Raw genomic sequence first — 285,673 nt, 5'->3', positions numbered from 1 at the left:
GGATAATTAACTGTAGTTTCAAAACTGAGATTAAGTATTTTATTGTTAGTTGCTTTGATTTAAAACTGAATACCTCTTAGTATCGCATTGCAAGTGGAACTGGAAAACAAATGAAGACCTTAAATAAAATTAAATGTTACATGTGAAAATTGCTGCCTAGCACAGAGACTCGCCAGTTTGAAGAAAATGAAAACGAAACACTGGAAAGCGAAACGCAGCAAAATGAAACGAAGCGAATTGAAATTGAATTAAAGCGAAATGAAACGTAACGTAAGGCGGCGAATGCGATGCGAAAGCAGCTCAAGAGTATGCAACGTTTTTTTAAGCAATCAAGCAAAGTACTGGTTTTTCATTATATCGCTTTTAACATTCGTTTTCGTTTTTGAATAAAGTGTATGTTATTTATACTTATGCATGTAGTTGTGTGCACATAAATACGTACACACACATATATATTTTAAAATTTTAGTTTTGTTAGTCAATTATTAAGTTTTCGCTTTTGTTATTTTGCTTGCCTTTTCTGTTGACTTTTCACTGCACTTTATATATTCTGTTTTGTTGTTCTTGTTGCTAGATAAGGATTGAAAAAGACGAATGAGTTGAAAAAGAGAACACGTTCATCAAATAAAACTCTCGATTGTACACTCTTTGTGCTCCATTGTTTTTGTTTTTGTTTTTGATTTTGTTTTGTTTTTCTTCTTGTTTTGCGCTTTCTTTGAAAGCAGAAGGCGCTATTTTTGTATTGTTTTGTTTTTATCTTTTTATATTTATTGTGTAAAATTTACTCTGCACATTTTTGCTATGCTTTGCATCTCACATTGTTTGTTTTGTATTTTCATTTTACTGTTTGGTTTCTTAACCTCACTTCACTCATGTGATATTTGCACAATTTATCATAATTTTGTAGAGTTTTTCTATCATTGCTGTTCCTTAATCTTTGGATTGTTTACGACAAAATATCAATTATCAATTGAATGTCATTGTTCCTATTACCGTTTCCCATTCAGTTTCATTTTCTTTCTGGTTTTTTGTGTTTTTACTTTTCCTATATTTTTAATTCTGGTTTTGTTTAGCTCAATGCGCCCCAACTCCAATGTAAATGTGAGTGTGTTAAGTTGTGTGTTTAAGTGCGGTACATTTTGCCACTTGATCGGCATTTCCAGCATGAACATGGTTTACACGAGTATCTGTATGAAGATGTGCATGTGTCTGTAAATGTATGTATGCTTTTTACTTCTTGCTAATTGCCGCACTCTGTTTCATTATACTTTACATTCTCTTTTAGCTATTCTTTCTTTTATACCAAACAATATTAATAAGTCTGTTTTGTTTTTCTAAGTGTATTCAACAGCTAAACAGTACATGACAAACTTTGTAGAAATTCTGAAATTAAACTGCTTATGTATGTTAGAGTGTGTGTATATGTATTGGTGTATTAAAAAGGAATCGCTTCAACATATTGCATAATGTTTAATGACTCGATAGGCACGTTTAACTCGAAATTCGAATCGGATTTGAGGATTCAAAATATGCTGTTAATTAAAAATTAAATAAATATATATATAACATTGAATATTCTAGTACATATGTAGTATGTGTCTATGCTTGTGCGTGAAATGTTCTTGATTTCGTATTTGATATTCATTATTATTTCATATTGCTTTTTATGGCAGTTCAGACTGTTTGTAATAACTTCTTCATTAAATGTTAAATGTAAATTTACAAAATACTATTTATGTAATCCATGTAATTGGTGTTTTGGTTTAACTTGTTCAATTGTAGCCTTTCTTTCGAATTGTTTTGTTTTCATTTTTGTTTGGTACTTTTTTGTTACTATTAGTAATCCATTATGCATTAGTAATTGTAATTTGTTTTTATAATGTATATGTTTTGTAGATTGTTGGTTTATGGAATTTGTAATGCCGTTGCTCTTGCTCATTCTGATTTATTTAACGTTCACTTTGACACTGTTAGTTATACACGTACTTAGTTATGAATTCAACGAGTTTTATTTTAAATATGGTTGTAGTTGCGTGCAAAATATAACTCTGGAAACTTGTTCAAATACATAAATAAACTGTTTGCGAGCCTTCACTTTTCCAATCAAATTTAAATAGCATAGTTTTCAGCGCTCCTCAAAGATTCCATTCTCATAGAACTTTTAAGCGAGCCTACGAGTATGCAACAAAATTTTTTGTAAGGGAATAACGTGAATGCTGCGAATTGTAACATTTGTTTTGTTTTTGATTTTTTGAGGGTTGTGAAATGTGTGAATGCATTATATTACCTAAGATAGTTGAGAATTGTTTGGATTTCATCTATATAATAAGTTAAATAGGCCAATTGTGATTTGCTCCTATGGTTTTCGGTTTTAAGAAATTTGGTATAACTACGAGCCTGCTTACAAATTTAAATTTGATTTTCTTTGTTTTTCATTAATCATTTTTGTAACAATTTTTTTTTTAAAAGCTTAATTATGATTGTTGTTGTTGTTGTTGTGCTTATTTGAACTGAATTAACTTAAATGTAGACACTTGCTGCTGTCGTCGTTGTTGTTTTTAGAATGTTTCATTTTTAGAATTGTTTGTTGGTGTTGAGTTGCTGTTGCTGTTGCTGTTGTTACTGCCTGTTTTAGTTGTTGTTTTTACATGTTTTGCTTTTTGTTTTGATTTGCTTTAATTTTTTTTTATATATATATATATATATTTATAGCAGAAAATTATGCTTGCTCGCTGTTGTTGTTGCTGTTGCTGTACCTGTTTGCTCACTGTTGGTAGTTGCTGTTGTTGTTGCTGTTGCTGCTGCAGCCGACATCAGTTGTTGTTGTTGTTCTCATTGGTGATGTTGTTGCTGTTGTTGTTGTTGTTGCCTGCTGCTGCTGCTCCTAATACTCGCGTGCGTCTTGGAGGGGGGGGCGAGGCCTGGCTCAGACATCTGCCGTGCGCGATGTTATGCTCGGCGATCGCGAGTGTATTACAACCTTGTGGCCGTTTTTTGTCACAAAACCATCGCTCTCGACGAGAACGGCCGTTTGGCGACCGGCGCTGCCGCCACTGCCGGCGCTTTGGCCGCCGGGACTGCCGTTGCCGTTGCTGTTGCCAGCTCCTTCCATTGGACTATTTACATTGTTTTTGGGCTCATCGATTGAATCAACAGCAGCATGAGCTGCTGCATTAACTGCAACGGGGGCATCTGGATTATCAGCATGATGATCATTGCCACCGGCGGTAGCAGCATCATCATGATGATCAGCATCGTTGGTGGCATCCACATCCGCATCCGCATCGCGATCGACATCGGCATCGGGATCGGCATCGCCATCAGCATCATGATCGTGATCGTGACCGGGATCGTGACCGTGATCTGCATCATCACTGCTGCCACCGCCACATTCGACGCGCGTTTTGTGTTTGCGCCACGCATGCTGAATCAGACGGGCACAATACTCTTCCCGCTGTCGCCAGAGTGTTGAGGATACGGGCTCATAGCCCTCGGTGTCGGGTCGTGCGGCAATTTCACCGATTTCGCCAGTCTCCTCAATTGGATTGCCTTTGCGCGCGAAAAAGTCTTTGGTGAGGGCGTCGAGTATGTCCACACAGTACATGAGATCACCGCGACAGATGGGTATGTCCATCGATATGATTTTGTACTTATTCGGTTTATGGATCTGTAGCGGCGGTTCGAGGACATCTAAAAATTCAGATAACTGATCGTAGCGTATGTATTGTGTGCCCTCTGGATCAAATTGCTGCCAGATCTCATAGTACATATCGTAATCGTCGTCGGTTAGACCCTCCTGCACATCTTCGGTGGCCTGACTATAGTTCTCAAGAATGACAGCAATGTACATATTAATAACTATCAAAAAGCTTATAACTAGATATGAGAGGAGAAACGTTATTCCAACGGTCGCTGAACCACAATTGCCCGGATAGCCTTTGTCGTTGTCGGGTGGATCGCATGCTTCCTCATTGATAATGGCGTCGAGTACACCATCCCAACCGGCTGAGGTTGACATCTGCCAAGTGTTTATATTTTTTTTTTTTTTTTTTTTTTTTTTTTTTGTACAGCGTGTGCGCAGAATGCAATGGAAATTAAACGTATCGATTAACGATCAACGATCAACGATTAACGTTATTTTATATTCAATATTTGATTTGAATTGAATTGCATTCAAAAGCGACACGAAACGCATGTGGACGGCAGTTGTGCGGTTGGTTTGGTGGGTTTTTGTATTGTTTTGTTTTGTTTTGTTTTGTTTTGTTTTGTATTTTTTTGGTGGATTCGTTCATATATCGTTTATTTTTGGTGGGTCGATCGTAAGTTGATCGGGCGTGTTATGTCGTGTCGTACGTTTTTCATATGTTTTCGTGTGTATTTGTGTGTTTGTGTGTGTGTATGTGTGTGTGGGCGGTGAAAGAGAAGTTTAAGACAGAAGATACAATAACAAGAAGAGTCATTAGTCAAACGTTAGGTTAATTGATCACTTGGTTAAGCAAAAGTAAGTGGTATGGCAAATAGTAGAAGTATTGAGTAGTAGAAGTAGTAAGTATTTAGTAAGTAGTAGTAGTAGTAGTAGTAGTAGTAGGAGTTGGAGTAGTTTTTTAGTATTAGTTGTGTAGCATACAATATACAGTAAGTTTCATGTGTTTTCTTTTAAATATCGATAACTATAACGATTCTGCTTGCAGTTTAATTGAGAAAATGGGTAACGATTGACGTCAAAGCCAAAAATAAACGTTGTTTGGTCTACATAAATCTTTACTTGCACGGTAAAATGGGAAAATTTCCCTGGCGGCCACTTAAAGTCGTAGTGACGGTTTAGTGGCCAGCTACAGAAATAGCGGTAAATGCAAGATAAGTAACGTTTTTTTTTTTTATTGAAGTATTGCTATTGAGATTGAAAGCATTTAGAGTATGAGGCAAGTACAGTAAGAGACAGATAAGAGTGTGTTTAAGAGATATGGATAGAGAAAGCTATAGTTATAGTTATGTAGAGTTCTAGTATAGAGAGGTAGAGAGAGAGTAGCGTAGTTCTGTGTTCGTTGGCGTTTGAAAAACGCGCGAAATGTATTTATTTGCAATGTGTCATGAGGAAATTCCAACATTTCTTTTGGTGTTTGTTGAAAGAGCTGAATTAGATTTGTTTTTTGTACAAGTAACTAAAACAATGCATACCGTATGTGGATTTTGGGTATAAATTATTGGGTGTAAATCAAAAAGAAAACCAAAGCGATACCAAATTTGAACTTAATTTAAAGATCAGCAATTATGATCATTAAGATCTGAGAGATCGAATAAGAGATTTAATTAGAAAGCTGTTGAAAGCTTAACGCCAAAGTTGCTTAAGTAACATGGCTTTCCGTATTGTTGATGCGCCATCTGGCAACAGAAATGGTAACTAAATAATGGAAAGGGGGAGTATGTGGGTTTTAAGAATGAAACTTAAGAAAAATTATAAAAGGGTGAATCCAAAAAATCGCACTAATTTAGCTTTTACCAACAACTACCGCAGCTTGAATCAACATTGTGATGTTGCCACTGAAATCAATGAAAAAAATGAAGAATAACTGGCGCACACATGGCAAGTGGCAACTATTTTGATATTGAGCGGCGGTTCGTTGATCGATAGGTCGCATATGATCGATAACTGACCGTCAATAGTCATGTGTGTATGTACAAAGCGTTGCCAGAAGCTGTGAGGCGCCGTGCCAGACCTGCCAGACCGCTAGAAATTAAACTGGACGGTGTTGGTGGGCTTGGAATTCATATATTATTTTTCCATTTTTCTGATGTGTGTGTGTGTGGGTGAGGCAGGAGGAGGGGAATGGGAAATTGGTGACGGGGGGAAGATTCTTTGTGGCAACATCACCCAACGACAACAACAATAGACAACATAAACCGTTAACGGAATTGTGGCTGATACGCTTACCTGAAACAACAGAATCATGCTCTGGCCAAAGGTCTTGAAATTGTAGACATCGTTGATGCCGCTCTTCTCCTTCACGTGCATGAAGAACGACATGCCGAAGATCGCGAAGATGAACATTACCAGGAAGAGCAGCAGGCAAATGTTGAACAGAGCCGGCAAGGACATCGCCAGGGCAAAGAGCAATGTTCGAATGCCCTTGGCACCTTTCACCAGACGCAGGACGCGACCCACTTTTGCCACGCGCACCACACGGAGCAGCGTCGGTGAGACGAAGTATTTCTCGATAATATCGCTAAGTACGAGACCTGTTGTCGATAACGATAACACGATGACACGTTGAGACGTTGATACGTTGAGACATTGTTGAGAATCGGCGACATGGAGACAAACGTGTGGAGAGATTGATTGAGTGAGAAATTGTGTTGAGATTTACATATTGTTACTAAAATGAATAAGTTTCTTCTTTTGTATTTGGATTGTTTTTTTTTTTTTTAATTGTGGAAGCAGGATTAGGGCTAAGGAATTCGGTTAGGTATTAGGTAGGGTTCGAGGCTCAGCGCAATCAAAATTGCACAAACAATACACTAAAAGGGAACGCAGCACAATATAAACAATTTACATAGCTGAAATAGTTAAAGCATTAGATACAGACACAGATTTCTTTCTCTTCTTTCATCTTGTTTTTGATTTCTTACAATATTTATACGAAACACAATAAATTGAACTGAAAATCTATAGTAAATCGTTTAAGTAAAATAATACAAATACAATGCGAGTATACACATACATATACATATGTACAGTGCATTCAAAATGTGTGATACAATAGATTTAAATAATAATTTCCAACTAAATAAATCAATCTGCAATCATATTAAAATTCTTCAACTGAATTAAGCAAAGCTAAGTTAATATTTTTATTTATTAATTTTGCTATTATTAATGATTTCAGAAGGAATGTAGAGAATTTGGAGCTTTATGATTTATAAAACATAAGTATTTTGATATGATTGCTGAATTTTCGGCGAGGCATGTAATATAATTGCTCTTGTACCACAATAATACAACAATATTACGATCAACGAGATCTTTTTTTAGTGTGTAAATAAAAATAAAAAAAATTGAGATATATCATATACAAATACTGAATTAGCGATTAGAAATACAAACTTAGATATGTACACTTAAGGACACTGAACGCAGAACAAATGAGAAACATAGGATAAAACAAATATCAAGTACATGTACATAGACACTTAAATGCATTGACTTAAGTAAATACAGAGTTACATACATACGTAGTTCATAAGTATGTTGATTAAAATAAAATTGTATTAAAAACGAAAAAGAAATAAGTTTAAAAAGTTTGGTAAAGTTGTAGCTTTAGAGTTAACGATAAAAATAACGGTAACAGTAACGATAACGTTAAGCAGTAACACTCAGTAGTCGATATCCTTGCTTTTTTTTGTATCTTTTTGCCATATATATATTTTTGTTCTTATTAAGGATAAGTATTATTGCTAGCGGCGCAGGCGTTGTAAGCAGCAGCAGCGTATGCGCAGGCGTAGGCTGAGGCGGAGGCTGAGGCGTAGGCGAGGGGCGTTGGCATCAGCAATCATCTCGTCTTTTGGATATTGTACACTTGACTTAAGATCTTATCATTTTATATAATTATATTTCTAAATATTTATAATGGTTCGAGGTATGTGTGAGCTGTACGTTGGCGTCTTATTTTTCTTTCTTTTAGCGATAATCCGAAGCATATTTTAAGAGTGCCAAATATCTGTAAAGTTCGTTCGCTGCCCGTTATGCTCAGGAAGAGAAATAAACAGACATTAAAGAGTGTGAGCAAGAGCGAGAGCGAGAGAGAGAGAGAGTGAGTGAGCAAGCGAGCAACAGACCGTTTTGTACAGTCTTTTTCTCTTCGAAATTTTGGAACAATTTGTTCATTGGTTTTGCTCTAAAACTTCTCTAAATGAAACGAAATGCGCACTAACGTGAGCGAGATTTGGTGAAAGAGACTAAACGAACCGGGAGCTACGTAGACAAACGAACTGTTGTGGAGGAATATTTGAAAGAAAAATCAAATAGAGAATAACAAATTGGAGTAGTGGAGTTGTGGAGAAGTGGAGTTGAAGAGAGCGTATGCCAGATGCGAAGGCTAGTTGCTTATTATTTTTTATACGATTAGATTGAGAAATGGAAATAGAGAATGCGCAGAAAGGAGCTAGAGAGAAAGAGAGCAGCTTTATAGATAAAAGGTAAAAATATTTATAGATGGAGAAACCAGTAAACAACAAAAAAGAATTGTTAAGTTTTAAACAATAAGAACTTTAACTAGATATTATTAATGAGAGATTATTGTTATGTTTTGTCTTCTTTATTCCTATAAGTGATCGCGATTCGGATTTGGAGAACTCTGTTTTGGGAACTCATTTATGTTGATTTATCTATAAAAACTATATATGCGTTTTACTACGTTCATAGTAAAGTACATAATCTCCATTGCAGATTGGACCAAAACCATTAAGAAGATTCAGGCTAGTGCCACGGTATTTATATATGTATCAAGTTCTTTTTTTTTTTTTAAATATTCCAATGTGTATAACATAAAAATTGGAGGTAAATGATAAACAGGTCTATACTCTACAAGGAGAGTTTCTTTTTGTTATCCTTCCAGCTACACACTATAAATTGGATCGACCCAAAATATTCGGTCAATGCAATTGTCGTACATGAATGTGTGCTAAACATCCCGCACGGCCTTTGCATTGGCTGGCCGAGTGTGGAAAGGGTTGTAGGTGGTAGGGTGGTTGGGGTGTCAGTAGGGTAGTAGATTGTATTGACAATTGTCAGATCTGATATACCGGGCAGTAGCTGACAGAGTTATGCAACCGACAATCGCACAGAGAGTTGTGGAATGCCCATTGACACCTAACTCTGATTGAATCTTGTAGTGTTATGTAACGAATTAATTTCATATATTGCGTTCTGTGCAAGCCATTTCTTAACGGTGTACCAGTGTGTGTGGGTGTGTGTGTGTGTATGTGTTGGAGAGTGTGAGTGTTAATTAGCATTTCTTTTATATTATTTATTTATTTTAATTACTGTTATATTTGCTTATTTGTTTCATCTTCTTTTGAACTTTTTTTTGCGTTTACAAAGCGTAGTTTTTTTTTTAGTTTCTTCTGTAAGTTTTTTAAAGTTTGCTAGTTTTTGTTGTTCTTGTTGTTTTCTTTGTTTTTTTTTTTTTCTTTGTTTGTTAAAGCGTGTATTAATATATTCGTCTATAAGGATATCACTCTGCGTTTGTAACTGGGGCAACATCGAAGCCAAAGAATGAAGCGTACTTTAGAGCGTTTTGTAAGTTTTTCAAGCTGTTTTTAATAGTACTATTTTGTTTTCGATTTCAAAATTAAATTTGAAAAGTTATTGAAAGTGCGCTTAGAGTCGTATTTGGCGCGTGTATCACATAAAGAAGCAAAAGCAATAGTAAAATTCCAGCATTTTGTAAATTTCACAATATATTTTATCTAACTTGAAATTTAAGCATTTTTGGGCAAAAATTTAAAATCAAAATTAAAAGTTGTTTAGATTACATTGAAAATATGAAGTATTCATCGAAGAAGTCACTGAGAAAGGGGCCTATTGGTAGTTTCTCTTGGGTTTTCTGGGTACTGAGCAGTCAACCTATACATTTAGTTTGGGGTTGGGCTTTTGAGGCAGCAGCAGAAATGATAACAGCATCCTTTTTATGTACATGGCATTCGCAACACGATATGCAAGTAGATAAAATGGAAGATCTCTGTTGCAAAAATGAATGTAGTAAAGCATATTTTAAGCCATCTTTTGTACAGTTATCGTTCGATTTCTTTACACACATAGCCATAGTTCTTTATCCAAAAATTTAATGATAAAAAAAAAATAGTATAAATAGATATATATTTAAGTTTATATATGAAAAAAGTTCGATTGAAGTAATGGAAGTAGAAGAAAAAAAAACGCATTTAAAATTAAAAACGTATTTCATTTTGATCATTTTTACTGTTTTATTTTTTTCTATATGGACTTCTTTGTGTGCTTACGTATGCGCAACTGTTAAGCTGTAGCAAAGATCATAATACTCCGAATCGTAGTACCATGTATATCAAAACTTTTATTGAAACTTTCAGCAAACTAAAATAAAAATAAAAATGTAATAAAAATTAATGCAATTTAGATAATATTTTATAATGATATTACAAATTGTTTATTAAATCTGTTATTTGTTATACTCGCATGTTTACAAATACTTGAATAATTTATCTATAATTTAACGACAATCACAACAGCAATTTCAAAACAAATCGACACCAATAATCTGGAATAATTATAAATACATCAACAGTAAAATTTTAACAGTTAAACTTTTTTTTTATAAAATTAAAATGGAAATTTGCAAAATTTACAGGTAATTAACAACATTTAAGAAGCAACAATAATAATAACAATAAAATGAAAATATCGGAGTTAACTTAAACACAAGCGTGTATAACAGTGATTTCATAACATATTAACTGTTATACGTGCTATGTTAAAATTAACTCGCAAAGCTAACAAATCATTTGGAATACGTTAAGCACAACGACATTAGATTGTTTCACATAATATTTGACAAATTTTCACAATACACATATATGAATATGTTATTCATAAGCAGGAATTGTGAAAGTGCCACAATTATTATATGAACGATCATTAACACAAATTGTTTACAACAAATTGATTAAGTTTCTTAAATAACATTTTGTTTTGGTTGAATTGATTTTTTTTTTTTTTTATTTTTGAAACAGAACAACAACAATTAATTACGAATTGAATATACGCATAAGTACGACAGCAAGGTATTAACAATTATGAGAAAGTTAAGTACATATAGTATACATTTAAGTAGGAAAAGGAGCGTACTGTGTCTTTATTACAGAGCATTAAGACAGAAAATAATACAGATTTACAGATACAGTTAGAGAGAGAGAGAGAGAGAGAGAAAGAGAATGTGTGTGTAACAGAGAGAGACATACACACATACAGCAAAGAGCGTACGGTAATATGGTTTTGGGGCAGGTTATTCGAACATTTTGGTTTGTTGGAAATTGGATGGTCAAGCATCTTTAACATATTTTATTCATTTAGATAATTTGGCTTTTGTTACTTACCTAAGATGGATAAAATGACAACTACTACATCAAATAAATTCCATGGCTCAATAAAATAGTGATATCGTAAAGCGAATATTTTTAATAGACATTCGGAACTGAAAATAACTACGAATATCGCATTCAGATAGTCAAGGACCGCGTTGTACGTGTCCGACGCATCGTAACGATCGAGTGTCATGGTGAACATGTTTAGACCAATGAATAACATAATGATTATATCGAATTTCTTATCGGTTACTATTTCAAAGACTATTGCTTGTGGACGCCACTGTAAATGGAGAATAAGGAGAACAACGGAATCATAAATCATAAGATAAACAGAAAAAATATATATTTTAAAAGGTTTGGGATAACACAAAAAGTTAAAGCATAAGGAAGGATATTTGAACAGAAAAGCGATAACGATAACGAGTGATCACACACAAAACACAAGGAAGAGAAGAGAGATAAGAAAAAAAGTGGAATAGAAGAGTTGGTATAAGTACATTTAGTTTACCACGATCTTATTTAATTATTTATCATATACTAGATATGATTATGTACATATACGGCTATCACTTCAACTATAGATTCATATATTTTTTTTTTTATTATACGTCTGGAAATACCATGAATGTACATAGACATGAGGTAATCAGTACTTATGTATATTGTATGAATAACTCACAGTTGTTAGTTAGTTACTTAGTTAGTTAATATGTGAGTTGTTGTTGGACAATTTAATCGTTATAATCGCTAAAATTTATTATTATGAATATTATTATTGTTTTATTTATTGTGTTATATTCATTTTTTTTAGATTCTATATTTCTTGCGTTGTAGATCTGTGCCAATATCAAACTTTTTTCCATTGATCGGCGCGCAAAACCTGTATGTACAGTAAAGTATGCGTATAATGAAACACATATATGTATGCATGTAGTTAATACCTGGAGGCAACAAGTGTAACAGTGAGTCAGTGCGCTTGTATTGATTGATTTATTGAACAGACTTTTCAAACACACTACTTCTTAAGAACAGACAGCATTCAAGATTGAGTAATTGATAAATTGGATTAATTATATAATGATTAGAGATACGAGTACTGTACATATTAAACGTGCTGCTAGTGTCCTTTGTCTCTAATACGTCAGTCGATTCGATTGCATTTTTGATTCTGATTTCGATGCTGATTTTTATTTCTTTTTTCGAACATGCCAGTTTTCAGTTGTGATTAATTAACATGCCTAGAACATGATTTGAGTCACGTGCCAGTTAGTTAGTAAGTTGTTTTAAAGGAAACATGCACTTATCTTGCCATTAAATATATTGAGAGAAAGAGAGAGACAGTGTGTAGTTAAATATATAAGAAGAGAAAGTTAGAGTATATACATAAATAAATTTTTATTTTATATAACTGTATTTTATATTTTTTTTTTTGAATTTTGACATAAATTTCATGTTCGTCCAGCTTAAAAATGGCAGACATAAAAATGTTTAAGTACAGACAACCAAACGGACACAATACTTAACTATTGATATGGAAATTAAGTATAGTTATACCATATTATTTAAGAAAAACAGTAGTATGTCGAGAACATAGTATGCTTTTAAGAGTTCGCTCAATGGCAACAGTAGGGTGCTATTTATATTTTTCAAATTCATATCTAACAATGCACAAAAGTATACTGATGTATGTGTATGTACATGTACGTACAGTTGTGCATGCCACACACTACCGCAGCTATTCCAGCGACTCAACTTTGCGCTTGTTTTAAGATCCATTATTTAACTTGATCAAAATATTGCTAGAGAACAGGGCCTTTCAATTTATATATTTGCAATTATGACAAGTTTGTAAGAAATGTATACAGATTACAAGGGTATTTGTAGTCGTTGTCCTTGTCCTTTCAGTCAGCAAATGTTTTTATTGTCGGTTAAATTATACTAAAATGTTTGTATAACAGTTCATATAACAGTTTGTATAACAGTATTAACGTTATATAAAAAGCAGCCTTTTAACTGTACGTATCGAAAAAAGTGTTCATCATATATACAACAAAGTCATAAGTATATACAACATAAAGTAAAATTGGCACAGATTACGCGTTTACGTCGACAGAATTTATTAAGTTTTTACTATTTATTTTATATGTATTATTTTTATTTAATATTGATTATAGGACGTACGATGGAGCTGTACCTATCTGGATAGCTTGAAACAAAGATATTCTGACACTTTGTTTCGAATTTCAAAACATATATAAAGAGTATATTTGGAAGAATTAAAGCTCACATCGTGCTTTATCTTGGCCTATTCTTCTCATTTTCTTATTAGTATTATATTTTTTTTGGTAATTTTATTTGAGTTTGATATGTCAAATTTGTTGTTATGCATAGTTTATGTTAGATTGATTTGTTGTTAATTTCGGTTAGTTTTGTTAGCTGGCTTAATTTTGATACTTAGTAATGTTAAGTAAATTCTATTTTTTATTTCTTATTTATATCTTTTTTTGTATTTTTGTTGTTGTCTTACCCTTGGTCTTGGAATGGCTTTTAATGGTTTTTTAGAGCCCATCTTTTTCATAGCATTATAGTACTTTTTCTGATCTTCTGTCATGAACATTTCTAATGATCCACCTGCTTTTTTCTTTTGCTCATTAAAATTATCAATGATAACACCAATGAACAGATTGAGTGTGAAAAATGATCCAAATATGATGAAGAACACGAAATATAAATACATGTAGATGTTCGTTTCACGAATCGGCTGCTTGTCCACCTGTTTTGTTTTTTACATTTTCGTTATCGACAACCATGATATCGATATCAAATTTTGCGTTGCAATTCGCATCGTTTTTTTTTTTCAGTTTTGTTGTGAATGGATCATTTTTAGTGTTATACGGCAGTATTGTTGTTATTGTAGTGTTGTTGTGAGCCAAAGTGGTTGTTGTTGTAGTATAGTGTTGTTGTTGTTGTTGTTATTGTTGTTTTTGTTGGCGTTGTAGTTCATATAAAAAAGAGAAAAAAATGTATAGATAAAAATGTTTGATTAATTAAAAATTACTTGAAATATCGATTGCGTTTTATATATTTTATTTAAGCGCATAACCAAATAAATATTTAGTACATATATGTACATATACATATATAGATATATATATATATATAATATTTAGTATATATTTTAGTGAGTGTAAGATGTAGTAATATGTTAGGCAAACTGGGCAACATTACCTCTCGTGAATCGATAGCATCGTTCATTATTTGTATCCAGCCTTTGAAGGTGGCCACTTGGAAAAGGCACAGATACGCGTTACCTACATGATCGAAATTCATTGCTGAATTCACCCACGTGTAGTTCTCGCTCTCGCATGCATTGCGATTTGGTATGATCTCATGGCTGAGCTTCGTTCCATTTGTGTCTTCGCACTGTTTTCATCAGCATCATCAGCACCATGAGTAGCGTCATCATCATCATCATCATCATCGTTGTTGTAGTCGTGGAGATGATTTTTGGATTTAAATATTTTTTTTTTTTTGGGAAATTTTTAGTTTAATTTAAGAAAAATGCATTTCAGTTTTGCGATATTACATAAGGTAAATGGAAGTTAAGCTGCTTTTATACTGCCGCAAGAAGTGTAAGAAGAAACTGCAGTAGTCGAGTATACTCGACTATCCAATACCCTACACCCAGCAATTTTGTTTCAAATTATGAAATTAATATTGAAAAATTGTATTTTGAATAACTTGTATCATTGCTGTACTATGTACACACATACACAAACAAGCTATAACATACAGACAGCCTTATTAATCTATAGCTTATGTAATCTCTGAGATCGTTTCAATTTTACATACAGTCGGACGAACGAGTGAAGGAATAAATTTTCTGTTGAAGCTGATTATGAAGGTTATGGTTCGAAGAGTCGTACATTAATAATCTGTATTCAGAGTATACCATGTGTATGTGTGTATATAAATATATTACTTTATAAGAAATGCGTTCTTTAATCAATTGCATGCATGATCACAAATTTATCATGCTCTGTTTTAATCAAATTATGGAATTAGGGTGTATATAAAGTCGTTGCAAGCGAGTGGGTAGCCCTACTCGAAAACACATAAGAATTCTTCATCACAAAAGTAAAAAATTAATTTCAAAATGAAAGTACATCTTCAGCTGTTCGTTTGCAACATTCTTAGCAACTTGTTGCAGCAATATGTTTAATCAACTTATTGCGCCAGTCTAAAAGCAGCAGTCGCGAATTGCAATAAGGTTTATAGTATAATGTAGCTAAGCTCTAGCTAAATAATTAAAAATAAAAATTAAGTATTTTGGGCTATAAGATGTGTTTTTGTATATGTAAATTCAGCAGCTAATTAGCATTTGATACTTGGTAAGTTGAATTGATAAAAAGCAGCCACGTGGCTAAAACTTAATTGGGGGTACGAGTAGTTCGAGTGCAAAAGTCAATACTAAATGCTAGTACTAAAGAGTGTACTAATTTGATATATTTAATGTTTACGTTTAAGTATTAGTGCAACTGCCTTGTCGCATAAGATACGAGTAGTAAAGTAGTTCGATCGATAGTTCGATATACATATGTATTTATTATATACAACAATATAGTATTCATGCTGATTTCCCAACTGGAATGCTCTCTATAAGGCGATACAGTTGGGCATGTACAATACTTGTGTCAGTTGGTATATAGGTGGGTAAATTTGATATTTTACCGAAGTATGTACATGTAGCTGCATATGTACTACATATTTACAGGCGTTTGTCTGGACGAGTACGAATACGAGTACAGTAGACAAACACTGTATTATCGATATATATATATGTATATATATTTTAATCAAAATTTTAATCGATTCAATTTTAATCAACTATTTACGAAAAATAGATGCAAAGATACGCATTTCATTCAAATTGAAGACTTTTTCTTATTTCGATCATTAATAAATTTGCTAATTAATTGCTGCTTGGATTTCGTATTCGAAAAGTATCACAAAATATTTTGCACTACTTTTCGATTTTGTTTTGTTTGATTTCTTGTATTTTCTTGGGTTCTGGTTATCGGTTTTTGGTATTTTGGAATTGGTTTTTGATTGTCTTGAAAAACGTTTGCACGTACCTTAAAATATTTTCCAGCAAAAAGCTGTACACCCATTATGGCAAAAATTAGCCAAAATATTAGACACACCAATAGCACATTGAAGATGGACGGTATAGCTTGTACCAGCGCATTAACGACGACCTGGTTTATCGATAATTTTGTGTGTTTCGAAAACATATTTTTTTTATGATTAGTTTGTATTTTCACATTTTCGGCACATTGGATGGGTCGTCGTTCGCAACGATGTCGATGTCGATTTCGATGTGGGGACATTTTCAATGGTTTCAGGTTGATGTGGAGTTTGAGGTTGAGGGTTTCAGGAACGCAGTGAGTTATGGCATTTTTTGTTTGTTTGAGTGTGTTATTGTTATTGTTTTTTTTTTATATTATTATTATTATTTTTTTTTTTTTGGAGGAAGAGTATATAGAATATAATACAATAAATGCAGAGAGTTATTTAGTCAATTTGGTAATAGTATATGTTCATTAATTTAATTAATATGCATATAAGTATGTGTTGTAAGCGTGGTACGAATATAGTACATTTGGTGTGTGTTGACAGTATTCATGTGTCTATTTATGGAGTAGATTATGATACAAAGTACATGATATGGTGTCTAATGGTAGTGTCTAGTTGTGTAAAGTAAATATTACTCAAATGTTTAGACTTTCAAGCATGCAAAAGGCGTTATTCACTTCTCGGCAAAAGAAAATAGCAGTAGTAATAGGAGTGGCAGAAGCAAAGCAAACACTATACACTAAACACTGTACAACATAGCATTTACATTCATGTGCAATAAGAACAGGCAAATCGAATAGTAGGTACACGAAACTAATTGTAATTTGAAGTAGTTTTAGGTGCACTAACTCTAATTTAAAGTCATTTGGTGCTCATAATCGTATGATATAATTACATAACTTAACTAAACAAATGCATATCAAATGGCTGGAATGAATTTTAAGTAATCTCTGACTTGGAATGAAGAGGTTGGTGTACTGCATGTATTGGTTATTGTTCCTTGAGAGGTCGATTTGAAGGAAATTATTATATCAATGGAAGTACAAAACTATTCGACCATCACTTACATTTTATGTCACTTCCTCTTTCCCCTTAAAATAATTTTGCTTTAACGTTTTATCATTTTAAACGAATTAGTTTCTTAGCTTATAAGATATTTTAATGAGTAACAAAATTATGTTTTTTGGCAGATATATCTAGTGAAGGTATTGACTATTATCTTGCAGAAAAAAATTTATTATTGTCTAGCAAAATATTATACAGAAGTATCTTTAGAGTCTTTTGATATGACTGATTGCAGATTACCGTATAATAGGTAATTCGAATTTAATGAAACCTAAAGGTGTATATTGATCAGTTTTTCATTGGATATACTGATCATTGACATGAGCATCATAAGGTCTCTTAAAAATATAAAACTTGTGTCTTCATTCCACCTACTAGTAAGTTTAAAAACTGTAAATGTATATAAGATATATATGCTACCATGATTTGTGTCGGCTTGACCACTAGATCAAATAGGTGTATGTATAATAAAATAATATCTTTAGAATAATTCGATGTCTGTGTTGTGGCAGGCAAAATAATCATATGTATAGGTAAGTACTTATACATCTATATAATCTATAGCTACAATTTGATGAAGCGAATAGAACCTAAGATGTGAAATAATTTTGATATACTGGTATAATTATGATTAAACCAATTTGGCACTAAGAGCGAGCAGAGCAAACAAATGAGAGTTAGAGAAGCTAAGGCACAACTTGTGTGGGATGAGAATGTGATTAATTTAAGATTAAATTTAAGTTAAGGCAAATCTAATTAATAAAATGCAGTTGCAGTTGCAGTTGCAGTCGAGTAATAGTAATAGTTGGAGTATGCTAAGTACGGTTTATTTAAATAAGACAATAATCGTGTTCGGTATTTAGAAAAAATACAAAGAATATGACAAATACGATAAGACGGCGAGAGAGAGAGAGAGAGAGAGACAGCGAGAGAGTTTAGCTAATCAGTCAAATAAATGTTGGATGCATTCTAATTGATAACGTATCTAAGGACAACAAAATATCATCAGCTGCACTTTGATACTTGTATTTTATGGAATTTATTAATTAATTTTTGGTATTTTGTTTTTTTAAGATTTACTAATAATTTGACTAAATACATTTGGTTATAATTAACTAATTAAGAGATTTAATTTGGTGTGAGTGGTTATTCGCTTGTTAGTTGTGGCATGAATATGTATAAGAGTAATACTGCGCGAGTATAAGAGTGTTACTTTTATTTTGTTGGTATTTAAAAAACGTTATAATCGAAAATGATTGAAATTGATACTGGATGCTGATACTGATATTGATGTGAAAAGTTTGCTTGTTTATTGTATTTGATTGTTGTATTTTTTGTTTGTTTGTTTTTTTTTTTTTTTTTTTTTTTTGGTTTGTTTTTATGTATGAAAGTACGTACCCGCATGCCCTGCATACGGGACATGGCACGTAGTGGTCTCAGTGCTCTTAACGTTCGCATAGTCTTGAAGGCTTGAATACCACCAGCTCCAACAAGTGAAGCAACGAAGTTGATAAGCGATACCTAGTTTCGATATAGTTCGAATAGTGCCAAGTTTAACAATTTAAAACATTTAAATCATCATCATCATCATTATTATCGTTTTGTATAATTTATTTGTTTAAAAAAAAAAGATACGATATTTGTAAGTGTTGGTAAATTGTTTGTTTTCGAACTTTCTTTTCATATCTTTTGTTTAAAGTAAGCGTGGTAAAGTGTTTTGTCTTGTCGTTCTTGTTCTTGTTATAACTCAAATCGTTTTAAAATGCATACATAACTGAAATAATCTTTTAATAAGTAAGTACTACTAACTGCTGCTTGCTTTTGCTCTTTGTGGTAATACTCTGGTACAAAATGGACGGATCAAGCCTAGCCTTAAACTTACAGATTGAAAGAGATTACTTATATGGTAGCCTAGTATTAAGAAAGTAAGTATATAAGGTATATAAGAGTATTGTACTTGCAAAACAAAGTATTTATTTAATTAACTATATTATAATATAAGTGTACAAACACACACACGCACAAACACAAACACTCGTATAGTAACACACACACAAACGAAACATTGCAACACATATACTATATATGAATATAGGACAAACATTGGAAGTATATGTTAGTATAATACTTAATATAGTTATAGTTATGCATGTAGTTGTGGTTCAATTATACGCTATGATTGGACAAGAACAAGAATAGCTCAATATTTCATATTTTAGTATGTTTATGTTTCTCGGGGTACAACGCAACTTTCAGGAGATTACAACACTCAAAAGTAGGGGATTAGAGTAGTAGCATTAGTAATATTAAACTCAAATTTAACATAGGGTTAGTTACACGTAAATAGTAGTTGAAGTAGTTGTAATTGCAATTAAAGTGAAAGTCGAGTATATGAGATCGTGAACCTCAAATTGTTATGGGTAAATAGTAGCAGAAGTATAAAAGCATTAAATTGCAGTAGAAGTTGGTGTAACATAAATGGAGTATATCCATTTTTATACGTAAAAGGTAGTATAAGAGATCGCGAGTATAAGAAGTTGGGTGCCTAACTTGCTTCCAGGTAAAAATTTGTGGTACAAGTATAAGATATAGCTGGCTAGTAGTAGTATGTGAGATCGCGAGATCGCACAGACAAGATCATGACCCTCATTATTAACACAGAAATATTAGTTCAGATACTAGTACAATTAAAAGAGATCGCAAGTGTGTGTTTTGATTGATTTAAGAATACTTTTGATGATTATTTGCTGCTGCTCTTCTAACTAACCGTTACGCAAACACACACACGCAATCACACACTCATTAATCAAATTTTTAGCATTAAAAAGAGATTAAGAATAGATAGTATAAGAATATTTTTTATTTTATTTTTTTGCACCCTAAACAGCCGCGCAACGCTCCACAATGGACGAATGTGGCATGCAAACGCCTAAATGGCAAAAGGACATTGGCATGGACCAAATGATTAAAGATTTCCTTTTGATTATGAATGGTCATGGTCATGGTCACGAACTATATGCAGTAAGAGCAGTATGCAGTTACATTTCGAAATACAGTTACAGTTAAAGTTACATTTACAAATACAATTACAATTGCTAGGTGCTGCCATATTATATTATATTATAAGTATATACAAATCCCTTAATTTGTCCTCTGCGTGTGACGTTTGCATTGCCTTTTTATCTATTGTATAGCCGCGCGACATTTTCACTAGGTTTTTCTCATAATTATTTACTTGTTTTCGGGTTTCTTTTATTTATTTCTTTTGGCTTTTGTCTTTATATTGACACATTTTTGCTCAAACTTTGCTGCCGGACTCGATTGGTTTATGGATATCTTCGGCTGGTTGGTAGGTACATAAGTTTCATTGATTTATGGGGTTATTGGGTTTGAAATTGGATCGTTTATAGCCAAGACCAAGCGGTGACTGTTAATGTTTAGAGTTACTTTGGGATGCAGCTTGTATTTAAGTAAAACACTGCCACCACTGCGTATACGCAATTTGTGTCAAATGACACGACAATTGCACTTGTATTCGACTGTCGTTTTGTTTACGTTTGTTTTGGTATTGGAATTGGTTTTCATTTTCTATTTGATAATACTTATATACAGTACACGAGTATATACAATCGTATCGTATTACGAGTTTTGTGTCTACTATATTTGTACACTAGACGACACTTGGGTCGAAAAGGGGAGATCATTTGTTCGAGTCTTTGTACAGTGGTGGTGCATCATCTTGTACATCATAAAGAGTACATTAAATAGATATATAACATATATGTATGATATATGTATATTATCGGTGCCTCTAAGTTTTGATTGAGCTTTTGGGTCTAGTTCGGGGAGTCTCGGAATCGGATTCGGATGCGGGTTCGGATTCGGATCGTTTCATAATGTATATTCATGTTATAGGTAAGGTTGAAAATTCAATACTACTATTTACGCTAGGGTCTAATGTATATATTCGTATATTTATATATGTTTAAAATATCAAGTATGATAAGGACTCTATTTGTACTCAATTTTAGTTAAATCTTTACAATGGGCGCAATATGACGATTAATTACGAGAGGATTGCGTTTGAACCAAACTACTTACATACATACGTATTCTAGTCACATTCATACATATTTGTACTATGTAACAGTACGCAGTGCAAAGGCAATACTTACATATTGTACAACTGTTATACATAAATACCTAACTAACCTAAAATACGTTTCTAATTGTTCAATTCTTGACGCTAAACTAAAGACTGATCCTGTTAATATAACAGTACAATATGATATGGTATGACTGTTGAAATACACAATATACAAAGCTAAAGCGTCACAGAATCAACTTACATCATAAATACATTTGTACATTGTTATTACATACATATCTCCAGAGGTAAGTATAACAAAAATTAACGCCCCACCCAACATAAAATTTTAGAGTATCACAAAATATAAGCATAGGTATTTAAGTACATACACATTTTTATATATAAAATATATATATGTTATACATCCGCTGAATGATTGAATTCTTATGCAACAGTATGGGAATAAGTTTATAACAACTGTTATATATAAATACATGTGGATAAATATGTTATAGATTTTGTTGGTGGGTAAATGCAATGAAAAAAGAAACACAAAATAAATGTTTAAACTGGCTGGTATAACAGCTAGCATAGCGTCGCCCTATGCACACAATTTTAGATATTTAACACAGACAAACTGTTGATATTAAATATAACATACTTACATACATACACATACTCACACCGATACACACACACAAACATATTGAGCAGAAGTTTGTTAATTGCATACATACATAGATACAGTTATAACTGCTGCTAGAACAACAGTATAACAGTTTCATTTGATTGCAGCTTGATGCACATACATACATACATATAACACACGCATATGTATAACAATTTGCGAGAGCACGTTGAAAATAGAACAGAGATGGAGAGAGTGAAACAGTGATGTTGAGCGAGAGCGAGAGAGAGAGACAGAGTGCAATTCGTTTGCATTGTTAATATTATGAAAAGGCAGCTGTAAGCTTAAAGCTCCCCCAGATTATATTGGATTTTAACATTAATTGTTTTTGTATAACAGTTAGTACAGTTCGTTAGATGTATGCAAGGGATTGTTAAGTACGTGTTACAACATTTAATAGTATCGATATCGATATATCGATATGCACACTCAGTGTAGCTTCACACACACACCCACACACGCACACCCACATACATACAAAGACGCACACACAGCGACAAAAATATGCAAATATATTTATATATAAAGAGAAACAGAGTTAGATTTATACAGAGAGAGCGAGAGCAAGACACAGATAAATGTACGACAGAGAGAGAGAGAGACAGCAAGAGAGAACGTGTGAGAGAGAGAGAGAGAGAGAGGATGTACCGATGGACATTACTTACTTTCATGCCCTCCCATCGCGAAACGGCGCGCAATGGCCTCAAAGCGCGGAGGGTCCGCATCGAGCGGAAGGCGGGCACATCATCGGCTCCGGACCAGACCGCAGCCAAATTGATTAGCGATAGCTAAACGACCATTACATAAATACATGATATGTATTTAAGCATAAACAGCTTTAAAACCAGTCATAATTAAAACCGAAAGCAAAATCACAATCAAAATCAAAACTTAGCATGAACTGAAAAGTCAAACTCGAAATAGTTTACTAAACTATATAAATATATTAAATATGTTTTTTATGTAAGTTAAGTACGAGTGCAATTTGCATTTACGCTTAAACTAACTAAGTATAACACTAACTAAGTTCTGGGCTAAAACTTTGTAACTCTATTGATTATAACTGGGGTTTATAGTACATGGTATTCTTAAGGGTCAATCAAATGTAATACTACATTTACATATGTTATATGTTATATGTTATCTGTATAACAGATTTCCTAACTGTTTAACTGTACTAATTGCAGCAGTAATCTAAAGTATTGACATATTTATACGCAGTTTTTAGCAAAATCATAAATCATATACTTATTTAACTGATTCGGTCCAAAAAGTCAGTTTGTGTAATATTTTTGTATCTTTATTTTTATTATTGTACAGGTGTATCTATAATAGGAGTAATAGTACGTTTGGAGTTCATAAAATTTGTTGGTCAAGATCAGATTAAGATTCAGATTCAGATACAAATTTAAATTTAAATTGAGATTGAGGTATTCGTTCGTGATAAGTAAGTACAAGTAAATCAAAAGTGTCAAATGTTAGTTGTTAGCTAGCATGGCCAACATGATGACTTACCATGACAATGACGAAATCAAGCCAACACCACGCATTCGTGAAGTACACTTTGAAGCCGAGGGCCAACCACTTGATTAACATCTCCAAGAAGAATATAACCGTAAATATTCTGTCCATATAGTATAAAATATCCTGCAATATGGGCCTTTGTGGCAGATGTACATCTTCTAAAGCCTGTTTCGATGTCGGTGGAGGGGGATATTTAAGTTATTTGTAAAAGAAATGCATTACAAGTACATACAAATTGTATCTAGAAGCAGTATACGAAGCTAGATATAATCATAAACAATTATGATAATTAATTAGGTGCAGCCGCATTACTGGCTTTACTCATATTACAGTTTCTACTCTTGTTCTTTCTTTTTTTTTATTAATAATATTATGTATTATTATTATTATTATTAATTTTCTTTTTTTTCACGCAAGAAAAAAGGCAACTTTGTTCAATATTTGGTTTCTTTTTCTTTTTTCGTTTACGGACAAATTAAAGTCAAACGCAATTAAAGAAAAATTTTCAAAGAAATTGAAGACAAAATTCTTGAAATAATACGCATAAGCGTCTAACCACAAAAGCTAACTCTAAAGCTACACAAAGAACCCTAAAAAATATATATCACAAAAAACGTACACACAAACTCAATGAAAGCCAGTTCCCAATTGATCTTCAATATCAAATTTAGTGGGGACACTTTCGGCTTAAGCAAAGACATAAGCCGTTTGACTAATCGATTATGCCTAAGCCTAAGTCGAAAGTTGGCTTCATGAGGTTCATTGAACTATTTACGATTTGAATATTGGTTTAAAATTTATCAAATTAAAATAAAATTAAGTTAATTTAAGTGCTACAGATAGCAACAGTTTGCTGAGTGGCTGCAGGTTGGAATGGATATCCTCAGGAAACCCTTGCAGAGGATGGTGTTTAAAATTACGAACTAAAAGCTGTTTCTTTTTGCAAGCATTTCAAGCAAACTTATAATAAGAGTTCTAAATATCTAGATTAGTTTGCATTTAATTCGAATGACTACATAATAGGGAAGATCGGTTGTAAGCTGAATTTTGGAAAGCAGAACTTTTTATTTTCTGAAGATTTTAGTCTCAGTACAGTAAAATAATTCAAAATTGAATACGAATAATCTGCAAGCGAATTTAAAGCTTCGACAAACCGAAGACTTTTGTTATTTCTTATAGGATTGAGAAGAAGTATTATATTTAGAAGCATTTAGGCAGAACGCAATGTAAATTGTGTTGCTATCGGTGGCATTTGGAAAAAATAACATAAAGAAATTACATTTCTATTCATAAGGAAACTTAATAATAAATTATTATGTTAACTCTAAGCTAAACTATTCTGTACTAGCAAAACTCTAAATAAATCTAGAGTGAAATTATAAACCTAAAAATAAATGAAGCAATCAACTTTGGTAAAGTTTAAGCAAGGCTTGATAAACTACTTATTTTTGTTGTATTAATTGTAATTAATTAAATTATTTTTGCGAATTTGCGGCCTGTTGCAAGAATTGCAACAATGGAAAATCGCAAAAATATGAGTTTATCTTTAAAAATTTCATTAATTTTTTGTAAGTAGTTGTAGTTGTAGTTGACTTACCAAAGCTAAGCTACTCATTAAAATCATAGTGATAACAGCTGTTTCAAAATATTTATTTTCAATTAATTGAAAAGTTTTCAGTCGTAAATTGCCCCATCCTTGCCAGAACGGCGAATCATCGTCACCGGCTAAGATTGGAAATTTCTTATAGTACGAATCGGGGCAGCAATCAGCTGGATACTCGTCAAGTATATCCTCATCGTTAGCATGTATTATGATATCACCGTCGAGTGGGCCCTCCTCGCATTCGCCCTCCTCGTCTAGCTCCTCGTCGAGACCTAAATCCTCTTTACTGGCGTCGTGTTTCTCCTCGCCTTCCATCGTTTCGGCGCTACCCTTGTGGCTTTCGTCCTTGAATGGTCGATTCTTATGGCTACCATATGAGTTAATGCTGGCAGTGTCGTCGTCCTGTAAGGACAAACCTCTATGGTTTAGCTCGTGTTCCAGTCTATTGTCTTGGTGGTTAATTGAGTTGCCAATCATCTGTATAATTATTCATATATCATATATATATATTTTGTTTTTGGTTTTTTTTTTTTTTTTTTGTTATATTTTGGAACGATATCAGTTCAAGTGTCAGGTTCAGTTGGTTGGATTGGTTGGTTTATCATTTTTGTATAGTTTTTTTTTTTTTTTTTTTTGGTTGATTGGATTTGTGGAATACACACACACATATAACAGTACACATATAGACAGTTATATGTAAAAGAAAAAAACAAAAAAATAAACGAAAAGAAAATGAATAAATAATATAAATCAATTTGATGTCGTTAAGAAATTAGTCTAAGTATGTATATAATTAAGTATAATAAAATACATAGTCAAAATGAATATACACACACACGTATTCTTGTATATATCGGCGATACTTAAATCAGATATATACATATACGCATGTACATATATATAGTATATTTATTATATTATTTTAATTATCAATTCGAGTTGTATTATTTACCGTTGCATTATTAAGATATTTGGATTTCTTCGGCTTATTGTTCTTCATGTCGCCGTGTATCGTAAACTCCATGCCATCACCAATGGCTACCTCCAGCTGTGTCTGCTCCTTGATACCTTTCTTGATTAGACCATCGGCGAGGATCTCGTCGTGTCCCAGTTCCAACTCGTTGTCACCATGCTCTGCAGATATACAACGACAAACGCCCTTGCCTTTTTCGTATCCGAATATCATCGCATTTTGAATTATTTTTTATTATTGTATTAAATACACACATTTAATTTTCGATATGTACATGTTACATAATAATATATAAATATATATATGTATGTAAATATGGCATATATATATATATGTATATATATGTAGAAGACATACATATGCATACAATCCATATGTATATATATATATGGTTGTACATGTATGGGTTGGGATGATGAAAACAAAAAACGAATTCACAACGAATTCAGCACAAGCAGTTGCCGTTCGCAAGAGTTGTTGTTGTTTTGTTTATTGTTGTTGTTGTTGTTGTCGTTGTTATTGTTGTTGTCGTCGTTGTTGGTTGTTGTCGTTGTTGATTGATCGATTGATTAGTTGGTTCGATAACATGAAGCGTTGATACGTCGGCCAATGCAATACGATTATTTAATTTGATTTTTATTATATTAGATTTGAAATCATGACAAGCCATAACAGATGTGTGTATATAAATGAAAAAGAATATAGATAGTTATGCGATTAATATCATATTGAGTTTGATTTGTTTGATTACGACACTTAATGTAAAACACAAAAACATACGAATGCGGTCACGTTATTTGAACATATCAATAACCCATCAAGTTAAAGATGACAGATGAAAATAAACACGTTAAGTACTGTAGTCGATTACTATCGCGTAAACGATAGTTGAGAAAACGGTCCTGACACAACACAACAGCGAACAACGCATATCGCAAAATGATCTGATCGGGCTCCCAGAGAGCAAGAGCTGCTGAGTGAGATGGCATGATCGCTAGATGAGTTATCGATAAACAATGAATGATGAATTGTACTTTGTCGTATCTAAAAGATCACGTTTCCGGCCTTTTGGATCGACATGAATATTACATAAGCACTAATTTTACATTTAAATACAACTTAATGATGAAATTTAAGTGCTAAAGTTAATTGTTTTTTTTTTTTTAGATATAAATAAATCCATACATATACAATATACAATATACACAGACAACAATAATATCGAAAAAGAAAAGTTCTGTAATACTAGATGAAGGATCAAATCCACTGTTTTACTTTCAATTTATATAATTTTTTGTTACAATGAATAACTATTATATAATGTTATTATTATTGTTTCTTTTTTCTCATTAAACTAACAAATTCTCAAGAGACTTTACATATTAACTTTTTTCAATATATCTCTAATGTGGAGTTCGAGGCCCAAAATAATGTTGTGTAGTTGTTGTTATTGAGGGGTGCAAATTTGTTTGTTGGGGATGTGGAAGTTATGAAACCGATTGAAAAAATTAAAAACTTGCCGCAAGCTCTGCTATACCCAAAAATCGAATACGACGAGTTCTAACTGATAGATATACATACTATATGTACATACCTATGTAAATATGAATGTAACGAGAACGAGTACGACGATTAAGAATGGGTAAAGTAAAAAGTAACGAATAGAAGATATAACGAGTAGCAAGAGCGACGAGTTACTAAGTACGAATACAAGAAATAATTTTCAGTATTTCAATATTTTTAAAAGGAATCATATGTTTGTATGTATGTTTTGTATGGCATTTCGACTAAATACGCACTAACGCTACGAATCTATATTATATCATATAGGCTGGGTGGTTGGGTACTTAGGTAGATAACTAGATAGATAGGTAGAATCGGGTATGAAGTGAGCGTATCGGTTATGTCACACTCGGCAAAATTCTTGATGGCCCCAGATGCATACGTACGAGTACATACAAATACAAATACAGATACAATTAGTATATATATGTATATAGACATAGACAGATACATAAACATACATATATACATACATACATATGTACAATGTACATATGTATAGTCTCATAAAGTTATTGAACAACAACAATTATGTCCAAATCGAACGGAAACCAAAAATGTATAAATCTCTTAATATTGAAATGAGAAAACGAGATGAAACGCAATTCGATTCCATATTTATTTTTGACATATTGTGGATATTTCGATAATTTTGGCAAGTAGAATTCATGTTAATGAATTGTGGGATTCTTGATGGGGACAGGTGTTATGATGGGTGTCCAAAAACTAACTAAAGAGCATTTTATACGTTTATTTACTTTTTTTTAACATTTGAACAGTGTGTTTTCGGTTAAGACGAATGGATTTGTTTAGGCTGAACTAGAATTTTTATTTGGATTAATATGTTTGGCCAATTGTTTTGAGTTGAAGTTAACGTTAAACGCAAGTATACACAATTAGTATATATATATATATAAATATATATATATATATTTTATATATATAAACACCTATGTATATATATTAAGATATATATATATATGTATATATATCATATTGATATTATATGTATAACAGATTATATAATTAAAAGTAGTTGTAATAATTGAAAACAAGTGGATAAAAACCTTCGCTCCAAATCCAACTGATCTGGTTGGTCCTCTCACCTGATGGTTGATCACTTATTTGATTTGTCAATTTGTTACGTATTAACTTGAAACAATCAGCAATATTACGCTTAACCCAACTTTTAAAACGACCAATTCGATTAAATGCCTCGGCTATTTTGTTCGTATCATTGTCGGCAGTCGGTGCTGATAAACTAGATGAACCAAAATTTGACAAAAGCAAGGCTAAGAAAAGGTTAAGAACCTGCAAGTTAATAAACATACATATATATCAATCAATCTGATCAATCATTCGACTGTCTGGATGCACTTACCACAAGATTGCCGATGACAACGGTGGCCAAGAAGAATGGAATACAGGAGACATCGCCCACGTACATACAGTCCCACATGGACTCAATCCATTCACCGCATAACACCCGGAACACGATCATAAAGCTATGCATGAAGTCTGTGAAGTTCCAGCGCGGCAGATCACCATCCGGAAAACGATCTTTATGATCTGTTGCATAACGAATTAATAGAGGTTTCATTTATTCAAAAATATCATTATTAAGAAATAATACACAATTTAAGGATCGGATTTTGGTTTAATTTCATTTTTTTTTTTTTTGCGTGTTACTAAAGCCGCATACAAAAAGCGTGTGCAAAGTGGCAGCAGCACCCATAAAGCAGTGTTGGAAATGCGAGAAAATCTCTTACAAAAACCGCCATCAACATATTATTAAGATAAATCAACCAAGGAAAATACAATATGAAAAACAAATCGCGAGCTGCTTTTAGACTGCAACCAATGCAGTCATGTTGCAGATTTGCAGTTTGTTTTTATTTTTTTTATTTTTAATTGAGGATTATTCTTTTTTGGATATGGTACAGTAGAATTAAGTTAAGAGAGCTTGGAGTAATTAAGCTAGAGGAAAAGTTTTGATCATTGCACGCTAGTACTTACTGAAGACAATGCCACCAGACAACCAGGCAGTGGTACCCAAAACTCAACTTAAACTTTAACTTTATGCAGTGCAACTACGAAATGAAATCGTCAATAACAATATGTTCATTCTCGGACGGAAATATGGTATCGAAAAGAAGACGGAATGTAACCTGCTCTAAAGTAAAGAACTCCGAATAAACAGTGGGGATTGCGGATTGTGCTTACTAATTTAAATAGGAATAACAGATGCAATAAAGGATCCCTATTTTTCAATATTATAATAAAAATATTTCGATTTAAATTCTCTTTAAGTTTTAATATAAATTATTATTACAATCACTTTAATCTGACACTGAATTTTTTTTGAAGCATTACAACCAATTTATTGTTGTATTAATACATACAATTACCGAATTATTACAAGTATTTGAATTTTTGAAAGATTAATAAAATGCAAATTTGTAAGTAGTTTTAAAGACTTTTCAAATCGCTAAAGTAATTGTAACATATTTAAGGATTACATATTAGTAAATAAGTTCAGTTAGAAACGATCGAACCTACAGCTATCGATAAACTTAAGCAACATTGAATGAAAACAGTTTAAAAAAAATAAACAGTATGTACATCAATAAGAATATAAATATATATATATATCACCGAACCCTATGACATTTATATAAAAAAGCACACATATAATAAGAAAGAAAGACAAAACAATAAACGATAAACTGCACATCGACAGAAGACTATTGAAACGAAGGAGCTGAAAGGACCGGCTGAAGTACTTACCATGATAGTTCTTTCCGAACAGTTGCATTCCCATCACCGCAAAGATGAAGATGATAATGCAAAGTACAAATGTCAGATTACCCAAAGCGCCCATGGTGCGGCCCATAATCGAAATGAGTAAATTAAGTGTTGGCCAAGATTTGGCCAATTTGAATACACGCAGCTGCATTTACGGATTTCATTTGATTTTCGAAAATTTCGATATTGATATTTGATTGTTGATAATGATTTTTAAATTCGAATTGTGTTTTGAATTTTTTTTTTTTTGTGATGATTTGTGTGAGGAGTTAAGGTATTATTCATTCATTTCATTCAATTTGCAATTGGTGTATGAGGTTGATTTATTTTAATTGTTATCATTGTAATTATCGTCATTTTCATTATTTTTATAATTAGTGGTAGTATTATATTTTTGGTTTGAAAGCCGGGCAAAGCATTAGGAATACAAAAAATATTTAAAAATATAAATATATATATATTTATATATTGAGATATGAATATAGCATTACTATATGTTGAGAAATGCAAAAATCTTTGTAAGTATGAATTAAAAAAGCTACGAAGTGACCGTAGTTAGTAATATTAATCATGCACAGCATTTGCGATTTGTACCAAGTAGACTGAAGACTGTAGATTGTAGGATCTAGACTATGCAGTTGACGATGGTGACACATTCAATATTATCGAATGCTGTGCATGATTCACTCATTCATTCAATTGACAATGCCTATGAAACTAATATTATTCTTAAGATAATAACGATTATATAAGTTTCATTAACCTACGTATAAATATATATATATACATACATATGTAGTATAATTGGCTTCACATTTGGATCAAGTTCAAAATGCGCTCAAAATTCTCACTTTAGCTAACTATAATAAATTTGTCAGTTGCTTACACATATTGTCACGCTCACGAATTCATTGCAATCGCGAAAGCACAATGAAAATATGATAATCGAAATGAAAAACCGTGCCGAAAGCATTTTGTTTAAGTTTTCATCATTCGAAGATGATCAACTATTTTGCAGAAAAAAAAACTTCAATTCAAAAATGGAAAACTAAAATAATATGTTTCATTAACTTAGAGTAAAAAGTTGAGCAAAACTTGAGTACTAGAAAAATGCTGGCTAAAGTTAGATTAGTTTAAGAAAAATTGTTTGTTGCACGCTAAAAAAAAACTTGCTTTTTGTTTGCAGTAGATCTTATATATTTGTCTTGTTTGTTTGTTGAGAGGAGGGGGTTTTGGATTTTGGGTTAGAGTTTTTTATTGTCAGTTGGGCATATAGTATAATACCTGTGTAGTTTTTGCCAAACAGCTGCATGCCCATTACCGCAAATATGAAGATTATAATGCATAAGACGAAGGTCAGATTACCCAGAGCGCCGACAGTTCGACCCATAATCGATATGAGTAAATTTAACGTTGGCCATGATTTGGCCAATTTGAATACACGCAGCTGTAAATTGGCAGGACGTGGTTAACATTAGCGTTGGATGTTTGTGTGTTCTCTCGTGTGTATTGTGTTGAGGGGGCAACGAGGGGTAGTTTATTTGTTGGGATGGGGGGATAGAAGTAGTACGCGTTAATACGATTAATACGATTATCACATTTGCATTGAGAGAACAGTCAGAACATCATACATACTAAATTAGATCTTGATTCATAAAGCTACCTTAGATCCTGATCTAATCGCCATTAGAAATAATTTCTGCAATAACTGAAGTTAAATATTCTACGGATGCTTACCAAACGAAAAGAACGTAACACGGATAGACCCTGGACGCCCTCGAGGCCCAGCTCGAGTAGTGAGAGGGCGACAATGATAAAATCAAAGATGTTCCATCCCTCTTGGAAATAGTATTTGGGACTCATCGCCATCAACTTCATCGTCGCCTCAATGGCAAAGGTTGCGGTGAAGAACTGTCAATGGCAAGAAAAGATGAAGTGAATAAAATCAAAATCAAAATTGTAGCATTTAATAACAGTTTGAAGAAGGATCGATAGACCAAATATGTGAATACTCACATAATTGCCACTCTTGAGCACACGCTCCATTTCCTTGTTCATGTCGTGATGATCCATTGCCATGAACATGGTATTCACAACAATGCACAGCGTTATGAAGAGCTCAACAAAGGGATCGAAGACGATTAAAGAGACCCACTCCTGAAATTTCAACCAAACCCAGCAGCAGTCCCACACACAAAACACATCGATGCCTTTGAGGATCACTTCTAGTGCCCTGTCTTTGAATGTCGGCCCATCCTCGTCGTCGTCCTCTGTTGGGAAATAGTAAACGGAGACTGAACCATACAAAAGTTTGTTATTAGTTGTGATTTGACCAACTTTGACTCAGCCAGATTAGCAGAATTCTTTTTTATTAGCAGATTTCTCATACGATCGAGTTTCGTAGTTAAGTATGAAAGTATTCTTCTGTTTTTTTTTTTATTTTTTTATTTTTTTGAAGCTTCATTGCATTGGAAATTATTCGTTAGCTTTTGAGGTTAAACAGAAATAAACAGTGTATGTGTATTTGTGTGTGTGAGTGTGAGTTAGGGGTGTAAAAGTGTGCTTCTTTTCTTATTGTTCGAAAAAAAGAGAGGCTTTTATTTGGAGCGCTTTTAAAATTTGAATTCACCTAATAACACAAGACAACAAAATTGGATTTTTTCTTGCCACTGGAACCACATATTTTGATACACATGAGGACTCAAAAAGAATGTTTCTTTGGAACTTTTTCGGCTGGTTTTAGAGCTATTATTACTCGAGAATGCCAAAACAGCTTCAAAAAAATACGTTTTCTAAAAGCAAATTCAAATAAAATGTAAGCCAGTAGTTTTACAGATAATCAATTTGAGAAAGCTGAGAAACTGTCTTAACTTGAAGAAAACTGACCCGATTTTCAACCGGAATGCCATTTTGATCATGATTCGGTCTCTTAATTCATACTGCACTTAAATTTTTTTCATTTAGAAAATTTTTTTGTTTTTCGATGTTGATGGTAAGGGTCCCCCCTTTGAAATTTTGAAAATTCGAAATTTTAAATCTCAAGTTTTTACTTTTAATCAACTCCTTATATCGTAATTAGTATAAAACGACACTTTAAACTTGATTCTGAGGCCTTTCATTTTCTTGCAAAAAATCATGTCAAAATTAAGAAATATTTTGACTTGTAAAGTTGCTAGATCAGAGGCTTGAGCAACTTCAAACTGTCATAACTTTGGCAAAACTGTAACGATTTTCAAGGGGAATGTCATTATGATCATGATTTGGCCTCTAAATTCATTCTGTATTCAAATTTTGTTCATTTAAAAAATTTTATTATTTTCGACCAAGACTCGGTTTTGATGGTAAGGGTCCCCCCTATGAAATTTTGAAAATTCAAAATTTTAAATCTCAAGTTTTCAGTTTCAATCAACTCCTTATATCGTAATTAGTATAAAACAACACTTTAAACTTGATTCTGAGACCTTTCATTTTTTTGTAAAAAATCATGTGAATTTGAACAAAAATTTTGACTTGTAAAGTGGCTAAATCCGCAGTCTGACCAACTTCAAACTGTCATAACTTGATCAAAACTGAGCCGATTTTCAAGCGAAATGTCATTTTGATCATGATTTGGCCTCTAAATTCATTCTGCATTTAAATTTTATTAAATTTTTAAAAAAAATATTTTTTTTCTAGATTCTTCTAGATATTGATTTCGATGCTAAGGGTCCCCCCTATGAAATTTCGAAAATTCAAAATTTTAAATCTCAAGTTTTCACTTTTAATCAACTCCTTATATAGTAATTAGTATAAAACAACACTTTAAATTTGGTTCTGAGACCTTTTATTTTCTTGTAAAAAATCATGTCAAAACTAAGAAATATTTGGACTTGTAAAGTTGTTGGGTCAAAGGCTTGAGCAACTTCGAACTGTCATAACTTTGGCAAAACTGTACCGATATTCAAGCGGTATGTAAATTTGATCATGGTTTGGCGTCTTAATTTACTCTGCATTCAAATTTTATTAAATTCGTTCATTCAAAAAATGTAGTTTTTGTCATATGTGGCCCAATATAATATGTATCAAAATAAAAGGAATTTGGTTCCAGTAGGTTTTTGGCTGTTGCCTAGTGTAATTAACTACTTTCAATTTTAAAAAGTTGACTTTCCGCGACTTTTAGATACTCTACACTTTCGGTTCATTTAGTCTACTTCAAGCAGCTCCATTACTGATGAGATGTATTCTTTAAATCTACTTGGTGCACGCTGGACTAACTACGAGCAATTTTAATGAATATATGTTAAATGAATCCAATTCCCAAATCGAAAGATCGTCGTTTCGCAAACGGACTAAAGATTTAAAACTTGATCAGTAAGTTCTTTAACTACACAGCCACAGAATGAACTTCAAATTCGGATTCAGCGCATCAAAGTACATAAGGAAATGGTAGTTTGATCTCTGACCAACGAAATTTTTATTTTGTGTGGCTGTGTTATTATCCCTTTTTTTTATTTTTGTTACAGACTCATTGTTTTCTACGTGGATTTAAGCTAAGAAATTTAAGATATTATCCTTGAATTATTCTCAAAAAATTTAAGAATTCAATAAGTTAGGCTAAAGCGCGAATTATATTCCAATACAAATGTTTAGCATTCAGTTTGCAGCGTTTTCAATATGTAGTAAATCAAGTTCAAAGTTAAAATTACGAGTAGTTGCATTAGGTGAGGGTGATTGTGACTTACTATTGAAAAAGCATGCGCTAATTTTAGTAATTACCAGACAACTAATCTAAGACTAGGTTTGTTCAGTTATAAGCTTATTCAAAATAAGTATATAATTAGCAATCGAATTATAAGGCAAGCAGCTACGGAACAAAAGCAATAACTTTATAGTACTAATCATTGAAATACTTAGTTATACGCATGCAGTATTAAATATATTAAAAAAACAACACGAAAAACTAACAAACTTTGCTGTGTTCGTTTTGTTACAAAACATCAAATCAACATTTATTTCAAATTATTATTAATATGATTAATTATTCGCGTCCAAATGTGTTACGTGTTTTTTGGAGCCTCTCTGTTTTTTTTTATTCTAGTTTTTATTCCAGATTTTTCAGTCACGTTTTGAATTTCTCTTCATCTATTTATACTTGACATATTTTTGGGAGTCCTTTGAGGACTTGCAAAAAGTATACGACTTTCATGAAAAATGAAATGTAAACACAAAAACTTATTCAGGGATGTTGCAGAATTACAATCCAAACAAAAACAAATACATTTTTTGTTAGCTAATAAAATAACACACCTGATTAATATTTTTTTATTTAAGTTAAATTTACAGAATATTATGCAATAATGACTTTATTTGTTTTTGAAGAGGAAGTATACTTCAGAACGTGATTGTTAAATCTGCGATTTATTCGCAACAACTGTGCAGTGAAGCAGCGTTAAAGTCTAAATGTAACGGTGCAGCAAGTTAACAAAAGCTCAAAGGAGGACGTTTCTGAAAATGCAAAAAAGTGTTGCCAAAATTTGGGCAGCAGCCAAACGAAAAGGCGGCAATGTAATTTGCAAGTGTGTGTGTGTGAGTGTGTCTCTGTGTGTGTGGTTGCATTTTTGTCAGTGTGTGAGTTTTGTCATACAAAATTATCCAATTGCTGGAATGTGGCTTGCTTGCTGCATTTGTATCTTGTAATTGTTTTTTTTTAGTATTTTTTTCGAATTTTCTTTTTTGTTTTTCATTTTTTTTTTTTTACTTTCTTCTGTTAGCATCAACGGCAGTAAATAAAATGGACGAGTCAAAGAAGTCATTCATTTGGATACACATATAAGTATATATAATTATATTTATATAAGTATAATTATAAAAAAAAGTTAAGTATGTTTTTGCTTAAGTTTTTTGTTAAAACAAAGGAGTAAATGAGAATATAAAAAAATATATATATAATTAATTATGTTAAGAATATAGTTTAGGTTAATGGAAGTGAGTCAAATGTTAGCTAGCAATTTTTCAGATTGTTTTCCTGTTTCTTTTTTTAAATAAAATGAATTGGGTTAAACAACGGATGCACAGGCTATTTAATGCTCCACATGCAGCACGCTAGAAGTATGTTTCAAGCCATTAAAATAGTCAATCAATCCAACAATCAATCAATCAATCATTAGCTAGTCTTCAACCCTTGCAACGCACATATCTCATGCGCTTAAAATCAAAATCAATAGAATATACACTCGTCAAAATCAATTGATCTCTAGACAAAAAGGTCTCAACATAGCTGATTGTCGATAATATGTCATGGAAAGTTATATGAAGCAAAATTCGTAGAAAGTTGTGATTAATTTTGTTTTTTTAAGATTTGTAGATAGTAGAAATAGATATTTATATGTAAAATATGGAAAAGACGATGGGCAAAGATCCGTTGTCACAGAAACAAACGTTACGGCACTTATTCTATAGTATAAAAGGATGTATTCAAACAGCAAAAAACGAAAATTTATTAAATATGACTTGGTTTCAGTTTTGTACCTTAAGTATTTACAGCAATTGATCAGTTGTTAAAAATATAAGGTGAAACCAAGGAAATAAATGCACATGGAAGAGAATTCAAAACAAACGAAAATTTACAAGACGTTCGATATTTCAATATATATATTATATAAATTAAATATGCATGTAAATATATGCAATGAATAATGTCAAATTTACAACATGAACGCAATGCAAAAGTACAATACACGTACAATATATAGATTCATCGATAAGTCGATAGATTGTTACGTACCACCACGATCACTAGCTCGACTATGCCGACCAGCGGCTTGCTCAATTATATCATTCAGGACCATAACATCTGAGATGAGAGACAGATACAGATACAGAGTTAGAAATACAGACAGAGAGTAGTAAGTTAGTAAGCGATATACATGTTAATAATATTTTTTTGTGAAGATATATTGTATGTACATATGTATGTACCTTTCATGTCGACCACCGTTTGTGTCTGGACGGGCTCAATAAAAGGATTGTCATGATGTTTGATCTTGCCCGCTTCATCCGTGCATTCCAGGCCAATTTCCTGCATGATGATATTTTCAATTTTTAGTTTTCAGTTTTATCGATAAGCTTATCAGTTCGGTTTTTACTTACGTAGTCTCGATGCTCGACCTTGTGATTGGTGTCCAGGCAGGTGGTGCCGCCGTTGGTGGCGCCCACTGATTGATTGCGTGTATTGCGATTTCGCAATTTGCTCTCCTTGGTCATTGTGCTGACGCCCATTACGGCCATGCCCCCGAGCAGATCACCATGTGAGGTATACGATATTCGGGACTGATGTGAGGTATACGATGAGTGTCTGGAGCCTGTGAGAATGTGAAAGCAGTAAGATTAACATTGATTGTGTGACAATTGGAGATATCGATACAGCACATACAAAGTCATTGGGCTTATTACCGATAGTCCGCTACTTGTAAATCTATTTAAGATCTCTTGATATGTATGTTCAATGTAAGCGGTTACTTCTATCAATAGATCAACACATCGATATTCATTGAAATGAAAATCGATAAATATATAAAGTCTTAAAGAGTATTTTCATATGCAATATACTAATTGAGGGTTTAGCTCTACGATAACTTTTAGCCTAGACCAATTATATATTTAAAGTTATTTAATACTATCGATATATTGAAAATATAATACCCAACTGATCTGACTATCGATAAAGCGATAGTTCAAAATATAATTAAAACGGAATTTAAATTTCATAACTAAGCTGCATATTATCGAAATACTGAAACATAGAATAGATAAACTATGGCAAAACACACCTAGATTTCCATAATAAACTGGCACTATGATGGCTCCATTCTCTTCAGACATGGGCGTCACGGCGTTCGAGTCATCGGCATATGGCAAGTGTTGCTGTGCATCCTGATATGTTGACAATACGAGAGGCTTGCGATCGCTGCCGGGAATTCCAAAACGGCCACGTCCATTGCGTATCGTGTACTGGTTCGATTTGGTTATCGAAACGATTAAACTTATGATTAGTACTTAGGACATTACACATGAACTGTTAAAAAGTAGCAGTAGCAGTTTCAGTAGTAGTATTAGTTGTAATAGTAGCAGTAACAGTAGTTTTAGTAGTAGCAGTAATAGTTGTAGTAGTATTAGTACTTAGTAGCAGGTAGTTTTTGAATAATAACTTATTATTAATAAGTAAGTAATTGTCAAAGTGGTAAGTTTGTAGCAAATATCATGATATATAAACGAATATTTAAAAAAAAAAAAAAAAATAATAAGCCAAGTCATTGACATGATTTATATGAGAGATAACAATTTTAAATGATTGTAGAATCAAGAAACAATTAATTTAAGTACATAACTCAAACAGTAATTGATATAACCGGCACATATACATACACACTTAATGGGAAGCCCTAGCCCTATAATTTCGGGGTAGACAATCACAATAAACTCAGACAACAGACAGTCAATGATATAGACAGAATATAGAAAAATAGTTATTGATATCGATTCGAATTCCAGTTTAATCAAATAAAAGCAAAAACACTTATGTGTCAAGTTAAAATGGGAAAATATCGGAACGAGATTTTTATCGACAAGTTATACTAGATATATGTATATGTATATATATACAAAATCATACAAAGGCGATAGGATTACATACTGGGAATAAACCTAAAATTAAAAAATAACATAACAATTAAAAATTAACAGAAAACTGGGGATTATAACGGTACAGTGACTGAGACCGTGGCTAAGAGTGACCGAAACAGTGACAGTGACGTTGAAGGTGACTGTATGCCTGATTCAGTGACAGTGACTGTAACTGCTACTGTGACTGTGACGATTCAAACATGTGCAAATACTGTAAGTTCGTGTGCTAGAACTGTTCATTTCCAGCGATCTGGTAGTACTGCAAACTTACACAATGTTAAGTTGGCTACTCCTGATTAACGTAACCAGATCAGAACAGTTCTATGCTCACCCAAGCACTCACACACACACAATCAAAAAATTAAAAAAGGGCCACATACATATACATATATACATACAGAAGACATACATTCGTACCATACATTCACACATAAGTATGTAATTCGAGCATGACAGACATAATCAGACTCATAATCTCTATTAGTTCTCGTCGAACATGGAACATGGAACTTACACACAATCACACACACTCACACGCAGACATAGGCACAGACACATCAGCCGATAGTACAAATACTGATTGCTTTAGGTTTGTACAATACATACAGAGTGACAGTTAGAAAGAGAAATTGATCAAAGAAGTGAGTGACAGAGAGAGAGAGAGAGACAGAAAGAGAGAGGGAGTGATAGTGATAGAGACAGAGATAGAGTGAGAGTGATTGGCATTAGATACTCGTATGTAGGTATATGTATATCAAGTTACACCAAACATGACAAAATCACAAAATAAATTTATATATGTAAATACTCATATCTTACAAAGAAAATATGTATATAGTTTATAGACAAATACGACAATGTTATTCGATGGTTATGATATCAAAATACTGGAATATGTTCGACGAGACCAAAAAATAAATATAGAGTTTGAGAACAATTATAATTACTAATTAAATATCGAAAAAGATAAATTTACATACGTATATAAATATATATGTATATAATATGATAAACTTATCGAAACTATGACAAAATACAATGCGCCTCAGTGAAAGCCCAATAATATGACAGCTTACTAATCATATATGATTTAATATCGATTAAATGTGTGACTTCTATCCGAAACGTTATATGGGAGATTTTAGAAAAACTTCTACATAATTTCAAATGCGAGTGATGGTTGACTAGAGTTACCTTATCATTTGCATCTACATATCTAGCTTTAGATACGATCAGCTATATGTGTAGATACGAGTCATAGGGTATGTATGTATGTACGTGGGTAAGGTTGTGTATTTACTACTAAATGTATTTAATTATATACAGGTGTGCAATTAACCTTGACCCCCGCTTCCCTCCTATAGGCGTAGACTTGTCAAAATCCGTAGAACCAATATTCAATTGACAGATTTTTACAATAATTACCAAGGTATAACTTTCAAAATGTCCTTAAGGATGATCGGTCATTAAATAAACTTTCATCTGTACAACCCAACCTCTAATTTTTTGGCCTGTGGGGATGTATTTTGGTTAAAATAAGTGTCAAAAAATAACACATTTTTCAAACCTGCACACGAGTTCGGATCGGATTCCCTGATCTTTTATCGAATCGAATCTCTTTCTTAAGAAAATGGCTCGGTTCGACAAAAACTAATTACGAAATGTTCAAATTTATTTATGTTTTACTATGGCTTACACCGAACATTTTCTTTCGCAATTTTGGAGATTTATAAAACAGCTTTTCTCGAAATTTTGTCGTGGAACTTTTACACAAGTGTGTGTGCGTGTGTATTTTATGAAATATTACAGTTTTGTCAGTACAGTCATACACATACTTAATTAACTGTGGGTGAGAGAGTGAGTGCACTTAATGAATGCATTTTTATCGAATATATTTACTCTTAGATACTCTATCGACGACGAGTACTTATGATATGAGATGGTTAAGGCGACTTGTAGTTCTTATTGTTGTTTTTGTACTGGTTGTTGTATTGGCTGTCATTGAATGAAGGAAACAATACTTGTGGCGTGGTGTGTGTGTGTGTGTGTGTGTGTGTGTGTGTATGTAAGTGTGTGTGTGGCTGTGTGTATTGGGCGCTTACCTTGTGAGAACTACGTGATCCCCTGCGTATGTTAAACGGTGAACCAGGTAAGGATAGGGATGTCTAAGTTGTTTATTTATTTTTTTCGTTTCGTTTTTTACAAATAAAATACAAATAGAAGAAAAAGAAAAATTGAATCAAATAAAATATTTCTTATGTAGAATAATATAGATATTTCCTGCTTTTATACAAATTTACTGTTGTTGCTCTTTTAAAGTTTTATAAAAGGAAAAATGCATTTTTTATATTAAAAATATATATACTCGAAAGTGTTAATCTGTAATCATTGTGTATGCGAATATATGTGTATGCATGTGTGAATATACTCAGTATGAATACAATACTACATTAAATATTTTTACTTTAAAGTTGCCCCAAGTTTTTTTTCCAACTATTTAAATGTTTAACAGTTTATCTGCTTTTTAAGATCTATTTAACATATAGGTTATTATGTATGTATGTGTAATTTCTCAATATTTTTTATAACATTTTTTTAAGCAATTATTTAAGTACTCTACAATTTTAATATCTAAAAATCAAAACTTAAAATTAATAGATATATATGTAACAATTTCCAGTCTCAGGGTAAAGAGTCTATAAGAACTTAAAGTAAGATAATTGTAAATTTAAAAACAAAAATATCTTTAAATAAAAAAAATTTAAATTTTGTAACCAAATATAATGTACTTTTAAAATAAATTTTCAATTTCTACAGTCTAATTTTCTTTTAAAACTCTTACGGATGCATTTTAAAACTTAGAAAATACCAAAAGATTATTTGCCGATAACTATCGCAACATTGTTGATATTACAAACGAATCTAAGTATCCGAAAAGACACCCTACAGTGTGTAGATATGTGAGTGTATTGGGTAAAGTGTAGTTTCGAGAGTTTTTCACGGTTTTTTTTTTTTGTAAATAGTTTCAAAGAGTAATTTAGTTTGTGTGAGCAATAGAGAAAGAGAGAGAGAGAGAGAGAGAGAAACCTACCTGAGGCTCAAGGCCATTTGGTTGAAGTGCTAGAAAGCTCAGAGTTTGAGCCTGCGATAACGATTACGATTATGATATATTTTTTTTAAGTATTTGGAATGCGACTCTGAGCAATCAAATGGGCAGTAAGAACGAGCTAGCGAATGCAAGAGCGAGACAGCGATAGTATTTAAGTGAGCGTAAAAGTTCGATTATTATTTCATACACATATTTATTTGTTTTCAATCGAATCGGAAAATTGAGTCATACACATGGTCAGTATTTGGGCTATCAGTTGAACAGATGGAAAATGATAAGGAATAACTTCGAATAACCGAAGATGCATATACCCTAGCAGCTTGCCGTAGAAAATGGAATGCAACACGTTAACGATATAATGTCGAATAAATTTGACGGATAGACAGAAGAATGATTTGAAGTAAATAGTCAGAAATCATCATCTGATCTGATAGGATATTAAATCTGTTCCAAATGGTATTGATAACCATATATGGGCTGCTCTGGGTATGTGTATAGTGTGTCATGAAAAGTTGATTGGTTTCCTATTATCGGTTCTAAGTCCCGAAGATCAAAACACTTTGAATAGGACTCAGCCGTTGTGCGTAAAGCAAATGCTTGACAAAATTACCAATAGTACCTACAAAGTATACAATTAAGTGTGCGTGTAGAAAGAGCGAGAATGAGAGAGAATCAAATTCAAAAATGACATGCCACAGCATGTTGGGTGTTTATCGCAAAATGCAACGCATATCGGTTATCAGTTAAATCATTTATCGATAGCAATGACTCGAAATCGGTGCTAGTGCAACCATTGTGCCGTTCTGTACTCTCTGTTTCAATTTTATCGCTTTATCAAAATGCAGTGGACAGTACTTAATTATCTAAAATTTGCGCGTTTTTCAGACATAATTAATGAAAATTAAAGCATCGTTCACTGAATTCGCATGCAAATGAATAATGGAGCCATAGGAATAATCAAAATAATGTCTTAATTAAAATCAAGTTCGATAAATTTGACTCGTAAATAACGTAGGTAAAATAGATCAAAGAAAAACAAAACGAAGAAAGTATGAGAGGAAAACAATGGAGTTTGCAGTTGAATGGAGAGCCCAAGCTGACCTACGCAAATTGATGGATAGAATATACGAGATATAAGTATAGGTTTGGGATGTACATACATATGTATGTACATCAATCATCTATATATATGTATTGTGTGTATGTGTGTGTGTGTAAGATTTGATAAGGTCAAGCACGAGCATAATAAGATAGATTTCGACTAGTTGTGAGCGAAGAAAGTTGGTGTTAAGTGGATAGCAAAGCCTGAAAGCATGTTTTTCACTTCAATCGTGTGATCAATCAATGTCAATCAATTAATTAAAGCCATTCGCATTTTAGCATTGTTGTCGTCCTCAGTATTAAATTTGCTTGCAATGTAATGAAATTAAGCATCGTTCTATTTGTAAATTTGTAATTGTAAAATTGTAATTTGTTGCTTTTGTTATTGGATATTGAAAGTGGAATTTGATTTTGGTTTTGAGCTCCAATCGCGTACAACTGAAAAGTTTTCACCTAAAGCATTCCGAGCAATGAGTTTAACTCAAAACCAACAAATTTTACGTAAATCAAACAAAACAAACATCAAATTAAAAAAAAGAGAAAACAAATCAATGAAGACTTTTAAATGAAAATAACTTATGCGAATGCCAATTATAAGAGCCAGCTAAATACGAGTACAAAGTACAATTAATGATCTGATTTAACTGCCTGCACACGCACACACACACACACACACACGCACATACACTCTCAGCCACACACACACACACCCACATACGCAATGACAATTTCATGCACTATCACAATCTATTTCTTGCTACTTTATGCAATACTAAAATATGGAGTCTGAAAGGAAATAGAGCAGGTAACAGAAAAAAAGAAAGAAAGAGATAGAAAGAGAGAGTGAAAGACTCTCCCTCGCTGACGATTAATTCTGGTAGATGTTACATGGAACTAAAGCTAATAACTTGATTATTTGTACATACACACACACATAGAGGCACTAGAACACTACTCGCTAATACGATTATGAAAGACATACGAATCAACAGTCGCTAGTTATGATAATTAGTTAACGAATATATACGATAAACACGATATGTACCATCGATCCAATAACAAAACGAAGAGTGGCAATTTATAAACCAATAGCACAACAACTAAAGTGAATGTAACTGTTAACTGTTTAACTGCAAAGATATTGTCTCATTATCTGAGCAGCGAGTAGAGAAGGTAATTCCAGCAAGTAACAATTAGCCGTAGCTGAAAGACCGAGCAGCAACGAGTGCCTGTCGGTAGGAGATAGAGAGAGCTGAGCTCTAATACAGATCGAGTAGCAAGTAACGAGTAGCGAGTTAAAAATAAGAAGAGTTTTAGCGATAGAGTAAGTGAGAGCGAAAGCTCTTGCTATACGAATACATAATAGCTACAATTAACGAGAGGCAAATCAGAAGAGAGTATACTCAACTTAAAAACCAAAAAAGTGGATATCAAACTGAAAAAGAAATAATAAAACAAAATGCAGAAATGACACAAAATCATTCATTCAAAATGAAAACAAATTGAATTGAAATTGTAAATAGGCCGGCCGTTTAGCTGCTTATGACAAGAATGGTAATCGAAATCGAAATTCAAATTGAAATTCGAAATCAAATCGAAATCAAACACAAGTTTTATTAAAGTACACGTATTCATTTGTATACATAGATAGCATATATAATTATACAATCAGTTTGATGAAAAGAAAAGAAACAAGTACAATTACAAATAAAACCGATAACCGATAACCATAACGATAAAGATAACGATAAAAACAATACACACATAAAACGAAAACAAGGTGAAATTATTATTGCGCTCGGAATACTTACCGTGCTCACTTTACGAACTTTGGTAGCTTGGTGTGCTGTGGTAGGTGCTGGTTGTCTTTGTATAACGCTCACCGACTCCGACTCCACTTCGACGCTACGTATGGACATCTTCTCCTTGTTGTTGTCATCATTGCCCTTCTCACCACCAACAAACAGCTCATAGCTAATACAGGAATATGTTGGACTCTTTGCCATTTCGGGATGCAATGCCGCCTCCTCAGCAGCAGCCGCATCCGCCGCCGCCTGCGCCTGGGCATTGGCCCTCTCCTCGAGCTTAGCTGCCTTTGCAGCTGCCGCCTCTTCAGCCTCCTACAATGACATTATGCACAGAGTAATTCGTATTTCATTTTGCTGATCTTTAATTGGTGCTTGTCAACATCGTCACATCGGCATATACAATATTTATATATATTTAGTATACAGATATGTGTATTTAGTACAGGGAAATTTTTTGGAGGATTTCGGATTCAAAGTGTTGGACAAAAAAACTGAACGCAACTTTCTACAACTTACACTATGAAAATTATAATTTTAAATTGTGCGGTGTCTGGTTTGGAATCATTATTAGGGATTGAGTTTGTGGAAATATCAAGATATTCAAGTCAAAATTAGTTAATAGTAAGTATTTGTTTTTTTCTTTTGTTTATTGCTTTTTTGCTTTTTACTTTCAAGTGTTAAATTTTGCATTAGTTGAACTAAAGGTGCACTCAAATCAAAAGTTGACAAACCCAAGAAAAATACATACAAGAGAATATATATATATATATATTATACATATATAGAGATATTATGCGAACATTATTTGAAATAGTAAAGTGAATAGAAAAGTTTTCAATATAATGTCAGTTCTCGTTAGATCTGGCATAGTAAAGAAACAGTTACAAAATAAAAACGATAATGGAAATCAAAAGTGAAATTGGTTAGTCAAATAAGTTGATTGATCAATCACATATACGTATATACATATATGTATGTGTACATGTACAGTTACGATAAGTTACTGGTGAATAGGTGTTTTTACAGCTCTACAGAATAATACTGTATGTACATTCGAAGGATATATAGATGTTAAATAAGTAATGTGACTATAGAATAGATAGTTTGATAGATAGATATATATCATCATACAAGTACATTACGATTAACACGTATATGATGTACGATTGTAATTGAATACGAGTAGTAATACGAGTAGATAATAGAAATTTGTTTGTTATACATACATATACAAAAGAAAAAAGCAACTCTGTTGTTACTGGTAGATATTTTCAATGATCAATTCAGCTGTGTGGATATTGAAATTGAAATTATCTACCCATTGTATTCAAGTGGCTTATGGTATGGTTGGTTGGTTGGTTGGTTTATCCATTGGGCGTTTACTGGTCTCTACTGGGTTTCTACTTACACGTATCGCCTCCTCTTCGGCAGCCTCTTCTTCTTCGGCCTTCTTTTGCAATTCGTCATATGACATGGCAACAATGGCCAAAATCAAATTCACAAGATAGAATGAACCTAGGAAGATGATGACTATAAAGAACAGCATGTGCCATGGTCCAGCGGCGCGGAGAACCAACTGATACAGATCTTCCCAAAAGTCCTGTGTCATCAAGCGGAAAGCGGAAAGAAATGCCCATCCAAATGAATCAAAACTGGTATAACCATAGTTCGGATTTGGTCCAAACCCCTGTAGACACACATAATCGTCCTCACATTGACTGTTATATGCACAGAAATATAGTTAATTGTTAGTGTTATACATCATATAGAATAAAGTTGCCATAACGATAACTTACCCTGCTCCAGAGATATTGCCGCATAGTGGAAACGATATACCATCGTCCTCTGAATACCAATTGGTGATATTGCGATTGTGATAGTCCCAATTCTCGTCGGTTAAATTACCCCAGGAGCCATCTAAAGGGAACTTCTTAATGCATTTCTGTGTCAGCACGCCCATATAGATTTGCAGGCCCATCAGTGCGAACACCGAGAGGGAGAACATTGTCAAAATTATCACATCGCGCAGATTTTTCACAGACTCAATGACAGCGCCGACAATGGTTTTCAAGCCTATAATATGAATTTGATTGATCAAATATAACAGCATATATACCAATTTAAAAAGTTTGAGTGTATAACAGTATAACAGTTTTTTTTGTCGTATAACAGTTGGTTTCTTCATTCATACCTGGAACAATGGCTACAGTCTTAAGCGCACGCAGCACCCTAAACGTTCGCAAGGCTGCAAGATTACCTAAATCTATACCCATGGTCACATAACTGTGTACGATCCAAACAAAGAGCCATTGTTGTTGCAGCAAATGTTGTTGTCGTTATCATTGTTGTTGTTGTTGTTGTTGTTGTTTTATTAACGATGACAAAAGCAAATATACATACAGATGAAATGTCATTAAGTATTGATAATTATTTTGCTAAATATCTAAGTATGTTAAAATTGTTGTTTGAATACGATTATGTATTTTGCAGTCGTTAGTAATTACAAATGTAAGTATTTTAGAGTTACAGAAGCTTGCATCTCTTTCTTCTTCCTCTTCTTCTTCTGCAACAACTTGTGCATACTTTGCTTCTTGTTTTTTTTTCAGCAACAAAGATTAAAATTAAACAAATTATATAGCGTAAAGAAAAAGTTATATATGAAAAGATATTAAAATATGACTTTGTGTGAGTGTGTGTGTGAGTGTGTGTGTGTATATGTGTGTGAGAATGTCATGAATGGGCTTGTCCAGCTTATCACTTCCCCTTTCATTTCCCCTATATTTCCTTAGCTTCCCCCTCACGTTAATGTTTCATTACGAAATTGTGCCACAAGCTGGCAAGTCACACTTGGGGCAGGTGCAGCTCCTGCGGCTCTCCCATCAATTGTGCAAGTGTCTGTTTGCGTTGCTATAAAAATATTTATGCACGCACACAATCTTATCAAGGAAATGTGCGACACATACACATACACAGACACACGCACATACATATTATATATTTATACAGGTATTGATGTGTCCTGCTAATGTCCATTTGCTTGAGTTGTTTGCCGTGTCGCTTGCTGTATGTTGTCATCCTTTGGGAATTCAGCGTAACTTCTGCAGCCACCTTTCATTTATATTTCATGAATATTTATCGATTTAGACGCATATAAATACAGTCAATATAAATATGTATGTATGTGTATGCAAGTTTGTGTACATTTGTAAGAGTACAATCATATCGCGTGCAAGTTGACCATCTAATTGTGCTGACTCTTAACTGTTTTCCAGCATACTCGTCTCGTATGTCAGTATTATCTAAGTGTTCTGCATACACTGAGGAAATAAAGATCGGTTTCTTAAATCAACAATTGGTATTTTTAATCAGTGTACATATAGTTAGAGTTAGGCTTAAAGTGCTAAGCGTCGGTTATTCTCCGATGATCACCGATGTATCGGCTGAAGCATTTTTGTATGAATTTGTTTAAAGTGTGACCAGATTCTGTTTGAATGGAAACCGATGCAATTTTGGGTTGGAGACTGCTGCGAATAATGTAAATGTTAAATTGACCATCGGTGAAAAACCAACAGTGTGTTAGCAGTTTTTCCCATGGCTTTGCTTATGGTTCGTTTTGAGCGGCGCCTTAAAGCGCGCTTTAAAGTTTTATGTGTGCTTTTGGCGTCCAAGGCTGCACGTCTGTGCGGCGCCGCACGAATAGCCGTCAAGCCCCGTTACAGTAACCTCGAAGTCAGCTCTCCCACCCCGGCATACTCCCCACCCCCCTCCCGGCCCACACAACACTTCAGTTCTGGGTTAGCTGCCGCTACTCAGACAAAGGGCGCCCAATAAATGGTTAAAATGGAGCAAAAAGCAATGAAATGAAACTGTCACGAAACCAACACAAAATAAAAAAGAAAGCAAACGAAGAGAACAACTACAAAAAGGGAATGACAAAGAAGGAGTAAAAGAAAAAGGGACAGAAAGAGAGAAACTGAAAATAATAACTTGCATGACCAAATAAAAAGCCAACGAATTTGTTTATGACTTCGGTCTGTGTGTGAATTGGAAATAATCATAGAAAATCCAAATGTTGTATGTGTACCAGTGTGCGTGTGTGTGTGTGTGTGTGTGTGTATGTTGGGCACGTCATTGGTAACGGCACAAAATAAATCAATAAAAACGCTGAACTAATGCGACATTTTCAGCCTGCAGCTCACATGGCGTATGTATAATTTTAGCTACCGTTGCGGCGTGTTGTTATTGTTGCTAATGATGTTGTTGTTTTAGTGACATTTGCACACACATATTTGCTGTACGGGTGTGTATATAGTTAAGTGCAATTTAATGCTCAATTGTACAAGAAATTCATTGATTAAATATATAAAATAAATATTTTCATTTAATTAAATGCTTAACCAGGCGTATCTAATGAATGCCAATTACACACCCACACACGCATATCCACCCACACTCACAGATATGTGAATACACGCATAATTATGCAAATGTATACGGTGCTTGTTGTTGTTGTTGTTGTTGAGGAAATTAATAAATATTGTGCAATAAATATGTCTAATTGGTAATCAGAATTCAACTGAATATTTTTAATGAAAATTAACCAAAACTTTAAATAACATAATTACTTTTTCTTTTTGTAATTGTTTATTGTTTAATGGGCTGCTAGTTAATTATCATACGATATGTATTAACTACAATTGCATTAATTTATTGGCTGAATAAAAGAATTAAAATAATAAGCGATTTCAATGATAATTAACTGCCGTGTAGTATAACAGTTAATAATCATGTTACGATCAAATACGATACGTTTAAAAAAATTAAGACGATATAAGTACAAAGATATATATACGAGTGAAGATGATATCGATTTAATTAGTATGTACGCATGACTGATGATGTAATTAATTAGTTAATGAAATAGTTAAATATTTAAATAGTTTATTTATGTAACTCACGCTAAAGCTATTACTACGAAGTCCAGCCAATTCCATGCATCTCTAAGATACGTAAACGGGCATAAAATGAAACCTCGTGCCATCACTTTAACAGCTGATTCAAATGTGTAGATTCCGGTGAATATCACCCTAAAAACGAATTGAATTTCGGATGCAATTTGTTTTTTTCTTTTCTTTTCTCTTTAATCTTCTCATTTATCTTCATCTTTTAGACAAATGATGTTAAGTACAATTGCTGCCTGCATATGGGTCTGGCAAAGCTATACTTTGAATTTCATTATGTTTCAATTAGAAAAAACTATGTTCGGCAAACCGAAGATAGGTATACCCTTGCAGTAAAGTATTATGTTAAAAAATGTACAAACGTTAGCAGTTTTATTATATTTTTTTGGTGTAACAATAAAAAAGAAAGCTGACAGAAAACCCGACAAGAGTCAGGCAAGATAACAATAGAAGAGCAAAGTAAAGATTATTCAATAAGAGACTTAAGTTTAATATAAAAATATGTTCACTGCAAGAGTATAATTCATTATTCTAGTTAAAATCAAATAAAAATCATAACAAATAAAAAACCAAAAGAAAATAGAATATTCAAAAATAATTCTTAGGGTCTGCGCTGCTTTTACTTTGACTTATTAACGCTTACAATTAACTTATATATTAGCTTAACCCTGTTAGTTAGTGTAATCCACATTGCTTAAGAGCTCTTTCAACTTATTGCAATTAATTTTAAATATGTTAGAAAGTAATACTTGTGCTTCGATTAACCGAAATGCGTTTGATCTGAGAAGAGGTTGCCCCCCAAAAATGGATCCTAAACAAAGAGGTTGAAGTGTATTGCATAATATCGTGGTGACTGGCAATTGGCAATTGCCAAGTTGCAAACTGGCTAACGGGTAGATCAAAGGGCGCAATTGTTAATTACGAGTACTTGAGATTGCAGATAGATAGACAGACAGTCGTTGCACGGTCTCGTGCCAATTGTCAATGTCAATAATGGTTAATACTTGATAAAGGACTTGCCGCTTTTCTCGTCTCTCGTCTCTCGTCTTTCTCCTCTCTCCGTTCCCCACTCTTCTTATCTATGGTGCAGCCTGTGTGTGTGGGCGTTAGATCAATAGGCCGACCTTCGGCCTGAATTTCCAGCTGAGACAGGCTGCCTTTTCGTCTTCTTGGTTAGTCATTTGATAAATTTAAGTAGACTTTTATGCGACAGACAGGCGGGCAGACAGACGGATATATAGACAGATGGACAGTTAGGCATATAGAGTCCAGTTGCCACGACATTTGATTTGCAGCCAGCAACTAGTTCAAAGTCGCTGCTGCGCTGTGGGTGTTGCATGCCACATGCCACATGCCACACGGTGCATGCGTTTTGACCTAGGCCCCAATGCCTGTGAAGGACACTTGAGTTGCGTTTTAATTGCAGGTATTATGTCTTTATGTTTCCCACAAGTACTGCCCACAGCAGCTTCAGCTGTATTCGACCCACATACTCATAGATACTTAGATAGACACATAGTTCTCTTTTCTCTCTCTTTCTCTCTCTCTTGTGTATGTGTGTGTGTGTGTGTGTGGGATAGGGGGCGGCGGGTCTCAAGTTATGCGGCAGCAGCTGTGCCCTTTTAGGCTAAGCGCAGTCGCCGTTGTCAACAGAGACCCGAAGAACTTGGCCCAAAAGGAGGCCCAAGAAGACAACGAAGTTGGAGCATCTGTATGTCCGTCCGTTCGTCCGTTCGTCCGTCCATCTGTCTGTCAGTTTGTCTGTTTGTGGCACACAAGCACACGCACACACATTGGGCCAACGGTTATATTTGTTAGGGTGCTCAATTCTGATACCAAATCTGCGACAAAGTTTTTGATATCAGCTAAAAAAATGACGTAACTCTTTTCACTTTTAGTTGCTTCTTTAATCGCTTCTTTCGCACTTTTAAGCATTTTGCTCGTTTTTCTTTTTTTTACTTTTATTATTTTTTTTTTTTTCTTGAACTACTTTACGATTTTACAAAGTACATAAGCTATGTACAATTACGAACTGTGCTAGAAATACAAAGTACTCGTATACAGTATACAATTATGTATGTACTATATATCTAGAGATTATATGGGTAGTTTCGCTTCTATGTAAATCGAAACACAATCTGAGATTGTCAAAATTTTGTTTACATTAATGAGAGAGAGAGAGAGAGCGCAGGAGGTTTACAAGAGGGTTAGGATTGACTAAGTACGACGACTTTCTAGAGAATTATATCAATATACATAAGATATTTATATTTGATATACCAAATTTGTCTATATATATATTGTTAGCTACATTATGATAACTGTCTATAGCGTTCTAATAATTATTATGGTATTACGAGTCCTGTTACTCCTAAATTTACTATTATCGATTAAGATCTAAGTATTTCCGATTATACAGAGTATGAATGTACACATATAGTATGCGCATAGTACAATTATATTACAATTAATTATATGATATGGCACTAATTAATGGAACTAATCTTGAAATACTACAATAACTAACTATTTATCGATATACTGATATATGTATGGATCGGGAAAGTAAGCGATACTTATATAGGTCTTAAATCTACTTAATAATTAACGTATATACGAGTATGTTTACGATTTAACGTTATAATACTACTACTTATGAGACTAAAAGCTACACCAAGGGAATTACTAATTAAAAGTCTATTGTATAGATATAAAAATGTGATCGAATTCAAGTTGATGAATTGGTATTATCTTGTCATAAGTACGAAACGTGAACAAACCAAAACCAGCTGACCAATTTGTATAGCCAGTTCGAATATGTATGTAATTACATATTTAATAACAAGTACTCTTATTTTTTTTATTACATATTAAGGTTTAGTTTAGGTTGACTACAAATCGAATAGTTAAAGAGCGCCCAGGTATGTACTAAATGCATTTCGATTACAGCAATTTACAATGAGGCATTGAGAAATGTGTCTAAGCTCTTATTAGTTTCGATTAGTTCGATTATTTTCGATTATTATCGATAATTGCAATTTGAAATAAGTAGTATATAATTAATTAGTAGATGGCAGTATGTACGTGATATAAGTACAATCGAATATATTACAGGGCGGGGCAGCATTCAACAGATTTTGTCTGTTGAGTACGGCACGCAGCGCAAGTGCGTTTTCAGTTGAAAAAAATGAGTTGTTTCATAGCAATGAACTTTTTACTACTAGATTACTGTTGAATTACTCGATCAGTTATCGATTAATACATATATTTTACACAAAATTCCTGGCATTACTAGATGTTTTTAGATTCGTATGTTGTTTTTTTTTTTTTACCTTTTCGGCGCTTGCAAAATTGGCTACTCACATATGAAATGTGACTGTTATCGTTACTGCAAAGGTAATCGTTATCGTTATTGTTATACTATTTTTTTTTTTGGTTTGTTGTTGTTTTGCTTTTGTTTGTTTCTTTTGTTTTTCTGCTAATTTTTGTTGAAAGAAATTTATGTTTTGGCCTAAATACACGTCTGCATCAATATCGAAAAAGTTACATTAAATATATTGATATATATGTATAGTAGTACGTAAATATATCGATTATATAGCATATAAATATATAGTTACATATATAATATAGATAATTATTGCTGCCAACTTAAAGTTCAGTTGTAAAATCAAATAGGTAAAAAGAAGTATAATAAATTCAAGAACTTTAAATTAAATAATTGATTTGAGCTATGGGTTGTCCGATATATAATTATACATATCGGGCCATCTCTAGTTAAGCTAATAGCTAATGTAACAGTACTTACTCAGTGGACTCGACCGTGGGCGTTGTCGGCATTATCATCAAAATGCAGTTCACAAGAATGGTGGTAATGATAAATAACGAAAATAATGGATGCACTAAAATGTAAATGGCCACACGACGTATCGGATTGAATGGATCGAGCAGCCACATTGCTTTTGATGCAGAAAAGCGAAAAATATCTTTTCCCTTGCTTACAACTACGAATGTCTGCAAAACGAAACATTACATAGTATTGTGTATTAAATACAATTAAATATTATAGAAAAACTTAAATCATATACATATACATATACATATATATATAAAAAGCAAAGGTCGCAAACATTGTTCAACATATTGGGGTTGTCATTCAAATGTCACTTTCAATTCTTTTTTTTTTTTTTTTACATTATTCCATTGAAATACGCGTCATGGCAAATAATTTTATTTAATTATAAAACTCTTAATACAAAAAAAAAATAAAATACATGTTCACAAACAATAATTGCTCAGTTTATTTTGCCAATAATAATTATGAGTAGTTATGGCAATTACTTCAAATAAGTACGTGTATATACATATGTTGTCTAGTAAATTTATTTATTTTTTTGCTCAATACAAGCGAGTTTTTTCTTTTATGAGCTTGTGAAAAAGTATTATGCTAATTTGTTACTGCCCAGTCACTTTTATGTTGCTAAGATCAGCGGAACACATTGAAAATATTTGTTGACTATTATTTGGGAGCTCTGCTTTTAAGAAAAGTTGCCATAAAACTTACCAGTATATTGCTGTAGTACGGATCGATATCCTCGAGAGGAGTGGAGGCCAATTCCGGCGGGAAGCTGCCCTGCAATCGAACAGGTATTGGCACACCCTGTTCAAGTGTAGGATCCGGTTGTGGACCTTCATCCTCGTCCTCGTCATCATATCGGATCTGTCAATGCGGCACGTTGAACACGTTGACACGTTCATGAATACAAAGAACAAAGAATTGCGCACACATGTTAGCATTTAAATCAAAAACACCCATCAGCATTCTCATAACATAAACGAGTATGTATATCACAAATACATATATTTTTCTTGTAGTTTGTCCATTCTCATGTTAACAAGTAGTTGGTAGTATTAGTAGAAGTTATAGTAGTGGTAGTAGCAGTTGGACTAGGCACATTAGTTGTAGATAAAGTAAGTATAAATAAAAAGGCATAACAATAACTAAAAAAAACATCAAAATTTCAAGTGTTCTCCATTCGCGAATAACTTTTCAAATCTTTTTTGATGAATTTCGTTTTATGGCTTACAGTTTTGCATAGCACACTTCAGAATTTTATAGAGAAGTGCAGATTATATCAGAAACATGAGCATATGAATAGTAGAGGTACATAGAAGACACCCAGAGGTTGTTTAGTACATCAGAATAACTTTTGTTTTGAGACTGGGCTGTTATGCAAAAGTTAAGACCAAAATTTACTTAGACCAATATATCAAATTATTAATTTCACTATCGCAATTCAATTGAGATTTTCCCCAAAATTATGGCAAGAAAAATATTGAAATAAATTGTTTTTTGGTAAGCAATATGCATGAAACTATAAAATAAAATTACATAAAGTGCACATAAGATAATGTTATAGATAGATCTAACCAATGTTGGTTAGCGCTTTTGCTTCTGTAGGCATTAAAGAAGTGTTGGTTTTTAATTCGCTTAAAACTGAAAGTAAAGCTCATTTAAATCTAAAAAAAATACATGCCAATCAGTGTTGGCTAACCTGTGTAGGTTAGTGCTTACATAGAAATGCAAAAATAAAAATATTGCCAGGTAATTGGCTTAAAATTTAATTTAAAGCTCAATAAAGTATAAAAAATAAATTGATCAATGCATACGAGAATTACATGCGAAAGTCGTGTTTGCTAAACAGTGCTGGATAGTGCTGAAGTAGATACTAGGCTTGTGAAAGGAATACATGCTCTAATATTAGTGTACGTGCAGAGATACATACATGCATATTAGGAGAAGGATCTAAGAAATATTTCGCATCCCTTGTACAAAAGTGATGCAAATCAATATTTTTCAATTTTCTGGAAACATAAAAACCTGTTGTGCTTTTTTAGGAGCCTGTAGAATTAGAATAAATAAAGCAAGAAAACTTTGAGTGGAAGATTTTCAGTTGTATCACTTTTGTTTAGAACACACTTATAGTAGGTCGTTCAAAATTTTAGTGGCGTACCCTATGTGTCAGTCCGGGGACTTTTTGAATGATCTAGTTAGTATACACATACAACCCCTATAAGAAAATACTGTCGGGAATAGCTAAGACAGCTTCCAGCTTTGGATATACATTTTTTGAGTTCTTTCATTTTCACTTTTTTTTTTTGTTCTTTTGTTGGGTTTATTCGGTTTATATTTATTGTGGCAATGATTATTTTGTATGCTTTGGGCAACTTTAATTGCCCTGTCATGCATATTGTATGGGAGACAATATTTGTGTCCCATTGCTGCGGCCACGACACTCTATCGATTTGAAGGAAACACACACGTGCATATGCAGATACAGGGTGTATAGGGTATGTATAAATGTATAAAATAACTAGCACTGTAGTTAGTTTTTACTTTCCATGGACATGGACGTGGACATGGACATGCAATGCCAAAAGCTAAAATAAAGCAAAAAGTCGAACGTCACCGTCATGAAATTGTTCGAGTTGCTATACATACAAACACACACACAGACAAACATTTATATTGTCGAGAGAGAGAGAGAGAGGGACAGAGAGAGTGAAACAGAGAGAAAGAGAGAGTGAAAGCAGCGCTAAAAAATTCCATAATAGTTGGTTTACTTGCTTGGCGTGACAATTAGATTGTAAGTGTATGAGTGTGTGTGTTTGTTTATGTGTACGTGTGTGTAAGTGTGTTGACGCAATTGTGCCAACGAAATGGGGCCCCAGGAATGAAGCATGAGCTGGAGCCATGGTCATATAGCCAGGGAGCTGCTGTCGCAGCCATCGATGGAACCTGGCGGTTGGGAATCTGGGGGAGGGGTCTTTTAAGCAGGCCAAGTCAAGTCTATATTTAAACTAATAAAAGGCAAACCGCACCACAAAGCCTTACACATACAGAGGCAACACTTTAGCTTGACCAGCATTCTAGACTAACGATTAAGTACATATAGTATGTATACAATTTATGACGCATGCAACGACTGAAACTGGAACACTAGAAATAAACGAAAATGGAATTTAAAATTCAATTTAAATTGAAACTATAACTGAAACTTAGACTTCAATTTCATTTGCCGTAACTATGCTTATATAAAATCATCTAGAAGTTATAGCAATTCTTTAAAGGCTTCCTTTGAACCAAGTCTGTCAATAAAAAAGAAACTTTTGAGCTTCTCCACAGCTAAATTGAGCATTACTGTATGATTTTATTTCAAATATGGTAAATCTTTCTCTCCATCATTTCATTTTTAACAAAAACTTTAAAAAATTTATTAAAAATCCTTAATTAAAAAATCGATTGCTGTAAAACTATTGGTTTGAGTTTAAAACTGTTTATGGATGAATTACAGATATATTCATTAGCTACCAGGAAAAGCAAGGCTTTTTCAAATTGACTTCGGCATTCTTGAGTAATCATGAAATATGCAAGCTCACCTCTGATAAATAAAGTTTTTTGTCTATCAAAAAAAGTGGGTTTGAAGTCAGTAGTTTTTTGGCTATTGTCTAGTCTTATAATCAACCTTTACTAAAAACCTTACTCAAACTTGAAAATTTTGAATTTATTGTATCAATTTCAAATAATCACAATCCTATTTGGAACGAAACTAATTATTACTTTACGAATGGGAGAGTTTATTAGAGAGTGTAGGGTATATCATAGGATATATAGATGCAGGACTATATATCGATGCATCATGCAGACTAGATAAACAATCAATTTTCATACAGACACTCAGGCACATTCGTACATACTACAATTGGAATGGGAAAGATTTGATGTCCTATAGAGCGATCTATATATATGTATGAGGTTACTTATTGGTATATACATAAGTATAAGTAGTACACGCTATAACGGCAAGCAGCTACAAATGATAAACAAGTCAACATAAATATCCTTGCTAAAATGCTATGCAATTAATTGTTGCTCGTAATGCGCAGCTTAGGTGAAAGTTATAAAGTTGCTCAAAAGCTGGGCATTAACTTCGTTTCAAATGCCGAAGTTGCTGATACAGTTGTTGTTGCTATAAATGTTGTTTTTTATGTTGTTGTTGTGTTTGTCATAGTCATAGACTGGGGAACTTACTTCTCACTCCATTTACCCACTTACAGGCTTATTGGCTGTTGCACGATGAGTCATAAGTCATTACAGCTTAATTTGTATATTATACTTATGATTTATATTTGTATATGTATATGTACGGTATAAGTAGTTTTACTTATAAACGTACATTTCTCTTTGTTTTTGTTGTTGTTGTTATCTTAACTGTTGTCGTTGACGGCAATGCCAAATTTTTTATGCATAAATTTAGCAATTGCGCGCACTGTGTAAATCATCAGACATCTGCATAGTATGGTCAAAAGAAACAATCGTCTGTCCTACATATAACGATCCCTACTAGACATACATACACACACACCTTTGCTATAGGTATAACAACAACAATTGACACACATACAAGTGCTTTTATATAATTCGTTGTCTTGTAATTGTAAACAGGCACAACATAAGCAAATATATATAACAGTATAAGTACTTTCGTATAACAGTTAAGTATACCACTCTTTGAGATTACATGCTTAAATAATTCTCATTGATTTTACATCTTTGAGTCGCATTTCCTTTCAATACTCCCCTTTTCTGTGTCTCATAAGAGCATTAATAGCACTCAAGACATAACTGAGGGGCGTGGGGCGGGGGTTAGGCTGATAAAATGTTACTGCCTAAGCTAGCATACACTTTGCAACAAAATGCACAACAAAGTATTAGTAATGCAATTATCTGAGCTTCACTTTCGTATTAATGTGGCATATGTTATGCTTAAAAAAGCACTTGAAACATTTAAGGAATTAATAATAATATTAATTATTTGCATTTAATAATTAAATAAAAATGCTAATAAAAAAATTTCCAATATCTCATTTTTGATGAAACTTATGAGAAACTGAAGCTTTTTTTAATTTCAACCGTTTTCCAATAAACACGGCCAAAACATTTGATAAATTCGATTTTCAAACATATTGCATTAAAATAGTCAACTTTGGGAAAAAAAAGAATTGCTCAAAATATTTTTTTCTGAAAGCATTTGTTATTGCTATGGAATTTAAGGTCATTTAATTGAGACTACTATATTTTCAGTTCTGAACCACATTGATTCGACATGAACTTTAAGCCGAAAGACAAATTTATACGAAAGTGAATGCTCTGCTTTTAAGAGTTGGAAATCATGTAAACTTTTAACTAGTGTTGCTTAGTGTAAATCAAGTATTTTGAACACAAAGTTGACTAATCTTTTAAAGCATATGCATTTTAAAAAGTTAAGCGTTGCCAAAATTGACAAAATGAAAGACAGTCAAGTAGAAATATTTTAAGTTGGGTTTGCAATTGGCATAGCTTTATAAAGTGAATAATAATATATACATATACTATTTGTATATATATATGTATATATATCTAAGCAGGATAAAAAGAAAGTCAAAATTGCTTAGACGAACGAGAGCTGCACTTTGGGTATATAGAAAATAGTAGGTTATAGTAAGTAGTTGTAATAATAGTAGGAAGTATTAGTAGTAGTATATATATATTCGAATATACAGTTACGTGAGTTATACACAAAGCAAAATATGTTAGATTGAAAAGTTAAGCTTTATAGTTGTTAAGAGCTTTTATCTTTGGCAAATGTTGCATCAAATTTGTCTTATTCTTTTTTACATTGGGGTTATACAGTTTAGGAAAGAGAGTACGCATACCAATACACAATTACGAATACGAATACGAATAGAATTACAAATACGAATACAGCAAATATTTAAGCATTTACGAATACATAAAAAACAAACCAAAGAAAAAGCGGCTAGGAATTAAGAAATTTTGGCAATAAATTTTCAAATCAAACGGCAAAACAAATTAAAAGCTTTGTTTCTTTTCTCTTTTTTTAAATTAAATTTTGTTATTTTTTTGTTTAAGTTTAGGTTTTTTGTGTGTTTAAGGCAGGTACGCTGTTCGTTTTTGTGTGTTAGACTAAAAGTTCTGTGAAAAATCTTACTTCTTTTTGTTTTTTCTTGCGACCATATTGCGGCTGAAAGAAGATTTGGATTTGGTATTTGGTTTAGGATGTTTGTTTTTTTTTTTTTTCATTAATAATCCGGGTAAAAGTTAAAAAAAAATTAAGTTTTTGTTATTTTCGAAATGCAAGCACCGAATTGTTCATCATAAATTATTTTTTAAAGTATTTTTTTTATTATTATTTGTTGTTTATTATAGTTTTGTTTGGTATATTTTCCAGACAGCAGCGCGCAAAAGTTTCGTTTGGGAGCATTATAAAGTAGAGAAAAAGTTGTAAATAAAAAAGAAAAAAGTACACGAAAAAAAAGTAGAAAAAAAAATAATATAATATATATTTATATATATATATATAAATGTATGTGAAATGTTCTGTATTCTTCAAGATATTATACGTAATTTTTATAATAATAATGATTGGTTTGTTCTTGGTATTATCTTATTTCATTCTTTGGTTTTTATAATCCATATTTATTATTGTTGTGTTTTTTTTTTTTTTTTACGGTATGTTTTGTGTATTTGGGGACATTTCGAAGTCGAGAGAGTGGGAGAGACAGAAAATAAAGGACAGACACGATATATAGAGCGAGACAGATAGACAAAGAAAAAGTGTGAGAAGTGAAGTATAGAAGTATAGTATATAAAACAGCTAAGGTTGAGGCACTGTCTGTGCCATGTGTGTTGTACAGAAAGAGAGGGAGACAGATAGGAAGTCAGAGAAGAGAGCGAGAGTTACGATAGTTCTAGTTCTTTAATTATTATTTTTCTAGTTGTTTAAAAATTTATGTTGAATTTTTTAGTGCGCGCATGATAATTGTATTTTATAATACACTGATACACATGTGGATTTAAATGTATATGTAATTGCATAATATATTTATATTTTACATGTTGACAGAAGCAAAAAAGGGCGGGCGAGAGCAAGATAGAGAGTTCGAAAATCAAATCAAGAGTCTTGGTGCATCTATCGAAATTCAACATTATGATTTGATTTCGTAACATGCAGCTTTTGAGAGGCTGTCAGTGTTGCATATTGCCGCCTTGAAGCTCAATGCTTTAAGCTCTCTTTGAATATCTTCTCTACGATATTGTTTATTATTGTAATAATTGATAATTGATTACACAGCCGCAAAAAAAAAAAATGATTCAATACGATTTGTTAATCTAAGTATGAATCGCAACTACAAGTATACACAGTTAATTCATTGAAAATGGTTGTAGATACATATATGGTCTGGTTTTTTTTTTATTTTGTTGATACTGGATCTGGTGGAATGGTTAAATGGAACTTGAACTTTTAGCATAAGTATTTACACAACGAAACTGTCGTGGGTTTGTTTTGTGAGTTACGAGTACCGTGTGTGATTCACAGGACCAAGGACAGTAATTTATTGAGTCGAAGTTGAAGTTTTAAAAATGAGATCAACATAAATTTTTGAAAAGAAACAAGGCGAAACATAAAATGAAAATCAAAACAAAATAAATTGGAACAAAACGAAACCACTTTTTGCCTCAGACAATAAATAACCTTGTCTGTAACATAAATTGATATAGTCAATTACGAAATATATATATATATATACACGATTAGAACACATTACGAAGCCAATAGTTGAAATACACATTTCTTACTGTCAATACTGAACAAAAAAAATGAAACAAACAAACCAACAAACAAACGTACAACGATTATGGCAGGAAAAGTTTAATTTTTGGGTTTTATTGTATGAATTATAATACGAATGGATAAGGTTACACACAATTACGAATTTTAAGGGGAAAGATTGTGAGTTATACAAAATACGACAACAACAGAAGTAAAAGGAACATACAAGTACATATATTTTTTGATTAATTGTTTTTGAATTTTGTTCAAATAATAATAAAGAGACAAAATAATTTAATTAGCGTAGACTTAACATAAATAATAATTATTATTCACACAAAGCACAAACCCAGGTGAATGTAGTGGAGGGTAAAAAACACAGAATACAAGAATTTTCTAGTCGGGATTTTTCAATTACGATACAATAATCGATCTTATTTTCTTTTTGGAAGATTGAAGAAAGGTAACAATACTGGAAAGTTGAAGAAGATAAGAAGAAGTTGAGAGTGTGCAGAGAGTTTTATTACTCAAGTCACAATTAGATTGATTTCATGGTTAATCCTAAGTATAGGGGTCAGCACAAAGGATGAATATTTTTGGTTGGATAGATTGGTTTTTAAGTAGCGAAATAAGAGATATAGAGAGAGAGAGAGAGAGAGCGCATGAAATTTATACAAAGTCTGAGGAGACCGGTACATACTTATTGAGATATGCTTGATATATTTGGTGATAATGCTGAATTAATGATATAAAACGAGTATTTACATAAAGAAGGACATAGGAATGATGACTGTGTATGTCTCACAAAGCACTAAGAGACTTATATTAATATACATAGTTTATTAGAGAGTGTGTTTAGTATTGAAATTAGTGAAGTTTAGAGAACGATATCAGAGCTGTATCGTTTCGATAAAGGAATTAAAGATACTTTATTAGACATGGGCGGGACTTATTGATGTTTCGAATATGATTATCTGATTGATGCTGTTCAAGGTGGACTGTATTACTTGGCATTTCGGGTTTACAAACAGGATAATAGCAAGTAATATTTTTAGTACTTAGTTGGAGTAGTAATATTTAGTAGTATTATTTGTTGATATTAGGTATTAGTAAAAATACGAGTATGTTTTTGTTAGCTATTTATAGTACATATTCAATAGACGTTTAAGCACGATAATAAGCGCACAGTAGCTTTTAACATTAATCGATAGTCGTTGGCCGACAATCGATTATCGTTAATTTGTAAATGTAAAATAATTAATGTTTAAATCGAAAATTGTAAATCGTAATAATTATATATGTACGAGTAAATACAGTTATAGTTATAAGTAGTTAGAGTTACAGATAGCAGAGATTAGATGTTAGATATTTTTAGATATAGAATTTGTTACACAAAATAGCACATGATACATATACGTAATGCATATAGTAGATGCAAATAATTGTTAGTTACGACATTCAGCTAGAAATAATTACCACCTCTCCCTCGGCTCTCTTTCTTTCCAGCTCCTTTTGCTTTTCATGTTCAGCGGCAATGCGTTGTTCAATTTGCACCAATGATTCGCGGGTAAAGGGACGGAACAAACTGCGTTCTTCCTCAGATATCGAGTCGGAATCTTCTGTCATTGTCTATGCGGCCAACGATGAGAGCCTTAGATTTCCAAGGCCTGTAAATGTTGCAGTTGCACACAAACGCACACACACGCAGACAGAGATAATAACAATTACGATTATAAGTTTATAAACTTGCACAGTTTATATGTAGGTATGTATATCCCTCCAAAATTATGCATGATTCATACTCACATGAGGCACATGGATGTCGCCTTCTACATGAAGCTACAACTATATCCGAGGCGCCATGTTCGAGTAGCGCCCGCCGCTTAGCACGATGCTGCAAATAGGAAATAAAAGCACAATTAGTATCAAACGATAACTCAACAATCGATAGTACAAGTAAGAAAGCTATTATATCATACAAGCTGAGATATCTTAAGAAACAAAGTATTTTTTTATACTATAACTTGATTTTGGACCGAGCGTTTTAAAGGCAGTAATTATTATGTTCGTGGTAGCTCACCCTTTTTGCGCACAGTGCAGAATGCCAATTTTCGTGTTTTTTTTTATTAATTTATATTAATATTTAAAATTTTTATATTAAACATAATTTTTTTTCGTCACGAAATTGGGTATCAGAAATTTTGGGACTGGAATATGCTTTCGTCACTAGACTTTTACCTCGTGTAGAGGTTTTTTTTTTGTGGGATACGGAATGACAGACATCGGTATAGCGACTCAGCTGTTGATGCTGATGAGGAGTATATATACTTTTTGTGGTCTACCACGCCTCCTTATGCATTATGACATAACATTGTCATCAATGTAAGCTTGCAGTCATATAAGTGTTTGTAATTGTTTATGAGTTACGATTTTTTCGGAGATTCGTCTTTTGTGCTCAATCAGCAATCAGCTGGCGTGCTCTACAAAGTTTTTACAACCCAAAAGCACAGAACTACTCAGAAATTACTGAATTTAATTAAAATTATTTTTAAATTCAATAAAAGGCATATAATACATTTTAAATTATTTTTTTTTTAACAATTATATGAATAATAAATAAATAGATTAATATTTGAAAAGAATTTATGGCTGCCGAAAAAATATATATATATATTCGATGAGTAGTACCACAGTTGGAATTCATACTCAATACCCTTCAAGCAATGATAAATTCAAAGAGAAATCGAGCCATATATAAAATATAGACTGTTTTGTTATTATATAAAAAACAGTGCATTCATTTGCTAATAATCTTTATTTTAAGAGCTGTAACTACTGATATACATATATGTATGTTTTAACAGGAATGATTGCAAATAATTAAAAGCAATGTTTTCGCCCGAAAAGATTATTTTATCTTAAATACTGTTGATGTAGCGGGGGTGGCCTTTAAAGTTTCAGTGCATCAGCATCAGTTATTGTTGCTAATCAAGAATATATATAATTTTGCGAGTCTTTCATGCCTGCCTGTTACACAAATGGCAACAATCCCACTATACCCGAGTACTCCACGATTACAGGGTATAAGTATACAGAGCAAAACGATTAACGTGTTCGTTGAACCCGTTCGATTGAAACAAAAAACGGGAACTTAATGCACAGCTTAATTGGATTAACATGAGGTGGCAATTGGCAATTAGTAAATTCCAATCAATTTCAAATGCAAAACAATTAACAATCAATAAATGCCGTAAAATAATATTAATGAAATCAATTTTTTTAAATAATTTTTCCAAAAGCTTAAAGTAAAAAAACCGTAAAAATAAACCAAAAATATCATTATTTTCTTAATTTTAAATTGGGTAGCTGTAAAACTATTGGCTAAAATTTAAAACTTTGAATAAATGAATTACATCTGTACTTCTAAAAACGGCTTTTAAAATACTCAATTTAAAAAAAAAAATAAAATAAGATAAAGAACTTTTTTTGTCCTCTGGGGTCCAAATGTATAAAAAAAAGAATGTATAAGAAAAAAAGTAATCATACTTCAAACTAGACCTAAAATTAAGTTAAGCAAGCAAGGTATCAGCGGTTGTGGGTTAATTAACTGATTTCATTGAAATTATAACTCTGTTTCACTTCTGTGTTTAGCCCTCAATAGTCATTTTTAATACATAATAAATTAACAATTTTTTTTTTTAACTTATTTAATAAATTTCAAAAATCTACTAATTAAAGGCTACTACGACTTTGCTAATTACCGTCCCTTATATAAAAAGATTCCAGGAAAACAGAATGAATATCAAAGACTAATTAAAAAATTATATTTCAAAATTTCAGTGGAATTGATTTAAAAGAAAATTCTACAGAAACTTTATTATCCCTTCCTAGAATGCTTAAAGAAAAGAAGATACCCACGATATTAATTGCAAAGGGCGAAATTCTGTTGAATTGTGGCGAAATGTATCAATATTTAATAAATAAATAAAAATAAATAAAAACTGAATAACACAGGAATTTTTCAAAGGGTAAACAAGTCAGCCAATTAATTGAAATATGCTTTTAATTGAATGTAAAATAGTTAAGGTCATTAAATTACAGAAAGGTATCTGCTGAAAAAGAGTTAATTGGTTAAAAGATTTCTTATAATATAAAACTTATTGAATTAAATTAAATTAATTTGTAAATTGAATATAAAAACATTATAACATTATAATTAAATTTGTTAATACAAAATATTAAAATTTAGTAAATAATTTAACTTTTTCTGCTTTTTATTTGAAATCTGAAATAGTTGCATATAGAAATAGAAAAGCATGAACTTTCAAAAATTAACAGAATAGGTAAGTTACTGAATTTGAACATGGCAGGGTTCGAACCCAGTTATATCAAAAGATATAATCATTAAACAAATTAAAAAAAAAAAACACTTAAAAGCAAGTAAAAGTAATAACTGTCTAATGAAAGGTTTGGCAAAACATTTATTTTACATTGAATTCATAAAAGATAATAATATTTCAAATTTACATAAATACGTATATAATTTTTCTAAGATGCAATAGGCTCAGTTGCAGTGACAACAATCCCACTATGATGGTCAATATAGATTCAAAAGTGCGGGCGCTAATAGAGGTTCGGAGTTCACTTAGAAATCAGAAATCCTTTTTCAACAACCTGTCCTTGAGTATGTATGTTAAAATTAAATTTCCTAACACAAATTAGTTTGTATGTATTTACTAGCCCATGAAACAGTTCTTTAAGCTCTCTTTCGAATTAGACAACGTTAAATAAAAAAAACTCTGCATTTGAAAATGGCAAGTTCAAACACTGGAGTAGAACAAGTTTCTATTATTTGTAACAATGCGATGAGTAGTAAAATGACTGATGTTGTCAGTCGCACTGCTGTAGTAAGATTATGTATATTATAGTCTTCGTTTGAGGATGTCGAAGCGTCAAGGAAACCCAAAATTGTAGATTGAAGATTGAACCGGAATCTGCTTTTGATCAATGGTAATGTGCTCGTGGGAGCGAAATTGAAAGCTGAAAATAGTTTTGTGAATTGTCCACTCTCTTTATTGGCCTTTTCCATATATTTTGATTAATGTTGATCTTTCCTATCGTGTATTGTTGTTGTTGCTGGTTTTTAGTTGAAATACTGACAGCCTTTTTCGTACAGTAACAGCAGACAATACTTATGTTGGACCAAACTTACAGGATAGCAACTGTATTATAACTACTTCAGGTTAAATATTATGAAATTCTTATGTTTCCAGCCTGAAGCATTTCGGTATGAAATCTGCATATCATTACCATTCGGGTAGGAATTTTTAAAATGTTTGTAAGGGCTTAATATATAAAAACTACTGCGTGCTTTTAGGAGCTTGTATTGCTTTAAAAAAATTAAACTAGGCATTTCTACCGTTCTATTTGCCCGATATTTCCGCGATTAAGTAGGACAATAGATAATAATAATAAATTACGTTAATTACCACAAAAAACGTTTTATCTTTAAAACTGCGGGTGTGCTGGTTTTTCGCGATTGCGGTGGCGGAAGGGGGGCCTTTAAATAATGTAAAACAAACTTGACCTGCGTGGGGTCTGTAGAAGTCTGTGTGCCAAATTTGCTTGCTCTCTTAGAGTCTCTGGGATTTAGGCGCTCACACGGACGGACAGATGGACAGACGGACATATGGACAGACGGGCATGGGTATATCGACTAGGGTGTTGATCAAGATATATATATACTTACACACATTCCAAAGCACACAATAAATCCTGTTACTTTATTTATAAGAAACGGGTGTAAAATTTTGAAAATGTTGTAAGAATATTGGCAGTCGACTCTCGAATTGGCTAGAAATTGTTTTCGATTGCTTTTTGGCTTATATAAGCAGGCGGAACTAAGGTCAAAGCACTCTTGCCCAATGTCAATGTGTGTGTGCGCTGCCTTTTTGGCGTATTCGCAGCGGAGATACATGGATACAACATTTACACACACACACACAAAGACATACACAACAGTTTCTATGTATACATTTGTGTGTATATGTTTGCATTGAGCACAAAAGTAGGTCAGTTCGATATTTCGACGTGTTTTTATACACACAAAACTTACATGAATTTATGTAAAAATGTGCGTATGTATGTATGTACATATGTATGCGTAGTTCATTCATTGTCACAGTATGCGCATAATTTCTATAAAATAAGACTTAATGTTCAATTCAGAGCATTCGTTACAGGCATTAAAAGGTGCACAAAATTATGCTATAAAAAATGCATAGCTGCATTTTGCAGTTGTTAAAAACAAATGTGAAAATGTTTAAATATTTAATAATACCTAAGCGTAGCACAAATTGATTAGCTAGCCAGTTTCATATATATACGCATATATCTATATAAAATAATATTATAGAATATTACAAAATAAATACACACACATACATAAAGCCTTGCCATAAACTGAACGAAGTTCGCATGTTGTTAGTCAATGAATTTTACATATACATGTGCAAGGCCCAGCGGGAAAGCGTTAAGAGAGACACAAAGAGAGAGAGGAAAGAGAGAGAGGGAGCGAAAAGAGAGCGAGATTAGTCAGCGTTTGCGCTGTGAGCAAGGCATCCTTTGAGTCCTCATTCTTGCTCTACATATTTCTCTCTCTTTCTTACTCTTTCTTCATCTCGCTCGCTGTTTCCTTTCCTTTGCTTTAAGCTTTTTCTCGTATTTGTATCTTGTATCTCAAAGTTAGAATTATTTTGGTATTCTTCTTAACGAAACTCAACGCCCGCTTGCCTGTCAAGTGACTGTGCCTCTAGTTTGCCCTCCAAAAGCCACCAAAAGGTTGAGCCAACTATGCAGTAGGCCAAGTGTGTGTGTGCGTGTGTAAGTGTTAGCCAAGTGTCTTAGAGTTTTCTACTGCAGTGGCTCATTAATGACATAATCATGGCTAACTATTAGCTACCATTGCCGCTGTGTGACCATCATTAAGCAACATTAGCTTCGATTCTAGATATTTACATACCCAGCAAAAAAATACAGTCTGTCATGTAATTGTTTCAACAATACTAAAAATTCACATGTTATATTTCTCAAAACAAAAATATTAACCTTTTCTTAATTTATATTAATTTTTTTGAATGGTTGCTTGAAACAAGTTTACAAAAAAAAAAAAAAAATTTTCTTTAAATATAAATCAAATAAATTTTGTTTGTTAAAACAGTAACTTAACACTTAAGACATATCAATCTTTACTCACCGTTAATCGATGTCAATCGATCTTGTGCCTTTCTTGTTGCTGCTGCTGCTGCTATTGTTGTTGTTGCTGTTGATGATGATGTTTTAATGTTGGCTGTTGCTGTTGTGGGTGTTATTTGTTGCTGCTGTTGTTGCAATGAACTGCCACAAATATTGCTGCAGCTATGCTGTTAACTATTGATGTAGCGATTGCCGTTGCTGTTGCTGTTTTTGTTGTTGTAGCTCACACATGGATATGCATCAACGCACACACCCACACATGCATACGGATCTAATGGATGACGACGCGGCGCGTTTTAACAATTTTGATGATTTTCGATTTCTTTGTTTTTATTATTTTTACTTTGCTTTGCGATCGCGTGCTTTTGTTTATTTTTTTTTTTTTTGTATATATCTTTTCTATTTTATTTTAAATATTTTCTTGTTTAGGTTTTTGGTGTTTTTTCTTATTATTTTCGCTGATTTGTTGGTTCCCAGCGCTGTTTGAAAAACAATTAATAATTTCTAACGAATACGAGTATAATTATGAATATGAGTATGAATATGAGTTTGAATATGACAAACTCATTTGGTGACAAGGACAAGAAGCTTTAGATGTTGCCGTAACAGGAGCCGCTGTCGACATGCATGTGCGTGTTTAGGCTGACTTGTGTAGGTATGTGTATATGTATAGGTATATATGTGTGTGTGATTGTGAGTGCGTCTTATAGCCGGCGCAGTTGTGTTTTTATGTGCTTGATGTGGCTAGGCTTTCGGTTGATTTGACTCGTTCTTATTGTTGTTGCGCTATCGATTGATTGATTGATTGATTGTTCTTGCTGCTGCTGGCATTGTTCCTAATTTTTTTTCTTTTACTTTTGCATTCAATTTATCTTGTTATTTTTCTTTCCTTTTATTTATTCAACATTCAACTTATTTCATTATTTTAATTAAATTCATGTGTTAACAACTGTTAACTGTCTAAAATGTGATCAAATATTGCACAAACAGTGTGTGTGTGTGTGTGTAAGGGAATGTGTATGTGTACGTGCACATTTTTTGGTGTTATTTGTTTAATATAGTAAAAGCACAAAATAGCACAAATTTCACTTGCAAAAAAGTCACACGAAAAAAATTTATATTTTATTATTATATATTTTTTGGATTTGTTGTTTTGTAGCAGCGCGCTGCAGCGTTCGCTGTTTGTTTATGTTTATGCAACTTCGGACCGTCAAACAGATTATTTTGTAGCATACTTTTGCGAGCACGTGAAAAACACAGCCAGCACCAAAGTCAAAGACACATCAGACACGGCGAAAACGCTCTCCGAGTAGCAATGAGAGCGTGGGGCAGAGAGTAAGTAATCGAGAATATGAGCAGCTACACTAGTATTTATTTAACACTTTGTACGTTTGTATGCATATCTGCCTTAGCAAATGAATTTAAATAATTTTATAAATTGTACACAAATTGAATTGAATTGTTAATAAAAACTGCTTTAACTTTAACAAAAAGTCTACAACAGTTGCTTTTTGTCTTGTGTTTTTGCCGCGGCAAACGAATTCGCTGCAAAAAGGATTCTCGCTCTCGCCACGCTTCGCTCTCGTGGCCTGCCCCCCCTTCCACCCCTTGCTGACAACTGTGTCCATTTGCTCGTTGTCAACACAACTTTTGTTGTGCTACTTTGCCGTCGCCGTCGCCGTCGTTGCTGTTCGCCGCAAGCCTTAGCGACTTGACTTCTAATGCTATTTTTAGGTCATCAAATTGGTGGCCAGCTCTCTCGCCGCTACTCGCCGCACCACAGCAACAACAACTATCGTACAACAACAATGAGAGGCAACTACTATTGTGGGTTAAAATCCAACCAACATTGGTCGAAGTTGAAACGACGTTTGGAAACATTTGGCACCGGCCAGACTGGACCTCAACCATTCTGGCACTAGTCGTTGAGTGAAGCCCTCTCTCCTCTCCTCTCCACTCCTCACTCTCAATTGCCCTCGTTATTAGTTATGCCCCTTTATAAATAGCACAGCTATTATCACAAATCATTATGACCCGCTGATCCGCTTTTGCAATGCATTTTATAGCATTGCCCAGTCAATTGGTCAATTAAGTCGGTCGGCTTATATATTTCATTCTATCGGGGGTGTTCTAGAAATGTAAACCAATCGAGAACCAACCAAAATCCCAAAAAAAATTTTGTTGGTTTTCGGTTGTTTTACATTTCTAGAACACCCCTGAATATAGTGAATTTGTGCGCCATCATTACACAGAATAAATTTTAATAGAAAAAATAAAATTCATAAAGGAAAATATTTTTAGATTTGTCATACTTCTTTGCACAAGTAGAATTTTAAATATAGCAACATATTTTTTTTAAAAACAATATAGTGTTAGGGTCAGTTTTTCATAAATTAAAAATTTAATTTTAAGGTGAATATTTGCTTGTTTATGCCGATTTTATGCTAAGAGCTGTTTGAGTGGAATAATAAAGTTATTTTAAGGAGAATTTCGTTTAACAGAACAGCACTCTAAATATATTCAATGGCTTAATCATTTTATTTTAATTTTATGACAATTTGAAAATTAAAAATCAACAGTTTTTGGACATATTTTCGGAGTCACAAGCTCAACTGCCATAGATTATATTAAATGACAACAAAATTATTAACTATTGATGCATTTTACACAATAAAAGATTTTATGAAAAATATATTTTGTATCTATATATAAATATATTTGCATCTCTCAAAAAAGTATCATGACATTTGGTCGCTTTAAGTTGACTGAAAACAATAAAAGCGGGATGGTTAAAATATTGTGGTTTTGGCAAAACTTATAATTAAATTGTGAAATTGTTACAAAATCGAAAATTTGACTGACAAAAAAATGTCAATGCATAAAAGAAACACAACTATTGCATTCATTAACCACATACAAGTGTCAGTTTGTGTGCGTGTGTGGTTTCTTTTTGATGTTTTGTCCACATTCAATTCATTTTCACAGCACGTATTTAATAATTTATTTATGTAGCATTTACGTTATGTAAATTTGGCACACCCAAAAACAACAACAAGAACAACTACAATAAAACAGCTATGTAGATGAATAAAAGAAATACAACAAAAATCAGTAGCAGCTGAACAAGAGAACCAATTGAATAGCAACAATCAAATTGTGACAATAGACGAAGGAAATAGGCACACGCACATTTGTAGGCACTGTGGTCGGTAAATAGAAGTCGGGGGGTGGATAGTAGGTAGTAGTTTGTGTAACCTTTCAGGCCTTGTCCTTTTTTTGTTGCTTGTGATACATATTTTTAAGCGCCTAAAAGTCGCAGGCAAAGAAACCAACACGCACACTCACACACATGTTACATGGCAGCAAAGCGACATTTTTGTGTAGTTTTTTTTATATAAACACACAGTAAATGTTGCGTAGTCAAGTAATTGAGATCAATTGCTTTTCAATTTGCGCCCGCAAGTATGCAACACCTTTTGTTTTACAAGTGCCCAGAAAAGTATGCAACGCGAAGTGTAATTTTACTATCAGGGGTGTTCCAGAAATGTAAACCAACCGAAAACCAACAAAAAATTTATAAGTTTTTGATTTTTTTTCGGTTAAATTGTATTTCGGGAACACGCCTGTATTAAATTTACAATTAAATGTTAGCGCATAGAATTATGCAACGTATTAGCAGTCCGTGCTATTAAAAGTAGTAAAAGAAAGTGTGCGACCAATTGATTTCTGCTCGCTTTTAGATCACATTGTTGTTATGTAAAACAGACAAACACACAAAAAGAACAATAAAACAACCAAATAGAAATGTCAGCAGCATGTTTTCTAGATGTGGCAAGTAGTATTTACTCATTCGAAACTGCCATTAACTTTATTGACATTGCTGGTCAATTGGCAACGAGATATTGTATACGCTATATGGAAATGTCGACAGCATGTCGCCACAGTAAAACTAAAGCATGCAAAGCTATAATTAACTGGAGACTAGAGTTATTGAAAGTGCAACAGCAACAAAAAAAACATATGCATGTAAAAAAGGGGAAAAAAAGGTTTGAGCTCATTACGAAAAATTGCTGTTGCATACTTTTGTGCTGCAGGCAACAAACAAATGGAATGTTGTCGCTACTGCTGCTGCTGATGTTGCTGTCGTTTTTGGTGTTGTTGTTGTTGTTGTTGTTTTTGTTGTTGCCACGCTAGACAAGCAAACAACTTCAAAAGCGTTGCACAATTTTCGTTCGTAGCGAAAGTAGGCAAAGCGACAGGCAAAAGCAAAGCAGTCAGGCAATTTTGTTGCCCCCTCCCCCTTTGCACAATTGCTCCGTTCACCACACTCTCTCTCTGTTTTTCTCTCTTTCTCTCTCTCTCTCTCTCGGTAACCCCAGCTCGCTGGTCTGTTCTGCGTCCTCGCCTTGTCCCTATTCCTTTTGGCTGTTTCCAGTTGCCCGTTTCGTTATTCGCCTCATCGTTGTCGTTGTCGCTCGGCTCAATTTTTGCGCACAACACGAAACGCGATGTGGCACACGCGCGTGCTGGGCTGCCAGAGGCGTAGAGCCTCGCTTGGCATGACGAGGGTTATGTGTTTGTGTGTGTGTGTGTGTGTGTAAGTGTGTGACGTTACATGCCTTGCCTTTGCTTAGCCAGCTAGCGAGGCATCAGCCTAACTGACTGACTGACTGAGTGACTGACTTTGCTGTGCCAACCAACCCCCACTTCCCACTTCCCCTCCTCTATTGCAGTGTCTGTGTGTGTGTGTGTGTATGACTGCTCGAATTTCGCTGATATTTTTCGAGTTGAGTTAAGTTGAATTGTGTTGTGTTGTGTTGCTTTGTGTTGCGTTGTGTTGTGTTCTGTTGAGTTGAGTTTCGTGCTAGCGCAGACTTCGTCCTTTTTGATGTCGTTTTCGTTGTTGTCGTTGTCCTTTTTGATGTCGTTTTCGTTGTTGTCGTTGTTATTGTTGTTGTTGTTGTTGTTGGCATTGCCTTACATACACATGGCATATGCGCGCTTCAAAAAGGGACATGCCAGATACAGTTACACGCATACTCACATGCATATATACATACATACATATGTGCATACATATGTACATGTAGGCACGTAAATATACAAAGCCTAAACACATTCAGCACAGCACAGAACACACAACAACAACAATAAGTTGAAGACAAGCCACGAAAAATCGAAAGTTCAAACACACACACACACACACACTTACACATTCACAGAAGCACGGACAAAGACAAACTTTATAAGTACTCCAAAAAGCACACACATGCAGCCTTGCATGCATGCGTGCGTGCGTGTTGGCGTGCGTGTGTGTGTGTGTGTGTGTGTGTGTGTGTGTGTTCGTTAAATTTTCGTTGCCTACTTAAGAGCGTTGTTTTTTGGCATTTCAAACAAATTGCAAGTTATGCATTCGCATTTTGTGCTGCGGAACACACACATGCACACACACACACACACGCACACTTAGCTGCGAGTCGTATACGCAATCTTTTGCTTTTAGGCCACAGCAAGTATACGCCACGTTTTTCAAACACACACACACACAGAGCAAGAGAGCTGCCGCTGTCATACACATACACACGCGTCAAACAACAACAATAAAAAAAATAATACATATATATATATAACATATATAGCCATAGCTTTATAGTATATAAGACAAATGTTGCGTTACGTTTACAGCTTACTTCCTTTTCTTTCCTTTTCGTTTCTTGACGATTCTTACATTTTTTTTGTTTAGGCACTTGAAAAAAATACAAAAAAAAATTGGAGAAAAAAAATGAAAAAAAAAAAACAAAAGAACTTTGAGAACTTATGTAAAACGTTTTGTTGCCTGCGCACTGAGTTTGCCTTTATGATATGTATATAATATAGTATATATAGTATAAATTATATTATACTGTATATATATATATATATATATATGTATTTGTGTAGCCAACATATTTTTGTTTCGAATTTCAAACACTTTGCTGCTTTTTCGTTAGTTTGAGAAGACGGGCGGGGTGTCGCTTTTAGAGCTTGCTACTTGTCTCTGACTGTGACTTTGAGTGCGGCCAAGAGTTTGTCTGATTTTATTTGTTTTTAGTTGTTTTCATTGTTCTTGACTATTTACTATTTTTTTTAGCATAAGCTTTAATTTTATAAATTTTTGTTCATTTTCTTTTTCCTGTTTTTTTTTTTTCTTTTTTGGTATTTTTTTGTTTGACTGCTGTTTTGTTACCCGTAATCCGTTCGTCTCCGTGGTTCACTGAAACTGTCAGCTGCCGCAGCGCGTGTGCGTTCACAGAGTGTGACTTTCGTTGAGTTTTGGCCAATTCGGGCATTCGGCTAACAGTGTCTCCGCTTTGGCCATGGCTTCGGCTAACGATTCGACATCGGCTGCGTTTCGTTTCGTTTCATTTCGTTTCGTGCATCGGACTTGTGCCAGTTTTGTTGCTTGAAGCGGAGAGCGCAGAGCGAAGAGCGCAGACATGCCACATGCCACACTCGGTCATTGGGACAGGCCCAGGATACCGAGTCGAGCACTAACGGAACGGCAACAACAACAACAACAGCAACAACTACCACAATAGTGGAAGAATAATGTGGGAAAAAGGCTGCATACGTCAGGCATAGCCAGCAATTTGACTTTGCAAATGCAAAGCAAATGACTTTGTGACTTTGTGACTTTGCACTTTGAGTTTGCAACATAACTGTCCATGCAGTATACCGGCATCTAGCATTCCCTCTATCCCCCTACCACCTCCGCCCCTCACCAAACAGTGAGAGACTCAAATGAATGTGCGTTGATGTCCAGGGCGAGCCTTGGGCAAACATTTCATAGCAACTGAGTTCTTGACTAATTGACCATAAACGACACATGACAATTAAGCCAGGTGCGCTAACTGATAAACGTATGTACATACCTACTCAAATATCCACCGACTCCCCTATTCCCCGCTCCACCCTGCCACCCCCCCGACATTACCACCCAAAGTAACCATAAATTGAATGCCATTAAACGCTTCTGTCGTAATTGTTTCAAGTTTTTTGTTACAAAGTGCAGCTACATATTACAAATTGTGGTCGACAAAAGTGTTGGCAAACTTCTTGGAAAATTTATAATATTTTGTATTTAATAACTATTTGCAGATCAATGTATACCAAATTAAATTGGAAATTTATATTCATGTATTTTCTACAAAACTCTTAGCAACAAAAGAGCAATTCTTAAAATAATTGTTGAGTTTATGTTTAATACTTTTTTATTTAATTGGAATTCATTTTTAAACTGCACGGAAGGCACAAAAAGCATTTCAAACGATTTAATTTAAATAATATTCTTATACTTATAAATAATAATATATCAGCTATAAAAAAATATGTCTCAAAAAGACAGAAACAAGAATTCTTTTAAATTTCGTTGGGCTGATTTTGTCAATCATTATTTAACTGGCTAGAGAATTTCTGAACACTCCTAATTCAAAATAGAAAAAAACACAAAAAAAAATTATCATTAATCTTTTATAAATTCCTTTAAAAAAATCAAAACCTTGACATTTGTCTTTGTTCATTTAATACTAATACTGCTGTTTATTCAAATTTTTTTAAATTATTTTTATTTTAATTTCCCATCAAATTTGTATAAATTGGTATATTTCAAATCACAATCCTTCACTTGCGACTTTTTCTTTGCAAATTTAATTATTTCCAACGCAAAACTTTTATTTAATTTCAGAATTTAAGTTGTTCTGAGCTACAATTTCGTGTTAAATGTACAAAAATACTTGAAGCAAAAATACATTTCCTAGAGAATTATTTCTTAACTCAGTTTATTTCGAATTCCGCCTACAAATCGCTTCCACAGAAACTTTAGCTTATGCTATATATATATATTGCACTGGAATGGGAATGCATAAAATATTGCAAAGCAGCAAAAAACGAGAATTGTACAATTGCTGGGGGCTTAAATCGAAAATTGTTCAATGCAAAATGAACTAAAATAACATATACGCTACGTGAATTTTACACCACACAGTAAACAATGGCAACGAAAAACAAAGAACAACAATAATATCAACTATATTATTAACTACAAAAGCAACAGCAACAGAAGCCGCGCTCCGAACCGCCCCGCCACGCCCACCATTACTTATTAGCTTTCAGTGCGTGTTGGCAAACATGGCGTATGAGCAATGCGAGCTGTCACACAGTAAGTGTGTGAGTGTGTGTGTGTGTGTGTGCGGCAACTGCGGATGATGTCAGCGAACGAAGCGAAATCGTTTGTATGTCTTTGCCTTTGTATGTATATCTATATATATATATATATATATATATATATAAGTGTATGTGTGTATTTTTGTGTGAGTGTGTGTGTGTGTGTTGCATGCAACACTGCCGCAGCAACAACAGCAGCAGCTGAATATAAAAAGGGAAGAAAATACAAGAATGAAAGGTTATCTTTAGCACACTGAATATTTGACACCCTTCAATTCTCGACTAGATGATCCTATAAAATTGTTATATAAAATAATTGTTTGATTCTAAACAAATTTGATCAGAAGGTATAAAAAAATACAAAATAGACACTCTGTGAGTGGCTCATAGTAAAGTTTAATTTTTCAGCCGTTATAGAAGCTATATATAGACATAGTAGTTTGATTTAAACCAAACTTCGTAAGAAAATAAAAGAAGAACAACTTTAAATTTTATGTAATTTAAGAATGATTGAGAAATATTAAGAAAGAAGAATAAGAAGAATCATACTAAAGTTTGATTGTTTCCGGAATAAATTCAATCCAATGCAGTGCCAGAATTGAGGTAGTCCCGGATTTTCTTAAACCAAGTACAAAATACTTTATTTAATCACTATTCTTTCCAGAAGCAAGGATCCGTAAGATCAAATATTTCAATGTTTTTTTATGTTGATTCTTTGCCATTTTATTTTTACCTTTTTTTTTTATTTTCAACAACAATATCCTAAAAATTATACATATGCTAAAATCAAGAGTTTTAAACTTGAATTTTAGCTATTTTTCTGTGTAGACAGTGGTCCTGATCAAGAATACATATGCATATATATACTTAATGGTGTCTGGCACGGCTTTTTTAATGTGGTTACACATTTCGTGACAAAATTATGATACCCTCTGCAAATGTATCAAAACGTCAGTGTGGCCAACAAAGTCGCACGTACGTCCTCGTAGTGTCCTCGCACACACACACACACAAACAAATACATATATCCAGATATATATATATAAATATATATGTATACTTTATCCAGCACTCCTTTACCACGCGCGTCTTTCCTTCTGTGTGTGTCTTTTTTTTCTTTATTTTTGCTGCCCTTTTTCCCTTTTCGTTTTTCTACTCTATATATCGCTTTTGTTGTTGCTTTTACTCTGTACCCATTTCATTTTGCGGCCACTGCGGCTGTTGTTGTTGTTGTTTTTGTTGATGTTGGGCAAAAGTAAAAAGGCGCTCATTTCATGAATGAACAATGACGACATTCTGACAGTGGCAACGCTTGCCAGCAACAACAACTACAATATCTACAACAACAACAGCAGCTGTGGTTAGCAGGTGGTGTTGGAATTGCGGGGGTGAACAGCAGCAGAGGGTGTGGGGTTGTGTGGAACTGTGTGGTATGACAGTTGCAATGCAGCGCTATCTGACGTCCATCGCATTGTCAAGTGCGACTAAATTTCCGCACCTTTGTTCCCACAGCTACAACTACAACAACCGACGGAGACACACACATACACACCAACACCTACAGAGGGATTGATTTGAATGACGCTCATCGAGCAAAATAAATATGTATGGACATATATAAAGTCCTCGTTGTAAATGCTGGAACACAAGTTCCTTACACGATCCACAGTAAAAATAATTGCATACTTTGAGGAGCTTAAATGAAATGGGCATCAAAAACAAGTCTTGAATGAATTTACATAAATTGAAACAATTTAAATTGGAATGCACCTATGGCCCGATTAACGGCATTAGTCTCTTTGCAAATCTGATCAAATTTATTGTATTAAATGACCTGCGTTCTCAACATAAAATTCAATTTACTATAAATGAATTTATTTTCTATTGTGAAATCTACAAAAATGTATTATATAACTTTATTAAACTCTTAAATAACTTATACAAAAAATTTCATACAAAACATATTTGTATTGTTATACATTTTTCTCTACATTTTGAACTAATTAAATTTTTTTTTAAAATTCAAATTTTTATTATAATTTAAATTTATTTGAAGATTTAAATATGAACTATTTTAATTCGAAGTCTCAAATAATTGCGTAATACTAGAAAACCATAATATTTATGTAGTCATATTTTTTTCGAACCGAACCTTTTACTCTAGAAAGCGGTTCCGTTTAGGTTTAGGCTCGCAAAGGGCTCTCAAAATTTCTATCGTTCGGTACATGATCTGGTTCAGGCTGCTTAAAAACCCGAACCGAACCGGCTCTACAAGGTTCGGTTCAGAACCGGTTTGCAGTCTTGATTTTTTTATTATACAAATTTTTATCGATTTTCAATGTATTCTTAAAACGTCAGAGATTTCATTTCCTCTGACATATTTGCAATGTCACTTCTACAAAACTATAACATTAAATTAGGTATGTTTTATATAATTAATAGATTCATTCAATTTAATTTAAATGCATTTCTATTTATTTAAAAAAAGAATTTAATTTAATTTAAGAAATTTAAAATATTATCAAATCTTTAACAGCTTTTTTGAAATTTGTAGAACACACCTGACTGATCCTTAATGAAAACACTTTAAATTAGGAAGTAAACGTTATGTCGACGGGTTCCATTTTGAGTTGAGAGCAAGTACACTTTCCATTTTAGCTAGCTGTTCCTTCTCCCGCTGCGTAAGTCTTGTCAAGAGGGAGGGAACAGTGTGGAGTATGAATAGGAGCAGAAGACGGTGATGGGGGGTAAGGAGCAGAATGACCTCTAACTGCCAGGCATTAGAGTAGATTGTGTGTGTGTGTGTGTTACACCTGGAGCGACCCTGCACTTTCCTCTGCCTTCCACTTTCCAACCCCCCCCCCCCTCCGCTGTCCTGTTTTCTGTCCTTGCCAACGTAACGTCCTCGTCTTCCCGATTTGCTCGCTATACTCGAATTAACATAACCTTACATTATTTAACTGTGCGTTTCCTTTGCACTTTGCAAGGGCAGCCAGCCTGTAAGGTAGCGGGTGGGGAGGGGTGCCTCTGTGACAGGGGTGAAGAGGTGAAAGGGCACAGGCAAATGGCGACAAAGGAGAGGTGATGGAGTGAGTAAGAGGGTAGAGGAAAGAGGAGCTAAATTTGCATAAATTTGGTTTATGAGTCGCGCGTGTTTCGTTGCTTTTCCGCCTGTTGTTGTTGTTGCTTGTTGCAATTGTTGTTGTCGCTTACGTGCTGACAGTCTGGAGAACCATCGACAACAACAACAATCTGAACAACACCATAGTAAATACGTATAACAAGGCTAATTATGCCATCGTCGTCGCCATCATCAGCGTCATTATAATTACGCATAATACTCAAATACGAGCACATTGTATATGTGATATTGTTGATTTCTACACACACACACACACACAAATACATACACTTATGTAAGCTGAGAAATCAGCTTTCTATGTAAGCATTATCCTCATTGCAAATTTGATTTAAGGTAGGATAGATGCGGCCCGGCATTGTTCGTGTTTTAAAAGACATACACTGATAAATCAAAATTTTCTGAAATCAAGATTTTGGTCTCAAAACTAAGAAACTTGGTCTAAAAAATGTGTCGAGAACATAAAATTCTTAGATTAAGAAAACACATCTTTTGAAATAATGACGAGACCACAGCTTCTCTTTGGCACGCCGAATATTTGGAGTCCTTGTAGTGTTCAGCGAGTTTTGTTGAGATACATTTATAATAGTTTTATGCTAGTTTCATTTTTTTTTAATTTTCGTATTTGATTTTCTTAAAAAATTTAAAATAAATTTATAGCGCTTGATTTTTGTGACTTCGAAAAATATCATCGACAACATGAAATATGACATTTAAAAAACACAGACATTCCGAACGGTATATTTAAAACCAATACTCTTGTGCATTTGTACATTATAGTAATAATGCAGTGTGGCATAAAACCGTCAGAATTTTCCATTCAAAATAAGCGCTGGCATTTGAGTAATTGTTGTTAATTAGTATGTTCGATTGCTTCACACGCTCACATACAAATGCAGATAGATTTGCACAGGGTTAAATATGCATCATGACAGTCCGATCATAGGCCAACACAAATTGCAGCAGCCATCGAAATGAAATGCACTGAGCAAATTATCAACGCACCTTTATGCCATCACACCCTGCCCCTTCATTCGCTTCAACTGCTACACAGCAAACAGAGCGAGGAGAGCAAACTCACCTCCACCTCCACATTCACCCCATCTCGAACCCTTGGTCCCTCAGTCAATAATCACAGAACCTCATTCTTTTGCTTTGCTTTGAATTTCGTTTCGTGTTTCAATCCGTTGTTCTGGCAACCAACAACACCAGCAACAAGAAGAACAACACCAACAACAACAATGACGACGCCGACAACGAGCGTTAAAATGTGCAGCAAACACGCAAATTGAAGTCCACAAATACAACGGGGGACACATTCACAGAGAGGGGTAAGGGGTTGAGGCACAAATAGGCAGAAATCATCCAAATGCCACAAAGCCAAATGTTTGCCCTCCCTTCCCCTCCCCATAGGCCCAACAGCCACCACTCTCCCTGCAGCCGCAGTCAATTTGTGGGGCAGACATCCTCGCAACGCCAACCAGCCACCTCACCCTCTTCTTCCTCTCCGACTTTTTGCAGGCAAGCAACATGTGCGAGTGCAGCTGCACCAGTGCCAAGGCAAAAGTCCCCCTCTCCACTCTGGGGTAAATGTACGGCACGCGATTTGCTCAACTGCTGCATGCAGTTGACTGATTTTTTGGCAGCCTTAAAATGGAGCACAACATGCAAAGCATGTCTCTCTCTCTCTCCCTCTCCCTCCCTCTCTTTCTCTTTCTGTGTTTGTGTGTGTGTGTGTGCTGTAACTGCTGATGCCATTTGCTTCATTGTTTTTCGGGGTTAACTGCAATGCGCTGCGGGCGATGAACAGTGGACGCTGTGTTGTCCTCCTCTAACTTATAGCCATTTGCAATCCACATGGCATCCACACTATTGCACTCAAATACTCGCTGCATTCTATGCGATTCAGCATTTGTCCAGCTGTATGCTGCCTTGCGATCAGTGTTGCCAACTCTTCAGAGCCGGAAAAAGCTATATATACATTTTCAATAGCTAGAAAAAGCTAGAAAATTTTCTAAAATTCAGACATAGTAAATAGCAATTATAGTTTTTAATTGTTTGTAATATTAATATAGCAATAAAATACATTTGTCAACCTTAACAAAGCCTTCCTATCCCTTAGCTTTGTAGGACTGTACTTTGTATGTCCCAATAAATTTGATGTTCCTCAAAGGCACTTTACAACATATATTTGCCCTACGCAATCCTTATTTGTAAATATTAAATTATTCATTAACAATGGTTTTATATGCATTTTTAATTATGACTACACTGATTAAATAAAATGCATTAATAAATAAATGCTCAAAATAAATGTATTAATATAATAGAGCACTTAGAAATTATACAACATAATACAAGTCAAATATCTATTTTAAAGAATTTTTATAAAAAAAACTTAAAAAGGTTTTACTAAAAAAAAAAAAAGATTTTAAAAGATTTTAATTTACAGTTTTATGATTTTTTTTTTTCTGTACTAAATAAAACAAAACCTCGAGTTCATTTTCATCACAATAACAACAGCTTAAGAGTATGATAAGGAATCGGCTCCATTGATTATCATAATCAACGCTAAAATGCAAATTAAAAGCCAATTAATTATGCGGACACACACACATACACACACCCATACGCACTCACCCATACGCACTCACACAGCTCATGATTGTGGGTTGCCCCATTTTGTTTGTTGTTGTTGTTATTCTCAGCCTTGTTATGGCGTCATTACGCGTGCGTTCTGATAACGGTACATAAATGAAAGATGAAACAACAGTCAAAAAAAAAATAAAAGGCAAACAAAAACCTGACAAGTGCTGAAAATTTATCAAAAAGTCAAACGGCACACAAACATATAGATGGACGTTAGTTTTTGTTTTAAATCTTTTTCATTTACAATACACGCACTTGTGTCCTTTACATATAAGAATGTGTGTGTGTGTGTGTGTGTGTGTGTGTGTGTGTGTGTGTGTGTGTGTGTGTGTGTGTGTGTGTGTGTGTGTTTTTTTTTTTTTTTTTTTTTTTATAGGGAAAAAGCATTAAAGCCGAAAAGTGTGGGACTTGCACCCACTAAAACGACCTACTCTCCGTTTCCCTCTCGGAACCACCGCTAAGTATTACCTCACGAGGGGAGATGGCATGAAGGCCTCTTCTAGAGTCTCATCTAGAGTTTGAATTGAGTTGCGCTGTCTTTCAGCGCGACGCAACGATTTCATGATATCTGCAGCCATGTGGGTTACAGCGACCCAATTGTTTTGCGAGCTAAGTAGGATATCTATAAAGTCAGTGACTATGAAATTCCTCCCAATATTTAGGCTTAGCTCTTCCCGTTCAGCAGAATATCTAGGACAGACAAAAGGACATGCTCTGCGTCTTCAATAACCCCTGCACAGTGTGTGCAAAACGGGTTCGTCTCATGATTAAACCTAAAGAGATATGATTTAAAACACCCATGTCCTGTCAGTAGTTGGGTCAAGTAATAGTCGGTTTGTCCGTACTTCCTACTCACCCACGGCCGTATGTCCGGGACAATACGTTTGGTCCAGCTGCCGTTGGTAGCAGCTCTCCATCTCTCCTGCCATCTCGCCATCGTCACATTCCTTTTGGAAGCTGGATCTCCATTGCATCTGGTCTCCTCGGCAAGTAGATCCAGTGGGACCATCCCAGCTAGCACCAGAGCTGCGTCGTCGGAAACCGTGCGAAAGGCACTAAGTACTCTCAGAGCACAAGTGCGGTATGCTGCCTTACAGGATCTGCTGTACGCCGTGACTGCCATTGCTGGTGCCCATACTGGTGCTGCATATAGTATTATTGATCGCACTACATTGGCAATCAGCCACCGGCTTCGCTGTCGTGGCCCTCCGATGTTTGCCATTAGCCACTTAACGCAGTCGTCGCTTTTGCCGCTTTCTTCGCCGTGTACTCCAAGTGATGCTTAAAGGTCAACCTATGGTCAAGCTGCACTCCAAGATACTTGATCGCCGGTTTCGATGTTATTGTGCAACCAGCAACTTCTATGGTAGCGGTTTCAATAGCCTTCCTGCTACTTATTAGCACAGCTTCCGTTTTGTGGGCCGCAATGGAAGGGAATTGCTCACTAGCCAATCTATGACCTCAGCAATTGCCCTGTTCGTGTTAGATTCCACGTGTTTTAGCTCCTTTGCCACTGTGACGATGGCTATGTCATCCGCGAAGCCGATGATGCGGGTGCCAGGTGGCATTGGCAGCCGGAGCACCGCGTCATACATGACGTTCCACAATGTTGGTCCCAGCACTGAGCCTTGGGGGACGCCACCTGTGATTCTGTGCTGCATTCGTCCGTTGGAGGTGTCGAACAGCAAAGTTCGGTCCCTGAAGTAGCTGCATATCAAGTTCACGATGTACTCGGAGATCCTGAGTTCGTGCAAGGCTGTTACAATGGATGGCCAGCTTGCCGAGTTGAAAGCATTGCGCACATCCAGTGTTGTGATGAGGCAGTACTGCTTTTTACCACCTTTCCAACGTTCTCCCTCTATGGCTTTACTAGCTATCTCCACCACTGCATTGATGGCATCGATTGTGCTTCGCTTCTTCCGGAATCCATACTGCCAGTCAGAGATGCCTCTTCTTGCTTCTAACTCATCTTCCAACCTGTTGCAGATGATGCGTCAAACAGCTTCCCGACGACATCTAACATGCATAAGGGTCTGTAAGCAGACGGGTCATCGACATTACCCCCCTTTGGGAGAAGCACCAACCGTTGCAGCTTCCATCTCCTCGGTACTGTCCGCTGTTGTATGCAAACATTAAAGAGGTTTGCAAAGAGCGTTGGGTGGCTTGATGCAATGACCTTAACTACCTTGGAGGGTACTCCGTCTGGGCCTGGCGCTTTGTTGCCATGTATGCGTGCTGCTGCCTCCAGTATTTCAGCTCTGTCTGTATATATCGGTGCTGTTTGCATGGTACCCGCCGTGAGGTTGGTGTGTGGGTGCTCCGGAAATAGGGTTGAGACGATGGCTACCAGCTGATCCGGTTCCATGGGCATTGGACGTCTTGCCAGCTTACCCATTACCACCTTATAGGCCGTCCCAAATGGTTGTGCATCTGCTTCAGCGCATAGGTTTTTCCAGCATGTGGATTTACCGCTTTTGATCGCCTTGTTGAGTACAGCACGCTTCTCTCGGTAGTCTTGCAGCAGGCGCATAAAGTTGGGTCTTCCCCTTGAACGTTGTTGAAGACGTCTCGCAGCCAAGCACTGTCTCCGGGCATCCGCAATATCTGCGCTCCACCAATGGACCGGTTTCCGTCCGTTTCCACCTTTCCTCTTCTGCAGCATCGAGGCGTCACATGCACGCTTGATTGCCAAAGCGGTGTTATTCGCATATTCATCAGCATCCTGGCTGGGCTGAATGTGTGCTTTCCATCATAATGAGGAGGGCTTCTTCGTTCAGCGTCTCGTGGGCCCAACTAGTGAAGCTCGGCTGCCTCGTCCTATGCATGCTAGATCCGATGGTGTACAGTACTGCTTGGTGGTAGATCCGCAGTACTGCTTGGTGGTCGCTATGCGTATATAGGTTAGACACAGCCCACCTGGCATTTCGAGCTAAGCATGCGCTAGCAAACGTGAGGTCTATCACTGAACCCCTACCTGCCTTAGTGTAGGTTTGCGCGTTTCCTGAGTTCAGCAGAGATACATTGAGAATTGCAAATGCATCAATGAGTAGCCTACCCCTTGCGTTGGTACGGGTACTACCCCATTCGGTGGCCCACGCATTAAAGTCTCCAGCAATGATTACTGGCGACCGTGATCTCGCGTCAACTACAATTCCATCGAGGATTTCGGCGTATTCCGCGATCGGGATGCTTGGTGCAATATAGCAGCTATAAATGCAGATTCCATTACATTTAGCTCGCACGAAGCCCCTAGACGTGCTCTGCTCTCTTAATTGGAATGGCGGATCAGCACAGCTCCAGATTGCTGCTCCAGCACTGTGATTTTGTAGCCAGCTTCCATCCTGCTTCGGTTTGTACGGCTCACACAAGTGGCTACATCGATGGCCTTCTCGCGCACTGTCTGCGTTAGCAAATCCTGTGCTGCTCTACAGTGGTTTAAATTAAGCTGCAGAAACTTAATTTTTATTTTTTATTGCCTTCGTGTAGAACGGGCAGCCCTTGCTAAGTGTGTGTGTCCCGTTTTTTGAGCTCCAGTTCTGGTGCAGAGTATACAGCACGCATTTTCCTTGCAATCCTTGGATGGATGGCCCTCTCCACCGCAGTTGAAGCAGCTTTTAGATGCGTCATGTTTGCTTCTGCATCGGGCAGCCGTGTGTCCGAATTCAAGACACTTGTAGCATCTACGTGGATCGATCAGGCTGCGTATGCTGCACACTGCCCACCCTATACGAACTACTCTCATCGTTAGCAATGAGTTTGCAAATGCCTGTGGGAGAAACATCGATGCTATCTGTGTGCCACGGTAGCCTTTACGTAGTTTTGGCGCCGACTCTGCAGGTAAATCGCCCTCGATATGTTTGAGCACCTCCAGTGTGACATCGTCAGCTGTTGCCCATTCAGGAGATCTCTAATCTCAACACGTACCTTCTCCGAGATCACCTTTACCTCAGCTGTCTCCCCAGCGCTTTTGTACAGCTTCGTGCAGCTTGTTTGTGGCATCATCAGCAGTCTTACTCATTTGGAAAAGAACTTCCCCTGCAGCAGTACGCCGCACAGCGCATACGTTCTCCTTGTACTGCTGTAGCTCGTTGCTGGTCTGCACAGAGGCAAGGACTTTAGCATAGTCATCTGAGTTTTTGCATTTGACCAGTATAGCGTCTGGTCGGCTCCTGCGCCTCGGTGCTGGCTTGTTTCTGGGCTTGACCATGTGCCATTCTGGCTTGCTCTTCGCATTGGCTGGGACTTCCTCTAAATCGCCTCTGCTGTCCACCGCGTTCGCCGCCACTTGACTATACGTCGGGGCTCGGGCATCTGAAGTGCGCTTAGTTGCACTTTTGGGGCTGGTTCTGGTTCTTCCGCTTATTGCTGCCTGTTGGCTTAGACATCAGCTTCTCCTTTAGTTGCAGGGACGGGGTCGTCTGGGACGCATTCTCTGCAATATCACACAGAATGGGACGGCGCTGCGGTTCAGTTTCCTTCTCTAGTAGCCCGTTGAGGATCTCAACTTGCAGCTGCTTCATATGTGCAAATGCGTCTCTATTTGCCTGCGTAATATGTCTGGCCGCTTTAGGTCTGAACTCATGCATTAGGCTGTCAATAAGCACTCCCAACTCTTCCGCTATTCCGTGCAAATGTGTGTGTGTGTGTGTGTGTGTGTGTGTGTGTGTGTGTGTGTGTGTGTGTGCGTGTCGTTATTGGCAGACTGTGCCACTCCGATGACATCATGCAACGACGGAGACAGCGACGCGCCAAACACCTTTTACAGTTGCCAAGTGTCCCCCTTAATATGCAAGTGTGCGTGCGTTTCTGTGTATAAATGTATGTATGTGTATGTACATGTGTATGTATCTGTGTCCATGTTTATATGTGTGTGTGTTTGCGTGTACATGAGCATGTGTCCGGGCTTGGCTAACGCTTCAATTGGCCCTATTATAAATAGCAACTGACCAACGCACTATGGGAACTTTGCCCAATTTTTCTGACATTAATCACTGTGGGCGGCAGTCCAAAACTGCAACACTCAATATATACAGAAAGAATAGACATTTTGCTACAATTGTACGATCTGATAAATTATACTCCGATATAAAGGTATCTTTAACTAAAAAAAGCAAATGTCAAGAACTTTGCAAAGCTTTGGTAACTTCCCAGCTAATAAGATATAGGAGTGTTGTGACTTTTTGGACACTTCAAAAAATATGCGCTTTTAAATTTTTAGTAGACTTTATAATATGAGATGTAAACCAAAGCGTTTTGCTTACCTATAAATGTTTGCTTACGACAGCTACAGATATATTCTATATATCGTTGGAAATGTTTTTTAAAGAAAATTAAAGACATGGTTTTCAAATTCTATGGCCTGATATATTTATATATAATTTGCAATTATACTGAACAAATTTTAAACAAAAGACTCTCAATTCATAGTGTTCTGTCTGAACATTTTCAAGTCCAAGTCTATACCAATTTCTAATTTTGTAACTTTACGTCATCGTTTATTATTGACTTAAGTCTTTTAATCATAAAGATCAATTGGTTTAATCTTTTTCACTAAATTAACCATACGACTACAAGATCACCGACAGTTGCTTTTGGGTTGCTTTGCGCTGACACTTTGTGAAAATCAAATATTTCTTTCAGGAAATTGTCTCTACATAAATACCCCATTGTGCAACGCATCAATAAACACACACATACTTACACAAATAAATACTTGTGATGAGCGCGTGACGTAATCACTAAGTCACGTGAAGCACGAGCTGAAAAGCAAACCAAAATGGCTGAAAAAAGCGCAAAAAACACCAGATAAATAAGTTTTTTTTTAAGATGGACTAATTGAGGCTCGAAATACATTTTTCAATTCTAAACTAACAGCCTATTTCCACAAAACAAAAACAAAATTAACTTTTTTCTGTCTACAATTTTTTTTTTTGGATAATTAAAAGTTTCAAAAGTTCTGACTTTCTTCTTTGATTACTTTCAAAGATTCTTCATTATGATTAAATTTTATGTAAAAAGCGTCCTTTTTATCTTTAATTTAAAAATGTGCAGGAACTTTTGACACCATTTACGATAATTTTGAATCTAAAAATTATACTTCACACGCTAATGACTTATTTATTGAAAGGTGGGCTACCAGGGGCGTTCCAGAAATGTAAACCAACCGAAAAGCTACCAAAATTTCCATACATTTTTGGTTGGTTTATATACAGGGTGGTCCATTTAAAAATTGGAATTTAATTTTGCTATAAAAAAAACGACTTAAAATTTTTAAAGGTTAAACATTTATTGGAAAGGTTGGTTCATGTCATTTATTTATGAAAAACAATTTCGGTCAAATGACCACCACGGCTGACATGAAAATGAAAAAGGAGCCCCCGTGACCGTGAATGGTGAGCGCTACCGCGCAATGTTAAGTGATTGGTTTTTTAAGGAAATTAAAGCGGAAGACTTGGACGATATCAAATTAATCAAAATCAAATAATCAGCAAATATGAAGATGTGAATTGGCCGCCAAGAAGCTGTGATCTGACACCGTTAGACTATAATCTTTGGGGAACGGTCAAGAACAAATGTTATGCAAAACAATCCAGAAACAATTGATGAGTTGAAGAACGAGATTCGAGGTGCTATTGCTGACATACGTGCCGAAACAATTGAAAATGTTCTCAAAAATTGGGTGGATCGAAAGGGCTACTGCCAAGTCATGAAATGACATGAACCAACCTTTCCAAAAAATGTTCAACCTTTGAAAAATATCAAGCCGTTTTTTTTAATAGCAAAATTAAATTCCAATTTTTAAATGGACCACCCTTTATTATATATATTTGTTTTAAATTGGAGTTCAAAGTTATAAAATAAATAAATAGATGTTTTTTACTATGAAATTAAGTGTTTAATCGATTGTTATGTATTATATTCATACGTTGCTCATTAATTAGGAGTTAAATTGTTTGTGTCAGTTCCGTAACAAGCGTATGGGAGAACATCTGAATCTTTCGAAAGCGAGTTGACCAACCCAATAAAAGCGAGCAAATTGTGGATTTGTTTATATATATATATATATGTATATATATCGTACAAAATGTTCAAACAACAAAAAATATATATATATTATGTATATATATTTTAAGAATTTTTAAATTAAATTATGTAATGTTTGAATTAATGTTTTTTGTTGTTGTTCTTGCTATTATTGTTAGCTGAAGATCAGCTTTAGTTTTTAAGGGATTTTGCTTTGTTTGTTTTTTTTTTAATTTGTTAGTATTGGATTATGAAACTATGTAATTAATTTTGTTGTTGCTATTTTTTTGTATATTTTTTATAGTTTTAGTTTCGAGTTTTAAATTGTTTTGCTAATTAAATAATTTATAGAAATTGTTGCCGTTCTTTTTTGTTATTAAGATTATGCAATTAGCTTAAACCTCTCAATTTGTCATTAAGTATTAAATATATAATATTATATATATGTATATAAATATATACACATTTTTTTATGAATATATGTATATATTTATATATGTATATATATCGGGATATATACTATATGCATATTCATATTTATTTTTAAGACGTAATTTAACGGCTACTTTGCTTTGTATAAATTCTTGTATTTTCTCATTTTGTTTAATTTCTCCTTTTTTTTGCTTTGATTTCGATAATTTTTCGTACTGGGCGTTATTTAAAATGCATATCAAAGTTCTTAATTACAATACATAATTCGGATAGGTATATTTTGTTGCTGTTATTGTTCATTTAAATAATTTTCTGGAGGGGACTTTGAGATGTTAATGTTAAATACAAATGTAAATTTAATTCTTTTTGTTTGATATTTTATATTTTTGCTTACGTGCCCGCTGCTAATTGTTTATTGTTTGTCTACGCTTTTTAGTAGGTAAATCTTTGACTTTTTATTTAATTTAATATTAGAGCTAAAATTATAAAAAATTTACGTTTTCTTTTTAATAATTATATGTATATTTATATTTTTTTTAGCTGGCGTTTTGCGTGCTCGGTTACGTTTATTGCATTCTCAATATTTGTTGTTGATGTTGTTCTTACGTCCATTCTATGTTCTTCTTTCTAAATTTAAATAATTATGTTTTATGGTACAAAATGTAATTTATTATATTTTTCGTCTCGAAATTCATCTCACTTCCTTCAATTAGCTTTTTCTATTTATTTTTTGTTTTGATTTTGTTTAGAATTTTTTAATTGTTTTTTGGGCATGCAGAAAAGGAATTGTGCGACAGATTAGTTCTTTTTAATATTGAATTTGCCCATTCCGAATTCTGTTTTCAAAGCAATTGCACCACTAAAATATCTATAGCATACTTTTTGCTGTTAAAGAGAAAATATTAAAAACGCAAGTATAAATGTCAACGGAGTTCCGTCGAAAGAGTAATTTAGAATAGGCCCAAAAAGTTTATCATAATTCTGAAAAAAAAATAATAGATTTGGTGGAGCAAATGACACAATAGCTTGTCTATATAATACGGGTCTGGGTGTTTTTTGTTGTTTGTGTTTCAAGGAGTTGGGAAATGATTAAGGGAAACAAAGGGCAGCATTGAAAAAACTAAAAAGATCGCCGACAAATCGTTCATATTTCGATGTTGTTTATGGGTTATCTTTATTTTTAAACGAATTTACAACTCGCGTGAATGAATTAAAAAAAATTAAAGTAGGGAAACAAAAGAAAAAACATTTAATTGTGTATATTATTGGTTTGACGTAGTAAATGTCGATAGTCGCAAGCAAAAAAAAAATTGAACAATTAATTCATACATTTCGCTTAATAAATATACTTGCCCTGCATATTAAAATTATCTACAAGAAAAATATAAAATGTTTTCTCTTAATTGAATTTTTAGTTTAGTTTAGCTTTAAATTATGTTTTTTTATCAATGCCGCCGACGTCGCCCCTCCCTAGATCAGTTCTGTCAGTCAGTGGGAATATTGCGCCAAATTGAAGCCGACAACAAGAATATTACGAAAATAAATCAACAAAAAGTTTTAATTTTAAAAATCTAGAAAAATATTATTACAAAACAAAAGAATGGGAGAGAGAAAAGGAAAAAGAAACTGTGGTCTTATACTGAACATCGCGAATTACAAATTGTACATTTGCTTTGCATGGTTTACACAAGTTTAGCTTTAAATATATATATAGATATATATTGAATTTATGTATATATATAAATATGCTGTTTACTTTTCTGTTTTAGATTTCCATTGTAATGCGTACTTAGTTGGTGTTTAGTTTTTCACTGCAAATCGGTTTTTTTTTTTTTGTTTAATATTTTTTTCATTTTTTTCGTTTTTTCTTGTGTTTTGCTATATAAACTGTATAAACTGCCTGCCTGTCTGCCTGCTAACGCTAAACGCTTGTCAAATTGTAGTTGTTGTTTGCATTTTTGTTTGTTTTTGTATATTTTTTTTTTTGTCGTTTTTATAAATCAGTTTTTGCTTTGTTTTTTGTTTTGTTTTCTTTTTTACTTATATGGTAGAACGTTTTTGTTTTCGGTTTTGTTATTTTGTTGTTGTTGTTATGTTTGTTTATATATGCATTACTTAACTAACAAATAGCATCGCGCAAATACATGCACGGCTCTAACTTTATCGCTGCTTAAGGACTAACATTTAAAGACTTTCCATTGTTGTTGTTGTTGTTACTGTTTGTTTGTTTGTTTGTTGTTGTTGTTGTTGCTCCAGTTGTTTGTCAACATTGCGCATCGAGTTAGATGGATATATATATATTCATATGGTTTTTGTGGCTGTCAATTTGTTATTTGTAACTATTTGTTGTTGTTGTTGATGTTGCTGTTACCGTTCTTCTTATTCTTCTTCTTCCTCTTGTTAAGTTTGCATTTGTTGCTTCGGCTGACAGGGAAGGGCCAGCCAAGCGTTTTGTATAAATATATATATATATATATTTATATATATACACACATACATATATATATATATATATATATATATATATTTTATATATATGCATAGTACATAGCTTTTATTTATATAATAGGTATATAGCGTAGTTATTAATTATGTTTGTTTTCGTTTTGTTTTCTGGTTTTTTCGTTTTTTGTTTTTTTTTTTTAAGTCCTCCTCTTTGCAGCATTTCTTCTTTTCATATATATCTATATATATATATATATATATATATATATATGCCGCTCTCAATATAATCATCATATATGCCCCTAAAAGTTTTGTTGTTGTGTTTACATTCTTTATCATCTTTTTGCTGTTATTTTTTTTAATGTTTGTTGCTTGTGTTTTTTTTATCTTTTCTGTTTTTGTTAAATATCATTTACGGCATATTACAAACACCAGATCCATCTTCTAGTTATCGCCATTGTGATTGACATTCTGTTGTAGCTCCTTAAGCTTCTCCTCACGCGGCTTGGCATTGCCGAAAATTGAGGCCGATTGTTTGGTTTCGGCGACCGCATTAATAGGTGCCGCAATAGTTCTTGGCTTCAGCTGCAGGCGTGGCCGTTCCGTATCATCTGGAACCGCTTTTATTAAATTAGAATTAACTAGGAATTAACAAATGAAATTGAATTGTTGTATTACCGACGGCGCCCATTGCAACGCCACTGGGACGTTCAGGTTGCTGGTTTGGATTGTAGTGGGTACGCTCACGGTCACGATGCCGGCTGAAGTTGTTGTAGCGATCGCCATCGCGGGACTGATTGCCATAGCTGCCCTCACGCTGGCCACGATCACGATCCTGATTGCGATCAAAGCGTTCATCGTTGTTAAAGTTTCCATAACGACCACGATTCAGTGGACGATCTAAAAATGCCACACACAAAAAAATGCAGAAAAAAAAAGAACAAGGGAAATTCACATTAATATATTGTGTATATAAATTGTGTTAATTTGTATTAAGGATCATTGCATTTAAAAAGGATCAAATGGACTTGCTAGTGTCTAGGATTACACTACTTAATCGAGCCTTTCAAATAGAGGAGGGCAACACATGCTGTCCAGTGTAATTTTACTTGTACTTGGTCTTTAAAGCGTGCATTAAAATCTTTGTGTATATATGTATGTTGTATGTATAAATCTATAACTATATATATAACTTATATTTAACTCATTTTAATCATATAATCACGCTGGCGTGAATTAAACAGAAACAGAAACAGATGAGCACAGCCGAGTTAGAATAGAGGAGATGGACAACGCCCAAAAAGCATAAACTTAACGATTAAATAGAATATATATGTGTATGTAATAATAATAGTAATAAAAAATATATATAAATTGTCTTTCCTTTAAATTGAAATATATCCAGTTCAAGCTCAAAACCAAAACAGTTAACAGAACTAACCAAGACTATGACTTAGGAAAAGTGCGTTAAACAGTTGAAATAAAAGTGAGAACGATGGGGAAGGCGCTAAATGAAGAGGTGATGATGGAGAAGGAACAGAGCCAAATTCTATGGAAATTGAAGGCCGCTTGGAGAGATCATTTCGATATTGTTGTTGTCCATGCTTTTTTATGTTTCGGGCTTTTGCAATCAACTACAAATTTAAGTTGTTTTTTGGATTTTTGGCAGCACTACAAAGATGCATCTACGTGTTTTGTTGGTTGCAGTTTGTTGGCAGATAAAAATGCTTTACCATTATATCCTCTATTCATGCCGGAGCTGGCGCCGCCACGACTTCTATCACTGTGACCACCATAATTATCATTGTACGAACCTCTACTATCGCCGCGATTACCAGAGCCGCCGCCGGCTTCGCGACCGCCGCCGGTGCCGGGACCGCCGCGGCTATACGATTGACTGCTGCCGCCTTGACGTGGTGGTCCGCGTTTCTGGAAGCCATCGCGACCGCCGTCACGGCTCATGCCGCCGCCGTTGCCGCCACCAGGGCTAGAAAATTACAAAACAGATTTAATAACTGATGCATTAGCTGATATGTATATATTTATTTATATATATGTATTACCGTTCATTTTTCTTTCGATCGGCAATATCTATGCGTAGCGGGGCCGAAAGATCATCCAGTTTGATGCGACCGTCGCACTCAAGAGCACGTTCCAAATTGTCCAGCGTCTCAAATTCGACATAACAGAAGCCTTTGAACATATCCGTTTCACGATCCTTCACCAGACGCACATTCTTCACCTCAAAGTCTTTGAATATTTTGGTGACATCGCCTTGGACGAGACCCTGGGGCAAGTTACCCACGTACGCAATAAAGGGCGGTTCCGTTGGCAGTTGCCTCACATGGCGCTCGCCTCCAAATCCTCCTCTGAAATGATCACAATCACAAATATCGGTTAGTAGGCACAAAACAAATGTCAAATAATAATAACAAAAACAACAACAGCAGCAGCAGTAACAACAACACCAATGACATACGCCGGCTGCGACGTCGACGCACGTGTGACCGACCGAATCGTAGCCTACGACCGAACGCATTGAAATATAACAAAAACAGTTGCCGCTCAAATTACAAGCAAACATCAACAATAACACGAGCGGGCGTCTTGCAAATAAATCAGACAACATTGCACAAATAAAAACAACAAAAAAAAAAATAGCAAAAAGCGCGCGCTTTTAATTATTTGCGGCAAAATAAAAAAAAAATTGAATTTTGTCGGATTTTGCCTCTAAATGTTGTCGCCTATTTTGAGACGCCCATAACCCTCGAAGGCGGCGTTGCTGCCGCCGACGCAACTACTTTGAAAGTTAAGAGACGAATCGCGTACCGCTGACGGCAGCGTCGACAGCGCGGTTTTGCCAACGGTCGACAGCGCAGCAAATTGACCGAAAAAAAAAATAAAAAAGCAAAGAAAAAGAAATGTAGAAGAAAAAAAAAACACGCACACATGCGCGCACACACACAGGCACACGCATGTATGTATGTATGCTTGTAGATTTTTAGGGTTTGTGTGTGCGTGAGTGTGTTTGTGTTCATGTGTGTATGTATGTGTATGTGTGTATTGGTTGACTTTTGCTTAAACCGCGTGCATTATTATACATTGGAGCACTTTTGCACTTCTTGAGACACACGCGGCGAACGCACTTGCAGCTATTTAACACAATTTCGGCGAGCTGGCGTACACAGTTCTTAAATTATTTAATAATATTTACCTAGCGTGTTCATAACCACCTCTTCCAGCCATGTTTTATTTTTTTCAAATGAGCGAATTCGCTGCAATCCGCAGACTGACTACCAAGTTTGTCGCCGTGTGCACGCGCTTCAGTGTGTACACACCGAATGCTTGCGGCACCAGGAAATACACCCAATAATTAAAATTGCGATTATGTCCCGAGACTAATGCATAATACATTTAAAAAAATTTAAATATGTTTTTCATAGTCTCCAAAACGAAAGAAAGTCTACATGGCATAAAATCACACCCAGATGCAGGTAAAGCAACATTGACCAATTCGCCGTATGTAACATTTACATTGTACAACATTGAAAGGTGCGGAATACATATTTATCGATATTAAACTTGTAAACGTTTTTGAAAAATATCTGCTGTCGATCATTATGAACGAATACATTAAAATCTTGTTGTATGATCAAACAAAATAAAATATTTTATTTAGAAGCTGGCAACATAAACCACAGTGCTTATCGATGTATCGATGATAATTCGCCGTCCGAGACTCGCCCGCATTTGTCATTACACAACACTGTTGCCGCTCGGTCGCCAGCTTCTTCTTACGTCTTGTTTCGGCAGAATTGTACACGTTTTTGCTGCAATTTTGTTGGCATTTTCTGTTCAGTTTGCGTTTATAATAAACATCAGGAAATAAGTGGTGAAAACGCAGCAAAATGGCATTAACCTCACGCTTCTACAATGAAAAATATCCAGAGATCGAAGATGTCGTCATGGTCAATGTGCTGTCCATTGCCGAAATGGGAGCTTACGTGCATTTACTGGAGTACAACAACATCGAGGGCATGATCTTGTTGTCGGAGTTGTCACGTCGTCGCATTCGCTCCATTAACAAATTGATACGCGTGGGCAAAACGGAGCCAGTGGTTGTCATACGTGTGGACAAGGAGAAGGGCTACATAGATCTGTCCAAGCGTCGTGTTTCGCCTGAGGATGTGGAAAAGTGTACGGAGCGATTTGCCAAGGCAAAGGCAATTAACTCATTGTTGCGGCATGTTGCCGATATTTTGGGCTACGACAGCAGCGAGAAGCTGGAGGAGCTCTACCAAAAGACGGCCTGGTATTTTGAAAAGAAATACAACAGCAAAACGGTCGCATATGACATCTTTAAGCAGTCGGTGACCGATCCATCTGTATTCGATGAGTGCAACCTGGATGCCGAGACCAAGGAGGTGCTGCTGAGCAACATCAAACGTAAACTGGTCTCGCCCACTGTCAAAATACGTGCTGACATTGAATGCTCATGCTACGGCTATGAGGGCATCGATGCAGTCAAGGCATCGCTCAGCAAGGGCCTCGAGCTGAGCACCGAGGAGCTGCCCATACGCATCAATCTGATAGCGCCGCCTCTGTAAGTGAAAGTCTTAAAATTTGGCTTAAACTCTATATATTATATGATATTGTTTACCATTGTTTACCACATAGCTATGTGATGACCACATCTACCACAAAGAAAACAGACGGACTCAAGGCTTTGGAGGTGGCCATTGAGAGCATACGCGCCAAGATCATTGAATTTGAGGGCGAATTCAAGGTAATCATGGCACCCAAACTTGTCACCGCCATCGATGAAGCGGATCTGGCGCGTCGCTTGGAGCGTGCCGAGGCTGAGAATGCCCAAGTTGCTGGCGATGATGATGAGGAGGATGCCGCCGATCAGGAGGGTATGCAATTTGATCCCGAAAAGGAGTTCAATCATAAAAACTCATCGTCGCGTGCCAATAATGATGAGGACGACGAAGACGATGATGAAGAATAGAACAACACAAATAAAAACAACAACAACAAAGTACCCAGCATAACAAACAACAATTTTAACAACAGCAACAACAGCAACTGCAATAACAACAATTGTATAATTTATATATGAAAATGTACATCAACCATGTGCACGAGTGTGTCTGTGTGTGTGTGTGAACATATACATCGATTAATTACAGCAACAACAACAACAATATAAAAATGAATTCATTCAGACAATGCACTCATTATTTGTCCGCCAGTAAAAATATTTCTCTTATTTTATAAATTTGCTTGTGGTGGCCAGGACTGTATCGAGAATGTCTCCGTATGTACATACCTACATGTTACGGTTTATACATTTATAAATAATTCATAATATAATAAATAAAATTATAAAAACAAATTGTCAAACAACCAGTAAAAAAAAACAAAACAGACATAAGAAACTTTTTTTTTTAGAAAGTTGCTTGCTTTGGAAATGGGAACAGTGGCAAAAAAAAAAACTTGATAAAGTTAAACTATTTAGCAGAAAACCCATCGTTACTAAAACTTTGTTATGTACGGGCCTGTTCTGGTTTTCACACCTGTTCTTATTTTATTTTAGAAATATTTTGCGAAAAAAATTTCCTTTGAGTTGGTGAATTTGAGTCTGGTAAAGGGACTAAATATAATTTTTAAGTACTTAGAAATCCTATAAAAGTGCAAGTGAAAACAGGAACGGGCCTTATAGTTAAGGGGGAAGACATTTATTAGTTTACTTTAATAGCTTTTTCTGGAATATTTTTTAATTATTAGGGTGCATCGACTTGTTATACACAAAATGGTAATCCAATTTCGTAATATCCGGTCAATTCTATGATGTTTTCACCAATAAACCATTGTTCTAACATGCTAAAAGTTAATAAAAAAAATACGAATGTGGATTACCATTTTTAAATTATTTTGGCCTATTCAAATCGATGCATCCTACTGTCTATGCCTTCAACGATTTAAAATCTTTGGTCAAAGATTAATTCAAATGAGAATTAATTAGTTGTTAAGTAATTAATTGTCCGGTTGATGAGAGCTAAATGTTTGACAGCAATCCCCAAAAACTTGAAACTTCTATAAGTTCAACCCTTCTTGGGTATTAGAGTCTTCTACAATTATAACCATCTTAAGCTGTCTTAACAATAAAATCTAGCAAATTCAATCCAATCCAAAACAAGTCTCGTTTTATTTAACCATTTCACTTCATACATACATTACCATTGGTTTTAGTCTTAATACTAATTCAAATTGTAAATTTTATAATTGTATATATACCAAGATCTGTATATTGTGTATTGTATGTGTGTGTGTGTGTGTATATATATTTCGCACATTTCGTTGCAAGCGGCTATTACAAATGTTGTGGCATTAGCATAGACGGTATTTTTCATCTTCTTCATACAATTCCAAATCGGATTTCGTACAAAATTTAATGCTATAAAAAGATAATAACTTTTTATATATATGTGTGGATGTGGGTGTGTGTGTGTGTGTGTGTGTGGGTTAAACTAAATTCTAAATATGCTTTCAGTTAAAGGCTTAAATTTCTTGCAATTGAATTAACTATTGTACAGAGGAAAGAAAAAGATATAAAAGAAATCGTTTCATTTAGTTAATTAAATTTGTCTAAATTAAAATTGTGATTTCTTTTTTATAGTTTTTGTGAAATAAATCGGAATTGGCGTCGGCATCGGCATCGTGTTGATATTGTTTAGTTTACAGTGTATTGCAAAATGGTTTTGATTGATCCCAGAGAAGTGAACGTTGAGAAGGAGGAGGAGGTGGAGCAGGTGGCGCCATTGGAGTAGCGTTCAGCTGAATCCGCCACCGCCGGCAGCAGCATTACGGTTGACCAGCATCGAGCTGGCGATTGCTATATTACCATTGCAGAGCCGTAGCACAGTCAGGACATCGCTGCGTGGAAAACCCAATGCCATTAAATCACTAACATCCTGTTCCGTAAAGCGATCCAGCGGCTGTATAGAGTTAATATTGCTAGCATTGAAACCGGATACGGCCGGAGTGATGACGCTGCTGCTTGTGCTGGCTCCGCCACTTTCCCGCTTGCTCTGCTCAATTGCTTCGGCAATGGCTTGCTGCTCGTTATCCTCCGGATTGCCAGTGAGTCGAGCGCAAGGAGGCAGCTCACTTTCCGGCAAAAATGGCGTCGATGTGCCGGTGGTGCCAATAATCAACAGATTGCGCTGCAAATCAATAAGGCACTGACAAAAAACAGAAAGAGACGCAAATAGTTAGCATGAGTACAAAAGAGATAGTAATATACGCCAAGCTGAACTTAAGATAATTCCTATTAAATGTATCATTAACATTCACATAGTTTACCTAAAATATTAAATGTGGTAGTATTAACAACATTAACATTCCCAAAATGATTTTCCGATCATAAAATATTTTGCATGGAAATTGATTGAGTTGTTAGCTTAAAGATGGTTTTTCTTTTTTTTTCTAGAAAAATGAATCAAATCAGACCATGGAAAAAGTTGTCAATTTTCCAATTTTAAGATTTCACGGGCTAGGGTGATAATATCGCTAGCAAATTTGAGCTACATGAATGTTAAACTTCTTGAATTATTAACAATTACAAAATTGAGAATGTTATCTATTAAATTGAATATTGTCTTGGAATGTTGAGACGCACCTGATGCCGCTTGAGCATGTCCAGACCCAATAGCATGTCCATGGGCTGCTGGCCCAACACCGTAAAGCTGGACGTCAAATGATCGTTCTCAATCTGCAGCTGGACCATGTGAATTCGTCCCAAAATGGGCTGTGTTCCGACACCTTTGGCGACGCCATTCCAGCGTGTATCGATAAGACGATTGACATGACAACGCTCCGCACAATCCTTGCTCATAATCGTTGTCTGTGCACCAGAGTCGACGAAGGCCTTGACCGGCACACCATTCACCTTGCAGTTGATGTAGCTGATGTTTCAAACAAATTATATAGGATTAAGTGATATTACAGGTTTTGGGGGGGACTTACAGCATTGTGACGGTGCCAAAGATTTCCGGATTATATTCAATGGCTGCTGCCATATTATCCTGAATGTTTTTCTGCTTAATCTCCTCGGCAATAAGGCGTTGTGTCTCCTCATCAAATGGATCAGCATTAAGCATACGCATACGCTGATCATTGCGACGCTTTCGTTCCGTAATATGCTCCCGTAGCACCCGAGTAAATGTCTCCATATCACCCGAGTCCAGGGCCTCAGCCAGCGGCGTGTTGTATTGTCGCAACAGTGCCAACGCCTCGGGATTGGATAGAAACATTTGACGCACTGTCGCCGGATCATCATCAAAGTTAACATTGAACTCATCTGTCATGGGTATATCCGTTAGCTGTTGCTGTTGCAAGTGCTGTTCCAACTGCTGTTGCAAGTTCAACGATCCCGGCGTCACGGAATTCTGTGTCGGCGGACTGCCTCCAGCTGTACTTGTGCCCGGCACAGCAATGCTGCTAAAGTCCAAATTGCTTATCGATGGATTATTGTTGCCCGCTGGAAAAGTCAATTATCAAAATTCATAAAACGATATATGTATTATGCTGATGATTCAGTTAACACTTTTATTTCTTACACATTCAATTAAGAGCAGGGAATAACACCGGAACTGGTACCGGAACCGTTAACCGAAACTAACTGTTTCATTTTTAATATGAAAATTCTCTGTCAACAACCGAATACCGAAACGTTTGTACCGGTACGGTTGTGGTTAAGTTGCTAGGTCAAAGAGCTGTCCAACTTTCAACTGTCATAACTTGATCAAAACTGAATAGATTTTCAAACGGAATGTCATTTTGATCATGATTTGTCCTCTAAACTTATTCTGTATTCAATTTTTGTTCATTTAGAAAATGTTATTATTTTCGACCTAGATTCGATTTTGATGGTAAGGGTCCCCCCTTTGAAATTTTGAAAATTCTAAATTTTAAATCTCAAGTTTTCACTTTTAATCTACTCCTTATATCGTAATTAGTATAAAACAACACTTTAAACTTGATTCTGAGACCTTTCATTTTTTTGTAAAAAATCATGTGAAATTGAACAAAAATTTGGACTTGTAAAGTGGCTAAATCCGCAGTCTGACCAACTTCAAACTGTCATAACTTGATCAAAACTGAACCGATTTCTAAGCGGAATGTCATTTTAATCATGATTAGGCATTTTAATTCATTCTGCATTTAAATTTGTATTAAATTCTTAAAAAAAAATATTTTTCTCTAGATGCTACTAGATATTGATTTCGATGCTAAGGGTCCCCCCTATGAAATTTTGAAAATTCAAAATTTTAAATCTCAAGTTTTCAGTTTCAATCAACTCCTTATATCGTAATTAGTATAAAACAACCCTTTAAACTTGATTCTGAGACCTTTCATTTTTTTGTAAAAAATCATGTGAAATTGAACAAAAATTTGGACTTGTAAAGTGGCTAAATCCGCAGTCTGACCAACTTCAAACTGTCATAACTTGATCAAAACTGAACCGATTTCTAAGCGGAATGTCATTTTAATCATGATTTGGCATTTTAATTCATTCTGCATTTAAATTTGTATTAAATTCTTAAAAAAAATATTTTCTCTAGATGCTACTAGATATTGATTTCGATGCTAAGGGTCCCCCCTATGAAATTTTGAAAATTCAAAATTTTAAATCTCAAGTTTTCAGTTTCAATCAACTCCTTATATCGTAATTAGTATAAAACAACCCTTTAAACTTGATTCTGAGACCTTTCATTTTTTTTGTAAAAAATCATGTGAAATTGAACAAAAATTTGGACTTGTAAAGTGGCTAAATCCGCAGTCTGACCAACTTCAAACTGTCACAACTTGATCAAAACTGAACCGATTTCTAAGCGGAATGTCATTTTAATCATGATTTGGCATTTTAATTCATAATGCATTTAAATTTGTATTAAATTCTTAAAAAAAAATATTTTCCTCTAGATGCTACTAGATATTGATTTCGATGCTAAGGGTCCCCCCTTTGAAATTTTGAAAATTCAAAATTTTAAATCTCAAGCTTTCATCTTTAATCTACTCCTTATATCGTAATTAGTATAAAACAACACTTTAAACTTGATTCTGAGACTTTTCATTTTTTTGTAAAAAATCATGTGAAATTGAACAAAAATTTGGACTTGCAAAGTGGCTAAATCCGCAGGCTGACCAACTTCAAAGTGTCATAACTTGATCAAAACTGAACAGATTTTCAAGCGGAATGTCATTTCATAATAAAACTGCAAAATCATTTTATAACTTAATTCACTGTTTTATTTCTTACATTCTTTTCGTAAAATTGATTTGTTCATTAGTTATTAGTCTTGTTTGAATTTGCATTACTATGCTCCATAAAAAGAGAATCATAAACCCGAAAGTACTTGAAATCGAGCCTTGTATTTAAAGAAGCCTTAATAAGCTTTATCTAAAGAAGTAAGTTTTCATAATATGTGTCTCTATAATTTACCAATACAATCAATCGTTTTGTTTATGTATCTTTATGGTATACTCTTCCTTCATACTGTTTATAGAGTATTTAATATACATATATATAGATAAGCAAACGCAAGACAGGCACCTACCAAATTAATTGTGAGCGCCCACACAAAAAAAAAGTAAAGTATTCGGACAATGTATGACCCATACTTGCATATATATGTAGGTACATTAATACATATTCGTATATGTACATATGTATGCACAGGTATGTGTGTTAGACAAGGCTATTCGTGCATTGGGTCACTGAAAGCGTTTGCGTCGGCGTATCCACCGTGGATATACGTACATATGTATGTACATACGGATTCGATTACCTGCATGTACAAGCACACCGATATGCATACTATATACGCGTACAGTCATGGTCAAAAGTGTTGACAATTTGATGCTATCTTCATTTATTGCTGATTGCATCGCATAGTTCAAGTTGTATAGTCAGTTAAAATTCAAACAATAATATACTTAAGAAATTTGCGTTTACATTATAATTATATACTATATGTATGTTTCATATTAAGATGTAGATTTATTTCGAAATGTTGAAGATGTAAAACTAATGGGTCGATGTGAAGTGAAGTTGCAAGTGAATTATCAAAATCGGATCAACACTTTCACATGTCATGTGCATGTCCATGTGTTTGTTTGCGTGTGTGTGTGTGTCTGTGTGTGTGCGTTTGTCATTCCATTTGCTGTGCTGTGCTTGCTTTGTTGTTTTTTTCGCCTAACATTTGGAACAGTTGGAATGTGCAAAAAAAAAACCAAACCCAACACCAGCAACAATAATACAGTTCTACTTAGTATAGCGAGTGTTGAAACGTGTAAAAATCAGCGATATACAATATTTATTTTTAAAATGAAAATGCTTTTCTTATTTTTTCCAAAAAGAAGCGACACACACACACAAACACAATGTATACACTGTACAGTCAGTGTACACAATGGATGACATGATGCACCGGACAGGAGAGGAGGACAGGAGAGAACAGGAGAGGAGCAGACGGCCTAGAGAGCGTTCAATGACCCAGTTAAACAGTTAGCACGACGCGCGCATCTTGTTAAGCACACTTCTGATTGGTATTGGTATTGATGTGTGTGTGCGTGTGGAACCTTTGCGCTCACCTGTCCGATTGGGAATACTCCTGCGACGCTCCAGCACAATGCAGTCGCCGTCACGAACGCCGAACTCTCGCAGCGATTGCTTATCAATGGTCAGTTCGCGTCCATTGAAGAGCACCATGATTTGATTGACCTCCGAGCCAATTTCCATGGCACAGAGTGCCTTTAGATTTTCCAGCTCCAAATCCTCGGCGACATCAAGAAAGAAAATTTTATCATCGGTGGTGGTCACTGTGATTTTCATCGCGGTGGCGGCGTTTTCTTTCGATTTCTATTGTTTATAAATCACAATGTTTTTTTCGTCTTATTTAAAATTGATCCCTGAGCAAATAGTGTGATTTGCGGCTGCCGCAAATGCAAATGTATCAGTACAGCGCAAATTAATAAATGCGTTTGAATTTCGTTGTTTGCTTCACGTTCGTCGTCGTTTCGTTTTCTTTTTTTTTCGCTTTTTGTTGCCTACGCTTTGTTGTTTTGACCCACCGAAAACGCCGCTGCCGCTAGAGATGACAGCATTTGCATATAATTCGCGGATTACCGATTGTTGTATCGTTGCAACTAACGACCCAACTAACGCACAAAATCGTGCATAATTAATTCACTTGAGCCAAGTAATATCACTACATATACTATGAATTTTGAAAAAAAAACTTAAGTTATTTTTATTTTTTATCGAACATTATTTGCAGAGGCAACTTTGTAAATTAAAATGTTATCGATGATAAATTTCTAATTGGGTTTCAGTGTAAGTACAACACCATTTAGTAGTATTTTAATGTTTCTTTCTACTTGGTTAAATAAGGTTTTACGTAATTGTTTTATAAATTTTTTTTAACAATGAATGTTGTTATAAACGGCTATGCATTATTTACAGTAACTGGAATGTTCAATTTAATATAATTACTAAATTTAATACTAAATTGTATTGGTATTTATTTTTTCGTTATCGAGCGATATACACGTGTATATCGATAAACAGCTGTGCTATCGCTAAATTTCTTGTATTATTTACGTATTTGGTGTAGCATATTTGCGACGTGCAGTCCAGTTTCACGTCTGTTAGCCTGTCTATTTGTCACAGGACGTGGCCGCCTGCTGTGTGTCTAAAACGCGATGTCAACGCAAAATGTGGGAAACGAGGAAAACGCAGCGTCGAAGTCAAAGCGACCTTCAGGTGAAAATTCAGTAGGTTTAGATATGTATGTATGTATGTACACAGAGGAACTCACACTAAAGTAACAAGTTGTTGTTGTTGCTGAAACAGTTTGTTCAGTGTTAAGGCATACATATGTATGCGGGTGTGCGTGTGTGCGCGTTATGATAAGAAATCAAAGAGTGACTAATACAAGTGTAAATACAAATAAATATTAATAGGTTAATCAATAATTGAAGGCGAGTCTCTTGGCTCAACTCGACCCGTTACAAATAAAATACATATGTATGTATGTATGAATCGGAACTCATAATATTTTGTTTATCCCCAATATAATATGTAGATTCGGCATTCAAACAACAACGTCTACCCGCCTGGCAGCCAGTGTTAACAGCACGAACAGTGTTGCCCACCTTTTTTGTGATTGGAGTGCTCTTCATACCCATTGGCGTCGTACTGCTGCACTTCTCGAATACGGCCAATGAGCTCATCATCGATTACACCAATTGCGATCAAGTTGGTGGCACTGAGACGTGCGCCAAATTTTTAAAGAACAACACAGGCGGAACGTGCATCTGCCAGAAGAACTTTATACTCCCCTCGGACTTCAATGTATGTAGCAGTTAATCAATACCTACAAATGTATTTTTAATAACAACTAACAACAACAAATCAATTGCTGCCACAGGGCGATGTGTACATGTACTATGGCCTCACAAATTACTATCAGAATCATCGACGCTATGTGAAATCGCGTGATGATGAGCAACTGTTGGGTCGCCTCTCGCTAACGCCCAGCTCGGATTGTACGCCATTTGCTTATGCGGACGATGGCAAACCCATTGCACCTTGTGGTGCCATTGCCAATTCTCTATTCAATGGTAAAATGAGTTTAAACTTTGCTTAACTTGTTAATGATATATTTGTGCTTTGCAGACACATTGACCCTGAGCCAAGATGGCAAGGTAATCGACTTATTAAATACGGGAATTGCATGGCCATCGGATAAGAGTGTCAAGTTCCGTAATCCTGAGGGTAACCTGACATTGGCACTCAAAGATTATGCCAAGCCACTCTTCTGGCAAAAGAGTCTCGATCAGTTGGATATTGACAATCCCGAAAATAATGGATTCCAAAACGAGGATCTTATTGTATGGATGCGCACCGCCGCCTTGCCCAGTTTTCGCAAATTGTATCGTCGCCTGGATCAAACAAAAAGTCAATTTGCCAAGGGTCTTAAGGCCGGCAATTACACATTGAACATCAACTACAGTAAGTTGTATATTTGTAATATTCATAATTATTATATAGTTATGATTGTGCTAATTTTCAGACTATCCGGTGGTCTCGTTTGATGGCACCAAACGTATGATTCTATCGACCACTTCCGTGCTGGGCGGCAAGAATCCATTCCTGGGCATTGCCTACATTGTTGTGGGTGCCATTTGTGTGACACTTGGACTCGCCCTGCTCTTCATTCATATGCGCTGTAGTCGCAGGTAAGATTAAACACACGTGCCACACGCTGTTGTTGTAGTTGTTGTTCTTCTTGATTTATTGATCATTCATCATTATCAATATCACTTATACATATAATCCATTTCCCGCCCACATTGTCATAGCATTGAGTTGAGTTGAAGCTAATGCCTCAAGTCCCATCATCATCATCATCAAAATATGTATGCCTGTCCAACTGGCTGTCAATTTAACGAGTTAACTTGGTGCGCGATAAGTATAACCATATTTTGTCGGCTTATCAGCGCCAGTTATGATTATATATTTGGTTTTCTTTTTGTTGTATTCTAATTTAAAACTTGAACTAATCGAACTTCTCCTCTGTCTCTCTCTCTTTTTCTCCCTCGCGCCATAACTTAGCAGCAACATGGAGATGATTAACGTTAATCCACACACGCAGTACTCCTAGAGACATCGGATTTGACTTGATAGTGTTTTTGGCAATGCTGTTTCTGCGACTCGCCCACGCACCATTTAGCCGTAGTAGTATCTTATTTAAGAATAATTATTTATCTATGTCTATGTAACAGAATTACACAATTAGATTCTATTTGTATTGTATTACACTGTACAGCATCGTCGGCTGTGCCCTTTGTTAACATTCAACAACTTGTAAATGTTTTTTGTTTCCTTTTTTTATACACATTTTTTTTGTTTTCTTGATTTTGCACCCAATTATACACATATGCTTGTTGATAAATTCGTCTTGTAATCCACCTGACAACGTATGACAACCATGTCACCGAAACCAAACTAGACCAAACAGCTAATTCAGCTAACAATACTTACATTATAACTAATAACAACCTTTTAAACTTTGTGTGCCTCTGCCATGGCTAACAAATCACCTTTTTTGTATGCCAATTGTTTCGATGTGAGTGGGATGTGCACTGATATTTTGTTAAATATTGCTTATGCAAATAAATCTTTAAATATGCTAAATTGTTAACAACTTATTTCTTACCATTTTAAATATTTTATTGATTTGAATAAAATGAACTGGCGGGAAAACAGTGCTATACAAAAATCGATAGCTAGCTACAACATTGTCATCGATAAATGTGGTGCTTCATGTGCACGTTAAAAGCAAATTATTCTTTCTAGCCCAAGCGGCAGGGAAAACAGAAAATGGAAATCAAATATTATAAAACAATTAATATTAAATAGTAAAGTTATTTTTTCTTATTTGCGTCTTTCTCATCTACAGTCATATGAATCTTTTTCAGGAATACCCCCAGTGTGTTTCATTCAACATGGGGAAGATAGTACTGGACAGCATAATGAAAACTCGTTGTTTAAATCTAGTGACGGGTTTTTTGTAATCGATAATTGCAGCGCGCGCAAACTTCAAACTTTTAAAAGAAAATAAAAACAATTCGTTCATGGTATTCAATTAGAGATGCATATGCAATTTGTTGCATTCATGTTTCTTTTTATTTGTATCTGGTTTTAAACTAGTTTCCAATTACATACATAAACCTTAAATTAATTATACAAGTAAAAGGTATGTCCGCAATCGCAATAATTAATTCGTAAGCGTTATTAACATATGCGCAGTATGCACTAATTTATTTATTATTTTTATATTTTCTTTCTGCCCGTAAGTCTGTGTAAGTTTGTGTCTACACATACATACGAATATGATTTATTGAATAATAATGCAGGATAAAACGATTCATTTTGTTTTGTGAAAATGCATTATCATATAAATAATTAATATACAGATTACATACTAAATGTATAATGGGGGTTCAAAGTTATAATGCTGTATGTGTGTGGGTGTTGTGTATGGCAAAAAATTAAGTTTTTAATATGACATGTGTTTCAGTACAAAATTTAACCCAATTGGAACGTATTCAATCTGCTTGAACAACTGTCGAATGTATGTATGTTTGTGTGTTTTTGTTTAGTCTTTACATATAATGGGTTCGTCTATACTATTAGCAGCATATTCAGAAACATTTGGGTATAAAATACCTGCTGGAAAGAACCTTGAAGCTTCTTGCTTGAAAATCCAAGGTGTGTCTTGGGTATGTTTTTTGTGTCTGATAATAAACTAAAGCTATGCGAGTCGAAAGAGTTGAAAAAAATATTTAAAAAAAACCGATTTACTGTTTGAAAACAGGAAATTATTTTCGAAACTTGGAAATGTCTTCGAGATAACATTATACTTTTTCAAAAGCCGTCGACCTTAAATCATATTAAAAGAAAGTTATTTTTAGCGGTTTTTCAAACCCAAACGGCAGGAAAATTCAAAAATACAAAATTAAAAAAACATCATAAAAATAATAATAAATAAAATATGTATGTTTCATTTTTCATCTTCCTCCTTAGCTTCCACTTCTACAGTTTGTTTGTTGTTGCTTTGGTGCCTTGACGCATTCTAATTTATGAATTATTATTTCACATAACCACTTAAATAGGTTTTTTGTTGTTTGTTTTTATTCTATGCATGGATGTATGTACGTACGTATTTTCTATATTTACGTATGTGTATACATGCATACTGTATATTGTCTAGACTAACTAAAAACTCAAAAAGAATAACTGGAGATGAATTAAATATATGCGTGTGTATGTGTGTCAGTGTATGTGCATGTGTTTGTGTGATACCAACTAATTTAACATTGTTAAAAAAAAATGACTTCATATCTTGATATATGGTATAATAATGAAAGTTGCATACATGTACATACATATTATATATAAATATATATATATTCATATATATAAATATTATTTAATTTATATTTATATAATATATAAATATATATATGTATGTAAGTTTGTTATATAAGCTTAATAACAACTACAATTAGCAGTAAGAAAAAAAAAACCAACACACACATGCAGTTCTATTTGCTTTGCGCCTTACGTTTTATACATATGCATGTGTGTGTTTGTATGTATGTGTGTGTTTTTGTGTGTGTGTGTGACGTTAGTTTTTTTGATGGAATGCGTTGTGGATGGATGTGGATTGTGTTGCGTTTCATGTGTATTGTGTTGTGTTTTTTGTGTATTTTGTGTGGTGTGTAGTGCACGTTTATTTGTTGTTGTTGTTGTTGTTGTTGATTTTGTACATTTTGAAGCTCAGTTCAAGCGCGCTGCAGCTTCTGCCGCTGCCGCTGTCACAGTCGCTGCTGACGTCGACGTCGTTGTTGTTGCCGTTGTTGCTGTTGCTGCTGTGGCTGCTGTGGCTGTGACTGTTGCTGTGGTTGTTGCACTGCCACTGCCACTGCCACTGCCACATTTGGCAGCATCCAACAAGCCGGACTTTTTGGTTTTGCTTTTATTATTGTTGTTACTATTAATTATATTGTTGTTGCTTCTGCTGGCGGCACCACTGCTGCATCTGCTGCTGCCGTTGTTTTTGTTGCTGCTGCTGTTGTTGCCACTGCCACTGCCACTGCCACTGCTGCTGCTGCTGCTGCTTTTGCTGCCCGCCGTTGGCCCATTGAGAAAATGGCTTTTAATGTGTGTCTGCAGAAGCTCCTGAGAATCGAAACAAAGTTGACATAGATCACACGTATAGCTGGAATTAGACTGATCAGCGGCATCGCCATGTGCCGCTGATGAAACTACAGTTTTTTTACGCCGCTCACCAGTTGAATGCGAGGTTGTTGTTGTTGAATCGCTTTCGGATGATGATGTACCATCACCATCACCATCACCATCGACATCGCCATCACCCTCACCATCGACAGCATCACCACCGATGTTGGCACGACCATCATCGATACGATTACGACGACCCACATTATGAACGTCGCCATCATCATCGTCGTCATCTTCGTCAATGTCTTCGTCTTCCTCCTCTTCCTCATCAACATCATCATCATCGTTATCGTTATCGTCGTTGTCGTTGTCATCATCATCATCCTCTTCAACAACATCACCACTAACACCAACCACATCGTCATCATCCTCACCATCATCTTCTTCAATAATATCATCAATGGTCATTACTTCCCCCACGTGTACACCCTCTTCGTCCTCCTCTTCTGCCATTTCCATTTCCACATCCTCCTCCTCATCATCATCATCATCATCTTCCTCAGAGCTATGCATGATCAGCAACTTTGCCTTTTTGCCACCATTTCCATTCAACTTGGCGTTGCTCGTGCGCGCATAATCAATGCTCACTTTGTTGTTGTTCGCTTTGGCGGCAACCACATGTTGTTCATGTACATCGCCATCGCCGTCGCCGTCGTCATCGTCAATCTCTTCGATAACCTCCTCAATGAGATCGTCATCATCATCATCATCGTTGTCAATTGCATTGCTGTTGCTATTGTTGTTGTTGTTGTTGTGCTGCTGCTGCTGAGGTTGTTGCAACAATTGCTGCTGTGCAACAACATCTTCCCCTTCCGCTTCATCATCTACATCGTCATCCTCATCCTCGACATCATTATCGTCATCATCATCGGTTGTGCTATTCTCCTCATCATCATCTTCATCATCATCATCATCGTCATCATCATCATCCTCGCTATCGCTATCATCATCCATATCACTATCATCCTCATTTTCCTCATCTTGTTGCTCCACATTATCATTTGCACGCTGTTTACTCAACTTTCCTCCTCTCTCACTTTCAAGATCCTTGACTTTCAGCACTTTGCCTGATGTTGTTGTTGCATTTGTTGTCGCTGCTGTAGCTGCTGTTGTTGTTGTGGCTGCAGCTGTTGCTGCTGTTCCACTTGTTGCCTTTGCTGTTGTTGCTGTCGTCGTTGTTGTGCTTGTGCCTGCTGCTGTTGTTGTCGTTGTCGTTGTTGTTGCTGATAAGTTCTTTGTTGTCTTTGCGTTGACAACAACTGGCACAATCACCTCCTCCTTAAGATGATTGTTAATGTGATTGATGAGCTTCTCCTTGCGCGACAAATACTCGCCACAAAGATCACAGCCCCATTGGAATGGACAAAATGGACGCACAACCTTTGCATCCGACAATTTGTGCTCGATCCACAATTCCTTCGTCTCAAATTGTAAATCACCGCAACGACGACAACACAACGGTTCATCCACTTCAATCACTGGCGGCTCGGGTAGATTGCTGACCTCATGTTTGTGCAACTCGTACATGTGGCGACGCAGGTTGTTGTTGCTAATGAATGTTGAGGCACAATATTCGCATTTCAATTCACGTTTCCGTTTCATCGATTTGCTGGTTGATGAGTTGCTGTTGTTGCTGTTGCTGTTGTTGTTGTTGTTGCTGCTGCTCGACTGAGACTGTTGTTGTTGCAGCTGCTGTTGCTGCTTCTGATGTTGTTGATTGGGCATCAGACCCACCGCATGCAATTCGCGTAGATGCAACATCGAATTGCTGTTGCTGCTGCTGCTGTTGTTGTTGTTGTTGGTGTTGTTGTTCAGCATTGTCGCTTCGCCGTCGATGATGGGATTCTAAATAGGAATATCAAGTTGCGATTAGTCAATGTTATATAACAATGTCCTTCAATTCAGCAGCACCAGCAATGGTTGCTGCTGAAAGTGTGGTTGTTGTAGTTGTTGTAGCTGTTGTTGTTGTTGTGTGAATAGCAAGGCTGCAAACCGCCACATTTTTTTATTTTATTTTTTTTTTTTGCCTTTTCAAATTGTAATAGTTTTTAAGTCGAAATCTCAAATAATATAAAAAAAATCATATATATAAAAAATTTGTTTTCTAAGCGAAAATTTCTTTTAATAATTTTTAGATGTAAGGGAATGGTTAAAGGACAAACCAAAAACGAACATATTCTGTTGGATTATGTTTAGTACAAAAACCGGTTTGCAGCCTTTGTGAAAATTTGTTTTCTTGGTTGTTTCGTTTATTTATATTGTATTTTTTATAAATATATATATATATATATTTTTGTTTATTTTTTGCGACTGGTGCGGAGGCAACAAACAACAAACGTTAGAGGGGGGAAATGGATCAGTTGATCGATATCGATTTGGATCCAGATTTGAATTCAGATTCAAATTCAAATTCACCTCGCTGCACAAGCCCAAAAAGCTCACCTGCTTGCTATCACCTCTGAAATGCCACTTGCGATGCACCTTGAGCGCAATCACCTGGGGGAACGTCTTTGCACACAAATCGCAAGCATATTCCCCATTCTCATTTTGTCGCTCCACCTGAAATTGTCCCGCATCGGCTGGACCATCATCGAACATGGCAGCCAATGGATTATCCACATATAATTCTTGTTCATGCTTCTGGATGTGCTTGCTGAACATCTCTTGGTCGGTGAAGCGTGCCCCACAAATGGTGCATGCCACCTCTGGTATGCGTATCTTAAAGCTGCTTGTACTGATCGTGTTCGTATTGCTGGTGACAGCTGCCACAGTGTTGCCACCATTGCTGCCATCACTAGCAACATTGCCAACACCAACACCAGCACCAGCCTCATCTATCATCATCTGATGATCCTCATCATCATCCTCGTCATCATCGTCGCCCGTTTTGTGCTTGAAGATGCCACGTTGATGTTGCAGCTGCAACTGCTGCTGTTGCTGCTGTTGATCCTGCTGATGTGCTCCCGTGGCCGTGATGGGCTTGCGATTGCAGGTGGGAGTGTGATTCTCCAGCATCTGGCGATCAAAGAACATCTTGCGGCACAGCGTGCACTCCGCCGGATCCGGTACCTGCGGATGCTTCTTATAGCGATGCACCTGCAAAGACCAAAACGGGAAGTTAATATCAATTTAATTTATGTATAATATCAATTTTATATCCTCACTTATAGTTTATACCCTCTTTTCATTATAGAATTTACGTAACTTTTATTATTCACAAAAAATCAAAATTAAGTAATGGTAATCATATTGTTTGTGTAAATTGCTATAAGTAAAATATTTTTTCAGTCATTAAAAATTTTTAGTTTCTTTCTATTACAAAAATATCAGATTTTTTTTCAATAAACATATTTTTTTCGACTGCATTTAGTTGTTAATTAAAAAAAATTTTATGAAAAATAATATTAAAATAGATTAACAAAATGTGTAAAAACGCAAAAAAAATAAATAAATTCATAAAAAAGTACATTAACTTAGTATTGGAATCGGACTTATTAATTATCAATTATTCCACAATTGTACACACAACTGTATTTAGTTTTTGCTATTTTAGTATTATTGGTATTTTAGTACGTTATTGGTATGCTCAGAATGGGTAAAAAATTACTAGGTCAAAGAGTTGTCCAACTTCAAACTGTCATAACTTGATCATAACTGAATAGATTTTCAAACGGAATGTCATTTTAATCATGATTTGGCCTCTCAATTCATTCTGTATTCAATTTTTGATCATTTAGAAAATGTTATTATTTTCGGCCAAGATTCGTTTTTGATGGTAAGGGTCCCCCCTTTGAAATTTTGAAAATTCAAAATTTTAAATCTCAAGTTTTCACTTTTAATCTACTCCTTATATCGTTATTAGTATAAAACAACACTTTAAACTTGATTCTGAGACCTTTCATTTTTTTGTAAAAAATCATGTGAAATTGAACAAAAATTTTGACTTGTAAAGTGGCTAAATCCGAAGTCTGACCAACTTCAAACTGTCATAGCTTGATCAAAACTGAACAGATTTTTAAGCGGGATGTCATTTATATCATTATTTGGCATTTAAATTCATTCTGCATTTAAGTCTTATTAAATTCTTAAGAAAAAATATTTGTTGTTTATTTCGATGTCATAGTTATTATAAAACGACATTTTAAAAATTTAAAATGTTTTAAAATTGATTTGGTGTACCGTTACGTACCGGTACTGATACCAAAACCGAAAGAAGGAAACTGAAATAGAACCTTTAAACGAAATAGTTGTTTCGGATTGCTTATAAAATATAAATAATAAAGCATTTATGAAAAATCTACTTCAATATCGTTATGACATAATATTAACAAGTTTTATAAATTGAGTAAAAACGAGTCTTGCAACTTACCCAGAGGCTCTTGCGTCCGCTGTAGACGTTGCCGCAATCCTTGCAGGAATAATCATTGGAATCGAACTCATCATGGGAATTGATGTGAATGGCCAGTTTCTTGTTGGTATTGAAATTGGATGGACAATACTTGCACTGATACCAGTATAATGGCAGGACAGCTAACGCACTGGCGGATGTATCGGCCAGGTCAGCAGAGGTAGCAGTAGCTGTAGATGTAGATGTAGATGATTGATGTGATGATTTCGTGCCCGAATGTGATTTGTGAACGCTGCGTTTATGCTGTTGCAACTCCATTTCCGAGCTGTAGACAATGGAGCAGACATCACATTCAAATTGTTTGATAATCATCTCATCTTTGATGGCACGCCCATGCACCTTGAACAGATGCACCTTCAATCCCTTCTCGTAGGCAAACTCGGCGTTGCACAATTTACATTTGATAAACTGCACATTTTGCACTTGATGATCGGTCAGCATGTGATAACGATACGATTTCTTGGAGCTAAATCTACGCTGACAGATACGACAACGCATCCGACGAAAGCGACGATCTGCCGCTTGATCTAAACTTCGACGGAATACGGCCTGTTCCTGTGGCGTTTGATTCACCATTGCCGGCGGCACTTTTGTTGCTCCCGTTGCTGTCGCAGATATTGCAGTTGCTGTTGTGCTAACTGGTGTTGCTGTTGTTGCTGCTGCTGCTGCGTTGCTTATGGAGGCAGATATTGTTGCGGTCGACGTTGCCGTTGCAGTCGCTACTGACGCTGTGGCTGCCACCTCAAGTGGCGGTGTTGCTGTAATTGTCAACGATTTGGGTGTCATTCGATTGGCAGCCGCCAATGCTGCATTTGTTGCCGTCGATGAGGCTGTGTAATGTGAGCGCATATGATTTGATAGGCCAATATTATTACTGAACACGGCATTACAAATGGGGCACTCTTTCTGCTGATTGGCGATGCTTGTGTTGATGCTACTGTTGTTGCTGCTATCGTCGAGTCGCATCTTTTTGGCAATGCTGCCGCCTTCCTCATCATCATCATCTGCAAACCAAATAACAAATGCCGCAAGAGATTAGTTTTGATCATAACATTTTAAAAACAGGCAACACACAGGCACACACACATCAGTCACAGCCAATTGATTGAAAAACAAAATAACATTTCTAGTACTAACAGCCATTTGTAAAATTAGCACTAACATTGCTGTTAAATAAAACGGATATCTCAATAACATTTCTGACCTTAACAGCTGCACAACTGTTATTCGAGCTGCTATGTTTGTTAACATCGTTGTCTGATTTAATAAAAAAAAAAAAAACAAACAATTTATCTAGTCATTTTTAGCAATTTTCAAAAAATCATAAAAAATATAAGCTATATATATCTTTTCATTGATGCTAAAATCGTCATAAAGTAAGTTCATTTCATTTTTTCATAATTTCTAATGAAAAAATACTCGTCTTTCAGTTGTTAATTGTATTCAATCATTGACTGTTGAATGGAAAGCATGAAATGTTTAATCTTGATGTTGGACAAAATGGACACAGGACACGGCAAACAAAAGACGATGGATGATTCAATAGACGATGCAAGGTGAGGGGTGACGGATGGGTCGAAAATAATAAAAATTACCGAGTGTCCCACCATTTGTTATGGACATCAGATCCTTCATCACATAATCGTAGCGTCCGGTATAGACATTTGGTGTACTGCCATCGGCCAATTTAACAGCATCCGCATTTACGATATACTCAAATCCGCCGGAATGACGATTCTTGTCCACGCCATGTACATTGATCATATGCTCACGCAGATATGAGATCCTTGGATAGCCCAGGCCGCAACGAACACACTTGTATGTCTCGGGCAATTTATTTGGATGCTTTGATTCCATGTGGCGCAGCACATTGTTATAGTTGTTGTACTGTTGCCCACAAATCGGACAGACCTGTGGCATGCGGGAGAAGTACTGGGATTTGGGGGCATCTCGACTGCCGCCACTGGTTGCAGCAGCAGCTCCAATCTGAGCCAATGATAATGATGATGATAATGTTGTAGGTTTGGGTGTGGAAGTTATTGGTGGATTTGCGGCATTGGTGTTGTTGTTGTTGTTGTTGGTGCTGCTGCTGCGGGATTCATCATTCGAGGATTGACTGACACCAATGCCAAGGGCACCGAGCAGACTACGCTTGCCCGGCGAATGATCGATGCCGCTGTTCGCCGTTGAGGCATTATCACTGCTCACAGCGCCGCCCAAATGATCCTGATAGACATGGTCGAGGAAACGCTGATGCGTCTCCAATTTGGCATCGCAGGTCATGCAGCGCAAACGGACAATGCAGTCCATGTTATTATAATGACGTCGCCGATCAACTGGATCGGCAAAGTCCAAGCCACAGAAGCTGCACTGTATCGAATTGTTATCCTTGCGCTGCACATCCGCATGCTTATCATAGACATGGGTGCGGAACTCGTGCTTCGTTCGGAATCCCTTTGGACAGAGTTTACACTCATACAGTTTATTCACCAGCAGCTCTTTGGCTCGCAGTTTCTCTGGTCGCTCCGACGACGCTGATGTCTCATGTGCTGTTACCACCAATTGTTGCTGCTGCTGCTGCTGTTGTTGCTGCTGCTGCTGTTGCACCTGCGGCTGCGGTTCTGTGGTTGCAATCACACCGGATGCCGTGGCATGTGCAAAATTTGGCTGTTTGAGTCGCAACGCATTGAGCACACGATACAAATTGATGCAGTTACGTTTCTTTAGATGCGATATGAACAACGCCTTCGAGTCGTTCATCTTGAGGCAATTGAAGCACAGGTTACGTGGCAACGTGGGATACTTTTTGCGCACATGCGCCATAAAATTCTTATAGGTGCTAAAGTATTTGTTGCAACATCGACACGTCATCGTTTGATATTGTTCGAGAAACTCGTGATTCTCCTGTATGAACTCGACCTTATCACGGCTCAACAATTGCTGATACTGCTCCGGATTGTCATAGTCATAGCCACCGTTCTCGCACTTGATGAACGTGTTCATGACCACCTGGCGATACTTCTGTGTCGATATGTTGCCACCAGCTGCCGCTTTTGTTGCCTCCGCTGTTGCCGCTGCCGCGGCAGCCGCACGTTGGATTTCCAATGCGGCTGCCAATGCCGGCGTCGGTTTTGTAATTGGCGTATTATTTGGCGAGTCTGTCGATAGCTGAAACAGATTCGGATGCAAATTCCGTTCATGGCGTCGTGCATTCGCTCGCGTCGAGAATTGCAGACTGCAGGCACGGCAACTGGCCACCTTTGAGTCCCCGGCGGCTGCCACGTTTGCCACAGCGGTTGCCGGCAGCGATGCTGCTGCCACAGCCGCCGTTACGCCATGCTGCGCCGTATAATCATAGTCGGAGGTCTGTTTTGGAAAGAGAGAGAGAGAGATGGTGAAATGCTGATTATATAACTCATATAATAATGTCTATTATAAATAACTTATGCCCAGCTGACTCACTCTACAAAAGTGTTACGAATTATAAATCACAATACTAATAATTCAAATAAATGACGTTGACAACTCATAAAAGGCTCATCAAATAAACCCACGTTATCAAATATCCATGCATATTAAGCCCTTTGTCATCCGGTACAAACGGTAAGAGCTAGAAGGCTGCAATTTTTACACAGTTCAAGTAGCTAAAAAACTATTGTAGTTTATTAAGCACAACCTCAAAAATGTTAGGATGTAAACGTCTGTAAATTTCACAGTTCTGTTTAACCGATCTTGATGCGATTTAATACGATTATAGATAATAATAATAGATAACACTAGTTACAAAAAAATAGCGTTCTATTTTAAAACTGGTGAGTGTGCTGGTCTTATGCGATTTGAAGGGGGCGTGGCAAAAGTTTAAAACATAAAAGTCTGTGTGCCAAATTTTATAGCTCTAGCTCTTACAGTTTCTGAAATCGACTTGTTCAAACTTTCTTTCTATTGCCAAAAGTGGCGACAAAATATTCTATATTTAACTTTTATAATATAAATCATTTGTAATTCTTTATTTTTTTAATAAAGGTATTGAAATAACAAGTAATTCTTTTTTTTAAATAAAGGTTTCGAAATAACACGCATTATTCAATTTTTAATAAGATTTGCAGAATAATTGTTGTTTTAAATAAAAAATAAAAAAAAATTTCATATGTACATTTGGTAGAATTAAAATTTGTTGAACACTGCGATAATATTTAGATTGGACAAAAATTACATGAAAGGTGTTAAACCATACGCGATGAATGTTTTTAAATTTTGGTAATACACCATTTTGTTAATTTTATGTTTAACTTAACTTTTATTTTTGATTTGTAAAATAAAAGCTAGAAAATTTATTTTGTAATTTATTTTTAAATATCAAAATTAGCTTATTTTGCGTAGCTTTGATTCCGTTATTCCGTAGTTTTGAAATTAAAATAGGAAAATAATGGTTATGTCTTACTTTTATTTTAAAACTCTTGCCCCTAGTGTATGTTTATGTGTGTGTGTGTGTGTGTGTTCTTACCATTAGTGGCACATCACCCTCGTGCTCGGAGCGCTCTAGGAACATTGTGGGATCCATCATATCATCGGACTCGTCAATGCACTTCATCTGAAAGTCATCGTCCGTGTCATCCAATGGCTCATCCTTGATGGGCACAGCAGGCAGCGGCTGTAAACGAGAGACGATCAATAAGTTATTAAGATGCAATGCTGCAGTTGTGTATTTATTTATATATTTATTAATTTTTGAACAACAGAATAAATATATATGCCTGGTAATAAGGGGAAAAAGTCAGGTGGTGTATGTGGCATGTGGCATGTGGACGCTTGCGAATGCACGATACAATTACATTATAGGAATAGCGCCTGAAAAAGCGCAGTTGCTGGGCGGCGCTCTGCAGCGTTACCGGCATAAGCAGCGGAGTTGTGACTGCGCCTGCGCCTGCGGCAGAGCCTGAGGCAGTTGCAGTTGCAGTTGCACTTGCAGCAGCAGCGGTTGCGATTGCAGTAGCGGTAGCGACGTTGCTGCTCATTGTTGCAACTGGAGGTGGCGGCGGGGGCAACACGCTGCCATATCTTTGACTCTGACTCGAATTCTTACACTGACTGAAATCAATTGGCTGCGACAACGGCAACGACAATGGCATTGGCAACGGCAATGATGCAGCTGCCTCAGCAACACCAGCAACAGTAGCAGTTGCAGTTGCAGTTGCAACAGCAGTTGATGTCGATGGCGTCGTCAGCAATGGCGGCAGCGGTGGCACTGCAATGTCAAGTGGCAAATACACTTTTGGCTTAAATTTGGGCAAACGATGAGCAACAGTTGTTGCCGTTGACTGTTGCGATTGTCGTCGTGGCTGCCGAATGCGTCTATGTCGCTGTTGTTGCTGCTGCTGTTGTTGTGGATGTTGGTGATGTTGGTGATGATGATGTTGTTGTTGATAATGATGATGATGTTGCTGCTTGCCACGTTGTTGCTGCTGATATTTGCGCTGCTGATGTTGCTGTTGCTGCTGTGATGATGTTGCCATTGCCATTGTCGCCGTTGTGGGCACCTGCAATAAAAGATTCTGCAATGTTTGCTGTGGCTCCGTTCTTGCCGTTTGCAATAGTAGTTGTTGCTGCTGCTGTTGTTGCTGTTGCTGTTGAAGCTGTTGTTGCTTTGGACTCACATAGACTGTTAAAGATTTGCGCTTCTTCAGCGAGGGTATGCCATCCAAAATGTTAGCGGATGCCTTCTCAGCTGCAGCTGTCGCCGTATCGATTTTCAATTCCGATTGCTGCTGCTGTTGCTGTTGGTCAACAATGCTGCCATTCTCGGCCCGATTCAAATCCAAATAGCCCAATAGTGTCTGCTGTTTGGTTCTGTCCATGTCCACCCATTGTCGTTGCTTCGACTGGGAGCTGAGGCAGCGATTCTTGAAGCTCTGCCAAGAGTTCAAATAGCTGATGCAGGCATGACAAATATGCAGCGACAGGCGATCCAATGGCGTGATCTGCAAAGAGATAATACAAAATGCGCTTAATAATTAATAAATCCTATAATCGAACGAGCAATAAATAATTTATTATCCTAGCAAAAGCAAACAAAAATACACAGCCAAAAGCTCTGCTTCGAGTCGAGGCGCTGAACACAAATGATTTATAACCTCAGCAATTACAAGAACGCAACTTGCTGATGTTTTTCGAAAATAATTATACCTAATTTTGGGTGTGGAGTTCATATGTACATACGGATAAAGTTACGATGCTGATCAGGAATATATTTAATTTTTCTTTTTTACATGAATTACAAAGTATACAATATACCCTTTGTTCTCAACAATTATAGAGTATAGAAAGCACATAACGACATTAATATTGTAAATAGTATGCAACAATAATAATTGAATTCAAATCGATAAATCATATATGCAAACGAGCAGAAAGAATCGATGAAAGCAAAGTTAAACAACACAAATCAACTGAGGCAAGTTTAAATATTAAACGAGTACAAGGTTCTATTAACATCATTAATATTGCCCTATTTGCCAAGCGTAAAGCATGTTAAAAATGTATATTAACTCGACTCAATAGGATAAAATATTGAGGAATGATGGAATAAAAAAGTTAGTCGATTGCTTGTTAGGATCTAGTAAAACAAAGTATATAATTTAAGTGGAATTTAATTAATACATATAGATACAGAGTTGACTTTGTTTTTATTGAATGTGTATAGTTAACAGGATTTGAGATGCAACCAGAAGTTATCATCGGTCATTAGCCACCCCACAAATTGTATCCTCAATCCGTATCTTAAATTCTCTCACCTTTGTGTGCAGCCAACGGCGGTTTGAGGTTTTCTTCGTCGTCGATTGCCAAGTGTTCAAAGCTTAGAGGCTTGTACTAGTCTATTAATGTCAATGACCTGCTTATAATTATATGCAATACTCTGTGCTTCAACAGCACAAAGACACACACACACACACACAAAACAGTGCAGTTCAAATGCATGTCCAATGTCCTTTTGCCTGATGGCACTTTGTGTGCGTATGTGCGTCTTTCTATATACAATATCCATGTAAATACATATGTATTTCCCTATGTGTTGCTAACTGATGCATATTAGGTATATAAACATCTAATTGTTGTTGTTGTTGTTGCTGCTCTGAAGCTGAAGCCTTTGTGTTTGTGCATAATTTGCTTCTAATTGTGCGTGGCATGGGACCATTTTGGCTTTTCAATTAAAAGTATATGCTACTATAAACATAATATACATATACATATACATACACATATGCTTGTGTGTATTGAAAACATAGGAAATAGAAAATATGTATCTTTACATGCCTATTTAATTCTTTGACTTTGGTATGCAAAATAAGTATGTACATAAATAGTACATAAATTTGATTCCTTTTATGAATTTAAACCCTTGGAGTATACAAAACAATTTGAATCAAGCTATGTTTTAAAAGCACACATTCTTAATGATTATACTGCAAGTCACTTAACAATAAGTATGTTTTATTGTCACATATTCTAATTGGCTTTTTAAATAATTAATTTCCCAGATTTAGTTTCAATTTATCACATTCTAATTGACACTTAAGTACTTTGCACATATTAATTATGCCTTTGGTTGGGCTTTAAATTCAAGCCTTATTTTTGCATAACAATTAAGAGCGTACCAAGCTTAAGCAATTGTCACCTGACATATACAATGTTTTTTTTGTTTTATACATTATTTAAAAATATACAGAGTAACAGTTAACTTGTGCAAATCTTTAAAGTGCACTATGGGTCAAGTTACCTGTTTTGTGGCATACATTTTTAACTCGTTAACTAAGCAAGATATTTTGATGCGTTTTTTTTTCTAGTGTTATGTATAACCCAAAAAATATTTTTTTAAGTAGGCATGGCACCACCCACGCCATTGATTTTTTTTCAAGCAATTGGAGTATCTATAACACTAGCAAAAAAAAACGACATTTAAATATATTACGTATCTGTGAAAAATTACTAAATGCCACAAAAAAAAAAATGGGTCATTTGACCCATAGTGAAGTGTTTATCGAATTTTATGCCGCCCACAACGATTGTGAAAAATATCGATACCATCGATACCGTTTTCAAATTACAATAACTTAAAAAAATATGAAACCTTAAAGCACGAAAGCAAAAATCAAAACAGAAGCGCAAGTAATCGTAGATTGTTGTTGTTGTTGTTGGGCCGGCAAATGCATTTGACAGCTTGCAATAATCAAAAGCGTTTTGCTTGTGTTTAATGTGTGTGTGTGTGCATGTATTTACATATGTGCATGTGTGCGAGTGTAACTGCTTGTGGTTATGCTTATTTTTGCATCATTATGCGTGTGTGAGCTTTTATGATTTTGTAATTCGTAGAGCAGCAGCGCCCGCACCCTCCCCTCCCCAACACCAACTCCAACCTTTTATACTAGTGTGTGTGTGTGTGTATGTGGCTGCTGTGCATATGCCGTATGTGTACACACACATGCACATTCGCTTATATACAAATATCTTATGTACGCACTTGAGTCCTGAAATTCTCATCCTATAGGGTTATATATGTATGTACATATCTCCCCACCTCACTTTGGCTTTGAAGGGTTTCGATAATATGTTGTTCATTCACCTTGCCCCCTACTCCACACACACACACCCGCACAGTGACGTCCTGTTGGGGGCACATCTCTTTCTCAAGTGGCTACGATGATGGCGGCAAAATCGCAATTGGATACAGAGACGACATATAGCAGAAGCCTTTGGCATGAGGGGATTTACGAAAAGGGGATTCATTTGACTTTAATAAGCAATATTTGTTGTTTGGCTTGAATGTGCATTGGTATTGAAGACGAAAATTACACTGCTTTAGCTAATGCTAAACACTGCTTGCTTGCCATAACAAGGTGGCGTAGCTTTAATTTATCATCAGCTTCTATTGAACACTGCTTGCCATAGAAAGGGAAATAGCTTTTTTGCTAGCAAAAATAAAGAAACAGTTGCAAAAAAAAACAACAATTATTTATTTCTATATAATATTATTATCATTACACTCTTTCTTTGGTATCATTTAATTTGGGCAGTCTGGCAGGCCTTTTTAGAAAGTTGAAAAGGAAATCTTTCATCCATCAATAGCAACAACAACGACAAGAGCAACAACAACAAAATGCAGAAGCAGCTGCCACAGTTGCCAGCTGCTATTGCTGGCCACCAGGTGCAACAATCATCATCAGACACAAAACTGAGATGCTGGCCAGAATTACAGTCTCGTCTCTCTCAGGCACAGCCTGTCCAGCAGCGCCGCACGATGAGATGATCTCGGGCACCTGAACGAGTTTCGGCTTCTTCAATATTGTTGTTGTTGTTGTATTGCTTCTACTTATTCATTGGCGTATTTTCTTTGTGTCCTTATTCGTCGTCAGCTGCAAATGTGTGCGTATGCGTGTGTGTGTGTGCATAAGTGTGTCCTGTGTCCAACGTAAACGTTAACGTAAAACTTTAGCATTAGCAAGCAGTGCAGATCTTTAGCGTTTGACATATTAAATTACACAGAAGCAAAACAACAACAATGACAATAACAACAACTGTTGAAAAATGCCAGTAAAGTGCATTTGACACTAACAGAGCAATCGATAATTCACAGAAAAATGTATTTATCGTTTCCATAATAAATGCAGATAATAATGTATGTACAAACGTACATATGTATGTATGTAGGTGGACCTGGATGGTGAGCTGTCGGTTGCTCTCTCATCCAACAAGACTTTTTTTTATTATCAGTGTCATCTTTCTCCCTTTTCTGATCAGAGAAAGTTCATTTTTTTTTTCATCTGAACTTGAGTTGGGCTTGGATGATGATGATGATGTGTATCCGAAATTCGATGCTGGGACAATGATGATGCTGGCAACTTGGTAACTGGCAACAACTGCAACCAACTTGCATGCTTCCCATTTCATGCGCACCAGGTTAATCTGCTTCATAGTGAAGAGAGAACCGAAAAACCACTCGCATGTACATTTGTTGTATCTGCCCTCTCTTGCCCTGCCCTCCCTCTGCTGTGTTCTACACTCTACGTATATCCCGTGCATATGTATTTGTGTATAAATATATATATTTATGTGCGTGTGTGTGTGAGTGTGTGTATGCATGTGGTCCGCCTCCAGATAACAAGCGATGACGATGACGCCAACCAAATGGTCGGTTCGTCGGTCGGTTGTGTATGGAAGTGGTTCGTCTCTCTGTATGGGTATGGGCTCTGTATGGGTATATGGGTGTGTGTGTGTGTGTGTGTATCGGTTGAGCTGCTGGTGCTGTTGGTTGCTGGTTGTTGGTTGCTGGTGTATTCACCATGAAATCGAGCCAAAGCGAAACCAAAGAGCAGCCCAGTGCCAGCACCAAGCACAAGTACACGCAGCAGCAACGTGCCGACGGTAGAGATGATGATGTCGTCGTCGTCGTCGTTGCCGGGGGCGCAGGCCAAAGAGCCAAGCAAAGCAACAAAGCAACAAAGCAGCAAGGCAACCATTTTGTGCCGCCGAACGAAAAGTGGATGACGAGGGCGACTCTGTGCTCTGTGGCTCTGGGTTCGGTTCGGTTCAGTTTGCCTGCCTGCCTGCCTGACTGACTGTCTGCCTGTGTGACTGTCTGCCGGTCCGGTTGGCTGCCTGCTCAGCATGCTCAGCTGTGTGCCCTGCTGCCAACTGAGGGAAGAATCGATAGCCGAGAGCTGTGAGAGCAGAGCACCAGAGGCAGCAGGCAGCCAGGCAACAAAGCGAAGCTAGCGAAGCCCACAAATCCAAAAGGCAGTTTCATTTTTCAGTCTTTCATTTCATATATGTATGTAATACATATATAATTTTTTGCTTTTGCTTTTGCTTTTCGTTTTGCGTATTCCCTTTTGTGCGGCTGTTGTGTAGTGTCGAGTGGCCCAGAGGTGCCTGCACCGGATATCATGGGGCCCAGGCCCAGGCGAGGAGTCACAAATGGAAGCCAGTGAAGGACACGACAAGAGCGCGCGCGCAATCATGAGAGCGCTCTAAAAAGAGAGCCACATCAAGAAGGGATAGGAGCGGGGGGTGGGGAGAGAGGGGAATATAAGTGGAGATGAGGACTGAGACTGGGAGCAAACGGAAATAGACTGGACTCTGGCACTGTTGGTAATGTTGCCAATGATAATGATGATGATATTTATCTAGACTTGGACTTGGCTCTCGGCTTGGTCATGGAACTGAGCTGGAACTGAAGCTGAAACTGGGCAACCAGAAATAATAACATGCGGAGCAAATGGTTGCATACAATTCCATGGAATCGAGGCGAGCACTAAAATAATATGTACGTAATTGCTCTGGTGCTGGGCAGGCACAGCAGCAGCACTCGATATGAAACGAACCAAGCGCGACCCAAGCTCCACACACACACATACTCACGCACGCACGTCTCTTCCTTCCCTCGCATGCTTGCTCACCATCTCTCTATCACTCTGTCTCTATCTCTCTCAATCACATAGACGGCCTCGAAAATTTCTGTTCAACGGTGTTCGGCTGCCTCTGCCTCTGCCGCCACTCATTGCTCTCTGCGCTTTGTGCTGCTTATTCGTGTCGTGCCGTGTACTCGTATTCTGCTTAGCGATGGACACACAAGCCGAAAATATGTAAGCACGATCAAAATTGTGTTTGTTGCAAAACAGAATTTTAGTTACATACTTGTAAACAACTATTAATTAACCGATTTATTGCATAATTATTGCAAATATTCTACTGCAATCAAAGACTGTTATTATTTAACAGCATGTTAACATGTTTCTGCAAGCACGAATTGCAATTCGCACCCATCGCTAATTCTCGTGAAGAGAAATAAGAAGAAGCAGCAGCAGGCAGAAGAAGAAGAAGCAGCAGCAGCAGGCAAAAGAAGAAGAAGCAGTAGCGGCAACGAAATTTGTAAATAATAAACAATGAGCATACTAGTTTGTTGTTATTATTTATTATATGTACATTTTTGCTGGTGGCCGGTCAATTCTAACCTTAAATCTGCTGCTGCTCTTCAAGGGTATGGGGGGGAGGAAAATAGGAATGGGCATACAAGCAAATGAATCCCAGCAATAGCCACGACAGCTGCCAGTGGTTATTACTGCTGCTCAAAGCTCATGCCAACGTAGCAAACGAAATGTCGATGAAGACAACGATGACGACGACGACGACAACGTCGGCAATCGAGCAGCGAGAACTGAGCAACAACACAGCAAGCGACAAACCAGCCAAGCAAGCAAGCAGGCAAAGCAGCAGCAAGCTAGCTAGCTAGCGAGCCACAGGCAACGCCAGCGCCAGCGACAACCACAACGACAAAGTTACACCAATACCAATAAACGGCGATGGCCGTCGCGTCGTCGTCGTCATTGTCGGGCATCGTGACTTGGCACTTCAAGCAAAGCCACCAGCGGCAGAGGCAGACAAGACGAGACGAGACCCGGAGCAGGCATTGGACAAACCGAATGTTCGATTCCGTTTCCAATGATGATGATGTTGCTCGAAACGGGCAAGTGTCACTGATAGCAACCGGGTACAGGGGCTAGCGGGTAAAAGAGAATGCTGCAGGCAGCTGGCAACGAAACGAAACAAAGTTTGCCTCGGTCTCGTCGTCGTCGTCGGCGTCACCGTCGTCATCGTCAGCGCTTGCACAATCAAATGGGGCCAGCAGCAGCTCGCGTCTGATGAGGCATATTTTACTTTTGGTTTCGTATTTAACCTCACTTCTTTTTTGTTGTTGTTCCTGTTTTATTTGGTCAGTTTTGTTGTTGAGTTTGGTGGAAATGGTGTTATCGATTACACACGCAATTATTGCTGGAGTTAAATGGATGACCCAACATCATCATCATCATCATTATCAACATTGCCAACATCCTCGGGTGTGGCAACGCCGCGCCGGCCGCTGCTCCGGCTTCCCTGGCACAGGCACAGGCAGTGGGAATGGGAGCAAGCAGTGTGTATAACGGTTTCGGTATGAGAAGAAGGAACACTGACAGCAGGTAGAAATCGAATCGATGTCGATACCAATGTGGATGATTGTACACACATGTGTGTGTCTGCATGTTTTTCGGCAACTCCAACGTCTTTGGCAAGCAACAAAACTCACCTTAATATTTACGCAGTTATGTATTTTTGTGGCCAGCGGCTCCTTATCGGCCGCATAACTGTTAATGATCGAAATGCATTCGCTGGCGGGCGCAATGCACAGGCGACAACAATTCTGTCGCGTACGTTGCGCTTGTTCATCCATTGCTGTCACCGCTGTGTCACCCGCTCCAGTTCCAGTTCCAGCACTAACACCCGTTCCAGCGTCTCCTGAGGCTGATATTGTTGTTGCGGCAGTGTCACACATTTTTCTTTTTTCTTTTTCTTTCGATCAAAAGTTTAACTTCACTACTGCTGTTCTTATTTCTCGTTTTGTATATTTATTTTGCACGTTTTCACTTTTATTTTGAATGGGGGGCGCAACGCGTGAGCGTCGCTGCCGATTCCTCTCACTTTTTTTTCTTTTTTGCAAAATGGTTTTTTGTCGCCTCGGCTGCGCGATTGCGGACACTTTTCCGTCGTGTCGTCACATTTCACATCTGCTGATGTCTGGGCACGGGCAATGGATATCGGTATCGGTTAGTCCAAACGACTCCGTCGTGGTCGTGTCCGTTTGCGTTTTGTATGCAAAAAAACAAAATTACACAGAAAAAAAAAATGAACGCAACGAGACGAACGATTTCCAATGTGCACGTCGCAGAAATACACGTCCGAACCTTGCGGCGAAACAACAACAAATGATTAGTCTAAAAATGTCATTGGTGACAACAATCGGTCCGTCGCAATGTCATCGATAATCAATGTTAACGCAAAAATGAGACTGTGTTATTTATCGATTATTATGACCATTATAAATTTGTACAGGATTTTTTTTTATAGCTAGCACAAGTCTCCGTATTTTTAGTTTTTATGAAATATTGAATGCTTACAGATAATAGTGTCGTTGATTCTCGCTATCGATAGCAGTTTCAATGCAATGCTTCAGGGCGGCACAGTCTATTATCGAGTGCGCACAGCTGTTTTAACGTGCTATCACTGTTGCCTAGTTAGCTATTTTTCAACTTGCTCTGGCTATTTTAAAATTTCGATTACTGCACAAATTTGAAAATTTTTATTGGCCGAAAGTCTGGCTATTTTAAATAAAAATTCAGCTATGTTTTCCTATTAATATAATTTCTAAAACTATGTTAATGTCTACGCAAAATTCTAACAAAAATTCTGCAATAATGTTCAAATTTCTAGCTTTTCAATTAATTTCTTTAGAATTTTTTTTTTAACCAGATGTACAAATATCAGTATGGTTCTTTTGGATTCAAGGCTGCCACACCGTTTTTGGGAACAGAGCTGGCATTTTTTTTTTTATAATTTTTTTAAATCTATTTTTCAGATGCTTTGCAACCAGAAACAGCTATTTTTCCCCTAAAATGTTGCCAGCACTGGTTTTTACAGAGATAGTTTTCACGTTTTGTTTATCTGTGTATTGTTTACTGTTTTGTTTGAATATAAACTTTTTATTGTTATATCCTTTTAATTATTTTTCTATTAACTACGAGCGGTAAATTTTAATAAGGTAAATCGAATTGTATGCAGTTATACCAATACACCTCGCTTCACTACTTGCAACAATTAATTTAATCAATTAATCAACTTACATAAATAAATACTTTAAATATGTATGTACGATTGTAAAGATTTCTTTGCTGTATTTTGGTCTTGGGTAACGCTAGTGTTGAAAGTCCCTCGTAATTTGAATATGTTTATACGAACAACTTTTTATATCACGATAATCTCTGCTAACACTACGCAGAAATAACCTAAAGAGAGTTAAAAAGCGTATTGATTCCGTTTTTATAAATTAATAATGCTGGTTCTGTCAGATTGGTTGAAATATCTTAAAAGCCAAAAACGTTTTTCGTATTAAAACTTGATTTTCGACGGATCATAAAATGTATATACTCAGTTAACAGGTAGTATCTTCCAAACCCGTAAACTGACAGATTGGTGTCACAAAAAAATAAGAAATCGGGAAATTTTACGTATTGCAACCAGGGACCATAATCATTATAAGTTTTATTAGTTACATTACTTGGTAATGAGTATACTTTTATTTTTTACGTTTTTCTTTATTAGTTTTGAGTAATTTAATAAAACTTAGACCATAATCATTATTTTTGATAAAAAAAAATTTAATTTAAAATGATAAACATTAATGTTTTTTTTTTATTGTTTTTGTTAAAAAAAAATCAATACAAATGTTTCTAAGTAATATACAATGTAATATTTTAGAAATAATCTCAAAGTTAACTTTCAAATCAGTCAATTTATATTGCATATATTGACTATATATTAATGATAAAGTGATACAATTTAATAAGGCAAACATCAGGTTATCACACAGATCTGATAAAATATCTGAGGACATTTCATTAAATATATTCCCGCAAGGGTTTACTTACATTGCGATTCGACCAATTGTGTGTTGGGTGAAAAATCAAAACGTCTGGTTTCTGATTGTCATGTTAAGTCAAAGAACAATCATAATAATATGCCCATAAATCTTTTTGCAAATTAATTAAAGAGCCATTTAAAATTGGAATAGCAAAAAAAATATATTGGGAGATAAGGTTTATAGTCTAGGCTGGAATTATTGGTTGCCCCCTATCCACTACACTTTTATAAAAAAATTACCAAAAATAAATTAAGAGCAAAGGGCGTTCGCATAAATAATGTTCGTTCACTGAACCAGCATCCTTTAGTTTTGGACCCGCCACAGTGGGTTGCAATTGATTTGTGCCTCGTGAACAATTTATCGCATATCGTTGACCGGAAAGCGAAGATAACTTTAAAAAAATGCGCTAAGCTTAATTATTATAATTATGTATTATAAGCTCATTTTGCCTTTATCAGACCTGCCCACACAGCAAAAAAATATACAAAGAATATGCAATACAGTGAATACTGCTATCTAATGAACGGAGCACCACGCCCATTTCTCATGCCTTTTTAAACCCTTTTAAAGTGGACAACTGTAGAAAATATTGATTGCGAACTTATACATACATATTAACAAAGTGTCGAGTCCCGAGACCCGATCTTCAGCATTATTATTTAATTTTTTTGTTTTATTACGAGTATACTATGCATATACAGATGTACATATGTCTGGTACATACATATACCTTATCTGGCTTCAGCTTCACAGTCAACGCTTATCATTTTTACACTCGAAGCCCTTGTATGTGTGGGATATGTGTGTGTTACTTCATAAGTATGTATATCAGGCAAATGCCGGCTGTTGTTGCCAGATTCCAGACTATAAAAAGATTCCTAGACGGCGGCATTAACTTCAGTTCGCACACATAGTTTGTTCGCGCAGTGTCATTGTTGGTCAAATCTCTCAATATCCTTAAAGGTAAGAGTCCTGTGAAATGGATTTAAACTTGAAATAAGTTGAAATTTAAAAAAATGTCACGTCTTAATAAAAATAAGTTAGTTACCCTTTTGAAATTGGTGACCGTAATCCAACAATTATTTTTTTTTATTAATACTGAAAAGCCGAAATAGCCGCTTAGATTCATATTTATCTAACTAATTTTTTTTTTATTCGAGCATTGATTTTTTTAAACAGATCCTCTTTATTGAAATGAAATATTTTAAAAATTTTATAACTTAATTTTTGTTTAGTTTTTTTTTTTTTTTTGTGAACGGAAATCATACATTTTGAAACAGAAGCACTTTTATTTAATACATGTTTTTACACTAAATCAAATGGAAGAGTAGAATATGGTATATAAATTTATCACCAGGTGTCTACACTACAATTTAAACCGACTTAAAAATAAAAAGCAAGTTTTGCTAAATCACCTTTAGCATCAGTAATGTTTGTAAGTGCGGTGTAAATCAACACGATTATATTTAATTAGACCGACTATAATTTATATTACAGCCTCTCAAATTCATTCATTCATCTCTCAAATACTTGTGATGTACATTTTATAACTGCAATCGAGAAGTGTCTCTTTTTTTTTGTTTGAGCTAGAATCATCAATTTGAAGGCAGACCCTTTTCTCAGACCAATAAAAAGATTGAACAAAAAAAAAAATTCTTCGAAGGTTTACCGCGAATTACCCTTGAACTGCTATATGCCTAATAGATACAATACGTATAATAAACATAATTTAATTCAATGGGGCAATTAAAAAATTTCTAAAATGCCAGCCGCAAAATAATTGTACAAAGCTGCAAAGTAATTAGTAAACGCTCGCAATTGTGCTTGCCAATTTAGATATTTTAGTATTTTTAAAGGGGTTTTAAAGTTTTTTAAAGTATAGAAAAACACTAAAATCATAAAAAATTTTAATTGTGTTCTCGGCGCATTTATGCTTAACCTTTTTTACCATTCTTTTTTTTCTTACCATTTTGCTTTATATTAGTTTTGTTTTAAATCTGGCTTTTTTGAACGGCTTACACAGTGTGTGCAAGGCTTAACTATCAGTGTTGAGTGCCGTGTAATATCCTTAGGCCGCCATCTTTGATCTGTTGAGTTGAGCTTAGCAGAGATTTAAACCAAAATAAAAGTGCGTGAATGATGAAGAGGGAGGGAGAGAGAGTGCATTAGCACTGCTTGGTTTACCGTAAAGTTGACAAGTTCAATAACAGCAGCAGCAGCAGCGACAACAACAAAACAATGTAAAGCAATTACGTGCAAGCCGCAGCGCAGCAGCAACAACAACAATCGCACAGCTGGCCAAACGGTGAGCAAGTGAAGGGCATGACGTCACAGCAGCTGACAAATAGCTGGCAACTTTGTCGGGATTTGTGTTGTTAACATTAAAACAAAAGAAGAAGAAGAAGATGATGAAGCAACACAAACTCGAATTGGTGCTAACAATGTTGTTTGTTGTTAATAAAAACACGCTACGCTGCCGGCGATTGATTCAGTGTCCAGTTACAATTGAAACGCGTATGTTGAACTTCCAATCAGCTTCCAATCAGAGATGCATTCACATTCAACTTTATTATTAGTATTAGTCAGTGCAATTGCATTGGCGACAACACTCTGTGCTGCAACGGTAATTTTAATGGTTTAATTAAATTAAGCAATAGGATACACTTATAAAAAAAAAGAACAATTTTTAAATACAGTAAGTCGAGAAAGTGTTTTTACCATCAAAATATTCACATACTTGTTTATTTTTTATATTGAAATATAATTTTGTTATAAATTGTGCAATTTTTTTTGATTTTGTCAAAACACTTTCTTGACTTACTGTATTTGTTATACCCTGTTTTCTTTGTTAAAATAGACAGCTACGAGAAAAATGTACAAAACACAATTTTACAATCAAAATGTTTTCTTTTATTTTCAAAATTTTTTGTGTTCTCAAAATGTTTTAAATTTAATTTTTTTTTCAAAATTTTGAACAGTGTGCGATAAATAAACGCATTACAACGGCAATTTTAGGGCTATAGCCTCGAGTTTTGGCACGTTTATAACTTATATAACTCCAGATCCATCTCAAAAATTTCATCAAGTTTGGATATTTTACTTGAAAGTAAGAATAATAACAAAAAATTTATTGTTTTTTTTCCTCTCTTTTTATACGATTTTTCCCAGATGTCGTTCAAAGTGGAGCCACTACCCAATTCGTATGCCGGCCTAGGCGAGGGTCCCCATTGGGATGAGGCAAGGCAGAGCTTGTACTACGTGGATCTTGAGGCGGGCGCACTTCTGCGCTACGATTACAAGCAGAACAAGGTGTACAGGACACAGATTGAGGGCGAGAATTTGGCCAGCTTTGTGTTGCCAATTGAGGGTAATCCCCTGGAATTTGCCGTCGGCTGTGGACGTCGCACCGTCATCGTCAATTGGGATGGTGTTGCGCCAACAGCGAAAGTAGTGCGTACTCTGTTCGAGGTGCAGCCGGAGTTTAAGGAGAATCGCTTGAATGATGCCAAGACGGATCCACAGGGTCGTCTCTTTGGTGGCACCATGAAATACGTGGGCGATGAGTTCACCCATCGTCATGGCGAGCTCTACAGATGGCAGGCCGGTGACGGTGGCAATGTGACGCTGGTGAAGAGCGATGTTGGCATCTCCAACGGTCTTGCCTGGGACGAGAAGGCCAAGAAGTTCTACTATATCGATACCACCGATTATGAGGTCAAGTCGTATGATTACAACTTTGACACTGGTGTCGCCACAAATCCCAAAGTGATTTACAATTTGCGCAAGACGAGCCCCAAGGATCATCTGCTGCCCGATGGCATGACCATTGACACCGAGGGCAACATCTATGTGTGCACCTTCAATGGTGCCACCATCTTCAAGGTCAATCCAAGGTAAGCAATTAATAACTTAACAAACACTCATATTATAATAGTTAGAATAAAGGCTGCTTTGATCTCTATCGCTTGAACCCGAAGCCTAACTCAAACCGGCACACTTTCTTAAAAAAAAGTCCCCTTTTGGGGAAAAACAACTATAAGTTGTCTTATTTTTATGCAAATTTGGCTTTTCTTTTTTGATTATACCAGATATAGTATTTAGTTTTCGGAGAGTACTTGAAACTAATTATTAGGGATTCGCGATGAATCTTTTATTATACTATTATTGAAAAACAAATAACTAAAATATATTAGATATTATATGAAATAATATTAAATCTAAATATTATATGAAATAATAAATCTAAAGGCGCAAAAATGTTTTCGGAAAATACTAGAACTATAAGGTCTTCGATTCGTGATGAATATTATCTATCGCACTATTGATTCAAGACTTTAACTAAAAAATCCTTAAAATACCTTAAAATAATCGTCAATTTTTTATTAAGGCTTAAAAATCAAGAAAAATTGATCCAAATGTTTAGGGCTATCAATATACATTTAACAATTATATAATAATTCGATCCGTTTGTTCTCTTCTCGCAGCACTGGCAAAGTTCTCTTGGAGATCAAGCTGCCCACTAAGCAAATCACTTCGGTTGCTTTTGGCGGCCCCAATCTGGACATACTGTACGTGACCACAGCGGCCAAGTTCGATCAGCCTGCTCCAGCTGGCACCACCTACAAGGTGACCGGTCTCAATGCCAAGGGTTATCCGGGCGTTAACCTCAAGATCTAAAATTCTAATATCATAATTATGTCTCCACTGTTTTTTTTTCTTTCGTTATATTATATCAAAGTGCAATTAAATATACTTAAAAGTTGTACATACTTAATGTATGTGCGCATGTAACTGTATGTGTTTTATAATAATTGATAAACTCAATTGCTTTGGGAACTTGATATTGCGGGGATTGTTCGTTTATCACCTTATCACCTCTTGAGCCGCAATGTTAAACAGATGTTGTCCTTGAACCAGTTGACGGTCACATAGATATGGTTTATTTGTTATATTTTGTATTTGGATAAAGAAATGTGCAGGTTGCTTTTTTATTGGGAGCAGATTTTTATATAATTTTATGACTTAAGCCTAACATACACACATATGTAATTGAGAACTTACGCATTATTTTACGATTTCAACTGATGGGCGAATTTCATTACAATTTCTTAGTTCTATATATATATATGTGTACATATGTATGTAGTTGCATTTGCATTCAATTTCATGACTTATGACCTAAACATATAATTGAGGTACAGTTAAAATTTTTTTACATTTTCAATAGAGAGGCAAATTAAATTGCTAATTAATTCAACAAATATTATGCTGCCAAGATAAGTATTTGGTATGTAAAAAGGCTTCAATCCGCTTCCGAATCGGATTCTGATGCACTTTCATCATCGTCATCGCTGTTGCTGGTGCGATTCAGGCGCAACATCTCTTGGAACTCGTGTACACGTATCTTCTCCGGCACAATTTGCAACAGAAACTCGAGATTCTTGCTTTTGTTGACCAGCTGTGATAGATGGTCGTACTTGAGCGTCTCGCCACTTTGTTTCGAGCACGATTCGGAGTACGCTTCCCGGGCCAAATGCTGAACGAATAGTTCAGTGCATTTGGTCATTAGGAAGAGTACTTCATTGGTAATTAGGCCGGTGTCCATGGAGCTCTTCATGATGGTGCGCACCCGGCTAAGTGGCAGAAATGTGTCAGCGCTCGGCTTGCGCTTTTGTTGCAATTTACTGGCATCCACCATATTGTGAAATGAATACTATATCACTGTATTAACAAATAAGTTATATGTTATTGTTAACAGCTTCTTTCTTTTTGGCGGTAAATGTGAAGCCGCCTTGTGTTTTGCTTGTTGTAAGTAAACAATAGCGATGCCAGTGCGTCCTTAAACCGAGTGTTGCCACTCTAGTAAAAACTTCCGATCTGGTTTGATTTTCTTTGTAATTAAAAAAAGGGATTCTGAATTTGTTGTACCTTTTTTAAATTTTTTTAGCTAGAATTTTCTCGATTTATATATATATATATGTTTTTTAGAACTACATTTTCTAACTTCTGTTCCCGAGAGCTGTCGATAACTATTGATACCTGCAACATATTGTTTTCATTGGGTGTGCAATCGATATTGCACGCTCGCTGGCTCGCTCAGTCGCTGGCATGTGTTGTGCAGCCCTGTTTGTCATATGCAACACTGCGATTTCTTTTTCTGCCCTCCTTTTTGGCTGTTGTTTCGTGTGTTGACCAATAAATTTTTCGTACGCAGCATATTTTTTTTGACACTTCTCAATTATAAAACAACTAAATACGTATTTAAAAGGCATAAAACGCTTGCGGTGCTGGCACAGCGAATAAGATTCGGCGATACACGCAATAACATTGCATGCAACTAGCGCAGAACTTGCACTTACTTAAAGAAACACGATAGTAGAAAAACAGGCAAAGGCGACTCCGACCGACACTGAAACGTGAATGTGAATGTAAATGTGAAAGCGAATCCGCGGCAAGGAAGTGCAACAAAATACAACAAAGCAAAGCCAGCAGAGCAAAACAGATGTTATAAACAACAAAAACCAGCAAAAAAAAAAGAATTAGGTGCAGTTTTAATGCAAATTATATACAAAAATACGTTAGCATCAGTTGTGTAAACAATTACAAATAGACAACAGCAAGGGTCAATCACTACAAGAACAACAGCAACAACAACAGCAGCAGCAGCGGTCACAACAACAGCATTGAAAGCATATTTGCATTTGCTTTTAATTGCAATACTCCGAATCATATACCACACACAAACACACACACACACACACATACATACATACCCACCCACATATATTTTATATATAATATATATAAATCGTTTGTTGTCAATATCATATCGGAAGTTGTTCGAGTTGCAGCGACAATTAAAAATGGCCGCTGCCTCCTCCGCCGCCGTAGTAAATGCAGTAAACGACTGTTTCAGTATCGGATCCACAGTGCTGTGCACGACCTGTTTTAAGGATGAAGTCGAGGGAGAAGTGCTCGCATTCGACCATAACACAAAAATGCTAATATTGAGTATCCTTTTTGTTCAAATTACAAATACCGTAACACGGATCTCTTCAAGTGAAAGTTTTCTCTTGTTTTGTTGTCATATATATTCTTATTTATATAATTTTTGTCGATTGTTGGTCAAGCTTACATCGATATCGATATCCTTGGCGCCTTTCTTTTCTCCTTGCTTTCTTTGCTTCAACAGAATGTCACTCGAAAATGACAGAAGAGCTAAGTGACGTTTATGTGATGAATTTATCGCTGTGCAGTAACGTGCAAGTGATCAAGGAATGCAATGGCAACTTTATTGATGATCCGCAAAAGCTCAACCTTGAACAGGTATGTCAATACTACATACATACATACATTCCTATTAAGAGTGCAAACCGGTTCGCCTTCTTAAATATTTAAAAATATTTACCACATCAACGCAAAGCCAGAAAAAAAATTTATACATTTCAAGCTTTTAATAAGAAATCTTAAATTAATCAATGATAAACTTAAGTAAAATCCATTTAAGTTATTTTGTATTAAACAAATTTTATTGGCTTAAAAAAATCAAGAAAAATGTCATATAATTGAGAAAACCTTTCAAGTTTTGCAGTCTTTTGATTCTTTTGTACATTACACAATACATATTTTGAATTTTTTGTTATTTCACAGGTTAAAATGCGACTACGCAAAACAGTAGAGAGACGGCAAGATTTTCTCAAGTCCAAAAATGCCGATGTTAGTCCAGAAGCACAAGAGCTCTATAGAGCGATAGCCAAACAACTTGGGGTAAGAGATCAGCAATTTCACTATACTAATGATATCCATCATTAGTTTGATTACTCTATATATGAATGTTAACATTATACATTGATTGATTGCAGTACAATGAAGTGTCCTGGCAAGGACAGAATATACAAATATTAAACGAAGTAACCGTCTCGCCGCCATATCGGGTGGACAATGTTGTGTCCAGTTCTGATAACGATACTTCGTGCAACTATATTAAACGAATTGTAAGTACCCACAAATGTAAACAATGTTCTTATTTGGTTTAGGATTGTTTTCATTCATTTCCATCTTGCAGATCAAACAGTTCTTCAATACGAGACCTTCGCCGTCTCAGGAAAATACGCATGCTGGAGCCAGCGCTTCGTCGGCTTCGACGTCTGTCTCGCCCACGTCCTCATCTCTGTCATCGAGTAATGCAGCTTCAGGATCACCGGTTCCCGCTAACTAAAAATAAAACAAACAAAACAAATATTTGCTTCAGAAATGAATGAAAATGTGATTTGTACTTGATGAGGTTGTTATATATGTATATGTACATGTATATATATAGCATTGGGTCATTTTAGGCGGGCGACTCTCCACTCCTATTCCATATCGTTCATACATCTGAACAGAATGACCTATACATCTGAATGAAAACCATAATGTTGATAGTTCATGACCAACTGAATAATTGACCAATGACTGACTGCCGGCTGGTGGTTAAACAGGTTCTGAATAGTTATATACTTTGTTGTTTATATTGTTATTGGACTACATAAAATCTATGGACTACGGGATCGCAGTCCGTTATGAGATAATGTAATTTAATGTATGGGTCATCTATAGACTGCTCTGATGTGTGAAAGTACTTGGACGAGGGTCTCATTCTGGCCAAGTTCTGTGCCACAGTGTTAACCTTAGCATTTGTATTCATCTGGTTAAGATGTATAGTTATTGTTCCTTCCAATGCTTCGAGCTACTGTTGAGCAGGACTATCAACAAGGACAAGATTAAATCAACTTGACAATAACAATGTCATTTGTTGTATATATGTTGTACTGAAATGTAAAACAAGTCTGAAAGTTTGCATAAACCAATTAAACCATTTTTTTTCTGATATAATAAATTAACTCTTTTTAATTACTAGGACCTTCTGTTTGCTGGCAATTCAAACACCTGGTGAACAACATATTCATAGCTAACGGGCGCTTGGGTTTGGAATCAAACCAAAACATTGATAGCTCCAAATTTTACACTTCGTTTGTTTGTTGTTTTTTGAAAAACGTTGCCACCTGGCAAAAAAAATTACAGTTTATTTAAAAATCTGGGTGCCAAGAAAACTCATCTAGAACATTTTTTATGTCCAGTGCCTTTTATTGAAAAACAATTGTTTTTTTTAGAATTTTGTCGAATTTCGGATACTCGATTTAGATTAAATTCACCCGAGGAGTGACGAACTCCTCCCAACATTCATAGAAAGTATCACTTTTGTTTCGAATTTAAATGGTTTTGTCACAATTGATCTTAATGATTTTTTTTTACAATTGTTTGTTATTTATTTTGAGTTATTTCAGATATTTAATTAGAATTAATTCATTGAAAAAAAATCGAGAAAAAAAATTGATGAAGTCTACAACAACATATCGATAGTTTAAACCATACAACTATCGATGTTTCTGTAGCCCTAGCAAACAGTGTTGTCGCTAACTGTAAACAGCAAAACGCAAAATCAGAGAGCCGCGTTTATGTTGGAGTTTTGTTAAAATAAACAATTATACTGGACCTGGCACAAATACAAAAAGAAATATGGAAGATGTACAAAAGCATAGCGTGCATACGCTTATATTCCGCTCGCTGAAACGCACACACGATCTGTTTGTATCAAATCAGGGCAACTTGCCGGACATTGATGACCGCCTGTAAGTACAAAATGCTTCAAGACTTGTGTACGTTTAAAATATCACGTTTTTATCATTCAGAGAAAGATTGCGTCGCTCGATCAAAGCAAGGGACACGTATGGTCTGGTGCTGGACCGGGCCAACAAAACGATGGACGCCAAAAGGTTATCCGCAATGCATAGCGGCGATCCCGAAAGACCGCTGGCAATTACGGATGGAAGTACGGGTCTGGCTGCGTCCGGTGCGGACTTGAGCGCAACTGCCGCCGAGGGTGGCACAATGGTCAGATTTACGCGCGACAAGGAGAAGGCGCCATTTAACGGTAGCAACTCATTGGTGCGTGCTTCGATGCCCGGCAACAGCAGCGGCGGAGGCGCCAGCAATGTGCAGTTGATACCAAAGAAAGCACCAAGCATACCGAAACCCAAGTGGCATGCACCATGGAAGCTATCGCGTGTCATCTCCGGACATTTGGGTTGGGTGCGTTGCATCGCTGTTGAGCCGGGCAACGAATGGTTTGCAACCGGAGCGGGAGATCGTGTCATCAAAATTTGGGACTTAGCCAGCGGCAAACTGAAGCTGTCGCTTACTGGTCATGTGAGTACAGTACGCGGTGTAGCAGTGAGTACTAAGCATCCGTATCTGTTCAGTTGCGGCGAGGATCGCCAGGTGAAGTGCTGGGATCTGGAGTACAATAAGGTCATTCGACATTATCATGGACACCTGTCCGCTGTATACTCGCTGGCACTGCATCCAACCATCGATGTACTTGCCACCTCCGGTCGTGACTCGACCGCACGCATCTGGGACATGCGAACCAAGGCCAATGTACACACATTGACGGGTCACACGAACACGGTGGCCAGTGTGGTGGCCCAGGCCACCAAGCCACAGATTATCACCGGCTCACATGATTCAACGGTGCGTCTCTGGGATCTAGCTGCCGGCAAGAGTCTGTGCACGCTAACAAATCACAAAAAGTCGGTGCGTAGCATTGTCCTGCATCCATCACTGTACATGTTCGCGTCCGCCTCGCCCGACAACATCAAACAATGGCGCTGTCCCGAGGGCAACTTTGTGCAAAACATTTCTGGTCACACGGCCATTGTCAACTGCATGGCGGCCAATACAGATGGTGTACTGGTTTCTGGCGGCGACAACGGCACCATGTTCTTCTGGGATTGGCGTACCGGCTACAATTTCCAACGCTTCCAGGCACCCGTTCAGCCCGGCTCCATGGACAGCGAAGCGGGCATCTTTGCCATGTGCTTCGATCAATCTGGCACACGTCTCATCACCGCCGAGGCGGATAAAACCATTAAGGTGTACAAGGAGGATGACGAGGCCAGCGAGGAGACACATCCGGTTAACTGGCGGCCAGAGCTGCTCAAGCGTCGTAAATTCTAAGAGAAATCCTAGTTGTATGCTTATAGTTTAATACCAATCTACAAATAAATTGCTACCCCTTTGACTAATGTAATCCTGGATAATGTGAACATGGAGGAGCATCGTTTTTTTTTCAAAGAAAATGGTAACCCAAATTGGTAATCTACGGTCAATTCTAAGATGTTTAAAGCCACAAACCGCAGTTCCCCGCTTTTTGATTGTGGTTTTTAGTCCTTGCATGGACGAAAATGTTTTAGGACAATTGGTCCTTCGATTATTTGAAACTTTGAAAGTCTTCATCCTAACAAGAGACCTTAGATTAAGAATTTGAGTTACCATTTTTCAATTTTGTTGCGCCCATACAAATCGAGACACCCTAGTGAACATGTTGGTACATAAGAAGTTGCATGCGGATAATGTCAAGGAGAGATATTACTCAAATTGGGGAGCTTAAAAAGGGTTTGTTTTTGCTTCCTTGGAACTGCAACTGCAACTGCTCAATAATGTGAGCATGGAGGACAAGCGACATTTCAAAAATCTAAAAGGGTTTCCTTTATCGCCCACACTGAGATTTCCCAAATAAAAATACTTTTGTTTCAATTGATGGTATTTTATTTTTTGTTTTTTTACACATAAATAATTTTAATTATTTTCTGCATAAATAATAATAGCATATTCTGTATATATTTTATATAGTAATAAAATATTTCCTGTTTTTGTTTTATTTGCTTTCTCTTTTACGCTGAAATCTGCATCTTATTTTCCTTTCTTTTTGCTAAAATTAACAAATTAAAAGCACTAACTGTTTATTTAAATGTGTTTTGTTTTTATTTTCCTTTATTTTTATGATTAATATTATTAATTAGTATTTATTATAAGTAGTCATTTCTGCATTAACGTTATCATTAGCATTATCATTATATCATTTCATGTATTAAAATCACAAATAATTGTTGTTTGAAACAAATCTTTTTCTGTTTTCGTTCTGCTTTTTTGTTGTTTTAATTTAATTACTCTTTTTAACATAAAGTTTTTGCTTTCCTCTTTAATCCTCCTTGCGTTCCTTCTTTTTGTTGTAGTTGATGTAGTTTTTTTTTTTTTGTCTCTTTTGTTTGTAATATTAAACATCTAAGAATATATTTATATATGTATATAATATATCTCCTTCTAGCTTTCTCTTTCTACATGGTGTATCGACGGCAACATCGTCTCGCTGTCTCTCTCTCTCTCTGTCTCTTTCGGCCTATTTTAAACATCGCTAGGGACAACTCTAGGAGTTATTAGTTTCTTTTTCTTATCTTTTGTGTTCTTGCTTTTCTTTTTTCTTGTTGTTGTTGTTTATAGTATTATTAACTGATGTGTTGTATGTATATGCGTATGCGTGCTACAAATGGTGGCACACTTGCAACTTACAACGCGTATTTACAGTATGCCAATGCCAAATAGATGTCTTTAAGTTTGGCGCTTCTTTCTTCTGTTTATAAAATTAATATGTTTAATAATATCAAATATAATAATAAAAAAAAAAAAACACTCACGCTGAAATACATTCACACAGTCTCACACACACACACATGTTATTTATTTTTAATTCAATAGCGGCATTCAGCAGGTTTTTCAATCGGAAATCGCTTCTTCCTTTTTATGAATCAGTATTATCAGTACCTGCTGAATGAAATGCTACCATTTTTTGTGAATCATGTCCTTTCATCGTATCAAACTATTTGTAGGATGCATTTCTTGTGGCACCGATACCAAAATTTTACATTTTTTGAATTGTTCAAAATTTCCCGCTGAATGTCAAAGTTAACTGCTGAATGCTTCCAATGCTATTTATGTTTAGTTCAAAATATTTAAAAAGGATATTCCATAGCTCTAGCAACTCTCTTTTGGCTCACACACATTTTTAAAATTGATTACAAGTTAATGCATTTATCCCATTTCCTGCCGCGATGCAAGAAGTATTGTGCCCTTCTGAAATCAAATTTGAGCTCAAAAAGTCTGAATCTGTTATAGATTCACGGGAAAAGGCTGTTCAAGTAGTCGAACTGTCAATTTCAAACGTTTAAGCCTTTTTTTTTTTGGAAAGTTGATTTTATCTATTCACTTAAAAAATGCTTCTTTTGTCCATTTTCCTTACAAATGAAATAAATGAGTCAATGAAAACTGCAAGGTATTTTTAAGATCCATGGTAGTTTTAAACACCCCCAAATTTTCCCCCCCAAAATTTCCCAAACTTTAACATTAGAAATCGCTTTGAAAATTGAAAATGTTGCTGTTCGACTACTTGAACAGCGGACGAAAATGAGTTAATCTATTTGTTTTCTTGAGATATTTATCAAGATAGTTGCTAGTTTAAGGGAATATCCTTACTATATAGTATTGTTAATAATATATATATATATATATTTAGAGGGAGAACTTTAATGTTGGCTTTTAGACTGCGCCTCCTAATCTTCCTCAATTATTAGGTGGGAGGGGCATTGATTGTTGTTGTTGTGATCCCGATGAACGTAGGAAGCAGTTGGAAGGTGTAAATGGTCGCGTTCAACAGGCACTTTTGCTCCCTGATAATTTTTGTGATACCTCTGATACTTCTGGTGAACGGGACTGATACCGTATCATGATATCAAATTTTCTGTATCATGATATTTGAGCATGTATTATTAAAAAAAGGACTGCGCTGTTCATAACTTTTATTATAGATAATACGATTATTTGCTGTTGGCAGAAAAATAAATCAGGAAGTATCAGTAGCACACAATTTTTGTGATACTTGATCAGGGAGCATGTTTTCTGATGAATGCGACCATTATTATTATTATTATTATATTATTATTATTATATTATTATTATTATATTATTATTATATTATTATTATATTATTTTTATTACTATTATTATTATCATTTTTGTTGGTGGTGAAGGTGGTATTGGTGTTGGCTGGTTAAGTCTATTTAATTGGGGATCTAAACTAAAACAACAATTTTTTTTTTTAAGTTGAACTTACTTAAGATGCTACGCAATTTAAAATTAAAGCAGCGCGATTTAAGAATTAATAATAATAATAATAACCAAGAAAATTTGTTATATATAATATTACAAAAATTAAATATTAAAATGCATTCAAAAATAAAAAAAAAAAAACTAAGAAGAAAAAGAGAAACCAATGTGTTTTTTTGAACTTATCGAATTTGTTGCCTTGTTATTATTATTTTTTTTTATTAATTTCGGCCGATGAAGTGGAAGTTGTTGTTCTTGTTTTTGCAGTTGTTGTTGACGTTTCGGTAGCTTGCTTGTTGTCGCCATAACTGCATGTATATCAGCTTTGAACGCTGCTCTTGCCACTTGCTACTTGCTACTTGCCACACGCACCTTGCCACGTCTCGCCCGCAATCGTTAAGAGTTAAGATGGGTACCGAGACACAAACACTGACACATACACATATACACAGTACGATCCAAGTTGAATATATTATTAATATATCTATATAACTATTATTATTTGTTGTTGCTGCTGTTGCTGTTGATGTTGTTGTTGTAGTTGTAGATATTGTTGTCGTTTGTTGTTGTTGTTTTTTTCTTTTCTCCTTTTTTATATATATATATTTTTTATTTTATTTAATTTTTTGTTTGTTTGTTTGTTGATTAATTGTAGATTTTGATTGCCTTCTCGGAGAAGTTCAATGAGCTGCGCTTGCGCGACTTATTGATGTGATCGAGTCCAAAGAATGGCAACTGTCCGCTAGTCCAAGTGCGATAGACCTCCAGATCGATAGGTGTATTATCATTCACATCGGTTGTATGACCCATTGTGATGACAGCAAATTTATAATTCTCCCATTCCTTATCGGGAACATTGAGACGCTTCTGTATGCGCTGCTTGAGCGCACCGTACGGTTCGCCATGTCGCGCTTTTGTCAGGAACGGGACACCAAATGAATTGTACAACTCTTTGCTGAAATGGGCCACAGGTATGAGAAGCTCATTCTCGGCCAGCTGTGTCTCCTCGATGGGCACCTCCTCGATGCGATAGATTTTCTGTGTACCTTGTGTGGTTGTTATCGATTCATTTGTCTTGATCAATGTCTCCAATAGGATATCATCCTTGCAGACGGACGCAATTTTATGATTGCCCACCTTCATGAGACGCAACTTCTTGCGGCTATTTTCAGCGAACGTTATTGTTTTGGCCGCCTCATCTAGGAGACCCTTGACCGTATCATTCTTATTCGGATATAGCACCAGCTCCTTCTCCTCCTTCAGGTCATTGGATACCCAAATGCACTTGAACAGCTTCTTGTTATCCAGCTCGTGTATGCTTAGTGACAATCGCTGATAGAAAATACGCTTCGGCGTGCTCTGCTTCGTATACGACAAGAGATCCTTAATGGTACCCTGTTAAAAAACAAATTATTATAATTATTGCTACTATTTCAATTTCAATGTTCGAAATACAAATTTCAAATGACTTAATTTCAATTGTTGTTAGTTCTCTTTCAACCATTCTTTAACCTTTGAATGTATTCTACTTTTGAAATATTTTGTGTTTTCTTTAAATTTGACAATTTAATAATAACAAATTTCATATAAAGTAACATGAAGTAAATTCTTAAAACACAAATGTTTTTTTTTCAGATCAAATGTCTTGCAAAAGACGCGTTTCAAGTTATCAATTGAGTACCAGTGAAATCTTTCGATTCTTACTTAAGAAGTATACAATATATAATTTCTTTGCAATTTAGAAAAGGATATAACAAATATTTCAACATTATTAACTCAAAAAAAGGGATCTTGAAGTAAACGAGCAATTAGTTAATTTTAAAATTATAAAATACACTCTCTGCAACAGTATAAGTACTATGCATTAATCATTAAGTGGATTCAATGAAAATCGTTAAATCAATGAAATTTAAATTATTTCAAAAAGTTAAATCAATGCCTATTAAAAGGATTTACACAGATTTAATTCAACTTGAAGATTTTTGAGAGTGCTGTAATAGTTATACGCACCTTGTAGGTGTAGGGCACAGCATTGCCAGCGGTCTCCTTGTAGTTGCTGATGCACATGAAGAACTGCAGCTTTTGGGGATCTGTGTTGAGTCGCTCGGCGACGGCATTTGTCAATTGATCATAGTTATAGCGATTTGATAGCTCGAGTGTGAAGTCGGGCTCATTGGGATTACATTTGTCGCTGAAAATGATCTCGATGCGATAGACAAGATCCAAAAAGTAATCCTCAACGGTGGGTAAGTCCAGTTTAACATCAACATTCTCGCGTTCAAAGATTAATATCGGTCCCTGCAAATGATCCTGCGGCATGTAGAGGACATTCTCAATGGGCTCATTAATGTTGGGTATTTTCTTTTCAGCATACTCATCGAATACGGTCAGTTCAGTGTCCGGTTCGAAGCCAAGTTTACGATTAATCTCTGGCACCAGCTCGGCGAGACGACGAGAAAGTGGCTGCTGTGTGCAACCGATATAATTGAGACGCTTGTTGCGCGCATCGTAATACTTGAGGAAGAGCAGCACATCGGTCTTGGGATTGAACGGTGACAGTGGCACGGTGCTATCGGGCGGTGCCAGCTCCAGGAAGATCACCCATGGCTTCTGCGATGTGGGTATCTGTTCGATGGTCCTTGTGGCCTCTGCCTCAAAATCAAAATGCAGGAACTTTTGTGTTTGGGCCGTGCACATGTTCCACATGCGCATGCGATCGCGTGGCACACCAAATGCCTTCACCAGCATCTCGACCATCTCGTTAACGGTTTGATTTTGCTTTAGCTTAAATGGACGCTGATGTGTCTTCTCCAAATCGAAGAGACGTCGCTTTTGTTGTGACTCAAAGTATTCCTCGAGTATGACATGGATTGGTACATAGAGATTCGCCTCACTGCGCTCCTTGCGACGCGCCATTTCGATGCGTTTCTCTAAATCGAGACGCTCCACCAGGTCACTGGATATCTCATTTTCAGGTATGTCGCCCAATACGCGATCTAGCTCCGATTGTCGTATATAGACGAGCATATAGGCATTACTGCATTTGGCATGAAACGAGATCTCATCATCCATGCCGCCATAATTCTGCTCGATCGCCTCTTGTTTACGGCAACTGGATACCACATCGTCATCAAACTTAAACCAACGTCCATCAGCTTTGGGATTAATGAAGACCACATAATGACCGCCATGATTGTCACCCGAGTGCACGAGCACGGCATGCAGTACATAATCGGCCGGGGTCTTCTCATTCTCCGCCAGATAACTATCGAGATTGATTTGCTCATAAAACTCAAAGCGATCATTGTATTTGATCGAACTGTCTGTAATTGGATCATATTGGAAACGCATCAAATGCAAATGCAGCACCGGCGGGAATGATGTGAATATAACGCCCTTGCTTGCCTCCTATAAAAAAAACAATAACAAAAATTCATTTCAATATTATACAAATAAATCATGTTTAGTTAGTTATTCCTATGATGACATTTGACTTTCATGGGACACGGTTTTAATCTCAAATTGGGTAAATATCGATTTGCAATAAAACCGTGATAAACGAAAGCTTTGCAAAATAACTTCTCACTTCTAAATGATATCATTTTTATGTAAACCGACTAAAACAGTCGAAAAAAAACTTGGTATTTAGTATTGGTATTTCAGCACAGCCGCTTTAAAAGTTCGGCTTTGCCAACCAATTACAGTCAATGTAGTTAAAATATTAATTATTATTACATTTAAGAAGCCTGAATTCAAAGTCAATTTACGTAGAATACCTTATATCTGACATTTGATTTAATTTCATGTTACTTCATCTCATTTCATGTAAGAACTGACAAGAGATAACGAATCAAACACTTTAACGAAAAGTCAGGATATCAAACCGACCTGAATATCGGTTTCAGTTAAGGTCTTGGTATGTCCGTATTTTGGTTTTCGGTTAACATTGTTTTTTTTTTTTTTTTTTTTTTTTTTGTATATTTCGTTATCAGAATATGATTTTGTATGATTTTCATTTAAAAAAGAAAAACGTTATAAAGTAAACAAAATTTGGTTGATTTCAAAAAAGATCAATCTAATTTATCGATATTCAATTTTAAAATAAAATTTAGTTTGAAAAACGATTATCACAATAGCAACTTCCAATTGGACTTAATAGCTAACATTGCCTTTCGATGAATTTGTAAACGTTGACAAGATATAGACAGAGGGGACTAAGAAACTTTCTCACTCACCTGAAGACCATGGACACCGGCATCGTATTTGTTGTCGCCTTCGAGTGTCTCCGAGGCGACATAATCCTGAAACGAGTCGTAGATGTTCTTCTTGTCTTTGATATTTAGCTGAATATCATAAAATGTCTCGTAGCGTGTGCTATTATAGTCGACATTCTTGCATTTAATGTACGACGACATTTTGCCCTCGAATAGTCCTGGAATGGTGCCCTCGAGGCAGGTGCCCTTCATTTTCGACTCCAACTTGTCGAGCAGGACACGCAAAAATTCCTGGACATCGTGTTGCATGAACGAGTCCAGAGTCTCCCAGCCGAATGATTTAGTTAGCTTCTTGGTGCCAACGGGACGATCACCGAACTGCAGCTCGTGGAAGACACGCTGCAGGGATAAGCCCACCGATTTGGTGCTATCATCTGCCTCCGTTGGTATACGATAAACGGCCAAGCGCAATGAGTTTGTAAAATATAATGTTTGCAGCAACGAATTCATATAGCAAGTGGCACCCTGATTCTTTAGGCCAACGTAGCCGGTATGCTTCTTGGAATCCCATAGAACGCCATGCGGAGCATCGGCAATAACATGCACTTCCAGTGTAATGCTGCCATTGTGCACATAATATTTGTCCGGATCCTGCAGCTCCTGCCAGGTTATGAAATTTGAATAACCATAATCGTTCTCCTTCGAGTAGAATAAATGCTTGATTTTGGCGCGCGTAAATGGCTGCGCATCCGGCTTGTGACATTTGAGACGCAATTCGGCAATGGCATTGCATGACCAGGTGGGTGAATCATTCTCACCATTGCATTGGAGAAAGAATCCCAATGCCCGATCATTCGGTATGACCATTATCTTCCATGGCAGCATGCGAACATACACTGGTTGCGATAAATGTTGTTGCTTGATTTGGCTAACATTCTCAACGGTATAGGAGAATACCGTTTCCGAACGGAATTGATCCTCCTTTGTCTCGTCGTCCATTGGCATCTCTTGTTCGTTACCAAACGATGTGGAGCTGCTTTCGGCCAACAACTGTTGTGGTGGCACGTTACCGTTTTCACTGTGAAGTTGCTGTTGCTGCTGTTGTTGTTGTGGCTGCTGCTGCTGCTGCTGCTGCTGTTGTTGTTGTTGTTGTTGCAACTGTGGATGTATTAAATTCTTAAATTTGGGCAATTGAGGCGGCGAGTTTGTCTGTTGTTGTTGTTGCTGCTGCTGTTGTTGTTGTTGCTGTTGTAGGTCGCTTGTGATTATTTCGACCTCTTGGGTATCCTGGGTGTCCATTGCTTCGATAGACTGATCTGTTTCAATGTCCATCTTATTTGGCCCTTGAATGTTGCTCTCAATCGGCTACTGCAAACGTCGCCGCTGCTGCTTTTTCTGCTTTTCCTGTTTCCGCCGTTCTTATTGTTTATTTTCTCGTTCTGTTTTCTTCAAGTTCTTTCGATTATTATTATTTGTATTATTATTATAGGTAGTAGTAGAATTTTTTTTTTGTTTTTGTTACTTTTTCTCTTTCTTCCTCTTCCTCTTTCGCGATTTTTTCTTCTTCTTTAGTTATTTGTTATCGTGCTGACATTCGATTTCGATTGCGCTGTGTGCTTTATGTTGCAGCAGCCGCCTTGGTTGCCTGAAAATCATATGGAAAATGAGTAAAGGGAGAAACATCGATAAAAAAAAAAGAAACATAATAACACCCACACACACACATACGTATGCAATTGTTTTGACAAAAACAAATCTCCATTGTTTTTTTAACTATTAAATATAGTAAGCTCAATGGGATTTTAGTATTATGTTCTTTAATATTAAAAAAAATGAACACAAGAATAGTTTTTTCTTTCGCATCTTAAAATGTATGTATTTTTTTCCAAGTCAAAACAATTACTTGGCACACTGTGTACACATATGTAGAAATGTGTTGGTCACAAGCTTGCAAATTTTTACAGTGCACGCATTATTATACATACATATACACACACACACATCATTTTGCGTAGTCATATATATTTTTCTTATTAGCTTTTTATGCAATTTCATACTTTTTTCTATGTAGATATTTGCTCACGTTAATGTGAAATGCGCCGCATCGCTTTGTCCGAGCACACACACTTACGTCTAAATGTTAGCACATATATACAAATGTATATGAACATATACATATGTTTTTACATATGTACATACATATATAAACACATTTGCACGCACGCACGCATCAAGCACATCGTTTTTACACATTTACCTTACCATCGCTTCTCATCGGCAGGGCATCCGCACACAAATGCAATGATTATTACTTTTTTCTTTCTTTCTCAGTTTTGCTTACCTTAAAGACTGTTAAAATATGTTGTATTTGGTGTATTTGGGGCTTCGGGCCGTAAAGCTGGTTGATGACAGGCAGCTGTAAGGCTCGCACTTGAACGCAAGCGCCAACAGTCAAGAAAAAAATACTTGCAAATTTTCTTCTTACTTTTCTTTCCAACCTACACTTCAATTTCTGGCGTTCTCTTTCATTTGCGGTGTGTGTTGCACGACGCTTTTCTATTTTTTTTTTGGTTGGTTGTTAAAAAAAAATGTCAAAAACATAAATTTTGTCAAAGCTGTTTAATTTATACGAACAACACTTGTGACGTATTTTACTCGGCACTGCAATTTGCGTTTTCGATTCATTAAACGAAAGGTGCAAAAAATTTAACTTTAATTTAACAAGCAAATGTTACTTACTACGCTGCTCAAAATGGCACTGCAAAACTTAAACCAGCAGTCTTCGACGCTGCTAATCACTGTTGCTAACTTAGCTATTTAATAGCTAGTTTTGAAAATTTCCAATTTCGTCTGCTAAAAAATTGATAAATTTTATTATCAGCTATCTTTGGCTATTAATATTATTCCTAAAACTGTGCAAAAGTGCCCACAAAACTAGTTAAGATGCCTCCGGCTGGAAACAGCTATTTTTTCTCTAAAAAGAAGCAGCACTGGTATGGAAATAATGTTTTGGCACACAAGGCTGCCACCCTGCTGCCAAATATAGTAGTAGTGCTGCCAGCATGTCTCAATAGTCATTTCGCAAAAAATATCGAGCTGGCAGGCTCGGTTAGCAGGTTTAACCCAATATGAAATTTTAAAAGTAGAACTTTCGAAATTTTCGCAGATTTTTTTTTATAGAATTTTGTCAAATTTTTGAACTGGTTGAACAAAATTTAATTCCCCGCCAATGCAGATTGTTACCTTTTTTTTAAACGTGTGGCAATTTTTAAATTTTTCTAGCAATCGAACTTTGAAAATAGCCACAGCTAGCTATAAAATAGCAGAATCGGCAACACTGCTAGTATTCGCATTCGGCATGCGTCATCGGTATCTGTGTGAGCAATAGATAACGATACAATAAACGTGACCATCCCTGGCATAGAATATACATGATTCTAAAATAAACAACATAATAAGGTGATGTTTTGAACCGTTTTTAAAATGCACATTTAGTTCCTTGCTTATTATTTAAATTTCTTTATAGCTTATTACTAAAGATAACCGAAAAATGTCGTCTGAAGAAAAGTATTACTTTAAAGAGGAATTAGCCTACACGGAAGATCATGTGTTGGTGAAGAATCTCTTTCTAATTAATATTGAAGAAGGACTAGAGAAGCAGCAAATTCAAGAGCATTTTGAGAAATATGGATGCGTTGAACAATTGCATCTGTTTCCGTGTGAAAATAAAAGAAGAAGTAACTGCGATGTCTTTAAGAATGGAACACGAACTGGCTACGTTGTCTTTGAGAATCCTCGTTCTGCTGCCAATGCATTGGAAAACGAAATCCATACGGTCAATGAATGCCATATAAGAGTCCAGCCAAGTTATAGTTGGTTTCAACCACATGCCGAGAAAATGCCGGATAAACCGGAAAATGTGAATCCCAATGAGAAAACTGCTGTCATTATGAAACTGAACGATGATTGTTTAGAGCATATATTCCGGCAATTATCACAATCTGATCGCATTCGATTTGCACGCACTTGTTTTCGTTTCCGATGCATTTATGAGGCAATGTCGCCGAAGCTGGACAAATTTATAGATTTTGAAATATTCAAAGAAATGACTGCATGGGAAGTGCGTGATTTTTTTCAACTTTCCGGACGTAATGTAAAGGAAATCGATGGCTTTATACCATACCATTACCGTGATCTCGTCTGCAACTTTCTTGGGAAGCATTGCATTAATTTACAGTCAATGGAAATCCGAAATGACATTTCGTACGACATATTTAAATTGCTTGCAAATCTAAATAGTCTTCAAAATCTGCTAATATATGGAAACGGTCTTACCGGTGAGGATCTGCAAGCGATCGAGCATTTAAGTCAGCTTAAGAAACTGTATTTCCTCGGCATTGAAATTACGAGTACAGATCATTTGAATTATTTGCCAAAGTCTATTGAGACGCTGTTACTATCAAGCGACGGTGCAACACGGCACCCGGAATTCTTGATTGAAATATTTGAAAGGCTACCGCTGCTCAAAGAATTGCACATACCAAGCTTTATTCTCGAAAATCCGTGTTTTGAGCAGCTTATCAGCGACAAGTGCTGTGAATCTTTGGAGACTCTCTCTATTGGCTGCAGTTATCACAGGCTTGATGATTATAATCACATTGCAAAGCTACCAAGCCTCAGAAACTAATGTTGTATAACAATTGTGTTTCTAATGCAATGCCTCCAATGCTAATGACATGGCTGGTGGAGCATAAGTCTAAGCAGTTGGAACATCTCGAAATACATACATGTTTTCAAAACTTAATCAATTTCGAGATCCTTCCACAGATTGGAAAGCTGAGAGCATTGCGTACACTGGTTTTTGAAAACTGCGACATCGTCACCGACCGCGGATTAGAGGCACTATTTACCTTGCAAGATTTGACAGAAATCACTATCACTTTTAATGATAAAATCACTGACAGTGGTGTACTTCGACTGTTCCTTGCCTGTCCCAAACTTCAAGTGTTAAATCTGAAGAATTGTGAGCAACTCACGGAAAAGCTTCTTCATGATATTATTTTAAAACTACAAAATAATCAACATTTTCGCCCACTTCCTGTTAAACTACTTGTGTACGGCACCAAAGTCAATGAATTAACACTATTAAATGCGGATGTGACTGCCAGGAATATAATCGATGTAGATTTTGATATACATGCATAAGTAATATTGTCGGAGAACTAAAAGTAGTAATTTTTCCAAAAAAGTATTTAATTTTTTGAATTTAATTAATTTAATTTTGATTTTCGTAGCGCTACAAGTGGACGCTTATAATTATGGCACTGGTCACTAACCTTAATTTATTTTAAAGCTAGACTTTTTAAATGCGTAGCAGAGTCTTTGTTTTAAGTTGGTCCGGAAACAGATTCAGATTTGCTTAAACCAAATCGAAAGCAAAACTTAATCTGTTTCCGGAATACCCCTATAAAATCGCAAAATTCCAGGTGATAGCTATAAATTAGCTAGATCTGTTACCAACAGATCATTTTCAGCTCGTGATAAACAAGAAGTAAACATTTACTTTCTTTTGATATAATAAAATAAATATTTGTATAATTTATAAAATCAACATGGGTCATCATCATTCGCTTGAGGTACAATTTGCTATAAAATTTGGTAATTTACAGGTTATATACAATATACATATGGAAGTTAATTCTTATCGTTATCGATCGCTAGCTACCCATGCTGTTGGTATTGCTTAAAGCAGCTGGAGCAGATCGTTGATGCAGCCTTCCCTGCAATCGATCACAGCGTTGACAACTGCCACCTGAATTGGCCTTCCAGCAATTGTAATGGCAGCAGGTGCCACACTGGCCACAACGTTGCACCTTGCGTTGCCAGCGATAGATGAGCTTCGGACTTTTGCAATATTCACAGACAAAAGCGCGTCCCGTGCAGAGCTGGAGAAGAAAAAGAAGGGTGTGATTAGCTGAGAAATAGGAGAGTGTATAGGTGACTCGACTCGACTCCAAGAAATAAGGTCCCAATGATATAAAGCCCCAAAGTAGAAAATGAAATAATACCCCAATATCAAATATGAAATAAGGCAAAAAAAAAGAAAAGGAATAAGGCCCAAAAACGGACCCATATTTGAGGTGTTAGTTCATCATGTTGGTAAAAGGACTGTAATAGTTTTTATATATGTAAAATTCAACTAAGTTAGAAAATTTGAAATTCAATTAAGAAAACTATTTGAGTCTCGGAATTAATTTTGACCTCTAAAGCCCCCTCTATTTGGAGCCACTTTTTTTTGCTTGGAAACTTTCGGTATTAAACAGAACTTTACCATATTTCCCAATAAAAATTTGGGGACTTATTTTATTTCTTTTCTTGGGGTCTTATTTCATTATGAAATAAAACTAATTTTTGGGTCCTTATTTCATTTTTATTAGGAATGATGGTTTTTTTAATTGAATTTTCATAATGAAATAAGACCCCACTTTTCTTAATGAAATAAGGAGCCAATAAAGAAAAAAAAAACACCTTAAATTTTATTAAAGATCGTTTTTGTGGCCTTATTTTTTTTTTTTTTAAGGAGCCTGAATTTGGAGAGTTTTTCGACTTACCACACAGTTGTTCACATGCTGTTCGCTCAGTGCAATCAAATCTTCAATAGAACGCCTCATGCTACTGTTTTGCACATCGACAAAATCACACATGGACCACATGTCCGGATCGTTGGTTATATGCGCCGGCACCGCATTGAAGAGCGCCTGCTCTCTGTTTGAACAGATGAATGATAAATGATAATATCAATTGTTTGGAAGGTTGCACTCACCTGGTGGCAAAACGGCAGGCGGCAATGAAATCACGCACATATCTCAACTGCTGACGACGTCGACGCTCCTTGGCCAAAACCTTTTGCTTCGCATAGAGCTGAGCATTGAGATCGGGGACATGGAAGAGCGGAAACGTATACATCTGTTCGATGAGGCGATAGGCAAATGAGCTGACTGGATAAGAGCGAAAGTCCCAGGATTGCAGTATCTTGGCGGGAATGGCCGACAATTGATTGCGATGGCAGCCGGTGCATAGATATTTGCCCAAATAGTTGCAATAGCGAAAATGCTGCTGCAACTGTCGCGTCACATGCATGCCACAGCCGGCACAGCGATAATGCTGACGTGTCAGCAGCTGGGAACGACTTGCTGGCGCATGCTCCGTGAATATAATCTGTTGACGCGGCGGTGCCCAGGTGCGTGTGCCGCGTGTCAGGCTCGACTGCTGCAGTTCCTCTTCGTGCAGTTGCTGTTGTTGCTCCTGTTGTAGCTTGGGCATTGGCAGCAGCTGCTGTGGCGTATCCTGCTCCGACACCAGCCATTTGAGATCAGCCAGCTTGGGCAACTGTTGATCCTTGAAGCGGGATATCAATTGCAAGCCAACGGCCTCAGCGCTGTTATTGTTGCTATTGCTATTGTGCTGTTCCACATATGGAATGAGCAAGCTATCGACATCTGTCTGGACAGCAGCTCCAGCTGCAGCTTCAGCTGCATCTTCTGCTTTCGCCGGCTGCTGTTGACGACGTCTGCTCCACTTCACATGCTCAATGGCCGTAATGCACGCCTCCGAGATGCGAAAGTGTGCATTCTCTTTCTCCAGCTCCGTGTTGTTGTGCGTATAACGTGACATTTGTAAGAATGCGGCCAGACTTTGATTGTCCATCTTGTTGGAATTGGAGTTGCTGTCGCTGCTTAGGCTGCATGGTGTCGTATTGCTGCTGCAACTGGCGCTATTATACTCCTGGCTCATCACCACCGGACTGCCCATAATGTCCACAGGTGGTGTTGTCAATGTTGTTGGCGTTGCTTCTGTCTGCAACTGCGCCTCTGCCTCACAGTTGTTGTAGTCCAACATGCTGACACCTTCAAACAACGACTGTTGATGCCGTTTGTCCAGCTTGCGTCCATTGATGGGCAGAAAATTGTCCAGCACACTGCTTGCCTCATCTTCCTGGCCAAGATTGCGATTGTACCAGCTGGTATACAACGGAGGCGAGCCAAAGAGATTACCCAGAATGCTGTTGAGCGGACTGGCGCGCTTGAGGCACTGCATCCGCTTTAAAGTAGCGGGTGCAATTGGTGTAGTTGGTGTGTTGTTGCTATTGTTGTTGTTGCTGCTGGTCGTTTGATCTGTCCAGATCTTGATGTCATCACAGTTGATCAGCTGAATGCGTCGTGGCGACGGCGATGGCGACACTTGACTGCAACTGCTCGCCGTGCTGATGGTGGAGCCGCTCAACGCTGGCAACTCAGTTCTGCCCCAACGGGCACGCGGACTGTTGTACGTCTGACAACGTGGCCGAACCACAGAAGCTGCTGCTGCTGCTCCTGCTCCATCCATGGCACTGGCATCGCTTGGGTAAAGACTGGGCAAACTTTTGATCCGCCGCAACAGATTACACTGCTGCTGCTGTGGATGATACAGTGAACGTGGACGTGGCAAGTGCTCCTCCTCCTGCACCACATGCAAACGTTGCGACATCGTCTGGCTGAAATTGGGCTGCGAGGAGGTGCGTCGATGGCGTCGCTTGTGCAACGGCTCCAGTTGACTCAGCAGACTGCTCTGGTCCAACTGTACGGCCGTGAGGCAGACAAACAGCGCTGTGGCATGTCCACTATGCCGCAAATATGCCACATCCCGTTGATAGTATGTGTCGAGCAGTTCCTTGTCCGCCACCAGCGACTGAATGCAACGTGACAGGCAGCGGGAATGCAAACAGCTTGCCACCCACTGTTGCAGGAACTCCGTAACGCCCACTGTGCGATTTCTCGATGTGCCTTTGCCGGATGGCTGATGCTGCAACGCCTGTTGCAACTCCGTGAGACGCAGAAATTCAAAATCCTCAACTAAACGCTATCCAGAGAGAGAGAGAAAGAGAGGAGAGAAAGAGAAGAGATAGAAAAAGAGCTTGAGAAATTAATTAAATGTCATAATCACAAGCTGTTTTCACAAAGAAAACATATGTATGTACTTTAAGTTTGAAATAAGCTACGACATTATTCTTGGTTGATCTTTAGGTCTTAAATGTCTTGAAATATTTAAAAAAAAGAATAATTATAACTGTACATTAAATTGTTATAATTGTAGTTATATTTTTTTAACTGATTAAAAAGTTGTCAAGGTGCTAGTTTGAAATATTTAAATCCCATGAGTTCCATACATCTTACCCAAAATGTTTGGTCTCAACATATATATTTATAGTATTACTCTAAAATAACTCAACTAATCATCTGCCAAACAAAATTAACTATACTACAAAAACCTGACCTCCAATAGCTGTTAAAATATAAAAACTGAGTGTAAGTATAATATTAGTGCTGAGTTTAATAAAATAACTAAAAATATAATTATAAAATTAACAAGAAAAGGTTGATTTTTCATAGTAGGGTATTTCCTATACAGATTTAAATAAGCTTTAGGTTTTGTTTAAGAAATTCTAGATCACCCTTTTTGTCCACTGAAATAATTAAATTAATTTTAATTTCGTAAAACAGCTGATTGACATTTGAAAATCAAAGGGGACCAAAAAAAGTGTGACAACTAATTCGAAGAATATAATATGATGTTTATTCATTGTTAATTATTGTATTTATATATATATTTAAATATTTAATCACATTTCAGGTTTCATGTTCTTTCCCTTAAGCTATTGTTAGCTTCCAATAACATCTTGGAACGGTACGTGTATTTAGAGTAATTTTTCTGCGTTAAATAAATAATTATTTAAACTTGAAACGCAGAACGTATAAAATTTCCATATCAACATCGCAACAGAATGTAAACAAACAATCTAGGTTTCTTTAAAAAGTATTGTCACTAAAAGGTTTACACTTTAAAGTAATTGAATTTAAATCAAATTATTTAAAATCATTTTGCGTGACCAGTTTTCCCTTATTTGTGCTGGGCACACTGCACATATTGTATGAAACATTTCACAGCTGCTCAGCTGATTCAGGAATACCCCTAATAAGTGATTGTTTTTTTTTAAATTTATCAAAACAATAACTTGACTAACTGCGTGTGTGTGTGTGTGTGTGTGTGTGTGTGTGTGTGATTCATGTAACCAAAAATCTTAAAAGTAATGCAGTCTTGCCATATTTGTTGCATTTGTGAATTTAGGGCGTCAGTCTGGACTTGTCGGATATGATGAGTGTGGGGGAATGGAGAGAGGGAGGGTAAGGGTGTAAGTTCACTCACCAGCGTTGCATTGCTTGTGGTTGGCTGCAATAGTCCGTGCTGCAGAATTTGCACACACGTCTGCACCAGCAGCTGAAAGCAATCATCGCCTTTGGTCTGGAACCAATGATTTGTGGCACGACGCAGTTCCGTCACCAATGTGGACAACTGCAATTGTTGTTGTTGTTTAAGCTCGCGTTGTGGATTATGACTGCGTCTGTGCGTATCACAGCTCCAAATTGGTGGCACACCTGTTGTTTGTGCTTGCGACATTTCCCTTAAGCTTGTGGATGCTGTGTTTACGGTTACGGCTACGGTTAGGCTCTTCTTGGGTTGGTCCACTCATGGTATGCAAATATGTGTAATTGCATTGCGATCGCGTACTTCAATAATTATGGCCAGTGCTGCCAACTTTTTACAGGAAAAAATAGCTGTTTATGCTGCACGTAATTCGGCGCTGCCAACCGGCGTAAAAGCCAATTTCGAGTAGACCATAAATTTCCGCCGGCGAAAAGTTTTCTACGAAATAGTATTCAAATTCGGTATTAGGTTTATTTTGCTGGGCCAACTCCAAATAATAAAAAAAAACCAAAATAGGTGCAAATTTATCCAGTTCATATACCTCTTACAATACAATTTTTCTTAATTTGTACATCGAAGTAAATTTAAAAATAAATATAATTTTATAATAGTCTACATTAGTTTTAAGATGACCTAATATTTTATGATTTTTATGTTATATTATAATTTAAGTGAACTTGTTATGTTTCCGAGCAGTTGAGTTCACTTCACTTCTCGATAAGCACTAAATTCCAAGAAAAGTGTCAATTATAGATCATTTAGTTCTGCAAATGAACTACGATGAACAAACTCCAGTGAGCTGTCGATGTTTTTATGGAAATCGATTTAATCTACTCGATAAATGGTCGCTTTCGCAAAAGTCGAGCTGTCGATATTTCGATGTATTTTTACATCACTAATAAAAAGAAAGTAATGTATCGATTGTTGGCTGTATTTGAATTTAAAGTTGTTTTACATGTTTTTAAAAAAGTAAACAAATGTTGTTATGTATGAATACAAATGGTTTTCATTTATTTCAATTGTAATTATTTAAATGTATGCTAAAGACATATTGATTTTCTCATTTTGTTCATTTAATAATGCTCTACTGCGTCTTCTTCTCATCCTTGGACGATTTGGACGTGGGCTCATCCTTAAAGTGCAAGAAGACAAACGAGAATACAAACAGTCCAATCATCATGGAGAAGGCACTGGTGTAATACGGGAATGCGCTGGGTATGAAGCGTTCATATTGTGTGTGCTCCAATGGACGCACCGACACCTGTGTCGTGTTATACAGATGGGTGTAACCGACGCGATCGTAATCAACCTTAAACTGATAAACGCCATAGACATCGGGAATCTTAAACCTGCCCTCGTAGCTGCCGCCATTGGTTTGCTTGAGGAAGGTGCGAACGAATGGATCGATGCGTACAAACTCCAGTTGAATGTCGTTAGCCTTGAATGGCTTCCATTTACCTTGGACGAGCTCCTCAATGCCAATGGTGTAGACAACGGGATCGGTGATGGTATATGCCTGCTCTGGTGGATGACTCTCGCCTTCCTTATTGTGCTGCACGGAAGCAACACGCAGCCGGCCGCTCTCCCCGAACACCCACTGACTTATGGATTCGGCAACAGCCTGATTTCCTGCCTGCTTGTGGAAGACACCGCTTTGCGCATATTGCACGGCCATGGTGAAGGTCTCGTCGGCAAAGAACTGCAGTGATCCAGAGAATACAACGCGTGCATTGTTGCGTGCCTGCAGAGCAGCAATTAACAATGTATTACGGCCCACAGCATGGGGATAGTCCGAGATGCTCGACTCAGGCTTGTAGCTATAGGCGCTGCTCTCGGCCGTCAATAGTTTCAATACCAATGGATTCTCCTTATCGGCAATGAGACCGGTGCCTCGGTACAACAACGGTGCTGCATCCGCTTTCCGATTCTCCTTGCCGACAACGCTGGCCGCATCAATTAAATTCAGCGCTGAGGTTAAAATCGTTGTGTGGTCACCGGCATCACTCACATCGTAGTGCAAATGATCAATGACAGCGGCATTCTCCTCATCCAGCTCAAAGCCGCACTCGGACGCAAATTCACGGAGTGCATCCCCGGACTTTTCACTGCCCGCAACCAAAACGTTGCCGCCGTCATCCACAAATTGCGACAGACGCTCGACGCTGATGTCGCCGCCAAATTCCTCAACGCTCGGTGCAAAGATAATTACATTCTTATACATGTACTCGCCATAGCGGGAAAGCAACAGTCCAGAGTCATCTGCTAGTTTATAAGTCAATTTAAATCCACGATCTATGAAATTAAAAAAGAAATTGTACACGTCAGAGGTTATGGATGTATGTGTGTGTGTATGTGTGTTCGATGCCGGTTACCTTGCAGTGATTTGAAGAAAATTGAATGAGTTTCTCGTATAGCCAAATTGTCTAATAATACGAGGGTATTGGCATCAGCCTCCAGCACTGCATTGCAATTATTAATTGCTATAAATACAATTAATAAAATTTTCCACATTCTGCAGCCGGATGGAACTTTCATTCACAATAGAGTTGTGTCGAATCGTTCGGACTAAGTTCTATTGAACTAGTCCCTAAAGTGAACAAACGAACTAAATCCCTGATTGTAGGTCATTTAGTTCAGTGACTAGAATTCAATATAGTAAGATCAATGAATAGATCCCAATCCTATCCCTTATGTGAAGTATATGCCCCTTCAAAATATAGCGGATTGGTGATAATTTTTAATCTGCCATTCTTATTAAAAATGCTCATATCAAATTTGTCCCGTTGGGAAAAAGTGCCGTTGCGGCGTCCTTAAACTGAGGGTTGCCCATTCAGTATAAATTTCCGATCTGGTTTGATTTTTTTTACTTAAAAAAATACGTAAAGGGTATTTTGAATTTTTATTCCTTTTTTCAAATTTTTTTAAAGATAGAATTCTTTTAAATTTTTGCAGATTTTTTTTTTTAGAAATTTCTATATATTTTGGTATAAATATATATGTATGTATTTTTTTAGAATTAAATTTTCTAACTTCTCTTCCCGAGGGCGGACGAACTTCAAACCTTTATTAAAATGGTAACCTTAATTTTGTCTAGTTTCTAATTTTTAATTTTCATCATTAATTTTTTACTGAGCTTTTTCGTTTTAAATTCGCACTTATTATCAGTAATTGGCGACAAGCCCAAGATCGAAAGTCGATAGATTGTTAATATAAAATATTATTATTAAATAAATAAGTGCTAGTTATTAAATCTAAAATAACTAAGCAATGGAAAATGGTGTTACTTTTAACAAATTTTTTGTCATTTTAAAATGACTTAAGCTTTTTAGTCTGGCAACGCCAAATTTTTCGCTGTTCGTAGCAAAAGCTTTGCTTACAGTTGAGCTTTCGTTTTTCGCTTTTAAACTGTATCTTATTGGAAAACGCTTGTTCGGCAATTCGAAATAAGTTTCAGTTGCAAAAAGCTGGCGTCGCGCGCGGACTCTGTGATACGGCGGCATTTTGCATTTACATTTTACATTGCTGACGCTGCGTGCGCGTTCGAGATTTTTTTAAGTGCTGTACAAAACTTAAGTTAAAAATCACTTGTGACAGCGATAAATAAGCATAATTTTAACTTACAACTCCAGCCATCAAGTTGAAGTGAAGAGAAAAAACAACATCATGCAGAGCTCATAAATAAATCTCAGCAGATACCGCAACAACAACAATAGAAATCGGGTATAAACAAACGTGTGCAAATCCATAAAAAGCAACAAGAACAATAACAATTGTAAATTGGGCTACCGAAAGCAAAAGCAATGGAAATTAAAGAAATAAAATCAATGACAAGATAATTAATTAAAGGTTGTTTATTGCTTAAATGCAAAATTTTGATGCTGATGCTGATAGACTAACGATGTATTGTTGTTGTCCTGGCGGTGGGGGTATTTATTTGGTGGTTGCGCCATCTGCTTTATGTATGAAATGTACACAGATATGTACATGGAAATTAAAATAATAATCAAAATTGAAAACTCAAGTGTATCAATTGACGGGTCAACTACTTAATTGAAATTCAAATATTGCCAGTTGCCTCTGTCTCCGTCCAAAACTGCAGTCAATGCAAAATGAATGGTAATTAATGTACATACATATGTACCTGTGGTGTGTGTGTGTGCGAGTGGGGAGAAGAGTGGTTGAGTGAGAGAGAAAGTGTGAGCAGCGAAGAAGTGTAGATGCAAAAACAAAAGTGCAAGTGCTAGTGACAGTTGTTGTTGTCGTTGTTGTGTTTATTATTGTCATTGCGATGTTAGTAGAGCGAAATTCAAATTTATCGATCGGCCAAAAAAAGAAGCAACACCATCACAAGAACAACAAAAAAAAGCACGCCGGATTAGGGTTACCATTACCAATGCAATTGGATTTCGACTGCTTTACCGGTCAGCGACGTTCAAGTCGACGCGGACGCCAACGGCAATGCCGATGCTGATGCCGACGTCGACGCCAGCACCGGCAAATAGCGGGACAAGGCCGTCAGTTTGCTGCCAGCTTTGCGGTCGCGTGAAAGTTCATTCCATGCTGTGATGAAGTGCAACGGCAACAGCGACTGCGACGGCGACGCAAAAAGTGAAATCTCGTCAGCTCTTCGCTCTGCTTGCTCTTTAGTTTCGTATTTGTGCGTGTATGTGTGTGCGTGAAACTGTAACACGAGTAAATAATAAACATAACCAACAACAACTCGCTGGCTTCCATTTTTATTTTTACATTTTTTTTAAGTTCATGTTTAGTCAAGTGAAATAACCAACTAGCGAAGCAAAAACCAAAGGAGACAAACCAAATAGAAACTGTGAAAAAAGAAAAGCAAAAGACGAAAATCAAAACGAATCGAACGTCATCTTTTGTCAAACATATTCTCCAATAAGAAGAAGAAGCGAAGAGGAACGACAACAACAAAAACAGCGGTGCTGCTTTGTTGCTGTAGCGGCAGCAGCCAGCGAGACGCTGGCAACAAATTGCGGTATGAATTACTTTAAATATGTACATATTGGTTATGCATTTGGTTAAGAAAGTGTTTATTATTTTTGTCTTAGAAGAAATTAAAAAAGCAATAATTTTTATTAAATTGAACTATTTAAAAAAAAACCAATTTGTGAATTTTTAATGTGTCTGAATAATTTCTTAACTAACTGTATTTTATGTACCTAAAATTTAAATTATGTTCTTAAATATGTATGTATGTATTTCATTTAAGTACGTACTGTCATGGACAAATGTAGATATATATTTACTGCTCTGCATCTTACATCCCTGCAGTTCAAAACCTAAAGAAAAAGTTGAGAAATCCATGATGAATTGTCCCTATTCGATAGCGAAAATTTAAGGACTTTGTATGGAAAACATTAAGGTCTTTAACACTGTGATGACCTACAATCGAGGACTGAGGAAACCTCACTAGGAATTCCCTAACCTTTTCCTCAGATAAACGTTAGGAACTACTCGTGGAACCCTGCCGAAAAATCCCCAGGCATTGAAGTGAAAAAATTTCAAATATATTGTTCTATTTGTGACTAGTCGGCGACTCTAACCATTAAGCCACGGGACTTAAAATTTTTGATTAACAATAATGTACAAATTGACTCCAATTTTAAAGTGCGCACAAGCAGCGGCCTATTGACGCTGGCAGAATTATTACAAAACTAACAACAAAACGTCCAGAAATGACAACAACAAACGATTGGGACAATCAAGCAAAGGGAATTTCGGAACTGCAGGGATCAAACTAACACACACACATACCAATTCATACACATCTAAATATGTACATATGTATAACTCAGTATTGTTTGGACTCTGGCAGCTTTTACTGTTTAGTTTGTAGTTTTGCCAAAATGCCAGAAACTGCATAATAAACACGCGAGATGAAATTTCAAAATTTAGTCCACAATTTGACAGCAGCAGCGCTGCAGCGCCAGCAGTAATAGCAAGCAGCAGCAGCAGTGGCAGCAGCAGAGGCAGCGCAGCGAGGCGTATTTGGCTAGCCACATGCACCGCTAATCATTTACTTATTCAGAGCATGGCCAAAATGTGGATGCATTACTTGAACTCAAATGTCAAATTCGCTAATGGATATAAATTTGAAATGCCACAGTTGTTATCCTATGCATTTAGTATAGTGTATTTAGCTGGCCATATCGTAAAATAAATAAAATCAATGTAATGATATTATGTTTTATTAAGATTTCTAAGGATTGTATGCATATCAAAACAATTTCCTAATAAACTTCATATATTTTTGAACTTAATTTTTTTGTGATTGTTAAAATGTCAATTAAAATTCAACATTTTATATTACTTTACATGTTGATTTTTAAAATTTGGTTAATTTAAACCGATTCCTTAAATATCTTTTAATTTTAAAATGTTTTTCAGTATTTATAACAATATTCATTAAAATAAATAAATTCTTTACTCAATTCTGATATGTATATCGAAAAATGTATTGAAAATTATTTGCTTTCTTATCAAGCTCTGCTCTGGAATCCATTTATTACAACTTTAAGAGCTAACATAATACATTATAATGTTTATGTTTATAGTTCATACATATGGGACTTATAAATTCGTTTGAACGGTTATGGAATTCAAGTTTCAATGTTGCCCCATAAAAATATATGACAGATTGTGTAAATTGGTACAGTAATTAACGTTGATCGATGCAAGGGACACATACAAATTAACAAGAATAGATGGTAATTAAAAGGAGAAGATGAAGAAGACTAAAAAGAAAAAATAAATAAATAAAAAAATACACCAACATACGCCAAAATGTGCTAAGAATAGACAAATAGCTGGCGCTGAAAATCGAAGACTATGGCGGCCTGCTGTTGCCGTGAGCTTTTAGTTAGCGAGGGTCGCTTTAAGCGTATGGCATTGGCACTGCTGGAGTGCCGCATGATGAGAAGTATTTCAGCATTAACGTTATCTGCTGTTTAATGTGTGCCCAGTTGCTTTTTGGGGGTTAGTTATTTTTGGGGACGACAATGTCGATGTTTCTATACAAGCACACACACAGAAATATACACACACACATACACCGACAGTCTAACAACCCCAAACTGTGGCATTCGCGATGCTGTTGCTAAAACTCGGAAAGAATTTTTTACCGGCGGGGATGCTCGGCTTTATATTTTTTATACTCTTTCTCATCCTCTTGCTTTTATCTAGCTCATCTCCTCGTCATGCTTTTGCTTGGCATTTGTATTGGCATACTCTTCTCTACACTGTCACACACATATACTGAAATAAAAAGATTTTTATCTGAAAACTAAGAATTTTGGTCAGAAAGTGCGTCGAGAACATATAATTCTTAAAGTTAGAATATACATACATCTTAAATAAGACCTAGTTCTTATTATAAGAACAAATGTACTCAAAAACTTAAAACAACAAATAAAAAAAAAAGAAATATTTTTAGATGTATAATTTTTATTATTTTGAATATTCCTGTACTATGTTTTTTTCTTGGACAGAGTGGGACTCAAACCCGCATTTGCTTTCAACTTACCAGAACACCATGTTCTTTAAATTAGTAGTTGGTCTTTTTTTTTCAGTGTACACACACATATTTACGTACACGTATTTCCATGCAAATGTCAAAGCTGCCAAGCGTCGACAACGTCGTCACTTCTCTCCATCTTCTAACCAGAGTTCCACAGACCCACAACACCCTCCCACCCCTTCCCCCCCTCCTGCGACGGGCATGCGGTGAGTGTAGCGGATTTTGCAGGAATTGCTGTTGTTTATTTTGTTGCTGCTGTTGTGTTGTGTTTGTTGTTGTTGTTCCCTTTTTTGGGTCTGGCATTCTACGCGCATTCTAGACCAAAAAGCAAGTGGGGGATGCGACAGTGCAAAAAGGTGCGTTTCACTTACTTTTCGGAAAGACGGGAAGAAAGGACAAAAGGACGGACAATGGTGTTCAACAAACTTTGTAAACTCACCACCAATTGTGCTAGTCAACACTCTCTCATTCTGTTTCTCTCTTCTCCCGCCGCTCTGTCTTTCTCTATTATTACTCTACTGCTCTGTGCTTTTTGTTGCCATTGTTGTTGTGTTGCTATTCCTCTTGTTCTTCTTACTGCCTTTGTTTTATTTAGCAAATTGTTTGGACAAACAATTGCATATTTTTGCAACACTCTTAAAATTTGAAGCGTGCAGCCTTTGCGGCCAAAATACATACTATGAAAATTGCGTCACTTAACACGTCGACGCCGGCGTTTCTGCTCCTTTGTATCTTTCTATCTACATATCTATCTACGCATGCAGAAAGCACATACATACATACATGTCTATGTAAAATGGACCTATACTTATGCATGTTTTTAACTTCGCCATCTTCACAAGAACAACAAATGAAAGCATCTCGAAATGCGCTAATTGCAAGTGCTCGATCACCAAATACCCTTTATAGTATAAATAATAATAAATAAATAAATAATAATATAATAAAGTTTATATAGTAAAATGATTCCATAAACTTAAATTTTAAACTAATATTGTTTTGTACTAGTTTAAACTTACATAAACATTCTATTCGACTATAAAATGTACATGTGAACGTAGGAGAATTTATTCCCCTTTAATTTTTAATCAGTTTTATTAAAGAGTAATACAAAGTACTTAAGCTTTGACATTATACCCTGGGCCCGATCTTAGCAATCGATAGCGTTTTAAAAAGCTAAAAGTTGTGGCTAACACAATTATTTTGGGATTTTTTTGGTTTTTGGCTGATTTTTAAAAATTTATCATGTGGAATACCTAAGTCTTAAGCACTCAAGCAATATCAAAGATGACTTGGCCAAAACTGGCCAAAATTAAATAAATGTACTTGAAATAAATGTTTTATTTTTTGATCATTTTAAACGTTAAATTAATTTTTTGTAACTACTTAAATTTTTATTAAATTTATCGTATGTAATATGTGCTAATAAAGACAAACTTTCGCAAAAAGGGGTCGATATGCAGGGTATTCAAAGATTCGGTTGCTTGCCAGTTATGCTTGGCTTAGCTTTTGTTTTTCCTTCCTTCTCTTTTTCTTGATATGCCATTTTCTTTTGGAACTCACACGCATACACACACACTTAAGCAGAAGCAAGAATACGGAAGCCAGCGCGCTCCATCTTAGTCGTTGTTATTGTTTTGTGGGGATTTCACTTCAAAAATATCTTAGACACACACACACATACACATACACACAAAAACTGTCGCATTCCTTGCATGATTCCTGTTTGGATTTTCTGCTTTTTCTTTTGCTGCTGCCACATTCCATTAAATACAACAAATACTAAAATACGATAAAGGCTGCTAAGAAATTAAAAGCAGCTACACACACACACACACCCACCAAAGAAATTAATGCCCATCCTGCGGCTAGGAATTACCCTGGTGTTAGATAAACGCACACTTACACATTCACACGCACACCAAACTTATATAGATAAATACTTACATACTTATATGTGCATATTTGTGTAACTATACGTATCTCATATATTTGACTTGGAGATTGCTGAAAAATGTCAAATGAGCAATATATGTTTGACCCAAAAAATAAAAGGAAAATCAAAAACTCAACCAATAAACTAAAGGTCCAAAGAGTGAAAGCAAAATGTATAGGTTATGTAGAAATTAAAAAATATTAAAAGGAAGAGAAAGAGAATGGGAAAGGGAAAAGAGACGATAAGGAGGCCACGGAAAAGGGAAAGGCAGTTGGCATTTAGCATTTTTTTCTAAGCGCCAATTTGTTTTACACACAATACGAGGTGAGTTCAATGAATAGTTGGTAAAGCTAGTGCTTAGTTTGATAAAACTTGATTTGATTATGATTTAATTTTGATTTAGGGAAAATTATTGGATTAAAATTCATAAATTATAAGTGAAAACCGGAAAAGGCCCGATAAAAAAAATTGTTTAGCAGAAAAGAACGTGTTCTTTTTGAAACGGATGCATGCTTTACTTACTTAACTTCTTATTTAAAACTTTTAATTTTCTAAGGTCATTCTAAAAATATACATAAACAAGACACGTTCTAAGCAAAGAATCAGGATATTCGAAGTTCTCGATATGAAGAATCTGCAATATATAATCTCGGCAAATTTTATTGTTTTTTTAACTGTCCACAGAAAATTCTTAAGTAACTTAGAGTGTAACTATTATTATTCGATTTTAATCGAATGTGTGAACGAATCGTTTTGATTTTGGGTCTTTAGTCGATTTTCTGGCAACACCCCCGTTGTGTACATTCGTGATGCTTGTTGGAAATGTTGCCTTGCCATATGCAATAGTTTATTTTATAGTATTATCGCCTTCATCATTGGCGTCATAAACAACCGACGTCGACTTGTGACCAAGGCATGGTCATGAAACTTTTCTTGATTTTTGTCTCTCTTCCTCCTTTGCTATCTCTTTAACTTTTTCCCACTTTCTCTATCTGTCATTTTCTGCGTGGCCTTTTAGTTGGTTTCCGCTCGACGCCTCTGATGGTGATGCCATTGTTTTTATGACGCCACTTTCAAGCAAACACACATCGCATCTGTGTGTGTGTGTGTGAGTGTGTTTGAATGCACTAAACACTAATACAAAGCTCAGCTTTGTAACATCCGTTTTGTTTGACTTGCCTGAGTCAACAAAATGCTGATGTGTTGCTTTAGAAGCTGTCAATCAGCTGTTAATACGCAGGAAACCCGAAACGGGGATTTCCCTTCATTGGACAGGGTCACAGGACAGAGGTATGTTGGAGAACTGCTTAAGTATTTCAAACATTAGATAATTTCTAATACCTATTTTATTGCAATCCGAGTGTAAGATGGATGCAGATATCAACATGAAATTAAAGACAACAGATCAAACTAAGTTAATTTAAAATTCATTATAATCAAGATTATTAGATAAGAAGATTATTGAAAAATATATATAACTGCTTTTTGTAGAATTTGTAAGAAATATATGAAACGTACAGATTACATACAACAGCATAAATAAATCGATATCGATATAAGTTGAGAGACTTTTTTGCTGATATTATTTAGATATTCTTAAATATGGAAGGATAGATAACCATGGAATAACACTGTAACCGGTACCGGAACGTTAACCGAAACAATAGTTTAATTTTTAGTACCGGAACTGAAATCGTAACCGAATGAAAATTCTGTCAGGAACCGAATACCGAAACGTTTGTACCGGTACGGTTGTAGTTAAGTTGCTAGGTCAAAGATTTGTCCAACTTCCAACTGTCATAACTTGATCAAAACTGAATAGATTTTCAAACGGAATGTCATTTTGATCATGATTTGGCCTCTTAATTCATTCTGCATTCAAATTTTCTTCATTTAGAAAATTTAATTATTTTTGACCAAGATTCAATATCGATGCTAAGGGTCCCCCCTTTGAAATTTCAAAAATTCAAAATTTTAAATCTAGAGTTTTCACTTTTAATCAACTCTTTATATCGTAATTAGTATAAAACAACACTTTAAACTTGATTCTGAGGACTTTCATTTTTTTGTAAAAAATCATGTGAAATTGAACAAAAATTTGGACTTGTAAAGTGGCTAAATCCGCAGTCTGACCAACTTCAAACTGTCATAGCTTGATCAAAACTGAACCGATTTCTAAGCGGAATGTCATTTTAATCATGATTAGGCATTTTAATTCATTCTGCATTTAAATTTGTATTAAATTCTTAAAAAAAAATATATTTCTCTAGATGCTACAAGATATTGATTTCGATGCTAAGGGTCCCCCCTATGAAATTTTGAAAATTCAAAATTTTAAATCTCAAGTTTTCAATTTTAATCAACTCCTTATATCGTAATTAGTATAAAACAACACTTTAAACTTGATTCTGAGACCTTTCATTTTTTTGTAAAAAATCATGTGAAATTGAACAAAAATTTGGACTTGTAAAGTGGCTAAATCCGCAGTCTGACCAACTTCAAACTGTCATAACTTGATCAAAACTGAACCGATTTCTAAGCAGAATGTCATTTTAATCATGATTAGGCATTTTAATTCAATCTGCATTTAAATTTGTATTAAATTTAAAAAAAAAAATATTTTTCTCTAGATGGTACTAGATATTGATTTCGATGCTAAGGGTCCCCCCTATGAAATTTTGAAAATTCAAAATTTTAAATCTCAAGTTTTCAATTTTAATCAACTCCTTATATCGTACTTAGTATAAAACAACACTTTAAACTTGATTCTGAGACCTTTCATTTTTTTGTAAAAAATCATGTGAAATTGAACAAAAATTTGGACTTGTAAAGTGGCTAAATCCGCAGTCTGACCAACTTCAAACTATCATAACTTGATCAAAACTGAACCGATTTCTAAGCGGAATGTCATTTTAATCATGATTAGGCATTTTAATTCATTCTGCATTTAAATTTGTATTAAATTCTTACAAAAAAATATTTTTCTCTAGATGCTACTAGATATTGATTTCGATGCTAAGGGTCCCCCCTATGAAATTTTGAAAATTCAAAATTTTAAATCTCAAGTTTTCGATTTTAATCAACTCCTTAAATCGTAATTAGTATAAAACAACACTTTAAACTTGATTCTGAGACCTTTCATTTTTTTGTAAAAAATCATGTTAAATTGAACAAAAATTTGGACTTGTAAAGTGGCTAAATCCGCAGTCTGACCAACTTCAAACTATCATAACTTGATCAAAACTGAACCGATTTCTAAGCGGAATGTCATTTTAATCATGATTAGGCATTTTAATTCATACTGCATTTAAATTTGTACTAAATTCTTAAAAAAAAATATTTTTCTCTAGATGCTACTAGATATTGATTTCGATGCTAAGGGTCCCCCCTATGAAATTTTGAAAATTCAAAATTTTAAATCTCAAGTTTTCAGTTTCAATCAACTCCTTATATCGTAATTAGTGTAAAACAACCCTTTAAACTTGATTCTGAGACCTTTCATTTTTTTGTAAAAAATCATGTAAAATTGAACAAAAATTTGGACTTGTAAAGTGTCTAAATCCGCAGTCTGACCAACTTCAAACCTTCATAACTGAATGTCACTTTTAATCATTAGAAAGAAAAAAACTGAAATAGAACCTTTTACCGAAATAGTTATTTCTAGACGTACCGGAACCGAAACCGTAACCTATGTTCGTTTCGGTTTGATTCCCTGTAGCTAACACATTTGATAATTGAGATGCTATTTTATTAAGAAATAGTATCAAATATCACGAGATAACAGATTATACATTAATATATCCAAGCTTGAGACATTTTTTAAAACTAAGATGATTAGATAAGGATGATTATATCATGCGACATACTTTTTCGCAAGGATTAAATAGATTAAAATTCATAGTTTTAGACCTTTTTTCAATAAGACTATTAGATGCTAAAGTATGAATAACTTTTACACACAGTTGCAATCCTTCAGCTGAAAGTAAAACGAATGCTTTATGAAAAAAATGCCGTTTAAGCTTAAAAATGAAAGATTACCGGGGGCGGCCCAGACACATTAGCGGCTCGTTGGCTAAAAGGAAGGCAGGCACTCTGTTAACCGGCCACAAAGGGCACACTTGCCGCACATTTCTATATTATGGGGTATACGTGTATAGTTAAGACCCAACCGGAGCAGCGATAAAGTCGACGCCAACATGGAAGCTTTGGCATTTTGCTAGCATTTAAGTTTTTAAATTGGTTGGGAACACGTCGTCACGCAAATGCGGCCCCAAAAAAACATTAGAACTTTGTACCCGCTATTCCATAAAGTTGCCTTAGAATGTCTCTCTTTACCGCACTTCTTTCTGTCTCTCACTCTCTCTCTCTCTCTCATACCCTCTTAGCAATTAACTCAACGGCTAGCTATGTAAATATTGCATTTATGTGGTTAGAAGCTAAACCATAAAACAAATTATCGTTCACATTTTTTTTAGCCATCTTTTTAATGGCAAGTTTATTAGGTTGTCGTAATATTCATTTAGTAATAGTTACTTGGTTACTTAAAAAATAAAAATAAAAACATTTCTTGGGTCGTAGAACCTGGAATTGATTTGAACCTAAAGTCAATCTGTTATCCATATTATATTATATTAATGTTAATGTGAGTGTTAATGCTAATGTTATTTTTAATGTTAATGTCAATGCTGTACACTGTACAGCATTCAACTTGTCTATAAAACAGACTTCCAAAAAAAATAAACATAATATGGGTTATGTATACTTTTATACATTTTATTTATGTATCTGAATAAAGAAATTACATGTAAAATTTAGTTGACGCCAAACGAAACATTTATTTAATCCCCATATAATAATGGCATATCTAAGTGTATCTAACGATATCGTCACCGAGCTCTTCTAATTCCTCCGGAAGGGCGCAACATTTCCAGGATTCCTGTACTCCAAATGTATAGATGGTCTCGTGAAAGTACAGTTCACTTGGCATTATGAATGCTGTGGGAAAGTCTAGGTTGTTCATGGTATCGGGGAACTTTTCCAGCTGAACGCTAAAGCCGGAAAACTGAAAATATCTGGCACAGTCCTTGCCCATAATCGGTTCCTCATCCCGTGTATCATCCGGAAATTCGTTGGCCGTGCAAAATCTCATGCCCGGCTGATTACTATGAATCTCCATAAATCTACCGGATTCGGGATGCAAAAATCGGCCAACAAAGTGTACGACATTTGCATCAAAGTCTTTATCGATGGCATAACACACATCGAAACCGGGCACAGACTTATTCTCAAACTGTCTCAAACGATCCCCAATAAATGCGGGTACTCGCATGTCATAAACCGTATTATTTACAACAGAAAATCGGCCCGTTGGCATTGAATCATCATTCGTTTCGATTGTATGATCGGCGGCTATTACCAGACGATGTTCCAGAATACCCTTTCGGCCCGCCCTTTGTCCGGCCAGATTAAAGTAACAATGATTACTGATATTTACAGGAGTTGTTTGATCTGATCTTGCCTCGATTCGCATATAGAAACGGTTGTCATCGTCCATGGTGAAGTGGAGTAGGACAGTCAATTCACCTGGATAACCCTCGTGTCCATCCGCCGAGACATGACAAAGGGTCACACCATCGGGACGAATCATATGCAAATCCCAAATGATCCTATCGAATCCAATGTTACCGCCATCAATTTGATGTTTATCATTTAGATTCTTCGTTACGAGCACCTTTCGCCGGTCCATAATGAATTCACCGTTTGCCACCCGATCTGCCACACGACCCAACATACAACCGAATCTTTTATCACGATTCGCTTCATAGCCGGCAATATCATTAAAACCCAAGACAACATCTTCCACGTTATGGTATGCATCCGGACAACTGATTCTCTGTATTGTCGCTCCCAATTGGATGACTGACACGGAAAGATGATTCGAATTGCTGATCGTATAACGACGTACCACCTGCGCCTTCTCCGTAAACGGATTGATCGCAATACCGAATATATCCTCCACAGTTTTAACCATTATATAATTTATTAAATTTTTAAATTTTGTTTAGATTTGTTAAAACTTTCTATTTTAAAATTTATGATTTTTTTTGCATTTTATCGAAAATTATTTGTAGAATTTAAATTTCATTTTAAATGATTAAAGTTGAAAAGGGTAGCTTGGATAAAAATCAGGGCCGCAAACTGGTTATGAACCGGTTCTGTTCGGGGCTTTAGGCTACCTGAGTCGGATCGTAAACAGAAACTTTGAAATTCTTTTCTCCGCAAACCCGAACCCCAATCGAACCAGTTTCTTAAATAAAATGTTTGGTTCGATTAAAAAAAAAAAAAAGCATAATTTTCATGATTTTCTAATATGTCGCATCTGTTTAAGACTTCGAATAATAAATCATAAAATAATTAGTTTTATTCAAATCTTCAAATTAAATATGATCACGTACAAAATTAAATTTTTTTTAAATATTTAAATGAGTCTTGTTTTATGATTCGAACCGAATCTTTTCCAATCATTTTTGTGGCAAGAGTCTTATTCAGGGGTGTCACAGAAAGCGAAACCAACCGAAATTCTCTCAAAACTCCATACATTTTTGGAAGATTTTCGGTTGGTTCAGACAAAATACTCTCGTAGCTAGAATTGTGTATGAGGCTAAGAAGTTTCAAGGCATTGGAAGTGTTCCATTTCATCAATACTTCTATCTTTATTGGCAACGTAATTTTCTGACGAGGTAAAAGTCTAGAAACGAAAGCATATTCAAACTCCAAAATTTGTAAAATTACATGTTGTGACAAAGGATATTAATAAGTGCAAAGCGAATTCTTTATTCTTCCAGTATGTACCTTCTTTCTTGTATGTATATATAGATATGAAGGTTAAAATAATTTGATATGAAATGTGTTTATCGCGCCTAAAGAAAAATCCATCATCGCGATAACTTCCACTTTGATGCGGTCTTCAAGGCTTTTAAAAACATGTTTTTCACCTTTGGGTGACGTTAATGTACCTCTCTTAGTTCAGTGTCGAAACTATAAGCCAGTTATCATTTAAATGACCCAGGAGTTGATGTACACTACAAGGTTTGAGTTTCATTGACAATTTAGAACTTTGCCGAATTTTGTTGAGACATTTTAAGAGCTGGTGCCAAATTAAAATCAAAGCTCTTCAGTCACTCAAGAAAACTGATAATTAATTTTGAATAATCTTGTCGGTTAATAATTTACTTAAAACAAACTGTTAAGTTGCCGCCTCAACTTCAAGTTAATGTTAACATGCACTTTAACTTATCTTTCGACTTATGCCTTTTTTACTTTAGTCTAAACTAACAAAACTTAGCTAGCAGTTTAACTGTACGATAAATACCCGCAATGTTTACAGGATTGCCAGCAATTACTGTGATTGACTAATCAACTTATCTTTTAAAGGGTGTTAATCGAATGACGTGGCGTTGCCACACATTGTGAAAACCCAAGTACATTTATATCAAAAAGAAAGCTTAATAATGATTGAGTGCGGTTCGAGGTTCACTTCATGTCCGGTTTGGTTGGTACGGGTACGGTTATGGGTACGGGTTCGGGTTCGGGCTCGGGTTCGTTGGCTTTTCTACACGCGCAGATAAGTTAAGCAATCGACTTGCATGCAAAAGAGTCTTATCTAATCGAAAATATCGGGGTTTTGCATTGCGAACTGTGATCTACTTATGTTCGATTTATGATATACTCTATAACGTACTGAAGGTGCTTCATTTAATTATCGTTGCGGGCTAGTTTTAATTATTTTTACCAATAATTGTGACAAGCATAGTTAATATTCATTATGGTCATATCTATAATAATACAACATGTGACCCAATGCAAGCCCATCTATCTATCTATTTATCTGTTTAATTGTAATTGCCATAAATTGCGGCGCTTAAATCAAACGGATCTCCCGGCCATGAGCTAATGACAATGGCCCACGGCTCATTGGCCAAACTCTTAGTTCTGTTACTATTCCCATTCCCATACAACGGTTTTCCATTTACAGTCGCTTTGCTTGTGTTATTGCATTTATTTAAAGGTAATAGTTATTGGTTTCTTTATTTAAAAACCAGGTCAATTACGTGTCACATTATAATATGCACATTCGAATCGATAGCATTATTAAATATTTGTATTGATTGCAAATTTAAGGGCAAGTGTTTTTCCCAAATCAATTTCCCATTCAAATTGCAACATGCCGATATCTGAAGGTTAGGAATTTTAAATTTCTTCATTCAGATTTGTCCCTTATGTAGTTTTTCTGAATATATTATAATTAATTATTTATATACCCTATAGATATAAACAGGTATAATGTGTTTGGCAGAATGTATGTAACATATATCATAAAGTAAGTCGTGAATCTATGCACAATCTGTAATAAATACGTTTTCGCTAGTTTCTTCGCTGTTCTACACATGTTCCGGAATATTTTTACATAATATTATTCGTAATAAAAGTACAAACAATCTAAGTTCAAGGTCCGATGCTTCATCTATAAATACAACCATTAGTGTGTCGAAAAATGATAAAAGTGATTTTAGTCATACCTATTAAAGTAACACATGACGAAATTGAAAGCTGACAGTAGTAAAGTTTATATATATGAATAGTCTTAGTACAAGGTACATTTATTAGAATGTGTGGTCAAGCGATAGCATTGATAATCATAAATGTACAGATGTACAATAAATTTGTAGATTAGGAAATACGAAATTAGTAAACAAGTTTTAAATGGTAGCAAGTACAATGCTAAGCTAAAATCTAAGTACTTTCTATATACATATTTAAATATACAATATCCTATTATTTTATAGAAATACTATAATAAAATCTACATTATTTTTGTTTAAATTTTTTGACTTTCTTTAGAAAAGGTTATAACTAAGATATACAAGGCAACTTTTAGAAGGCATTCAGATTTTAAAGCAAGCGTATTTAAAGTAATGAACCGCGCTGTACTTAAGTAGATTAAGTGCGAATGTTTTTAAAGTTTAAAGGGACTTTTCCACACTTGTGTATGTGTAGCATACATAAGTAACTCCATATGCATATGTTATTTAACACACTTCCTTTATCCCCTCCCTGTCACGCCACCTTCCTCTTGTCCACATTACACCGTATAAAGCACCCTTGTCGACTATGTTTGCAAGTTTACTTTGTTTGCTGTTGTATTTTGTTGCAAGAGACAGCTTGCAACCTTAAGCTGTCCAAGTTGCCATTGCGCGCTCAGAGTTGAGCTCGTGGCTCAGTTACGCTTTGGGTGGTTGGGGTTTACATATGGATTAGGTTATATGGTATGGGCCGGGTTGAGGTTGCCAAGTGTTGCCGTCAACGACTGCATTGTTGCATATAGGGAAACGTTTCAATGTTGTTCAGCAACTGTGACAGCGACATGGGGAATCCACGCCAGACATGACATACATATGCAAGTGTACAATATACATTTACTTGTACATATATGCTAGAATATTTAAAATTTCACAAAGTAAAAATGAATTTGAAAATGCAACAAACTCTATTAAAAATAAGATTTTCACTAGAAAAAAAAATTAAAATGTAAGTTAAGCATGGCTATTAATCTTCTCTACTCTACTTTATTAAATTCTCTCTTCTACAAGTTGAAGCGAACTCTCCTCTATGTCACTTTAAAGTTTAAACAAATAAAAATGAACTTCTTTTCTGATTAATGTAAAATTTTTAAAGCCCTGATTGCAAACTCAAGACATTAAAATAAACTTAGCATACCGTACACTGCCATTAAAAGAGTGTGTCACGCTATGAATGATGAACTATTATTTCTGGAGGATGAGTCTTATTGAAGCAAATAAAGTTAAGCGAAAGAGGTTAAAAATGTACCTTCAAGAGGAATGTACGCATTCCTTGTACATAGTTCTTCATTCATTCAACTTTAAAGTTAAAACATTTTTTTTTTAAACTTATGTCAAAAAATGAATACAGATTTATTTCATAAATATTCAAATAATTCCTCTTAGATGTGAAATTAACAGTGCAGTGTTGTGTGTAAAATTGTTTATTACAAGTTAATTGTCTCATCTGTTTTGTCTCATCCTAATGGAAGAAAAACTAGGATAATAATGGCATATACGGGGCTATTGTATTTCTTACAATCAGCTTTATAAATTAATTAGTTAGCCATTTCACAAACGCTAAGCATTTAAACCGCTAAGGGTGGAAAGCTAGTATTAAATTATTCCTAATTTTTTTCCTGTTTATCTTTACAGATGCCTGGACTCGTGGTCTTCAGACGTCGTTGGTCTGTCGGCTCTGATGATCTAGTGGTGCCAGGCGCATTTCTCTTGGCGCTACATTTTATATGGTGAGTGGAATTGGAGGCATTTTTTGTTTGTTTAAATATTTATTTTATTCTCTATCTTTCTATACAGTTTTGTGCTTGTCGCCGTCTCGTTAGTCTTATTTGAGTACAACACAAATGTTTTAAGTGTAAAACTATTGTTTTATCATCTAATAGGATACTTATTAATACTATTTTGTAAGTAAAAGTCATCTCTAAAGTCTAGACTCCATTGATATACAGATTAACCATTTCTCGATTTGCAGTTTCAATATGTGTAGAAATAGGCATTTGTGTGATCTCGATGCGCGGGAGCATTTTAGATTCCGAGGCCCGCACATCGATCAATATATGGATATATCTCAAGAGCTGTAAGTCTATTATCAGAAGTGCCACAGAAAACGAAACCAACCGAAAATCTCTCAAATCTCCATACATTTTTGGGAGATTTACGGTTGGTTTCGTTTTCTGTGACACCCCTGTGTATAGCCATTTATCGATAACTCCCAATTAATCGATGACTCCTTATTTAACAGTGGTTATATTATTCGATATTGCTTGGCTGATAATGGGCTCAATTTGGCTCTCGCATTATTATATCGAAGCGCCCATCGACGAGGCCAAAAAGATCTTCATTGGTGAGTAATTTGATTCGAAGATCAATAGAACCTATAAATGTTGAGTAAATAATTATATGTATTGTAGTGTTACAAAAACAAGTACAATTTTAATTTGTTTAAATTTTTTTTTAAATAAATGTTGCTCCATAGCTGACTTTACAGTTTACTTAATTTTTATTTTTATTTGTATTTTAGCTTTAAGTAAATTAAGGTTATAAGTTATAACTAATTCTTTGGTTCCCCTCTAAATAGTTTTTCGGTTTCTTTGGTATTTTTAGCTAATTGCAATCGAAATAATTTTTATATAAAATCTTGGCTTTTTCCTTGGAGTTTTTTGTTCTAGTGAACTAGTTCCTTTCGAGTTGAGATTAGCCTTTATTTAAATAGTTTTTTTTTTATGTTAAAGATTCGTTGCTATTTACTTTGAAATTTTATGGTCAACTGAATTAGTTCGAATTTAAAACTAGTTCCAGTAGGTTTTATAGTTAGAAAGTTACTCGACAAATGAATTTAAAATTAATTTTAACTGGTTCTTTACCTATTTTTTGCTTTTGTCAGTTCAGTGAAAACTAATTAATTTGATATAACCAAAAAGTATCTTGACTTTAACACCCTATCACAGCCATCATTATATGCAATTGGACGCTGTTGTTTATCACACTGATAACCATCTGGTGCACATTCGATGCAGCCGGTCGTTCCTGGGTCAAGATGAAGAAATATCAGCGATCTATGCGTGAGACTGAGTCGCGGTTCAACTATAAGCGAAGCAACAGCATGAATCGCAATTGGAGGCAACGGTGAGTGACCTCTAGTTTGTAACCGTTACTTTTACCCTGAAATAGGTCATGATTGGTCAAGTAATTTGTCATATTAACGTTGTTTTTTTTTTGCGTGTATTTATGATCGATTAGTTTCCAAAGATACGATTTATTTAAATTAATTGTTACTCGCAGTATTTTTGACGGACTTTCGAATATTACAACGCGTTTCAAGTAATATTTTTTTTACACTGAAATCTAAATATGTTTATTAGTGATGTGTATCAAAGCAGAACATCTATCCTAGAATAATATCTAATATTTGTCATTATAAAATCCAAAAATCAATATATAGAAATCGTTGTATCCATATTTTTCATATTACTACTAATTGTGATCCCTTGAAATTCTTTTTAGGAAGGTAATGCGAGCATATCAGGACAGTTGGGATCATCGCTGTCGTTTACTTTTCTGTTGCATGGGCTCATCGGAGCGGAATAGAAATTCCTTTACGGATATTGCACGTCTGCTTAGCGACTTTTTTCGTGAATTGGACGTGGTGCCATCGGATGTGGTCGCCGGTTTAGTGCTATTGCGCAAATTCCAGCGCCTGGAGCGTGAGGCCATTGTCAGACAGCGCAAGAATGGCACCTATGAGTTCCTCAGCGGCGTGCCCATTACGGAGCGCACACAGTTCCTAGCACTCAACGATGCCAAAAACTATGATTTCTTTCAGACTGTCATACATTACATGTACTTTGCCCAAGGCGCCTACGGTTGGCCCATGTATGTCATCATCAATCGCAGCAAAATGTGGCATCTCCTACCCGAGCTCAAGTGAGTATTGATTAAAGTCTGATAGCAGGGAATAACACCGTAACCGGTATCGAAACCGTTAACCGAAACTAACCGTTTCATTTTTAGTACCGGAACTGAAACCGTAACTTAAATTAATTCTTTTACAAGAACCGAAAATCGAATCGCTTGTACCGGTACGGTTGTGGTAAAGTTGCTAAGTGATAGAATTGACAATCTTCCAACTGTCATAACTTGAAGAAAATTGGCCCGATTTTTATTCGGAATGTCATTTTTATCATGGTTTGGCATATTAATTCATTCTGCATTTAAAGTTAATTAATTTTGTAAAAAAAAAAATTTCCACTAAATATGGGTTTAGATTTTAATGTCATAGGGTCCCCCCTTTGAAATTTTGAAAAATTAAAATTTTAAATCTCAAGTTTTTACTTTTAATCAACTCCTTATATCGTAATTAGTATAAAACAACACTTAAAATTTGATTCTGAGGCCTTTCATTTTTTTGTAAAAAATCATGTCAAAATTAAGAAATCTTTTGACTTGTAAAGGTGCTAGGTCAGAGGCTTGAGCAACTTCGAACTATCATAACTTTGGCAAAACTAAACCGATTTTAAAGCGGAATGTCATTTTGATCATGTTTTGGCCTCTTAATTTATTCTGCATTTAAAGGTAACTAACTCGTAAGAAAAACAATTCCCACTAGATATGGGTTTAGATTTTAATACCATTTTAATGCCATAGGGTCCCCCCTTTGAAATTTTGAAAAATAAAAATTTTAAATCTAAACTTTTCACTTTTAATCAACTCCTTATAGCGTATTTAGTATAAAACAACACTTTAAATTTGATTCTGAAACGTTTAATTTTTTTGTAAAAAATCATGGTAAATCAGACAAAAATTTGAACTTGTAAAGTTGCTAAGTCAAAGATATGACTAACTTTAAACTATCATAACTTTGGCAAAACTAAACCGAGTTTGAAGCGCAAAGTCATTTTGATCATGGTTTGGCCTCTACATTTTTTCTGCATTTAAAGTTAATTAATTCTGTAAAAAAAAAAAATTTCCTCTGGATATGGGTTTTTTGTACTCAAACTTGAATTTGCCCAATCGGTCGTATATCTTAAAAATTATGGGTGTGGTGGTTTTTCGCGTAAAAAATAATTGCAGCAAAAAGATTTTCAGAAGAACGGTCTAATAAGTATCAAATCAAGGTACTTCAGAAAAAGAGGCATCTGACGAAGGCATACGAAGAAGAATCAATATAAGGATTTGGATTTTGGAGACAGAGAAATAAGAAGGGATTTCAGAAGAATGTGTGTTCAGAATTAAGGACATGGCCTCATTTGTTTCACAAGACACAAACTGTTATGTTTTGTAAACTGGCGTCACAGAGTCGCCTTCATCATCGCCGACGAAAATGAAAACCAAAAACGTCGTCTTGATCTTTCGACATAGCTAACACAATATTTATGACCACAGCAAAAACAGAAATGAATAATGCATAATCGCCTTATATGAGTTACGACACGGCGCACACTGGGGCAGGCGGCCGATATGCGTGGCAAAAATCATTTTTTTGACGAAAGCGTTTGTAAAAAGTAATAAAAGCATTCGATAGAGAAATCTCCAGAGATTACAAATCCAAAAGATTTTTGAAATCAGTTAAAAATTGTGGGCGTGACAGCCTCTCAAAGTTGACCCTTATTTCAGTGCGCGCACAAATGTGGATTTTTCCTAAAATGCAAACTTTAAAACTGATTTGATGACAAGTTATATGACCGATCTTTATGTTTTTGGTTTCATCTGAAAAGTACATTCATTTTAATTAAATGCCGTAGAATTTTGTTTCTTCACTTGTTGACCTTTCATTCCAGCGATGTTTAAAAAAGCACTAAAATTAGGCTATTTTTTGACTTTGATGGAATAGAAAAAATTGGACTGAAGGACTCGATCCCACTACCACAGGAGTCTTCGTTAATCAATTCTCTAACGAAATAACCCGGTCTTTCATGCGTCCAGCTGCGTCTGGGAGAGTTATAGGACGAAAACTGATGCAACCTCACAATAAAATGGTGTTAGAAGAGGAAGAGCGCAGTACAATTTCATACGTTTTCGTTATGCGAGGCATCATACAAGATTTATCAAAAAAACAAAATTTTTTTTTTTTTTAAATAAACGTAATTAAACTTTTTTTTATATTAAACGATGCTGTTTAAAGAATAAAAAAGATTGAAATTTATATTTCGAACAAAAAATAAATAATTTTTTTTTTTAATTTTACATGTAAAATATGCACTGAAAATATTTTTCAACTTTGACCGAAAGCCCTGAATCAACCATTAGGCCTATTACGCAGTGAAAACACTCATTTTAAAGCTTATAAAGTTTTCTATCAAATGCTTTTTAAATTTTGAAAATATCTTCACCGGTTCAAAAGATATGATTTTTGCAACGCAAAATGAGGATCTGCCCCACTGTGCGGCGCCTCGAGACGAGCTTTTGAACAACTAAAATGTTGAATAATTAAGATGTTCATTTTTGTATTATTTATTTCGCTCAATGTACACATATTAAAGTGTTCATTTTGCAATAATTGATGACTCTGAACGTTGTGTTTGTTGTAGATGTTTTTGTTGAGTTTATTTGCGAAAGACATTTTAGAAGAAAGAATTTTTTTTTCGAAGTACACAGATATTTCATATAATATGCATATGTATATAATTTATTATTTTAATTCCACAGATGCTTCGGCTGCTGTTGCGGCAGCGGAGACGATGGTGAGGTGATCCAGGACAATTGTTGCTACTGCAACTATGCGGCGCTGAAGAAGACGCTGCAACTGGGCGACATTGATATTGTTTATGCCACCTACCATGTGGATGTGGGTGAGACGCCCTTCTTTGTGGCCGTCGACTATACGCAAAAGAAGATTGTGATCAGCATACGGGGGACGCTGAGCATGAAGGATATTCTAACCGATCTGAATGCGGAGGGTGAAGTGTTGCCACTGCAGCCGCCACGTGACGATTGGTTGGGCCACAAGGGCATGGTGCAGGCAGCCATTTATATACGCAACAAGCTGCAACAGGAGAATCTCATTGAGCGGGCGTTGCAACGAAATGCGGATCGTTTGACGCACACATTTGATCTGGTCCTGGTCGGACATTCACTCGGTGCGGGAACTGCGGCGATACTGGCGATATTGCTCAAACCGGAACATCCAACGTTGCAATGCTTTAGTTATTCACCGCCCGGCGGATTGCTTAGCATGCCAGCTGTGGAGTACTCAAAATCATTTATAACATCCGTAGTCCTGGGCAAGGATGTCGTTCCACGCATTGGTCTCAATCAAATGGAGGCTCTACGTGCCGATCTCATCAATGCCATACAGCGCAGTGTTGATCCTAAGGTGCGTTTCTTTTATATATGTACATTGTACTCTTTGTCCTAGCTGACTGACTGATCCATCTTTGTGGATCGCTTCATCTGTTTTTGACACATTTTTAATATGTCGGCATCAGCCCATTTTATTTTACACAAATGTGTTTTAGATGTGCTTTAGAAAGTGAAATTTCACCATATGTGCGCCAAAGTGCACATTTAGAATTACTGCTCTGAAATCGAAATTAATGACTTTACCTCATGTATTTTTGTATAAATACGGCACTCCCAAGTGATTTCATTTGCTTGAAGCCGTTCTAGAGTTGAAGAACCTTATAAAAAAATTTGTCATTAAAAGCAGCTGTTTATTTTACAAATTATTTGCTATTTGCTTTCAACAGCTGAGTTTAAAAACTGGTGTACGAATAACCAACTGTTGTCTTCAAATTTCTAAGCCAATTAAGATAGGGAAAAATAGGTATTATTTATTAATTTTGAATTTGGAAACCCACATATTAAAAAAAAAAAAATTGTACAAAGAACCATTTAAAATTCATAGATTTGGTCTCAGTGTGTCATGAAAATTTCATTAAAATTTGAATTGAAACTTAAAAGTTAATCATAAGACAATTTACTCAGAAAGAAGTGTTCTTCTTATGAAAAAGTGTGCAAATGTGTGTTAAGAATTCTAAGGGCCTGGGCGCAGAGTATTTCGTATTCAAACAGTCTTGACTAAATCATAGTACTCATGATAGATAAATCCTAAACAGTGGCAAAATAATTGAGATAAAAATATAGCAGCGGTTTAGCTGGACTGTTCTAAGCACCGATAAGGCAGAAACCATAGCTTAATGAAACTAAGGACTATAGCTAATTATAGTACATCTTGACTGAACCTTATTTATTGACCTTACGGATGATCTGTCATCTTGCAGTGGAAGACCATCTCGTGCTCGGTCATCTGCTGTGGCTGTGGTCCCGAGCCCACGTCTGTGGTCAATATGTCCGGCCAGGATACGCACATCAATCAATATCAGGAGGTGAGCATGCACTTGGAAAACTTGATTATCATCTCTCATATTCCTCTAAATACCATCTTCCATGTATTTGTTCTAGGAACGCGGCACGGCTCGTTCCACCAGCGCACATCCTACGGACAGCTCAATAGCTTTAACATTACATCAGCCCTTATATCCGCCCGGTCGCATCATTCACATTGTGCGGCATCATCCCAAGCCAGATGAGTGAGTAAATGTGCCACCAGCTGTTGCTGTTTTCTGTTGTTTTTCATTTCTGTAATCTGTTCATATCACTTTTTCCTCGTTTTTTGTATACCCTTTTGCAGTTGGAATTTATGATTTTGTCAGGAAATATGTAACGTAACTAGGATTTTATATATTCATGGTGATGAAAATTGCTTTAAATGGATTTATTCAATTGATTATATCATATACACTTATGATTAAAATAACAAGTAAACCAGCATTATATTCATATATCAAATTCCGTATTTTTTTGTTTTTTTTTTTTGAAAAAACTTGATTCTTCAGTGAAAATACGATCACGATTTTTAAAAATTATATAGGATGTAACAAATACTCACGTATATTAAAAAAAAAAAAGATTATTGCTATTATTATTGGGAAATGCCATTTTAACAGCTACATAATGAAAATATAAATGGTTTGGAATGATAGTTTATCAATTAATTACAAATATTTAAGTTTAAAATCAAGAAATGCTGGTGCACTTAACATTGTGATCATATTTGTAGTTCTTAAAGTAATAATATCGTTTAGAAATCTGAGCATAGACTATCAAGTTTTAGATTGGTCTGTTTTGCTCCTCACTTATCCTCTTTAAATTTGATGAAAATCAGAATTAAATTAAAATAATCTGATTCCAACAATAGTTTTAATAAGAATAATGGAAAAGGGTATTTGTATTTCGGACATTTGAAGCTGTTCCTTGTTGTGTTTTTCTTTTTAACCCCGTTTTCGACGCGAGATCCGCTTGACGCACCAATACTAATTAAAAGCTGTGAATGCCCATTGTATGTCTGTGATAGAGGGTATGTGTGTGTGTGTGGATTGCGTGTGTGTATGTAAATTATCTGCTAAATGGAAGCTCAAACTGCGGCCAGACGGTCGTCTAAGTGACTCATTGACAATGACGTCAGATTTGTCCGGCTTGTGATTCGAGACTTATACATATGTATGTATGAACATAGGTAAGACTACGCACAGTGGATCCAAAGGTCTAGGTTAGCTTAGGGTTAATATTTAAAAAGAAAAATAATTATATGATAGCAGTATAGTTAATTTTTTTTTTAATAAAAATCCAAAATATAGAGAAGAATTTTTTATATATAACTATCTTCAGAGATGTTCCACTTTTCAAGTAGATATACGTAGATGTTTTAGTTTTGAATTTTACAATAATTTCTTAAGTTCATATGCCAGGTGTTCTAATAAAATTCTGTGCAAGAATTGAATATTTGAAGATTAGTTTATAATATATAGCCGAACTGTTGTACAGCGAATTAAAAATTGATCAGATTTGAAATTTGTTTTTTAAGAAGCATTTATCAACACAAACATACAGAAACTCCACTGTATCAATTCAACTACGAAAGATGGTTTGTTAGTTGAGGCTTCATAAAAAATGTAATTAAAAGTTTCAAATGCATAAAAAAGATGGTTTTGAGTGTGTAATTTTATTAGATGAACTCTCTGTATATATGTATGTACATTTTTATAAGTACATATGTCACATTTCAAATCGCTTTTACGTGCCTTCTCAAACACCAGAGTTTATGTATTTTTTTTTTTATCATGTTTTCTGTCTTATGTTCAACAAGTTTGCCCATAAAATCGTATTGCTTTGAACCAAAAAAAAAAAAAAAAAAAAAAGTAAAACAAAACATACATGTGTTTAATTGTACTTAAAAATACACGTATGACTATATAATTAATTATAAACTATTTTTTCAGGCAAAAATACGACAGTGGTTGGAGGTAGGCCCGTTGCACAGAGGAGATGAAGATCACAAATAAGAGAATGCGATTGATATATAACATATAGTATATCTATCAGAAACGAAACAACGCAACCAACTCGATCTTGTCTTATCTCTATCTTTCTCTCTCTTTCTCTCACACTCGTTCTCTCTACTCTACTCTTTCTCTCTCTCTCTCTCTTTTTCTCTTTTTTGTACATCATTCACATATATTTGCCTTAGATAGTGTGAAATTGATTTCTGAAGTTCATATTGTTTGCCAATTTGCATGATTCGAAGCATGTGGCCGCCCAGACGCCCAGACTCCCAGATTCCTTCTCCATTTCGCCCGATCCACCCCTCTCGTTGCTCGTTGACGATATAATAAATCAAATGTTTAGTTTTTTTTATCCATCATATGTGAGATTGCTGCATGTCCTCTGTCTCTCTCGCTCTCTCTCTCCCTTATCTCGCCGTTTTGGCGCCCCTTCCTTGTGCTTATCGATAAATCGATAAGTCGACTGTTTTCAATTTGTAGTAACGCTTTATCATTTCAATTTCTTCATCGTTAAATAATTAGAAACCGACCTCAAACATAATATAGAGTTTTGATTTTCTTAAGTAGCATAACACAATATATTTTTATGTATGTATGTATGTATATACTATATATATGTCTGAATATATATAGGTATATATATACATATACATAATACCGACATACCATATAGCCGAACAAAAAAAAAAAAAAAAAAGTATAAGAAAAACAACAACAAAAACAATGCCCTTACTTGTGTCTTGCAGAAATGTGCTAAAGAGTCGTGAGCCGGTCTATCAGGCAATATGGGCCGATTCAACCGATTTCGATGAGGTGCTCATATCACCTGTCATGCTGCAGGATCATATGCCCGATAAGGTTCTCGCCGCGCTCAAGAAGGTAATTTCGGATGCTGATGATGAACGTACATCGGTCAATAGTTGTTCCACAGCCAGTTGAATCACGCTTACGATCGAAGAAACTGAAATACATACGATTAATCAATAGTAATAACAATAATGATAATCATAATGATAATGATGATGATGCTCGTACTCGTACTACTTCTCGTCGTTATTTAGATACATACAATATATTTATCTATACAGATGATTGCGTATATATAAATATATGTATAGTTCTAGCTTCTATATACATAAAGCACCGATTTAGTTACGATATAACCAAATAAGTGAATGTATTTCTATTACGAGTAGTCTATTGTTAAGGCATCGAGTGTCAGTGTAACACCACAACACACCACACTATACACACACACGACCACGCCCCAGTTCGATTGATCAATCGCCCGCCCACAACAACAACACGCTTGAGACGTTTCAAACTACAATCAACAACATCCGCTTAAGGCAACGAATATCAACTTTATATTTTTGATTAACTTATATTTTGTACTTTTATTTATTAATTATGTTTTTAAGTTATTCGTTTATATAATTGTGTACCTAAATTTTCTCCCGCACAGTGTCCAAGTTCAAGTCCCATATCTTAGCCTATTGAATCATTGTTTTAGCGATTATTTTACTCTTTGACACTCAATATTCGATTTTAATTTATTTTATTGCCTATTTATTTATTGCCTAAGTACTTTTGTTAAGTGTCTATTTATCAGTAAATACCAGGGACCGCAAAGTTGAACTCAAAAAAAATTATCTAGATGATTTTTATTTTAAAAATTAATCAACTATTTTTATGTTAAATTTTTATAAAATTATAAGCGTTAAGTTCCCTGGTAAATGCTAGTTAAATTACAATTGAATTTTGCATTTCATTAAATTGTCTTTTTCGTTGTTGTTTATTTGAATGAATATACACATATACACCTATAAGAATACAATATGCATTTTTCATTTTCTTTAAAAGCTTGTGACGGGTAATAAACAGTGTAACAAGTTCTAAAGTCAACGAGTAACGAGCCAAGTTGTAATGAGCGAGTAACGAGATGGGTTTTTAAGCTGCTTTCGCGGGAAATAATTCTACGAGCTCTAAAAACAACGACTAATGAAATTATCTTTAAAGCAGCGAGTATAATAGCCACTTAGCTGAAATGGGAGCTAGTAACGAGGTGGGTTATTAAAACAGCGAGCGACGTGATAAGCTGCATTTGTAGTAAAGAGATACAATTGAAACCTAAAAGAAGGCTTTCGAATGTTCTTCTTATAACATGTGATAAGAATGCCTACTTTTGGACAACATAAGCTGCGAGTAACACAGCTTAACAACTTTAAGGCCCACTCGAATCTCGTGAAAAGAATTTCGATGGTAACTCGTTTGGTTTTTGAAACACAATTGTGTTGAATTTTTGAATTAGTTATACACTTTATTAATTAGTTATATTCATACGTTATTATTTATAGCCTTTGAAGTTCAACTTTAATTTGGTAAGTTTTTTATTTGCAAAGCTTTCAAAGTAACTACCAAACAAATACGAGTATTTGGCTCAACGGATCCCCTCCACATACATGCAAACATACCAACACACGCATATACACGCATACACACACAAACATATGTACTGTATGTAAACCAGATAGTAAACCAAATGCTGCATGGGAATGTTTGTTTGTTGTAAAGCTTTTGTACCGCTAATGTGCCCTTTTGCGATAGTTGATTTAAATAGTTTGTTAGTACATAACAAATTTAAAAAAAAATTGCAATAAAACAAAGCCCCGCCATATATATAGTTTTAGGATATAGAGACCGTTTTCAGGCCACCAAAATAAATATATTATAGAGGACTTGTGTGAGGCTTAGCTAAAGCTAGAGAGTGAAATATAGTTTAAATCCTTCCAATATATGCTTAACTTTTTCAAATAATCAATTTAATTACAAATGCTTTCTGTTTGTTTGTTGTTATTTTGCGATAATTGTGTGCGGCAAACCGATAACGATTAACAATAAATGATAACCGATAAACGACACTTGCTTGAATACTATCGATCATGAACGATGTACATAGGTCGTGTCATGTAGAGATCGTACCGTAAAGGCATGTACTACTCGCAAACGTAAAGATAACACGACAATAACTTCAACAACTTTAAAAACAACAACAATAACCATCAATACAACAACAAGAACAACTTCGACAACACAAAATACCGATACCAGGTACAGCTGCCTACTACTTAAAAGACTAATGTACAACTTTCCATATTTTGCTCTCTCGTTAACAAAAAAAAAAAAACAAATTACCAAAATATTATAAAAATATAACATACAATTCTATTAACTTCAAGTCTATATTCTGTCTCTCTCTCTCTTTCTCTGTCTGTCTCTTTTTCTCTGCCTTTCTGCTACGCTCAACCTAACCCATAGTTATGTACAATTTTGTTGTCTCATTGCCTCTCTCCCAATTGACTCTCTCTCTCTTTAAGTGTTGTCGTAATTGAAAGTTGTATGTACAACAACACATTTTATGTGTCCACACAGTGTTACCACAAACTAACAATTTAATTTCCCCCACTATACAAATCACAAATTACAATATCCTCTAATGGGTATTTTTCATGTACATACATACTAAAATACATTACTCTTTCGGCTGGCACTTAAAAAATTTCCTTTATAACGGTCTCAATCATCCACAACACTTCCACCAAGAGCTATGAATGATTTTTTTTTTTTTTTTTTTAATTGCAACTATTATTACCAAGCTTATAAGGCAGCTTAAGTCGGCCTAAATGAAATTGACCGCATTTATAAATATCTGAAAATTTTTTATTGTAATTAATTTCAATGTAAATTATAGAAATTTTTGTGATACTTTTCTGTTACTTTCTAAGGATGCAATAACTGACGACATAATTATTAACAGCTCAATAACAGGACTGTAGAAAAAATACTAATATCCTGTTAATAACAGCACATTAGCAGAAGAAACTGCGAAAGTTCAGATTTTTCATTTGCACAGAGAGCTTTAAAAAAAATGGTTGTTAGTCAAAACGATCGAATTAAGCTGCCCTATAAACTTGGTAAATGCCTAAAGCTTTCGCCATGGCCTCGTGCTGTCCCACTCACTCTCACTCTCGCACTCACACTCGCACTCGCTGTTCATTTGCTTCCTGCAGTACGTATGTACATGTGTGTGTGTACAAAGATCTGTACTATACAACTTATTCATACATACATTAACATATATGTAAATATGTACTTATTAACTGGACAACAACAAGAAGAAGAAGAAGAAGCAACTTTCAAATAAATTGATTTGTAACGTATTTCCGATTTTGTCATTAGGTTGTAACAACGAGTGGTCCACGTAAACCCCAACGCCAGACCTCTAATGCCTTCTCCACGACATCGACCGAACAGGAGCCGGAACATCAGATAGACAACGCCGACGGTGACGTCCTTCTGACAGGAAATGGAAATGGTCATCAGGAGTTGAGCTTGGAATCGCAGCATGGCAAGAGTTCCTGTACGAATCTCAGCAACTGCATCATGTTGACGCCAACGGCACAGCATAAGCTCTGCCTGGAGACATCGTTCACCAATCTGCAGCAGCAGCAGCAACAGCAGCAGCATCAGCAGCTAGAGCAACGCACCTGGATGCAACCCGGTGGCAGCAAGGCATCCTCCATAGCTGGCAGCATCTTTGGCCGCAGCCAGTTGAGCTCGACGACAACGCCGTATGACATATCAAGCGTCCTGGACGACAGCATCACAACGGTGACAACAATGCGTAAAAGTCCCTGCTCCATGCTGAGTGAGACGACAACAGTGCTGCTCAATGCCGAGCCAGGTGCAGGTGGATCGGGGGATGTGCCACGGCTCAAAGCGGTTGCATTTGACATGGCGCTGACACCACCGCCGTCAGCATCACAGTCAGCGTCACCGTTACCGTCCCTGCTCCTGCCATTCTCGGTGCAGCATCTGTCGCGTCAGCACTCGGAGAAGAAGCCACGTTCCTTGCCATTGACGCAGGCGTTGCGACGTGCCTCGGTGGCAGGTGGACAGGGTGTTGACCTGCTGCACGACGATTGGTATGGATTGGCGCCACTCGCCAGTCCCGAGACGCTCTCGGAGATCTCCAGCGTGTCATCACGCAGCAGTGTGCCCATTAGTTTGGCCAACAGCATTGAGCGTTATCTGCAGCACATGGGCGTGGCAACAGGAGCGGGAGCAGCCGGAGTCGGAGCTGGTGTGCCCAAAGTGCCGCTGGAGGACATCTTTGAGTCACAATTGCATACGCCTAAAGTGATGCGACGTGCACCCAAATTCACGGAGAATCTAGCCGGCTGTGCCGAGGATACACGTAATCTGGATCAATACAAGCGTTTAGGTCGTGTCTTTGTCACCTTTCCCCGCATCTTTCCCGGAGCCGATGCGTCCTCCTACCACCACCAACAGCAGCAGCTACAGCAACAACTACAACATGGTTTGGACTCCAATTCGAGTGATGACAGCTTCGAGTCGGCACACAGCTTGCAGCGTCTCCAGTTGCCATCCACAGTGGCATGCGGTGCCAGCTCCAAGTCGGCTGATCAGTTGGATGAAACACACAGCACGTTGCCAGTTCCCGTCAAGAAGTTAACTTTCAGCGATAGCAATATTCTGGCCGACTCCGAGGATCATTGTCTGCGCATCTGCCCGCACTGTCCATGTCGTCGATCCGACGGACGTGACTGTTGTATGCGTTCCGAGCACGATCATCAGCAATGTGCCGCCTTCGGGGAGCAGGTGTCGGGGTCGGCGACGGTCGGCTCCACAGATACCAACAGTAGCTTCTATAGCGCCAATTCGAGCGCATCGCTGGAACTGTTTGCCACACCAGGACGGCAGATGCACCATCTAAAGCTGAATGGTGGCCATCTTCTCGATGAGATACTCATACGTCCCGGCGTGCTCGAGTCACATTTTCCCGTTTTCAGCGGTGCTGCCCTTGGATCGGCAGCTGGAGCTGATGGTGATCCGCCGGAGACGCCGGCAATTGTGGCGCCAGCATCGCCATCACCATCGCCAATGAGTAACGGCGGCGGCGGCGGAAAGCGTCCGGATGTGGTTGGCGGGCGTGTGCGCAAACGTCTGTCCTCCGAGGAGTTTGTATTCACGCGCACTGAGGATCTTTCCCATCTAGTACAAATCGGTGATAGAAGCGCTTACGGACAAGGACACGGACACGGCTCGCCGTCCGGCCGTAAGCAGCGACGAGGCTGCTGTGTATATCCCGCTGGCAACAATATACGCATTGGCAACACCGATGTCGATGCAGTCGCTCCAGCTTCAGGTCCATCTGCCTCCCCCTCGTCCATTAGCAAATTTTCCCGCGCTCGCGTCGCTGCCTCGGCGTCAGCAAAAGCAGCGGCCGCGACAGCGGCAGCGGCATCAGCTGCTTTAAATAACGAAAGTAATGTTTAATAATAAATATACATATGTATGTACATATATGTAAGAGTAGTTGAATGCAGTACCTAAGCAACCGCAACCAAAAATTTATTGTATTGTCTTTGCGTTTTACACACAATAACAACAGCAACAAGAAATGAAACTAACATACTGAAAACAACAACAATTTAGCGTGTCAACATTGAAATAAATGCAAATTATTTACATATATTTTTTTGTGCAGCCAGCTGACCAATTCAGATGCAGCCCTAACGCAGCAAAAATTTTAATAAAATGTTTTAAATAAAGAAAAAAAACGTTACGAAAAATCAAGCGTCTAACTGATATTTAACAAATAATCGATAAGTTTATTTCATTGAATTTATAAAAACTGCCGACTTTCGATATATTTAATACTGAGCTAGATAAATATTTAACCATATCGATATTTTAAATACTAAAAAAATACTTCAATAGTAGATCATTAAAAAAAAATGGCCACACTGCCATTTAAGTATTTCGTCAGCATAAAATACTCGAAACATTTTACAGCACTGTCGCAAAGTTTTTTCAACGTACTTTTTGTTTTGAATAATCTGTTTAAAACTTTACCTAAAATCAGGCAAATTTGTACACCCAAAACTCAACACGAATGGATAAAAAATACAGATTTACAGGCAAGCGCCATACAGCGCTCATAGTTTGCAGGAAATTTTTTTTGTAATTGGTTTTACTTTTTATTTTTTAATTAAAATCTCATGGGTTTAATATAAGTCTTACAATTAAAAAAACATTAATTTGATATAATAAAATGTATGGGGTAATTGCAAATACATACTAGCCAACTAATAATAACCGAAACTTTAACTCAAAAAAAAAAAAAACAAATATATACAAAATATTTTTGTTTATAAGCAGTTGAATTTTAACGTACATACGAAATGGAAAACTGAGGTGGTGGTGTCAATTAATGTGGAATGTACGATAAACAAGAGTGACTTTCATATGAAACAAACGAAGCCAGTGTCTGTAAATATAATATGAGAGGCATGCAAAGTGAGGAGAATTTGTTTATTGGTGTAGTGAGAAACTGAGAAATCCCCTCGCCTCATGCATGTATGTATGTATATATGGCAATCTAATCCTTGTGGCGTTTCTGATTTGGCGCCGGCAAGGGCGGAAAGTTAGCCGTATATAGATTGGAATCGGTGCAAACTGGCGCCGTCATTTGACGCTGATTCTGGCTCTGCAGTGATTCTGGTGGTGTTGGTGTTGTCGATGGTGGTGTTGTTGTTGTTGTTGTTGCTTGCATTGAATACTAAGAGAAGAAAAGGTGAAAAGGAAACAAGTTAAATTGTGTTGAATTCACAATGACTCCATAATGATCTGAACCCACCAGCGACATTGGTGTTGTTTGCCAAGTGTTAAAGTGTCCATTGCTGGCGTACATGTCGCTGGTTGGTGGTGTCGGTGGTCGTGTTGCTGCTGGTTGTGATGTTGCTGGCGTAACCGCTTGTGACATTATTGCTCCGGATGATGGATACAAACTGCGCCGATATCTACGGCCCATGGGCATCTCAAAGAATCGTTCGCCATGGATTGCATACATTTGTGCGGCATCCAAATCCTCCTGTGACATATTTAACATGGATACGTCCATGTTGCCAATGTTGTTGTTGCTATTATTGTTGTTGCTGCTGCTGCTAGTGCAGTTGATATGTGTGCTATTGCTGTTGGCGTTGCGTGCATTGCAGATGCAATGTTTGCAGTATTTGCGTGTCGCATTGTTGTTGAAGCCGTTGCCCTTGTAGTAGCGGGCTGGATAGAAATGTGCACGTGGCTTGGGCTGCCTATATTGCTGCCACTGCCATTGCTGTGGCGGTGGCGGCGGAGGCGTTAGCTGTTGCTGATGTTGCTGTGTTTGTTGCTGTTGTTGAGTTGCATAATTGTAGCGCAAGTGTTGCAATTGTTGCTGTGTTTGTTGCTGCTGCTGCTGTGGTTGTTGTTGTTGCTGCTGCTGCTGTTGTACCTGTTGCAGGGGTTGTTGCTGCTGCTGTTGTTGTTGATACTGCAAGCCATTGTTGGCAATGCGAGCATTGTAATTAAGAAAGTTGCGATTCATATAACGTGAAGTGTTGCTGTTGTTGCGTATGTAATGATTGCCATGACCAGATGTTGCTGTTGCTGTGGCTGCTATTGGCAACTGTTGTCCATGTTGCGAATAGTCCAGCAATACTGTCGGCATATAGTAGCCATATAGTTGCGAAGCAGCTAATACAGCTTGACTACGCTGATTCCAGCTGGATTCTGGCGATGACAATTGTTGCTGCTGCTGCTGTTGTTGTTGTTGGTGTTGTTGCTGCTGCAGTTGCAACTGTGGCTCGGTAACGCTCCAAATGCTGCCGCTTTGATTGTTGCCCCAATTGGCCCAATTATCGCTGCTGTCTTCCCATTGTCTGTGACGCTTCCAAATGCATTTGATGCTTTCTACAATACTATTGGGATTTGAAACGTGATCATGTTGCTGGCGTTGATGCAACCAAGGCTGCCACATGTCAGCAGCAACTGGACGCCAATGTGAGTCGAGCTGCAGCTGTTGTTGTTGTTGTTCAGGTTGCTGCTGTTGCTGTTCACGTTGCTGCTGCTGCTGCTGTTCAGGCTGCTGTTGCTGCTGCGGCTGTTCAGGCTGTGATTGTTCTTGGGCGTTTCGAAACTTTGTCTCATATCCAATGGGCTTCACACTGCCCTCCGGCATTGCATCAGCAGCAGCAGCAACAATTCTTCCCTCCTCGTTGTTTAGGTAATTGATCTGATAGGGATTTGGCCAGAATTCATAGGATGGTATATTGCCAACTGTGCTGGGACTGCCTGTAATTAACGGCCCAAATGCAGTATTCTGTAACATGGCCAATGTCAAGTTGGCCAATTCCGTGTATGGAGTATTGATGGCAAATCGTGTCAACAGCTCATTAACCGATTCCTCCGTCACGTTCGCGTTCACGTTCACGTTCTCGTTCTCCTCTACAGCTCGATCATCCGATGATGATGATATATCCGTTGACGTTAAGTCCTGAATACTATCCGTACTTGTGGGCGAACTACTTGACATGGATGGCTCTGTTTTTGATGCTATCTCCTCCTGATCCCCAGCATACGATACGCTGGCATACGATACGGTTGATGGTGATATTTCCGGCGTACTTGTCGTCTTCAAGCGCTGTCCAATCTTTTCGCTCAGCTGCTCAAAGTCCATAAAGTTACCCAAAGTTAGTGGCTCATTTCGATGATAATAACACTCCAGATCGCGATCAATGGGCGGTAAATTGAAAGCTCCAAAGCAAAAGTGATTGCGACGATTATCTGCGAAATTAAGAGAATCTTGTCAAAAATGTAGGAACATATTTTTGATAAAAAAAAAAACAATAATTAATGTAAAACAAAAATTTATTTGTAAAATATATATTCGGAGGTGTCACAGAAATTTCTTCCAATCAAGTTTCCTTTGAAAACCATTATTTTTTTGAAGCTCTTACACCAGTATTGAGATAGTTTTTGAATTTGGTCAATAAAAACTTACTCCTTTGCTTAATCCGTGTCAAGTGACCGAAAAATTAAATGCCTACTTTTCTGTGTCACTTGATATTAAAATAGGGTTTTGAAAGTGATTAAAAAAAATTTTGCAATATCAAAAGATATCAAAATAAAAACCAATTAAAAAACTACCAAAAATTTCAAAAAATACCAAGCAAAGCACAAAACCAACCAAAGATGTATTTAAGTTTTTTTTAATTACATACAGTTTTTAATAGCTTTGGTATTTTTTTTTTATATGAATTTGTACTATATGAATTGCAAAATTATAAAAAAAAGCTTTAGCAGACATCCAGGTTTAAAAAGACAATTTGTCTTGAAAACAACAAATTTTGTAAAAAAATTGATAACTAATTTTAAAACATTACTGTTCCGTTACACAATATTCGATCGGCAACTCAATAAGATTGCTAAGTCTCTTTTATCCCGTTGACTTATTTACTAGCTTCCATTTGCTATAAGATGAAAGAGCAATAACCGAGCCTGCTATTTATAGAACACACATATTTTCTCTCTATATACGTGTGTCGGCTGCGACGCCGGCAGAATTTGGCATTGCAACCACGTTATTTGCCATTACAAACTTTGGATACCACTGGCCTAAATCAACGTAAGGAATAAAATGAAGGATTTCCGAATGATTAATTCAAAATTCTCGAATAAGCTTTTCATTTGATTAATCTTCTTCATATAAAACAGCAGCCTATTGACTGGTTAATTTGTTTTTCATGCTTTTTTAAGTTTATTCTCTGATTAGGATATTCCAAATTAGCTGTATACGAGTATATTGCTAGTCGCCTTTCGCACCCTTCGCGCTGCTTTCGTCACTAGCGCGAACTGCCGTCCGCAGTGATAATGTTAAAACCATGCAGGGGAATCAAAAGCCAGTAAAATTATACGAAGTGCCTTAAATTCCGATTGTAGTTGTTAAATTATGAGGTCGATTGATTCCAAAAAGGAATGCGAAATTTATCAGCCTGTTATATTTAAACTTTCATTAATTGGGTAAGTGCGAGTGAGAGATCGAACTATAAAGTTATATGCTGGGGAAAGCCACCCCCTTCTACCCCTCCTTTGGACACCCCTTGTCTGGACCGTGCATTTACATATATGTACATATGCACATTTGATTTGAGCCAATTGTATGATGGTATGTGTGTAGGTATGCAAAAAGAATTATTACGTTGTCTCAAGCTTAAGCGAAGGCTTTTGTTTACAAATGTGTTGCACATTTGTTTAAAAATAGTTGGTAATCATATTTGTTTATGCGTCGGCATTTGATTCGTGGCGACGCCAGACGGACGGACAGTTACTCACCGCATGACGTTGTTGTCCCTTGTTGCAGTTGTTGTTGCTGTTGTTGTTGTTGTTGTGGTTGTTGCTGCTGTGGATGTTGCAAATGTTGTTGTTGTTGCTGTTGGGGCTGCTGCAGTTTTGGCTTAAAGGTACCTTTGGCAGTGACCTTATTAAGAATTGACAACTGTGCAGATATTTAGATTTGTTGAGCATATTGGATCCAATAGAAAAGATAGCTCACCTTTTTATCAGACGATGTTGTCTCCAAATGGTCGCTCTCTACTTCACAATCCGCATTTTCGCTATCCGTGTCGGTTGGATAATAAGTTTGTCCGATTCTATTCAATAGTTGTACCTTCTTTCTTTTGCGCTGTCGCTTCGTCAAATATTTCATTTTCGTAATGATTTGCAACAATTAAGGCTCAGACGATTATATTCGAGGGTCACAATAACAAATGCCATGTGCATAGACTGTATTTGAGATTTTATGATCCGAATTTCGACAAGAAAATAAAATACTACTATATAATATCATATATGACATACTTCAAAAAATTTGGGATGGGAAATAAAAAATACTGGTATGGTATTTCGTTAGCCCATTTTACATGGTCAACTTAATATTGAGTGTAGTGATCAACTGCGTGAAGCGCTCAATTTAAAATCCTTCCAGTGACCAAAAACGCAATAAATTAAAGCCCATCAGCAGTTGATGCTGCCAGACTGTCGACACTTTCGCGCTAGCGCTATCGTACTGTTGGCAACCAACACTGCCATTTTGAGGTTTTCAAAGACTTTTTAAGTAAAAAAAACATTAAAGTCATAAAATTTCCTTTGTGTTTTGAGTGCATTTATGCCTAACCTATTTTATAAATTTTTTTTAAATGTTTCCTTTATCATTTCTTTGTATATGTATTTTCAAATCTGTCCCTTTTTAACGGTCATCTTGTTTTAATGGTATTTTTATTCGATAGATATCGAGTAACATTGGTCATCTATCAAGAGTATGTATTAAAAACAGTAAGCAGCTGATTGAGTAAAGCCACTAAGCGAGTAAAACCGCGCATAAATGGTTTCAATCAAAAGTGAAGTAAAGCTCAATCAAAATTTGAAAAGTAATTTCATATGACAGTCTGTATAGAAATAAAAAAGAAGTTGGTAAGCTTTTCAAATGCAGTATTTGAAATACTTATGTCAATATACTAGACTTTATGATTTCATTTTATCGATAAGATATCAACAGAAAACAGCTGTGAAGTTAAATATCGAAAACCGCGAATCCATCAATAGTTTTAAAGCGTTGCTGCATTTCTTTCATCGCGCTCTTAGAATTGTGATTGGAATTTCAGTAAAATGTCGGATGATCCGGACTATTTATATGCGCTAAAGCTGCAGCAGCAATTGGATGCTGAAATGTCAAATGGCAATGTAAGCAACAAAAGGAACAACGCAATTGTAAATCTAATCCTATCCTGAATTTTCACAGGCGAACAACGCACCACAGAGTGAGGAGCACAGTGACTATGAATTGGCGCTAATGTTGCAGAATGAAATGATCAACGACAGTACAGATGGCAATGGCAATGGAGATGTAGATGATTCAATTGAAAATGTCAGTATCCGGGCTCTCGATATGACCCACAACAACAACACAAACAAGAACAAAAACAACAGCGACAACATAACTCTGGTCAAGGAGCTGGAACGTGTAAGAACTTCATTGTTATCTATCTAAATGTGGTTTGCTCAATCAACTCTGTGTATTTACAATTTACGTGCAGCGCAATGGGATAAATAAACAAACATCGAGCTTTGACACGTATCTGGATCAGACACAGAATTTGGTTCATCCGGAATGGGAGCTGGTCGATCCCACTCCAGATATATACGCAATGTTCGTGCGCTTCGATGAAAAGTTCTTCCAGCATCGTCTGGGCGCTGTCTCTGTGGAATGGAGCAAACGCATGTATTCATGCGCTGGCATTTGCTATCAGCGTGGCAACAGATTCGTCAAGGAGATCATAATCCGTCTCAGTGAGCCATTGTTAAAACTGCGGCCACGCAAGGATCTGGTCGAGACTCTGCTGGTAAGTCAACAACATCTATATCTATAGTATACTTTTCTGTCAGTCGATCAGTTAGATGAATTGCCTTTATTGATTTCATTGCAGCACGAGATGATACATGCGTATTGTTTTGTCCTCAATATACGCGAGGGTAACGGTGGGCACGGTCCCAACTTTAAGCGCATTATGGGAACCATTAACAAGGTGGCGGGTACAAATATCACAGTCTATCATTCCTTTCACGATGAGGTTAATGCCTACAAGACGCATATTTGGCGCTGCAATGGCATCTGCCAACACCATAATCCATTCCAGGGCTGGGTGAAGCGCACCTCGAATCGGGCTCCTGGTCCCAGCGATCAATGGTGGGCCAAACATCAGAGTGAATGTGGCGGCATTTTTGAAAAGAAGAGCGAGCCACAGAAGCCGTCAGCCGTCAAACCGGACACACAAGCCAAGGTCAAGTCAAAACAGCAGTCCGCATCTGGAGGTGGCGGAGGTGACATACGCAACTATTTTGAAAAGCCCAAGCTGCCAAGGAAAACGGTGCCAAATATAATGTCAACTGGCAATGTGGTAAGCGCTCTGCCGCCCACCTCCTATCCAGGCACATCCAGCAAACCTTTTGAGGGACTGCAGACACGCGACAACAAAAGACGCAAGCATAACGAACCCAATAAAATCTTTGGCTTCAAAGATTTGACCGGTGACAATAGCAGCGATGGCGATGAGGATCAACGTAAACCACGAGACGATCAACAGGCTAATGGAATGCAAGGTCCTGGCTACAGTCTGACAAATGGCAAGGACAGAAGCTCCTTCCACAATATGTCGGATGCCAACAAACGGAATCACTTGCGTGACATGTGGGCAAATCGTTATAGCAAAGACAATGAAAAGACTGAGGCCAAGAAGCAGCCAGAGGAAAGCCGAAAGCGTCGTCTGTCCTCCGCCAATGACATAGTGTCCTGGGAAAACTATGATGATGATGTTATGGTACGCGATGTGGTTGTGCCTATAATTAACATTTCCGATAGTGAGGACGATACCGAGACAACTGATACAAGGAAAACTGAACGACCAAAAGCCAACCATCCAAGCAGCCAAGAGCTTACAACTATGATTAAACGTGAGATCATGGAGGATGAATCAATTTACGAAGACGATGACATTATGATGATTGACGATGAGTATGATGCGGATGTTGATAACTTGACAGCCGCTTCTGAGCTCGCTGATCAGTCCATCATTGATGATCTCTTTGGGGAGGATACGCTCCTAAAGGAATTCCAGCGTGAAAATGATGTGGTGCCTTGTGGCTCACGTAATCTACCTGATGCTGGCAATGATATAACAACCTGTCCCATTTGCTTTGACAAAATGAAACGTTCCGAATTTGCAAACCATTTGGAGGGATGCAATATCATCATTCGAGTACCGCCGCCATCGATGAAGGGAAGGACAAACCTGCCCCCCACCAGCAATGCCATTAACAAAGGCAAACCAATTAAGCGCAAAAGGAACAAATCGAATCAGAAACAGATTCTAAAGAGCTCTGGTTACACCGATTCAGAAATTGCCGCACTGAATCTCAGCTCGTCCAGTGACTCGACTCCCAGCACAAGCGATGAAACTACGCCTCGTCAAATGCGTCAACGTAGCTTGCATAAAAATACTGTACAGTGTCCCAAATGTGGCCAAGAATTGCTTGGACACCAATTGGAGGCACATCGCAAGATTTGCAAACGCGGAAAGCGCTGAAAAGAGACAAAAAAATTCCCTTTGTTACAAGGACTTACATTTAAGTTGCCAATGTTACAACGACTTGCATTTAAATTCGAATAGTATTACAGATTGCCATCTAGTTGAATGTCCAATCAATTTTTGTGTTTTTGAATTATTACTGTGAAATTTATGTTTTTATTTATGTTATTACAGTTCAAATTCGAATATGTAACCGAAAAACTACCAAATTCATTTTTTTTTATTAATTATTAATGTTCAAAATAGTGGATTTCCAAACAGCTGTCGAAGAAATTTTCGTTCCTTTAGCATGTAATTTCCTACATTTGGTCCAGCGACAGAAAGATCAGTTATAAAAATCTATTAAATATATTTTATTATATTATATGAAAATGTATTTTTTAAAGGATAAAAAAGCGTAAAGTAAAATTTATATGAACTTATTGCATAAAATACACCAATTTATAGTTTTGTTGAAAGTTCTAAAAATATGTTAGACAAATGAAATCTTGTGACATTTCGTTTGCTCTTTTTTAATAGCTATCTGTACAGATTTGTGGGAGACACCTGTCTTAAAATGTCTCTTTGTTTTTACAAGATTTTAGTAATCTAAAAAATAATTGCAGTATTTTAATGCTAACTCATTGAAAGAAAACAAGTGGGCGGCTATAGTCGAGCACGCTCGCAGTAGGATACCCTGTGCCCAGGTACAAGTTTTAAGTCAAGATCTTATAGTCACTGAGATCGACGCGTTTAAACAGACAGACAGACGGACATGGCTAAATCGACTCGTCTGTTGATACTGATCAAGAATATATATACTTGATGGGCCTCCTTTTGCCTGTTACATACATTCTGCCGAACACATAATACCCTTTTTTGCCCATTCTTAATGGGCACAGGGTATACAAACTATGAATTTTGGGGACAACATTATTATGTACACACATATTTACATTCTTTATTAATTTACTCATTTACTTTATAATATCCTGCCGAAATAGCGAAGATTGGGTTTGTGGGCATAGCGTGTGGCAAGGGCCGGCCAATGTACCACAAACATATCGGCCAGTGGCAGCAACAGGCGTCCGCTCAGCGATAATGTCTCGACGCGACAATAGCTCTCGACAAAGACAATCTTGGTGTGGGCGGGCAGTCGGCCCAGTAGACGCCAAAGGTATGCGGCGTAGCAGAAGGGCACACAGGTGCCGGGGCCATTGCAGAGCACCAATTGCGGCTTGTCGCGCCAAACGAGCCAACAGCTCCACAGCAGTGCCCATAGCGTGCTAAATATGGTGCTCAGCCAGTTTTGGCCAACGCTCCGACTGCGCGGCACACTAATGTATTGCACATCTATGTCCATTGTCCATGCGGGCAATGTGGCGCTCAGTTGATCCCGTGAGGTGACATCGCTGTTGGCCACAATGTAACGTATTGGTTGGTAATTCTCACCAACGCTCGGTTGCAGCAGTAGCGCTTGATTGATTTTACACATTTCGGCTGTGTGGCCACCAGAGCCAAGTATTACATAGGTTGGATATTTAGTTTTGGTTTCGGGTGTTGTTGGTCCATTGTTCATATTTGTCGCTCTTACAAATATTAAGTAATTTGCAAATTAACTTTTGTTTACGTTTTTAGCAGAACATCTGGCAACGCTTTTAGATAGAATCTGGTTGCACTAGCGGCACTTTGCATTTGCATCAGAAATTGCCAAGTCTGGCTACGAATGACATTTGCTAATTGCAATTATCTGGCAACATTGTTTCATGACCAATTTAAACGAAATTCATTCAAAGCTAGACATTTGTTGCTAATTTTGTGTTTTTGAGTTTAATGTGTTCAACTTTTTCGGTCGAGGCTAGCGGCACCCACATCGCCACGGTATAAAGAATGTCGGAGGATCCACGCAATGAAGCTGTTGCGCGAAATGTGGAAAAACTCATAAAGTGCTTAACTGGCGACAGCGTAAGTCAAATAATTGTAATATTTGTAGAATACCAAAACAATGCTAATTTCAATGCCCTTGCATTTCATTCTGTGTGCCCGGGCAGTTGACAGCGGGAGAGAGACGAACGCAGGAGCAGCAAGCAATACACAAAATACGCCACCATCGATATCTGAGCACCAACGGTCATGCAGTTCGGCGATCCATCAACAATATGATTGAACGCTTTTATTATGAGGCCATGGATGACCATGCGGATGCTGTGCGCATGCTAACTACAATGATAATGGAGCATGCCGGCTGGAATGGTCACTATGAGGTGGACATACAATATTCAGTGCTTGATTTTATGTTCAGCATGACATATGAGCCGGTACAGAACGTGCGACGCAACTTGATTGCAATGGAGCAGCGTGTGCTGGCCATAAGGAATGCAATTGAGGCGACGACCACTCAACCAGACGCCAATGAATCGGACACAAATTGGGTAGCTTTGCTAAGCGATCATATCATTGATAGAACCAGTCAAAGCTTGGACAGCGACAGCAGTTTGAGTGTAGGTTATTACATGATTTAATACACTTCATCCTTACCGTCCCCTTTAAATTCCAATTTGATCTAAGGAATGGTCCGATGCGAGTGACAATGATGAGTACTTAATTCCGGATTTGGATGTAGAACCCATGAGCAGTTTGCAAAATAAACAGATTGTCAAACGCTCCAATACCTTTGACTCCAGCAGCAGCAATCCCAGCCTCACAACAATGGGTCTATGCAGGAAATACAATGGGAAAGCGGATACCGATTCGTTGTCGTTGAGCGGCTTCTATAGTTCTCGATACAGCTTGAGCAGACAGCCAGAATTGACAGCTTTGGAGCCACCACAACCACAGACGCAGTACAGAAAGGCCGTCTTTGATCCAGACAGCTTGTCCACAGTGGTTCACTCGCATTGGTGGCGACAGGATTTCGATTTCTATGCGGAGACACCAAATAGCGAACCAGGCTCAAACTTTGCCATTGCCTATGTGCAGCACATGAATAGAGAGACGCGCAGAATAATAAAGTATCCGCTGCCCAAGACCACTAGTGAGAGCAACTTGGTGCGCGAGATCATCTTGATGTTCTTTGCACCCGCTAGCTGTTGCTTCTTTGAGGTACAGCCAGATGAAAAGCTGATCAGCGTACGCAAAAATATATCGATTAGCACCGTCACTAGTGTAAGTAAATCAATTCTCAGTTGAATTCTCAATCCATTTATAATCTTACACCCTTCACAGAAGACGCTTAAGCATGTGCTGGAGGGAGAGGTGCTGCCGGCGCTGCAGGCGATGCAACAGTTGCGTCGGATTATCAATGATCTGACGCTGCCCACCAGCGATGAGCCGACGACTGGCACTTTGAAATGCTTTGCCTGGGGACTGCGTGATCTCATTAATCCCGTTCAAGACAGTCTGATAGATTTTGAGCGTCGACTGCTTGATAAAGCTGATGGCAAAGAGGATAACGACGATTCGAGCACAACTCTGATATGTTTTCTGCGGCACATGGAGAAGAAATTCCAGCGTTTGCTGCTCCTTAAATCGCTGGCAACTTGTGCAATTATCAAAGGCCCGCCGCATCTGAGAAGCGCATATTTGTTGTCTCAGATTTACAAGCACACCATGATCAATGTTGACCATCAGAAGTTGGCCACAGCTCTGCTGCTTGTTTCGATGAGGCGTTACTGCAGCATCATGGATAATTGGTGGCAACACGCCGAGTTCGATGATTGGCACAATGAATTCATTGTCGAGTGCTTGCCCGCAAATGATGCCTACTACGGGCAACGCATACACGAACGCTTGCCGCGCTCGGATATCGATGATAATGGTGATCCGCATCCCCATCTGGACATTATAAAAGAGCTGCGTAGCTGTACGTTTTATCAGCTCATTTTGGAGCACGCTCTAGAGGCGGGTGAAACGCAGGATCTGTTGGCCAGTGTGCATTTGCTGGGCGATTTGGTTTTAAAATGCAAGAATGTCGGAACCTTGTACACCGATCTCACCAAGCAGCTCCTTGAAGAGTTGAAGTGCGAGCCAAATTCTGTCAGCGTCGTAAGGCAAGATAGTCAGCCGCTTAGGGAGTACAATGCACTAGTTCTGGAGACTACATCTCGTCTGGGCGATCCCGAGCTAATGAGCATATTTACCCAGCACATCAGGCACGCGCAGGAGGAGCAACAGCAACAGGAACAACAGAAGCTACCAACGCTGTCTTCGCATCTGCTGGACATATTGGATAGCTTAAAACAAAGTACTATTGTACAGCAACCACATGTGATACCACGTTCCTTGATCAAGTTGCTCTGGAAACGTTATGAGATTGCCAACATCCATGTAATGCGTTGGTATCGCGAAGAGCTCAAGTTGACGCATCATTTGCGCTTTCTGCGTCATATAATGCTGCTGGAGGCGGATTATTTGGTGTACCCATTCTATACAAATCTGTTTCGCCAGATCGAGGGATACGAGGACTGGGCACGCTGTTCGTTGCTCACGTTGGAGCTATACGATCTACTTGAGCCACATTATGGACACATGGCTAATCAGCTGGAGGTGAAACTCGTCTCGCTGGTGTGGTCGCAATCGAGTAAAATCTTCGAGGCGCTGGATGCCATCGAGTTTGAGTATTCAATGCCACCGCCGCTGCAGAGCATCATTACCAAGCCGCAGATGGTACAATATAATGGTATTTGGCGCATCGTTCTCAAAGTCAAGTGGGCCGCCTGGAAACTGGAAAATATGCGTTTTCTACGGCGTATTAACAGGGATGCCTTTGCACCAATGGATCTCATTGGTCTGACACTGCGTCGCCTGGAGATTCTACGCTTCTGGCTCATCACATTGATCAACAGCCTGCATTCGCATCTCTGCACCCAAGTGATGCAATCCTTGGGCGGACAATTCGAGCGGCAACTGATGAAGACGAAAAACATTCGGGAATTGCGGAACATGCACAGCGATTATATGAAAGCGTTGTGCAAACATTGTCTGCTTGAACCGGAGCTTGAAGGCATTCGGTATGCCTTGGATCAAATATTTCATTTAATCTTTGTGCTCGACATGGAATGGAACTTCTGTCCCAGCTTTCTAAACGAATCTCATGCACTTAGCGTCGATTTGGCCAGTGATGCGTCCAGTAGTGATAGCTCCGATCGTGAAAAGGCCTTGGAATTCCTCGCACTCAATCAGATTGAAGAGCTTGAACGCACCTACATTCGTTGCCATAGAATGCTAGCTGATATACTTAAAGGGCTTGTCTATAAAGATGATCACAAGTTCTGTACGTTACGAAATACTTTTTATTTTAAATTTAAATCAAGTTCCTAATCTATTTCTCCCTTTCTATCTCTCTCTCTCTCTCTAATTGCAGTAATCCCCTTGGAGGTGGCTATAAATGCAAGTGCGCCCCATTAAGACATGAAATTCCACTTAATATAATTATTAAATTTTTATAAATTTAAATTGCAAATTTGTTGAATATATTTATGAAAAGAATTTAAATAACATATTTGTAAATACAACAACAAATCCAAACTAATTGAAAGTAGTTTGGTTTTCAAATCTGTTGCTGTTAAGTTACTGCTTGTAGCTGTTAAGTGTCTGTTAACAGTTTACAGTGTCTGCCCAAGGGATAAATAAAACCACAAACAATTCGCGTTGTTGCCACTGGCAACAATAAACAAAAGCAAAACAACTACTAATGAAAGTGAAAGGTGCAACTTGTCAGTGGTTTCACTGTACTCAAGATGACTACAATGGAAACGGCAACTGGCAGCAGCTGCTATAATTACAGTTTGGCTTGTAAAATAAGAATAACTAAATAATATGAGAGATTTGCAATTTAATCAAGCTCTGTCCAATCTAGTGACACCCCAAAGCTCCAATTTATTGCTGCAGATGCTGCTGCAGATCAATTTCTATGTGTCCTTTATTTGGAGTTGCAGCTATTTGTTGCACATCATCATTTGGGTGAGTGCAACGATGTACTTAGTCGAGAGTGCACGACTACGAAAAACCCTAAGATAAAATTATGTACATATGTATATTTATTCATACCGTCTACTTCCTTTGCCTTTATGCTATGTTTATAATATAAACTTTAATTACCATTTAATAAAATAAATTAGTAAAAAGGTACATTGTGTTAAATAAATTGTATGTAACAGGAAGGAGGCAGTACATAAATTTTTTATCAGCATATACAGCCGATATAACGATATAGCCATGTTCGTTTGTTTGGGCGCCTTGATCTCAGAGACTCTAAGAGCTAGAGCAACCAAATTTAGCACACAGACTTCTATAAACCCCTGGAGTGTGTATTGCTTTCAAAATGTAAACAGTTATTACTACTCTTCTATTTAACCGATCTTTTTGTGAATAGGTAGGATGATAGAAAACAATAACAGATAATGTCATATCTTAAAAAAAGTGAGTGTGGCAAAAAATTTAATTAAACTTAATCGGCTCCACAATCATAAAAGTCCGTGTGCTAAATTTGTTTGCTTTAGCTCAAAGAGTCTCTGAGTTCTAGTTGTTCATACGGACGTACATGGCTTATTCGACTCGGCTGTTGATGCTGGTCAAGAATATCTATGCAACGAATACAATATACATAATACCAAAATGATTTTTCAGGTTAAGAGATTACATTTTATTTATAGTGTATACTCATAAAACTTTTATCGAAAGTTTGTACGAAAATGTGTCGTAGAACGATTCAGAGTATATGCTTATCAATATATGCGATCATTACGGAAAAGTATGACTATCGTATTTTCTTGAGTTATGTCAGTCTGCAAATAAACGATAAATATGTAACTCCGACAAATGGTGTCGGAGATGTCTATTGCTGTCTGTTACATACACTTGCGCTAAGATTTTATACCCATTGTTGCATGTTTCTTCCAGTTGGATGAACTGTGGAACTACAAAGGATTAACCATTATTGTGGCCTATTTGTTGGCTGTTTGCGCCGAGTCGCTTCGTCTCTATGCCGGATACTCGATTAATCTTTGCACAGGTGCGACGACCATGTGGCTGCTGTTGACGTTGACGCCTTGTGTGCTGTTGCCCACGATAGTTTATCTCCGATTAACTGCCGTATTCGGGAGTGTCTGGCTAGGCCTCATCTCGAATCTGCAGTTCGTGTTAATAGCACTCGAGGCTCTGGTGGCGCTCATCTACCATGCACTGTGTACGTCCAGAAGGGAGAGAAGGCAGCTGGAACTGAGTGCTTATCAGCTGCAGAAGGAATGCCAAGACAGATCAAAGTAAAATGCATATCTATCAGAGTTTATGTTTGGCATTGAGCCTTAAATAGTATTATACATCATCATAAAATTATGTAATTAGAATAAGCTAGACTAGCAGGCTAAGCAATCGTTTCGGATCAAATTAGGAATCACAAGAATCCCTTAAATCATTTCAAATTATTCGAATAACTCGGAATCACATGAATCATTTGAAATCACTCGAATAACTCGCATCATTTCAAATTACTCGATTAATTTGCAATCACTTAAATGACTCGAAATCATTTGAAATCACTCGAATCACTTGAATCACACTTTGCGCACATCATCTAAATTGTGCGCCTTGAGAAGCACATCGATCCTGTCGAGCTGCGCTCGCATTGTTGGCAAGTATTTGGTCAGCACCTCGATATTCTCCGTCTGTGCATCACCCTGTCCCAGCAGCTGACTGCGCGTGGGCACCCAGCTATAGATGATCTGCAAAATCAAAAAGATTTCATTACAATATAAACAAATAGATACAATATCAATATAAGTCTATCATTTAACCTTGATGGTGCTTTGGACAATAAAGCCGTGGTAGGGTTTCAAAGTGCGCTCGTAGGCATCTTGTAGATGCTGCTTGAGTGCCTCGGTGTTCTGTACATCATTGTAGATGTTCTCGAAGAAGGTGCAAATTAATTGGAGGCCACGTTTCAACCAGAGCAATGCATTTGCCGCAAAATCATCCACATTCACATTGAGAACTATCATATCCTCCAGATATTGATATTTAAGTACATCCGTGCCATAAACCTTAGTTAATTTCTGCAACAATTACAACACTAATGAAAGAAATAATTAATGATAGATATAAGGGCACAACTTACATTAATGTTGCCATTCATATCACTGATAACGGGCGTAAAAAGTTTACCAAAGGTTTCTACGAGACACATTAAATACAATTTATTAGTATGCCGATAAATTTATAGGTCAATCGATCAGTGGGCTTACCAATGACAGTTACAATTTCTTTGGCCGCATTCAAAAACGTCTGTGTTTCGATTTTATCCACCGCTTCCGGAAATCCCTTCAAGGTTTTAAACTGTATACGCGCATCCGTCATGTTGTACTTGATAAAATATATAATTGAATATTTTCAATATTTTTTATTATTTTGTAATTCTGCTTGAGCTGTTGCCGCTGCTCCAGTTGAAGTCTGAAACACAAATGAGAGACAGACCCAGTTGAGTATTGTAAATGACATTGCACAGGTTTTTACTATTTCAATTTCTTTACGTTTCCGAACATCAAATCCACTCTTTTTTTGTCGTTTCTGTTTGTTATTGCTGTCGATTTATCTTATCAGTGCCTCTGCCAAATATTAATAGGTATTTTTAGTTTTGTTTTTGTTTTGTTGTCGTTTCTATCAAAGCATTTTTCATTATCGAACCCCGAGCTCTCAGAGCGTCGACAACAAAATTGCTATAATAACAACTACTATAGTAACAAATATAAATCAGGCAAAGCAAATATGAAAAAGTATCAGAAATACAAGTTTCTGAGGCAAAGCTACGTTGCACAGTGATTAAAAATAGCTAAAACCCTCCGCTGAATAATACTTGACTTTCTTATCAAATACTTCAAAAAAAAAAAAAAAATTAAAAAAAAAACGAAAATTACTTACAATTTAATACTTTTGAGTATATCGAGTATGATCTATATACTGATTGTTTTTGATACTTCATGCCAAGCTAAAATCATAAATTTTTCATTTATAAAAAATTAAAGTAAGTTAAGTAAAGTATTACAATTACTTTGAGTGTTTTGCATGTGACTGAGGTTTGAGGTTTTACTATGAGCTATACAAAATTTATGAACAATCTTTTAAAAGAAACACAAATATATGAATACTTTTCAGTGTTTTTCATTTCATTGTAACTATAATAAGTAACTAATACTCACTTAAAAGCTAAATGCTTCCTTGATGCGCTTTCATACGTAATTTATATACATCATTGAATAATTTAAAGTCAATAAATAAATAATTTAAAGTGGTTTTCACTAATTTCCCTTTTTGAATAATCACAATAATGAAGCTATTGCTTAATTTTGCAATTTAACAATCTGAGCTGAAATGTTGAAGTTCACAGCTTTTGCACCACTGTGCAGAAATGCTGACAACGCAACAGCTTAACCCATTTGACATAGACAACGATCGATGCGGCCTTCCCGCTGAGAGAGTCTTCAGCTCTCTCTAGTCTTAAGTCAAAGTCTCTGAGTTTTTGAGCTAGCCGCTGAGATCACCGTGTTGCGGTTTAGAAACTAAACCAGTCTCTATTTATTACTCGTACTTATTTGTGGGTCTCTTACTTCACAACCAATTGATAGGTGAGAATTCGAATGTTTTGAGTGTATTCGAACACTCATACATACATAAATGTTTGCCTATTTTGAATCAAACTCTTCGACCACTTAGCAAGTAAGTTCAACACTCGGTTTTGATAAGCAAATGGCGCTTGTTGATTCAACAACTCCGCGCATGATTCATTCACAATTCATAAATAATGTCCACAATTTTTATGGCATGTCACCGCATGACTCACTAGTCAATTATCCTCAGATTGTACCAGTAGTTTTTGGCCTATTGGGGAAGGGAAGCACTTCAAGGCCAACCTTCTAAATGGCTCTTTATCTTAACGAGTACCCATTAAATACAAATAAAAAATACACAAAAAAAAGTGGTTAAATACATTTCTCTTAACAGGCTGTAAATATATATGTATGTTTATTGTAAAACTTCAAATTTTTGACCTTTGACCCTGTGCGGTTTAATAAGTTTGTTAAAAGTATATATATATTCTTGATCAGCAACAAGAGATGTCAATTCCGACTGTCTGTCCGTCTGTTTGAATGCGTCAATCTTACAGACTAGGTTCTTGGACACCGTACGCAGATCAAGTTTGTTTAAATTTTTGAATCGAAAAACTATATCATAAAGCTGCCATTGAAACGATTGGTCTCCAGCTTAAGAATATGCATTTAAGTTGGTCTTATACATCTAGATTAAATTTGGTCCAAATTGGTCCCCTTTATTCATATAGCTGCCATAGATTCTACCGGTTGAATATCAAGCTTTAGTAAGAAACACTTTTTTGTTTATTGAGATATCTCAACAAATCTGACAAAATATGCATTTAGATTGGTCTTATACATCCTGACCAAATTTCGTTCAAATCGCTGCACTATATAATATAGCTGACATAGGAACGATCGGTCGAATATCTCTTTTTAAATTTTATTTTATACAGGTTATCTTTTAGTCAAGCGTAATGGAAAGTTACGTTCAATAATAGCAAAATGAAAAGCATTTCAGATTTGGATACCGAATGTCAGCGAGTATAAACAGGATAGCCGCAGGTCGAGCATTTTTGCAAATTGTTATCAGGTTGACAAAAACTTTCCATTATGCTTTATTAAATCTATTTCTTATCAATTTCAAGTTTTTTTTTATTTTAGCTTAAAATCTGTTCCATAAATTTCCCGCAACAGTTTTTTGTAGAGAATTATTTCTATTTTCATTTCATAAGAGTCATATGCTTCATTGATGAGGTTTTTTTTTATTAGAAATTACGATTGTTATTTTTATTCGATCAATCAGTTCGATTTTTTTTGGGGGTATTTGTAAATTAACTGTAGAAATCATATTTCAAATCCCAAAACAATTGAACACCCTTTATTTGATTGTCTTATTGGATGAGCAGAATGTGTTGAGATTTAGGGGAATGCTCCGTAGAATTCTTAATATATACCATGTTAAGACAGTATGTTAAGAAATTGTTTTGACAAATTTTGGCAATTTTCTTCACCAAAAAAAAAAAACGTTATATTCTAAAAACTATTTACTATTATCTATTATTTGTCTATAAGTATCGGATTTAAAAGACCAAACTTAGATTTGAAATTTTGTATTTTGTCAACTGTATGTTACTCTGGAACAGCTCACCTGGTTAAGAGCTGGCTGCTTCACAGGCCAAGCGTTTGGTATCGCCGTCAATGGTCAGAACAAAGGCGTAATGGGTCTGTTGCGTGGACAGTAGATGCCACAAGGAGTCAGGCAATTGAAAGCGATAAATTGCTGGTTGCTCCTGGAACTCTTCGTAGTGGGCGACGAGGCTGTTGAGATTGCAGCGCAGCTCGATGAGACGTAATGGCACGCTGGACACAATCTCTGAGCTGGCGGGCACCAGACGAATCTGAGCTGCGTTCAGTTCTATCTGTTCCTTGAGATCGGGACGCAGCCAGCGATGCTGGGCAAGAATGACGGCACAGTTGCGGGTAAAATAGAAGCTATCGTTGCGCCGTTGGGCGTGATAGTTTTCCAGGAATTTGTTGCCCGTCGACTGCTTCAGCTTGAGCTGTGTCAAACGGGGACGCACAAGAGATGACGAGGATGCGTTGGATGAGTTGGTTGCGTCTCTGTCGGTCACACGGGATACAATGCGCTGTGGCAAATGCTCCGTGGGCTGATCAACGGTGAGCACACGATTCAGATAGTCAAAGCCATGTCCCATGACACCATCTAGTGTGTGGCCAAGGTCAAAGCAATGGCCCAACTCGTGACAGACGGCGCCCAAGGTGCTGGCATAGACGCCGCCGTATGTCCTGCGATAGTTGCTCTCGTCCGGCAAACGTGCCACATCCACACGCTCTGTGCTCCGTATGCAATCGCCAATCTCTGTAAAGTGTCGCGGCCAGGCGTAAAAGTGTCCGGTGCCAAACAACGCCAATCCTCCGCCTCCCAATGCCGCGTGTCCGTGCAGATGCCGTCGAATATTGGCGTAGGAGTAATCGCCACTTGCCACAACTGTGACGCCGTCGTAGCGTGTGCAACCGATAAATGCCACAAACTTTAAATGCAGCTGCTGTCCCCAATCGGCGCTGGCGAGGATCTCGCTGGCAAAATGCTGCCAGAGTTCGTCCTCGCTGCTGCCACGTGCCGCCGTGCAGCTGAGCTGGGATCGGAAAACGCGACAGGCGCCGTTTAAGGTGAAGGTGCGATTCGTGTAGCCGGCGGCGTTCAATTTATGTGCATAGATGCACTGCACCAGGCGCAGATTTAAGTCGATAAGTGCACAGCGCTCCTTGGTCTGCACCTCCACCTCCTCGTCCTCCTCCTCCTTGCTGGAGCGGCACAGCAGATACAGCGGCTGCACGCGGTACGCGCTGCGTCGCGGCTGATAGATGAAATCAAGTCGCCGCTCGCCGCTGCAGCAGCTCAGCTGCAGTTGACAATTCTCCTGCTCCTCCTTTTCTTTTGACGAATCGATATTTCGTTCTGAGTCCGTCAAATCAAAGAGCAACTTGAACTCTCCGGCCGTGGATAATTGTGTAAGTTGCTCGTGTTGTTTCTTGCGCTGATTAAGATTAAGTGTCGCCTTCAGTTGTTTGGCACTCGCACAGTTTGGCAGCAGGCGTCCCTTGATCAGCAGCAGACTGTGCTCCACTTTATCCGATTCCTGCAGTGGCTCCACTTCAATTTGATGCACGCGCTTGCAGTCGTTGATGCAGCTGCTCATTGCTGCCGCTGCTCCTCCTTCTGCAAAACGAACGCACCAACAACACAGCACAACACAACAAATCACAATAAGGGCAGCAAACAAATACACACACACACAAATACGCACACGCACACACTCTCTCAGTGGTAAAACAGCTGACAGCTGTTGGCGTCAATCGGTAAACAGCTGTTGCATAGAATGTGAGAAAAGTTATCGATAAGCTCCAGTCGAAGCAATCGAAGTTTACGTTAGCCAGCCAAAATGATCGACTAGAAAATACCCTACCTGCAAGTGCTTCTGCACTGAGTTAAATACTACACCAAAGCATTATATATTAAATTACGACAAATTTGGACTCATGTGACAATGTGAATTATATTGAATTATTCTTTTTTACTGTGTTTCTTAAATATTTTCTAAAATTATTTATCGTTCGTTATGACATTTACACAGTCGACATTTTGAATAGTTACAGGGTATAAAAAAGTGTTGGACTGGAAAAGTATGAATTCAAAATTAAAGTTTCTTTAACGAGCGATTTTATGAATCGCTTATCACTAAATTTAATTTAAATAAACGTAAACATATGTCTGTATGTAAATAAATGTATTCATTTGAACGCGACTCTACTTTGTTGTTGCTTGCGCTCTCTCAAGTTCATGACCCGATGAGAAGAGAATAACAGAAACAGGTTTTCACTTTAGAACTTAAGCCTAAGCTGAAGACGTTGCACGTGTCCAGCTGCTGCCGGGAGAGATTCCAGTTGGAGAGTGGGAGAATTGTTGTCCTTTACTACCTGAGCTTGCCATTGTGAAGAGTACGATATTTGGAGAGGCGTTCCATGTACTTGCCGTGCTGTTCAAGGCTGGCCAATAGTCCGTCCTTATTCACTGGCGACTCGTTGGGGCCATAGTTGATGGCTTCATCATTGAGCGTTGTCATGGCGCCTCCGAGAGCGCGCAGTATGGCATCGCCGGCACAAATGTCCCATTTCTTGATGATTGAGGTATGCAGATATGCGGTTGCATTATTGACCACCACTTGCAGCACCTTGTAGCCAGCTCCAGCTGCTGTCAATATATTGACATTATCGCCGAAGACACTTCGGGTCACTTCGTTGGCAGCGGCGGTATGGGACCGTGAGATTGTGATGATGGGTTCCCCTGATGGGTCCTGATGAGGTAGCTTATGCAGTTCCGCCAGGTACTCGGACATGCTGTGTCCCACCCAAGCCCAGGCGGTGTGTCCGCTAAACGGATTGTGGATGACGCCAATCACCGGCTGACCAGCAACAGCCACGCACACCATGGTTGTGACATACTCGTAGAGTTCCTCTGTAAATCATACAATTATGATTCAGTTAATGAATAGAATAAACGTATGTGTACCTACCTGTAAACTCCTTGGTGGCATCCAGGGGATCTACCCAAACGGTAACATCTGGTGCCGTCACTTCCACGTCGGGCACTATGGCTGTCTCATGCAGCACCGTGGGATCCAGATCGAAGCTGTGCGAATCTTTGCAATGTTCCTTATCCTCCTCCGAGAAGATTTGCACACGTGGAAAGATGCGTTTGAGGCCCTGCTTCATCACACAGTGCGAGCGACCATCTGCATCCGTAAATGGATCATTGACCCCTTCAGCCGTCTTGCCCTTGCTGCGCTCCTTCAGCTGACGCGAATGCGCCACATCCAAGATCTCCAAGCCACCGCGCTGTGCCGCCTGTATGGCGGCAATAAGCATTTTCCGTAGATTGACCTTATTGTCACTGCGTAGCATGCCATAAATGGCAGGTCGCTCCTCCTTGTGAAAGTTGAGGAAATATACCAAGACGATGGTTAACAGAATGACCGTTATGGTGGCAGGCACCCGGTTGATGCGTATGATGCGTCCGTTCATTGTTTCTTTATTTGCTCTGCTCATTTGGAATCACGGTGACGGCGACTCTTTCAACACTAGCCGCCGGTTTATCGTGCCGCCGGCTATGCCAGATCAGCACAGCTGCTGCTGCCACTGCCGTTGCCTCTGACCACCGTTGTTTACACAAACAAGAGTCAACAACACCGAAGAACAACAAGTACCTATAGTCGGCGGCAAAACGTCTATGCACATTAACAAGTCACGTTTACAGGTGTTGCCCAGAGTCAGAGAACCGCGCCAAGTCCACGTCGTGCTTTTTGCTTCGCCGACTTGTTTGTGGCTCCAAACAAACCAATTGAATTCTTTGAAAAAATAACTTGGCAGCGATAGACTTCAAGACCGATAGACCGCGGAGGCGGTCGGTCGATAATGCTATCACTAATGAGAAATCGATTTATTTTCAAATATTTTACACACATAAAAAAAACCTCTTTTAAACTTGTAAAATGTATCACGATTTTCCTTTATATATTAATATTGATTCCATATCTTATTGTATATGAAATATTTCAACAATTACAATCGAATATATATATTTATATATATATTTCAAATTAATTATTAAATTTTCGATAGCTGGCATCTCCGCCGCGCGCTTTAAAAAAAAAGCGCACCTGCTAGGTGGCAGCCTAGTATTATAACTGTTTCTGGGACGCGCACAATTTCTGGTGGGAAAATTATGTTAAGGCGCGAACTACAGACAATTAAGCTAAAGCTGTCCGATTTGGAGGAGTATGAAGTAATACGTAGACGTAAAAAGACAAATGAAGCAATTGAAGCTGGGAGGGCATCATCGGTGACAGTGACAGCCACCGAAACGGCTCCATCGACTGCCAGCAGTTCGTCATCATCCGAGACGGAGGCAACCCAACGACGGCTAGAAAGAGAGCGCGCTAACATGCCCGGATGGACGCAAGCAACAATTGCTGATAGCAACACCAACTCTGGCTCCACCGAAGACTCCACTAGCGTGCAAGCTGTCGTTGATGAAAGCGACACTATTGCTGAGCTTAGCGACGACGGCTGGGTGGATATTGACGAAGAAGATGAAGACGAACAAGAACAAGAACAGGAACAAGAAGAGGAAGAAGGCGCCGTGGGTGGCGAGCTATAATTTACCATGGACAAGAGACAAGAGCAAGCGACTGCCGTACAATTTCAGCACATATGTATATTTTTCACACATTTCATAAATAACTTAAATTCTACATCATATAAATGTACTCCTAAATGTCATATGATCAGATAAAATGTAATTAACTAAATTAATATAGCCATGTGTATGTATTTTTTTTGTTTTATTTATTGTTAGAGTCAGGAGGAGAAGATCCTGCATCGTTGTGTGCTTTCGATGAAGTGTTTGAGGTGAGCTTTTATGTCTGTTGGTTTCATGGCACTCAAAGCTCGCACACTCTCTTAACGGCTGCGGCGCTGCATTTAAAAGGCAAAAGCTTTCGTATCTCACTGTCAACCAAAATACTACATAGGAATCATAATAAAAAAGAAAACAAATAGCAGCCGCCAAATCCTCAGGTGGCCGTTGCGCAAATGCCACGGCCACTGCGGCGTCGTCAGTCGTCAGTCGCCGTGTGCGCCTGTCTGTCCGCATCGCATCCACGGATAGGCAATTGCCGTCGCGACTGCCATCAAATGGTGAACGGACTACAAATTTACCGGTCGGTCGTCGCTCCGCCGTCAGATCCGGTCCGGTCCGGCTAAGGCTTTGATTCCGGCTCTGAGGTGTCTTCCGTGTGTGCGTGACAAAATTGCGTTAAACTGACAAATTGTTTGTTGTTATCCAAATTAGCGCGAGCCTTCAAATTAATTACGTGAACAAATTGGATTGTGCACTGTGCCGCGTCATCGTATCACTTGGTCCGTGTCCGTGTCCATGACCTGCAGTCGAAAAAGATCGACCCACGTTCAAGCGACAGTCACGTGGCACGTGGCCCCAGGCCCCCCCACTGTCCCCCTCCCCTGAGAACGGCAGGCAGAGTAAGTTTACGTGACAGACAAAGAAAAAGAAACTTTGAGGGACATGCAAATGGCGGCGTTGCATCGATATAACCACCTGTCACACACACATACATACACAAGGGGGCAGAGTTATAAGTAGACAGAATGACTGGCACGAGACACGCCACGTGCAGAGCTCTATGTATAGTGAATGTGATGGCAAAAGCGAAAGTACAGTAAAGCATAAATGTATTGGCAGAGTGCCTTTAGTATGGGCTATTCAATTAAAGCGATACAGTCACAGTTTACAGATACTTTGCATCTTTCATATACCTTAATTTTAAGTCGGTTAAAATTTTAGTTTAAACGGTTACAGAAAAAAATGGAATATTATATAATATTATAAGTATTATTATTTGTATAGGTATGCACAATCTAATAATTTATTTCAACTTAAATTTTTAACATAAGTTGAATACCATAAAAGTTTGAAATTGTTATTAATTAGTTCTGTGAACTTAAAAAAATAAAGGAAGTGTGGGCAGTTGTTGATAAAATAAAGTTTTGTTTTATGGCTCGAGACTCGAGCCATCAAAACCTAACCTTTTTATAAATCTTGAAGGTTTGCAGCATTGATTACAACATCTGATATTGGTTTAATTAGGTTTAGCTGAAATATAAACTTGGTAACAACAGCTTCAGCAGACGAAGCCTTTTATTATGTAAATATGTACATGTAACGGCAAATATGAAATTAGTTCGGTTCTTTCACATTTGCTCAGACACATACATACTCGTATGTACATGTATGTATACATATGCACGTGTGCAATCTGTGGGTTATCTGAACTGTCTCTGCTCTCGTGTTGTTGCAGACAGCCTTCAACAGGTGCGGCATCTATCTCAACACCCTGCTCACAAGCACATACACGGACACACACATAGAGAGAGAGAGAAAGAACAAGAGGGAGAAGAGAGCAGCTTACATTATGAATGTAGCACAATGAACAAGTGCATGTTAAATAGAATGCAACAACAATGCAAACGACCCCAGTGACCTGTGTGCCACCATCACACGTTTTCTTCTCGCTCACACTACACTTTTCACTCATGCTATCTACGGGTATTATACAGTGCTGCCAGAATAGCAAATTCGATCAGAATAGCTAAAAAAAACATGATAAAAATTAAACTGCAAAATTTTTAAATTGTATAGTTTATAGCTTAATATAATAAAAAAATATAGATAGTTAGCTTTATTTACCAAGATTAACATTTATTCCTAAAACAAATTTAACGTTTTTAAATGTTTTAAATGCCTAACGAACTGAAAACTGATTGAACCTCCTCATTCGACCAAGGCAGACTGCGCTGGTTTTACATAAATGTACATATACTCAGCATCTTTGAAAATGTTGTGCATCCTTAATAGTTTTCACATTGAAAGCATTCAAGAGCTGAATTTAACGTTCCCTGTTTGTATGAAAAGGGGTCAAATAAAATTATCTAGTTATTGCAATTACAAGATAGCCACCCCTTTCTATAAAATAGCTAAAATGACATCACTGTGCCCTTGTCTCGCGCTCATAACGGGACTAGTGCAAGCAGGCAGCGCATTTCGCTTTTTGTGTGCTTACAAGCTCTTAAAGTTCTTAAGAGTCATTGCCTGCTTTTAGGCAGCACTGTGTTAAAGTTGTTTTTTTTTTTTTTTATTGCAGCTACTGTTTTCCTTATTATGGTTGTCTTTTTTGTATTGGTGCATGCAAAATAAAATGGCTGCCAACAATTTACCGCTTATTGTTGAATGTCAAACACAAATACATAGGCATGCTTGTGCCTGTCTGCATGTGTGTGTTTGTATATCTCACGTTTTGTCAGCTAATTTGCATGAATTACTTCTTGGCACACACGTCATTGGACTTAGCTTGTGTGTCAGCGGGGAGCGGGGCATCGGGAGAATATATGTACTATATGTTTTCATTCTCGATGCACACATTGAAAGCAATAACGAATGACAATGACAGCTGATTGACAACTGAACAATTGCAAATCCAACAACAAGAAAAACATGGCGAAAAAAGAACAAATTGCAGTAATCAAATCAATATTACAAAAAAAGATGTATTGCCAAGTTGAATGCAGCACATTATCTAATGAGACATCCTTTCTGTCACAATCTATCAAATTAGTCATTTCAACATATCCAAAGGAAGCTGACTTTGTTTATGATACGAACATTTGCTTAAAAGTTATTTACCAAGTTTTCAAGGCATCTAAGCCTGGCTTAAGCAAAATTGTTTTAACTTACCATACTTTTCTTTTAAGTTGTATAGCTGACAAATAAATTGATTAAATAAATAAATAATAATAAATACAGTTTAAGCAGACTTAAAAAAATAATGTTTAAAAATTCAAGCTTCCCTCAAAACACTTCTGGCGTTAAAGCGCATTAAGTACCGGCTTAACTTGTCTCATAAACTTGGTAATAATGAGTGGAAGATAAAAAAAGTTTATGTTCCGAACTAATTCTAAGATCAGTTGATTTAGCTGATAGACCTGAAAAGTTTAATAATAAAGACAGCTTAACAAGATGGAAACTCCTCTCAGTTTACTCAAACTAAAAAAAAATTGCCTAAAATAAATACATATTAAGGGGCATCGATTTTTTCGAAAAAAAAATGGTACCCCATATTCGTAGTCTATGGTCAATTCTAAGATGTTTTTACCATGAAACTATAGTTCTAAAATCCTTGCAAGGACGAAAATTATGTTTTAAGGACAATTTGTCTTTGTATTTTTAAGTCCTGGTCCTAACACGAGTTTTGATACCAATCTTGTCAGGATCGGACTAAAAATACTAGATTTGGTAACAGTTCATGATAAAATTATTAAAAAATCACGTTTTTCAACTCAAAAAGCGGAGATTAGGAATTGATTTTAGAACTATGGTTTCTTGGTGAAAATATCTTAGAATTGACCGTAGATTACGAATATGGAATACCATAGGTATATTTTTTTTTGGCCCATACAAACCGATGCACTCTAATACGACTATAAAAATATGATTAATTCTAGCACTCTCTTTGTGTTAGTTTAAGAACTTAAGAGAAAAAGAGAGGGAAAGATAGACTATGAAAATCAAATCGAAAGTCTCGTGTTTAGGCTGTAGCCTTGACGATGACTTGTTTAAATAGTACTTGTATATACGTATAAAGTTCGAGAGATTAAGTGAACCGCAGACCTCAGACAAAAACAAAACTAATAAAATTGTGAAAATATTTGTTATTGGAGCACGTGCTTTTAATCGACATTATCGTGTAGTTTTTATTTTTGAAGATGAACCAATAAAACACAATATTCGACAAGCTTATCTTATCCAAATCAATAATTTATGAGCTCCATAAAAAATAAAATAAAGAAAAAACTACTGTGTAAATTGAAGTCGATTTCAACATGCTCGATAAGACCGGCTAACAATAATCCTTGATGCTCTAAAGAGGCTGTTCAGGGCGAACGTTTATGGGATTCACCTTGAAACTGCACTCGCCATGCTTTGACTATGTGACAACCTCAAGTTCCGTTATGGACGAGGCTGCAAGTGAATGCACCTATAAAATGTATATATAGTAGTCAATATATGTATGTTATACATATATGCATGAACCTAAGACCAATATGTATGTAAAAGGTGTTCGTTATCAATGCTGCGAGAGGCTAGAGGCTACATCCAATCTGTCGGCCATTGACCAGTTCTGGAACTCGGACGATGAATCCGAGTGGAATTTCCCCTAAGACTATGACCGTGAGAGCAATGCTAATTAATTTGTACCTTTTTCTATCCCTAGGCAACATCAGAAATGTTTGGCTTAAATGTTTAATGTAGTTTTTTTTTTTTTTTTTTTTGGCACATAGACTTCTATAAACTCCACAGAACATTGCGATATACCGTTTTATTTTTTAGTATTTAACGTTATATGTTATTGTTATCTATCACCCTTCTTAGTCGCAAGCAAATCGGTTAAATAGAGCGGCAATAAACGCTGTTTTAATTTTCAAAGCAATACAAGCTCCTAAAAGTATGTAACGGATATTACAATACGCGGGTTCTCGACTATAGCTTTTTCTGACTACTTAGTTTTTTCTGTGTTCGCCCTTAATATATGTATGTTAAACTAAACATTTTGTTGCAATCTGACAATAAAATTAAAGTTTACGAGTGTGTGTAAGTGGGACAATACAGGGTAATTAGTCGTCAAGCAATTGCTGTATTTATTGAGTAATTTTACATAGTATAACTGTCATAAGAGATGCAGATTTAGGGTAGGTAGGCAGCTGGAGAAGCTGTCCGAGTATTGACCGTAATTTTGAGTTGGTGTCAACGTCGTTATCATCGTTGGCGTCGGAGTACACAGTGAAATTTATGTTTGGAACATGTCCAGGGGTAATCTAAGTCTCTGTCATTGTTCTCTGTACTCTGAAGAGGCACACACGCACACATACACAAACACAAATGAGGAATAGAAAAGAAAGACGAAAAACACGAAACTCTCGGAAATGTGCTTCACCTAGGCGAACAGCGTTATCTTAGTTGTTGTCGATCGGGAGCGGGCCTTAAAATAGCGTTTTGCCCAGTTATAAAAATAGAAAAAACTATTTTAGAAAATGCCATCTCGATCCCGCTGTGCGCTGTGTGTGCTGCGTTTGTATTCCAGGAGCGGCTGCGGTCAAATGATGTGCAGTTTCCTGGCCAGCCTACACAACTGGCTCCATAGGAATGCGGGCAACGAGTTTGAGATCTGCGGTGGTGGTGGTGGTGGCGGTGGAGCCGCTGGCTGAACGCACAACAAAATGCGACGCAAAATGGCCAGGCGACAGATGCCACGGCAAAGCAAGTAGCAACCGTTAAGCAGAGAGATGCACAGGAGCAGCGTCTTCAGCAGCGACCACAACGAACGTTCGCGAAGCAACCATAGCTCCTGCAAAATTGGATAGGTGCCTCGATAGGGTCGCGGATTTGGACTCGGTGTTCGCGTCCGTCGCATTATCAAAGTCGGAGTCCCAGTTGGAGTGTGGGTTTGAGCTTGGCTCACACTCTGTGCCCCTGTGTGCTTCAGAGTCTGTGTTTGTGCCTGTGTCTGCTTCAGCATCAGCGTCTGGGTGCCAATTGTGCGCTGCAGTGACTCCGCATTGAGGCTCACCAGCAGCTTGTCGCACTGTGTGCAGTGGAAGGCGATCTCGGCATTCTCCAGCACCTCGTAGAAGCTTGTGGGCGGTGTTTCGTCCTCCAATTGTGGCAGATTCTTGGCCGACAGCCATTGGAAGAGTTTCGTTGGCTGATACGGCATTGGACCGTCACCATGTCCCTGAACCGGCAGATTATCCATGATGCAGCACCAATTTGGTTTTGAGCTCGAATTCAGATGATTGTTTGATGATCCTGTTTTATCCGCCGGCAATTCGTCCATGATCACAACAATTGTATTTCTGCATGTGTTGAAGTGATGTATGTATGTGCATAAATATAAAAGCGAGGGCTGTACGAAAACTATTATCTATTATGCCATAATCTTTGAAATTGAATCATTCTTTATCAACTTACCAACTAAGAAATAGATGTTTCAAATTCTCAATTTAATGAGAATTTTAAGTGACGCTTTAAACAAGTTAATATCGCACATAGACATTTAATTCAAAGGCGCCCCTTCCAAACACCCGCACAAAGCTAGCTCCGCTCCTGTGCGCTTTGAAATTGATTTCGGTTCTGCTCTAGTTGCATCTTGCAATCGTTATCGACATTGTTATCGCTGGGCTTGTCGAATGCTCTAGCAACTGGCATTTGTGGTAGCAGTTAGGGTGTGGTGAGTATATCAGATGCATTACAAGACTTGATTCGATAAATATTTCGCCTAGCTTTAAGCAATATTGGAGGACTTGAGACTTAACATGGCAACAAACGATCAATCATGACTGCGATCCGGTCCTGAATCGAACTTTATAAAATCGATTCAGTTGGGGATTTTAAGTAACCAATTTTTTAAGTTAAATTTATGTCTAATCCGAAACGAACCACATTCTTAAAATAAAGCTTCGCTTCAATAACAAAATTTCATACTTTTCATATATCTCTTCATAATTTGAGACTTGAACAAAGGAATTCAAAAAATTATAAAACTACGGAAAACTGAAAACAATTTAAAAAGTAGAAATATATGAAACAAGGCTCAAATTTCGAACTAGACGTTTGGCTTTAGGAATTTTTAAAACCTAAATCTCTAAATTTTGTGATTAATATTGAAAATATCGACAACAAATATTTGAGCTTTATTGTGTATGAATAATGAAAGTTGAAAAATATAAAATTTTTGTAGAATATATATTTGAATTACAAAATTTAAATTCCATTCGCAGTGTTTGGTTGTTAATTGGATCGGTTAGGGTATTTATGTATTTGCTGATGTAATGGAAGTTTTACACTCTTGTTTTGCCAAAGGTTGTGTACGAATATATTGAAATCAATGTAAAGCAAAACAAAGTGAATTCGCTTATCAATGACTCGGTATTCGTATGTATGGTATATATGTGCATATGTACGTGTATGTAGCCTGGTCGCTTATCAGGTCGCATTACGACGACGATCGTAAATCGTGTGACGGCAACGACGGCGCTATGAGTGCGGTTTGAAGGTGGAGGAGGGAGGAGATCGAGGCTTGTTCGGCGCGATCACGAGTTGCGCACCTCAAACCCGAGGCACCCTTCGCGGTTCTTCCACTTTCACCTTCCCGCTCTGCCTTTCTCTCTCTCTTGAACTTGGTGCGCTTCTCCTGTGCAGTTCGCTAATATAATTTGATGGTCTCGCACTGATTAAGCTCAGGCAATAGCGATGTGGACGATAAGACAATCGATGACACTACCAAGTGACAGGGCATAGACCAGAGATTCGACGATCGACGAAAGTAGTCGTCTCATCTTCCTCCCGCCCTGCCACGCCCACGCACCCATTAATAATGGCCTGCTATCAAAAAAAGTATTTTGGGTAGAATCAATTTTAATATCGTTTACTGAATAAATTAGGCGCACGGTGCGAAACGCATGCACAGTGGGACGAGCCTAACAATACTACATTACATCAATAATCGTATTTTATTATTATATTTTGTTTTCTTCACAAGTTTCTTGCTAAAATCAGTTTAAATTGCTCTCTATTAAATATCTTCTGGTTAGTTCACAATAAAGCTGAACACACTGTGCGCCGCTCTTCTCCAGCAAATACATTTTTAAAGATTTTTTTTTAGTCAGAGAAATGTGTTAAATTTGAAATTATATCGAAATGTTTATTTTAATTGTGGCACCCCGACCACAAATACCGCACAGAAAATTTTACAACAGAATTAAATATAATTAATAAATAACTGATATAAAATAAAACTTAATCGGGCATTTAAATTCAAGCTTAAAATGTTCAGTAATTTTTTTGATTCAGATATACAATATGCTTACAGCTTGTAGCTCTGTCATTTTCTAAATATTTCAAATCATATATATCATAAAAATTGTCCTTAAATGTACAAAGATTTTTCTCATGCTGTATTTTATAAAGAGTTTTGAATTTCATGCTTGTTTGCAGATTAGCTTTAAAAAATTTGAATTATAGAAAGAGAGAGATGGGGGAGAGAGAGAGAGAGAGAGAGTCGATGAGAGTAGTTATAATATTTATATACTCTTGATTCTATGAATTCCATAGTTCAACAAATTTGTTCATTTAATTGAACACTAATCCCAAGCTTCCCCCTCCCCACCCAACGAGCTGTAAGCCCCTCTACCACCCAACAACACCCGTATTTCTCTTCGAAATGAAAAAAAAAAAAATGAAATCATGTTACGAAGCGTACAAAAGTTAACGATTCGAAAATCGCTGTGATAAGAGTCTCTAATTCGAATCTGATTGTGTCGAATGTGTTGCTCTCTCTCTCCCTCTCTCTTGCTCGCAGTGATAAGGCAAAGAGAGAGGGAGAGCGAACCTGAGAGACAGGGAGCACAGTGATAGCGAGAGTCATTCGTAGATTTGTGTCGCTCGCTGAACATTTTTATAAGTCATTTCATTTTAATCGGCCGCACACTGACAACAGCAACGGCTGTGTCCACTCCAGAATTAAGTTCTGGAATAATATATATCCCCCTTCGTACTAAACTCCTCCAAAAAAATCGAGAATACAATCCAGCTAGTCAAATACAGTTTCAATTACCGTTACACTCTACTGTCGGCAACGCTTTACATAAGTACATATATAGATACTTATATATATATATATAAATATTCTTTTTATTTTATTTTTTTTCCGATTTTTGAAACCGCGTTTTATTTCAAGCTCGTGCATTCAGTTTGAAATCAGCAGCTTTGCAACGCGCATCAAGTGGAAAGTGAAGTTCTTCTACAAAATAAAAGAATACACAATAAATCCGTTGATTTCAATAATACATGAAAAAGTGCAACAATTAAAAAAGTAAACAAAATACAAATACATAAGCTTAATATTATAAGATTCAACTTCGGTTTCAGCTTTAATAGCAGACTGAAATCAGGTAAGATCTAAGCAAGAAGAAAGAAATTTAACAAATTAAATTTAAAGCTCGTGTGTTTTTTTTAAACATAAAATAAACAAAATATATGGAGCAAAAGCAGGAGGGATGTGTGTGTGTGTGTGACAGTGTGAGAAAAGTGTGTGTGTGTGTGTGTGTGTGTGGGGGAGTGCGTATATGATAAACAAATAGTAAACGACTCCCCTCATCACTGCAGGTTGTTGTGAGAGTGCAGTACTTAAGAGAATTATCGATATTGCAGCGATATCACCCAAATGGGGGACTCTTCCCCTCTGCATACTCATACTCATAACGTGTTGATAATGATGGCAATGAACTTGTTAAAACAATACGCCAGAGTCAAGAACAAAGCGAAATTCGTATATAAAATGATAGAACTCATATTCGAGACGCCTCATTATAAGCATACCATATAATCTTTTTATACATATACCTTATCTTAGGTCCCGAAAAATAACATAACATAAAATGTCGAGAAAGCAAACAAAATAAATGCAATTAATATCTAAAAAATTTAATTTAAATGGAAACCGAGATCAGTTTTTTATTAAATACAATAAAATATATAAGAAAATGCGTAAATGTAAATATATATAGTACTTGCAATTAATGGCAGTGGGTCAATTGGCTGGCCTAAAGGACACACAGATGCACAGGTAGAGCAAGGGGACGATGATGGTGGGGTGGGGAAGGGATGGGGCATGGGGCATGGGGGGTTATTGAAGTCGCGTTAAATCAAAGCCAAGGCCAAAGTAATTAAATGCTCTGACCGCACAATTCGAATGCATTATTGAGACAGACGTGTTAATTAATAAAATGCTAATTAATGCTATCTGTAATGAACAAAGTGCAAGTCCGACAGTGCGACAGAGACAGCCCGACAGAGATAGCAATAAAGACAAAGAAATATGCAGGCGAGTGATGGAAAGAAAATGCAACTACGACATTCTTTTTGTGTTGTGTGTCCCCAAAGATTTATCAACCTGATAAACAGTGTGTCAAGTAGTTCTTTCAACAAATTACAATTTTACGTGCAAAAAAAAAACAACTTTCTTTTACCTTCTTAGCAGAAATTGTGACATCCATTGCGTAAAACTATTTAAAAAAAAATTTAAATCTAATGTGCCTAGTGTTTTTATTTTGCCAAATTAATTGACCAACTGTCTGTTATTTTTTGCGAATTTGCAAAATCATTTCCATCGCTTCCAGCACTGTCATAAAAATAAAAAATACTCTTAGCAACAATTTGTGGTGAGGAGCAAGATGAGGTTTCTTCTATTGATCTATTTCAGTTGCACCGTGAACTTTGACCTGCAATCGTTACGGTAACTCGCGTATCGCATGTTTACTCTTCCTTCTTGGCTTCTCCTTCGGTCGCTTTAATTATTGCCGTTGCCAATTTGCAACATTTATGGATTTTGTAAACTTGCACAGGGTATTCTAATTATATCACGAAATATGTATTGCATTAAAGCAGACAATGAATGCAATATATCCTATAGCTTTCGTAGGAATCAACGTTTAGTAACAGTCTTTTTTGTTCTTCAAAAAAACTCAGTAAAACTAACATGTTGTTTATTTAATAATATTTAATACAAATAGACCAAATTTGGTTAAATATTATACACATGCCAAAGAAATGACAATTTCAAATTGAATTTTATATAGTTTATGTTATTATTTTTGGATTTAGGATAGGTCAGTAAAGCAGCCCGCTTGACGCACCCCCTTCCCTTCCGTCCAACAATCTACGCTGAATCACCCCTCGTCTTCTCAAATGTAGAGATTAAGGCAAAAAGAGTGAGATAGATATAAAAAAAAATATTGTTTCAGCTGACGCTTTATATTTATCATACATTGACTTAGACTCTATAACACTAGAGTGTAGACTTCAGCTCGGATAAGCACTATATCATTTTGGACATTTGCCTCATACTCTATAAATTCTGGAAGAGGGTCAACTGTTCACTCAGACCGGAGCTGATAATTTTTTTATTATTATTCTTTAACAGTCGAAGTGTTAAAAGTAAACTTTAATGATGGATTTATAACGCTTAACGAAGTTTAAATACGCTTTCGACTTTTAGGCATTTGTGGATAAATTCTTATCAAGTCTTACTGATTTTTTACTTAAGTTTAAATTAACAAGTTATTTTCTTTAATATTTGATTATGCTAATTAATATTATGAATGTTTTGTTTTTTACTTATTTACTTTTCAATAAAAAAAACATTATTATAAAGAACTAGTTCTCTAATTCAAAATGAAATTTGCTCTTTTATTGTGAATCAGGTCAGTGACTTTTCTTCCGAAGCAATTAATCATCTAGTTATATATCTTAATTATAATTACTTTTGTTCATATGAGTAGATAAACTAATTATATTTGTACTCATTATACTTACTCATAACTTTCATGCCAATTAAACTGATTCAACTATATGTTAGTTCCTAAAAATATATAATTATTTTTAATCACGTTCGTAGACTTAACTTTCGTTTCATTTACATCTCACAGATTGTCTAATGAAATTCAATTAAAAACATGACGTTACATACATTTGTATATATATTTGTTTTTGTTCTTTGTGAGTTGCGGGAACTTTTGATCATATTTGTGTTGTGTTAGCGGGGGCGTTAATATTCTATTAAAATTAAGACGTGAGCGTAAAATTATTTAATATAAGTATATGACGGATGAATCTATTGAGTGGCCGGTTTTAAGACACAGATCTCTCTCATTTGGTTCATCGTCTCACGCTGCGTATGCGTAATATTATTGTTGTTGCTAAGATTAATAGCATCATTCTCCAGCTATCTAAACCTACTTACCAAATAGTATATATATGTGTATATATTTTTCCAGATTATGATTCTCCTGCACGGCAGAAAGTCATGGTCAGGAATTTGTTCTGATTTCTTTTCCAAAACACATACGAATTGTTGTTCTTGTTGTTGTCCACGCAATGATTAAGCAGGGAGAGAGAGAGTGAGATAGAGGCAAACAGAGGGTAGGGGAGGTAGCAGGAGTAACGGTACCTGGCGCTCTTCGCATTTCAAATTTTAATTGTCATTAATTGCACAAAGCGCCGCTGCGTGAAGTGACTTGTGATTTGTGACCCGCGACTCGTGACTGCAACTTGTGAGTCACTTTGTGAAGCAGGCGCCGTTTCCTGTTGTTATTGTTGTGTTGTTGTTGTTGTGTTGTTCTTGTTGCTGTTGCTGAGACGCCCCTCGTTTGGTTCAAAACTCAATTCTAATCAAGTTGCCTTTGTTGTTGCTTTAAGTTAAACTTTGTTATTGTTATTGTTTATGTTGTTGTTGTTGTCGCTACTATTGTCATCTGCATGAAGCTGATAGTAGAATGTGAGGGGGCTGAAGGGAGGTCACTGTGGCACTTTTGTTCCCATTTCAATTTTCTACTATTTGCATTCAGTTTTCCTTTTAATTGTGCTTATGCTTCTAAGGCTGCCTGTGTGTGTGTCTCTCTCTCTCTCTCTCACTCTCTCTCTCTCTCTCTTTTTTCTCCATCTCTGGCCTTCTTCTTCCACTTCATTTCCCTCGCCTCTTGTTTTGCCATATTTCTGCTATTTGTGCATTATCGTGTCATTATTATCATCGTTTGCCATTGTTGCAACTTTTGCGCATTGTTTTTACTTGACAGCAGCAGCAATAACAACAAGAACAAGAAAGACATGCTTACATATGTATGTACGTGTATGTATGTCTGTGTGTACAAATATAACTGCATACATATGTATAACATGTAAAGCATGCATGAACAAACCACATAGTACATACATACAATACATACATACATATTTACATATGCTTTTCTGCATGAGGCATTTAAACAGCTGACATCAGTTAAAATAAGTGCAATTAAATGCAATTGCCCTACTCGTTGATACCCTCGAAATATTACTAGCACTCAAAACAAATTTAACACGTTCTTCCTTCTTTCATTGAGCATACCCTTTCTTATTTATTTTTATCGCTACAGGGTATAACGAAATACTTAACACCTCTTGGAAACATTGAAAGTACACTCAGCCCAATAATATTCGCACACAAATTTCAACCGTTTTTAACATACAAATTTACCTTATTTATTAATTTATTTTATTTTATTTTTAATACATGTAGTACAAAAATTCCTTAATCATATGCAAACAAATACATTTTTATAAGTTGGTTAGTGTACAATTACATCAATACTTCGGTGATTTAATATATTTTTTGATGGATCATTATATGATTTTTAAATAATTTTACAAAAAGTACAAGCTTTAGAACGGATTTGTATCTGAATAGAATGATCATTTCTAATGAAATATCAGAAAATTTGGTTTCTTTACTTGCTTACTTTTTATACCATCGAACTTAAAGGGGGTTCCGCCGCCTGCTTGCTTCACTCGCCTACCCCCGACCTCGTTTCGCTCGCGGTGAGCGTACTTGACAGGAGGATACTCTGTGAAGAGGCTACTCTGTGCACTTAGATACTGTTTGTTACGCCGAAGATTTGATGCCCTTGCATAGCTCTGTGTTATATTTTTGACTGATTGTTCCGATGTCAGCTATATGATATAAGATGTATAAGACAAAAGAAAATTTGCGAGTTTGATTGAGCTATATCCAGAAAAAACAACAATTTTCATCGTAATCTTTAATTATTGACCAATTGTTCCCGATTTTACCAACTTTGGTCAAGACAACAAACAAGTTTTTTAAAGATAAAACTAGATTTTCGACCGATTATTCCAATGATATAGTGTTCCGATCCAGAAATAAAAACAAACCTAATCAGCTGCAGACAAGTCATCTCAGTCTTAATCACAATTTGGTGAGCGCATAAACGTATATTGACTTTGGCTCAGCTGACGATTGTTTTTCAACAATTCAATGCCTATAACAATATTATTATTATTATTATTATTATTATATGTACTTTGTATACGTATACATATATGCTTGTGAATATAAATACTTACGCTGGGGGTCCATATTACTGAGGATGGGCTGATAATCAGAATAGCAGCTATGTATATAAATGAGTTTCATTAAAAGTAATGAAACTGTTTTCACTTTATACATTTATTTTGCTGATCGGGGAATGGTGGACCATTTCACACCCCCCCTCAGAGCGTCTGCGCCCGCGCAGTTCAAAAAGTCGCTGATAAGAACAAGAACAAGAACAACAACAATGGCAAATACCACTCGCTGCCTTACGACTATCAAAGCCACTTTTCAGTCCTATAAAAGTTTGTTGTATTTTATTTTTGTTATTTTCCCAGATTGACAGCGTTACGTCTATTGCCCCCTGTTGTCTGATTGACGGGGAGTTCAGAAGGTGGCGACGCAACCTGATAACCGCTTCGATTCGGTTTCAGTGGCTCAAGTCCAAGTCCACGTCGATTATAATCGAAAACAAATTATAAAAGAATAAAATTATATTTTTTATCGGCGTACTTAAAAAACCAACAAAAAACTCCTTACGAGGTAAAAGTATAGTGACGAAAGGCTTTTCATGCCCCAAAATTTCTGATATTCAATTTTGTGATGAACGATATTCAATTCAATGCATAAATTATTATTTAAATATAAAAAAAGTTTATTATTCGTCACGTTGCGTTAAAAGTTCGACATTCTTTGTACCCAAAAATAGCTTTTTTGCACTTACTATATAAAGTTTTGTTGCTGTGCAAGATTGTCATTCAAATTTTTGCCGGGGCTGAAGAAGACGTGACAAAATTGTAAGTCAAACTTTATTAACTTATGTTATAGGGGAACCAAGTTAGGTTAAAGTTTGTATAGTAATTTTTTTTCAGTGCAATTTCGAGAATTAACAGAACTGGTAAGTTACAGATTTTTAACATGGCAGGGTTCGAACCCAGTTATTGTTCAAACTGTAGTTCTAATTATGTGATAGGTCGGCGACTCTAGCAACTGAGGCATGGGAACACACGTATAAAAATATAATATAATATAATAATATGATATTGCTAATTTAGAAAATAATCTAGCTAAAGACTGTTCTTTAAATAAGATATATTATTTTATGATTCTTTAGTCAAAGCTTTAAATGTTGGCGCGCTATAAAAAAAATTCTAAATTTATATATTTATAATTGCTTTCAATTTCTATTTCAGTTGCTTTCAGCCACAGACGATCTACGTGCAACATGCCGCAACAGCCACAGCCATCAAAGTCGCAACGCAGTTAGGAAATTTCAAACAAGACAAAGAGACAATAAAATCAGAGAGGAGATATAAGAGAAGGAAAGAGAGAAGATAATAGAAGTGAAGAGAGAGAAAGTCGCAGCGCTTTCACACATTCCACAAAGACAACAAAATGGTGCACGGTCCGCCAGGCCGAAGAAAATCCCAACAACAACATCAGCCGGGAAACGGAAATGCAATCTGTGAAATGGAAATGGATTCAATGCCCACGCCCCCCGATGGAGGTTGGGGTTGGGTAGTCGTCTTTGGTTCCTTCATGATACACGTTGTCAGTAAGTCCACATTCTGCAGGCCCAGTGCACAGTGGGGCAAATATCATTTTCCTACACATACAATATACTATATAGTATTTGTATGCCAATCTTAACAAAAAAAAATACAGAAAATTAAATCAGGCATCAAGCTATAACGTTCATATATTTAATCAGCTAGTTTGCTTTCTATATACATATATGCCAACTGTAAATAGTATTTGTACAGTTAGTTAGATAATGCTGTTTTAAATTCCATATCTGAGTTTAATCGTATAGATTAAGGTAAGCAATAAAATGCCCAGGCATATGTAAGGTTATAAATGCGTATTAAATTGGCACTTTACCTACATAATATCATTTCTTATACTGTCTTATTAAATAGTTTAAAAACTAAAATAGTTTATTACTAGATTAAATATAAACTCATTTTAATCCGATATATATTGAAGAAAATTAATATAAAATTTTAATTATGAAGTTAACTTTAGACATAATTTATTAATATGCAACATTATAATTTAAATATGCTAAGATCAATACATATAGGGACATAAAAAGGGCAAAAAAAAAAAAATTTCAAGGATAATTGTCTTCATTGCCTACTTTAAACAGATTATCATATCTGTACATAAGTATAATCTAATATACTAATACGTGTATAACTGTATCTAAGACTAAACTGATATGATAAGCTAAAAAGATTTCAAGCTAAATTTAAGCTATAAGATCAAGCGCGTTTAATCAACAATCGCAACTCAAACAGTGATTAATATAAATGTTAATGATTAACATCAGTGTTGAATTTCATGGGTTATCGTTGGCTAGCAACCACTGTGCGCAGATTTTTATTTGTTTTAAATTTTTTATTTAAAGTAGCACATGCTGTTGACGATTAGTGATAAAGAATAGATCCTTTTTTTAGCCGCCCGACAACTGCTTTGGAGCTGCATTCATAAATTTAAAAAATCCCCCTCCAATACATTCATTTTACCTTGTACTTCTTCACCATAAAAGTGTGAAAACCCAAACATTGTTGTTGTGTCAGTCGAAAGCCATAAAACGTTAGTTAACTGTTGATTTATAGTGGGGGAAGGAAATTGCTATAGGAAAAAAAAGGGGGAATGGGGCAATAGCTATGCCACAAATGTAATGTTTTAATACATAATTATTAATTGGGTGATTGGACAAGTGGCCAATCACTAATCTTATCAGTCGGCTAATTGCCCCGGCCATAAGAAGCTCCAAATGGTCGGCTCCTATCTGGGTTAGTTTTAACCATACATATATGTATAGTAAATGCCATACTAACTAGTATTTAATGCCATCTAAACAGATTGATAACTTTGTATTGCCTAATTTAATGGTTGTACGAATAGTTATGTCTCAATTTTAATACCTTATTTGCTGCCTAGTTTTTCGGGTTTCAACCCATTTAAATCTTGAAGGGTGGCAGCGCTCTGTAGTTAAGTTGTCCTTGCTGCTTGGCGTTGCCGTATGTGCAAATATGTGCAGACGTTGGTATCACTGTTTATACATATGTATAGTATGTTAGCATATATGTATGTATTAGCGAATTCAACTAAAAGATCAAGGAAGGTTAACTTTAGCATATAACTTTTTAGTTAACATTTACTATATGTATAACTTGATATTTTTTAGTTTTTGTAAAAATTTTTGAATATAACCTTAGCTATAGCTATCTTGTCAAATCATCCGTTAACATAGAAAATTTAAAGTTTTCGCCAGTTTAATTACAAGTTAAACTGGCATTGAACATTAGGATGAGAAAATAACCTGACCTAATTTTTACTTTCTTATCAACATAGTTGTTGATATTAGTTATTAGCTTGTTTAACATCAAGTTAAACTGACTGTTAACATGAAGATGAGAATATAACCTAACGTATTGAAATTTTTGAATAAACTTAGCTGATGGCATGACGTATTCCTTTGGCATATTCTTTGATGAGTTTCTTCTGTACTTCAATGAGGGTAGAGGCTATACCGCCTGGATAGCATCTATAATGGTGGGTGTTACATTCGCATCAGGTAAACCTAGCAATGATTCTATCATCCATTTGTGCATGGTAAATATGATTATCTTTTGGTTTCCAGGTCCTATCAGTTCGTCCTTTGTAAATCGGTACGGTTGTCGAGCGGTTACCATTGCGGGGGCAATTCTGGCAGCGGGTTTCCTCATTGGCAGCATGTTTGCCCAGAATGTGGCCACGCTAATAGTCACCATTGGCTTTGGTACTGGTCTGGGATTCGGTCTCATCTATTTACCGGCGATTGTCAGTGTGACACAATACTTTGAGGCGAAACGTTCCCTTGCCACGGGTATCGCCGTCTGTGGTTCAGGATTTGGCACTTTTGTCTTTGCCCCTTTGACGTCGGCACTTATTGGTAGCTATGGCTGGCGTGGTGCGATGTTAATCATTGGCGGTCTCATGCTCAATTGCATCATATTTGGGGCAATGTTTAGGCCACTGGAGGCGCCACAGCCCAAAGCTGCCAAGCAGGCAAAAAAAGCAACAATTAAAGATCAAAATGCGACACCAGCTGAGCTGGAACCGCTGAAATCGAAACCCGTTACGGATCAGTATCTGCAGCTACCGCAACGCCCAGATGCACCAGCCATTGTGGGTGGTGGTTCCGCTGCCAACGGACTCTGTCGCTCCAACAGTGTGGGACACAACCTTAAGCCGGGTCTGGTAAGTAATTTAAAAGCTGTACACAACTGTACCTGCACCTGCTGAACTTTGACCTTGCCATTTTCGTAGAACAACAACTCAAATGGGTTGGGCCTGGTGAATGGACAGGCGCTGACCACCGCCACGACGGTGGTGAAGAGCAACAGCAATGATGACATCGCTCGCACATTCGCCAGTCAGCCGCAGTTGATGCCGCTCCGGGATTCGCATCGGGAGCGTAGCGCCAGCGGTACCATGTACCGACCGGATGCGCTCTACCAGGTTCGATCTGGAATACACTTTTCAATACCGCAGCCATAGTGGCTCACATGGTACTTTCGTTTCAGGGCTCTCTGCACAATATACCCGAGTATACCAGCTCACGTAATGATCTCTCCCGCTCACGTTCCGGTTCCGGCGCCATCAAGCGGTACGGCTCCCTACGCCAGAGTCATCCGCTGGGTCAGAGTCAGGTATGAATTATGTGCGCAATATTCCTGCTCTCCTCGAGTTCTTTTTAATCATTATTCGTTTCATTTCGGAAATTCAATTTATATTGGATTTAAAAAATCATGATATTAAATCCTGAATTTTAGAATTTCCTGAATTTGTATTTAAATACATTTAAAACTAGGTTTTGTATCATTTATTGGGGTTTTCGTAAGAAATACTTAGAATTTAGCAAAAAAAAAAAAAAACCATTTCTCCGATAAACCGAAGCCGATATATAAAATATATTTAGAGCAGATAGCGATACCAGAGCCAGCTCAGAAGCTTGTAGAGCAAATAGAGGCGGAATGCAGCGTATAAGCTTTGCTTGCTATAGAACAGTGAAAAACAGGAAGAGAGAGAGAGAGAGAAAGAAAAGGGAGATAGAAAAAAAATATATATAAAAGTGAGAAATCCGTGTTAAGGTGATGGTGGCACTGAAGTATCAGGAAACATGAGAAAATATTATGGGGTGTTGGAAAATTTTAGAAAATATGGGACAGTAAATATAGCAAAAACTAGTCGAGGTCCCGACCATAGGATACACGTTACTTTTATCAAAATATATAAAAGTACTTTAAAGAAATTACTTGTATTGCTCTGATAACATTCATTCGCAATTACTGCTTTTCTAGTTGTCCGATCTTGCTGCGATTCAATGGGATAATAGATAATATTAAAGACCACAAAAAACGTACTATCTTAAAAACTGTGGGTGTAGTGGTTTTTTTTTTGCGATTTGCGGGGGCGAAGAGGGGCGTGGCGTAAATCTAAAACAAACTTGATCTGCGTGGGGCTTTTAGAAATCTGTGTGCGAAATTTGGTTACTCTATCTCTTATAGTCTCTGAGATCTAACCGCTCAAACGGACGGAAAAACGGACATGGCTATATCGACTCGGCTGTTGATGCTGATCACGAATATATATACTTTATAGGGTCGGAGCTGCCTCCTTCTTTCTGTTACATACATTCCAACGAACACAATATACCCTTTTACTTCTTTTTTAGGTACAGGTATATAAAAATGGGAACTATTACGAAATCTTGAAATCTACTCAGGTCAGCATTGGTTTAGACAGAAAAATCAAGTAGTATCTGAAGAAATCAGAAAGTATTGGAGAAGTATAAGAAACATAGAGAAGCCACTGCATATATATCACGAAAAAGCAAGAAGTTCCGAAATGTTTTGAAAAGTGTGGGGATGGAAACTGTAGGGATGGATGTATTAGGAGAACCATAAAGTGTAAGAAATACTTACATGCGCATAATTATCTGAGCTCGGCGCAAAGTGCTCGGATCCTCCTTGAGCAGGTCCCGTCGAATGCTAACCAACATATTCCGACAGGCGGAGACTAAACGTTCTTCGGAATCAGCATATTCATATTCATCCCACACATCAAACTCTGTGCTGTAATTAGGGTCAGTAGGGTTTATCTCTCCTCCAACAGAGCATAGATCTATTGAATTGTCTTACTCTCTGTTTAGCCTAATAATATCAGCGATTTCTGTTGTCCCGGGACTGTCATAATTGTTGAACATAAACGGTTTCATTACCTCGAGCGTGTGATAACTTTTTCTCATGATGCCCATGATTGCGGGTGGACGTCCGAAGAGCATCAATAGGAGGTCAACAATCAAAGCGGGTATTATCTGCTTGGTGAAGACCAGGAACTTGTAGGCGAAACGATTTTCTGTATAGTGACAGCCGGGCACCATGAGATTTTTAAGGAATGCTCCAGAATACCATAGATTCATTTTGTCCATACGTTCCGCCATTTGGATAAAGGTGTGAGGTATGTGGGTCTTGGAGGATGTCTGATATACCAGCAACTCCTTAGGCGGACTGCGCAGTCGCGAAAGTCGCATTACACTTCAAATTGATCACATGGAGATTACTTACCCGTTGCGATAGGCCTCATAGCCAGCTTTGGCATAGTAGCACAATCCCTTGATGCCCATATCCTGTGGCGTTATGTCCAAGTGAATGTCACGACCTATGTAGACGGTCTTGAGCAATCCAGCACCCACCAGCGAAAAGAGACCCATAGCACCCATCAGGGAGGGTGCATAGCCCGGCAAAGGTTCACGTACAGCAAAGAGCACTAACGAATTCCGTCAAAGTTTCATTAAAATAAGTATACGGAAAAATACGGCTGCCACTTACCTATGGAAGGACGATAGACAAGTACGGGCAGGCGCTTGTGATAATCGTTGACCAGAGACTCGCCCACGTTTTTGGTAAAGGTGTACGTGTTGGGAAATCCCACGGTCATTCTGTGTTGTTAAAAAAACAAGAAAGTTATCTTTGACAAATAGCGCTGACAGGACCCAAACCCTCATATGACAAAAACTTAGTTTTTTTTGGTACAACTAAAAAAAAAAAAATTGAAAATTTCGGTTTTTTTTTTTTTTTTTGTTAATATACCTCAAGAAACAACAACATTCCACATACTAAAGACTATGCTCAACTAACCTTCCCATAGTAAATTTATGATTTATCCAATTTTACCCAAATATGGTCCAAATGTGTAAGACAACTAAATTTTTATAATCTGTGAAATTGGTTTAGATATCTCATAAAACAGAAAAATTTGGCTTACTGAAAGTCAATATCACACCTTCTGGAAGTCATCAAAATGACAAAAAGATTAGCTATAAAATGTTATTACTATGCCGTTTCTCTATAGATTAAAAAATCATATCCTAGATGACGCCTAATAAATGCAGCTATACAAATACAAGCTCAAACCATATGTCCGAAATTTTCTCCAGTTTTCTAGAATTGTAATTGTAATGAATAGCGGTATAACTATCAGCTTTTATTCAAAACTATTTATGATTTATTCATTAGGTTTCAGAAAACGTAAAGCTTTTTTAACTCGGCTATGTTATTATGGAGTTATGATTCCAAATGCAGGTGCACCTCTAAAACCAGATTAAAAAAAAAAAAAAAAAAAAAAAAAAAAAACTCTACCATAGAAACAATTTTAAAGTTGTTTTTTGTCACCTGAGTCACCGTTTCAGAAGAGAAAGTTATAATTTGTTGCCAAGTGCTATTTGATATCGGTTTTAATTTGCTGGTGAAAAGGTGTCTAAAATCGGTAAATAACCTTGATTTGCTTGCACAGACAGACCTATTGTAATTTTTGGATGAGGGTAGAAGATTTGATTATTTTTTGTTAAAATATTTTGAATAACGAAAAGTTTTGCATTCAAAAATCAATTTTCGCCCGATAGTTTTTTAATGCAAAATGATATACTAATCGGAAGTCAGCCAAACTTATAAAATGTGATAGCTACATGATACATTAAGTTTGCACCTAGTTTCCTGATCACTGTGTAATTACAACATGCACTGTGAGACTTGAGAATAAATGAACAAACAAGAATACTACTATATACAAAATATACTTAATGGGGTCTTTCATGCTCTGTCATCTATAAAAGAAAATAAGGAGAGAAGAGGACTGTTGCAGACTCACTTAGAGGTCAGCGCATCGAGCAATCCATCGTCCTTAATCTCGTTCAATAATCGCAAACAGAGTCGCCAGTCCATGGGTGAGTTATAGTACTACAGGAAGGTTCATTATAGGCAATTCAATAGAAAACGAAAAGGAGGTAGTCCCATACTTACCTTGGGCTCTACACGCTTCAGATAGGGTTGGCTGAAGAAGGTGGATACATGCACAAAGATGCGCAGTTGATGCAGTTGCTCGGCAAATTGTAGAGCCGCAAGGGTGCCACCAACGTTGAGCTGAAGTGCCACACGGAGTGGCTCATCGAAGCGCACGGTGGCGGCACAATGGAACACTATGGAGACATCCTTCAGCTGGCGATGGTCATCGGGTGAGATGCCCAGACGTGGCAGGGATACATCGCCCGGTATTGCAATCAGTTTGTTAACCTCATTGGGTTTCTGCATGCGCAACACTTGAAATATGTTCGCCTGGCGCAGTTTCTCCATACGCTGCTCGGCGCTTAATTGTTTCTTCGAGCGGAGTAGGACATAGATCCGTTTCACATTGCAGGAACGGAGCAGTTTCTCGATCAGAGCCTTGCCCACGACACCCGAACCGCCCGTGACAAAGATCTCAGTGTTCTCATAGAATTCTTCCAGATGTGCCATTATTGACAATAGCCTAGCTCGTGTTAATCGCCCTGTGCACACTGACAGACTAATTACTATCGGCAATTGTGTCCCCGAAGTATTGTTACCCAGTTGCGCAATTCGTTGTGCACTCAAAATTATTCATTATTCACCAGATCATCGGTCAACACAAATAGCATAAGCTACTTACATGCCCATATGTAAATCAACGTCCGAATTGCACCAAGTAATACCCTACTAACCTTACCCCTTCCTCCAACCCATATATGCATATCTATAGTCGTACCCTTAACCGTACCCCTTACGGTACCCCTTACCGTTCACCGTTCTCTAAGTATAACACCCGTCGGGACGCTTCAGACACAATCCGTAGGTAGACACATGCCGGCCGTGAGGGAAGAACTACTTGAACTAGCTCGAAAAATGTTTTGCGAACTAGTTCAGTCTGAAAAGATTACTTTTGTATTTGAGGGACTGAACAATTTCGCGAAACAACTTTCCACCTACACTCAGAAAAAAAATCAAGATTTCCGTAAATAAAAAGGCAATGTTCAAGTACAAACGATCTCAAAAGCTGTCTAAGTTCGGAATTTCTAAAGTTGAGAACAAAAATCTTATTTCAAGTTCGGTTTTAGCAAGTACGGAAATCTTAAAAATAGATTTTTTGGGTATACTTTAAGTACGTTTTGGGTTTAATTCAAGTCTGAAAAAATAAGCCCAAAATGAACTTGTTTCTAGAACAAAACATTGTCATAATTAATTAATTTTAATCTTAAAACATACACTAGTATGTGTACTAAAATTTTTCAAAATACCAAAATTAAATACCATTTATTAATAGAGTATTTTCTTGTTTAGCGACCTTTCGAAATAGGTGCTGATTTTAGCAGCGATCCAACCTTAACGTCATATATGCGTAGCTAGAACCAGTTGAGGAGTCTAAGGTGCGACAATGAAAAAGAAATATGCCAAAACGTACTTGTTTTTAGCACGAAACGATCTTAAATTTAGCTTCCTTTCAATCTTGAAAAAAAACTAAAGTTAGTACAAAAAAATCTTAAACTAGTTTAGTACAAATAACTCAGTTTTTTTTGGAGGTATGTTTTCGAGACTCACGGATTATATATTTTCTATGGTATATTTTTTTGAGTGTAGTTCAGTCCCCAAAGGCCCGTATCAAGTAGACCAAAAAGAGTTCTGGTAGGTCATATAAAACAGCCAGGGTCGTAAAGAGAAGAAGAAGTAGAATTTGACAACTATACCATAGAAAACTTTGCGCGGGCTGAAATTTCTGGTCTACTCCATTCCGGTCTTAAAGCCCGTTTCGAGTAGACCAGAAAACGTTCTGGTAGGTCGAAATTCCAGAAGAGAAGAAGAAGGAAAGGAGCTTGATGACTATATCATTGATATATTGACATACAATGTAAAGAAATTAATGTCAGTATGAGGAAAACTAATCCGAATTAATTTGGCTGCGCAAATAAAACAGATATGAGCTTCAAAACTAAAGCTAGCTATGTATTTTTGTTTGATCCACAGGAACTGACCAAATGCTGTGGCTGCATCAGCTGCTCGAAGGAAACGCGCGACACGTTCGCCGAAATGATGAACTTCTCACTTATGAAGGACATCATATTTGTCATATTCGCCGTCTCGAATTTCTGCACAAGTATCGGTTTCAATTTGCCATATCTGTATATAGGAGCCCAGGCGAAGACTCTTGGTATTGATAAGACTGACGCCAGCTATCTGATCGCCACCATAGGCGTGGCCAACACCATAGGACGCATCATCTTGGGCTACATTTCGGACAAGCCGTGGGTGAATCGTTTGCTCATCTACAACCTCTGTCTCACTGCCTGCGGCATCTGTAAGTACAGCTAGTCGGCCAACTCACCGCTAGGTGGCGCCAGCAATCTATTGTAAATAGTTTATTGTGCGATCATTTTGAAATTTTCGGAATTGATAAAGAATATTGTAAAATGTGTGTATACTTAACTTTATTATTACCTGGCACTGTCCTACACAGTGATAACAAGATTACATCTGTGGTATATTCTGATCTATTGTAAGAGGAAAGTCTCCAAGATGGTCAGATTCCTGGTTAGACAGATGCTGATTATAATGTATATACTCCATAAAATTACGCTTACTTAACGTAGAATAATATAATATTATTTTCATGTTTTATACACAAATAAGAAAATATCTATGTATATATAGTAAATTTTTTTCCATAAGAAATAGACCTTATTGACATTTTACATAATTCGGATGCTGATTATAATCTATATACTCCATAATATTACACTTATTTAACGTCGAATAATATAATATTATTTTCATGTTTTATACAACTGCACAAATGATATTTTTATATAGTAAATTTTTTCCATAAGAAATAGACCTTATTGACATTTTACATAATTCATTTGGCTGTACCATATTTTATTTACATAGCAGAATACATTGTACTTACATACGTCACTATTTTGCCCTCTACAATGAATAGTTTTTTTTTTTAACATTCTTAATTTTGACTTGCAGCTACAGCGATGGTGCCACTGTGCACGGACTACTGGTCACTAATGGTGTACTGTTCGGTGTTTGGGTTCACGATCGGCGCTTATGTGGGCCTGACATCCGTAATACTCGTCGATCTGCTCGGTCTGGATAAGTTGACCAATGCATTTGGTCTGCTGTTGCTCTTCCAGGGTATTGCCAGCTTCATTGGCGCGCCTATTGGCGGTAAGACAAAACTACAAATTAAAGCTAAAGAATACGCGTACAGATTATCTATATTATTATTATATTTTTGCTCTTCCAGGCTGGTTGTTTGACATAACGAAATCGTATACGGGCGCGTTCCTTATGGCCGGAGTGATGATAGCCCTCAGTGGCCTGGTCATGTTTGTCATTCCCCCCCTGCAGCGCTATCAGAACCACAAGGCCGAGCGAAAGCTCAATTCGGAGCAGTTGGCGCTTAGTTAGCTTCTCTCTCCCCGAAAATATTGGGGGGGAGGGGACTCTAGGGGGTTACAGGATGCGAAGAGCGCACATAATGCTCAACTCCAATCATTGACTTTTTCGTATACAACATTTACGATTATTATTATTGTTAATTATTCTAATTGTTTTTTTTTTTTGCTCTTAAAGTATAAGGGAAATTTTTATAACAATGATAAAAAATTTAGAAAATCAGAAAAAAAATATATAGAGATAAATGTATGTATGTACATAAGTAGACAGAGATACATATGTATTTTATGTTATGTATAGCCGTAAATTATTTATAAACAGCAACAACAAAGCCGAGGAAATGAAGGAAAGGAGAAGAATAAAAAAGAAAAACGGGAACAAAACAAAATCACGCACAATTTGTGCTTGTTTTTTCTTTTCTCTTTTTTTTAAATATATGCGAGTAATTTTGAAATTATTATGCTTATGGCCTTATATACAGATCTAGTACAGATATATTTTATACACACGTAAACCCTATACATATAATATAAAGTCTATGTGTTTTTTCCGTTTGTTTAAGTTTTAAGCATAATGACAATTATTTGTAATATTATTATACATATATATTTGTTATAACATTAAAGAAATGAAAAACAAGAAGATGAAAAAAAGCGGCAGCCCTTTTTACTTATTTAACTAATACTTTTCCATTTCACAGTTCTACATGTTTATGGATGAAAACAATTAAAAGACCCCCATTTACATATTGTAAATACCAGACGTCATAGTGGTATTTGAACTTCTCCATTACTCGTGCTACGAGTTTTGGGTTTGGCATTACAATTGAATCGTTATTTAATTAATGATATATATATGATCAATATATGAATATATTTGCAAAAATTTGATGTAAAGCTATTTTAAAGGACGCTTTGCTTAACAAAGTTTTTTCGAATTCAATAAACTTTAAGTAAACCGTTTTAAAGTGCTCTCATATTTTAGCTCAATATAATAAATAACAAAAATAATAAATTAATATGCAGAAAAAACACCTAAATAACTCCCACTGTCTTTTATAGTACATTAAATCATTTAGGTGGAGTATTTTGGATACATGATAAGCTTTTGTTTTCGATTTTTATCATAAAAATCAATTTTATGTAAATAAAAAAATTATTATTTGAAATGAAAAAAACTCTTTTTAGACCTAATTTTAATCTACAATTTTTCTTTTAGCAGCTTTTTATAAGTAAGTATGAATTTTTGATCGTTTCTCGAGAATGTCACAAGGGTTTTAAAAAATTTTTAAATAGCACTAAGAAACTTTAAAGTATTCAACGCTCTAGTTGAAATTCCACTTGAAAAAAAAACTGAATATTCCGAAAGATTTCCAAATTAAAAAAAAAATTATGCGTGAGTTTAAGTGAACTCTTCTAAACGTTTGTTTTATGTTTAGTATTTGACAGCTGTCAGGCATACATACAAATATTGAAGCTAGAACAGAAGAGAAACGCATATTCTTTTCAAGAGCTCCGTTTTTATTATAATATACATATCTTATGAGATTACAAAAAAAGGAAAAAAAAAAACAAAAATTTTTACCAGCTACAACAATTGGATTGGCTAACAGCTGAACCCACCAGCGCACATACACCCACACACACATACGCACACACACACAAACAGACACACACAACAACAGCAGACACACATTAGAATACACTCACACATACACGTACACACAGCTGGAGTGGGATTGGTGAACTCTTAGCGCTCACTGTATTTCCTCCGTGATCAGCTTTTTCAGCGTACACTCGCCAGCGCCGAGCTTATGTAAGATGGCCAATATCTCCTCCCGATAACGATCCTTGTGTACCAACTCCTCGGGCGTATACTCCTCAGCGCCGAGTCGTGTCATCCGCCAGATCACATTCAACTTGGCCTCGATTAGCACATAATTGGAGGGGGGACAAAACCTTGGACACAGTTCATTGATGAAATGGATCATGTCACGAACACCGCACGTGTTGATCCGATTGTTGATCGTGTTCAGAGCAAAATCCTGATATCTCGCCATCTTCGCGTGGGGAAAGACATTCTCGCAGCTGAGACAACGCCAATCTGGCTGCAGGGTCTTCGTCTGAATGGGTATTACTAGACCCTTGCACCCCTGTTCCCGGCAAAACAACGCCGATAGATAAGTGCCATTCTCCTAAAAGACAAGAAATTGGAAAAAAGAGAGTTAAAATTAAATAAGTATAAACAATTTAACAATTTTAACAAAAAACAAGTTGGTGGTTTCAGTCGAGCACGCTCGACAGTAGGATACCCTGTGCCCAGGTACTTTGTACTGACAATTGAATTTCGACCGATTTTTCCTATGGCAGCTATATAATATATGGAACCAAATTAAACCAAATTTTGTTAGAATGTACAAAACCAACGCATTTTCTGACAGATTGGTTAAGATATATCAAAAAACAAAAAACTTTTCATACTAAAAGTTGATTTTTGACCGATCGGTCCTATGACAGCTATATGATATAGTCGACCGATTTGAACAAGCTACGGTCAGAATGGACAAAAACAAGTAAAATGCATATTCTATCAGTTATGTTAAGATGTCTCAAAGAACAAAAAACTTTTTCATACTTAAACTTCATTTTCGATGTATAGTTCCTGTGGCAGTTATATGATATAGTGGTCCGACCCAAAAATAAAATCAAACTTGATATGCAATTGGTATCCAGGAACCTTCATACCAAATTTAAAGACGGACGGACAGACAGACGGACATGGCTCAATCGACTCGGCTGTTGATCCTGATCAGGAATGTATGTTCTATGGGGGGTCTGCCACGCCCCTTCTGCCTGTTACATACATTCTGCCAAACACATTATACCCTTTTTTGCCCATTTTCAATGCTTTAAGTAGCTTGTAAAGTGCTAATAATAATATTAATAAATGTACCAAAAAAATAAAGATTGTGAAGAAAAATCAATCAATAGTTCAAACATTTTATTCAGCTAAAAGCTGCCTGCAGAGTAACACCTAGTCGAGCACACTCACAAAAGTGTAATAAATAGTGGAAAAGTGTGTACAGTCAAAATACAAAAAAAAAAAAAAGTTTGCTAAAAGCATTTGAATCGATAAGCGATTATTAATTCAACATTAACTCAAAGATAATTCCTATGAAATGGCTACAATAGGAATTTATACCCTGTAGACATTAAATGATCTCTATAGGGTATACTAAAATTAAGCATATGTATGACATAGACATGCAGGTATAGAGAAATATAAAAGCTTCTGACTACAGCCTTTTAAAGAGCTGAAGTTTAATTATTTGGTTGATTTTTTTTATATATTTTAAGTAATAAGTAATAGGTTCATATTTTTTAGTTAAATTACTACTCTGAAATTTTCGTTAAATTTGACTAATTGGTAATTGCTGGTGAAGGGTATTAAGGGGTCGTTCTGTTGCACCTTTACGATATTCTCATATGGTGGCTTTTTATTCGGCGGCGCCATTTGAATAACCCGCCTGCGTCGGTGTAGAGACGTGGGATGGAAGGGGACAGCAGAGAATTGATGGAGGCGAGGAGGGAGGGGATAGGGAGTGAAACTGTCATACAACCATCAACTAGGGACACTGTGCGTGGTGGGGCATATGAAAATGACACCCCCAAACAGTTATCTAGCCCCCTCTCCTCACTGCCCCCTCTTGTCTTTGCGCCTCTGGCCAAGGAACACCAGCAGCTGTCTCAACTGTCTGTGGATTGTCAGTTGTGGGCCGTATCCGTGTCCGGGTCCGGGTCTGGGTCTGGGTCTGGTCATGTTGCACTAATGAGCTCACGCTCATGTTCCCGCCCGACAGACCCCGAAAAACAGAGAGGATAGAGAGGGGGGTACTGTTTGTGGGTTATTCAGTTCTGCATCATCAGAGCAAGTTCATGCAAAAATCAAGCAACTAATCTAATTAAGCGCATTTTTGTCATGTCTCTGCCAAATGCTATTATTCATCTAATCCAACAGATATATAAGTAGATGCACATATGTAGATATATCGTATATAAGTAGTATGATTATAAGCATAGACACGTATGCTTCACATGTATATCAATTGTATATCTTAGGATTGAGATACAAATACAGATGCAGATACAGATACAGATACAGCACCAGTTTGAGATACAGATAAAACACGCACACACTGATACTCTTGTGACAGCTGTAGACTTTTTCGAATCTATTCAAAGATCTCTTTTTCTCGTGTGACAAAAACAATTCGGAAAATATTTCAAATATTTCAATAATTTTTTTAAGTGTCTGGCAAAACATTGATCAATTATACGGCGTAGTTATATGGAAAGGACAAGCAAGTAAATAGACTTTTCTTTTCGTTATAAAAAAGATTTTTAAATATTTGTAAAATTACCTCAACATTATTATGTTAGATAGTTGAAAATAGAGCTCTTGAATTATTAAACATTATAATGTAGGACTGTTACTTCTTTAGACCATTAGCATAAAGATAAAAATTACTAAAGGGCTATTCTGAGCCAGGGACTGTAAACATAATAAGTTTTATTGTAAAACTCAAGAAATAATCATTATGCTATGAGTTTTATTATTTTACTTATGTTTACTTTTGATCAAAATAATAAAAAATGTAGGAATAATTATTATATTTCAAAAAAAAAAAAAACGTATGGAATAATGATTATTTCTTGACTTTTATTTTTTTTATCAAACATAAAACTCAAGGTGTTATTTTGGCCAACCAACTTGAGTTTTATTTTTTTTTCTCCTGAGTTTAAATTTTTTGCTTAAAAATAATGATTATTTCATGAGTAAACTAATAAAAATCATAAACCTTAAGATCATGGTAAAATTGCATAGATTACTCATAGACTAAAAGAGTTAGAGCAACCAAATTTGATGACAATACTCTTATGATGTGCACGCAGGTCAAGTTTGTTTTGTCACAGCCTCCCCGACACCGCAAATTAAGCTACAGCCTTGAGACTTGGCACACGGAATGTGTGCTATTTTACGGATGTTTTCTGAAAATTTCGATCGGTTAATAAACAGACAAGATAATTGAGGTATAGTTATTAATAGTTTTATGCTTTGCATTTTCTATTATTCAATAATTTTTCATTATTCTTTAATGTTTTATTTTTTGTTTTTTATTAAACCTTATTGCTTTGAAATATTTCTCTACTACTTTAGAAAATTTGTCAACTTTTCCAGTAGGGACTTGTTTTAATTCTTGCTTCTTTACTTCTTAAAAAGATATTTGCACATCTTAAGTAGGTTACTCTACTTTATCGAGAGAATATTTATACTATTTCAAAAATTTCTCTTCTCTGTCCATTAAGTTACTCATTTCTTCAGATGAGTCTTATTCTTTTTCCAAAAAAAAATGTACCTTTTTTTTAAAAAAAACTCAACTCCTTTGCAACAAATTCATCTTTGTTCGAAGATTCTTCTACTGCATCAAAGGAATTCCCTACAATTTTCGATAATTTTTCTTCAGAATATGCATGAAAAGAATTGTAAACTAATCCGGAAGATTTTTGAACTTCTTCGCAAAATTTTCCAACTTTATCAGAAAACGATTTTACTTAATTAAAAGATTGCTCGATTCATATAAAAAGGATTTTAACACCTTTTCTGCAGATTCTTGAGCAGATTCCCCAAGTGTTTTTTCAAAGAAACATTTGCAACTGCCGAAGATTTTATCTACTTCATGACATGCGCAAAAGGTTAGGATATCTTTTTATTCGACTGGGAAACTGGAAACTGGGATAAAAGGGAACTGTGAATAGAGAAATTTCCGATATTGGTTAACTCACAGAGTTGTCGTTGCATCTGTCGCAGTTACAGACAAAATATTTGGTCATCTTGAGAAAAATGCCGCGAGTGAGATTGCTCCAGAGGATCTTTGTATAGGTGGTGGTTATCTCCATGCCCTTGGGTATAGGCCTTGCTGCTCGCACCACCGCCAGCCGTCCATTCTCGAAGTAATGACTCGCATTGGGGGTGCACTCGTGATTCATAATCGCCGTGAGTGGGAAAAGGCCGCGGAGAAGCGTCTCGTGCTTGTCGACCCTACAAGGCGCCTCAAAGGCGTTCGTATTGAGAACGCCCACGATGCGGAATAGTTGATCCATGAAGACCTTATCGGTGGTCGGAAAGTTGCGGAAACATTGCGCGGCCTTGATGATCTCCTGGCGATAGCCGCGCTCCGCATTCGCCTGCATGGCATCCACCAGAGCACGCTGCTCCTTGCTCAGATAGCAGACGCGCACGGCTGTGAGAATGCGCAGTGACAGTGGATTCACCACATCCATGGCGGTTTCGCTTTCATTTACCGATTTCATCTCATTGTCATTGTCATTTTTTTGCAGCTTCTCTTGCTGCATCTGCTCGGCTGGATCCTTTGGCATCCAGCGCTGAAAGTGTTCGCATTCATTGCGATGTGCCGTGGAATCGGCACAATCGCCGCATACGGGCAACGTGCAACGGTGCGGGCAGAGGAACTGCTTGCTGGACAACAGACGATGACAGCAAACACACGTGTTCAGCTGGGAACCCTTCCTTGCCGTCGGACCCACGACGAGCGCATTCTCCCGAAAGATTAGCTCGCCGGCGGCAATGTCACGTGTGGCAAACACACCGCGTCCCGCAACTGGAGATGGCGCCAACACCCAGTTGGGCAGCTCCTCCCGCAAATCGCCCAAATGCACATCGATGAGACGGGCCAATTGGTCGTGTGTTGTACTCCGACTGGGCGCCATGTGGGCGACCATCGTTTCCGTTGTCTTCATCTGCTCACTTGTCATCTCTTTCGCTCTCTCTCTCTCTCTCTGTCTGGCCAGGATCGGCGACAGAAGCTGCCAGCACAACAACAACACAAAACAAACAAACAAAAACAACGCGAAGCGACGCGACGCGCGGCAAGTTTGCGAGTGATGAAGGCGTCGTTGGCGCTGGCGACAAAACCACGAGACGAGACCTCAAACGCTCTGCGTCGGCGTCAACGTTGACGTCGACAGCAGCGTCAGCGTCGCCTTTGCTGGGCAGCGACGCGTCGCGACGCCCTCAGAGAGCATTAAACGCAGCGCGCAACCAAAGACAAGCAAGCACGCTCTAGTCGAGTATGCCCGACTACGGTATACCCTGTGCTTCACTACACATAAATACATACATAATAAAAATCCGGTTTTAACACCGGAACCGTTAACCTAAACTAACCGATTCATGTTAAGTACCGGAACTGAAATTGTAACCAAATGAAAATTCTCTGTCAAGAACCGAATATCGAAACGTTTGTATCGGTACGGTTGTGGTCAAGTTGCTAGGTCAAAAAGATGTCCAACTTCCAACTGTCATAACTTGATCAAATCTGAATAGATTTTCAAACGGAATGTCATTTTGATCATGATTTGGCCTCTAAATTCATTCTGTATTCAATTTTTGTTCATTTGGAAAATTTTATTATCTTCGACCAAGATTCGATTTCGAAGCTAAGGGTCCCCCCTTTGAAATTTCAAAAATTCAAAATTTTAAATCTCAAGTTTTCACTTTTAATCAACTCCGTATATCGTAATTAGTATAAAAGAACACTTTAAACTTGATTCTGGGACCTTTTATATTTTTGTAAAAAATCATGTGAAGTTGAACAAAAATTTTGACTTGTAAAGTGGCTAAATCCGCAGTCTGACCAACTTCAAACTGTCATAACTTGATCAAAACTGAACCGATTTTCAAGCGAAATGTCATTTTAAACAATATTTGGCATTTTAATTTATTCTGCATTTAAATTTTATTAAATTTAAAAAAAAAAATATTTTCCTTTAGATTCTACTAGACATTGATTTCGATGCTAAGGGTCCCCCCTATGAAATTTCGAAAATTCGAAATTTTAAATCTCAAGTTTTCACTTTTAATCAACTCCTTATATCGTAATTAGTATAAAACAACACTTTAAACTTGATTCTGGGACCTTTTATTTTTTTGTAAAAAATCATGTGAAATTGGATAAAAATTTTGACTTGTAAAGTGGATAAATCCGAAGTCTGACCAAATTCAAACTGTCATAACTTGATCAAAACTGAACTGATTTTTAAGCGGAATGTCATTTCAATCAATATGTGGCATTTTAATTTATTCTGCATTTAAATTTTATTAAATTCTTAAGAAAAAATATTTTTCTCTAGATTCTACTAGATATTGATTTCGATGCTAAGGGTCCCCCCTTTGAAATTTGGAAAATTCAAAATTTTAAATCTCAAGTTTTCACTTTTAATCAACTGCTTATATCGTAATTAGTATAAAACAACACGTTAAACTTGATTCTGAGACCTTTTATTTTTTTGTAAAAAATCATGTGAAATTGAACAAAAATTTGGACTTGTAAAGTGGCTAAGTCCGCAGACTGACCAACTTCCAACTGTCATAACTTGATTAAAATTAAACCGATTTTTAAGCGGAATGTCATTTTGATCATGATTTGGCCCCTAAATACATTCTGCATTTAAATATTTTTAAATTCGTTCGAAGAATTTTTTTCTGCCCGAGGTCTGTTTATTTCGATGTAAAATTTATTCATGGTTACGTACCGGAACCAAAAGAAAAAAATCTGAAATAGAACCTTTTACCGAAATAATTATTTCGGGACGTACCGGAACCGAAACATATGTTTGTTTCGGTTTGATTCCCTGATAAAAATACACATAAAAAAGACCAACATCTAAAATCAAGAACATTCATCTAAAATATTTTGTTCTTAAAATAAAAACATTTTAAGACCATATTAATGTGTAAAATGTGTAAAAGTCAAAAATAAAAATAATAAAAATATGATAAATATAAAAATCATAATTATTATTATTTATTATCCGCTTGTGTGTGTTACAAAGATTTGCACTGAGCTATAAAATACCCCATTTTATGCAATGAATGCTGGGTATAAACACAAATTAGAGGTAGCAAGAGCAGCAAGAAGAACAAAATATGATTTTCCAAGGCGCGACACACACAACACACAACACGAGCACACCCCCGCACACACACACACACACACACACACATGCTTGCGTAAAGCCGCTTTTGCTTTTGCTTTTGACTCTTATTCAATTTTCTGTTGCATTCAATTGGATTGTTGGCTACAAAATGGCAACAACAATGGGTCTTTGACAGACCCCCTTCCTACCCACATATAGCACCCTGTGACATCCACCTCCCCGTCCAAGCTACCCCTACCCACTCCCCTAGAGCTTGCGCCTTGCCTCTGCCTGTCACTTCGATTTGTCATTTCAATTTGTCGCCGTACACCCCTCCGTCCCCCGCCCCTCTGGTCGCTGCCTCTGTGTTGCGGTTATGAGACGCCTATAAATACGTATAACAACAACGACAACAACAACGACGAACAACAACCAGAGCTCTGGGCAAGAATCCCGCGCCACGTGACAACATCATCGCTTTTGCGGCTTCCCTCTGTTTGTAGCTAGCGGCAGCTCGAATGGAGAGAGAGAGAGAGAGACTGAGAGTGAGAGACAGAGAGAGATGAACAAAATGTGGCTCGGTTTCTAAGAGAAGTGCAATCATTCCCTCATATGTTATGTGGGCGTGGCAAGGGAAAAGGTGAAGTTTCTCCAGGTGACGACTGCGTGTTGGCGCTTCATAAATTAGAGGCATGCCCCAAAAAACTGATTGCGTGCCGCGGCCAACAGATAATGCCAATGCCATCATCACAACAACAATAACAATCGCATGACACGTGACTGCCACACGTTGTCACCATTTTGCCACAAGACACGCACACTCCCATTGCGTATACGCAACGTGTTTCATGCAAGTCTTAAAATGATCAACCGGCAGTTACCCTATGCAGACAAGGCTGCGAATCTGAAACGAATTCGGCTCGAACCACAGTTTGGGAATCCATAAGCCCAAGATTGTAGTTTTCACTTTGACTCAATTTTAAACAACATTTATTAAAACAATTTCTCTTGGTTACGAAAAATCTTTAAATATTATTCCTGCTAAAAATAAATAAACCGTCTGTACATTCTTGCACAGAATATTTTTTTAACTATTTTCTACTTGAAAGTATCAAAAATAGCTTAAATTCTATGCTACTCTACTACACTAATATCAATGCCTTGTTTACAGGGTATCCACTGAAACGCCAATCCATAAATCAGTTGAACATTTCTTTTATAACTTAACCCATGAACTTAAACCCCTCACCCCTCACAGCCATAGCTCTCCCTCGCCCATGCCTTCAGACCCTTTAACAGAACTTAAAAATCCATTGACAAAACGTTTTTGAACAATTTTCCAAGTATAAAAAAAACCCAAAAACTCAGAGAATAAAAGGAAAAAAAAGAACAATGTTTTCCGTTTTCATATTTTTGAAGATTATGTACAAAATTTATATTTTAATTGGAAAAAAAAGATGAGAAACATAAAAAAAATTTAAAACATAATATGTGCGTTATGAAAAGAAAAAAACCGATCACACCAAAAAGGAAAATAAAAGAAAGGAAAAGAAATACAAAAATGAGATTTCTTCTTGTTGGATATGACATAATTTGAGTTTTGATATTTTTTCGTTGTTGTTCTCTTTGATTTTGATTTTCTAATTGTTGTTTTTGCCTTGTTTTCTATCCATCCCAAGAATTCTTATGTGCGTGCGTGTTTTGAGACTGTGTGTATGTATGTGTGTGTGTATGTATGTGTGTGTGTGTGTACGCGTGTGTATTTGTACTTGAACTAGTTTGGGCTTCCATTAGCTTTAACTGGCAGTTTGCCCAGACCCATAGGAATATGCATTATGACACGGACGCTGACAGAGGGGCGGTCCGAGGGGTGGTAAGGTGGAATATGGGGAGAAGAGGAATAAATGAGGTACATGGATTAGGCGCATTCATTGAAAGCAACATAGCCCATGAGACGAGCGAATTGAGAAGAAAGCTATTTAGAAATGGCAACAAGTTGTCATTCAGAGCATCCATTCACTCACTCATTCGCTCACACACTCACACACTCATTCACTCACTCACTCATTCATTCGTCGTATTTTTGAATGGCCCTCAATGCCAGTTGTAAAGTGTTGTCACAAGTGTAAAAGGGTCTTTTTAACACTGTTTGAACATAAATAAATTCGAAAAAAAATACATTTGCTAACAAAACTATTTATTTTCAGATTATAATATGACAAAAAAGTAGATGTTTATTTTTTAATTTTTGATATTATATATATTTTTATGGTGAAAAATAAGTAAACACAAGCCGACATAATTTTTTCAGATTTTTTTTCAAACTGTTTTTCCATCAACATATACACAAAAAAAAAAACATTCAATTGTATTTGTTTTCTTTCAGAGCACGTAAAAATTATAAAAAAAAAGTCAATAATATGTGATTATTACAACTTTTTAATTGCTTTATTTATTTATTTATAATAAGCTCAGCTATAATGTAAAATTGCAGTCAACACTTGGTTTATTAACTATAGCTCGATGGCCTTAGAGAAAATGGTTAGTTCATTTTAGTTCCAAATTAAATTTGAAATTCAAACCTTTTTCATAACATTTAGAATAACTTATTTCTCCTCTATTCATAAACATTCAAAGCGCATATGAAATATTCGTTAGGCAACGATAAGTCGATAAAATTGTGCAAGACAGTGATGCCAGAAATTCGAAAAACCGTTATATTGCCAAGAGCTGCCAGACATTTAAGAAAGATAATAATAATCAAGTAGCTAAGTTGGCTGCGCCATACAAACATTTTCATAAAATGTTTCTAAGCGTTTTTATACAATATTTGAACTATTTATGAGTCTAGAGATGAATGAACAGGTGAATGAACCGCTGCTAAGTAATTTCCTAAGTGTTGAAACGATTCATTGATGATGTATCTCTTGCCCCACATAGCCAGAAATTTAGATTCAGATACAAATTTAAGTATATACATGTGGCGTGCATCTATTTTGGTTGTGGCACGCGATAATTGCGACACGCTGCAGCAATCAAAGACGCGAATAAGAGTTTAAGGAGAAGAGAGAGATACCAAGATACTTATAGTCTCTCTCTTTTCTGAACAAAAAACCCATACAAATATCCCTTTTTTTTTAAATGATTTCAATTATTAAAAACATGTAGATTTGTTGACTTACAAATTTACAGCAATTGTTTAGTTTTAAAATGTAAAAAATAAGGATGAAATATAATATATAATTTTAGTATCAAAAAGAGGATATTAGAAACGATTACTTATAGTCTGTTAAGTTTTTCTGTTTTTCATCAATTTGTATTGCGTTATTCAAATTTTTTGATCTTTTTTTGTACAATAACTACAGACATTTCCTAGCCTTTCCTACTCCATCAAAACAAATCGCACATTCTATTTTAGACGATCATTGCTCAAAAATAAAACTAATTTTTTTTTTTTCTTGAAAAAAAAAACAAGATTTCTCTTGACTCTCAAGTGATAAAAATTAACAATTTCAACACAATTGAGATCAGGAAATAACGAGTCGTTAACTCAGAACTCGTGTTTTTGGTGTAAATAATCGATATGTATGCCAATTATTCGATTTATGGCATTTCAATTTATCCCACGGAAGGACATTTGTGCAGTGTTTAGGTTATTATAGGATGCTTGGATCGGGGACTTACCGTAGGATCCTGGCAACGCGGACAATGGCACATGAAGTGCTTTGTCATGCCGAGAAACATTTTGCGGGCCAACGTGGACCAGAGGAGTTTCGTGTAGGACATGGTGATCTCGTCACCAGCTGGTATATTCTCAGTGGCGGTGACGACAATGGTTTCCCCATCCTCGAAATGATGGGCGGCATTGGGCGTACACTGATGGTTGAGCATGCCGGCGAGTGGGAACAAGGCACGGGCAACAATCTCATGTCCATCCACCTGGCAGCGACTCTCGAATGCGTTCGTATTGAAAGCGCAGATGGTGCGATAGAAATAATCCAATATATCCTGATCCTGTGGGAAGTGCTCGAAGCATTCCGCGGCACGTTGCACCTCACGCATATAATATCGATCCGCATTCGCTTGCAGCGCGTAGAGCAACTTCCGCTGCGATTCGCTGAGGAAGAAACAACGCACCACGCTCAGGATGCGCAACGCACGAGGATCGATGCGAGTGACATCCTTGGGCTGCCACTTGCGGAACAGTTGACACTCCAGCGCATGACGCGGCGATGCCACACAGCCGGCACACACGGGCAATCCGCAGCCGGCGCTGCACAATGCAGTGGCATCATCATCGCCAGGTGGCAAGTGGTAACATTGAGTGCAGGTACGCAAATTGCGACCACGATGCGCCGTTGGACCCACTAACAATGTGTGCTCCCGAAACAGTTCCTCACCCTTGGCAATCGGACGCACCGCAAAAATGCCACGCCCCGAAATGGGAGAATCTGCCACACGCCACGATGGCGACAACGGACGCAGTGCACCCAAATGATTGTCAATCAATGAGGCCAACTCCTGTGTTGAGGCACTTATGGCCATTTGTGGCACATTCTCGGTTAGCTGTTGCAACTGCGACATTACAATTGAATAATACAATGTCTCTCTCCCTCCCTCTCTCTCTCTCACAGTATCTTGCTGTCTGTTTGTTGGTCGATAATCGAATCACAACTGACGCGTTACCCCAAATTCCAATACTTTTCGGCCGATTGACGCTGCTCGGCTGCTCAGCTCATTCAAGATTCCTCTGCGGCAGCAACAGGAACGGGGAACAGGGGCATGGTTGTGATCGTGATCGTGATCGGAAACGGGGAAGGGGAACGAGAAAGCAACAACTTGCAGGCATGTGGCGTCTATAATTAGTTGAGTTTTTCTCTCGCATTCATCTCATCTCCATTGGCCTCTCCAATTTCCTCCGTTTTCCAGCTTCCACTCGACCACGGAAATTGGATGACCTGTCGACGCTGCCGCTGCCGATGCCATTTTCCTCTGTTGCGAGTTTTATGTGACCGCCTGAAAGTATGCAACACTTTTTATCTCATACTCGTATGTACCTTGCACAAGGTATTGTAATTTTGTCAGGTATTATGTAATGCACTAAAGCAGAAGAAGAAAATAATAATGTGCATATATACTATGTACATTTTAATTTATTTATTTTTTAATTAATATTTTCAATTAATCAAACCGAAACATATTTAGGTTACGGTTTGGGTACCGATACGTTCCAAAACAACTATTTCGGTAACAGGTTCTGTTCTTTTCTTCCGGTTCCGGAATCAGTACCGGTACGCAAAGGTACAACAAAATAATTTTGAAAAATTTTAAATTGTTAAGGTTCGTTTTATAATAATTATGACATCGAAGTAAATATCTAGATCGATTGTGCTTGAAAATATTATTTATTAAAAGACATGAATATTTATAAATTGTGATTGGTTTAATTATTGTTTATTATTTTAATTATAGGTATTCTTAATGATTGGCGCTCTTTGTCCGTTGCTTTCTTCTGGGTCAACTGCACCTGCTATTTTCTCCATTGGCTCGGTTTGCCGCGCCGGCGGATCCGGATCCGGATCCGGTGCTGGTCCTTGCACGGGCTGTTCTCCAACGACGAATTTGCTTGTAATCCGGCAATCCGTTGGGCAGCGTTTTACGAATACCGGAATATTCTTTTTCTGAGGTGGAGTTTTGATTCTTTTCTGATTTATCACTTCTATCTGGTGATAGGTGACGGTTGGTATGCTTGGGTTTTTGGGTTTGTTTTTTAATTGCAATAAAACGCACGCTTTTCCTTTATGGAAACTGACGCATTAAGCGATGGCGGCTTTTCAGTGTTTTTCAACTCTCTGCTGAGACGGGCAATTTCCGTCTGCAGTCTATGTCTTACACCGCTGCGCCTTGTTTTCTTTTTTTTTAACACATCCATTAGCACTCTACTCAGACTTTTTTTATTTTTAATTTTTTAACTAGCCCGTTTGGTCCTGCGTTGTTGTTGCTTCGATGATGTTGCCGTTGTTGTTACTTCGGGTTGTGTTGTTGCTGTAGCTGTTTAGTTTTTTGCATCTATTTATTCAAAAATATATGTAGTTGCTGATTTTGTGGAATGGCACTTGTGTTCCAGTTTGATACCTTACTCGGAATAATTTCTTATTTCTCTAATAATTCTGGATTAGCCTAAAGCCGCAGGGCTGCGTTGTATTTGACGCCGGCAGCGCAGCGGCTGTCTTATGTATTTACTTATATATTCGGTCGCCAGGGAGAGAAAGAGAGAGGGTTGCTTGTGAACTTCAAGTGGCTTTGGTCAATTGCGCCGACGCGTCGGCTTAAATATGCTGACGCTGCTTCTCTTCGTTGGTGAGCTGAACATAAGTGGATGATCATATTTCATTTGCGCTTGAAGAGTGTTTTGGACCAATGTGTTCACTTTATGTTTCTTACGTAAACATTGCAACAAAGTAGTTAAGAGTTTAGTCCTTATATGCAAGTGCTAGAGCTCAACATATACCTTCTCACTCCCTATTAATACAAAAATAAATTTTAAAAATTAAACAACTGTATTCATCATTAAAAGAAAACAATAATTAACACTTGATATAATTTGTATATCAGTTACTTTTGATTTTAAACATGACACACAACGCGTTAATCATTTTATGCTTATTTTTGAAAATATTTTACAAAAAAGCACTGTCAGTTTTAGAGATACATTCGATAAATGAATTATATTCATTAGCTTTCAAAAAACGTAAAGCTTTTTCAAATCGATTCTGACGTTCTGGAGTAATGATGACAAACGGCTAAAAACAAAAAAGCTAAATTAAAAAAAAAAAATTTTTTAAAAAACTATACCATAGAAATATTTTTAAAGTCTTTTTTTGTCATCTGGGCTCCCTAATGTATAAAAAAGAGAGTGGGTTTGGTTCCTGTTGGAATAAAACAAGTTCAAATGTGTTGCCTATTGCAATAGTAAACACTTGGTATAAATTTTTTTTATTTCAGTTACTTTTTATTTTAAACATGACACACAACGCGTTGATCATTTTAGGCTTAGTTTGTTAAAGGGGTCGGGGCAACTACTTCTAATTATAAACTATGCAAGTACAATGTGAATAAGGCACTCAATATTCAAATATATATATTTATACTCATTTTCATATTCATTTACATATTCATTGTATGTCTGTTGTATATTCGCACATTTTCATGTTAGTCAAAGTGGAATTAACAAAAAATTGTGTATTACTTTTCCAGCAAGTTGGCTTTGGGGTTTAAAAATTGAGTGTGTGGGGGGGATACGGCGGGGGCGTGTTTTTATCTCTGTAAATGCTTCTTCTTCTACTTTTATCTTCTTCATCTACTCCAAGTTCATCTAGGAGACGCAGCCAGAAGGTGGACAGTGTATATCGAGTTGCTTAACTCAATTCCCTCAAGTGCTTTGCTTATTTTCCGAGTTTTTATTGCTTTATATATACATTGCACCTGTCTGTGTGTGTGTGTCTGTGTTTGTATGTATGTATGTACATTTATTTATTGCACGCTTAAACATTAACTTTATAAATATAAATATAGCATTTAAAAAATAAAACATATACGATAAATGTGTTTAAAGAAAGTGGAAACAGAGTTTTCAGTTTTAAAATGTTTTCTGAATATTCAAATTGATAACAAAGTAAATAGTATTCGAAGTACTCAACATCTTCAGAATTTGCACAATATTTAGAATATTTCAGAGTTTCAGAACAGAGCGGGAAACTTATGTGGAAAGCTTACGATGGAAAAGTCTGGGAGCACTTGACGCATTATTATATTTTAAAGTTATTAAAAGTAGTTTTGAAATTCAGTTTAAAGTTTTTTGTTTAAGATTAGTTTAGTTTATGTTACACGAAAGGCACGAACGATTTCTTTTTTTTTTCTTTGAGGGTGGGGGTATTGGCTTTAGCTTTGGCAGCTGTCTATAGCATTCGTGGTATTAGTACTGATACCAGGGCTGGCGACGCACCCATTGCAGTCGATTGCTGGTCTGATCCGAGCGTATCTTAATGCTAGCTCCCTCCGCAGCGCGAACCGTCTCCTTCACCTGCAGGCGTTAAGAAATAGGAAGAAAAAAAGATGGATTAACAATTGATGATCTTCCGACAGCTCCTGAATCCTAAACTTACACTCTGCATTAGATTTTGGGCATTGCCCACCAACATTTCAGTGGCCTCACGATCCTCATCGGATCCCTGGGCGCCCAACATGGTCGCCTTGACGGTGGACAGGATCTTCAGCTGTGTGCCAATGGTGGGAATACGCTCGCACACCTGCAACAAGTTCGTCCGAATGCGTCGATCCGTACACTGACGTGCCAGCTCCTTGGCCAGCCGCGTCACATCCTCCGATGCCTCGGCGATCTTCTTGGCCGTCGCAATCAATTCCCGTTTGCTGCCACGCGAATCGGACAGCACAAGTTCACTGAGACGAGCCATCAGTATGGCCATACGCTTGGCGGCCGCAATGATCTCATTGTCCTTTGATGACCACTGACGCACCTCCTGGTGAAGACCACGTGCCGCGATCTGAAAGAGTCAAAGTAGATGGAGGTTAAAGTGAGTTCCTTTAACAATTGAAGAAGGCGAAGAAAAGGAGTAAAAGAAAGACTGGCAGGAGCAACAAGTTAAAGCCAAAGCTAGAGATGAAAGGTTAAGAAGAAGTAGAAGAGTTGGAAGAATAAGATCAGAGTGGAGAAAAGAAAAAGCTAAAGGTACAAGAGTTGTATAGTGAAGTAGTGAAGGAGACTGAAGTTAGACACGGAGGTGGATGACGAGATCATGCATATAGATCATCGGAAAGAAGAGAGAGGCGCGAAGAGAGCTTGATAAGAAGGTAGAGAAGAGGTAGAGTAGTTATTATAATAGAAGGTAGCAGAAGAGGAGGTAATTGAGAAGTAGTGACTTAAATTGGAGTGGAAAGTAAAGGAGGAGGTAAAAAATAACTAAAGCTGATCGTACAGGAAATGGTTAAGGAGTGGAGGATAATGAGCAAGAAGAGGTGGTAAAGGTAGACGGGAGATATAAGCGGAGATATTACAGACAGATGAAAAGTAGAGTAGGTGAAAAGAGCGAAGGTGAAGCAGGATGCAAAAGGAAAAAAGGCAGAGGAAAAGTTGGTAAAAAAATTAGCCAGAGGAGGAAATAAACATGGAGGAAGATAAAAAGAGATAAGAGATAAAAAATAAAAAGAGACTAGCTAAAAAGCAGGTTGAAAGGTAATCAAAGAGAAAAAGGCGAAGTGGAGGCAAAGAATAATGAGGTAGAGAATGAGGAAAAGAAGGAGGAAGTCGGGGGGTAGAGGAGTAGATAAAGAACTTGTAGAAGAGAGTGTTGAAGAAAGGCGGAAGGGGTGACGTTGTAGCTAGTGGATGCTAGATGATATAAAGGAGTTAATGATACAAAAGATATGATATGGTAATGGAGGGGTAAATAGAGGAAAATATTGAGAAGGGAATGTAAAAGGCAGAGAGGAGGAGTCACCTACCAGGATAGGCTGATTGGCATGTGGCATGGTACGGAACACGCCCTCGTCCTCATCGTCTGTCTCCGGTGGCGGGGGACGCACTGGAGCCAAACCCTCACGTGGCAGTGGTGGACGCGGAGGAGCACGCTCAGCTGTGGAATGGACAAAGACATGTGTCATCAGACAAGGGATCTATAAGCAGTGAAAATGCGGTTAACCTACCATTCTGATTGGAGAGATGGAGAGCACTGAGCTCCGGGATGGGCGGTGGCAGCGATGTGGGCAATGGTGGCGGCTGTGGCGGTGCGATGGCATCACGCACCTCGCGAACATCGCCGAGGAGACGCTGGAATGACTTCTTCCAGGCGGCAGCCGCAGCAGGATCGGCAATATTGGTGGCCACCAGCTTGGCATCGCCAACCATTGCAGGCAGGGATCGTTCCAGATTATTGGCGGCGGCATTAAGGCGTTCCGTAAAGACAGGATCCTCCGAGTTGTCCGCCTCCTGTTTGGCCACGAGCAGCACACGATTGATGAGTCGAGCAATATTCGAGGTGTTGTCCACCATCTTCTGGGGCTGACGAGCATGGATGGCATCCTCGCAGAGCTTGGCATAAACCTGCATATGCTCCTCGGATGTCTTGATGAAGTCAGCCGGATCGGTAGCCTGGTCGCAGAGGGTGCGCATTCGGAGTACCGTATCCGCATACTGTTGCTTCAAATTCTGGAGATGCTCGTCGGCCGCCTTGCTGGCGGGATAGTTCATCCTGATGCGTCCGGCATTGATCAGCTGTGGCGTCAATGAATCCACTTGAGCGGCCGATGAGAGCAGAATTTCGGCAATCTTCTTGTTGCCACAGGCTCCACCTGCTGCCACCATGCGGGATGTCTTCGAGGCGCGATCACTGAACGCCTGAAGATTATTCGATTTCTGATTGAAGTTCTGCTCCCGTCCGGGTGTTCCCTCGGGCAACATGACCGCCTCGGTGAACTGCTTCAACGGTGTGCTCACATCCATAAAGTCCTGGACGATGCGATTGACCAAGGCATTCTGTATAGCCGCCTTGAGCTCGTAGAGCTTCTGGGTCAGCTGCTTGGCTGCTTGCTTGGCAGCGGGTCCACTTCCCGCCGCTTGGCGCTTCAGACGCTCCACCTCGTCGCAGAGCTGCATGATCTCGGCCTTCTGATGACCAGGACAGCCCTCGGCCACCTTGCGTCCCTCCTCGACAATCAGATTGATCGCCCGTTCACCCAAACCACCATCATTGATCTCTGGATTCTGTAGCCATTTGACAGCCTGCTCCAGACGTCCCTGGATCGTGTGTGCCGTCTGCTGGACACCCGCCTTGTCCACACCGAGCACAGCCTGGCGGACAAGACCCTGTAGCTCACCGAGTCGACCACGAATGCCATTGGCCAGAGCCAAGGCCTGGGGTGAGTTACCCTTGCCATCTTGTCGCAGCTCACAGAGATTATTGGACATGGCGCTGATCTCATCGGCCAGCTTGCGAATGGGATACGAATCCTGAGGCAGGCAACGTTCCGAGATCTCATTGGCATTATCAATGACCTGACGCAGAGCCTTCTCTCCAACGCCGCCACGAAGAGCATAGGGATTTGATAGCCATTCGTTGGCCAGCTCCATCTTGTTGCTAATGGCATTGCTAAGCTTCTTCAGAACGGTGAGATTGTCCAGTTCGCTGGTGTCCTCATCATATGTGGTCAACTGAAGCACACGGATGATCTCCTGGAGTTCATCGCTCATGCGTGCAGCCAGATAATTGCGATTCTCGGCCGCCTCCTCGGCACCCTTGCCCTGTTGCTCGACAATGTGAATATAGACCTTCATGCTGCAGATGAGTATGGGGGCGAGAGTCTTGACCTGCTCCAGGCAACGCACCAAAATCTCGCTATGCACCTGATGGGTTAGCTCCTTCTCACGGGCGCCCACCTCGCGGGATACCTTGCTGAGGCAGGGCGACAGATCCTTAAGGAACTGAACCAGTTGCTCCATTGTGCCAATCACCTCGGCAACGGCCAAATAGTCAAGAACACGCTTGCACTCCTGGATGATCTTGCGCACCTCGCTCTCGTCAAAGCAGAGCAACAGCGAGGAGGTGCCCTGCAGTATGCCGCGGCTTCCCTCAATTAGCTTCTTGCGCGCTGGCCCCGAATAGGGATCTGCCCGCAACATATCCGAAGCCTCCTCGAGCAACTGCGAGGCAGTCTCCACGCGATGCAATGCCGACGGCATGTCCTGCCTTAATATCTTATCATCGGAGCTATTGATCGTCTCTCGTCCCACCTTCACCAGATTGGCCACCGCCGCCGACACCACTTGCACCGGACGGCTGAGATCGGGCATCGCATTGCCATCCTCGGCCTCCTCATGTAGAATGACCAAGCGAGATACCTAAACGATGACACGATAAACAGACAACATTAAATATGTTCAGCTTAACAAAAAAACAATAAACCAATGACTCTAGTCTAAAGTGGCCTAGCATTCAATACAACTAATCTTAACTACAATTAAAAAATATCTCATCCTATAAGAGTTGAAAAAAATAAGATAATTCATATAATAAAATACCTCCAAAACTAATAAGTAGCTGGTAATTAGATTTAAACTAGATTTAATTCAATATTAACTATCGATTAGAGTTTAATTTAAAAAAATTATAATAATTAACAAGCTTATAATATTATATAAATCAAAAAATAAATAAAAATACCAAGTCTGCAAACCGGTTCTGAACCGAACGTCGTAGAACCGGTTCGGTTCGGGTTTTTAAACATGAGCCAAATCATATACCTTGAAATTATTTACCTTGCGAACCCGAACCTACACCGAACCTCTTTCTAAAAAAAATATAAGGTTCGTTTCGAAAAAAAATATATTGTTTAAATAAATTTTATGGTTTTCTAATATTACGCAGTTATTTTAGACTTCGGATAAAAATAAGTCATATTTAAAACTTTTTGATTACATTTATCAAAAACTTTTGGCTTAACTTTCAGCTACAACTTGAAGCAAGTGTCATTGAGGCACAAGTCAAAAACAGAGCGGTTTTAATGCTAGACGCTTGCTCTTTATCGACAAGACCATAAAAAGAATGATATGACAGCCACAGAGAGAGAGAGGGAGAGGGAGAGAGAGAGAGAGAGAGAAAGAGACAGACAAACCGGCATTAATCGCATTGACACTCTCGCGTGGGCTTTGACTTGGATTTGGATTTGGAATTGGTATTCGAATTGGAATTGAATTCAATATTGAACTTGGACTTGACATCAGCACCTGCTCTATTGGCAATAATTAAAGACCGACTTGGACTATTTTTAGACATGAGCAGTTGTTAAACTGCAAATTCATTGATAATTGCGTTGATAAGCAATCGATTTATGAATGCTTTGAATGTTGTGGAATCTGTTTGTCTAACTGACAATTCCCTTTAGTTTTAATTGTGCTTATTAACAGACAATTGTGCTTCAAACACTCTTCTATTTTCAAAAACTATTTCTGTTTAACACTAGGATAAGAAAATCGTAACTTAAAATAACTTCACGTTAACTTATAATTGCTAGAATCGATATTTATATTTATGCACTATTTTTGATTTAACTGTGTGTTAGTTTTTAGTCGTATATCTAACGCTAAAGTACAAGAAAAATCTGAAAATTAAAATAGTTGCTAATTTTTAACTTGAAGATGACAAGAGCTTCATAAGATAAACCTAAAGCAACGATTTGAAAATGTCTCGTTCGATCATTTTCACTTATATAGAACCTCAAAGTCCAAAGATCGCAAGTGGTTCAGTTCTATATCATTGTTTTTTTCCCCAAATAGGAAACGCATTCATCTAATTTAGCTGTCATATTATTTTGGGCCATTCTCTTGATGAATTAATTATGTAATTAATTTAATGCTCCTTCCCGCTCGCATTTCCATTCTCCTTCTCTATCGCCTTCCCTTTTTAGCACTCTCCATGTGATTTGAGAAATGTGGGCAATGTTCGTTGTGCTCCATCAGTGGTTCACTTGGGACATTTTGCTGACCAATTTGCTAGCGTATCTAATTTTAACCATCCCATCTCATTATGTGTGTGTGTATGTGTGTATCAATGTGTTGATTGATGTGCTGAATGATCATTTTTAATTCGTTTTGTTTGCCTTTTGCAAGCCATTCAAGCCACCTATCCATACTGCACCACCGCACCACCCATTTGTTGCTGCCGTTATCCGCCTGATTGAATGATGACTAATGCTTTGGGTTTGCTTTTTGGCACAATTTTCCCTCAACTATAATCTTCAGTCATCCGCATCAGCACCTAGACTACACCTCCTACACCTACACCTTGTATACAGCCCCTCTTTCCTCTTTCCTCTCTCTCCCTCTCTCTCTCTTTCCCTCTTTTTCTCAAACTCGTTCCATTTCTTTCTCTTGATCGCAATGATTTCATTTTCATGCCTTTTGCCTCGTAAATGTTTTTATTTTGTATTTTGTATATTTTGTTAATTTTTCTTCTTTTCTGCATTTCCTACGCTTTTCTATTTTTTGTGTGTGTGTTTTATGCTGTTATTTTTGGAACATGAATCTCTAGTCTTTATACCCTTTCAATGGGTAGTCAAATTTAATCACAACATGTGTAACGCATTAAAAAAGAGTGTTTTTTAAATTTTGTCTAGTTGATAAGAATTTGAAAAGCTTAAAGCTGTCATAGAAACTATCAATAGGAAAACTGTTTGGTGTGATGTTGCAATATATTTATTTGACTAAAATATAGGTAATTTATTGAATTAAATCCAAATCGGTTTGTATTATCATATACATGTATCTAAATACTATACTATTCATGCTACCTTTTATAGGATAGTTAATCTTCGGTATTATGTTTTGTGTCATTGCTATCTTCATTCTTGTTTTTTTATTTGTTTTCATTTGTTGTTTATTTAAATTAAAATTTCGTTTGTCCTCAGGTTTAGGCTAGTCCAATATCATATTATTCATGCTGCTTCTTCCCCGCCTTCTACATATTATTATTATTATTATTATTTTCCACCTCATCTATTTATAGAACAAACCATTTGTTAAGTAAGAAAATCAAAAACAATATAAAGCGACACAACTTTATGTTTTGTTTTTGCTATTTTTCATGTCATCATAAATTGAAATGGGTTCTAAATGTCGTACTATATACAGAAATTTATATCTATATATATATAGTCGATATGTAGAGGCTCTAACTACACATGTTACACAGCTGGGGAGATGATTTCATATTATATTTATTTTTACTCTCGACAGGTAAGAAAATTATTATTAGGCACAAAAATAAAACAAAAGGTTATACTCAGTTTTTGACTACATTGTCTATCAAAAGGTTTATGCCATGAAATTTATCACAAAAACTGCACTTTGCTATGAGTTAGAAATTTTAAAAACTATTCAAATATAAAAAGGAGCAAACAAGTATGGCATAAACGTATTTAGTATGCTGTACTCAATGCGATGTCTATTAAAGAAACACAATAATACTACCAATACATAATAATTAGCTTATCAACTAAACAAAATAGTTTTAATTTGATAGATCTGCATTTTGGAGTGTAAAAGGGAAAGTAACTTTTGCTTGAAATTTACCTTCTTGGGCGCCAATATGCACTGTAGTTATAGCTATAAAAGATATATCACTAGTACTTATCGCATAAACAAATGTTAATCACATCGTTTTCCCAAATATTAACCCTCGTTTCGTATCCTTCTTACCTGCTGGGCAACAGGATCTAATATGCTCTCGATGGTTTTTGTGTGAAAGACGGGCATTTTATTAACTTCTTGAGCTCCTCCTCAATCTGTGTGAGTGTGTGTGTGCGTGTCGGTGTGTGTGTGTCTCCGTTATTCGTTGCTGGCGATCCAATTCAATGAATTCTGTAAAAAAAAAAAAACAATTATATTTATAGTTACTCGTATTAATACAAACTTCTAAAATCAAGAACATTCATCTTAAGTATTTTGTTCTTAAAATGAGAACATTTTAAAACCATATTACCAATACTAAGAATATTAATCTAAGAAATCAAAAGTTCTTAATACAACGAAAAAATCTTAAATTTGTAGAAAATTATAAATTTAAAAAATCATTTTTAAGTTTCTTATTTTTTGATTTTAATTCTAAGAACAAACAAGAACTGAGTCTTATTTTAAATGTTCTTAAATCCAAGATGTGTTTTCTTAATTTAAGAATGTTATGTTTGCAACACATTTTTTAGACCAAACTTCTTAGTTTTTAGACCAAAATCTTAACTTTAATACATTTTTTATATCAGTGTATCTGCTACAGATTTCAGTGGGTATCTGTGTGTATGTATGTGTGTGTGTGAGATACGCAGTAGATTAAGGTCGCAGATAATAAGAGCATGCCACCTGTAGAATCATTCTCATATTTGTATCCAAATCTGAAATGTATACTAGAATCACTGTGATTCAATTGCAATTTCAACTTTAATTTCAATTTCAATTTAAATTTTGGAGCGGCATCTGTTTTAATAATTCTTTTTCAATTTCATGTGTTTATGTTTCTTGTGATTCGCTTGCTCGTTCCTTTACTTGGCTGTTTCATTAATGATGACGCACACTGTGAGGTCATAGCGACCAATTTCTGTCTCACTGTTCTTGCTGTGGAAACAGAGAAGGGGACAAAAAGAGAGAGGGGAACAAAGTCGACAGACACAACACTGATGACGCACTGTTTACAATCTTTGCTTGTGTGTGTGTTTGTGTGTGTGTAGGTATGTTTGTGTGTGTGTAGGTATGTTTGTGTGTGTTTAATACGGTACTTCTACGATATCATTGAAAGGTTCATTTCCGCACCCTTTGCTAATACCACGTAATTGGCAATGATTTACAGGGAAAGTGAAAAATAGAAAACCATAAAAAAGAACGGCATTGAAAACACAAGTTCCGTTTACGCTAGACAGGTGGGTGGCTGCTCGGGTGTGTGTGTGTGTGTGTGTGTATGTGTATGTCTGTGTGGGTGTGCCTGACACACATGAAACTGACAAACTGACGACAAGGCGCTTAAAGCACCTTGCTAAATCAAAATACTTGAAAAACAAAATGTTCGAAATATGTACATATATTGGAAAATCGTACACATTAAACGGCTGGTCGCATACACTTGGAGAAATTATAGAGCGCATATTAAATAAACTTAATATATCTCCGGCTTTAAATTTATTTAAGCTTTATTAAAGCAAAATAAATATTAATGTATGTGCATGCGTTTATTACATTTTCGTTATTTTGTATAGCAGCTTTCTTTTCAGTGTAGTAATAAATATGAATGTATATCGATATTTGTTCGAATATAGGAATGTGAACACATTCATTTCTATTGAATGAATGCCACTTATGGCATTAGTTAGCGATCGATTTCTGCAACAAAAAAAAAAATCAGAAATAAACTAAAAACTCAACAAAAAAAAAAAAAAAAAAAACAATATCGTTTCGGCGTGTTGTGTGGGATGCGGGGTTTATTGACTGAGTGTGTCCATTTATGGTCAACAAATTGTTGCAACTAATATGCCATAGACGCACACACACGCACACACACACACGCACACATGTTTATGCATACGATATCAACTAACGGAACAGGTTACAGCTGCCTCTAAAAACAATTTCAAAAAAGGCGCATCTGTAATTAATTGATCGATAAGCATTATTTGTAATGAATATTTATCGATATAAATAGTGAAGTGAAGCTGCAGCAATGCAAAACAAACAAAAGGGGCTAAAGTCAAGCGCACTCGACAGTAGGATACCCTGTGACCAGAAACTCTGTACTAAAAGTTTATTTTCAACCGACTGTTACTATGGCAGCTATACGATATAATAAACCAATTTCAACTAAGTTTGGTCAGGATGTTTAAGACCAACTTAAATAAAAACAAACTGCTGCTTATCTGCTTAGGGTCTCCCGAAACCTACATACCAAGTTTAAAGTCTCTAGCTCTCATACGGGCGGACAGACAGACGGACATGTCTAAATCGACACGGCTGTTGATACTGATCAAGAATATATCTACTTTATGGGGTCTGCCACGTCTCCATCTGACTGTTACATACATTCTGCCAAACACATTATACCTCTTTCTGCCCATTTTAAACGGGCACAGGGTATATGAAAAAAAAGAAGAGCTTTGAAAAAACATTGAACGCAAAGACTCAAAAATAGCCAAGTGCAAGCGAGAGGGATTAACTGTGTTGCGGTTGTGGTTTTTTTTTATTGTTATTATTAATTGTATGTATGTACATTGTACATTGCATTTTGATTGCTGTTAATGTGTAGAACAATGAAATCATAAATTGAAAAACGACAGTCCCCTCGGACTGATCAACTGACTGACTGCCCCACTGTGCATCGTTTACAGCTTCTGTCTGAATTTGTATTTGGAGCAACGATCGCAGTTCATGAAATGTTTCAAATCTTTCAAATGAATGTTGCGCGCGCGCGCTCTTTTCAGCAAAGGCAAAACGTAACGAAAATATGTGCACATAAGTATGTGTGTACATACATATGTATATGTATGCACATAGAAATGTTCATTTGTACGCATATTATTTAATTTAGGGCAAGCAGAGCTAAAGCTTTTAACGTCTTGGCGCACACACACACACACAAACACGTTGGTAGCAATTTTTGATTATGTACACACACACACACACATGACCATACATATGTCATGAATATACAAATATGTATGTATGTATTTATCTTATTTTTTAATTGTTATTGTTTCATGCATATTTCACTTTTTGCCATGTTTGTAGCTTTTGCATTTCTTCCGACGTAGCAACAAACAACTAGCATAAACACACTCACACACACACACACACGCACTCTGCTGAGCGCAACAATTGGCTCACAATAAAATAAAAAATAAAAAAACAAAGTAAAGAACACAAAACAAACACGAAGCCTGATGACAAATGCAATTTAGCTGCTGATTTAAGGCGATTTTTGACAACTGAACGATTCATGAGCTTCCTATACACATTTGTATGTGTGTATATGAACATATATATTTATATATATGTATGTATGTATGTATCTTTACATATGTATGTATTGTCCGTTATTTACTTTTAAACTTTTGCCTTTTTCACTTTGGCTATCGCTCTCGCAGCACCTTTTACTTGCTTGCCCGACTGTTCTTTAAATACTAAAAAAATGATTGTGGGCCACAAATCTACCTTGCGCCGACGACGCTGACGCTTTTGTTGTGCGCTACGTGCCTATCTTCCTCTTCTTCTTATTCTGCTCTCCATCTCACCATCACTTCCATGGCGCTCGTCGACTCCAACATTCTCTCGGGTTTTCAGAGCGCCTGAATGTGTGTGTGTGTGTGTGACGTGTGAGTGAGGCATATTCTCCCCCATATGAACTTTATTTGTGTTGTTGCTTTCTTTATTGGTTTGCTTTTGCCGCTCTATTCATTAAACATTCCTCTTTTTGACTATAGAGCACTCAATTCAGTGTACACAACATTTGAAATAGGGAGGGAAAAGACCACAGATCTTAATGATCAAAACTCTTAGTTTTTCTGTTTGCCTGCTGTATCTTAAGCTTAGAAGAATATAAAAATTATTGTTTTTGCGCAATGAAATTGTTCCTTTATTTGTAACAAAAGTCTTAATAAAGCTGTAGTGATCGTTAGTGGTTACAGTCACGGTTGTCACTTAATAAATAAAAAAGCGCCAAAAAAATATTCAAAAAAGATCCAATTTCACTAAAAAAAAAACCAATTTCACTAAAAAATAAACAATTTTCATTTAAAAAAGCTAATTTCATAAAAACTAATTATATACAAAACGGAATTTTTTTAACACGTTTATAAAAATTTTCTTTAAATAATAAAATATTTTTATGAAACGAATATCAAAAATCACATTTTTTTAAATTAGCAATAACATTAAGAATTTCAGTTCAATGGTACAATACATTTATATTATTGGTAGCGAATTTACATTATAAATTACATTCTTAATAGTTTTCAAGAAACTCTTGATTAAACTAAAAAATTCCAATAAAAAAGTGTCGTTGCACCTACGGGAAAAAGTAGTCAGTTTTGGCGCAAAAACACCAAGTGTGGCAACGTGGTTATAGTTTTACCGAACTGTTCAGATTAAGTTCGATTAAGCTATTCACTAAAGAAAAATATTGTGAAATATCGATGTTTAAATAAATCGATAGCTTCGATGTTTTTTAAGTTTAAAGATCGATGTTCAAAAATTCAAAAGACTTTATTTTTAAGACCATTAATTTAATTTAATAAGTTTAAAATTATTTGGGCCTTAATAAATGTATGGCTAAAAAAATTTATGTCGAAAAAATAACCGATGGTTTTAATTTTTTTGAAATATTGATGATGTACATCGATATTTCTTCAGCTCTACACTAAAGTGAATTAACGAGCTAATTCCCTGATTGTAGGTCACAGATTTCAAATGTTTTGTTCGCTCGATCGTTCGAGTTCTATTTATTAGGGGTATTCCTGAAAAGAACTGTCCTTTTTTTTTCAGGTCCATAGTAAATTTCACCCGTTGATCATGAGTGAGTGAACAAAAATGAGTTGCTCACTGAAGTGAGCAAGTGAACATGTTCCTTTCATTATGGCTCCCTTGTTCACAAGCTGACAAAAAAATAAGTGTAAAATCTATTTTTTATAGACGTTTTTATAATAGTTTATTTTCGGAATGGTAAAATTAACTAAAATTAAAACTCGCATCATTCGTAAAATTAATAACCTTTATTTTTTGTCATTTATCAAATTTAAATTAAAACTCGCATCATTCGTTATATTAATAACCTTTATTTTTTGTAATTTATAAAAAATTAAAATGGTTTTATTCATTTAAAAAATTGTAATCCTTTTCCTATATTAGTCAATTGTTAAAAAATCGAAATGAAAATTTCGCGCCAAAACAATTTTAAATCCGAACGATTTAAAGGTTGTGGCGGTCGGGCGATTACTATCGTATGATATAGTTAATGGGACAGAAAAACTGAACAACTCATAATATGATGGCCCATTCATTGGTTCATCTAAAACTTAATAAAAGATCCTTCATTTTAAAACGCTGAACAACTCTAAATAGAAACCATTTACTTACAAAAAGGAGAATTAATATCTCAATAACTACCATCCAGCGACGGTTAAGCTTAACAGCTGGTTTTAACGCCAGGCATTTCTGCTAACATTTATAGTATCTTTACTATTTTAGTATTTTACTTGTCGGGCTGCCAACTTATTGCAAAAAAAAAAATCTGCAAAACGAAATTGCACAACACTTAACAAAAATACATGCATACATATACATATATACGTAACTCATACAAATTAATTGAAGAAGGAAAATTGGAAAACTAAATGCAATGACAAAAGCGAATATATTTGATCACATTTCGCTAATACTTTAATCGGAATGCGTTGCAAGTGTAAATATGTAAAACGCAACGCGTGTGCAGTGCAAGGCGAAACATAGCAAATCAAACAATACCATCAGGCAGGCAAAAGCAGCAGCAGAGGCAGAGGCCGATCTGACGTGAAAGAAAAACGACGCATGCAGAGGAAAAATGCCGCAGTCGTGTTGATAAATTAGCAATAAGTGTTTAATTGCAAAAGTAAGCGGCATAAATGTAAGGAAAACACTATTTTTCCATAGTTTTATCTTATTTTTTACATGCATTTGGTGCTGGCTGGCGAATGTGTAAGTGTGTGTGTGTGTGCGTGCGTGCGTGTGTGTGTCTTGTGTGCGGGTGTGAGTATGAGTGCGCCGCAGCCGCACAGCGAGAAAGAGCACGCACCATAGTCGTCTACACATATAACTGCTTGTTATCGGTTGTTATCGGTGTGACTCAAGCGGCTGCGGCTGCCAACAGCGACGTCGCCGTCGATGACGATGTCGCAGCGCGTCGTGCGATTTGCTTTTTGTATGTGTTTGTCCGCACCCAAAAAAAAAAATATTGAAATGATCGAAGCAAATAAACATAAATTAAATCAAATTAATTAAGGAAAACGAACAGACGGGCATAATAAGACCAAAAGCCGTCAAATTAAATTAAAAAGCAACGGTACACAAAGCTAAATTGAATGATGCTTCTAAGCTCAAAAACCAAAGCGAAGAGTGAAGAAGAGACAAAAAGACGGGGCGAATGCAAAACAACAACCAACACCGAACACATACGCACACACAGACACACGTGCATATGCGAGTGTGTGTGAGAGAGAACGAGACATGGCTGACTTTGTATGTTAGTGTGTATGAAAAATAGGCGTGTTGCCTTTTTGCTTTTAAACAAAAAAGAATTTCAAACAAATACATAGTTTAAACAATTAGCACAACGATTGTAAAATGCTAAGCTAAAAGTTCATTCAACAAATCGCATGATTTTCCCTGCAAACAGCAACAGTAGTGACGAGAAAAAAGGAGAATAAAAATGCCAAGTGCTGCAACCCTTTTTTTTTTGTGTCTGCATGCGGCAGCTGGGCAATAAATAAGTACCGCTAATAATTTCATGCCCATTATGAATTGCGTTCATACATACATACTATACTATACTATATTATACAGATAGATATGTATGCACGTGTGTTGATATCGTTTGCTTAACAAAACAAAAGCTCAACCAACGAACTTTTAATTTGAAGCTCGACACATGAATAAGATTGGCAGACATTTCTGTGGGTGTGTTGTGTGTGTGAGTGGAGTCATGCGACGGTCTCTCGACTCTCTTTGGCATTCAAATATGCGTATCTAGATGATGCACCGTTATTTCCCCCTCTCACTCGATGAGTGTCGGCGAATGACGGATTTGGTGAAAATAGTGCCAAAAGAGCGCAAAGAACAATAAAAATAACACACATTTTTGATAAGCGGCTTCTCTTTCCCTCGTTCTTCTGCTTGTTTGGAATATTGAATGTGATATGAGTTGTGTGGTTTCGTTCAGAATAAGTTCAAGTGAGCAGGTCATTCAATATGAACTAAAAAACGTATGCAGTCATTTTTGAATAACCATATAGTTTAGTTTAAATTCAATTTGATTTGATATTTACCCTTTTATACCTAATTATTTTTTTATTATTAACAATCTCACATTACTTATAACTTTATGTTTTCAAATTAAAGACCTCGAGCTAACTAAAACCACATCACATCCAAGTAGAAAGGTCGCTAAAACCCACATCTATAATTAAATGTTTAAGTTAAAAAAAAAAATGAATTAAATGAATAACCATAATAAAAGCCCTATTCACATCATTCATGAACTAATGAAGAATATGACTGATTCTGCTCATGCGTCAAAAATGAACGATTGAACTTTTTCAGTTCAATTGATCTCAAATTCGCAACTCTAATATGAGTGTGTGTATGCGAACGGAATGAACGAGTGAGTGTGTGAATCACTTGATCGATTTAAATGTGTTAAAAAAAAAAAAAAAAATTATTTAACTTGTATCAGACAACTTACATGCAACTCTGTTTAACTTTCAATTTATTTCGTTTTAGAAGCCAAAGGAGATTCTTGCATGTCCTGAGAGGAAGGATAAACAGAGAAAGAGGTAGCGAGAGAGATATTGAATAACAGCAACAGCAACAACAACAGCTGATTAAAAGGAAAAAGTAAATAAGAAAAGAAAAACAAACGAATTGTAAAACTAAAAAGAGCGCGTACAAAAAAGAGAGAGAGGGAGAGCAAGCGAGAGAATTGGTGGGAGGCATAACATGAATAACAGAGATGCCATCGGCACGTCCTGGTAGTCTCAAAGATCCGGAAATAGCCGATCTATTCAACAAGCATGATCCGGAGAAGATCTTTGAGGATTTGCGTGAAATTGGCCATGGCTCGTTCGGTGCCGTCTACTATGCCCGCTGCAATCTCAACAAGGAGATTGTGGCCATTAAGAAGATGTCGTATACGGGCAAGCAGAGTCAGGAGAAATGGCAGGATATTCTCAAGGAGATACGGTAATATATCGAGTTGAATCGAATTGAATTGAATCTATATTCATCATACACTCATTTACACTTTATGTATGCAGGTTCTTACGTCAATTGAATCATCCGAATACCATTGAATACAAGGGATGTTACCTACGGGAATCCACAGCCTGGCTAGTAATGGAATATTGTGTTGGATCCGCCTCGGACATCATTGAGGTGCACAAGAAGCCATTGCATGAGGATGAGATCGCTGCCATCTGTTTGGGAGTGCTCAGCGGATTGAGCTATCTACATTCATTGGGACGCATCCATCGGGACATCAAGGCGGGCAATATACTCCTTACGGATAATGGCGTTGTGAAATTGGCGGATTTTGGCAGTGCAGCTATCAAGTGTCCAGCGAATAGCTTTGTGGGTACGCCGTATTGGATGGCACCGGAGGTTATACTGGCAATGGACGAGGGTCAATACGATGGCAAAGTGGATGTCTGGTCTCTGGGCATCACATGCATTGAGTTGGCCGAAAGAAAACCCCCATACTTCAATATGAATGCCATGTCCGCACTTTATCACATTGCACAGAATGAATCGCCAACGTTGCCGGTATTTATCACGATCACGATCAATTATTAATGATTCTACACCTATCGATTGAATTGCATATCCTCCGTCTTACAGAAAAACGATTGGTCCGATACATTCTGCAATTTTGTGGACCTCTGCCTCAAAAAGATGCCCGCGGAGCGACCATCATCGGCCAAACTGTTGCAACACGCCTACGTGACACGTCCGCGATCGGAGACCGTGTTGCTGGAGCTGATTGCGCGCACCAAGTCGGCGGTGCGTGAGTTGGACAACCTTAATTATCGCAAAATGAAGAAGATACTCATGGTGGACACCTGCGAAACGGAGAGCGCCGTCGGCGATACCGATGATCAGCAGGACGATCATGCAGGCGGTGACAGCAGCAAGAGCAATAGTATTACTTCCGAACACTCCATACACTCGGTGGGTGTATCGGCGGCCAGTAGTCAGGTGAGATTTCATATGCTGCAAACACGAATAAAAAAAAACGATTACGATTACGATCAGTGTTATCAATTCAGTCTTCTCTTCCCCGATAAAAATAACTATTTTGGCCGTCAAATCAAATGTCACTCATTAGTTATCAGTTTTACATTTTTCAGTATTTTTCTTGTCCTCGCATTATAATTATGATTCAATTTCAACAATGTTGCATAACTTTTATACATACCTACATATATTGTATTAGTAATCGTATTTCAAATACTACAAATTCTGTAAAAATTTGCACCGTTTGAAAACAAATAATTTCATACCTTAATTTCAGCATTTAAAATATAATTTAAGTTTAAACTTAGATTTAAAAGAAAACCAAAAAAAAAAAAAAAACGGAATTTCATGTAATATACAGTATTGGCCAGTATTGAAAGTCGCATATATAGAACATTAATACGATTAGTACATTTTTTTTTTTTGTAAAAAATCATGGTAAATCGGACAAAAATTTTGACTTGTACAGTTGCTAAGTCAAAGATTTCACTAAATTCATACTTACATAACTTTGTAAAAACTAAACCGATTTTCAAGCGGAATGTCATTTTGATCATGGTTTGGCCTCTTAGTTCATTCTGCAATTAAATTTAATAGATTTCGTTAAAAAAAAAATTTGCTCTAAATATGGGCTTAGATTTTAATACCATAGGGTCCCCCCTTTGAAATTTTGAAAAATAAAAATTTTAAATCTCAAGTTTTCACTTTAAATCAACTCCTTATAGTGTAATTAGTGTAAAGCAACATTTTAAATTTGATTCTGAGACGTTTCATTTTTTTGTAAAAAATCATGTCAAAACTAAGAAATATTTTGACTTGTAAAGTTGATATGTCAGAGGTTTGAGTAATTTCGAACTGTCATAACTTTGGCAAAACTTTACCGATTTTCAAGCGGAATGTCATTTTGATCATGGTTTGGCATCTTAATTTATTCTGCATTCAAATTTGATTAAAGTCGTTAAAAAAATTTTATTCCTCTGGATCTAGATATTTACTTCGGTATCATAATTATAATAAAACGACACCTTATCATTTTAAAATGTTTTAAAATTGATTTGCTGTACCCTTTACTGATACCGATACTGAAGAATAGAACTGAAATGAAACCTTTTACCGAAATAGTTGTTTCGGAACGTTTGATTCTTTGCTTATAAGATATATGCAGTTGTCGGTAGATTACTAATTTAATTAATAATTGGCAATTGTCTATTCGACTATTCTTGTAGAGCTCCTCGTCGAATTCCATACCGGCTGCAGCGCAGAATCATCTGCATATGAAGGCGCATCAGCATCATCATCATCAGCAGGCAGCGGCTGTGGCAGCAGCCATGCAACATCAGCGAGAGCTGCAGCAGCAACAGCCGTTTGGCAACTGGTCAAATGCACAGCAGCAGCAACAACAACAGACGTCGGGCGGAGGCGGGGGTGGTGCCGTGTCCCGCAACTCGTCGCGTCATCGCAATCTGCCGCCGTTGCCGAACATAATGCACAGCATGAACAACAATGTGACACCAACGAATTCGGCATCTGTCGTCCCGGCACCGCAACCGGCACCAGCACCTGCCCCCACCCCGCCCATGTCAGTGATGCCACCACATTTGGGCATGGTGGGACACGGTGCTCTTGGCACTGGCAACACTGTTGGCGTTGGCGGTTGTGGCAACAGCACTGGTGGCTCACCGGCTGGCGGTGATCATCGGCTGCCGGGACTTGGACCACGATACCTATCGACTCCGGCAGCCCAAGCGGCCGTCTATGCGGCATCATCGGCATCCTCGCAGCAGGCCATTTCCAATGCGGTCAACGATCATGGCCCCAACAATTTTGCCACCATACGAACCACCAGCATTGTGACCAAACAGCAGAAGGAGCATATGCAGGTGCGTCAATTTGTATTACCAATACATAAGCATACATATACATATGCATAGATACAAATACATAGATACTGTATACTACTACAACAACAATTAATAATTTATAACGTTACGCTGTATGAGTGTGCACGTGTGTGTGTGTGTGTGTGCGAGTGTGTGTTAGAATATATGTATACTCTAACTATATTGTGGACTTTAATAAGTCCTGCTTTGTATTTACATCAATATCGTTACAAAATATCTTTTGCATTCATTGCTGTCATCTCAATCTTCCTCTCTCTATAAATGCCTTACTGTATGTATGTATGTATTTCCTGTCAGCGGCCCCCACCAACGCTAGTCATAGTTGCCATTTCCCGTTGCTTTTGCTCGCCGCTCTCTCTTGTTCGTTTATCCTTCAATCGTTTCGTTCTAACTTTTTTGTCTCTTCTACTACTACATGCAATCTTTGTTGTTGTTTATTGTTTCTATTTCTACTCTCCCGCATAACAAAATAGGCGCGCTATAACTGCTGTTCCCATCTGTGCGGCAGCAGCGGCGGCGGTTGTTGCTCTTGTTTCTTCTGCTTCCACTTCTGCTTCTGCTGCGGCAACGAGCCGGATGCTGATGACTATGGTGGCCATGATGACAGATCCTTCCACAAGGGCCAGATTTGTGACAGCCCAAAGCAAAGCCAAGATCAAATACTAAATCATTATCCCTGTGTGATTTCCTAAAATACATATATAGAGATAATCATAGTAATTACTAATTAGTGTGCATGCACGTATGTACATGTGTGTTCATTATTGTATGTGCGTGTGTGTGAATTAAGTCCATGACAATAAAAAGAGAAATAAATATTTAAGTGATCAAATGCAATAAACATAGACTTATTTGCAATTAAGTGACATACACACACTTTCATCTCGGCTGAGGAGCACAGACACACGCACACGCACCCACACCCACACATGTCGCCCCTCTCTTAAATTAGTTACATCAATTTAAACGGCTCCTGTTGCTTGTACCGTTATATTATCTTTGCTTTCTTATTTGCTCCATACTCCACTCAATTTGAACTGTCACTCATTCTCTTGCGCTTGCACTTGCACTCACATACTCGCAGCTCTCATTGTTTGAGCTATGAAGGGGAATCAAGAGAGCGCGTCCGCCATTTGTCGCATTTTGTCTTTTGTTTCATGACACGCTGTTTATGTCAAATGGTTCAAGTTTATTGTTAACTAGCGTTAAATTGTTGTTTATTTATTGTTTCAAACAATATATATTCAAAAGCAGAGTGTGTTATATACACATTGTACTCAAAGAGTCTCAAATTAGCAATTTTCAAATATAAGTATGAAATTGTATTGCTTGAATTTTGCTCAATTCGAGGTTGAGGCCGATTGGGCGCTTAACACAAGTCTTGTAAGTTATTGTAATTATTGTTGTTGTTAATATTAGTATTATTATTGCACATGACATATGCACACACATAAACATACGACACGTTGTTAATTTGCTTATGTTTCATATGTACATTATTTGTGTCGCTTGCCAATCTACGAATACGAATACGAATGCAGGAAGAGATGCACGAACAAATGTCGGGATACAAGCGCATGCGAAGAGAGCATCAGGCGACATTGCTTAAGCTGGAAGAGAAGTGCAAGGTGGAGATGGAAACGCACAAGTCGGCGCTGGACAAAGAGTATGATAATCTTTTGCATAATTTCACCAGAGAACTGGAACGTCTTGAGGTAAGAGTGAGAATTCTCTTTAACCCATTAACGCATTATCATTATCATCATAATCAATAAAATTGTGTTTTTGCAGGTCAGGCATCAGCAGGATTTGGAGCGACGATCGAAGCAGACGACAACGGCCGAGAAGAAACTACATAAAGAGATTACACTGAAGCAGGAGGGAGATCGCAAAGTGCACGATTTGAATCGCAAAAAGGAATACAAAGCGAACAAGGAGCGCTGGAAACGTGAACTCTCCATGGATGAGTCAACGCCAAAGCGACAGCGTGATTTAACCTTGCAATCCCAAAAGGATAATCTAAAGCAGCACGAGGCCGAAGTGGAGCAACGCCTGCTGCAGGCCCAGAAGCAATACATTGACCTCGAGATGCGCAAATTCAAGCGAAGACGCATGGTAATGCTGCACAGCCTCGAGGATCAGTTATTGTGCGATGTAAGCTTGTTCAAAACTATATCTTCATATCAATATCTATCATTATCATAATCATTATCATGATCATTATCATCATCAGGAGCTGAGCAAGAAGCAACAGCAGCTGGAACAGGCACATGGCATGCTCTTAAAACACCATGAAAAGACACAAGAGCTCGAGTATCGCCAACAGAAGAGCGTGCATCAGTTGCGCGAAGAGCAGGTGAGTCAATATCCAACTAAAGAGTAAAGACCAAAGAGTATAGAGTACAGTGTGTCAAGTAATTGTTTTCACACAACAATCAATGAAAATGCACATAATTTTTAAATACACCTTGCTCTAAATGAGATTAAAAGAGTAAATCATATTGAAATATCGTTATCGTACCCTTTATTGAATCGTGCAGATAAACAAGCAACACGACACGGAGTTGCACAATCAAAAAGACTATATGGATCGCATCAAGAAGGAGCTGGTGCGGAAGCATGCCCTCGAGCTAAGACAACAGCCGAAGAGCCTTAAGGTAATGTGGAGTGGTAATGTGTGAAGGAGGAATGGGATTCGTTATCAATACTCAAATGGAATTGTTACATTACAGCAAAAGGAGCTGCAGATACGTAAACAGTTCCGTGAGACGTGCAAAACGCAAACAAAACAATATAAACGCTATAAGGCGCAAGTGCTGCAAACGACACCAAAGGAGCAACAAAAGGAGGTGATCAAGCAGCTCAAGGAGGAGAAGCATCGCAAGCTGACGCTGCTGGGTGAACAGGTGAAGCATCTCTCTCTCTCTCTACCTCTGTGTAGAGGATTATTAATGACTTATGTTGTTCCAACAGTATGAACAAAGCATTGCCGACATGTTCCAAAGTCAAAGTTATAAACTGGACGAGAGTCAAGTGATCGAGTGCCAACGTACCAATGAGCAATTGGAATATGAACTGGATATGCTCACAGCCTACCAGAACAAGAACAAGAAGCAGGCGCAGGAGCAGCGCGATCGGGAGCGTCGTGAGCTCGAGAATCGTGTGAGCGTGCGGCGTGGTCTATTGGAGAATAAGGTAGCAATATAAAAATACATATTTTCGCCACACCTCTTAAACTCACCTCTGTCCAATATTTCGTATTGTTTTGCAGATGGTTGCCGAATTGCAGCAATTTAATCTGGAACGTGCCGAGCGCTTGCGCACGAAACACGAGAAGCATGCTAAAGAATTGGAAGCTTTTGATAATGAGTCAATAGCTTTAGGTTTCAGGTAAACACATCACCGACAAACAAACTATCAGAGTTGTGCCTTAAAGCATTAACATTACATTTTTATTATCATTTAAAAGTTGAAAGTTTTCACGAGCATTGAAAAATCTACTGCCAAAGAAATGTCATTTAACTAGAATTGAAAAGTTTAATATAATCAAATCAAATTTTAGTAGCATTGAAAAAATGACAAAAATTATAAATTTTTGTTTTGGCATTAAATGGTTATAATTACAACTTAATTTAATTAGCGTTGGTAATTATTTGTAAATTAAAAACTTAATCTATTAAATTTTTAACATCAGACCTGGTTATTGCATTAACTGAATATTATAGAAAGATTTAATTTCATGAAACCAAACATTAATTATCAATGCTAAGGAAATTAAGTTGTAATTATAACTATTAAATGCTGAAACAAAAAACCAACCGAAAATCTCCCAAAATTGTTTGGAAATTTGGGAACCAAGTCAAGTCAGATCTTTCATTTGAAAAAGCTCAATAGCTCTCACACCTATCTTTGTATGTATGCGAGATATTTAATTTTATACTATTTATATACTATTTACAGCACTCTATCCATAAATGAGGTATCACGCGAGACCTATCCAGATGAGGAGGGTAGTTTGTCTGGCTCCATGATTAGTTTAGCCCATAGCAATAGTTCAACAAGTTTTCCGGCTGGTTCGCTATAGCATAGACAACAACAACAGCAACAGCAACCATATAGTAATATAAACTATTATAATTTTAATGGAAATTTTAAAGCAAACACTACAAAAACAACAACAACAACCGCAACAACAAATAGAGCCCGACATAAGCAACAATAACAGCAATTTAAAAAAAAATTAAATAAAATAGCAATAACAATAATAATGATAAATATTTAATACAAAAACAGACGACGTATTTGTTGCAGCAATAACAAAAAAAAAAAACTAAAATATAAATTGAAACACAACAAATTTATATAAACAAAAATAATTGCATACAACAACCACCACATACAAGTATTTTCTAACCGATAAAAAATAACAACAACAACAACATAAACAATGACGCTGCAATAATTTTGTATTAAAAGAAAAGGAAAATCAATTCAATTTAAACAACAGCATAATAAATTTAACACAATATAATACAAATATATATAAATCAACAATGAATACATAATTTGAATGTAAGTCTTTATTGTCATTTATAATACCAAAATAACAAAAAGTAAAAACGCATTAAACAATAACACAGCAACAACAAAAAACAAAAACAAAACAAAAGCAAACACACACAAAGAAACAAAAAAAAAAATGTCGAGAAAAAATCGATAAAAAATGTTTAAGTTTTATTTAGAAATTTTGATATTATTACAATAATAATTTAATTAATTTCTTTGTTATCAATTACCAATTATCGTGAATTGCAAAAACCGGGTGTTTGAAATGTTTTTCTTCAAAGCCGTTAAATACTCGCAATTTCAAATAAAAAGTACGAAAAACAAAAGGAATTTGAAGAAAGGACGATGAAAATATAAAGAAAAGCTTCGTTTCAAAGACATCAAAAGACTCCTGGATACCCAAAAGGGGCAGGATGTACACGAGTTCGTGTATTTCCAGAGATTGTACCGACTGCATTCGACGGCAGCGAAGAAAGAGATCGTAAGATAGACAGAGATACAGAGAGAGAAGGAGTGAAATAATGATAGAAGCAAGAGCAAGGAACTCCTTCATCCCGAAGATGCCCATATCCTTGGAAGGAGCAGACTTGATCCCACAATTAAATTAAAGGAAAATTGCTTGGCGCCATTTTTGCATGTTGTTGAATTCGAAATTTTCAATTTTTATGTTACGTTTTCGTTCAGACTTGCTATAAACAAAAAAGGATTAAGTAAAAAGTAAAATATATAACAAAAAGATAAATTACTAAAAATA

General features: G+C 36.7%; 31 protein-coding genes and 1 long non-coding RNA gene across 54 annotated transcripts; 13 read left to right on the top strand and 19 right to left on the bottom strand.

The window, feature by feature from the left end:
* Positions 1-2,841: 2,841 nt before the first annotated feature.
* Positions 2,842-69,490, bottom strand: LOC117782864 (sodium channel protein para). Its single transcript, XM_034619935.1, has 31 exons — positions 69,136-69,490; positions 63,687-63,774; positions 63,357-63,547; positions 60,258-60,290; positions 54,770-54,925; positions 54,014-54,219; positions 50,203-50,331; positions 47,436-47,527; positions 47,041-47,317; positions 46,653-46,962; positions 45,248-45,556; positions 41,329-41,391; positions 38,374-38,554; positions 37,694-37,905; positions 37,523-37,622; positions 37,329-37,397; positions 32,582-32,859; positions 32,303-32,476; positions 30,548-30,710; positions 29,142-29,329; positions 28,867-29,071; positions 26,177-26,358; positions 25,219-25,701; positions 23,613-23,786; positions 18,718-18,840; positions 16,254-16,376; positions 14,347-14,541; positions 13,646-13,891; positions 11,128-11,398; positions 5,933-6,237; positions 2,842-4,018 (listed from the first exon to the last, which is right to left on the bottom strand). The coding sequence occupies exons 3-31, from the start codon at positions 63,504-63,506 to the stop codon at positions 2,927-2,929; spliced, it is 6,489 nt and encodes a 2,162-aa protein (XP_034475826.1). The 5' UTR covers positions 63,507-63,547; positions 63,687-63,774; positions 69,136-69,490; the 3' UTR covers positions 2,842-2,926.
* A 60-nt stretch (positions 69,491-69,550) lies between these two features.
* Positions 69,551-75,442, bottom strand: LOC117782859. Its single transcript, XR_004617334.1, has 2 exons — positions 75,361-75,442; positions 69,551-69,613 (listed from the first exon to the last, which is right to left on the bottom strand). It is a non-coding gene; the product is annotated as an uncharacterized LOC117782859 (long non-coding RNA).
* Positions 75,443-92,016: 16,574 nt separating this feature from the next.
* Positions 92,017-96,394, bottom strand: LOC117793321 (eukaryotic translation initiation factor 4H). Of its 4 annotated transcripts, none has more exons than XM_034633614.1 (5): positions 96,239-96,394; positions 95,088-95,393; positions 94,758-95,011; positions 93,703-93,924; positions 92,017-93,644 (listed from the first exon to the last, which is right to left on the bottom strand). In XM_034633614.1, the coding sequence occupies exons 1-5, from the start codon at positions 96,268-96,270 to the stop codon at positions 93,469-93,471; spliced, it is 990 nt and encodes a 329-aa protein (XP_034489505.1). In that variant the 5' UTR covers positions 96,271-96,394; the 3' UTR covers positions 92,017-93,468. The 4 variants fall into 4 exon arrangements, with proteins under 4 accessions (XP_034489505.1, XP_034489506.1, XP_034489507.1 ...); XM_034633615.1 differs by having other exon boundaries at positions 92,017-93,635; XM_034633616.1 differs by having other exon boundaries at positions 94,839-95,011; positions 96,239-96,389.
* A 386-nt stretch (positions 96,395-96,780) lies between these two features.
* Positions 96,781-98,441, top strand: LOC117793320 (eukaryotic translation initiation factor 2 subunit 1). The gene is made up of 2 exons (XM_034633613.1): positions 96,781-97,627; positions 97,702-98,441. Exons 1-2 carry the CDS (start codon positions 96,933-96,935, stop codon positions 98,033-98,035), a joined length of 1,029 nt encoding a protein of 342 aa, XP_034489504.1. The 5' UTR covers positions 96,781-96,932; the 3' UTR covers positions 98,036-98,441.
* Positions 98,442-99,206: 765 nt separating this feature from the next.
* Positions 99,207-105,257, bottom strand: LOC117793318 (protein DDI1 homolog 2). Its single transcript, XM_034633609.1, has 4 exons — positions 104,686-105,257; positions 101,056-101,569; positions 100,709-100,994; positions 99,207-100,271 (listed from the first exon to the last, which is right to left on the bottom strand). The coding sequence occupies exons 1-4, from the start codon at positions 104,924-104,926 to the stop codon at positions 99,861-99,863; spliced, it is 1,452 nt and encodes a 483-aa protein (XP_034489500.1). The 5' UTR covers positions 104,927-105,257; the 3' UTR covers positions 99,207-99,860.
* A 417-nt stretch (positions 105,258-105,674) lies between these two features.
* LOC117793319 (cell cycle control protein 50A) lies at positions 105,675-108,296 on the top strand. 2 transcript variants are annotated; one of them, XM_034633612.1, is made up of 6 exons: positions 105,675-105,856; positions 106,179-106,447; positions 106,524-106,716; positions 106,772-107,107; positions 107,169-107,334; positions 107,714-108,296. In XM_034633612.1, exons 1-6 carry the CDS (start codon positions 105,796-105,798, stop codon positions 107,757-107,759), a joined length of 1,071 nt encoding a protein of 356 aa, XP_034489503.1. In that variant the 5' UTR covers positions 105,675-105,795; the 3' UTR covers positions 107,760-108,296. The 2 variants fall into 2 exon arrangements, with proteins under 2 accessions (XP_034489503.1, XP_034489502.1); XM_034633611.1 differs by having other exon boundaries at positions 105,676-105,856; positions 107,711-108,296.
* A 433-nt stretch (positions 108,297-108,729) lies between these two features.
* On the bottom strand, positions 108,730-129,103 carry LOC117779765 (zinc finger protein hangover). 3 transcript variants are annotated; one of them, XM_034616090.1, is made up of 8 exons: positions 128,428-129,103; positions 120,360-121,291; positions 120,203-120,320; positions 119,818-119,964; positions 116,909-118,679; positions 115,275-116,317; positions 113,348-114,001; positions 108,730-112,750 (listed from the first exon to the last, which is right to left on the bottom strand). In XM_034616090.1, exons 1-8 carry the CDS (start codon positions 128,671-128,673, stop codon positions 110,441-110,443), a joined length of 7,221 nt encoding a protein of 2,406 aa, XP_034471981.1. In that variant the 5' UTR covers positions 128,674-129,103; the 3' UTR covers positions 108,730-110,440. The 3 variants fall into 3 exon arrangements, with proteins under 3 accessions (XP_034471981.1, XP_034471964.1, XP_034471973.1); XM_034616073.1 differs by lacking the exon at positions 120,203-120,320 and having other exon boundaries at positions 120,968-121,291; XM_034616082.1 differs by lacking the exon at positions 120,203-120,320 and having other exon boundaries at positions 116,921-118,679; positions 120,968-121,291.
* A 2,542-nt stretch (positions 129,104-131,645) lies between these two features.
* Positions 131,646-135,602, top strand: LOC117794155 (regucalcin). The gene is made up of 3 exons (XM_034634664.1): positions 131,646-131,778; positions 133,984-134,708; positions 135,300-135,602. The coding sequence occupies exons 2-3, from the start codon at positions 133,984-133,986 to the stop codon at positions 135,490-135,492; spliced, it is 918 nt and encodes a 305-aa protein (XP_034490555.1). The 5' UTR covers positions 131,646-131,778; the 3' UTR covers positions 135,493-135,602.
* A 164-nt stretch (positions 135,603-135,766) lies between these two features.
* Positions 135,767-136,645, bottom strand: LOC117794157 (chromatin accessibility complex 16kD protein). Its single transcript, XM_034634667.1, has one exon. It carries the CDS (start codon positions 136,511-136,513, stop codon positions 136,118-136,120), a length of 396 nt encoding a protein of 131 aa, XP_034490558.1. The 5' UTR covers positions 136,514-136,645; the 3' UTR covers positions 135,767-136,117.
* Positions 136,646-136,978: 333 nt separating this feature from the next.
* LOC117794156 (LSM12 homolog A) lies at positions 136,979-139,073 on the top strand. The gene is made up of 5 exons (XM_034634666.1): positions 136,979-137,826; positions 138,008-138,141; positions 138,466-138,582; positions 138,678-138,809; positions 138,881-139,073. The coding sequence occupies exons 1-5, from the start codon at positions 137,679-137,681 to the stop codon at positions 139,031-139,033; spliced, it is 684 nt and encodes a 227-aa protein (XP_034490557.1). The 5' UTR covers positions 136,979-137,678; the 3' UTR covers positions 139,034-139,073.
* Positions 139,074-140,244: 1,171 nt separating this feature from the next.
* LOC117794154 (pleiotropic regulator 1) lies at positions 140,245-141,950 on the top strand. Its single transcript, XM_034634663.1, has 2 exons — positions 140,245-140,486; positions 140,547-141,950. Exons 1-2 carry the CDS (start codon positions 140,374-140,376, stop codon positions 141,871-141,873), a joined length of 1,440 nt encoding a protein of 479 aa, XP_034490554.1. The 5' UTR covers positions 140,245-140,373; the 3' UTR covers positions 141,874-141,950.
* Positions 141,951-145,248: 3,298 nt separating this feature from the next.
* On the bottom strand, positions 145,249-151,874 carry LOC117780559 (ubiquitin carboxyl-terminal hydrolase 7). 6 transcript variants are annotated; one of them, XM_034617142.1, is made up of 5 exons: positions 151,809-151,874; positions 151,411-151,625; positions 149,091-150,714; positions 146,866-148,263; positions 145,249-146,250 (listed from the first exon to the last, which is right to left on the bottom strand). In XM_034617142.1, exons 3-5 carry the CDS (start codon positions 150,399-150,401, stop codon positions 145,501-145,503), a joined length of 3,459 nt encoding a protein of 1,152 aa, XP_034473033.1. In that variant the 5' UTR covers positions 150,402-150,714; positions 151,411-151,625; positions 151,809-151,874; the 3' UTR covers positions 145,249-145,500. The 6 variants fall into 6 exon arrangements, with proteins under 6 accessions (XP_034473033.1, XP_034473065.1, XP_034473024.1 ...); XM_034617174.1 differs by having other exon boundaries at positions 149,091-150,222; positions 150,313-150,714; positions 151,411-151,869; XM_034617133.1 differs by having other exon boundaries at positions 151,411-151,869.
* Positions 151,875-152,480: 606 nt separating this feature from the next.
* LOC117789987 lies at positions 152,481-154,676 on the top strand. Its single transcript, XM_034629215.1, has 2 exons — positions 152,481-152,528; positions 152,596-154,676. Exon 2 carries the CDS (start codon positions 152,620-152,622, stop codon positions 153,754-153,756), a length of 1,137 nt encoding a protein of 378 aa, XP_034485106.1. The 5' UTR covers positions 152,481-152,528; positions 152,596-152,619; the 3' UTR covers positions 153,757-154,676.
* On the bottom strand, positions 154,637-159,701 carry LOC117789974 (run domain Beclin-1-interacting and cysteine-rich domain-containing protein). 2 transcript variants are annotated; one of them, XM_034629200.1, is made up of 4 exons: positions 159,312-159,697; positions 155,893-157,967; positions 155,681-155,834; positions 154,637-155,014 (listed from the first exon to the last, which is right to left on the bottom strand). In XM_034629200.1, exons 1-4 carry the CDS (start codon positions 159,561-159,563, stop codon positions 154,787-154,789), a joined length of 2,709 nt encoding a protein of 902 aa, XP_034485091.1. In that variant the 5' UTR covers positions 159,564-159,697; the 3' UTR covers positions 154,637-154,786. The 2 variants fall into 2 exon arrangements, 1 of the variants encoding a protein (XP_034485091.1); XR_004617942.1 differs by having other exon boundaries at positions 154,877-155,014; positions 155,681-155,827; positions 159,312-159,701.
* Positions 159,702-160,354: 653 nt separating this feature from the next.
* Positions 160,355-161,912, bottom strand: LOC117792165 (dolichyl-diphosphooligosaccharide--protein glycosyltransferase 48 kDa subunit). Its single transcript, XM_034632185.1, has 2 exons — positions 161,744-161,912; positions 160,355-161,663 (listed from the first exon to the last, which is right to left on the bottom strand). Exons 1-2 carry the CDS (start codon positions 161,904-161,906, stop codon positions 160,456-160,458), a joined length of 1,371 nt encoding a protein of 456 aa, XP_034488076.1. The 5' UTR covers positions 161,907-161,912; the 3' UTR covers positions 160,355-160,455.
* Positions 161,913-162,934: 1,022 nt separating this feature from the next.
* Positions 162,935-194,486, top strand: LOC117782747 (sn1-specific diacylglycerol lipase alpha). The gene is made up of 14 exons (XM_034619786.1): positions 162,935-163,487; positions 164,130-164,370; positions 179,122-179,216; positions 179,284-179,390; positions 179,459-179,563; positions 179,729-179,830; positions 180,435-180,612; positions 180,991-181,410; positions 184,132-184,798; positions 185,706-185,810; positions 185,887-186,014; positions 187,764-187,787; positions 188,573-188,705; positions 192,066-194,486. The coding sequence occupies exons 3-14, from the start codon at positions 179,122-179,124 to the stop codon at positions 194,184-194,186; spliced, it is 4,185 nt and encodes a 1,394-aa protein (XP_034475677.1). The 5' UTR covers positions 162,935-163,487; positions 164,130-164,370; the 3' UTR covers positions 194,187-194,486.
* Positions 173,658-174,884, bottom strand: LOC117782759 (aldose 1-epimerase). The gene has a single exon (XM_034619794.1). It carries the CDS (start codon positions 174,876-174,878, stop codon positions 173,712-173,714), a length of 1,167 nt encoding a protein of 388 aa, XP_034475685.1. The 5' UTR covers positions 174,879-174,884; the 3' UTR covers positions 173,658-173,711.
* Positions 194,487-194,935: 449 nt separating the features above from the next.
* Positions 194,936-195,973, bottom strand: LOC117793498 (mucin-2-like). The gene is made up of 2 exons (XM_034633818.1): positions 195,550-195,973; positions 194,936-195,471 (listed from the first exon to the last, which is right to left on the bottom strand). The coding sequence occupies exons 1-2, from the start codon at positions 195,811-195,813 to the stop codon at positions 195,292-195,294; spliced, it is 444 nt and encodes a 147-aa protein (XP_034489709.1). The 5' UTR covers positions 195,814-195,973; the 3' UTR covers positions 194,936-195,291.
* A 4,327-nt stretch (positions 195,974-200,300) lies between these two features.
* Positions 200,301-203,232, top strand: LOC117793944. The gene is made up of 4 exons (XM_034634402.1): positions 200,301-200,468; positions 200,527-200,748; positions 200,822-201,127; positions 201,212-203,232. Exons 1-4 carry the CDS (start codon positions 200,394-200,396, stop codon positions 202,865-202,867), a joined length of 2,259 nt encoding a protein of 752 aa, XP_034490293.1. The 5' UTR covers positions 200,301-200,393; the 3' UTR covers positions 202,868-203,232.
* Positions 203,233-203,782: 550 nt separating this feature from the next.
* LOC117789188 (UDP-N-acetylglucosamine transferase subunit ALG14 homolog) lies at positions 203,783-204,480 on the bottom strand. Its single transcript, XM_034628274.1, has one exon. The coding sequence runs from the start codon at positions 204,426-204,428 to the stop codon at positions 203,832-203,834; it is 597 nt and encodes a 198-aa protein (XP_034484165.1). The 5' UTR covers positions 204,429-204,480; the 3' UTR covers positions 203,783-203,831.
* Positions 204,481-204,600: 120 nt separating this feature from the next.
* On the top strand, positions 204,601-208,333 carry LOC117786312. Its single transcript, XM_034624503.1, has 5 exons — positions 204,601-204,814; positions 204,901-205,350; positions 205,418-206,014; positions 206,075-208,121; positions 208,212-208,333. The coding sequence occupies exons 1-5, from the start codon at positions 204,740-204,742 to the stop codon at positions 208,253-208,255; spliced, it is 3,213 nt and encodes a 1,070-aa protein (XP_034480394.1). The 5' UTR covers positions 204,601-204,739; the 3' UTR covers positions 208,256-208,333.
* A 143-nt stretch (positions 208,334-208,476) lies between these two features.
* LOC117786339 lies at positions 208,477-210,216 on the top strand. The gene is made up of 2 exons (XM_034624540.1): positions 208,477-208,810; positions 209,750-210,216. The coding sequence occupies exons 1-2, from the start codon at positions 208,667-208,669 to the stop codon at positions 210,113-210,115; spliced, it is 510 nt and encodes a 169-aa protein (XP_034480431.1). The 5' UTR covers positions 208,477-208,666; the 3' UTR covers positions 210,116-210,216.
* Positions 210,128-211,232, bottom strand: LOC117786330 (glycolipid transfer protein). Its single transcript, XM_034624525.1, has 4 exons — positions 211,090-211,232; positions 210,963-211,018; positions 210,643-210,900; positions 210,128-210,570 (listed from the first exon to the last, which is right to left on the bottom strand). The coding sequence occupies exons 1-4, from the start codon at positions 211,199-211,201 to the stop codon at positions 210,403-210,405; spliced, it is 594 nt and encodes a 197-aa protein (XP_034480416.1). The 5' UTR covers positions 211,202-211,232; the 3' UTR covers positions 210,128-210,402.
* Positions 211,233-214,085: 2,853 nt separating this feature from the next.
* On the bottom strand, positions 214,086-215,712 carry LOC117786322. The gene has a single exon (XM_034624514.1). The coding sequence runs from the start codon at positions 215,652-215,654 to the stop codon at positions 214,086-214,088; it is 1,569 nt and encodes a 522-aa protein (XP_034480405.1). The 5' UTR covers positions 215,655-215,712.
* Positions 215,713-215,992: 280 nt separating this feature from the next.
* Positions 215,993-217,875, bottom strand: LOC117793744 (putative inositol monophosphatase 3). The gene is made up of 2 exons (XM_034634129.1): positions 217,029-217,875; positions 215,993-216,970 (listed from the first exon to the last, which is right to left on the bottom strand). The coding sequence occupies exons 1-2, from the start codon at positions 217,558-217,560 to the stop codon at positions 216,429-216,431; spliced, it is 1,074 nt and encodes a 357-aa protein (XP_034490020.1). The 5' UTR covers positions 217,561-217,875; the 3' UTR covers positions 215,993-216,428.
* A 302-nt stretch (positions 217,876-218,177) lies between these two features.
* LOC117786173 (bromo and FHA domain-containing protein DDB_G0267958) lies at positions 218,178-218,844 on the top strand. The gene has a single exon (XM_034624314.1). It carries the CDS (start codon positions 218,237-218,239, stop codon positions 218,669-218,671), a length of 435 nt encoding a protein of 144 aa, XP_034480205.1. The 5' UTR covers positions 218,178-218,236; the 3' UTR covers positions 218,672-218,844.
* A 4,914-nt stretch (positions 218,845-223,758) lies between these two features.
* Positions 223,759-225,258, bottom strand: LOC117781659. 2 transcript variants are annotated; one of them, XM_034618469.1, is made up of 2 exons: positions 225,113-225,258; positions 223,759-225,047 (listed from the first exon to the last, which is right to left on the bottom strand). In XM_034618469.1, exon 2 carries the CDS (start codon positions 224,976-224,978, stop codon positions 224,238-224,240), a length of 741 nt encoding a protein of 246 aa, XP_034474360.1. In that variant the 5' UTR covers positions 224,979-225,047; positions 225,113-225,258; the 3' UTR covers positions 223,759-224,237. The 2 variants fall into 2 exon arrangements, with proteins under 2 accessions (XP_034474360.1, XP_034474352.1); XM_034618461.1 differs by having other exon boundaries at positions 223,759-225,058; positions 225,113-225,256.
* Positions 225,259-227,590: 2,332 nt separating this feature from the next.
* On the top strand, positions 227,591-245,083 carry LOC117781640 (monocarboxylate transporter 12). 2 transcript variants are annotated; one of them, XM_034618435.1, is made up of 10 exons: positions 227,591-227,790; positions 227,880-228,093; positions 234,260-234,621; positions 236,533-236,652; positions 236,719-237,317; positions 237,387-237,578; positions 237,644-237,769; positions 243,434-243,764; positions 244,442-244,642; positions 244,722-245,083. In XM_034618435.1, exons 3-10 carry the CDS (start codon positions 234,462-234,464, stop codon positions 244,883-244,885), a joined length of 1,893 nt encoding a protein of 630 aa, XP_034474326.1. In that variant the 5' UTR covers positions 227,591-227,790; positions 227,880-228,093; positions 234,260-234,461; the 3' UTR covers positions 244,886-245,083. The 2 variants fall into 2 exon arrangements, with proteins under 2 accessions (XP_034474326.1, XP_034474319.1); XM_034618428.1 differs by having other exon boundaries at positions 227,591-228,093.
* Positions 237,928-241,929, bottom strand: LOC117781653 (putative fatty acyl-CoA reductase CG8306). Its single transcript, XM_034618448.1, has 7 exons — positions 241,421-241,929; positions 241,269-241,357; positions 239,951-240,060; positions 239,687-239,888; positions 239,261-239,629; positions 239,045-239,194; positions 237,928-238,116 (listed from the first exon to the last, which is right to left on the bottom strand). Exons 1-7 carry the CDS (start codon positions 241,910-241,912, stop codon positions 238,035-238,037), a joined length of 1,494 nt encoding a protein of 497 aa, XP_034474339.1. The 5' UTR covers positions 241,913-241,929; the 3' UTR covers positions 237,928-238,034.
* A 1,289-nt stretch (positions 245,084-246,372) lies between the features above and the next one.
* Positions 246,373-258,558, bottom strand: LOC117782346 (SET domain-containing protein SmydA-8). 2 transcript variants are annotated; one of them, XM_034619456.1, is made up of 2 exons: positions 257,554-258,558; positions 246,373-247,067 (listed from the first exon to the last, which is right to left on the bottom strand). In XM_034619456.1, the coding sequence occupies exons 1-2, from the start codon at positions 258,451-258,453 to the stop codon at positions 246,630-246,632; spliced, it is 1,338 nt and encodes a 445-aa protein (XP_034475347.1). In that variant the 5' UTR covers positions 258,454-258,558; the 3' UTR covers positions 246,373-246,629. The 2 variants fall into 2 exon arrangements, with proteins under 2 accessions (XP_034475347.1, XP_034475339.1); XM_034619448.1 differs by lacking the exon at positions 257,554-258,558 and adding an exon at positions 250,717-251,862.
* A 2,303-nt stretch (positions 258,559-260,861) lies between these two features.
* Positions 260,862-272,821, bottom strand: LOC117782318 (vinculin). The gene is made up of 6 exons (XM_034619415.1): positions 272,517-272,821; positions 269,138-269,299; positions 263,593-265,783; positions 263,392-263,522; positions 262,035-262,433; positions 260,862-261,952 (listed from the first exon to the last, which is right to left on the bottom strand). Exons 2-6 carry the CDS (start codon positions 269,192-269,194, stop codon positions 261,845-261,847), a joined length of 2,886 nt encoding a protein of 961 aa, XP_034475306.1. The 5' UTR covers positions 269,195-269,299; positions 272,517-272,821; the 3' UTR covers positions 260,862-261,844.
* A 1,929-nt stretch (positions 272,822-274,750) lies between these two features.
* LOC117782276 (serine/threonine-protein kinase Tao) lies at positions 274,751-284,465 on the top strand. 8 transcript variants are annotated; one of them, XM_034619379.1, is made up of 13 exons: positions 274,751-275,057; positions 276,947-277,402; positions 277,477-277,981; positions 278,057-278,413; positions 279,679-280,332; positions 281,895-282,068; positions 282,145-282,507; positions 282,587-282,709; positions 282,894-283,010; positions 283,086-283,259; positions 283,327-283,548; positions 283,625-283,743; positions 284,314-284,465. In XM_034619379.1, exons 2-13 carry the CDS (start codon positions 277,173-277,175, stop codon positions 284,435-284,437), a joined length of 3,162 nt encoding a protein of 1,053 aa, XP_034475270.1. In that variant the 5' UTR covers positions 274,751-275,057; positions 276,947-277,172; the 3' UTR covers positions 284,438-284,465. The 8 variants fall into 8 exon arrangements, with proteins under 8 accessions (XP_034475270.1, XP_034475261.1, XP_034475251.1 ...); XM_034619370.1 differs by having other exon boundaries at positions 274,751-275,072; XM_034619360.1 differs by having other exon boundaries at positions 274,751-275,143; positions 276,944-277,402.
* The last annotated feature ends 1,208 nt before the right edge of the window (positions 284,466-285,673 follow it).

The sequence above is a fragment of the Drosophila innubila genome, chromosome X (genome assembly GCF_004354385.1).
Source record: "Drosophila innubila isolate TH190305 chromosome X, UK_Dinn_1.0, whole genome shotgun sequence".
NCBI classification, from domain to species: Eukaryota; Metazoa; Arthropoda; class Insecta; order Diptera; family Drosophilidae; genus Drosophila; species Drosophila innubila.
Note: the sequence above shows the minus strand (reverse complement) of the source record. Positions and strands in the feature narration are given on the sequence as shown.

Coding starts and splice junctions, on each gene's coding strand:
- LOC117782864 (XM_034619935.1), bottom strand. CDS start 63,506: ATGACAGAAGATTCCGACTCGATATCTGAGGAAGAACGCAGTTTGTTC. Junction 50,332..54,013: donor CCCACGGTCGAGTCCACTGA/GTAAGTACTGTT, acceptor ATTCGTTTTTAG/GGTGATATTCACCGGAATCT. Junction 6,238..11,127: donor TGTCATTTTATCCATCTTAG/GTAAGTAACAAA, acceptor TATCGACAACAG/GTCTCGTACTTAGCGATATT.
- LOC117793321 (XM_034633614.1), bottom strand. CDS start 96,270: ATGGCTGGAAGAGGTGGTTATGAACACGCTAG. Junction 95,394..96,238: donor GGTGGTTATGAACACGCTAG/GTAAATATTATT, acceptor TGATCATTTCAG/AGGAGGATTTGGAGGCGAGC. Junction 95,012..95,087: donor GATCGAAAGAAAAATGAACG/GTAATACATATA, acceptor GTAATTTTCTAG/CCCTGGTGGCGGCAACGGCG.
- LOC117793320 (XM_034633613.1), top strand. CDS start 96,933: ATGGCATTAACCTCACGCTTCTACAATGAAAAATATCCAGAGATCGAA. Junction 97,628..97,701: donor AATCTGATAGCGCCGCCTCT/GTAAGTGAAAGT, acceptor TTTACCACATAG/CTATGTGATGACCACATCTA.
- LOC117793318 (XM_034633609.1), bottom strand. CDS start 104,926: ATGAAAATCACAGTGACCACCACCGATGATAAAATTTTCTTTCTTGAT. Junction 101,570..104,685: donor GAGTATTCCCAATCGGACAG/GTGAGCGCAAAG, acceptor TGACTTTTCCAG/CGGGCAACAATAATCCATCG. Junction 100,995..101,055: donor TTTGGCACCGTCACAATGCT/GTAAGTCCCCCC, acceptor TTGAAACATCAG/CTACATCAACTGCAAGGTGA.
- LOC117793319 (XM_034633611.1), top strand. CDS start 105,796: ATGTCAACGCAAAATGTGGGAAACGAGGAAAACGCAGCGTCGAAGTCA. Junction 106,717..106,771: donor TGCCAATTCTCTATTCAATG/GTAAAATGAGTT, acceptor TGTGCTTTGCAG/ACACATTGACCCTGAGCCAA. Junction 107,335..107,710: donor CATATGCGCTGTAGTCGCAG/GTAAGATTAAAC, acceptor GCCATAACTTAG/CAGCAACATGGAGATGATTA.
- LOC117779765 (XM_034616090.1), bottom strand. CDS start 128,673: ATGTGTGACACTGCCGCAACAACAATATCAGCCTCAGGAGACGCTGGA. Junction 120,321..120,359: donor AGTCAAAGATATGGCAGCGT/GTTGCCCCCGCC, acceptor AACAATGAGCAG/CAACGTCGCTACCGCTACTG. Junction 116,318..116,908: donor AACAAATGGTGGGACACTCG/GTAATTTTTATT, acceptor TTTGGTTTGCAG/ATGATGATGATGAGGAAGGC.
- LOC117794155 (XM_034634664.1), top strand. CDS start 133,984: ATGTCGTTCAAAGTGGAGCCACTACCCAATTCGTATGCCGGCCTAGGC. Junction 134,709..135,299: donor ATCTTCAAGGTCAATCCAAG/GTAAGCAATTAA, acceptor CTCTTCTCGCAG/CACTGGCAAAGTTCTCTTGG.
- LOC117794157 (XM_034634667.1), bottom strand. CDS start 136,513: ATGGTGGATGCCAGTAAATTGCAACAAAAGCGCAAGCCGAGCGCTGAC.
- LOC117794156 (XM_034634666.1), top strand. CDS start 137,679: ATGGCCGCTGCCTCCTCCGCCGCCGTAGTAAATGCAGTAAACGACTGT. Junction 137,827..138,007: donor CACAAAAATGCTAATATTGA/GTATCCTTTTTG, acceptor TTGCTTCAACAG/AATGTCACTCGAAAATGACA. Junction 138,583..138,677: donor CGATAGCCAAACAACTTGGG/GTAAGAGATCAG, acceptor GATTGATTGCAG/TACAATGAAGTGTCCTGGCA.
- LOC117794154 (XM_034634663.1), top strand. CDS start 140,374: ATGGAAGATGTACAAAAGCATAGCGTGCATACGCTTATATTCCGCTCG. Junction 140,487..140,546: donor CCGGACATTGATGACCGCCT/GTAAGTACAAAA, acceptor TTTATCATTCAG/AGAAAGATTGCGTCGCTCGA.
- LOC117780559 (XM_034617142.1), bottom strand. CDS start 150,401: ATGGACATTGAAACAGATCAGTCTATCGAAGCAATGGACACCCAGGAT. Junction 148,264..149,090: donor CCGGTGTCCATGGTCTTCAG/GTGAGTGAGAAA, acceptor TTTTTTTTATAG/GAGGCAAGCAAGGGCGTTAT. Junction 146,251..146,865: donor CTGTGCCCTACACCTACAAG/GTGCGTATAACT, acceptor GTTTTTTAACAG/GGTACCATTAAGGATCTCTT.
- LOC117789987 (XM_034629215.1), top strand. CDS start 152,620: ATGTCGTCTGAAGAAAAGTATTACTTTAAAGAGGAATTAGCCTACACG.
- LOC117789974 (XM_034629200.1), bottom strand. CDS start 159,563: ATGTCGCAAGCACAAACAACAGGTGTGCCACCAATTTGGAGCTGTGAT. Junction 157,968..159,311: donor CCACAAGCAATGCAACGCTG/GTGAGTGAACTT, acceptor CTCTCTGGATAG/CGTTTAGTTGAGGATTTTGA. Junction 155,835..155,892: donor GCCTGCCGTTTTGCCACCAG/GTGAGTGCAACC, acceptor CTGTTCAAACAG/AGAGCAGGCGCTCTTCAATG.
- LOC117792165 (XM_034632185.1), bottom strand. CDS start 161,906: ATGAAAGTTCCATCCGGCTGCAGAATGTGGAAAATTTTATTAATTGTA. Junction 161,664..161,743: donor TTTCTTCAAATCACTGCAAG/GTAACCGGCATC, acceptor TTAATTTCATAG/ATCGTGGATTTAAATTGACT.
- LOC117782759 (XM_034619794.1), bottom strand. CDS start 174,878: ATGGTTAAAACTGTGGAGGATATATTCGGTATTGCGATCAATCCGTTT.
- LOC117782747 (XM_034619786.1), top strand. CDS start 179,122: ATGCCTGGACTCGTGGTCTTCAGACGTCGTTGGTCTGTCGGCTCTGAT. Junction 187,788..188,572: donor AAATACGACAGTGGTTGGAG/GTAGGCCCGTTG, acceptor TGTGTCTTGCAG/AAATGTGCTAAAGAGTCGTG. Junction 188,706..192,065: donor TTCTCGCCGCGCTCAAGAAG/GTAATTTCGGAT, acceptor TTTTGTCATTAG/GTTGTAACAACGAGTGGTCC.
- LOC117793498 (XM_034633818.1), bottom strand. CDS start 195,813: ATGGACGTATCCATGTTAAATATGTCACAGGAGGATTTGGATGCCGCA. Junction 195,472..195,549: donor AAACAACACCAATGTCGCTG/GTGGGTTCAGAT, acceptor TTCTTCTCTTAG/TATTCAATGCAAGCAACAAC.
- LOC117793944 (XM_034634402.1), top strand. CDS start 200,394: ATGTCGGATGATCCGGACTATTTATATGCGCTAAAGCTGCAGCAGCAA. Junction 200,469..200,526: donor CTGAAATGTCAAATGGCAAT/GTAAGCAACAAA, acceptor GAATTTTCACAG/GCGAACAACGCACCACAGAG. Junction 200,749..200,821: donor TGGTCAAGGAGCTGGAACGT/GTAAGAACTTCA, acceptor ATTTACGTGCAG/CGCAATGGGATAAATAAACA.
- LOC117789188 (XM_034628274.1), bottom strand. CDS start 204,428: ATGAACAATGGACCAACAACACCCGAAACCAAAACTAAATATCCAACC.
- LOC117786312 (XM_034624503.1), top strand. CDS start 204,740: ATGTCGGAGGATCCACGCAATGAAGCTGTTGCGCGAAATGTGGAAAAA. Junction 204,815..204,900: donor AGTGCTTAACTGGCGACAGC/GTAAGTCAAATA, acceptor GTGCCCGGGCAG/TTGACAGCGGGAGAGAGACG. Junction 206,015..206,074: donor CGATTAGCACCGTCACTAGT/GTAAGTAAATCA, acceptor CACCCTTCACAG/AAGACGCTTAAGCATGTGCT.
- LOC117786339 (XM_034624540.1), top strand. CDS start 208,667: ATGAGAGATTTGCAATTTAATCAAGCTCTGTCCAATCTAGTGACACCC. Junction 208,811..209,749: donor TGTTGCACATCATCATTTGG/GTGAGTGCAACG, acceptor TGTTTCTTCCAG/TTGGATGAACTGTGGAACTA.
- LOC117786330 (XM_034624525.1), bottom strand. CDS start 211,201: ATGACGGATGCGCGTATACAGTTTAAAACCTTGAAGGGATTTCCGGAA. Junction 211,019..211,089: donor AGAAATTGTAACTGTCATTG/GTAAGCCCACTG, acceptor TGTGTCTCGTAG/AAACCTTTGGTAAACTTTTT. Junction 210,571..210,642: donor TTGTCCAAAGCACCATCAAG/GTTAAATGATAG, acceptor TTGATTTTGCAG/ATCATCTATAGCTGGGTGCC.
- LOC117786322 (XM_034624514.1), bottom strand. CDS start 215,654: ATGAGCAGCTGCATCAACGACTGCAAGCGCGTGCATCAAATTGAAGTG.
- LOC117793744 (XM_034634129.1), bottom strand. CDS start 217,560: ATGAGCAGAGCAAATAAAGAAACAATGAACGGACGCATCATACGCATC. Junction 216,971..217,028: donor TGCCACCAAGGAGTTTACAG/GTAGGTACACAT, acceptor TATGATTTACAG/AGGAACTCTACGAGTATGTC.
- LOC117786173 (XM_034624314.1), top strand. CDS start 218,237: ATGTTAAGGCGCGAACTACAGACAATTAAGCTAAAGCTGTCCGATTTG.
- LOC117781659 (XM_034618469.1), bottom strand. CDS start 224,978: ATGGACGAATTGCCGGCGGATAAAACAGGATCATCAAACAATCATCTG.
- LOC117781640 (XM_034618435.1), top strand. CDS start 234,462: ATGGTGCACGGTCCGCCAGGCCGAAGAAAATCCCAACAACAACATCAG. Junction 237,318..237,386: donor ACAACCTTAAGCCGGGTCTG/GTAAGTAATTTA, acceptor CCATTTTCGTAG/AACAACAACTCAAATGGGTT. Junction 243,765..244,441: donor TCTCACTGCCTGCGGCATCT/GTAAGTACAGCT, acceptor TTTGACTTGCAG/CTACAGCGATGGTGCCACTG.
- LOC117781653 (XM_034618448.1), bottom strand. CDS start 241,912: ATGGCACATCTGGAAGAATTCTATGAGAACACTGAGATCTTTGTCACG. Junction 240,061..241,268: donor CTCGATGCGCTGACCTCTAA/GTGAGTCTGCAA, acceptor TTAACAACACAG/AATGACCGTGGGATTTCCCA. Junction 238,117..239,044: donor GCTCAGATAATTATGCGCAT/GTAAGTATTTCT, acceptor ACTGTTCTATAG/CAAGCAAAGCTTATACGCTG.
- LOC117782346 (XM_034619448.1), bottom strand. CDS start 251,706: ATGACAAGTGAGCAGATGAAGACAACGGAAACGATGGTCGCCCACATG. Junction 247,068..250,716: donor ACAGATGCAACGACAACTCT/GTGAGTTAACCA, acceptor CTTGTCTTTTAG/GAGAATGGCACTTATCTATC.
- LOC117782318 (XM_034619415.1), bottom strand. CDS start 269,194: ATGCCCGTCTTTCACACAAAAACCATCGAGAGCATATTAGATCCTGTT. Junction 265,784..269,137: donor TAGATCCTGTTGCCCAGCAG/GTAAGAAGGATA, acceptor GTCATCGTTTAG/GTATCTCGCTTGGTCATTCT. Junction 263,523..263,592: donor CCATCTCTCCAATCAGAATG/GTAGGTTAACCG, acceptor TCCATTCCACAG/CTGAGCGTGCTCCTCCGCGT.
- LOC117782276 (XM_034619379.1), top strand. CDS start 277,173: ATGCCATCGGCACGTCCTGGTAGTCTCAAAGATCCGGAAATAGCCGAT. Junction 282,069..282,144: donor GAGAACTGGAACGTCTTGAG/GTAAGAGTGAGA, acceptor GTGTTTTTGCAG/GTCAGGCATCAGCAGGATTT. Junction 283,744..284,313: donor TCAATAGCTTTAGGTTTCAG/GTAAACACATCA, acceptor TACTATTTACAG/CACTCTATCCATAAATGAGG.